Source organism: Epinephelus lanceolatus, chromosome 3 (assembly GCF_041903045.1).
Source record: "Epinephelus lanceolatus isolate andai-2023 chromosome 3, ASM4190304v1, whole genome shotgun sequence".
Lineage (NCBI taxonomy): Eukaryota > Metazoa > Chordata > Actinopteri > Perciformes > Serranidae > Epinephelus > Epinephelus lanceolatus.
Window position 1 is genome coordinate 2,822,503 of NC_135736.1, and position 288,358 is coordinate 3,110,860.

At 41.7% G+C, this 288,358-nt stretch overlaps 3 protein-coding genes and 2 pseudogenes across 7 annotated transcripts; 4 read left to right on the plus strand and 1 right to left on the minus strand.

The window, feature by feature from the left end:
• The first annotated feature begins 89,282 nt into the window (after positions 1–89,282).
• LOC144459378 (uncharacterized) lies at positions 89,283–97,659 on the plus strand (annotated as a pseudogene).
• Positions 97,660–109,297: 11,638 nt separating this feature from the next.
• On the plus strand, positions 109,298–230,856 carry LOC144459417 (uncharacterized). Of its 3 annotated transcripts, XM_078163385.1 has the most exons (9): positions 109,299–110,503; positions 110,673–110,776; positions 110,865–111,143; positions 111,229–111,321; positions 111,505–111,572; positions 111,698–111,916; positions 112,007–112,069; positions 113,647–113,732; positions 114,028–114,652. In XM_078163385.1, exons 6-9 carry the CDS (start codon positions 111,716–111,718, stop codon positions 114,209–114,211), a joined length of 534 nt encoding a protein of 177 aa, XP_078019511.1. In that variant the 5' UTR covers positions 109,299–110,503; positions 110,673–110,776; positions 110,865–111,143; positions 111,229–111,321; positions 111,505–111,572; positions 111,698–111,715; the 3' UTR covers positions 114,212–114,652. The 3 variants fall into 3 exon arrangements, 1 of the variants encoding a protein (XP_078019511.1); XR_013488398.1 differs by lacking the exons at positions 113,647–113,732; positions 114,028–114,652 and adding an exon at positions 230,729–230,856 and having other exon boundaries at positions 109,298–110,503; XR_013488399.1 differs by lacking the exons at positions 113,647–113,732; positions 114,028–114,652 and adding an exon at positions 144,163–144,294 and having other exon boundaries at positions 109,298–110,503.
• LOC144459379 (uncharacterized) lies at positions 135,725–137,004 on the minus strand. Its single transcript, XM_078163211.1, has one exon. It carries the CDS (start codon positions 136,595–136,597, stop codon positions 135,725–135,727), a length of 873 nt encoding a protein of 290 aa, XP_078019337.1. The 5' UTR covers positions 136,598–137,004.
• LOC144459380 (general transcription factor II-I repeat domain-containing protein 2-like) lies at positions 153,527–154,920 on the plus strand (annotated as a pseudogene).
• Positions 193,831–197,559, plus strand: LOC117247925 (uncharacterized). 3 transcript variants are annotated; one of them, XM_078166730.1, is made up of 5 exons: positions 193,831–195,243; positions 195,476–195,584; positions 195,759–195,917; positions 196,422–196,517; positions 196,914–197,559. In XM_078166730.1, the coding sequence occupies exons 2-5, from the start codon at positions 195,483–195,485 to the stop codon at positions 197,223–197,225; spliced, it is 669 nt and encodes a 222-aa protein (XP_078022856.1). In that variant the 5' UTR covers positions 193,831–195,243; positions 195,476–195,482; the 3' UTR covers positions 197,226–197,559. The 3 variants fall into 3 exon arrangements, with proteins under 3 accessions (XP_078022856.1, XP_033468481.1, XP_078022857.1); XM_033612590.2 differs by having other exon boundaries at positions 195,759–195,857; XM_078166731.1 differs by having other exon boundaries at positions 193,831–195,584.
• Positions 230,857–288,358: the final 57,502 nt, after the last annotated feature.

Consider the following 288,358-nt stretch of genomic DNA (forward strand, 5'->3'; position numbering starts at 1 on the left):
GTAAATCACATGTGTAGCATTAGAGAGTTTGTAACAAAGAAACAAAACATAACATATACATTATATAGAAAGCTACATCATTTTTCCCCTCCCGCAGGAGTCATCACACACTTTCTGTGTTCTCACTTTTCTTTTTTGACAGGTACCGTGTGTAGTCTCTGAAACAGGAGAAGTGGTATCGTGCCTCACTAGCCACTAGGTCCCTGTCATGAATGTGTAGAAACAGACTCTCATTCTGTCTTTCTTCAGCAGCAAGAAGTAACTTCCCTGCAGTGAGTGTTTCACACCGAGAAAGTTTTTCTTTTATTCTCTTTCGGCTGTGTGCTTCATATCTGTATTTTTCATGTTTGCAAATCAAACACTGTATTGGGAGCAGGTGTGGTGCTCTCTCAGACGTGTGGAAGTCACTTGTGTATGATCTTAGAGCCTGTGTCTTTGCCGGAGTTTCCTCACCATCCTCCGTCTCTGTTGCTACTTCTAGCACTAAAAGACAAACAGAAGACATCCACAGATTCAGGCTTCACCTTGGTTTGAGGCTGTGCACCATTCTTATTCCCCTACATCACTGCGTCGTGACATCACAATTATTGTATGTGAAGACACATCTTTATTCATATATGTAGTGCTTGTTAAAGCAACACTCTGTAACTTTGACCATGACCCGTGGCTTCAAAAAACTAAACTATGCACGTTAGTATGTCGCACAAAACAGCAGTTTTAGTAAAACCGGGTCATATTTTATGGATAAAATGTCCTCTGGTTTTCCCTCTGATGTCCTACCACTGCTCTGTCTGTCTGCAGCCTTTTATTTAGCAGAGCTGTCCCCAACTACCCACTGCTGCAGCTGCAGCATAAATGCATGTTTACGCAAAAACGTGCATGGTTAAGTTTCAGTTTTCGAAGCCGCGTGTCGCAGCCAAAGTTACATACTGTTGCTTTAATAGTTGGCTTAGTACTTGTGTGTCCGAAATAGGGAGTACTAATGCTTGCATATTTTTCTTAAATAGGTTCCATACTATTCTGTCCTATCTCACTTGGGGGGAAAATAGCAGTTGTATAAAAATGTTGGGATTTTACTTTTGTGTTATTTCAGTAGATCATCTGAGATTAGGGTGACCAGACATCCCCAGTTTGGCTGACCTGTCCCGAGCTAGAGCTGTCCCCAGAAATGTCCCCAATTTCAACTGTGGATTAAAAAAACACAAGTGAAATAGACGCCACAGCTCTGATTCTGGTTGCGCACAGACTGATGCAGTACTACCTGTGACCGCTATGTGGGTTGCATTGGCAGAGTGGCGCTGTCCATATTTTTATTCATTTACTCCACAGACAGAAGACAGAAGCTATTTTATGAGGGCAAAAGAAGAAATAAGTCAGAGTTGGAGCGGACTGAAGACTTATTTCACTGACAGTAACATATACTGTTGTTGATGTGGCTGTATTATAGTGATTTGTGAACATTACCATGTGATAGCTATTACAATATATTATGATGTGGCTCTGTTTTAGGAGAGGGAGATTACTGATAGAAGAGTTAACGGAAGCAGGAGGAAAAGAAATGTCCTTTTAATGACAAGAAAATAAAAAACAAAACATTTACGCCTGTAGACCACAATGACACGGGGGTCCATTGCATTCTTTGAAAGTTGTCAAAATACATGAAAATACATATATATTTATTTCATAATAATATTTAATGACTTCTGTACTCTGAACTTGAAATGTCCCTGCTTTTCATTTCAGAAATCTGGTCACCTTATCTGAGATTAAATGGAAATAACAACTGCGTGTTTTCCCCTTGCTGTTTTTAATTAATGTAGTTTGTGAATGTTACTGAGCACTTTATTGGACTTCAGAAGTAATGTGAATGAGTGAGGGGCTTAATTTAAGTTAGCACTTTTCTTCATCTCAACAGTGTTAATTGCAGCTAGATGGACAAATGACTCCCTCCTGTGATGGAATCAAGTGGGTGAGAATGCAGTGATCTGATTTATCGAATAGATTTTGACTAGGGTTTTGCTTATTTGAGTAGAGTGAAATACAAAGCTTATGTCTGAACAGTGAATTACGCACAATAAACTTGAGTTGTCAGAACCTGATCGTGTGAGAATATGTCATTGTAGCTCCTAATTTCTTTTCTTTGTTCACAGATTCAGCATTCAAGATTCAGATTTGAAGTTCAAGATCGACATTTACACTTTCACACTGCATGTTTGATACCAACCTTCTGTTCCATTTTCCTTTTGAATTAAAGCTTCCTTTTCTCTTCTCTTCTGGGCTCATTTTATTTTTGTTATATTAGTAAAATGGATGTAGCAGTGATAGCCAGCATTAGCTGGTATAGCATATTCAGCAGGTTACTGGCTGTTAAAGTTAAATCTCTGCACTGCCTCTTCAGCTATAAGACTCTCTTCAGTCCCTAAATCTTTCCACTCAAACACTGATTTAATACATTTTTGCCATCCTGTGTCTGTAAAAGGAGTGATTGGTCCATCTTTCTGAATTATATGCATACAGCACTCCATTTCTTATGCTAATGTAATGCTAGCAAACAAATAAAAAAATAGCAACAAAGATTAATATAGTGGCGGGAGGAGGGTCGTTTTTATGACGTTTCATCATTTTGACAGATAAATGACAGGTGAAGTTCCCAAGCAAGATAACAGACCTCAAATTTGTGAAATCAGATATGTTTATTTTGTATAAAGCTAGCAGAGAAAATATACATGGTACCTACACAGACTGTTTAAAAAAGTCTGTAACGTGTAAAGACCACGTTATGTATTGAAGACATAAAAGAGACTTAATAGGCTATGTATGTGTGACTCTACATGCAGCGCCATTTTTCCAAGGGTTTTTTTCTTTTTTCCAAGCATCCCATTGGATAATAACTACAATCACGTGACGCATGTCGGACCCCGGACGTAGCTGTCTGCTCTGTTTGCCGGAAAAAAGGTAACGTGAAACGTGAAAGTTACCGATCTACAAAAATGTGCAAGAAGTACCGGTGGCAACAATTTTCCTTTGATTTATTGAAAACTTAAGAAGTTGTCAACAAAAATCTGGGTCCTCCCCCGATAGGGATCGTTTAAATACAAGGAATGGCGGCTTTGGCCCACCGCCTATAATCGGAAGATCAGCGGTTCGATCCCTGGCTCCTCCTGCCTGCATGTCGAAGTATTCATGAGCAAGATACTGAACCCCAAATTGATTTGATTTGATTTTGATTTTTTTTATTTATTTTGAATGTGTAAACAGAAATGTCATAAGAAAAAAAGCAAACAAAAGATTCTCAACACAATTTCGCAATTTGGTTTACATTTCCGAAAAGGAGTGGGAGGAAGTACATACTTATTTAATCCCACCCCCTATCCATAAATCCATTTTTTGTTAATTAACTAGCTTCCCATTACAATAATTAACAACATAAACTTTTCCTTTCAATTAACAAAGTCTTACAAAATATCTCAAAACATAAATTCCCAGTCAACATATACCAAAATAGAATTTTACAAAAGAAATGTGAGGTAATCTAGGAAAATAACTAGCACCATAAATAAATAAGGCAAACAATATACAAATATATATAAGGATTGTTGTGACTGTACCCTTTGAAAATCATTTCTTTATATCTTTTTTTAAATTGCTTCATGTTTGGACATTTCTTGAGCTCCCCATCAAGACTGTTCCATAACTTTACTCCCCAAACAGAAATACAAAAACTTTTCCTGGTAGAACGAAAACATGGGGTTTTAAAATTGAATAGCCCTCTTAAATTATAAATTCCCTCTTTTTGTGTAAATTATAAATGTTTTGAATATTTGCTGCTAGTAAATGATTTTTTGCCCTAAACATTATTTGTGCTATTTGATAATTGATCAGGTCTTCCAGTTTTAATATATGTGCCTGTAAGAATAATGGGTTTGTATGATCCTGATATCCAGCTTTGTGAATGCAGCGTATTGCTCTTTTTTGAAGAATGATTAATGACTGTAGTGTAGTTTTGTAAGTGCTGCCCCAGACCTATGCACAGTAACTAAGATATGGTAAAACCAGTGAACAGTACAGAATGTGGAGTGATTTGTGATCCCGATGATGCTTCCATCAGTGTCTGAGTGAGTAAAGAACTGAGTAGCAGGTGGCACCTTGTATGGTAGTCTCAGCCACCAGTCTGGAAATGTGTGTGTGAATGGCTGAATGTGATGCGTAGTGTAAAAAGCGCTTTGAGTGGTTGGACGATTAGAAAGGCACTATACAAATGCAGGTCCATTTACATGCACGCACACATGAACAGCCAAGTGGCTGGAGTGGAAACAAAGTGAAGATAACTCAAAAATTACTCGAGTTGACAACTATGCTTGTTACTGTAAGTGCAATTCATTCTGCTAATAGCAAATTGTTACTAATAAGCTAAAATGACAGCTGTCTGTATGTAGACTTACTTAGTTAAACACTCCCCTCCTCTTTCTACCAGCACTAATGTTACCTGCACACAGTGAATCACATCAGCGGAGAGGGAGCAGGACAGGAGTTCAGGAGGACAGAGGACAGGAGGAATGACTTATAGTGACTAATAAAAACTTAACTCAATATTGTGATGTCAGGAATAATATTTATATAGTGACGTTGCTGTTGTAAAACTGAATTGCTGCTCTGGAAACAACATTTAGTTATATTCACTATATTCAGTAATCCTGTTCTCAATTTATTCTTTTAAACTAATATATTCTCTAAAAAACAATTATTTAGAAATGAAAAAGAACCGATAAGGAGTATCAATAAAAGTAGTGGTATCGATAAAATCTTAACGATACCCATCCCTAATGTTGACTGTTGTAGTGATCAGCACACACGTATACAGGGCTACTCTGAGGGAGCAGAAGGTACGTAACAGGGAAATTATATGTGTTTTTGGGTTTGAGATAAAGTACCTGGAAATATTTTACAGTACTGAAATGATGTTTCCGAAAATCTTCAGAATATTTCTGTAACACATTATCACATGCCTTTGACTTTGTTAACCCTACAATCAGTGGACAACCAGCTTTACCTCCTGGACCACAGCCACCTGCTCCAGCTCTCCATCCACTCAAAGGAGTAAAGCAGTTAAAGAAACCAACTTCTAAGGACTACAACAGTTAAAGAACCCAACTTCTAAGGTGCATATCACTCTAAAACCAGGCCCAGAGGGGTTGACAGAAGCTGTCAGATGGCATAACCAGTGTTAGCACTGGGCTAACCCCCACGGAAGACCACCAACACAGCTTACTGGAGGCCAATCCAGCGCACCAAGCCCAGTATTTGGGCCTGTGTCGGTAAGTCTCACTGACCAACTCTGACCTATGTGTACGGCCTTATAATCAAATCTACTCTCCGCCATGGGCTCCCTCTGTGGAGCCCTCGCGAGTAAGTCTCACCCTGTGCTACTGTCTCTGTTTACCTCACCGGCCTACAGCTACCACAACAACTATAACCCTTCACCTGTTTCGACTCCATTACTAGCCACAGTTGTGTTTATTCCTCCCCAGAAAACCTCCATCGACCCCACCGTGACATGCCTCCACTCACCTCACCTGGTTGTGACAGCTGCCACTGGCTGAGCCAGAGGATCGATGAGCTGGAAGGGAGGATGTCCATGCTGTACCAGCTGAGGGAAGAGGAGCAGATCACGCACTCGATGGTCGTCGCTTTGGGTCCTGCTGCTAACTCCACATCCACGGGAGAACTAGACTCGACTGTCCCCCTCCCGTCTCCGAACAGCACAGCCATCACGGCCGCAGCTCACTGGTCTCGGCTAGGAGCGAAGCCCAAGGCTCTGGTTAACTTCACTCCAGTTTCCAGATCTTGTTTGGAGAAATCGTGGACCGATGTCCGGAAAAGTACATGAGATGGAAAGCCTCAACACAGCTCACCTTCGTCTCAGCCCCTGCAGTTGTCCAATATGTTTTCCATCCTGGATGAGGATCATTTTCCCCCACTTAAAAAATGACAACTCTCCTCCGCCATCAAAGCCGGCTTCCTCCATTCAATCACCCCATCAAAAGCTCCTGAAAGAGGCCCTCTCCACTTCCCCTTCTCACAGCGCTGACTCAGACTCCACTCTCCCAGGAAATGGGAACCAGCAGTCATTACCTCCTCGTCCACTCTTCTCCCCAACCACATTAATAGTTGGAGACTCAATAATCAGAAAGGTCTGCTTTTTCAACGCTGCCACACACTGTTTCCCTGGGTCCACAGTTTCCGTCATACTGAGAAAACTCCAGGTGCTGCTGTGCTCTCTTCCGTTCTCCATAAGACGAGTGGTTGTTCATGTTGGCTCCAATGACACCGCTCGTAGACTGTCTGAACTGATAAAAAATGACTTTAAGGACCTTTTAAAATTTTTAAACAGCTGCGGGAAATCTGTTTTTATTTCCGGGCCGATTCCCACCGTGGCAGAAGGTGTTTCAAGGATTCTCAGCCTCAACACCTGGTTACAGTCCACCTGCTTCACTCACAATATCAACTTCATAGACAATTTTAATCTGTTCTGGAACCGCTCCCTCCTTCTCAGAGCTGACAGCGTCCATCCAAACTGGCACGGAAGCCACATGCTAATGGCTAACCTGCAACACGCCGCCCAGATTGCTACACGTGAACATGAATGACTGTTTACCTGCCACACCCCTGTCACTCACTCTTCTTCTCCTCCCAAACTCCACTGGCACCACGGTACTCATTTTGCCCTCTAGCTCCCCTCCTCAGCCACACCAGTGATTGCAACTACAACCTGTTATTTCTTACATCCACACCATCATCAGATGCAGGCGCCCCCGTCCACCCAGCACAAGACATATTGATTTGGTCAATCTCCATCCATTTCCCCGGTCCTCACAGCCAACCACAAAGCAACATCACCTGAAATTGGCTATATTCAACACCCACTCCCTCAACAACAAAAGTCTCATTCTCAATGAATTCATAACGGACAATAACCTGGACTTTCTCTGTCTCACTGAAACCTGGCAAAAACCTCTGGACTACTTCTCATTAAACCATATCACCCCTACAGGATACACTTACATGGACAAACCCCGTACAGAAGGCCGGGGAGGTGGAAACAACCACCATCTCCATCCCCTCTGCCCCCTCATTTGAACACCTCACCTTCAAACTCTCTGGTCCCTGTCATTTATCACCCCCCAAACCACATCCCTCCTTCCTCTCTGATCTTGCTGACTTTTTGACCCAGTTATCTGCCATCTCACCATCAGTTCTCCTCCTGGATGACTTCAATCTACACATTGACAGTACAGACAATAAACCTGCCACAGAATTTCTGGAACTGCTACAATGTCTCAACTTTACCCAATACATTAATTTCCCAACACACAACCATGGTCACATTCTGGACTTGGTCTACTCCACTAATCTCAACATTCAACAGTTATCCAGCCACAATCTACATATCTCTGACCACCTGGCTATCACTATGGACATAGACATCCCTATCCCCACCACAAAACACAACCGGACCATAACTTTCAGGAACTGTAAATCCCTCTCTCCCTCAGCTCTCTCAGCCTCACTCACCCATTGTCTGTCTGCATCACCTCCCCCGCCGTCTGGTGACCCCGCTGACCTGATAAACTACTACAACGACACACTGTCCTCCTGCTTGGATCAGCTCACCCCCACCAAAACAAAAACCGTCTCATTCACTCACTCTGCCACCTGGTACACGCCCGCACTTCACCAAATGAAGACCCTGAAACGACAACTTGAAAGACTCTGCAAGAAAACCGGTTGATCAATTCACTTCCTAGCCTACACCGACCACCTACAACAATACAAAGATGCACTCAACGCTGCCCGGTCCACCCACTACTCTCACCTCATCCACTCTGGCTCCAAGAACGCTAAGGCTCTGTTCTCCACCATAAACTCCCTCCTCAAACCATATGACAACACCGCCTCATCATTCACCACTGAAAAGTGCCAATTCTTCTTAACATTCTTCCAAGCAAAAATAAACACCATCTACAGTAACCCCAACACCTCCAGGATCCCTCCTATGTCCCCACCTGCCTCACCACCCATCACCATTCAGCCCCTGTCCCACTTCTCTCCAGTATCCCCAGCACAGTTAACAACCATCATGACCGGAATAAGAACCTCCACCTGCACTCTGGATCCCATACCATCCAAACTTATTAAGGACTGCCTCCCTGTCATCTCCCCACTCATTACTGGTATTATTAACGCCTCCCTCAGCTCTGGTTCCGTCCCCCAAACCTTCGAACTGGCTGCCATCACACCAATCATCAAAAAACCTGGTTTAAACCCTGACAATCCAAGTAACTTCTGCCCCATCTCCAATCTCCCCTTCCTCTCAAAAATCCTGAAACGTGCTGTTGCCTCACAACTCAGAACCCACCTCACCTCTAATAAACTGTTTGAATCTTTCCAATCCGGTTTCCGTTCAAAACATAGCACTTAAACACCCCTCCTGAAAGTCCCCAACGACAACCTCCTCCTCTCCTTAGACTCCGGACACCTCAACATTCTCATCCTCCTTGACCTCACAGCAGCCTTCAACACCATCAATCACTCCATCCTGCTCTCCCAACTGGAATCATCTCTCCACATCACCGGCACAGCACTCTCCTGGATTCACTCCTACCTCACCAACCGACACCAGTTCATCAGTATAAACAACTGCACCTCCCCCACCGCTCCCCTGTCCCAAGGCATCCCCCAGGGGTCGGTGCTTGGTCCCCTCCTCTTCATCCTCTACATACTCCCCCTTGGCAAGATCATCCGTTGTCACGGCCTTCAGTTCCACTGCTGTAAACACACATACATACACATATTTTCTTTCATTTGGACTTTCGGCTGTCATCAACACCTATAAAGGGCATAGGTTTCAAAGTTGGAAAGAGAGGGTGAAACTTGATCAGAACTAGTAGTATCTCATGACACAAAAATGCAAATGCAAAAATGTATTCTTTTAGTTTAGTTTTATCCTCAGCAAAGGCTGTAAAAACAGACCCTATATGCAGTAATTTGTAAATAATTTTATTTTTATTACCAACATAATAACATTAGATAAAAGATATGAAATAGTTGTGGCAACACTTCAAATATATACAAGAAAGGTGGATTCAGGGAAGCACTCAATTTAAAAACACAAGGAACTCAATATTTCAACTGAATATTTTACAGACTGTAGATGACCTGATGAGGTCAGCCTGCTGCACAAAAGCCCTCCCCACGAGTGAATGTCCAATCACTGTTGTGGCTCCACCCACTCACCCCCTCACACTGTTGTAACTGGAGCCAGGGAAAGTGACGCTTGCCTCACACAGAAAAGAAGCAGAAAAAACAAACATAGAGAGCCATGACAAAGGCAAGCGGAGGAGCTGAGAGACAGAAGTTTGAAGAAGCACCGGCTTCATGCAAATCTCCAGTGTGGGATCATTTCAGTTTCTCTGTTGAATAAAACGACAAGGGAGTGAAAACAGTTAACAGAAATTTCACTGTCTGCAACAACGTTGCTTGAAACATGTCTAGTGTTTCCCCTACCATTATATTAGGGGGGCGCCCCACCCTGTACCTTGTCCTTTTATTAAACAAACTAAAAAGCCTTATGTTATTTATCTTATTTACACAATGGCATGTCATTTCTGTCTCTACATGGTCACACGTTTACAATCCTCCTCCGCTCTCTGTATTGCGTCTGGCGGAGTTACACACAGACATGTGCACACACACACACACACACACACACAGGTGAGCACATGAGCGCTGCACAGACTGCATTTTCCTGACCAACAATTATAACCGAGCCAGTCTATGGAGCAGAGCCTGTGTTGCGTTCAGGCGTTGTCACGTAAATAACACATTTCAGCACTTGAATAGGCTGTAGCACAACACAGCAAGTGCAAAGTCAAGCAAAATAAAGAGATAATTATGGGGGAAAAAAATGTTCTCTTTACACACAAAACACGTACCGAAACTGAACCAAAACCATGGCCCACTATGAAACTTTAATTTCATATAAATGATGTGGAGAAACTGTGATACATTGGTACACTGTACATATTGCAAACACAAGGTGAAGATGATTATAAAAGAGTAGAAAGGTTTCAGTAAACATGACAGCTAAGGCATCTGAATGTACCAGTTATTTCTGTTCATTTGTTTTTGTATAATACAGAAATCTATCATCTCAATCTGCTGTGGTAAAATTGATGAATTCATGGGTTAAAACTTTTATGGTTTTAACAGGGAGTGTGTTAGTAGTAGAATTTATATTAACTTTGGTATTATTACCCAATACAAGCAACATTAGTTTGATCATTGATAAGCCCGCTTAGATGAAAATAAGGAGTTATGCTTTATATCACTGCATATAAGGTAACAGGTGAGTGCTGCTGTTGGTGTTTCTACATTATGTAGTAACTGACTATATTGTTAGAAACCTTTTGTACTCTGCAGCAGATGTTTTGAACTTCATTCAGTCAGAGGACAGTCATACAGCTGTTACCATAACATCAGATAAGTTACAGTTATCATGTTATAGCTGAAATATAAGACGGCTATAAATAAAAACTTACCAGAGTTTAACGGCTCATGTTTCTTCACTCCAACTGATAGTGGCGGATGACTGCCATCGTTAGCTTAGCCTCTGTTGTTGTTTTGCGGCAGCCTCCAGAGGTGAAGTCAGTTAACGTAAGGGGCGTGAGTTTCCGATACACACTCTAGGCATTTCACCAATCACAACAGACTGAGGAGACTGCTGGGGAGGCGGGACATAAGCCCAAACACAGAGTTTCAGACAGAGGTGCTGCAGCAATGAGCAGTACAAGACAAATAATATGTGTCATGAACAATAAAGCACATAAATCTATTCCACTAGACCCCAATATTACATATTTTTATCAATATGACCCTGAAAAAAACATAATAGGTATCCTTTACAGTTTTTCTAAATTGTTTACACACAAATACTGGTACTTGAGACACAATGACCACAACATGTAACTCATGCACCAGCCCCCTGAACCAATTCTGCTAAACTACAAGCACAATTCCTGCTTTACACTGAAATTGCAGTTCTAAAACACATTTTTTTCAAAACACTACACACAATTCTCTGCATTTGGCACAATTTTCATGAAGAAAATCTCTTGTTTTCACAAGGAACACACTGTCATTCAAAATTCTAAAGTTAATTGCCCTACTATGCACACTGACTCATCACATGGGCAAACACCTGTCACACAGTTTTACAATTAGCAATCAGAGCTTTAGCATAAAAGGGCAACAGGTGAGCTTTTCTGTTTTGGAGCAATGGATGCCAACATTGGAAACAGAGGCAGAGCCAGAGCCAGAGGAGTGAGTGTAAGAGGAGGAGGACGGGGAGGACGAGGATGAGGAAGGCCAAGGAGCGTAATCTCAGATGAGATCCGAGTCACTTTTTCTGCCCGGAGATGGAAAGTGTATGACCGAAATCCACAAACACGTGTACCCCTTCTCCAAGCTATGGAAGACGCGTGTGGAGATATACCAATTGATGCTTTTCATGGCTGGATTCGCCATGCTAGGCGATATTTCCCCCACTGCTTGGCCAGGGAAAACATTGCTTGTGATGTGGATGAGGTGCTGTGGCCAGACCGAAACAGAAGAGAGGATGCAGCATAGTTTTTTTTTTCTGTAACTGTATACAGTAAATTCTTCTGTTGTTTTGTATGTAGACCACTGTATGTGCAACTTTGTGTTGGTTGGAATGTACACTGTGTACATTGTTCTTGTGGGAAAAATAACATATATTTGTTACCATGTATTTGTGTGTTCTGAGTATTAAAACAATATTCTAAAATATTTTACAACACATTTATGTATGTACTGTCTGTAGTAAGTGTAACAATGAACAAAAAAAGGCCTAAGTCATTATGATGAATGGAGAAGAAGTGTTTTCCATTCATCATAGTGTTTTACATTGAGCACATCAGTGTTCAACTGGTTCTTATAAATGTCTATTCACATGATGGTTTGTGTGTGTCATTTGAAAACAAAATACCATTTTGAGAAGAAATAACATTGTTTTGAATGTAAAGTTTCATTTTGCAGGAGAATTGAGGGGTTTTGCCCATTGTGTGTGTGTTTTTTGATTTGTGTGTAGAGTTCTGAGTATGAGGCATGCTTTCAGAAAATGTGTGTAAACAATCGAGAAAAACTGTAAATAACAATTTGAGTGATTTGGGTAAAAAATGACAAATTATGAAAATGGTTATGGATTAATTTTAAGTCCATCGATTAATCGTTTCAGCACTACTGTTTTAATTCATTGCAATCTCCCTTGTAATAAATCACAAGTTCTGTAATTCAACTGCAGCATTAATCGTGCTGCTTTAAGCTTAGATGAGACTTTACTGACATGTTACAGCAGAGCAAATACAGTTAAAAGTGGAAAGAAACTAAAAGAACTATTAAATAATAAATACGGGAAAAAAAGGAAATTACATGTTTACAGTTTTTCTTGATTGCTTTGATGCAGCAGTCAACTCAAACTCCACATTTTCAAAACAGTTAACACACAGGCCGAAACAGTGGCACTCATGGTCAAAATAACACATTTTGTTTGCAAAAGGCTCTAACCATGCCAAAACATTTAAGCTTAACAAAAAGACTTGAAGCCTAACAAGGAAGTATCACAGTGTCCCTGTTACAGAACACACCATCACCAGTTTTTTAAAGAAACTATATCTTTTGAGTGAGTAGTTCCAAAGAAGAGTAGATAAGGATGCTCCTGCAGATATTACAGTGGTATTGATCTTCTCATCTAACTTTCGCCAAGGAAGCAAATAAGCATATTTCCTAAATGTTCAACTATTCCATTAAAGTTACAATGTGTAATTTATGTGGTTGTTTATTAGCAAATATCAACTATTGCTTTCATGAATATATATTTACTAAAGTGTAATGCAATTCACATACAAATGGAAGCTTTCTCATAGGCTTAGAATGATTTCTCTATATATACACAGGCAGGGCACGGTCTGCTGGAGGCTGCTCTTGCGTCGCCATATTTGAATACAGTGGCCGAAAGGGATATACGCGCTTCGCCTTTCACGTTTACCTAGAACTTGCTGTCACTGGAGATGGTTAAGGTTAAGATCAATCCGGGGCGCTTCTGCATGAATCTGCTTTGTACTTTTATGATTCTGTCGCACTTTAAATGGAGGACCACACATATGTTTTGCCCCGTGAGAGGGAAACCACGCCACCAAATAAAAGAAGAAGATCAGATAAGCGAGGACGGTACAAAATGCAAGTGAATATCGGTGTTGCTTATTCCAGGTGGAAAGAACTCCTGAAGGAGAAGGATTTCACAAGGGATGCAGAGGTTGCCTGCTTTCTGCTAGACATGTAATTCAATCTGATATTTTAAAATCATTTTGGCTTCATGTTTGCAACTACTTTTCCCTCTCGTCTAAGTTCGAGTGATGGCTATGTTTACGTGCTAACGTTATCCTAGCCTTGGCTAACGTTATCCCAGAGCTACAGCTAAATGGTTAGCCTAACCTACAGCCTAATCTGTTGATTCCTCTTGCCCTGCTACGAAGGCTGCCACCCTCTCCTCCTCCTCTTCCCTCTGGGTTCCTGCACCGCCTCTACCCCCTCGCCCCCTTCCTCTCCTTGGTCTTCCTCCTCTCCCTCTCCCTCTTCATCTTCCTCCTCTCCCTGTGTCCTAGGGAAGAACACTCTGGGAACGCATATATTATAATCGTACCAACCTATATTTGCTGCACTGTGCCGTGACTATCACGTAAAACGTGTTATTTTAGCATTTCTGTGCTAATGTTTGCTCGTGTTACCAAAACAATTAGAAATTAAAGCTGCAAGCAGCTGTGACCGGGCCCTCACTCTCCCATGTCTACGCGGGGGGGCACCAGCGCGCATCACGGAAGCGGCTACGTGAAAACTCAGAGTAAGTTAACCCTGACGTGGTGTGACGTTTCATCTTCCTACTCCAAAAAACCCCCTATGGGAAGGGTATGTTGAAGGGGGGGCGCTATAGAGGCATTTTGTCACCCCCCATGGGCGACGCCCCTATCAGATGTATGAGCTCGCCATTTTTGACCTGTGTATCAATTTCATGTGAATATGATGTCGCTGAAGCCATCAAAAAGCCAAACATATTTGGTGGCGAGGATAACGTCATAGTAGCCACACCTCTTGACATGGAGAAAAGCTTTTAATAACTTTTGATCAGCATGGTCTCAGGGGCTGAGGCTGCCGAGCAACCAGGGGCTGCGGGGAGACCCAGAGCAGGCATGGATTGGTGGTGTAAATGTGGGGCTTACTGGCCACTTTATTAGGTACACTTGTGCAATCTAATACAATCCAATACAACAGCTCTGCCACACATTCTACGTTTACAAAGCTTTTACTTTTTCAGCTTTTGTCAGAAAGGTGATTATTTTACTTTATTATTGAGGTCGTAGTGGGTGGTGTTGGTGTACTGGAGTGCAATATATTTAAAAGTGTTCCTAATATTTTGTCCTCCTCTTTCTAGACGATGTCAGCAATTACCGAAAATTTATAAGCTTCAGGGAAAAAATCATGGTATAGTTGTTTTACTGGATTGCATTAGATTACATAGGTGTACACAAAGTGGCCAATGACTGTATGTTACATACATACAGATTTCCTCAAATAGTAGCCGGGGTTACTATTAACAAAATAATGGTTTTGGACCAGGCTACAAATAGGGGCAGGCTACTGTTTGAAGGAGGCTTTTAATTAAAAAAAAATTCAAAAAAGATCACAGCCAAATTTGAAAATACAAATATTGTATTTTTTTAATTTAAACAGCAGAAATATTTATGTAAACCTGTCTTTACAGTAAAAATGAATATTTTCTATATATAGTATTACAAAGAAAGTACTGTATTATTTATAGTAACAACATTTACATTAACAGTAAAAACAGTTTTTGGTGTTTTTGTAAATCACCAATATTTACTATTGACTACACCACAGTGTACTAGTTGTCCTGCCTTGAAACAGCGAATCCTCTCATCCTCTGTCCCATCTGCAGCCACCGTGATGCCACACACCTTACAAGACAACATGCCACAAATTAATTTTAAAACTAGGCTACATTCGTAATAATGACTTTTTATCTCACAATTTTGATTAGGAATAGCAATTTCTTTTTTTCCATTACTGGCGAAAATGGGCTTCCATAGTTAAAGATGGTTACACACCCTAAGCAGGCGTCATATGCCAGCTGTTTCCACTTGCCACACAATAAATAGAACACTAGAACTGCAAGCAGTTATGAACGGGGGCCAAGCCCCCCTGTGTGACTTGGTCCCCGCGTCCCTCGGAGCCCATGGAAGTTGTCCAGGACGACGGGCTCTGGGCGAGCGCGTGTTTATGAATGTGTCATTTAAAATGTGGAAGTTACAGGCAAAACTGCCTTTGCATCCGTTATAGCGCCACCTATAGACCGATTTGCAATGAATTTGGCACAAAGCCTCTGGATGACCTCGGGAACGAGTGACTTAAGTTTGATGTTGAAAGCATCTACTTTGAGCGGAATATGAAACAATGCGTGTTTTTTAGCTAGCAAAAAAGATTGTTTGGTTGAAACAAGCACATTTTTTGGAGTGCCAAAATTCTTTTGATAACTGTTCATCAGACACATCTGGAGATTCTATGTGCAAAGTTTCAGGCAGGTGGCACTTAAAATGTAGGAGGAGTTCGAAAAAGTAGGTTTTGGACATGTGGCGAATTAGCAAAGAGAATGTGCGGCAGAAGTGGGCGGGGCTATGTCAGAAAACCCAGCTCTATCCAGGGAACACATGGATATAATGTTTGTGAAAGTGTCATTTAAAATGTGTAAGTTGTAGGCAAAAACGCTTTTGCATCCGTTATAGCGCCACCTAGTGGAGTACATGTGCAATTTTTGGTACGGAAGGTCTGTGTCCTATTCTATATGTACCCTTAAAATTTCAAAGCCCTCAGCATAATAGTTTGGCTGAAATTAATGTTTGTTGTTTATCTTGTAATAAGCCACGCCCACATTGACCAGTCATGACCACCTTCAAGATATGACCTCAGAATTGGCCCTACATCATACCAACCGAATTTCGGAGAAATCGGTGCAGCCGTTCAAGAGATATAAACTTACCATATTTGTAGCGCCCCCTAGTTGCCAAAATTCGCCAAATTCGGCTCATACCCTCACAGTCTTATGCCAACCAATGATCTCAAATTTGGTGTTAATAGCATTTAGTTTGACCGAGATATCCAACAGTTTGCATTTTTATAGCTAGCTATAGAAGTTTGTTTGTTAATGATTTGCACATTTTTTGACCGAATAAAATTCTTTTGATAACTTTAGATCAGGTCCAGTAGAAGAGTGTATATGTCAAGTTTCACGCAGATTGGACAAAATCCCAAGGATAAGTTCAAAAAAGTAGGTTTTCCAGTTTTCACGATTTTGCGAAAAAACTTAAGTGCAAGTGGGCGTGGCCTACGGCACAGTGATTCAGCTCTATTCAGGGAAGCTGGGGATACAAGATTTTTGAATGTGCGACATACGGTGTGGGAGCTATAGGCAAAAACGCATTGGCCTAGGTTATAGCACCCCCTGCAGGCAGATGTACATAATTTTTTGCATCTGAGGTATGTGCAGGGGTCTGGACCACCCCTCCAAATTGCACTGCCCTCCCTTGCATGGTTTGGCCTGCAGCACCACTTTTACCTACGGAAGAATAAAAATAAAAATCTTTACAAAAACAATAGGGTTCCGAGCACCACTGGTCCTAGGAAACGCATCTGCTTGCATACGCGTTCCATCGGCCCCTCGGGCTTGGCCCCCTAATAAACAGTGCGATTACAATAGGGTCCTCACGGACGACTCCATCGTCGCTCGGGCCCTAATAAACAGCACGATTACAATAGGGTCCTCATGGACAACTTTGTCGTCACTCGGGCCCTAATAATAATAATGAACAGCGCGATTACAATAGCATCCTCACAGATGACTTTGTCGTCGCTCGGGCCCTAATAATAATAAACAGCGCAATTACAATAGGGTCCTCACGGACGACTTAGTCGTCGCTCAGGCCCTAATAAACAGCGCGATTACAATAGGGTCCTCATGGACGACTTCGTTGTCGCTTGGGCCCTAATAAAACACTCCTAACATATATCTCACAGATAACCTATATCTCACTGGTAAGCTATAACATATCGTAACATGGTTTAGATTCCTAAATAAATATTCACCTCGTCGCTAGATACTCCTGAAAAACTCAAAAAACTCTCTGCTGTCTATGCAAGGCTTTTTGTCCTACAAGGCCACCGTCACTTACCCGACGGGAGGGGTGAGCGAATGAGTGCTGCAATCTAGAATTTGATGTCACTGTTACTCACCATTTTTACACACTGAGGCTTTAAGAAAAAAAACGAAGAGCTGCATGCCCCCAGGGATCTTCAATAAAAATGTTTTGCATTGCAACCAAATAACCAGATTTATTAGTTATCTGCATATATTGTTTTAGATTTTGTTAGCAATTCCAGATTCTGCACCATAAAATGAGCCATTGCCTCCAGTGCATAGGAAGCTGGAGGGTGGCCGGTTCAAGTCCCTGTCTGAACCCGTCCATGCCAGTTCACCTCCTGGGCACTGCCAAGATGCCCTTAAGCAAGGCACTGAACCCCCAGCTACTCGGGGCCCTTGTCCAAGGCCTCTTTCCATTTAATGCATGTATAGGTCCTGTTTGTGCACGTGTGTGTATTTCGGACTTGTATGTTTGTGACAGCTAAAAGAGTATATGTTCTTCTTACCGTGATGATGATCACCAAGTTGACATAATGTGTAGTTTCTGGTCTGTTTTACAACCATGGCATTAATAACCTATTCTCATCCCAAGTAGTCGCATATTTGTCAGTGGCCTTTGATATCTATTTAAACTAAGCACAAAAAGTAAGGAAATTTGTGTTTGGTAGATTATTTCTTTGTTGTAACAATGCTTCTTGGCAATGAATCTTATACCACTGGAAAGCGTGTTTATTTCCCTTTTAAATGGTGCCACATTTGTAAGGAACATGCATTTGTGGGATGAGCAGCAGAGCTGACTATGTGGGTTGCGCCCATGAAAACTGCTCTGCTTTTTTTTCTGTTGCTATTGACTCTTGCTTTGAGCCTCTGGTACCCCCAGGTGCTGACAATCAGGTACCTGATTGGCACCTGATTGTCAGCACCTGTGAGCATGGGCCCAGCAACAGTGGTCAGTTGGTGTCTGCTCCAAGAATCGGCATGTCACGTTTGACTGACCTGGATAGGGCCCGTGCAATAGGGCAACTTCAAGCTGGTGTTCCGCAAAGCCAAGTTATGGCATTATTTGGAGTGAGCCCTAGTACCATCTGCAAACTGAAGGCCAAGTTCCATAACAAGGGACGTCAGAGACAGGCCGCGAAGTGGGCTTTCAGTGCACTGAAACCTGAGCATGTGGAGGAACATTATGTTCAGCAATGAGTCCAGATTCTGCGTACAGCAGTTGGATTGTAGGGTCAAAGTGTGGAGAAGACTTGGAGAACGCTTTGCTGATTGCTGCAGCGATAGAGTAACATCTTTTGGTGGAGGCAGTGTGATGGTACAGCATCTCCCTCACTGGAAAAATGAGGCTTGATTAAATTCTGCAACCAGTGCCAGTCCCATATCTCCACAGTTTAGGACCTAACTCTGTCCTTCAAGATGACAGTTTGCCCCCACAGAGTGGGGTTTATCAGAGACTACCTCCAGAATTTGGGAGAGGAGAGGATGGAATGGCCTGCCAGCAGTCCTGACCTCAACCCCATTAAACACTTGTGGGATCAGCTTTCGTGTCAGAGTGACCAACACGACCATGTTGGCTGACTTTCTACTGAGATCCTGTTTGTTAAATGAATAAATTGTTAAATTCCCAATATGTCTTATTTCTTCAGACTTCAATCATCCCATCCACCAAACGGCATTACAAACTGACGCCGCCCGGTGTCAAATCATAGCGCCACGAAAGGTGGCTTTTGGGTGTGGTATACAACAAATTTTGAATGAGAACGGAAACGAAGACATGTGAAGCACAGTCTTATTAAGACAGAATATTTCACTTGCCCTAATTACAGAAAAATAAAGAACCTGGTAGTAAAACATTAAAAGAAATTTTACAATATTGGATAGAAGTTTCAAATTCAAAGGGGGACTGGACTTGGTGGAGGTGAAAAGTTAATCATTTCAGTAATTATAGATAGTTAAGGGTGATCACTGGCCATGCTGGTCACACAGAGTGAATTGATTGAGCTCAATTATAGAGCTGTTTAGCAAATGGCTCTGGGAGGAAGCCTCGTTGTTTGCCAGTTTGTCACCCATTTTCAAAAGCAGGATGAGGGTGTTGTGGCAGAAACTCTAATTGGGGACCAATAACTTCTGAGTGCTTTTTGTTAGATTTTCTGCAGTGCTATGTTGATGTCTAAGTTCAGTATCACAAATTACTGTCAGCAGGTGAAGGAAGTGGTTACAAATATTCAAACTTTCTTGACTTCCTTTCCTTTTTTCCTCCCCAAATATTCCATCTTTTTCTCTCAGCAAGGGGTATATTGTTAAATATTGATGGCTGGATAGATTGTAGGGCTTAAAAACAGACAGAGAGAGAGAGAGAGAGAGAGAGAGAGAGAGAGAGAGAGAGAGAGAGAGAGAGTGGGGGGGGAGCCAACATGGAAAGGAGCAGACTTCTGTCTGGCCTAGCCACAGATGTTTGCAACAGAGCACTATTGCAAATAGAGAAAGCTCTCTACAATACACATAAACACACACACACACACACACACACACACACACACACACACATGGCTGCACCCTCTAAACACTGTGAGAGAGACAGTGAATCAGTCTCTTTCACATTAGGCTATAATTGGCAGGAGGCTGGACGAGGCCATCAATTACCTTGTCACTGAGCAGTTGTTATGGGTAATGGAAGCGGTGTGCCTATGTGTGCGTATAGGTGTGTGTGTGTGTGTGTGCTGTGTGTGTGCATGTGTGCAAGCACATCTGCATGTTCATGTGAGAGAGAGTATTTGTTTTTGTGTTGATGTGTGTGTGTGTGTGTGTGTGTGTGTGTGTGTGTGTGTGTGTCACTCCAGGCAGGAGATGGAACTCCATGCTAATTGGATGAAGATCAGTAGGGGAGTTTGGAGCAGACTGACCCAGGCTGGGCTGCCGCTCCTGGGCTTGGCTCACTCCCACCCCTGGCTCCACGGCTTTTTCTCTGGCTGCTGGTATCACCTTCCCATTCTCTCTGTATGTCATTATATTTCTATTTTACTACACCTTATTTTACTACACCTTTATCATTAGAAATCCTTCCCTTTACAGTTTTTTATGGTACTATATGCTGTCCAGTTGATGTATCCTAGAATACAGCACTTTTTTTTGTACAGAAAACTGGGCTTCCATTTATACAAAGAGTAAAACTTTCGAGACTGGAATTGTGTACATATTGCCTAAGATGATATGTATATACTATACATTGCAAAAATGTTGGTTGATCTTTCAAAACCGATGGTGACTTTGTATTACTTCCAGGATGAATGAAGAGATAAATGACATTCATTCATTCATTATCTGTAACCACTTATCCTATTCAGGGTTCACACATGCTAATCTAATGTTAGTTAAATATCCGTTAAAACACAAAGCAGTATTTGCTTAAGAGTGAATTACTTTCAAAAACCACCACCACTGGCAGTTAAAACTACTACTACTACCACTAAGATTAGCAACTGGGGCTAACCATAAACTGCCAATGTGACTAGCTTACTGCTACTTCCATTAGGCTTACTAGAAGTTGCACCAATAATCATTTCTACAGCAGCTCCCTCGGGAATAAGGTGGATAGATATCCCAACTTTAGTACGATTCATAACAAGTCACAATTAGAAAAAACCTGCAGAGTTCTCATTACTTGTGCACAGTATTACAGTTTTTCTTGATTGCTTTGACCTGCTTAAAGAAACTGGGATCCACTCAGTTTTCATCATCACTGTCTCAGCAGAGCACAAGAAACCTCTTGCAAATGTGTTAACCCTTTCTCATTGGATTGACACATTTTCCCCACCCTTTTGCAGAACAGTTAACAGGGATGTCATTCAAGCAGTCCAAACTCCATTGTTTTAGCTATGGTAACCAAACAGAAACCATCTGTTCCTAACTATTAGAAATTACCTACATCAGTATGAAATCACTGAAGCACCTGTTTGACACTCCTTCACACAAATCTTCAATTAGCAATCAGTCTGCAGGCCTTAAAAGGTGCAGCGTCTGTGTTGTTCTTTGCCAACATGGATGGAAGAGGTCTAAGACAGAAGAGACTGAGTATCAATAGTGGCTATTTCTTATACTCTACAGTAATAGATTTTTATACTTTACTGTAATAGATTTTATTTTTATTTTCTTAATTTCTTATACTCTAACAGATTTTATTTTCGTTTACATGTATTTTGTGTAATATTTACAGTATTTCAGTTTTCAGCCATTTTTGACAACAAATGGCACTGGCATGAAAGCTACATACAGTAATAGGCTACAATGACAAGCAATGGTGCACTGATTTGCACTGAGTGCTGTATTTTGTATTTTGTTGTCCACTGTGTAATGGTTGATTGGAAGAGCTCATACACTTGTTTGCAAGTTGTGTTGTTTGACGGCAAAATTTGTTTTTGTTGCATATTTTAAAGCTGCAGGCAGCGTTGGACAGGACATCAGACTCCCACCGTTTCGGCCTCCAGCTCATGTAGACAGTTAAAGACAAAAGTATTTGTTAATTTTAGACCCCTCTCCACTCGAGCTCACAGCTGAAAATTTCTCCACATTTGCTCATGTTATTTTCAGAGGCACTAGTGCACGTCCTGTTGGATTTAGGTCAGGGCTGTCAGCACAAGATTTGTAGGTCTTGATGAGATGAACAAGCCAGTTTTGGTTTAATCTTTTTACGACATTCCTACGGGCCGCAGTGGCCATTGTTGTGTGTCTAGGTGGCGCTAGAGAGCCCATTTTGGCACTTTTGGGGTTCATTTTTTCATTTTACCAAATTTTTCACCAGTCCTGACACTGGCCATCTGCCTTCAGCCGAGGTCCCTAATAATTAAAGTTGCAAGCAGCATTGGGCGGGACCTCGGACTCACACCGTTTCGGCCTCCAGCTTACGCAGACAGTGCGAATAATTCGTAAGAGTGGAAATGTCAAGAAAACAAGCAATGTCAAGGGTACGCAAGGTCATTTTTGGCAAGCGGATGTGTCCTGTTGGCTGCCCTCTTGAACTTATTGCACACCAATAGGGCCCCATGTCATGCAGTAGGTACCCTTTTTTGCTTTTCGCCCATGCCCTTCAAATATCCTGAGTCCATCACTGAGAGGGAGAGACAAGCTGTGAGATCAGGCAGATTGAGATGAAAAAATGTGTCGAACAGTATGTTACAATATCTATCAATCAATCAATCAATCAATCAATCAATCAATCAATTTTATTTATAAAGCCCAATATCACAAATCACAATTTGCCTCACAGGGCTTTACAGCATACGACATCCCTCTGTCCTTAGGACCCTCGCAGCGTTTAAGGAAAAACTCCCTTTTTTTTCAAAAAAAAACCTTTAACGGGGGAAAAAAAAAGATAGAAACCTCAGGAAGAGCAACTGAGGAGGGATCCCTCTTCCAGGACAGACAGACGTGCAATACATGTCGTACAGAACAGATCAACATGATAAATTAACAGTAATCCGTATGACACAATGAGACAGAAAGAGAGACAGACACAGAGAGAGATGCAGGACAGACGGTCACGGTAATAGCTTACAACAACATTAATGAAAGTACTAATATTATAATTATAATTCTGGCTACTGTGGTACAATATGTTTAAAGTATATATTAATATCTGATAGTATACATATGTGACAATAATCATATGTGTATAATAACAGTAGAAGTATGACTAATGATAATAGCAGCAGCAGGAGGCATCTGGCAGGACCACGGCAGCAGCACAACCACACACACCACACTATCCAGGCACCGCTGCAATACGAGTTAACCTGCGAGACAGTGGAGCACAAAGGCTCCGGAGAAGAAGTTGAGTTAGTGACATGCAGTATGGCTGAGTTAGCAAGATGCAGTAACAGGACATGAGAGAGTGAGATTTTTCTGCATCGTTTTGGGTCAGGATAGGCCTAATTTTCGCAATATTACGCAGATGAAAAATGCAGTCTGTGAGGTTTGTTTTAAACGAGAATTAAAAGACAAATCTTGATCAAATATTACTCCGAGGTTTCTTACAGTAGTGCTAGAGGCCAGAGCAATACCATCCAGAGAAACTATGTCATCAGATAAAGAGTCTCTGAGTTGTTTGGGGCCAAGAACAATAACTTCAGTTTTGTCTGAATTTAACATAAGGAAATTGGTACTCATCCAGGTTTTTATGTCTTTAAGGCAGTTATGAAGTTTTGTTAATTGATTAGTTTCTTCTGGCTTCATTGATAAATACAACTGTGTATCATCCATAACAATGGAAATTTACAGAGTGATTTCTAATGATGTTAGCTAAAGGAAGCATATATAGAGTAAATAGGATTGGTCCGAGCACAGAACCTTGTGGAACTCCAAAACAAACTTTAGTATGTATGGATGATTCATCATGAACGTGAACAAACTGAAAACGATCAGATAAATAAGATTTAAACCAGCTTAGTGCAGAACCTTTTAGGCCAATTAAGTGTTCCAGTCTCTGTAGCAGAACTTTATGGTCAATTGTGTCAAAGGCCGCACTAAGATCTAATAAAACAAGTACAGAGATCCTTTGTCTGAAGCAATCAGAAGATCATTTGTAATTTTAACTAGTGCTGTCTCTGCTATGATGCACTCTAAATCCTGACTGAAATTCCTCAAATAAATTATTATCATCAGGGCTCGACAGTGCGAGCATTTCACTCGCATTTGCGACTAAAAATAGGTGTGTGCAAACTGTAAAAAATATTTAGGGGCACGTGCACATAAAAAAAATCAGCTGAAGCAGCCTATATTTTTGTCAATAAAAAAATATGTTAATCTAACCGCAAATATTAGAGGAACTCCAGCCACCTTCCCTCTTCCCTCTTCCCCATGTGACACGGTTATGGACGGTTTTCCAAGCCACTGTCAGCACAATGAATATAAGTCCCACTGTCGGCAGGGTGGAAATAAGTCAAAGTGTGGCGGAGGCAGGGACGGTTTTTGCTATGGGCAATGTGGGCGACCGCCCAGGGCGCAATCTATGTGAGGGCGCACGATCGGCCTCCAAAAAAAAAAAAAAAAAAAAAAAAAAAAAAAAAAGGTTTTTTTTTTGCCCGTTTTCTAGACTACTGCTCATTTCCACGTCAAGTTAGTGGAGTGGGCGCTGGGGTGGTTGTGGGTTTAACGGGGGTCACAGACAGGAATACGGCGGAAGATCATAGTGCGCAAGATAACGGCTTGCCAGCAACAGAGAAGTACGACTCCAGGTCCAGCAATTTCCTCTTTCGTTGGTGTCATGACTGCCCAGTAGTACCTGAACAACCGAGCCGTGGCGGCACACAGGTATGTGGCGTGTCAGAGGGGAAACGAGCCATTGGCTTCTCTCTTTGTGGCAGCCAGGTAACGGTCCACAAACCTCACCGCACTTTAGGGACTGTTCTTTACTTATGAAGGGACTGTCAGGGGAGGAGGGTGGCTGGTTGATTTTTATTTTATTTATTTATTTTATTTTAATCCCCCCCTATGTTAATCACTTATTGATGCAGTTAGGGATCGTTTTCCACGGCCAGGCTGTCGGCTGGGTGGGAATAAGTCAAAGTGTGACGGAGAAGAGGGACTGGAAAAAGCGGCGGACCTCCAGGGAAACCTGCTCCATTCTCCCCGCAGTTAGGGACCGTTCGCCACGGTACCGCTGCTGGGCAGGGTGGAAATAAGTCCTGCAGACTTTCAGAGCACCTGGAGAATGTTTTACGATAGTAATAACATTATATAAGACAATCATATTGCAAAGATAATATATATAAGACAATAACATTAAAGACAAAATTAAATTGCAATACTTTTTCAAACCTTGAAGATTTTATCTTTCTGTACATTTTGTATACAAATTCATTAAATATTTTTGCTTGTAAATGTCTATTTGCATCACGTTTATTACGGAAAACGCATTATTTGATCAAATTACATTGTGCCCCTAAAGTTCTTTGTGCGCTCCTTACTTTTTCAACTTAGGAGCACATGTGCTCCTTGGGAAAAAAGTTAGCGTCAAGCCCTGATCATGGAGAAAATCACACAGCTGGTCTGTGACTACTTTCTCAAGGATCTTTGAAAGAAAGGGAGGATTAGATATTGGTCTATAGTTGGCTAACACCTCTGGATCCAGGGTGGGCTTTTTTAGGAGAGGTTTAATTACAGCTACCTTAAAAGACTGTGGTACATAGCCTGTTAATAAAGATGTATTGATCATGTCTAAGAAGTGAGTGTTAGCTAAAGGTAAGACTTCCTTAAGTAGCCTAGTTGGGATGGGGTCTAAGAGACACGTTGATGATTTAGATGAAGAAATCACTGCGGTCAATTGTTGAGGAGAAATCGAGGAGAAGCTATCTAAATATATATATTAGGTCTTACAGCTGTGTTTGAGGGCAGATAGGTACTATCTGAGGACAGGAGGCCATGAATTTTGCCTGTAATAGTTTGAATTTTGTCATTAAAAAAGCTCATAAAATCATTACTGCTAAGGGCTAAAGGAATACAAGGCTCAATAGAGCTTTGACTCTCAGTCGGCCTGGCTACAGTGCTGAAAAGAAACCTGGGGTTGTTCTTATTTTCTTCTATTAAAGCTGAGTAATACTTTGCTCTGGCATTGCGGAGGCCCCTCTTATATGTTTTGAGACTGTCTGCTCAGACTAAACGAGATTCTTCCAGTTTGGTTAATCGCCAATTCCTGTCAAATTTCCACAATATTTGTTTTAATTTGTCATATTTGGCATAACCCTGGCTCGAGAGGTTATGGCAAAGAAGGGAAAGGATTCAGAATACGAGTAAATTAAGTAATTTATTAAAGTAAGCAAATGTTAACTAATGAGATAAAGAATAAGAGGTGTTAAGTCAGTAGGATCAGTAGTGCACATGTGGGTATGTGAGAATGTGCTGCATAGTGTTGTGTGCAAAAGGATCAAAACCAACAAGGGTGCTGCCAGGATGGAGAGAGAGGGAGAAGCACTGGATCTTCTGCCTTTTATCTTCTGCAGGAGCACCTAGCCCAGGTGCTCCAGATCAGGTAATCAGGCCACACCTCAGAGAGGAAACAGAGAGAGAGGGACTGAGAGGCAACATCAAGAACATACAGGCCAGGGCTGTCACCCCCCCCATAAAGTCAATGTTCCCAGGGGAACCAATGGCACCCACCCACAACCAAAGAATGAACTACAACTACTTAACAACTAACAATAATGGAAAAAACATAAATTCATCACCATAATCCTGCCTACGGGGCCCATCACTATGCCACCCATCTCAGCAACCCTGGTACCTGAGAAGCAAATTAAGAGAATGGGTTAATAGGCAGAATGAATAACAGTCATTTGGCTTAGGAAACACAAGGCAAAAGCCTAAAGGGGGCACGTGATAACGCGTCTGCAATAACATTGTCTGTTCCTTTTATAAGTCTAATGTCAAGCTCATAGGCCTGCAAGAACAGAGACCATCTTAAAAGCCTCTGGTTGGGATATCTGCGGGACCGAAGAAAAGTCAGAGGGTTGTAGTCAGCGAAAACCACCAGGGGCACTTGAGCTCCTCCAACATAAATCTCAAAATGGTGTAAGGCCCACACGAGTGCCAATGCTTCCTTCTCTATTACAGAGTAGTTAGACTGATAACGATTAAACTTCTTAGAAAAGAAGCGGATGGGTCTCACCACACCCTGATCATCCCCCTGCAACAGGACCGCACCTGCTCCCACCTGGCTGGCGTCCACTTGGAACATAAATACCTGGTCAAAACATGGAGCTGCTAGAACAGGAGAAGAACACAGTAAAGAACAACTAAACAAACAGGGATAATTACGCACCAAACGTGTCAGTTCACTGCACTGCGACAGTGACAGATGACACAACAACTGGTCCAAATTACCAACCGCCCGCACAGCAAACTTTCATCTGGCTCTGGCTCCCCGTCACACTCATCCACCACAGAAGCCACAGCCAGAGCCAGGCGCACCCCGTCATTCAGCTCCTGACTCAAGCTCGACTCAATACGGGTGTAGTATGGCTTTAGAAGGTTTACATCTTTCCGCCTACCAGGTGTTGCTATGATACAGTTCAAATCAGAGACTTTTTTGACAACAGTGTATGGACCTGCATATTTAGCCTGGAAAGGCGAACCAACAATGGGCAAAAGTGCCAGAACCTGGTCGCCTGGACTGAAGTCATGGCACACAGAATGACGGCCATACAACTTTCATTTTGTCCTGGGACACAGACAATTTTTCCCGTGCCATACAACCAGCAACAAACAATCGATGACGGAACCCGTTCACATAATCCAACAAACTGCTCGGTGGCTTAGTGTCAACGCAGTCCCCCTTCAGCACTGCTAAAGATCCCCGCACAACATGCCAAGGAGCGAACTTTCTTTGCTTTGTTAACTTCTTTTTAAGAGGTGTTTCGGAGTCCAGTGTTGTTCGCAGCGAGCCTACGGCGCTATCGACAAGATGATCATTTCGGGAGAGTTTAAAGTTGGTACAGGAGACCTCTGTTACTGAAGGACATGGTATTAAATTCAACGACGGAGGAATCATTTCTTTAAATTTTGCGACAGCAGCATCTGAAGTATCTGAAACATGTGTTGTTAATGTGAATGTTAAAATCGCCTACAATAATAACTTTATCTGATTTAAGAACTAAACTGGATAAAAACTCAGAGAATTCAAATACAAATTCAGAATACGGGCCAGGAGCACAGTACACTATAACAAATAAAACTGGCTGTGAGGTTTTCCAGGTCGGATGTAAAAGACTAAGAACAAGGCTTTCAAATGAATTATAATCTAGTTTAGGTTTAGGGCTGATTAACCCTATGGACCCGAACAACGTATAGTACGTCCAAATTCACACCTGTTCTTCACTATGGATTTTCTCCGCGACCGTGCGTCATAGCGAGAAGCCACACATATCACGTGAAACAGTGGAACCATAGCTTTCGGACAAAACCAAGCACTTGTCGGTAACCCAATGTTTTCACAGTGAAAAAAAATGTTTAATTTACACTGAAATGATGTATAACAAAGCTTTCATACAGCTTTACACACACATTACTCTTGGATGGCTTACTCGCGAATGCAGCATCGCACAGAAATTCCATGCATATCACATGAAAGTGCAGGACCAGAGGTTTCCAGTGATACCACACTGTGCTGTCATCCCATCACGCTATAGATCAGGGCCCGTATTCACAAAGATTCTCAGAGTCCTCTCAGAGAGCTCCTAACTTAGCCTAAAAATTCCCAGCAAGGAATCTTAGCTTAAGAGTGATTCAGGAAGTTTCTGAGAGCAACTCTGAGCAAGGAGGGGACAGAAACTTTTATCTTAGTGAGGAGGTGTGGTTGACCCCGTTGCTAGGTATGACACAGTCTTCTAAAAGCTGTGATTGGTTGTTACAAAAAGAAAAAAAAATGCACTCCTAGTAATGAATGAACAGTGAAATCAACCGATCACAGAACTTAGACTGTATTAAGAAATGTGTAATCATGAAAATAATTTTATGTCATGATGATGAAACTCAGCAAAATTAAATTAATTGTTACACAGCTTCAAAATGTTTGAACGTACCTCATTCACATGCTGATTATTATATTGATTTGCTTATTGTTATGTTTACTCGCCATGCTGGTAATTTTACTACTTAATCTATTTGATATTAATGGTGGACGCAGACTCAGCTGTCAGCAATTACTGTGACTGCTGGCCTCCTTGTAAAAAGCGATTTGATTTGGCAGAATGACCAAAACAACGAACGAAATGGAGAAAAAAAGAACAAAAAAGCCAAACTGGACAGAAGAGCAGTGCCTGCTGTTGGCGCAGCTTGTGGAGGAGAACAAAGGAGTTTTAAGAGGGAAATTCGGTCCTGTGATCACGGCACAAGGGAAGAGGCAGACTTGGGAGCGTATTGCCCGACAAATCAATGCGTCATTCCCTCTCCTTTTACGCACAAGCGATGAGTGTGAGAAGCGCTGGTATGTGCTGCAATCCAAAGCGGGTGTTATTGCGCTGGGTGGGAAAAGTAAGCTCATCCCTGAGGTCAACCACAAACATTATCTCTGCACTATAAAGCCGGTAGTGTCTTATTAAATCACTGTCATTCAATATACGGAGAATATCTCTCCTTCCTCTCTGTCTTTCCGCCATCTTCTCTGTTTAAGACACTCTTAGGCTTCTTAAAAGTCCTCCTCCCTCCTCTTAACAGTTTTTCACCTTAGGAGCTCTCTTAAGGCCTAAGATGCTTTGTGAATAACTTTTATCTTACCAAGGGAAAATTCTAAGAAAAATCTTAGAATTCGAGGAATTCTACGATTTTTCTTAAAATGACGTCACTAAGAGCTACTTTTAGTCTTAGGATTCTTTGTGAATACGGGCCCAGATCAATTGTCTGCAAAATAAAAACCTGACGGATTTCTTTATAATCCATTACACAGATCTTGTTATCAGTCATTTCATATAGTGAGGAATATCGTATGTTACCACGTCTTAGGCTTGCGTGTGTTTCTTCCTGTCTATCCACATTTGTAGTCCGGCTTTCAAGATGCAAATATCTCCATATTGTCCAGTTGACATTCCATCAAACTTGGTATGACAAGACCAGCGCACTTCACCTTTCCACACCCAGACAACTGAGGCCTAATTATGCATGTGTGACAGGGCAGTAGTCACCATATACATTAAGGGGGACACGCCCAAAATGTCCCCCCAGTATATAACTGATGGTCAGGTCAAAGATCAGCACGGAGCACAGAGCAGTAAGTCAATATCATGTCAACAAGAAAACGTCCAGAATTTTTTTTTTTTTTTTACTGTAAACAAAGTGGAAAGTATTATCTTGGAGGACATCATTGCACTTGGTTGACTATTATCTTAGATGTAAATATTGCATGTTTCTTTCAGATAAAACACATTTTTGACTTGTGAATGAGTCAATGGAATTTCTTGCAATAATGAAAAAATACTGGCAATTATGTAAAATACCAAGAGCCGGTATTTTTTGGTACTGGTTCCTAATTTTTCGGTGCCAGAGAACCGCTAAGATTCTGGACAAATGGTACTGTTATCTGTATTTTTTAAAAGCGTCTACCTAACTGTCGCGTTAGCAGCTCGGCTAACGCTAACTCTTGCAACGCCATGGCTTCCTCAGTGCAGGCTGACTCTGACACTGCTTCGTTATCATCATCGAGTCACGGTAAGAGTATGAATCGTTAAGTATGTAGTCATTAACTCAGGAGGTTATATTATCAATTTTAGCACCGCTGATATATATGTTACGTTAATCCCGTAGGTGGTATCAACGAAGCAGCAGCCATCACCTGGTTTGCTGATGCAGACAACCCCATTCACAATCGGCAAGCAACATCAAATGAAGATGTCTGCAGAAAAAAACGAGGAATGCCACAGGGCCGTTACCAAGTTTATTGTGAAGGATCTACAGTCCTTCGCTACAGTCCAATCCAAGTGGTTTAGGTAGGTACTAGGCAGTAGCATAAGTTAGCTTAGCCTATATTGCCAGCTGCTAGCTGTAACGTTGGTCCAAGTTTGAAGGCAGAGCGCTGTTAGCTGTCATACAACTAATTTTGTATTGCTTTTTCTGTGATGATTGTCAGGGAGATGACCAGAGCCCTCAACCCAGGTTACACCTCCCCTTCCAGGCAGGTGTTATCAGGCACCCTCCTACCAGCTTGGTATGGAGTTGAGAAGAAAAATCTAATAGCTGAGCTTGTTAATGTGACAAAAGTGGCCATAACCAGTGATGGGTGGACAAGTGTCACACAGGATCATTATGTCACTGTCACACTCCACTATGTGAATGAGGACCAGCTAATGCACAAAGTACTATCAACCCAGGCAGTGTATGAGTCACAGAGTGGTCCAGTTGTAGCTGAAGAGATAGGAGACGTGCTTGCAGAGTTTGGTGTTAGAGCAAAAGTCGTAGCCATGACAGTAGATAATGCAGCCAACATGGACGTTGCTGCACGAGAGCTCCAAATCAGAAAACTTGGCTGCTGTGCACACACTCTCAGTACAAAGGTCTACACCGTCCAAACTGTCGCCAAGTGGTCTGCGAGAATCCGGGACTGTGTTGTGTGGATCAAGAGATCTTCCATTGTGAAGAACGTGGTTGAGGAGAAGCAGAGACTTCTGGGTAAGAAACTAAGCCTCTCATTGTTTCAGTATTATCACTCAGACAGGAGCCACAGCAGGACTACGTATCTAAACTGATTACCATGTGTGTTTCCATATGTTTCAGGCATGCCTGTCTATAATGCTGTCCTGGATGTGAGGACCCGCTGGAACTCGCTGTATCTCATGGTGGAAAGATCTATTGAGATATACCCAGCCATACAAGCTGCCCTCTTGGACCCACGAGCCAAAAAGCTGATGAAGTGAGACAGGTAATCTAGTAGGTTGGAATTCATAATGACACTGAACTGGTATTTTCAAATTAATAGATAACTCTAGTATTAACCATAATTATTGATTGAATGATTTGAAAAGTGACTATGCCAGAATGATGAACATTCATGTTATGGTAAAACAAATGCAACTGCATGAGTGTACAATAAATACATTTTAATAAATTAATCTCAGACTTGAAAAGTTCACAGAGGATGACTACAAAAAAGTCCAGGAGTTTGTCAGCGTGATGCGAATAATGTACACGTCCACCCTGGCTGTATCAAGTGACAAACAAGCCACCTGCAGCCAGATTCTCCCTATACTCACAAAGCTTGAGAGCCACTTCAAAATTGCAGAGGATGACTCTCCGTTTGTGGCCACCATTAAGGAGAACTTAATGGTTATCTTAATGGTTAACTTAACTTTGAGAATATGCGCAATGTACGTAACATGACACATTTATTAAGGCAATCTAATCTCCCTCCCCCATCTGTCAGAGGATGAGGATGTGACGATGTCGATGACTGAAGCTGACTCCAGGGAGATGGAGAAGAGGATGATGAAGAGGAGGAGAATGTAAGTTTGACATGTTTGTGAACCTATGCTGTGTTGCAGCAAAAAGCAATAAAAAACTTAACTAAAAAAATATGGTATTCTATATTTCAGCATCCAAAACCAGTATCTGCACTGGGAGAACTCTTCGCAGAGGAAGACAGACAGCTGCAAAGACAGCTCAGTCGACAGCAGCAGAGTGCACCAACAACAGTCCGAGAGAGACTGAAAAAAGAGGTGGCAGTTTATAGAGATCTTCCCCCTATCCCCACTGAACAAGACCCTGTCCACTGGTGGTGGGGTAAGAAAGACACACTTCCCTTACTCTCACAACTGTCTTCACCTACCTCTGCGTCCAGGCCTCTTCAACGCCGTCTGAACGAGTGTTCTCAACCACAGGAGACACACTCTGTCCAGAGCGATCTCAGCTGCTGCCAGAGAAAGTAAATATGTTGCTTTTCCTTAACAAAAACTGTTAGGGCTAAATGCGTCAGGAGAAGTGCCTACTCTACACTGTTCTGTTTACATGTATGTGTCTGTTGGGTTGAACATGTAGGTAAGGGCTTTGGTCATCTCCCTAGTTTTTTTATTTCATCTATTACCTTCTTCTGAGAAGCATTTGTAATTGTAAGTTAAGCTTCTGTTTTGTTGAAGTTGAAGTCTGTATGGATGGTGTGCTGCCTGCTCGTTTTTTATACCTTGCACTGCACATGTTGACTTGCTAAGGGCTTTAAAGGCAGGTGCTTTAAGTTGTTTAATGATGTTGCTGGTGTTACCCCCCTTGTAATAATAAAAATCGACTGAATCATTTACCATCTTGTAATGTCTTTATTTTTTACACTAAATTTCATGTTGTGGTATCGATAAGAGAATCGATAAATATCAGTACCGATAAGGAGTATCGGTATTTGTATCGGTATCGATAAAATCCTAACGATACACATCCCTACCCAGCATCATGGTTCTTATATTACCAGATTCCAGAGTCTCCCCTCTTCATATATGGCAGAATATGTCAACTTCCAACTTGCTATGGTGAGATACATGTAAAATTTAAGAATTTAGTAACACAGATTTGTTTTTTTCATTGATATAATATAAAATACAGGCACATAGAAGGACATGTAATGATGGCAAATATGGATAAGCCCAGATTGTCCTGAAAAAAACAAGATATAGCATGTGCATGTAGCCTTTATAATAACTGTGATATGAGCTTAAAAGTAAAGGCAGTAAAAATACCCCAAAAAGGCCTAGGGCCCATAGGGTTAACAGACTAGAGTTAAAAATGGCTGCAACTCCCCCTCCTCGGCCGCTGCCTCGAGGAATGTGGGTATTATTATGACTGGGAGGAGTGGATTCATTTAGACTAACATATTTATCTTGACACAGCCAGGTTCAGTGAGACTGAGTAAATCAGTGTGATTATCTGATATTAATTTGTTTACTAACACTGCTTTTGATGATAGAGACCTGATATTTAACAGTCCGCGTTTAATTCACCTGTTTTGTCTTTCGGTCACAGAAGAGGTTTTAATTTTTATGAGGTTGTTATGCACAACTCCTCTTTGTTTAATTTTAGATTTAGATAATTTAGGTGGTCGGGGGACAGACACCGTTTGTAATAAACTATGGATGAGTAACTGCACTAGAAGCTAAGAGAAGTGTGAAGGACTTCGACTCTGAGTCCTGGTCTCAACTCTGGGTTGTCAGAGTTTTGAATTACTAATAAACTTTGCCAGGTTCCCAGATATGAGAGCAGCTCCATCCAAAGTGGGATGAATGCCATCTCTCCTAATCAGACCAGGTTTTGCCCAGAAAGTTTGCCAATGATTTACGAAACCCACATTATTTGCTGGACACCACCTGGACAGCCAGCAATTAAATGTTGACATGTGGCTAAACATGTCATCAGTGGTCAGATTTAGGAGGGATCCAGAGAAAACTATGGAGTCCGACATGGTTTTTGCATATTCACACACCTAGGCAACATTAATTTTAGTGACCTCCGATTGGCGTAACCGGGTGTCATTGCCGCCGACGTGATTAACAATCTTACTAAATCTACGTTTAGCTTTAGCCAGCAGTTTTAAATTTGATTCAGTGTCACCCACTCTGGCCCCAGGGATACATTTGACTATGGCCGCTGGTGTTGCTAACTTCACGTTCCTCAGAATAGAGCTGCCAATGACTGAGTTTTCTCCTCAGCGGGTGTGTCGCTGTGTGGGGAAAAGCGGTTAGAAACATGAACAGGCTGGTGGTGACCCATGGGCTTCGGCTTGGAGCTACGCTTCTACCGGACAGTTACCCAGCCTCCCAGCTGTATGGGGGTTACCGGGGGACCGCTAGCAGAGGCTATGCTATGTGGCTCCCCACCCCACGATTTTCCATGGTGTGGAGCCGCGCTTCTAATTCACTGAGCCTCGCCTCCGACGCCGCAAATAAGCTACACTTGTTACAATTACCACTATCGCTGAAGGAGGCAGAGGCATAACTAAACATCTGGCACACCGAGCAAGAAAGAGCAAGAGAAGCCATCGCTAACTATTAAGCTAATGTAACTAAGAAGGCTATTATTGTGCAAACAACAGCTAAGAGATTAGCAAGAAAGTCGTAAAAAGGAGGAGAGCTTACCGCTTACCGCAATATGTCAGCACATCAGTCTGATGTGTGATGGTTTTTCTGTGGTCATAAAGGGATGGACATGGTCAGCAATACGGTCAATATATATCTAACAGTCATAATCACAAAAGTAGCAACAGTATTATCAGTAATAAAGGCTGTAGTAGTATGTGGGAGATGGAAAACACTGATATATAAAGATGCTGTTTCAAATTAAGATTCTACTGCTTTAACCTGTTCTTTTTTGTGAGTCACGCGCACACACAGAGGGCTGTGTGTGTCAGAGTGAAGCGTTGTCATGGCGATTAATGACTTGCATGCAGCAGTGGGAGAGACAAGCTGTGAAAGCAGGCAGATTGAGATGGCTTTAAAATGTCTCGAACTCCTCCCTTTTATTCCCAAACCATGGGTCCAATCATCAATCTGAGCATACCAGCAGAGAGATATACTCGTCCCAAACGTAGCCATGTAGGTTTATGTTTGTGGAGTCAAAAATGCAATCTTGGTCACAAGTTTAAGATGTGTTGGCCCTCACCTTTTCTTTTGAAAATCGTCAGGAGGTTTTGTGACATGTCACCTTTAAGAGGCCATAAAATCTAAACCGTTCGAGTAATGACAAAGTTATTCAGAAGTGTTGTTCAGCAGGAGTTGGCCTGGCAGGTGTGCAAGTTTGAAGCCGATACAATAAACGGTGTGGGGGAGACATTTTTTGAAAAAGAGCATTTTTGAAAACGGCATCTTACTTTGAAAGGGCAAATAGCTCACTTCTTGTTGGATTTAGGTCAGGGGTATCAGTGTGTGATTTGTAGGTCTCTATGAGATGAACACGCCAGTTTTGGTTTGATCTTTCTACGACATTCCTACGGGCCGCAGTGGCCATTTAAAATGTGTTGGCCGTCAGCTTTTCTTTAGAAAAATCCTCAGAAGGTTTTGTGGAACCTCACCTGTAAAAGGGCATAAAATCCAAACCATTGGAGTAATGACAAAGTTATATAGAACATCTGTTCAGCAGGAGTTGCCCTGGGATGTGTGCAAGTTTTTGAAGCCGATACAATAAACGATGTAGGAGAAGATATTTTTTGAAAAAAGAACATTTTTAAGGTGAAATCTTACTTTGAAAGGGCATATAGCTCACTTCCTGTTGGATTTAGGTCAGGGGTGTCAGTGCGTGATTTGTAGGTCTCGATGAGACGAACAAGCCAGTTTTGGTTTGATCTTTCTACAACATTCCTAGCAGCCATTTTAGTGTTTCTAGGTTGCGCTAGAGAGCCCATTTAAGCATTTTTGGGGTTAATTTTTTTCATTTTATCAAATTTTTTGCCAGTCCTGACATGCATGCCAATTTTGGTGAGTTTTTGAGCATGTTTAGGGGGTCTAATTGGGGTTCAAAGAGACGGCGGGAGAAAGGCTAAAGAATAAAGAATAAACGTACCAGAAACAATAGGGTCCTCTGCCTTCAGCCAAAGTCCCTAATTAAAACCTCTTCTATGACAGAAAGACAAAACAGGAGAATTCAATGTGGTCCCTATCATCTAAAGCAGTGTTAGTAAACAAATTCATATCAGATAATCATATTGATTTACTCACTGAAACCTGGCTGTGTCATGATGAATATAGCCATGTTTCCATCAGCCTGTTTAGATGCGCATCTAGAAGTAGCGCATCAGAAAATTATGATGGAAACTTCAAAATTCAAATTAAAATCCCCTGATTTGCACAAACTAAAATGCGCTCGCTTTAGCCGGGTTTTGGTTGATTCGAAAAAATGTTGATTCGCAAAATGGGGGATGGAAACAGTTATGTTATGTTTGTACGAATTAAGCCTGACGTAGCGCACCTCTCTCCATGGTGATATCCACACTCCGGGTCGGGAAGGCGGTAATGCATTTACAAGCTGGTTGCCAACCGCCAGAAAACGTAGAAGAAGAAGAAGAATATGAGACTTGTTTTGTTTCCGGTTCTGCAGAAAACTCGCGCGAGTTCGTAGTTTTCACCAAAGTCCATACATGTAATGGAAACACACAGGATTCGTATTTCTTTTAATGCACATTTCCCAATGATTTGAATCACTTTTGGATGGAAACATAGCTTATGTCAGTCTAAATGAATCCACTCCTTCCAGTCATAATAATACCCACATTCCTCGAGGCAGCAGCCGAGGAGGGGGAGTTGCAGACATTTTTAACTCTAGTCTAGTAATCAGCCCTAAACCTAAACTACATTATCCATCCATTTTTGAACCGCTTATCTTCTTGAGGGTCATGGGGGGGCTGGAGCCTATCCCAGCTGACATTGGGCAAGAGGCAGGGTACACCCTGAACAGGTCGCCAGACTATCGCAGGGCTGACATCTAGAGACAGACAACCATTCACACTCACATTCACACCTATGGTCAATTTAGAGACACCAATTAACCCATCCCCAATCTGCAAGCCGGAGTACCCGGTGAAAACCCATGCTGACATGGGGAGAACATGCAAAGGGCTCCCCCACCCAGGATCGAACCAGGAACCCTCTTCCTATGAGGCAACAGTGCTAACCACTACACCACCGTGCCACTGATTGCCAGCCACTTCTTTTTGTTATAGTGTACCGTGCTCCTGGCCTGTATTCTGAATGTTTATCTGAATTCTCAGAGTTTTTATCCAGTTCAGTTCTTAAATCAGATAAAGTTATCATTGTCAGTGATTTCAATATTCATGTTGACGTTGATGGTGACTCCTCGCCACTGCGTTTATCAGATTATTAGACTCTATTGGCTTCAGTCAGGGTGTACATAAACCCACTCATTGTTGTAACCACACCTTCGATCTAGTCCTGACGTATGGAATTGAAATTGAAAACCTACTAGTCTTTCCACAGAATCCCTCTCTATTAGATAACTACTTAATAATTTTTGATTTCTTTCTTTTTGATTACACGCCACTCAGCAACATTTATAGGTGTTTATCAGATAGTGCTGTAGCAAAATTTAAGGAAATGATGCTATCGGCTTTAAATTTAGTACCATGGCCTCTAGTTTTGCAGACCGGGCGAGGTGGAGGCGCAGCGCACCTGCACTTCTCCAACTGGGTGTGGCCAGGCGGATTTTGCAAGTTTGGCACACCGTGGGCTGACAGTAGACCTGGTTTCAGCTGGCGATCTTTTAGCGCACATTCGGCGAAGCCTTTTGGCACGAAACTGTCACTGCGCCAAGCTGGATCTGTCGACACCTCCCCCTGCTGCGCCGCCACACCCATCTCAGTGCACCTCGGCCTGCCAAACTGCTAAACTGAGCGCACCTCAGGTTGCGCTCAGTTTTTGTCCCTCTGTAACAGAGGTTTCTGTAATGACTTCTACTCTCCCAAATTGATTATCTTGTCAATAGTGCTGCGAGCTCACTGCGAACAACACTTGACTCTGTAGCACCTCTTAGAAAGAAGTTAACGAAGCAAAGAAAGTTCGCTCCTTGGTACAGCTCCCAAACTCGAAAATTAAAACAAATATCTTGAAAATTTGAAAGCAACTGGCAATTAACCAACCTGAAAGAATTTCATTTAGTCTGGGAAGACAGTCTCAAAACATATAGGAGGGCCCTCCATAATGCCAGAGCAAACTATTACTCATTTATTTATTTATTCGTTTATTTTTTTTTATCAGGGACCATGTACAGAAAATATTGGACTCAACAGTAAAGATGCACTGCACCAGATTATAGCTTTTTAGCTAGTTTCCATCTGCAGTCCCTGAGGCAGGCAAAAGAAGAAATAACAAGAGAAAAATTAAAATATTACAAAGAGACATATAAAAAGACAGACTGAAACGGTACAAGAGTGCATTGAAATCCATGGGACAATGCACACACAGTGTCATTAATAGAAGAAAATAAGAACAACCCCAGGTTTCTTTTCAGCACTGTAGCCAGGCTGACTGAGAGTCACAGCTCTATTGAGCCTTGTATTCCTTTAGCCCTTAGCAGTAATGATTTTATGAGCTTTTTTAATGACAAAATTCTATTATAATACTATAATACTAAACTGTCTCTTAGACCCCATCCTAACTAGGCTACTTAAGGAAGTCTTACCTTTAGTTAACACATACATATTACACATGATCAATATGTCTTTATTAACACGCTATGTGCCACAGTCTTTTAAGGTAGCTGTAATAAAACCTCTTCTAAAAAAGCCCACCCTGTCCCTCCTCCAGATGGTACAGGCAAAAGTTCCTAAAAAAGTAAATACATAAACCATAATATAGATGAAGCAATTACAATAAATAAAAACATAAAAATCACAATTTCATGGTATAAATTGCGCAGTGAGTTATAAAAGTCATATTGCATATTATGCACGTGTAAGCTTATGTCCTGTTTTTAAGTGCAACCAAGTAATAGTCAGATGGGGGAGAAGAGACTGTTTGGGGTGTAAAGATGGAGTGTGAGTCTCTCAGCAATGCAAAGTCCAGTACATTGTTCTTGTTGTGATTATGATGGACGGTAGTGGACGATATTTGGTCAATAAGGGTTAAAGTGCTGTAGTGCTTATAGCCAAGTTCTGTCAATTGCATAATAAAGTACATCAGCAGGAAAGCACAAGAAAAAAGATTGGCACATTGCATACTCATACATACATGCCTGAACAAGCACTGCATGTTTGCATGTTTGATTAAGATATAATAGAAACATAGTAAAAAGGCACAGAAAGAAAAGATCGGCATATTGCATGCTCATACATATATGTCTGAACATGCACTGCATCTCTTTAGATGTGTTTTGAATGTGGCATATGTGTTACAGTCCCGTATCATACTGTTCCAGATGTGGCTGCCTTTAAGTGAGAATACTGACTGACCACAAGTGGTGCGTCTGAGCGAAATTATACAATCTGCTCTTGCGGTGGCCCTGGTCATATGATTGTTGTTTTCATTTTGTTTGACATAAAAAGTCAGTGGGGGCGGTGCTAGTCCTTTCAGTATTAGCAAGCATACTTAAACTTTCTGAGGTTGTCAAAACTGAAAAAGTAATGTTTTTGAAGTATATAACAGTGATGATATGAGACTGTTTTTTTTTATCAGATATTTTAAGTGATTCAATCTGACTTGAGTGCGACCATGCTAGTAAATGACCAGTTTGTAAACCCATATTCTATGTGAGAAAGAATCATTGCATGCAGAAACACCCTAGCTGCAGCTGTTGTTAAGGATGACCTGACTGATCTGAAATTACAGAGATTATATTGAATTGTTTTCGAGATTTTTTTAATGTGGCTCTTGAAGGTGAGGATGGAGTCTAGGGTGACCCCTAGGTACTTGAATTCATTTACTAGTTCAAGCTCCTCTCCTCCCAAAAAGAAAAAAATACAGAATGTGTGAGATCCATAGTTTTTTTTTGGAGATGCACATGCAGTTTTTTTTCTGTTTACTAGTAAACATGATATCTTTAGCCATTTATGAATGTGAGTCAATTCCATTGTAAGTGTATGAGCAGCCTCTTGAGCAGTTTTTACTGATGTAAATATAACTGCGTCATCTGTGTACATTTGTATATGGGTATTTTTGCATGCATTCGGCAGATCATTCATGTAAAGTGAAAAGAGTATTGGTCCGAGAATCAAACCTTGCGGGACCCCTACAGGGAAATTGAGAAATGATGACTTAACCCCCTCAACAACAACACACTGTTTTCTGTCAGTTAGGTATGATCTTAACCACTTGAAAGCCTGTTCTGAGAAATTCAAAAGAGAGTTTGTTTAATAGAACTGTATGATCAACTGTGTCGAATGTTTTTTTCCCTTTTTACATCCAAGAATATTGCACCAACACACGCTGTCTTATTGAAATAACTGTTTAGTTTTTTTCTAAAAATAAATTAATGGCTCTCTCTGTCGAATGATGTGCCCAGAAGTCAAATTGCACAGGATGTAACAGAGTATGGCCGAGGTTTAGGTGGTCACTCAGATGTGTCAGTATCCATTTCTTAATTATTTTAGAGGTAACTGGAAGGATGTTAATGTTAATTGGCCTATAGTAATGCATGTCTGCCCTGCATCCAGACTTTAAGATTGGATTAACTATGGCCATCTTCCAAGATGATGGAACAACTGAGTGTCTGATCAATAAGTTAACTAGGTGTGTGATCGGACATAAAAGAGAATCTTTGTGTGCTTTTAAAAACATGGTGTCAAGTCCGTGGATGTCCTTGGCCTTGGAATTACTTACAGTATTGATGATGTTTGCAACTTCAATTTCTGTGATGTGCTCTATGTTAAATACAGGCAGTGCATGATTGATAGAATGGTAGCCACACTCCGGAGAGGAAAAAAGCTTGGAGACCTCTTCTACCGATTTTATGAAGAAGGTGTTTAATTCTGTGGCAAGGACATCTGGACTTCTAACCAGTTTATTGTCAATATTAAGTTCCAGTTCTGTATTATTTTGTTTATTCTGTTTACCTGTAAGCTTATTGATGTTTTGCCAGATTTTTTTCCCATTACCTCTTGCACTTTTGATAACAGTTATAAAGAAGTTTGCTTTGGCCTTTCGTATTGTCTGTTACTTTATTTCTTGCAGAAGTGAATTTAAATCTGTCTATAGTTAAACCAGATTTCAGAAAATTTTTAAGTAGATGATCAAGCTCTTTCATCAGCTTTAGACAGTCAGGGGTTAGCCATGGCAATGTCCACTTTCTTTTTAACACATTTTAAAAATGAGTCTGTGCTGTTGTTAATTTCCCCACACAGTTCAGGCTATTCAAGGCCAATTTAAGATTTTCTTGATGGCTCTGTGGTATGATATTAAAATGAGTTTAATTACTGAAAGAATATCTTGATGAGTTTTTAAAACGTGATTTGTTGAGCTTTCTAAAAAAGAAAATGGCATTATGGTCTGATAGTTCAGTCAGGAGGTTATGGGTTTTGACAACAATTCGTTCCGGTTTGTTAGAGTAGTGCAAATCAATTCTGGTTCTGGATCGAGTGGTAATTCTGGCAGGTTTCTCTGTGAATTGAGACAGATTAAAGTGCTCAGTCAACTATTTCAGATTTTTCCTGTCTGCCGTACTATCCCAGTTTATGTTGAAATCACCAAAGATTAGTATTTCTTTTTTGTGATCACATGCCTTAAGAACAGCTTTAAGTTGTTCATATAAATCTATCTTGGCTGTGAGTTTTCTGTATAAACATATAACAGTAAAATACATCTCAGAACAGAGTGTAATATTTACCCCAACACATTCAATAGAGTTATCGATGGGCCATGTAATCTATTCACATTTCAGGGTGTTTCTAACATACAATAAAACTCCCCCTCCCTTTCCCTGGTTCCTGTCTTTCCTAAAAACATTGTAGCCCGGCAGGATTACAGCAGCTTTCAGTGAGTTAGCCACGTTTCAGAGAAACCCATAAAATCAATATTAGAGTCAGACAGTAAATACTCTAGTTGCTCTCTTTTTGGAATTTTACTCCGGATATTAAGGTGCCCACCGGACCCCTTTTTTACAGTGTGGGTCCCAAATTATTTTAGCTTGATTCAGTGTTTGTTAACCCTATGGGCCAGAATGACGCAAAGTGCATCCAAATTCACACCTGTTATTCTCTATTAATTTTCTCCGCAACCCTTCGTCACAGCGAGAAGCCACACATTTCACGTGAAACAGCGGAACCACAGCTTTCCGAGAAGACCAAGTACTTGTCGGTAGTCCGTAAAGGAAAAACAATGATAAACTTACACTAAAATTATGTACACTGAACAAAAATATAAATGCAACACTTTTGTTTTTGCTCCCATTTTTCATGAGCTGGACTCAAAGATCTAAAACTTTTTCTACATACACAAAAGACCATTTCTCTCAAATATTGTTCACAAATCTGTCTAAATCTGTGTTAGTGAGCACTTCTCCTTTGCCGAGATAATCCATCCCACCTCACAGGTGTGGCATATCAAGATGCTGATTAGACAGCATGATTATTGCACAGGTGTGCCTTAGGCTGGCCACAATAAAAGGCCACTCTGAAATGTGCAGTTTTGCTTTACTGGGGGGGTCTGGGGGGGGTCAGAAAACCAGTCAGTATCTTGTGTGACCACCATTTGCCTCACACAGTGCAACACATCTCCTTCGCATAGAGTTGATCAGGTTGTTGATTGTGGCCTGTGGAATGTTGGTCCACTCCTCTTCAATGGCTGTGTGAAGTTGCTGGATATTGGCAGGAACTGGAACACGCTGTCGCATACGCCGATCCAGAGCATCCCAAACATGCTCAATGGGTGACATGTCCGGTGAGTATGGTGGCCATGCAAGAACTGGGATGTTTTCAGCTTCCAGGAATTGTGTACAGATCCTTGCAACATGGGGCTGTGCATTGTCATGCTGCAACATGATGTGATGGTCGTGGATGAATGGCACAACAATGGGCCTCAGGATCTCGTCACGGTATCTCTGTGCATTCAAAATGCCATCAATAAAATGCACCTGTGTTCATTGTCCATAAAATACGCCTGCCCATACCATAACCCCACTGCCACCATGGGCCACTCGATCCACAACGTTGACATCAGCAAACCGCTCACCCACATGACGCCACACACGCTGTCTGCCATCTGCCCTGAACAGTGAAAACCGGGATTCATCCATGAGGAGAACACCTCTCCAACGTGCCAGACACCATCGAATGTGAGCATTTGCCCACTCAAGTCGGTTACGACGACAAACTGCAGTCAGGTCAAGACCCCGATGAGGATGACGATCGTGCAGATGAGCTTCCCTGAGACCGTTTCTGACAGTTTGTGCAGAAATTCTTTGGTTATGCAAACCGATTGGTGCAGCAGCTGTCCGGGTGGCTGGTCTCAGACGATCTTGGAGGTGAACATGCTGGATGTGGAGGTCCTGGGCTGGTGTGGTTACACGTGGTCTGCGGTTGTGAGACCGGTTGGATGTACTGCCAAATTGTCTGAAACACCTTTGGAGACGGCTTATGGTAGAGAAATGAACATTCAATTCATGGGCAACAGCTCTGGTGGACATTCCTGCAGTCAGCATGCCAATTGCACGCTCCCTCAAAACTTCTACGACATCTGTAGCATTGTGCTGTGTGATAAAACTGAACATTTTAGAGTGGCCTTTTTATTGTGGCCAGCCTAAGGCACACCTGTGCAATAATTATGCTGTCTAATCAGCATCTTGATATGCCACACCTGTGAGGTGGGATGGATTATCTCGGCAAAGGAGAAGTGCTCACTAACACAGATTTAGACAGATTTGTGAACAATATTTTAGGGAAATGGTCTTTTGTGTATGTAGAAAAAGTTTTAGATCTTTGAGTCCAGCTCACGAAAAGTGGGAGCAAAAACAAAAGTGTTTATATTTTTGTTCAGTGTATAACAAAGCTTTCATACAGCTTTGCACACACATTACTCTTGGATGCATTGCTCGCGAATGCAGGGTTGCACAGAAATGCCACACATATCACATGAAACGCAGGATCAGAGCTTTCCGATGATACCAAACACATCATTGTGCTGTCATCCCATCACGCTATAAATACAGATCAGTTGTCTACAAAATAAAAACCTGATGAATTTCTTTACAGTCCGTTCAGATCTTGTTATCACTTCACTTCATATAGTGAGGAATAATATTATTACTATTTTTCTGTTATCTGTTATCTCTCTTTTTGACTTGTGAATGAGTCAATGGAATGTCTTGCATAATGAAAAAATACTGGCAATTATGTTCGCCTGGCACAAACCACATGTTTTGGACAATTGTGAAGTGACAGAATGTCTCACCATCATGGTTCTTATATTGCCAGATTCCAGAGAGTCTCCCCTTTTCATATATGGCAGAATATGTCTATTTCCAACTTGCTATGGTGAGATACATGTAAAAATGTAAGAATTAAGTTACACAGATTTTTTTTTCATTGATATAACAGACAATTGACAGGCACATAGAAGGACATGTAGTGATGAAATAAAACAAGATATAGCATGTGTATGTAGCCTTTATAATGACTATGATATGAGCATAAAAGTAAAGGCAGTAAATATACCACCAAAAAGTCCTAGGGCCCAAAGGGTTAACCTGTGTTTTTTAGTCACTGAATTCCTATCAGGGGTTTTGATGTTATACATGTCATTGAGTGTACATCTTGAGACAGTGCCATAGTTAACTGCTGGGCTTGGCGTTGATTCCCCGGGTAGCATTGGTGGTGGTGGAGGCCTCTCAGCTGCTGGGCTAATAGCCATTAGCACGACCCCGCTGAGGGCCACAGGTGGTGTTAGCTCCCCAGCTAGCTCAGTTGGTGGAGGGGGCCTTTCAGCTACTGGGCTAATAGCCGTTGGCGCGACCTCGCTGAGGCCCGCTGGTTGTGTTAGCTCCCCGAATAGCACCGATGGTGGAGGAGGCTTCCTGGTCACCTGCGCACCCCGCCGAGCTCCCTGGGTAGCACTGATGGTGGAGGGGGCCTCTCAGCTGCTGGGCTAATAGCTGTTAGCTTGACCTCGCTGAGGACCACTGGTGATGTTAGCTCCCCAGATACTGGAGGAGGCCCCTTAGCCGCTGGGCCTGCAGACACATTGGGTGTCTGAGAGATCCCAGGACCGGGACATGGATGAATATCTTATAAATAAATCAGATTTATCTGATCGATTTCAGTTCGTTCATGTTCAAGATTAATTATCTTTACATACTAATGTTTGTTTTGGAGTTCCACAAGGTTCTGTGCTCGGACCAGTTCTGTTCACTTTATATATGCTTCCCTTAGGTAACATCATTAGAAATCACTCTGTAAATTTCCATTGATATGAAGATGATACACAAATGTATTTATCAGTTAAGCCAGAGAAAACGGATCAGTTAACCAAACTTCAAAAATGCCTTACAGACATAAAATCCTGGGGCCGTGTTCACAAAGCTTCCTACTGCTAAGAGTTGCTCCTAGTGATGAAATTCTAAAAAAATTCTTAGAATTGTGACATTTTCTTAGAATTTCCCCTTAGAGTTAAGACTAGGTCCTTGTAAAGATAAAAGTTATTCGCAAAGCATCTTTGACCTTAAGAGAGCTCCTCAGGTGGAAATCTGTTAGGAGCAGGGAGGAGGACTTATAAGAGGCTTAAGAGTCTCCTAAGCAGAGGATAAAATGGTGAAAACACAAAGAGGTCAGAGAAACACAAAACACAGTGAGTAAATGAAATCCTACAGATGAGATTGTGCAGGGAGAATTTGTGGTTGATATCATTTTGGATATGCACACATTTCCCACTTAACAAAATAACACTATAACACCAGAAATAAAATTATCACAATGCTAAGATTTGAAAAACTGGAAAAATGCAACAGTGCAGCAGTGATGACTTTTGTCTGGCTAAACCTTCCATCAGCAGAGTGCTCACACTAACAATGCCAACATTTTCACAGTCTCATATTTTGATGCAGTTAATGTCATTTCCACTGGGTGTCCACACCTTGCAGGCCCACAAAAGGGCATGTCTGTGACAATCAATCACATCTGTTAAAAGAAAGCATCACACCTAGCGGGGTCAACTGCACCCCCTCAGTAAGATAAAAGTTTATGTACCTTCCTTGCCCAGAGTTGCTCTGAGACTTTCCTAAATCATTCCTAAGCTAGGAGTCCTTACTAAAAGTTTTTAGTCTAAGTTAGAAGGTCTCTTAGAGTACTCTCAGAATGTTTGTGAATATGACCCCTGGATGAGCTCCAATTTCCTGGTGTTAAATTCAGACAAAACTGAAGTTATTGTTCTCGGCCCCAAACAACTGATAAACTCTTTATTTGATGATATGTTTTCTCTGGATGGCCATGCTCTGGTCCCTAGCACCACCGTAAGAAACCTCAGAGTAATATTTGATCAAGATTTGCCTTTTAACTCCCATTTAAAACAAACCTCATGGACCGCGTTTTTTCATCTGCATAACATTGCGAAAATTAGACCTTACCTTTCCCAAAAAGATGCAGAAAAATGTGTCCACGCTTTTGTTACCTCTAGGCTGGATTACTGTAATTCCCTATTATCAGGTAGCTCTAATAAGTCTTTGAAAACTCTCCAGCTAATCCAGAATGCAGCAGCACGTGTACTGACAGGAACTAAGAAACAAGATCACATTTCTCCTGTTTTAGCTTCTCTGCACTGGCTCCCTGTAAAATCTAGAATTGAATTTAAAATCCTTTTCCTAACTTACAAAGCTCTAAATGGTCAGGCTCCATCATATCTTGGAGAGCTCATAGTGCCATATTATCCCACCAGAACACTGCACTCTGAGAATGCAGGGTTACACGTGGTTCCTAAAGTCTCCAAAAGTAGAACAGGAGCCAGAGCCTTCAGCTATCAAGCACCTCCTGTGGAATCATCTTCCTGTTTCGGTCTGGGAGTCTTAAAACTAGACTTAACACTTTCCTTTTTGATAAAGCCTATAGTTAGGGCTGGCTCAGGCTTGTTTTGGACCAGCCACTAGTTAGGCTGACATAGGCTTATTCTGCCAGGGGACCTCCTATAATACACTGAGCACCTTCTCTCCTTCTTTCTCTCTCCTTTGCTAACATTCATGACCTGTTACTGCATCTTGCTAACTCAGCTCTACTGCATGTCACTCACTCTGCTTCTTCTCTGGAGCCTATGTGCTCCACTGTCTGGCAGGTTACCTCGTACCGCAGCTGTGCCTGGACCATGTGACGAGGTCGTGCTGCCTCTGTGGTCCTGCCTGATGCCTCCTATTGCTGCTGTTATCATTAGTCATACTTCTACTGTTATTATACACATATGATTATTATGGTCACATACATATACTATCATATATTAATAGAACATATTGTACTACAATAGCTGTTAATATTACTACTTAAATTAGTGTTGTTGTAAGCTACTGTCATTACCGTCTGTCCTTCATCTCTCTCTGTCTCTCTGTCTCTGTCTCTCTTTATGTATCATTTTGTCATATGGAACACTGTAAATTTATTATGTTGATCTGTTCCGTACGACATCTATTGCACGTCTGTCCGTCCTGGAAGAGGGATCCCTCCTCAGTTGCTCTTCCTGAGGTTCCAAAGGACAGACGGATGTCGTATGCTGTAAAGCCCTCTGAGTTAAATTGTGATTTTGTGATATTGGGCTTTATAAATAAAATTGATTGATTGATTGATTGATTGATTGATTGACCATGGATGTCTGTACAAATTTCATGGCTATCCATCCAAAAGTTATCAAGACACTACAAAACAAAAAGTTTGGCTCACAAAAGTCTGTAGGGTTCATTGTTATGGAGAAATGAACACCTGTGCAAAAGCAGGGCGGGGGCAATAACAGTGCGTGTGTGTGTGTGTGTGTGTGTGTGTGTGTGTGTGTGTGCTGGTGTATCTTTGTCAGAGCAGTGTACCAGAACTGTAGTGAAAATCAGTCTTGGCAGCTGAGTGTATAAAAGTAACAGATTGTGGAAGGCCCCTGGTCCCAGAGAAGAAACCAAAGTCTTTAATACTTAATACAATTTAAAAACATGGTTACCAGCCTTCACATTAATTTCATCAGATGGTGTAGCTGAGCATGTGTGTACAGCACATGCACCACTTTTTGTTTCTTTATTTGCTTATGAGTGTTGGCGTGTTTTTGTATGCATGTGCTGGTTTGTTTTCTCCCTATTTTGCCTCTAAACCTGCATAACCTACATTGTGCTGGATAAGGCGGATAAGACTTGTGTAAAAACTGATGACGCTGCCTATAATGCAGTGCTAGCATATGAACCTCCCCACCCCAGCCCCCAGCCAGTGTTTGACAAGCTAACGTGCACGCTTCGATCTCCAGGGTGATAGAGTGCATCAGTGTGTGTATAACCCGCTGCTGTGTAGCAGATCTATGCACCTCTAAGTCTGCCTTGAATATGGAATGGCTGCTGAATATTTCACATCCTGCTTCTGACATCCCCCTCATCTCATAAATCATTGTTTATGGATCATTTAGTTTGTGTCTGCTCTATGCACCTGTGTGTGTGTGTGTGTGTGTGTGTGTGTGTGTGTGTGCGTGCGCGCATGTGTTAGAGAGACAAAAAAGCATTTTGTCATGGAGGAGCTTGTGTTGTTCACACAATAGCACAAAATACACAGAAGTCTTGCAAGAATGCAACACTGATCAAGGACAAACAATCACACACAAACACACGCACACAGTCATATCATTCATAATACTTCTGTCTGTCAAAAACAATATGTGTCGTCTTAAAACAAATAGGCTGCCAATGGTTGCAACTTTAAGGCTAGGACATACCAAACCAACATGGAAGAAGTAGTGGTGACAAAGGTCTGCGTCTCGGCCAGTGTCCCTGCAGTTGAACACATCACAAAGACTACAGCAAACGGCCAACCAGCACATACATTCTGCGCCTGCATGCGAAGAAAAAACTCTCCACAGCAGCAGATGGCAATAGTCTTTATTTTTTCATTCAAAAAGGGAAACTGGAGGGACAGATTCAAAATGCTTGCTAGCCAGTTAGCGTATGAACACAACACAGCCTGATGCTGAAAGTACAAATGATATTTAAAGAGCTTAATGGCTAAAAGAAATAATCTTAGGATGCTTTCTCACCTAACCTGTTTGATTTGGTTATAACAAACTCAGGTCCATTTGTGTGGTTAGTATTGTTCGTATGGGCTTGTGTGTACGCTGCCAATCAATCCCTGGTGTGGACTAGAGCCCTGCGCGGGACTGTTTTCTTCAACCCGCTCCTACCCGCTCCCGCTGAATTTCTGACCATTACCGCCCGCAACCGCAACGTGTGTATTACACTCCCGCCCGCTCCCGCAAAACTCTGAGAATTTATGCCCGCACAATAATAGAGATCGATGTTTTTGTGTCTTCTCCTGTCCCGCAGGAGAAAACACGTGATTTTATAGGCTATTAATAAAGAGATTCATGGGGTTGTTTGTTTTGTTTCCCTGGCCTGCATGTCTTTTGATGCACTGGTCAGGAATAGCACTCCTATTTCGTTGTTTTCAGTTAGTTTTTAATGAAATAAAGGCTGTTTCATATTCTGTTCTCCTCCTCTGTATTTTATTTATTTTTCTACCTTGATATAATCACGCAGTGATTGAGGTTAAGGCAGGCCTGGCGCCAGGATGAAGTTACTGAGGGGGAGGTTAAAAATTACGAGGGGGCAAATCTTTATTATGCAACATAGGTTCACAGTGAGTTATAAAGAGCGCGCAGCCGTGTGTAATTGTTGCGCGTAATGACAGCTTGTCGCCGGTGAAACACAATAAACTGCACGTCTTCTTTCATGTTTGTCTCATGACAGATGGTGCTTACAGACAGACAGACAGACAGGTGGAGCAAGCGGCAAATTGGTATGAAAGCTGGTTCAGGCCAGGGCATATTTGTCCATTTATGAATAAATATAGAGTGGAAGCGCTTATGCATGTGCACCAAGATCCTGCAGTTTTTTTTTTAGCCGCCCGTTCCCGCCTGCAGCAAAGTCCAAACCGCCCGCTCTCCCGCAATATTTGCGTTGGGTCCCACGGGACCCAGTCCCAATGCAGCCCTCTAGTGTGGACCAAACAACCTACTTGAGACCACTCTTAAAGGTGGATGTCAGTCTGCTTCCAAACGGACTCTGGTGTGGTTCGTTTGTGGCGAGAAAGTAAACGAACCAACCACAGGATTTTATGATAGCAAATATGTGATTTTAGTAACAGCTACACAAATAATTAATCCAAATGCTGATTCTGAAATCTGTCCATGATCTCCCTATTGATCCTGATAAAGGCCATGTATAACCTATTTATACTAATACATACATGTAACCGTGGTAACATATATGTATGTCAGTGTGGTAATTTTCCCTCATTAAAAAGCTGTTAAAACTGCCATCATTGTATTTGATTTCGTCTTTGTCTGCTCATTAAGTCCTTTAAAAAGTGTATGTCGTTGATTTGATTTCCCCACGTGGGCCCTGATGATGCAGGATGACAAATACCAAAACCTTCCAATCAACGAGTTAGCTGTCAGTCGGTAGAACTTCATGTTTACTCCTCTTGGTTTGTTTACAAAAAGTCAGTGTGAACAGGAACCAAACCAAAACTAAAATGCAATAATATATCAGGTCCAGGAAAAAAAACATGGTGAGGATGTACCTTAAAATGACTCAAATTTCATACAGTCCTCTCGGGGGGAAGTCTCAGGGGCAAGTACTGTGGTTTTTGACCCATCCTCCACCCTAAATTGCCCCCTTTCAAAACCGCTTGGGACTGCTTAATTCCATCAGTGCATTGGTCACATAATGGCAACCTTTCAAAAACATGGGTTATACACAAATTACTGGCTCATGATTATGTGGGATATGTATGAATTTGGGTGTATTACTTATCATAGGAAAACATACAAACAGTGTGAGAACAGCCTGAATTTCATTGGAAAACAGCCAACAAGGGCTGACTGCTGCCAGTTTTGCCAGACACAACGAAAAAAAACTAGAGTAACAGACTCACCGACGGCTGACACTGACTGACAGCTGACAGACAGCTTAGTGTTTCAGGGCCTTAAGAGGAATTTTCTGAACCCAAAAGCACCTAATCACAGAAAATACACTGCAGCAAACTGAAGAGTTCACACCTTAAGATTGCTAAGCAATATACATACTGTTTGGTAGCCTTATTCAGCGTCTACGTGTATGTATGTGAGTGTATGTGTGTGTGTGTGTGTGTGTGTGTGTGTGTGTGTGTTTATCTCCATGCGGCTCACGAGGCCGTTCTGTTTAGTGAGCTGTCAGACATTTGGCCAGAGTCAGAGCCCAAGGGACTGAGATGGAGGAGGGGTGTGGGGCGTTGTGGAGGGAGGAGAGAGGGAGAGAGGGCCAAGAGCTCTGGAGGGACACTGGTGAACTGTACAGACAGACACTGTGAGAGGACTTACAATGGCCTTCAGCAGCGTGAGGAAGACAGACAGAAAGAGGAGGAGAGAGACCAAAGCAGAAGCTTTAAAGAAACCCAAACCCTGGAAGAGGAGGGCTGTTGAATACCAAGGAGGAGTTCCTTCCCCACAGTATAGTGCTGTCTATATACAGGGCCTGAAACTAGTCTCCGAGCTCCAATCATGTTGTTGTCAAGGCCTTGCTCCTCCATGTGAACTGACCACCAGTGCTCAACTTCCAATACAGCTGTCAATTTTGCACAAACTTTAATTTCGTGAAGTCTGTGTACCTCCCTGTCCCTTATTTGCCCTCCAGGAAAGGGAAAAAAATTATAATACAAGGTGTTAGTGGATGAGACAGAGGGGGAAATGTCGTGAGCACATTAAAAACACATAGGAGAGGAGAGGAGCTTGTCTGTTTGTGCCATGCTTTTTGTGTCCAGGCCAAACTGAGGCCTATGTGAGCATGAGAAATGGATATTAAAAAACAATACATAAACATTGTCCCCTGTCAGCAAGATTAAAAAAGCAATATCCTATCACTGGGATGCATGCACTGGAGACAGAGAGAGAGAGAGATTGTGCTGGTGTGGTGGTGGGGGTGGGGTGGGGGTGATAAATGACTGCAGGTGACAGAGGGTCTAAAGGGGGGCAAGAAATACAAAAACATAGAGAAGTAAAAAAGCAATAACTGAATTATTTCAAGGGGACACATGAGACACATTTACCCCAAGCAAAAGGAATTAGGCATCCCCTCTTTTGGTTTAAACAAAAAACAAAAAAATCTATCCCACTGTTTTATATCTGTCCAGGAGGCACGCCTGTGTGAAAGGAAACCACCGAGTCCAAGTGACTTCACACCTCCCATCAGTAAAACATTAGCCGCTCAAAACTCTTGGGACATGCTGTCAAGTGAACTAAACAAATGGAAATTCAAATTGCATGAGGGCACTATGCATGAGGTTAGGACGCATGTCTGTGTGTCTGTCTGATAGAGAGTGTGTTCGAGTTGTTCGGCAATTGTTTACTATTTGACATTTCCATTTAATTTCTTTTTGGGCAAAATGACAATCAGTGCCAGAGATTCCATTTGTAGTGGTAAATAAAGCAGGCAGTGAGTATCTCAGATGTTACTCCTCTAACATCAGGGCCTGTAGACAATGTCTTTTTTAACAGCAGGCAAAAATAACTTATTTTGTTGTGTTTTTGCAGCTGTTGTTGCGTGTTATAGTGCAGCTTTTTGGTTTACAGAAGTAATTAATATTATTTATGTAAATAAATCACATTTCACTTAGTATGCTCAAAAACTCATGAAACCTTGTGCACATATCTGAACTGGTGAAAATTTTTATGTTTTATGGGTCCCATTGTCATTTGTAAAAATAATAAACGAAAAGGCTAAACCTTAGGGTAAGGTTTAGGGTGGCAAAGGGATTTTTCCAGATGGGACAACCAGCTTCACATGAAGACGGGGGTTGGCTACAATTTTAATGAAAGCCCAAAGGCCCTTATTAAATCCAACAAGTCAGGGCCCCAGCAAGCTTTTTAGGTATGGAGCAAGGACAGTGACTTTAAGGCCTCTAGTTTCGCAGACTGGGCAAGGCGGAGGCGCAGCGCACCTGCACACCTGCACACCTGCAACTGGGTGTGGCCAGGCGGATTTTCCAAGTTTGGCACCCCGTGCGCACTGGCGCAGCTACTCGTCTTTCCCACCTCCGTCCCTCCTACTTGCGCAAGTCAGAAAAAGTGAGGAGAGAAGGAGTGGAGTGGGTTTTACACAGTCGATTCACATCACATCAATCAAATGAGCCCCTCTCCTCACCCTTAAATGAGCCGCGCGAAGGTGTAATGAGAGTTTACTCAATTCGCCATGGCAGAAGAAAGCAGCAGCGTCAGACGGCCAAACTTCTCCCAGGAGAAAATTGATGTTTTGGTCCAGGAGGTCCAAGCTCGCAGTGAATATACGGAACTGCGAGCAGACCTCCACGGGCTGATGATGCAAAGGTAGCCTGGGAGGAGGTCACCACAATCGTAAATCAATGTTGTGTTTCTCTCGTGCGCACGCGCTCTCTCTTTCTCTCTCGCAGTCTCACTCTGTTTCTTTCCTTTTGACTTTTCTAAGATGACAGATGCTGAATATATACTCCCTATCTGATGCTGTGGCTGTTTGTGGTTGGCTGAGAGGGATGAGAACTCATTAGTTTGCAGCTGTGTTAATAAAATCAAGTTGGGTTTCCATTACGCGTGCCAAATGTGCCAAACGGTGCCAATCCCCTTTGATCTGACATCAGATGTGACGAGACAGTCGATATAGAGATACATTTATGTGCTGACTGCAGATAGTTGCATTGAATAGTGGTTTTTGTGGGTATTTATGGCATCGTTAATGTGCCTGCCTGGAGACCTGCCTGTGAGGTTTTGGTGACATGTGCCCACTGCCACCGGTCAGCCAAACTTCGACTTACACCGGCTGCGCTCTGCCTGCGCTGACAGTAGACCAGGCTTCAGATGGCAAGCTTTTAGCGCACCTTCGGCGAAGCCTTTTGGCATAAAACTGTCACTGCGCCAAGCTGGATCTGTCGACACCTCCCCCTGCTGCGCCGCCACACCTATCTCAGCGCACCTCAGTCTGCCAAACTACCAAACTGAGCGCACCTCGGGTTGCGCTGCTCGAAGCTAGCTCTGCGCGGGGTTTGCCTCCCTGCGCCGCGCCGGGAAACTAGAGGCCTAAATGTTGAAGTGAAAAGGGAAAGATTAGCATTGAAGGAGAGGCAGCAGGGGATCGGTGACAGCTGCCGTCCATTTTACAGTCCGGCTTGATAAGCCAAGGTTGCCACATGTCATGCAGTGACCTCGCTCCCACAAAGTTGACTTTTGTAATCCTGTTTTAAAAGTTTTTAGCCACTTTTAGTGTGTTACATTTTAACCACCTGTGGTTTTAACTTTTTAACTACCTGTGGTTTTAAACGCAACTTTTAACGGGGCACAATTCATTTTAATGTATCTCAGTCGTGTATCGTTCACTTGAGTGACTAAGTGACTAGCCTAGCAGCAACGACAACAAATTGCTGGCATGATGGCTGTGTGTGAGTCTTCCTACCTTGTCAAAACTGAAGGATAGCATCACAGGTCTGCGGGCTGATCTCTGGGAAAAGGACAAGCTGCTCCTGGATTTCTCTTCCATCGCCTCGACTCAGGCTAAACACCTTTCACTCCTGAGATCCACTGGCTACTATCACCGGGACGTGTCCACCAAAAACAACACAACTCTACCATGGTCTGGCTCCATAAACACCGAAACTCCTGCGCCCGTGACAGCTCCAACTCAACCCGAGGCTCGGTGGCTATTCCAGGGTCCTAAGACCAAAACAACGACGACTTCCACTGTCTGGCTGGGCCCAGCGAAGCCCCTGTGTCTCACCAGCAGAGATAGAGTAAAGACTCCGGAGAGCTCTACTCCACACAAACCTGCCCAGGAGCCCTGGACAGTGGTTCCGAAAGGAGCTCACCCGCCTCCTCCTCTGCTGCTGTCTTCGGACCTGCCGCTGGAGAACAGATTTGACATCTTGAGTCTGCATGAGTTTCCTCCTGTGAGCGGTGTCTCCCAGTCCCCACTGAACCACCTGACGTCCTGTCCGGACTGGGTCCTCAACCAGGCGCCAGCATTCAGCCGAGCCCGGTCCCACCCGACCATCTCGGACATCTGCCTCTGGACCAGCCGGTTAGGTGTGCGTAACCAGGTGCGGCGCCCTCCTGCAGTGCTTGTCATTGGGTCCTCAATGGTCAGGCATGTGACGGTACATGGTGGTCAAACCTTCAGCCACTCCAGTGCCCGAGTGAAGGACATCACGTCCGCAGCCCTCCAGCTGGTTGCCCAGCACAGCTCTGCTTCCACCCTGGTCATAGAAGCTGGCATGATCACGACTTTTAGCAGTTAACATGAACCTAACTCTGCAATCCTGCAAGAGTTCCTGACTGCAGGGCATGCACACATCCATGAACATTCCGGTAAAAAACAGATCTTACAATATAAACACCAACAGAGGGAATCAATAACCTCAGACCTCTTCTCAAACACCATACACCACCCAAATCACTAACTCCACCCACTCTCAACATGGCACTTAAACACCAGGTCTCTTTTAAATAAGACATTTTTAATTAATGACCTGATTTAAGACAACATAGACTGCATGTTTTTAAGAGAAACATGGCTCAACATGACTGCACCTGCTGCTCTTATTGAATCGTCTCCACCCAACTACAGTTTTTCATACTCTATCAGAAAAGGAAAAAGCAGAGGGGGTACAGCAACCATCCTCAAAGAGTCATTTGGTTTTAAAAACATTGATTTTGGTGATTTTACTTCTTTTGAAAACAACTCTATTGTTTTTAGCAGTCCTCCTTTATTGTGTGTGTGTGTGTGTGTGTGTGTTTACAGGCCACCAAAACATTGTTCATCTTTTATTCCAGAATTTTCAGAAATACTGTCCACAGCCACACATATGACAGTATTATTATTTTAGGTGATTTTAATTTACATGTAGATAATCAGTCAGACCGTTTTGCCTCAGAATTTTTAAATGTCTTAAGTTGTATAAATTTTAATCAACATGTTCAACAACCCACCCATAACAAAGGACACACATTAGATCTTATAATAACACATGGACTTCCGGCCAGTATCACCTCAGTTATTGATGTAGGTATTTCACTGGTTTTATTCAACATTTGTCTTCAGAGACAACCGTTAGGAAATGCTATCTCAATAGTGAAGTGGCTGCAAATTTTACCTATCTTTTAACGGAAACTCCTATGGACTTTTTATCATCATCCTGTGATTTTATTGTAAATAATTTTAACAGTAAACTGAGAACAACCCTGGACAAAGTCACCCCTCCAAAAATAAAAAGACCAATCCAAACCCAATACCTCCATGGAGAAATGAAGAAGTAAAGCAACTTAAAAGAAACTGTCGGAAAGCAGAACGCAGATGGAGAAAAAGTAAATTGACTGTTCATTATCAGATATATCACAAACAACTCATAACTTACAATAAGGTAATTAAACGCACCAGACAAGCACATTTCTCCAAACTTATACAAGACAATCACAATAACCCCAAATTCCTTTTTACAACCATTGACCTTTTAATTAACCCAGTTTTTAGTAAGTCCGACAGTTTGCCCTCTAACTCCAGATGTGAGGAGTTTGCAGTCCACTTCAGAGACAATATAGACACCATTAGAGCAAATTTACAACAACCTAAGAATTTTAGTATAGAAGAACCTCTGTGTGAGGAAACACTGGAGAAGTTTGTCCTGGTTGATGCTCAGATGCTCTATAACATCATTTCCAAATTAAAACCAGCAACTTGCATTTCAGATCCAATTCCCACATCATTTTTTAAAGTTTATAGCTGTATGGATGAGCATGTTCTTCATATAGTAAACTGTTCTCTTCAGACAGGGGTTTTCCCGCAGGTACTTAAAACCACTGTGGTGAAGCCCTATCTGAAGAGAAACAATCTAGACCCATGGATTGTTAATAACTACAGACCTGTGTCAAATCTCCCCTTTTTAAGCAAAATTTTAGAGAAACTAGTTTTTAATCAGTTAAATGAGTTTTTAGATTCAAACCAATTCAAGTTCTTGAACAGTACCAATCTTGTTTTCAGGCCAATCATAGCACTGAAACGGCACTGGTAGAGGCTGTAAATGACATTAGGTCAAATATGGACACTAAAAAGGTCACAGTACTTGTCCTACCTGACTTAACTGCAGCCTTTGACACAGTAGACCACTCAGTTCTTTTAGACTTCGCACTATGATTGGACTCTCTGGCACTGTTATTAACTGGTTTGAATCACATCTTTTAAACAGGGAATTTTATGTTGGCATTGATAACTGCTCCTCCAAACGCTATAAAATGGACTGTGGAGTCCCCCAAGGTTCAATTTTAGGTCCAGTACTTTTTAATCTTCACATGCTGCCACTTGGAGGGGTCATCAGGAGGCACGGCATACAATTTCATAGTTATGCTGATGATACACAGCTATATATTGCCGTGTCTCATGATGACCCAAAGCCACTTGATGCACTTTTTAGCTGTATTTTAGATAATAAGTGCTGGATGGCAGAGAATTTTCTACAGTTCAACCAGGACAAAACAGAATTTTTAGTTATTGGGTCTGAAGCACAGAGAGAGAAACTGCATATAAAAAACACTGGCTCTGGAACCATGTCAAAAAGTAAAAAATCTTGGAGTGATAATTGATGCTGATCTCAGTTTTGAGCCCCACATTAAGAATATAACAAAAACAGCATTTTATCATTTGAAAAACATTTCCAGAGTCAGGCCGTTTCTCTCTAATGCCAATGCAGAGACTCTAGTGCATGCTTTTATCACCTGTAGAATTGATTATTGTAATGCTGTTCTTTCTGGTCTTCCTAAGAAGACCATTATACCATTACAATGAGTTCAAAAAGCAGCTGCTCAAGTTCTGATGAGGACCAGAATGAGAGCACACATTACTCCCATCCTAGAGTCTCTGCATTGGCTTCCTGTTAGCTTCAGAATTGATTTTAAGATTCTTTTATTAGTTTTTAAAGTTCTTAATGGTCTTGGTCCTTCTTATTTATCAGATTTGCTTTTAACCTATCAGCCCTCTAGGACCCTCAGGTCCTCTGGTAGTAGACTGTTAATTATTCCAGAAGTTAGAACTAAAACCCATGGTGAGGCGTCCTTTTCTTATTACGGCCCACGTCTGTGGAACAGGTGGGAGGGGGGTTCCGGGGCATTTGTCTTTTTATTCTGTGAGACACTTTATGTTACAATTTATTGTATGAAAATGTGCTATATAAATAAAGTTTGACTGATTGATTGATTGAAAGAAGCCCTTAAAGCTAGTTTCACCTAGATGTATGAAAATTGGGAGACACATGTAACATCCCAAGACCTACAAAAAAAAATTATCTTGGAGTCATCCCCTAAACCATGGCTTTTCAATTACAAATTCAGTTGAGCTGGATTTTAAAACTAGAAAATGTCAATGGGCCACATTTTCAGCAGAAAGCAACCATTTACTTATTTTTAGTTCATATAAATACATACATACATACACACACACACACACACACACACATATATATGGGTGATTCTCCAACTACAGCCATATTTGGTCAGGACAATTTTTGGAAAATCAAACACATATTTTTTAGAAATAATTTGATAGGTTTTGCTTCTCCATCATCTGTAGAAACACTTTCTGAATTGATTGAATGATTAAATAATATAACATTCTTGTCAGTTTAGTCCAACATTCAGAGGAAAGCATCATGTCCATTACACCACAAGTTTTTTCAAACAAAATTACTAACATAACGCATGTTTTCAAAACATTTAATGAGATTTCACACATAGATGTACCCAAAATGTATAACTGTATTTATTTTAAGCACTTTAAATATAATATTTTTCCATTGTTTAGATGACAAACACCTTTTAACTGTTTTACTGAAGTCTTTCAATCAAGTTCTTACATGGCACAATCATGAGTTTTCCAATCCCAGAAATGAGTTGTAACCATAACTGCAAAATTTTCAAAACATTGCATGGTTGAAAAGACAGCACATGCTGGAAATGATATGTAACACAGATAATTGCTGAACAATGTTCACTTTTATCATCCTTGTCACCAAGTAACATCAATTTTGAAATATATCATTGTTATTTAAACTTAAAACATTAATGCACATTTCATCAGATGGTAGAAAATTGCTCCTTCTCTGCTTTCTATGTGCTGAAATCTACAAGCAAGTTGCAAAAGTTGGACTTGCTATTTGAAGCTAAACAAAGACAGTTTATGGCAATCAAACTCAAATCATAGATTTTTTCATTTTAAAATTACATATGTTGACATTCATTAACATTTCTGAAATCAGTGCTTTGAACTTACAAACTGTCAAACTTACATATGGATGCTTTCCTTTATCCTTTATGATCAAGCGCAGAGCATATTTCTACCCAAACTGTGGGATCAAACATCATGTACCTCTTTGTAACTGGTTGAGACTCTGGGACCAGTCTTAGAATATCTTTAGGTCGGTACCAGATCATGTCCTCTCTCATTGGCTGGAAAAACCTGTTTTTGCAAACACGACTCATGGTTTTTACCAAAGCACAGCTGTCAGAGCCAACATCCTGTATGATGCCTGGATAAGGATCCCTTACAAGTATAAGGATTCCCGATATGTGACAACTGGGATGAAAATGTGTTGCTGTTTACATCAGTGTCAAAGGTGTGATCTGGCTGTAGTTATAGCATCATCCATCAGCCTCCCCTTTCTCCTTCCTCATCCTCTTTGATTGAGCCTCTGCAACCTATACTTAATAGGAGTAATCAAGTTGCACTGAATGGGCTCAAAGTGTAGCACAAAACTCAACTCATGTTTTTCAATGCCTGATCACTAAACCTTTGCTTGCACCTTCCAGCAGCTGAAAAGTAAATAACATTTAGCTTACAAATTATTTCTTTCCCGTAGAGAAGCTGCGGTGTCACAGCCTCTTGCTGTGGTGGCACCAGCTTTCTACAACAACTTTGATAACTTGGTTCAACCAAGTTCATTTATCAGCTCTCAGCAGACATTAAATTATACCACTCAATAAGAGGCTGGAGGTTGTCTTGTTATGTGAATGCCATGTTTACAGGTATGTGTGGAGGCGTGCTCTGTATTCCCAGAGGTCAGCATCATGGAAAATGTCACAGCACCAGGCAAAAGAGGGATAATAAAAATCCTTAGAGATGTGGGAAATCATGATGAACATACTTCTGTTTTCTTGCATTTTATAGAAAATATGATTAATATGTCAAAAATAAATAAAATAAAATAAAAAGGTAATGAAACTTATAATTAATTGCTCTTCTAGTTCAAAGATTTTTCCTTCAGAATTGCCCTACCAAAAAGTATAAAAGCATCACCACCTGAAGCGGACTGCCCCCTTAATTTGGACATTTCGGCCACACGACCGAGGGTAAATTTTAACTCACCTCCGTGTGTTGATACTGTGTCCCGGGGGACGGATCTCCAGCACAGGCCGCAGGTATGTTGGCGGTGTGTGAGTCCTGCCTCCCAACCCTGTCAAAACTGAGGGAGAGCATCTCCGGACGTCGCCACGACCCAGGCAAAACATATTGCTCACCTGACGGCAACCGGCGCTGGTGACCGGAGCATGACGGCCACGAACAACACCACCCTGCCGTGGACCAGCTCCATAACCACCGGAACTCCAACACCAGCACTAGCCGAGTCCCGCTGGCACCGCCAGGGAGCCAAGCCCAAAACATCGGCACCTTCCACCTCCTGCCTTCGCCCCGCGGAGCCGCAGCGCTTCATCGCGGAGGATGGAGCGGGAGCACCAGTGAGCTCAACTCCGCTCAAGCCGAGGGAGCCCTGGTCGGTGGTGGCCAGGGGCTCTGGGGCTCGTCCATCTCCTCCTCCTCTGCCTCCGGAGCTGCCGCTGGATAACAGGTATGACATCCTAAGCCTGCAGGACTTCCCTCCCGTGGATGCTTCATCCAGCTCGCCTGTGGAACCTGTAGGCCTACATCCAGCTGGCCATGGCTCTCACCAGTCCAGGAATCGGCATCTGGTCATCCAGCCTGACCCCTCCCCTCCCTCCCGGTCAGGAGGAACCGCGGCCCGGTGCCACAAACCTCGGGCTCCATCTCGTCACCGTTGTACCTCCAGGCAGTCGGAGGTGCGCACTCGGGAGCAGCACACCCCCTCTGTGCTAGTGATCGGCACCTCCATGGTCAGGCACGTGAAAGTGCACAACGGCCGCACCTTCTGCCACCCTGGTGCCCGTGTCAGTGAGGTTGCATCCTCCGTCCTCCAGCTGACTGCACGGCACAGCTCGGCCTCCACGCTGGTCCTGGAGGCAGGTATCAAGGACCTCAGGAACCAGCAGTCAGAGGTCCTCAAGCAGGACTTCATCTCCCTGGTGGACCGCCTGCTGGACACGGGGAAGCGGCTAATTATTTCCGGCCTGCTTCCCCCACCTCGTTATGGTGACGTCACCACCAGCCGCCTTCGTCAGTTGCACCTGTGGCTGAAGGGATACTGCTTGGCCAAAAGTATCCCTTTTGTGGACAATTTTATAGCTTTTTTAAACAGACCCCACCTTTTTAAACGGGACGGCCTCCACCCAAACCAGGAGGGATCACGGCTTTTATCAGTCAACACTGACCTGACCATCCGATCCTGCACCACAGCCACCTCCTGACTCACTGTTCACACACGCAGACCCTCCACCCCTCACCCACCTCCACCCTCCTCCATTACACATTGCACCACACACACTTCTCCCTTAGTAGCACCTTCTCTGCAACCGGAAACACAGGACATTCACGCCATAAAAACCATCATCACATTTAGAAAGTTGAAACCCAGGAATGTTTTTAGACCTAACTGTGTTTTTAACATCCATTTGAAAAGTCATGATGAGCGCACATTCAGCACAAACATTAAAATGGCAGTGCTGAACGTGCGCTCCCTTTTAAACAAATCTTTTATCATAAAGGATTTAATTTTAGACAATAACCTAGACAGTATTCTCCTTACAGAGACATGGCTTGGCACCGATGCACCTGTTGTTCTCACCAAGGCTTCCCCACCAAATTTTAACTTTTTATATTCTATTAGGGGAGGTAAAAGAGGAGGCGGAACTGCATCAGTAACAAAAACCACAATGTCCTCAAATGAAGTTTCTTTTAGCAGTTACACGTCATTTGAGCATCATGCCTTTGTTTTTAGCAGCCCTCCTATCCTTTGCATAACGGTTTACAGACCACCCCAGTACTCCACTTCTTTTATCAGTGATTTCTCTTATTATCAATCATTCACTCCACCTACAACAGGATTTTAATAACTGGTGATTTTAATCTACACATTGACAACACCTCGGACCCAGTATCCAGAGAATTTTTAAACCTCTTAAACTGTTTGGATTTTAAACAACATATCACGCAGCCGACCCACAGCAGAGGGCACACCCTGGACCTGGTCATAACCTATGGCCTGTCCGTGGGTGTGTCCTCTGTTGTGGATCTGGCTGTGTCCGACCACTTTTGTGTGTTTTTTAACATCACCAATTTTAACCAATAGGAGGCCCTGGTGAGAACAATGAGGAAACGCTACCTTCTGAAGTGGCTGCAAATTTTATCCAGATTTTACAGAGCACTCCTGCAGAGATTTTACCAGCACCCTGTGATTTTATTGTTGACAATTTTAACAACAAACTCAAGTCAACGCTGGACTCAGTGGCTCCACTTTTAACCAAAACAATTAGAACAAAACCTACACCCCTGTGGAGAAATCAGGAAATCAAACAACTGAAAAGATACTGCAGGAGTGCTGAGAGAAGATGGAGAAAATCAAACCGTCCACTATGAAATATTAAGTCAACATCTCAAATCCTACAATAACGCAGTCAAACAGGCAAGAATTTCCCACTTCAAAAAACTAATCTCTGACAATAAAAACAATCCCAAATTCCTCTTCTCCACAATTGATATTTTAACAAACAGTAATTTTAACAGATCACCTAAGACAACAACCAATGCCCTTTGTGAGGACTTTGCAGACCACTTCAAAAGTAAAAACAATGACATCAGATCCAGTCTTTTATCTCAACAGATTTTAACTGTCGATACACCTGGATCATTGCTTTTACCTGAGGAAACACTGGAGAGTTTTGCCCTGGTTGATGCGAGGACACTTGGTCGAGTTTTCTCCCAAGTAAAGCCCACAACCTGCCTTTTAGACCCAATTCCCACACCGTTTTTAAAAACATTTTATGGATTCTTTGAGGAACAGCTACTGTACATGGTGAATAGCTCTCTTCAGACGGGTGTCTTCCCAGCCTCCTTGAAAATGGCGGTGGTAAAGCCCCTTCTGAAGAAGAGCAATTTAGACCCCAACATTTTTAATAATTATCGGCCCGTATCCAACTTACCATTTTTAAGCAAAATTTTAGAAAAACTGGTTTTTACCCAAGTAAATGATTTTTTAAATACAAATAACACTTTAGAGAAGTATGGTATGGTCTGGTTTTAGGATGATTTTAAACAACATCAGGTGCAATTTAGATAACCATAAACTCACAGTCTTGGTACTAATGGATCTAACCGCCGCCTTTGATACAGTAGACCATCACATTTTATTAAATAGACTGAGGCACCTGGTCGGCCTCTCTGGTACTGTTTTTAACTGGTTCGTCTCTTACCTTACTGATCGACACTTCTTTGTAAGTATGGATACATGTTCCTCAGGAACCCATGAGATAAAGTGTGGGGTCCCCCAGGGGTCAATTTTAGGTCCAACTCTTTTTAATCTCTACATGCTTCCTCTGGGGGACGTCATCAGGAGGCACGGCATCAGCTTTCATAGTTATGCTGATGATACGCAAATATACATTGCCGTGTCTCCTGATGACACAGGGCCAATTCATGCCCTTTTTAACTGCATTTTAGACATAAAGTCATGGATGGCAGCGAATTTCCTGCCGCTCAACCAGGACCAAACAGAGGTTTTAGTCATTGGTCCTGAAGGCCAGAGAGAGAAACTTTTACCAAAACTACAGGATTTTAAACCAACACAATCTGTAAAAAATCTGGGTGTGATTTTTGACTCTGAGCTCTGTTTTATTCCACATATTAAAAACATAACAAAGGTAGGTTTCTACCACCTTAAGAATATAGCCAGAGTCCACCCATTTCTCTCTCAGGCCAGCACGGAGGTGCTGATGCATGCTTTTATCTCCTGTAGATTATTGTAATGCCCTGTTCTCTGGTGTTCCCAAAAAGAGTATCTCAAATCTACAATTATTACAGAATTCAGCTGCACAAGTGCTGACGAGGACCAGAGGGCGGGAAGACATTACACCAGTTTTAAAATCATTGGCTCCCCGTGCGCTTCAGGATCGATTTTAAGGTTCTTTTATTAGTTTTTAAATGTCTTAACGGTCTTGGGCTTTCTTATTTATCTGACCTGCTTTTACCATATCAAACCTCGTGGACCCTGAGGTCCTCCGGCACCGGCCTTTTAACCATACCACAAGTTAGGACTAAAACACACAGGGAGGCGGCATTTAGTTATTATGGCCCCCAATTGTGGAACAGCCTGCCGGAGAACCTCAGAGCTGCAGAGACTGTTGATGTTTTTAAAAAGAGGCTCAAGACTTATCTCTTTAATCAGGCTTTTAGCTGATCTCTTTATTTATCTATTTTAAATTCCTTTTATAACCGATTTATTTATCTATTATCTGTTTTGTTTTTTTTTTTTTTATGTTCTTACCCTTCCTCTTTTTACGTTCTTATCTCATTTAACCTTTATCTTTCGTTATTTTAGTTATAGGTTTAAGTTTTGATGCATTTTATGTCTGTTTTAGATAATTCTTACCCAGCTATTAACTCAATTTTATGAGCTACATAGCTTTTTCTTTATTTGGTTCTTTTTATACCTTTTACCCTTACCTTTGTAAATAAATGGCACACGTTTGTGTAACCGCCTGAGAGAAGTTGTTTCGACTCATCCATTTAGTGACTCCTTTACAATATAATAATAGTTAATAAAATAAGGGAGACATAATCAAAAGAGCTTGGTAATCTTCTAATGCATAAAATCAACTGAGGAGACTGAATGCAGAGTAGAGCAGTGGAGAGTTAATTTGAACAAAGAGTATCCTACATTATTGTGCAATGCAAGAAAGCATCATTTGTTTATATCTTTAATGATTATCTTAATTTTCCGAACGTGGGTATGCGTGTGGGGTCCGCGTCTACTGTCCGGAGCCCATCCACCCATATCCAAGGGTTCCACTAGTAAAATTTGGCCATTTCCACCACTGGTTATAAGCGATGGTCATTTAGCTTACCAGAAACATTCAGATCTGTGGTGATCTCCCTCCAGCCATCTTATTTAGGTTTTTGTAGTGAAATAAGAAGGTATCATACAGATAATTCTTAATTTCAACCTCAAGAATCAGCTGTTCCCCGTTCATTGCAGTGCTCTCAAAGCGAGCAACAAAGAAACACAGCGTCTGACAAAAGTTCAGCTCAATAGACACTTGCAGCCAATTGGAACACATCTTTCATCAGCTTCAAATCCAAAATGTTGTCATGTTGGTGCAGTGTTAGTTTTCTTGAGGGACTAACTCACTGCCATAAACAAATACAGGGTGCCACTCTCTCCCCTCCTATCTGTACTGAAATGCGATTTCCTTCATGATGCCGATACCGGCCTGGGCTCAGCAGAGAATTGAACACAGCTGGTAAAACACAAGTGACTCTGTGACTCCATTTATAAGTAAAATATTATAATAACCACATTGTCACGTTGCTTATTACTAGTGCGATACCAGTTGGATTTAGCACTATGATGCTGTCAGCACAGGTTGTTGATGTAGGCTTCTTTTAATTTGCCAGAATATGTCATAATGATAAATGCTGGTTCAGCTGCTTTGCATAAAATCAAACTGGTTGAAGCTCATACACCGGACTGGCAAAACCTATCCAAGTCATCCCAACTCTGCTTGTTATCCCTCTCCATCCCCGGTTCTGGAGCCAGACACCATCCTGTCCAGACCCAGACCTATAACCGATGAGTTATTGGGAATTATTAAATCCTGACAGAGCATTTCTGTTTTAATCGGTGCAGCATTTGAACCACTGGTTTATCCAACTAGGACACTCACAGACCAGTTGCATGCGTTAACTCAACAGGAAATGATCCATCCATCCATTTTCACCCCCTTATCCAGGGCCAGGTCACGGGGGCAGCAGGCTAAGCAAAGCATGCCAGATGTCCCTCTCCCCAGCAGTTCTTTCAAGCTCCTCTTGGGGAACCCCAAGGTGTTCTTAGGCCAGATGAGCTATGTAATCCCTCTGCCGTGTTCTGGGTCTGCCCTGGGGAATCCTACCAGTAGGATGTGCCCAAAACACCTCCAGCAGGAGGCGCCCAGGAAGCATCCTGATCAGATGCCTAAACCACCTCAACTTACCCCTTTCAATGCGAAGGAGCAATGACTCTACTCCGAACTCCCTCCGGATGTCTGAGCTCCTTACCCTATCTCTAAGGCTGAGCCCAGACACCCTTTCGAGGAAACTTATTTCGGCTGCTTGTATCCACAATCTCATTCTTTCAGTCATTACCCAGAGCTCATGACCATAGGTGAGGGTTGAGATGTAGATGGACCAGTAAATCAAAAGCTTCACCTTCTGGCTCAGCTCCCTCTTCACCTTGACGGTCCGACACAATGCCTGCATCACTGCAAAAGCTGTACCAAACCGCAGAACCATCTCACATTCCATTCTACCCTCACTTATGAATAAGACCTTAAGATACTTGAACTCCCTTACTTGAGGCAGTAACTCTCTCCAAACTCAGAGGGGCAATCCACCAGTTTCCAGCAGAGAACAATGGTCTTAGATTTGGAGGTGCTGACTCTCATCCTGACAGCTTCACACTCGGCAGCAAACCACCCTAGTGCATGCTGTAGGTCACGTTGTGATGGAGCCAACTTAACCATATCATTTGCAAAAAGCAGAGATGCAATTTTGAGGTCCCCAAATCGGACCCCTTCCTCCGCTGCACCTCGAGATCCTGTCCATGAATATCACAAATAGGATCGGTGAAAAGGGATAACCCTGGTGAAGGCCAACACCCACTGAGAACGTGTTTGACTTTATGCCGAGTATGTGGACACAGCTCACACTTGGTCATACAGGGACCACCACCCACTGTGCTCACTATAAATGAATAACGAAATAAATTCATATCTAGATAACTTCTTTCAAATAATTTCTCTTTACTTCATTTGGGGGCATTTTTCTACGCTCTACGCACAGCAGCTCGTGACGTATTTTCCGCTGTAGCGTCAGGCTGCAGATGACTGAAAAATGGAGCCATCCCAGTTATTTTTGAATGGAATAACTTTACTCTGCCTGTCCCTCGGCCCGGAGTTTGGCAAAGGACAGAGCGACAAAACACGGACTTAAACCAAATTGAGGACACCCAATGAACGTAACGTCACATTACCCAGACCACGACTACTGCTCCGCTTCTGAACCTGCTGCTCTTGATCTCGCCCTGGACAACACAGAGGATGTCCGCGCTGAAACACAGAGCCTCCGTAAACAACTGGAGAAAATGGTCATCAGTAACAAGTTCGGGCTGGAGCGGTTTGCTGCTTCAGATGATGATATAAGGTTTTACACAAGGTAAGCTAAAATGTCAGCAGTGTTTGTCAGGTTTATATTAACGTATTTATTCTGTAAACACTAGCGTTGACTAAGCAATTTTGTGTTTCCCTTTTTTATTTACTGCCCTAATATCTCGTTTTAATATTACAAAATTACAACTATGATGCTGTCCATGTGCTGAACTGGTGGTCATGTGGTTTTATTAATATACATAATCAGAAAGGTTATTGCACCATGAGGGGTTTGTGCATCAGAGTAGTTCAGAAAAACATCTGGCAGGTGAGCCTTCACTTTCTCCTCAGACAGCCAAATGCCCACAGCTCCAAGTACAGTGTAAAGAAAGTTAGTCCATGTGTTGATGATGCGGCTCACAGGAAAAACTCATCAATGGGCTGAAGAGACTGTAAAAGGAAGAAAATACAGTGTATTTTATATATTTTTATTACTTATTACACAGACGGACCATAACTGACATAACTAATTATGTAAAGATGTCAACCATATTATCACCATTTTATTGCTGCTGTTTACATTCAACCTGACGAAAATTCATAAAATGATCTACAGAATCATTTCAGCAGTGTATACATTCATATATCTAAGTAACTGTGTTGCTTTACATTGTTTTGCCTTATATTTTATCCTATTATACTCTAATTATTTGTATGGTGTATAACCTAGTGTGTAGCATGACATATAATGATAATAATATTAATAATAATAATAATAACAACCTTTATATCTTGATCATATCTGCATTTACATATGCCCCACAGGTTTGCGAGTCACGCCCACCTGATGGCCTTTTGCAAGCAGATAGAGCCAGCAACACACAAGATTGTGCGTGTGACAAGAGCTCGGACTTAGGGTTGGGATCCGGATCCGGTTCTTTTTTGGAACCGGGTCTAAAGTTCCGGTTCTGGAACCAGTTCCATCACATTTGGCGTAACAGTTCCTGCAAACGATTCCTAGATTGTAAAAAAAACAAACAAACAAAAAAAAAACAACCGTCACGTGCATTTCCATTAGAGTGCGACACGGGCCGCATATTTCTGTCCCGACTGAGCCCGACATTATCTAATCACTAAAGCACTGAGTTTGTGTCACACAGTTGTCATGGTTACAGGCTATTAAATAGGCCGGGCGTGTGCCGGGTGCTCAGCGGAGAGGGAGACCTCCGTGTTTGAGAAGGGAGCAGGCGGCGGGAGTGGGCGGCCGGAGGTCCGACACTTCCAGCGAGGGGAGTAGTAGAAATATAACAAAATAAGATAAAATAGGAGACACCTGTCTCCCTCTTTTATTTAATTTTCAGCGTTTAATCAAGGCGGAGGCGGGCAGCGGGAGGTCCGCTTCCAGCGAGGGGAGAGATAGAAACAAACAGCCAATTTGTGTGTGTGTTGTGTTCAGGTGTTGTCACGTAAATAACAGTGCCCAAGCATGAATGCATAATAAGTATTTTTTATTACATTGCTGTGGTTAATTTTAATAGTGTTACTGTAGAAATCAGAGAATCACTTTTTGTTGTTATATATTCTCAGGGAGATGATACAAGCTCTAAATCTGAAATACACACCACACACAAATGTGTATTTTCATCTAATTGTACTGTGCAACAGTTAGAATAAAGTTTTTGTATTTGTATGATTTGTGTTTATTATATACTTGTTTAAGTATAGCAAGTATAATGAATATAATGTAGGAATCAGTAAGAGGAATCAGTAAGGAATCGGATTGTTAAGAAGGAATTGGTAAGGAATCGGAATCGTTAAAATCCTAACGAGTCCCAACCCTACTTGGACTGCAGCTTGGACTAAAGAGGTCCCTCACACTGCTGGTGCAACAGTAAATTTATATTTCTGGCCTTACTGAGTGAGAAATGTAATTGCTCATATTTTCAACTTAATTCATTTAAACTATAATTAGTTATGTAAGTTATGGTCTGTCTGTGTAATGAGTAATAAAAATATATAAAATGCACTGTATTTTCTTCCTTTTACAGTCTCTTCAGCCCATTGATGAGTTTTTTGAAGGCCAAAAGTATCTACTTTTTTCTTTTGGAGGTCTGCAGCATCATTAATGTTTTGGGGCATAGAAAAAATCTCACCCTCTCTTAGAGGTGGTGAAATCATCAACTCACAGGATTCACAGCAAGTTCACACCTTAACACATTGGAGACCTTTGGCCTAAATAAAGAACTGAATTTGTTGTGTTTCCTCTGACTTGTTCTACCTGACAGACTTTTGTACTTTTGGTACTCTTTGCAGTTTTAAGAGAGGTCTGTGTTCTTTTGTTTCTGACATAGTTAGACCTTTGATATTAATGACTTAGTGAATTTGTCATGTTGCCTCTAATTTATCACACTTGACGGATGTCTGTACTTGTACTCGTGTTTGTCATTTTCTGAAAGCTCAGAGTTCACCAGTCATGTACACAACTCGTGAACTTAGATATTTCAGAAAATTACCACTACAGACTCTACTGTGAATCCCACAAGAGGGTCAATGTCAGTTATTTTCTCAATTAATTGATTAGGTGTTTGGTCAATAAAATGTTGAAAAATGTTGAAAAATGCAGTGTTCTCAAAGCAAAGATTACGTCCTCAATGTCTTGTTTGGTCCACAACACCAAGATATTCAGTTTACCGTCACAGAGGAGCAAAGAAACCAGAAAATATTCACAGTTAACAAGCTGAAACCAGAAAATCCTCAGAGTAAACATCTGAAACCAGAAAATATTTACATTTACACAGAAGCTGAATTCAGAGAATTTACTTTTCTTTTTCTTAAAAACTACTAAAAATGACTAGTCATTTATTAAAATAGTTGGCAATTAATTTAGTAATCGATTAACCCTATGGGCCCGAACGAAGCATAGTGCATCCAAATTCACACCTGTTCTTCTCTATTGATTTTCTCCGCGACCATGCGTCATAGCGAGAAGCCACGCATATTATGCGAAACAGCGTAATTGTAGCTTTCCAATGTTTTCACAACGAAAAAAAATAAAATGATAAAGTTACACTAAAATCATGAATAACAGCTTTCATACATCTTTGCACACACATTACTCTTGGATGGATTACTCCCGAATGCAGGCTCGCACAGAAATGCCACACATATCACACGAAAGCGCAGGAGCAGAGCTTTCCAATGATACCGCACACATCATTGTGCTGTTATCCCATCACGCTATAAATCCAGATCAATTGTCTACGAAATAAAAACCTGACGAATTTCTTTACAATCCATCTTGTTATCAGTGACTTCATATAGTATGGAATATCGTATCTTACCACGTCTTAAGCAGCGTTCACACCGGGCGCGAGACATCGCGCGTAACGCATGAGTTTAGACGCCGGACCATTTTGTTAATTCGCGTTATTGCGTCAGTCACACGAGTAGCGAGCCTGCCCATTTTCACTAGATAACAACATCTTGCCCGCCATTCTCTCCTCAACCATGGCTGAGATAACCACCATCGCTGCGTTGTACCTGCTCTGGAAGTCCAGAGTCGGAGGGCCAAACGCCGTCGTTTTTGGGTTAACCCTATTCTGCAGAAGCGCATCCAGCTCGGCGAGTTTCACCACCTCCTCCAGGAGCTCCATCTGGATGATTGCCACTTTCAGCGGTACTTCAGGCTGACTGGGGCCCAGTTTGAGGACCTGTTGGCGAGGGTTGGCGCCAGGATCTCCCGGCAGGACACCAACTACAGGGGCTCCATTTCAGCTGCGGAGCGCCTGTCCATCTGTCTCCGGTGAGTAGCAGTATATTGTTGTGTCAAAATCAGTAAATATTCACTGTATCTAGCAAGTCATATGTTGGCTTATCTGACACTATAGTGGTATGAACCCACATTTTGCTGTGATTCAATTTCAATAAATGGATCAAAAGTATAATAATGTAATAATGGCATAATATCATGATAATCTTTATTTGTATAGCACCTGTCATACACGAAATGCAGCTCAAAGTGCTTTACAACAAAAAAATTACATGCACTGTGTGCTTCACTTTAAAAATAGACATAAAATGAACAAAAAACATGTTAAAAACGTAATGTTACATAAAACAACACACACACACACATATACAGTATATAAGATAACAGCATGTAAAAGGCTGATGAAATTACTAGTCTACTTCATGATGTCGATTTATGAAGAGTCTGAATTCATGTGCAATTTGTAAAATTTATGGGTAAATTCTAGATCTTGACCTGCTTGTCATGCATTTCAATAGAAGATTAGCTCATTTTATCCACTGCAATAATGTAATAGCATATACAGTATAGTAGTCGCTGGGACGGTTCGCAGCCGAGTGTGAAGCGGCTGGGATGAGAATCAGCACCTCCAAGTCTGAGGCCATGGTCCTCAGCTGGAAAAGGGTGGATTGCCCACTCCAGGTCGGGGGGGGAGGTCCTGCCTCAGGTGGAGGAGTTTAAGTACCTTGGGATCTTGTTCACGAGTGAGGGTAGGATGGAGTGGGAGATTGACAGGCGGATTGGGGCGGCGTCAGCAGTGATGCGGACGCTTAACCGGTTCGTTGTGGTGAAAAGGGAGCTTAGCCAGAAGGTGAAGCTCTCGATTTACCGGTCGATCTACGTTCCAACCCTCACCTATGGTCATGAGCTCTGGGTAGTGACCGAAAGAACGAGATCGCGAGTACAAGCGGCCGAAATGAGTTTCCTCCGCAGGGTGGTTGGGCTTAGCCTTAGAGATAGGGTGAGGAGCTCGGACATCCGGGAGGGACTTGGAGTAGAGCCGCTGCTCCTCCACATCGAGAGGAGCCAGTTGAGGTGGTTCGGGCATCTGGTAAGGATGCCTCCCGAACGCCTCCCTTGGGAGGTATTCCGGGCATGTCCAACCAGGAGGAGACCTCGGGGCCGACCCAGGACACGCTGGAGGGATTACATTGCCCGGCTGGCCTGGGAGCGCCTCGGGGTTCCCTCGGAAGAGCTGACGGAGGTGGCTGGGGAGAGTAGTGTCTGGGCTTCTTTGCTGAGGCTGCTGCCCCCGCGACCCGGACCCGGATAAGCGGAGGACGACGAGATGAGACGAGACGAGATATATAGTAGTACTTTCACCTGTTCAGCCATATCAATAAAATAGTACAAGTAACAACAGATTTGATATAGACTGCCACCTACATTCACTTCAACTCAGCTAAATTTAATGTTTTCTTCTATGCTGCAGATACCTGGCCACTGGTGACTCCTTCATGACCATTGAGAACAGCTTCCGCATTGGCGTCTCCACTGTTTCTCTGATTGTCCCAGCTGTAGTCACAGCTATTTGGGATTGCCTCGTGGAGGAGTTCATGGCTGTGCCCACCACAGAGGAGTGGAGGTCTATCGCAGAGGGGTTTGAGGAGCGGTGGAATTTTCCTCTCTGCTGTGGCGCTGTGGATGGGAAGCATGTGGTCCTGAAAGCCCCTGCACATTCGGGATCCCAGTACTACAACAACAAGGGGACATTCTCGATAGTCCTCCTTGCTGTTGTGGATTCCCGGTACTGCTTCAGGGTGATTGATGTCGGGGGCTACGGCAGGACCAGTGATGGCGGTATCCTGGCCAACTCAACCTTTGGTCGAGCGCTTCTCTCCGGTACCCTCCAGCTGCCTGCTCACCGGCTGTTACCAGGAGCTGACCACAGGGGACCCCAGCCACGTGTTTGTCGCGGATGAGGCCTTTCCACTCCGGAGAAACCTCATGAGGCCATTCCCTGGGCGCACACTTACCAGAGACTGGCGGATCCACAACTACCATCTGTCCCAGGCACGGCTGGTGGTGGAGAACGCCTTTGGGATCCTTGCATCCCAGTGGCAGATGTACCGGCGTGCCATGGAGCTCTAGCCCGACATTGCAGAGAAGTGTGTGAAGGCGACCTGTGTCCTGCACAACTTCCTGCGGAAGACGATCCCAGCGCCTGCAATGAGGGGGAGCATCTCCGATGGTGTGGTGGAGCCTCTGCCAGGTCTGGGAAGACTGGCTGCGAACAACTCGGCAAGAGAGGCCATCAGGGTTCGGGAGACCTTCGCAGCTTACTTCTCGGCAGAGGGAACAGTCCCGTGGCAGGCCAACGTCTAGTGTGCAAGCACTCACAAAACGGCTCTTTTAAGAGCCACCTACACATTACTACTGAGCAAACATCCTGCAATATTTATTTACTTTTGTGTACTTTATATTAAAAGCTTCTGCACAGCTGGAACCTACAGAATACAGTAAACAATGTTCTGTGTGTGCAATAAATATATGAAATCAGATGAGAATTGTTTCTGTAGGAAAGAAGACGAAAGACAGCTGAGGTAGATTTTTTTTAATATATAGAATTATATAGAAATTTTAAAATATAAAACATATAAAGTTAACATATATACAAATAACGTGTCTACTCTACAGAGAACAAAAAGGAGCAGGCTCGGGTGATGAACAATTTGAAATTGAGGCCTCAGGGACACCTATCTTTAAAAAACTGAAAAGCGTGTTTCGTTCCCTGCAGAGATTGTTGCGCCATTAGCTAAAAAAGCTACTCACTTAGATCAAAATTTAGCACAACAGGGCTGGCTTCAAAAATTAATTTGTGTATGTGAAATTTCACATACTCCTTCCGCTGGGGCGACAATCTCTGCAGGGGAGGAACCAGGCTGAGGAGGAACATTTCATCCTCCGAGGGAGGTTGACGAGGAGGAGCAGGTGGACCTGGCTGCGCCTGCCTCGTGAGGGCCTCCAGGAGCAGCTCCTCGATTTGGCTCTGCCTGGTCTCTCTGTCCTCCCTCCCTCTCTTCCTGGCCCTCCTTGTCACTGTGTGAAATGGAAACATATTTTTTGTAAACATAAACTGCTGCGTCCAATCAATTCAAAAGGTCTAAGTTACACAATATCTAAGTGAATATTTGTTAAAATATTGAAATCAGGCAACAGACAAAAAGATATGAGTCAAACTGAAAGTAACTTTGAAAGGTACTTTTCATAGTGAAAAACACCATACTCATACCGTTGGGTGCTCTCCCTCGTGCAGCAGCAGGGGCAGTGGCAGGGACAGAAGAAGAGCCAGAAGCAGGGCCGTCAACGGGAGAGGCAGCAGGAGCAGCTTCAGTGTCACTGCTGTCTTGTGCTTGGTGGTCTGTAGTAGTGACAAAGGTGTCTTTAGTTTTTTGTTTACATTTTAATTGTCTCAATCATTCTAGCTTTCACTGTCAATTACAGCACATAAACCATTTTACAAATGCACCCATATTAATACATACAGTTCCAGCCATGGTAATATCTAGCCTCCATAAACCTTTAATGCAGTGAACCCTTCATGTAAAGAAAGAAATGATCCCTGACTTACTTTAATTTCCCTTTTGTATTGTTCATTCTAGCTACTGAGTAGCTGAGGAAGCAGTTTCTCCCATTCAGTGACTTCTGGTGTTTTTGTGTTCTTCCATGGGCTTGTTCCATTCAATATCCAAGTGTTTTAATTTCAGGTTTTGTAGGTGAGAATACATATTAGTTATCCATCGATACAGAAATCTCTTCTATAAGTTTGCAATGCTTTATCTGTGTGCATCTTCATCTGTCAACAAACCCCAGGACTCAATCTCTGAGGGGTCTGCTGCCTCTCCCTGGTCCTTGACCGGCCCTGCTTCCGACTCTCTGTACCCTGCGGCCCTATCCTCGACCCCCCGACCCATGTTCCCAGTGGTCTTCCTTGGGGTTATGAAGGGGTTGAGGAAAGAAAGGACCGCAGAGTACTTCCACCTGTTCACTGGCCCTGCCACTGCCCCGCTCTTTTTCTCTGTCTCCTTCCTCCGTTCCTTTAAATAAGTGTCCCTGAGGCTCTTCCATTTCTTTCGACATTGATCCACTGACAAAAAACACAATTGGTAACAGACAAGTACGTTATGGTGGGGAAGCCGGCAGTGCTAACTGGAGCTAAGCTAGTGCTAACGTTAACGTTCATAGTACAACCATTCTGCAAACAAAGACATATTTACAGAACTTACCAGGTACACTAGTCTCCTCGGCGACTTTCACCCAAGCCTGCTCCTTTTTGTTTTGGTCTCTGTAGAGTAGACACGTTGTGTCATAGAGCTCCGGGTAGCCGCACACCGCAATCACTATCTTCTCCTCCATCTTGGCATCAACAACTGGACGTCAGGGCGTCAAGACATCACTGACGTCATGACGCCAGTGACGTCAGGAGAATCTCAACGCTGATTGGCTTTCGCGGCAAGCGTCACGTGAATTCGCCTCAAAAGTTCAATATTTTCAACTCGAGCGATGAGGCGTTGGACGCAAATTTCGCATCTATCGCATCCATTGTGTCCATCGCGCCACGCTAGATGCGTCCATCGTGCCGCCTGCATTGACTTTGTATGTAATCTCGACGCGCGAATTTGTGAATTTGCAAATTCGCGCTCGGTGTGAACGCCCCTTTAGGCTTGCGTGTGTTTCTCCCTGTCTCTCCACATTTGTAGTCCGGCTTTCAAGATGCAAATATTTCCATATTGTCCAGTTGACACTCGTCAAACTTTGTATGACAAGACCAGCCACTTCACCTTTGCACACCCAGACAACTGTAGCCTAATTATGCATGCATGACAGGGCCGTAGTCACCATATACATTGAGGGGGACATGTTCCCCCCCCCCCCCCCCCCCCCCCCCCCAATGCCCAAAATGCCCCCCCAGTATATAATTGAAACTGAAAAACAACAACAAATTTTGTTTACTGCAAACAAAGTGGCAAATATTATCTTGGAGAACATCATTGCACTTCGTTAACTATTTTTCTATGATCTTAGATGTAAATATTGCATGTTTCTTTCAGATTAAACACATTTTTGACTTGTGAATGAGTCAATTGAATTTCTTGCAATAATGAAAAAATACTGGCAATCATGTCTGCCTAGCAAAACCACATGTTTTGGACAACTGTGAAGTGACAGAATGTCCCAGCATCATGGTTCTTATATTGCCAGATTCCAGAGATTCTCCCCTCTTCATATGGTAGAATATGTCTTTTTCCAACTTGCTATGATGAGATTCATGTACAAATGTAAGAATTTAGTAACCCGGATTTGTTTTTTTCATTGATATAAAAATTAATATAAAATACAGGCACATAGAAGGACATGAAATGATGGCAAATCTGGCTAGCCCAGATTGTCCTGAAAAAAAAACAAGATATAGCATGTGTATGTAGCCTTTATAATGACTGTGATATGAGCTTAAAAGTAAAGGCAGTAAAAATACCCCAAAAACACCTAGGGCCCATAGGGTTAATAATTTTTTCCGCTCTGTTTACAATATTAAACATGTATTATTTGTTTATTCATTCAATGTTGTGAAACAAATACTCCAATGTAATCAAATTAACTGACAATTAAATGACTGAAACGTTATAATGGTGTGCGTGAATTCATTTCCTCAGTTAGATCTCCTCAGTTACTGGTGCATAGAGAGGTATTTTGGCAGATATGCATAAAAGAAAAAGAAATCACACCTCTCTCTCAGGGTGTTTAAGACAGTTGTGTCTCTGTAAATGCGCTGCACTAACATGTCATCATGGGCATAGCTAACAAAATCAAACCATTCCATACCAGTGATCAGCAACTGCCCCTGCACTTGCCAATAATAAGAATGGCTTTCCTTCAGTTTGTGTATACCATGCTCAGCTCTGAGGTACTTGCAGTCAATGTAGCTTAGTGCATTTGGGCATTTCATTTCAACTAACTCAAATGATGGTCTCTCAAGTGGGTCATACACCAGCCCATCAGGGGATGCACCCAGCCAAGGTGCATCAGGATGAATCACTAGTCCACATTTTCTCAAGTTCAGATTTTTCAGAGTTGCATAGTCCCTTAAGGCTTCTGTCTCCAGGTCCAGTCCTCTCTTCATGAGTGCTGTTTGACGTGTCCCTCAGATGATCCTCTCTGCTAGGTTTTCTGCTGCACTTGGCCCTCGAACGAGGCGTACCTCCCTAAAAGTTGAAGCCGTCACCCTCTCCTTCCTCAATGAATGCCACACATGTGCTGCACTTTGGCACCCTGTTGCTTCTTCAATCTTGTGTGACTGTAGCAAAGTCACAGACAGCGATTTCAGATGCAGCTGCTCTTGATTTGTTGGCACGTATGTACAGTCTGTTGGCTTTAAATGGTAGTCTTCTTGTGGCACTTTTGGAAATGGCGGGACATCCTCATGGGCAATAACACCATCAGATGCAGGAGGTGGATGCTGATATGAGAGGATGCTGCCAGCCTGTACTTTACTGAAGATGGAGTCCACAAGTGGTTTGTCAGGTGAGATATCCATCGTGCAGATTAGTGGAAGAGAGTCTGGGTTAAAGTCAGCACAGGCAGTGTTTGGGTAAAGGGTTGCTGGATCTGGCAGGTCACCACTGTAGCCTTTGTATAGTGCAGATCTGGAATAACATTATCAGAGAATCAATAACCATTTTTGGAACACAGTGTAGCATAGTGTTCCTGTTTACACAGACTTTGGATACCTAATTCCACTTGATGAAGTAGCACCCAGTTTGGGCTTCACAACCACCATGGCATCCACAGGTCCCGGCTTCACTCCCTATTTACAGTGATTGATGGTATTAATAAACAGATTGTAGTAATCAAACATTATGCCAGATATTTAAATGATACAAACCATTGTTCGAGGTTTATGCCACTTCTGTTCTGTCTTGGTGCATGAAAGGACAGGTGGGACAACAGACATGCCACATTCAGAGTAATGGGCTGTCTGATACAGCAAAGCTACCAAATGGTTGCACACCACGCTCCCAGCCACACAAAAGCAGAAGCTGTTAACTAGTACAACTGGATCTGAATCACGTAAAGTAATCTGAAATAAACAAAAACAAAAACTGTGAATGAACCTAAAAAACTCATCAAGTAAATCTGCTACTGAGCAATAAAGCTGGAAAAGGGAAAGGCAACAGGACAGTTTTGTGGTGGAACATAAATTTAAAAGATAGCTAAGTGAGCAAAATGTCACCATCGTTTATGCATTTGCAAATCATCACATTTAGGGTAAAACAGAATTACATAAAAGCCTTATCCAGAGTCCACAATTATATTACCTAAATTAACCTTTTGTTTACAGTTTTACAGACTGAGTATAAACCATCTGAACTTCTTCACTCAGCTATCCTGTAACTGCATGACCACTGTTTCAGCTGGATTTTGTTTTTGTCCATCATGAATATCATTGCATTACAGTTTTTTATTCTTTTCTGTGTATCATCATCTCCTCTACTAGCTAAGATCACCTCTTTGACTGTATAATTGGCCCAGCTGAAACATGGTAGAACAATAAAAATCCAGAACATGAACACAACAGAACTTTGAACGTGACATTTTTCACTAATCCTACTCTCAGCTGGTGTGGTGTCTCTGCTTTCTTCATAGAGCAGTAGCAGTTAGCTCTAACAGAGATCTCATTTGTAGCCCTGTTTTTACCTGACACTTCAAGACAAAAATATAAACACGTACATTAAATGGGGGACAGTACTATTAAAATGATTAAGGTGATGCAATTCACGCAATTCGTATGGGCGGCCTCAACTTAGAAAGCTGCTGGATAGATCATGAAGAGAACAGCCTGGCATTAGCCCAAGTAGCAACGGTTAGCTAGTATTCGCTACTTACCAGGGGCGAAAATCCCATTTCATAGTTGGGGGGACAATAAACAGTAAAATTTTAGAGAATAATTCTAGGGGGGGACAAGAAGTTTAGCCTGTCTTTTATACAGCATCTTTTACCGCAATTTGACACTTTAATCCTCTCTCTATCTCTCCAACAGGCAGAGTGATAATCTATACTTATGAGAAATGGCTTAACAACTAAACATTTCCTGCAATTAAACTGGTAAACTGGTTGATAAACAGTGTGCTGTGAGATCTGCCGCTGCGCACCTCACAACCGTGCGTAATAGTTGCGCGTAATGACCACTCCTTGTCGGTTAAACTGCACGTCTTTCATGTTTGAGCCTACAGACAGGTACCCATTAGCTACGAGCTGCTCCGCCACTGACTGCTCTTGTCCTGTCCTGACTGCTCTTGTCCTGTCCTCTCCCTCTCCCTGTAACACTTTACAATAAAGTACACAAAATTACAGCAGTTACTGAGGAACTAATGAGGAACAAATGAGGAACAAATGAGTAGTTACTGAGGAACTAAGCTACACAAAATTAGAGTAGTTACTGTGGAACTAATGACAAACGAATGAAGAACTAATGAGAAACTAATGAAGAACTAATGAGGAACGAATGAGTAGTTACTGAGGAACGAATGAGGAAAGAATGATGAACTAATGAGTAGTTACTGAGGAACTAAGGTACATAAAATTAGAGTAGTTACTGAGGAACGAATGAGGAACTAACGAATGAGGAACTAATGATGAACTGTTAGTTAATGGTCAGTTCCTCAGTAACCCCTGATCAAATTTCAGAGGAGTAGTTACTGAGGAACTAATGAGGAACTATTTATTAGTTAATGGTAAATGGTAATGGTAAATGGACCTGCATTTGTATAGCGCCTTTCTAGTCATCTAGTGACCACTCAAAGCGCTTTTTACACTACGAGTCACGTTCACCCATTCACACACACACATTCATACACTGGTGGCTACCATGGAACAGCCATCGGGAGCAATTTGGGGTTCAGTATCTTGCTCAAGGATACTTCAATATGCAGCCTGGAGGAGCCCGGGATCAAACCACTGATCTTTCGATTGGTGGCCGACCCGCTCTACCTCTAAGCCACAGCCGCCCCTAGTGGGGTCAGTTCTTCAGTACCCTCTGATCAAATTTCAGAGGAGTAGTTACTGAGGAACTAATGAGGAACTAACTATTAGTTAATGGTCAGTTCTTCATTAATTTATGATCAAATTTCATTGAGGAGTTAATCATGACTTAAAAAATAGTGAACTAGTTACTTCATCAGTACAGAATCATTACTCAATAACCTGTCCATTAGTTAACCTTTTTATGTCCTAAAGTAAAGTGATATACAGTACAGGCCAAAAGTTTGGACACACCTTCTCATTCAATGCGTTTTCTTTATTTTCATGACTATTTACATTGTAGATTCTCACTGAAGGCATCAAAACTATGAATGAACACATGTGGAGTTATGTACTTAACAAAAAAAGGTGAAATAACTGAAAACATGTTTTATATTCTAGTTTCTTCAAAATAGCCACCCTTTGCTCTGATTACTGCTTTGCACACTCTTGGCATTCTCTCCATGAGCTTCAAGAGGTAGTCACCTGAAATGGTTTTCCAACAGTCTTGAAGGAGTTCCCAGAGGTGTTTAGCACTTGTTGGCCCCTTTGCCTTCACTCTGCGGTCCAGCTCACCCCAAACCATCTCGATTGGGTTCAGGTCCGGTGACTGTGGAGGCCAGGTCATCTGCCGCAGCACTCCATCACTCTCCTTCTTGGTCAAATGGCCCTTACACAGCCTGGAGGTGTGTTTGGGGTCATTGTCCTGTTGAAAAATAAATGATCGTCCAACTAAACGCAAACCGGATGGGATGGCATGTCGCTGCAGGATGCTGTGGTAGCCATGCTGGTTCAGTATGCCTTTAATTTTGAATAAATCCCCAACAGTGTCACCAGCAAAACACCCCCACACCATCACACCTCCTCCTCCATGCTTCACAGTGGGAACCAGGCATGTGGAATCCATCCGTTCACCTTTTCTGCGTCTCACAAAGACACGGCGGTTGGAACCAAAGATCTCAAATTTGGACTCATCAGACCAAAGCACAGATTTCCACTGGTCTAATGTCCATTCCTTGTGTTTCTTGGCCCAAACAAATCTCTTCTGCTTGTTGCCTCTCCTTAGCAGTGGTTTCCTAGCAGCTATTTGACCATGAAGGCCTGATTGGCGCAGTCTCCTCTTAACAGTTGTTCTACAGATGGGTCTGCTGCTAGAACTCTGTGTGGCATTCATCTGGTCTCTGATCTGAGCTGCTGATAACTTGCGATTTCTGAGGCTGGTGACTCGGATGAACTTATCCTCAGAAGCAGAGGTGACTCTTGGTCTTCCTTTCCTGGGTCGGTCCTCATGTGTGCCAGTTTCGTTGTAGCGCTTGATGGTTTTTGCGACTCCACTTGGGGACACATTTAAAGTTTTTGCAATTTTCTGGACTGACTGACCTTCATTTCTTAAAGTAATGATGGCCACTCGTTTTTCTTTAGTTAGCTGATTGGTTCTTGCCATAATATGAATTTTAACAGTTGTCCAATAGGGCTGTCGGCTGTGTATTAACCTGACTTCTGCACAACACAACTGATGGTCCCAACCCCATGTTTTCAGTTATTTCACCTTTTTTTGTTAAGTACATAACTCCACATGTGTTCATTCATAGTTTTGATGCCTTCAGTGAGAATCTACAATGTAAATAGTCATGAAAATAAAGAAAACACATTGAATGAGAAGGTGTGTCCAAACTTTTGGCCTGTACTGTATAATGAGTAGTCTTTCATTACTTCATCGTCATCTTTACAATTAGTTCCTTAACAAAAAAAATCAGACAGCAGGAATCTTCTCTGGTTTTATTCATTATTTTCAGACCACATACACATTAATATGACCATCCATGTTGCATTTGTGAATGTGAAATCTTGCCAAAAGTAAGATGAGATTAATAATAAATCTTTCAATGGGTTTTGCCATATTTCTGTTAAAGTCAAAAAGTCCAAACAGCACATCCCTCCAAAAAAGCTTAAATTATTTTTTAATATTGTCCGCAATAAAATTACAAATATCACTCCAGAGTCTTTTGACAATGGGGCAGTGCCAAAATAAATGAGTAACAGTTTCAAGCGTTGGGTGTAGTCTTTGTGGTGTGTTCAAATGCAACTGACACAGGGTGACGTGAGGCGACGTAGACGATGCAACAGTTGGCTTTTGTTGCCGCTAGTTCTTTGATGTCGGTTTGGTGTGTCAGCACCTTGTACAGAATAACATGGATGGTCATATTAATGTGTATGTGGTCTGAAAATAATTAATTAAACTCTTCTCAAGAATCCTGCTGTCTGTGATTTTATTTGTTAATGAACTAATTGTAAAGATGATGATAATGTAATGAAAGACTACTCATTATGTGTCACTTTACTTTAGGACATAAAAAGGTTAACTAATGGACGGGTTATTGAGTAATGATTCTGTACTGATGAAGTAACTAGTTCACTAATTATTAAGTCGTGATTAACCCCTCTGTGAAATTTGATCATGAGTTAATGAAGAACTGACCATTAACCAATAGTTAGTTCCTCATTAGTTCCTCAGTAGCTACTCCTCTGAAATTTGATCAGGAGTTAATGAAGAACTGACCATTAACTAATAGTTAGTTCATCATTAGTTCCTCATTCGTTCCTCAGTGACTACTCATTAGTTCATCATTCGTTCCTCATTCGTTCCTCAGTAACTACTCTTATTTTGTGTAGCTTAGTTCCTCAGTAACTACTCTTTCGTTCCTCATTAGTTCCTCATTCGTTCCTCATTAGTTCCCCAGTAACTACTCTAATTTTGTGTAGCTTAGTTCCTCAGTAACTACTCATTTGTTCCTCATTAGTTCCTCATTAGTTACTCATTCGTTCCTCATTAGTTACTCATTAGTTCCTCATTAGTTCACCAGTAACTACTCTAATTTTGTGTACCGTAGTTCCTCAGTAACTACTCATTAGTTCCTCATTAGTTCCTCATTAGCTCCCTAGTAACTACTCTAATTTTGTGTAGCTTAGTTCCTCAGTAACTACTCACTTGTTCCACATTAGTTCCTCATTAGTTACTCATTCGTTCCTCATTAGTTACTCATTAGTTCCTCATTAGTTCACCAGTAACTACTCTAATTTTGTGTACCGTAGTTCCTCAGTAACTACTCATTAGTTCCTCATTAGTTCCTCATTAGCTCCCTAGTAACTACTCTAATTTTGTGTAGCTTAGTTCCTCAGTAACTACTCACTTGTTCCACATTAGTTCCTCATTAGTTACTCATTCGTTCCTCATTAGTTACTCATTAGTTACTCATTAGTTCATCAGTAACTACTCTAATTTTGTGTACCGTAGTTCCTCAGTAACTACTCATTAGTTCCTCATTAGTTACTCATTAGTTACTCATTAGTTCCTCAGTAACTACTTTAATTTTGTGTACCTTATTGTAAAGTGTTACCCCGCTGGGTGGTGCTATTGCATTATACCAGTAAAGCCCCAGTTATCTGAATACCAACCGAACGGGCCATTTAACCAACAGTTACAGGCCTCCACACCGAAATATCGCCATCCCGACGGTCCGCCATCCCGAATTCTGGTCCCTGAGTCCTGACAGTAAGCTATGGCGAGCCTGTAGAAGCTGTATTCCCATGCATGTCAGCGATTTTCACCGGGGATGCACGTGAGTAATTCAGGCTGACATTACCTGTTTTTCAGCGAACTCTTCTGGTAATTTTATTAAAAGGCATGGCATATAGGTCCACAGTAACTTATTATTATAATTATTATTATTATTATTATTATTATTATTGGGTCTTATAAGAGTGGGCTACAATGAGTACTGGGCCATCAAATCACAGCATCCGCGGTGAGAGGACACGGAATTGTGTGCGCTTTTACACACGCGGGTCAAGGCGATCACGGATATTTGATGTGAGAAAGATGTAGCCAGATGTATTACCTGTTTTAGATATGTGTGTATGTGTATGTCTGTCTGTCGGTCCGTCCGTCTGTCTGTAGCACGAGTCATGTGCACCACTTCACCACTGAGCCGTGCGTAAAAGCGCAAACAGTTCCTCAAGGAGGGACAGCCATGAGGCAGTGAATGAGGAAATAATCGCCTGGGCGTTTAATCGGACCGGCGTTTAATACGCAAAATGGGGTCAAACCCCCAGCGGCTATTAGATGCCCGGCGGCTATTGCCACTGGGCAACTATTTGGAAATATACGGTAACTCACATAACTCATAACTTGCGGAGGAGCGAAGTGGCAAACAATTTGATTCAGTAACACTCGTATTCACTGATGAGCATATTATTGACCTATTTAAGTGCAATACAATGAAAACAACTAGCCAGTGCGCCTCGAGTCAGATGACTACAGAACCTCTCTCTTTTTTTCCTCCTGATTCCAAGGTATGGCAGCTGCCATACCTCGCCATACCTAAATGACGCCTATGAACAAAAGCAACAAAAGAAGGTTTTCTATGTGTAAACTTACATTTGTGAATGTGAAATCTTGCCAAAAGTAAGATGAGATTAATAATAAATCTTTCATTGGGTTTTGCCGTATTTCTGTTAAAGTCAAAAAGTCCAAACAGCACATCCCTCCAAAACAGCTTAAATTCTTTTTCAATATTGTTCGCAATAAAGTTACAAATATCACTCCAGAGTCTTTTGACAATGGGGCAGTGCCAAAATAAATGAGTAACAGTTTCAAGCGTCGGATATAGTCTTTGTGTGTTCAAATGCAACTGACACAGGGCGTCGTGAGGTGACGTAGACGACACAACAGTTGGCTTTCGTTGCCCCTAGTTCTTTGATGTCGGTTTGGTGTGTCAGCACCTTGTACAGAATAACATGGATGATCATATTAATCTGTATGTGGTCTGAATATAATGAATAAAACTCTTCTCAAGAATCCTGCTGTCTGTGATTTTATTTGTTAAGGAACTAATTGTAAAGATGATGATGAAGTAATGAAAGACTACTCATTATGTGTCACTTTACTTTAGGACATAAAAAGGTTAACTAATGGACAGGTTATTGAGTAATGATTCTGTACTGATGAAGTAACTAGTTCACTAATCATTAAGTTGTGATTAACTCCTCTATGAAATTTGATCATGAGTTAATGAAGAACTGACCATTAACTAATAGTTAGTTCCTCATTAGTTCCTCGGTAACTACTCCTCTGAAATTTGATCAGGGGTTACTGAAGAACTGACCATTAACTAATAGTTAGTTCCTCATTAGTTCCTCAGTACCTACTCTAATTTTGTGTAGCTTAGTTCCTCAGTAACTACTCATTCGTTCCTCTGCCATTCTGCCATCCTGCCGTGTTCTTCCACTTTCAATCTCGCGGACTGGATGTGGATGGGCGGCCTTATGTCAAACGCAGAAGTGATGCGTGCATAGAGCCTATTGCAGTCCATGCCTTCAGGAGAGACCGCATCAGAGAACATCATGTTTGAAGAAAAAAAAATGTTTCTGCACTTATTTTATGCGCAAAGAACATTTGTATGCACACATTAGTGAATGAGGCCTAATGTGTTTGTCATCAGTGTGTGTTAGTGTGAATTGAAAGATACCATCATGCACTTGCAAGTCACGTCATGAAGTGCCCCATTTAGGTGTTAATCCCAGCTATGTCTGTGTTATTCAGTGTTTAACTGAGAACAGAGTCTGAAAATTGAATGTGTTGTATACACACTTGTATGCATTAAAATTGCACTCATGTTGACTTCTAATGCTTCATTATCCAGTCGTAGCATCTCCTTTGATCTGACAAGCTCTCTTCCTTCCTTTCATCCCGTCCTTCTTCATTCTGTAATCACTCCCTCTTCCAAATTTCTCGGCTATTTGGACGACGAACAGTCATTCACATGCTGTGCGCGTCCTCTGTTTTCTCTTCAAATTTCTCTCTGATTTGGTATGTGGTAAGTAGTTTACCTGTAATCTGATTTACTCAATACATGTAGGCAAACTCTCCCCTTTCCTTTCACCAGATTTCACTCACGCGCACTCACACACACACACACACACACACACACACACACATGCGTGCGTGCGAATATATTCCCCAAAATACATAAATAGCTTTCATTGCAGCTGCCCTTTTTCCAACAGGTGCTGATGAAGTCTTTCATATGTGAAAGAAATCAAAATCCAGGGTGGTCGCCAGGGTGATAAGACAGAAGAGTGGGCTACTGCAGCGGTTGTCATGGTGAGGACTTTTAACTTTGATTGGCCGGAGGCATGGCCTGAGGCGTTAGAAAGGCCATTGCTAGACCGTGGCACAGTGAGTAACTGGGAGCTGACCAACAACAACAACACACACACACACACACACACACACACCCACACACACACACACACACTCTGCTTCACATGTAAATAGAACACCAACTGCACATAACTTTCCGATTTCTGCATCAATTAAGTTCATGTTAACGTTGTGCAAAACAGTTTGATTATGTTGCATATTATGTGTGCATTTAGGTCCATTATGTGTTAGTACAAATGGTTTATACTGTCTTTATTACCTTTTAATATGTTTGTGAATGTGACTTGGCAGAGCATCTGTCTACACAACTGAATCTAGATAAATGTGGCTGTGCAGGTGCTGTGAGTGCAGTGTTTGCAGTGGGCACTCATGCATGTGTGTGTGTGCATGGCTGCGACTGGATGAGTGACTGAGCACGGAGCAATGACGGCCAAGCATACAGCAGCACAGTTATGGATTTTTGCTTGAGGGCTGCCGTAGGCTTTCACGAATCAGTCTGTTCCTCTCATCCTTGTCTTCTCCTCCTCCTATCATCCCCAACTCCTCTTCTCTCAGGGACTTCAGTCACTTTTTCGAATCAGAACTCCCCTTTAACCATGCCGATGAATGCTTTCGGTAAGTTCTGATGCCCCTCAGTCAGTGTTCTGTAAAAAAAATCATCAAGGTTGCATGTGATTGGGCAAGAAAAGTTGACACCATGGAGTTTCTCTCTGAGGACAAACTTACAGTTAATGACACCACTTGTAATTTCATCTCTTTTTTACTAAGAAAGCCACATGTGATATTAAATGGGAAAAAGATACGTGTGTTTAGTTCAAAATGTATTTCCGTAAGTTTTCTCAAAAGTAGATTGACAAAAAGGTACCTTAAAACTTTGTAAACAGAGGAGAACGATTCATAACCAGCAACAAGTGCCTCACAAGAAACCATTTTCAGTGCTACCGTTTTGTATTTAACATCTGCCTTTTGCCTATCAAATGCAGCAAGATGGGCAAGTCTTGACACAACCTTCTATATAAAACACCACTCCTAAAAAAGCCCTCTTAAATGGGTGGGTTCCTGTCTGTCAGGAGGGATGGTTATGGAAAATAAAAATGCACATAGTCAGCCTCTGGCTTTGCGGAGCGCTTGCTGTTTCCATCCATGGAGCAATTTGAGTATCAAGGAAGAACAAAAAAGGTAAACACGTCACTCAGTTTCAGCAAGCTTCAGTGGTGACTGGTGCATACAAGTGAGTAGACATGTTTGTTTCCTCTTGTTGCCTCTCTTTTTCTATCTCTCTTAGCTGTCTTCCTTTGTGAGCATCCATTCGAGTGATTTTGTAATTTTATTGCTTTTATGTATGTGTTAATGTGCTTGTGTGGATATAACCATCACATCTGAATTGCAGTCATTTCCTGATGTACTGTTAAAGACTGTGCTTGAATTTGTTGTAGAAAATCACGAAAATAGTTTAAGGGTAGGTAAAAAGTGCAAGGGTACAATGTCCTTCCAATGTACAATAAATACGCTTCTCCTGACAACAATAAATGATAAATATTTCCATGCTCCACCTTTTTATATGCTTTAGTGTACATATAGATCTAACAGCCTGTTATTTACACAGCCATTTGTCTCTGCACCAAGTACAACATGGCATATATCCAAAGCTGCCAATGTATTTCATGGCAAACAGTAATGGTGTGAAGGATGAAACAACTACTTTCGAGTCTGAAAGACTAATAGGTTGGAATGACGATGCCTATGATACATGCTGTCACTCAGATGACCAGAAATCTAGTCACAGTTCCAGAAAGAAAGCATTAGGCTTGCATGTTCTTGCACATTTGCAGCCAAATAAATTATTGTGTGTGCACTGGATGAGACTGGGTGTGATGAAGAAAAGTGGGATGGCTAAAATTTCCATATGTAAAGGCATGGGAACTGCAAGGGCCAGAGTAAAAAACCTCAGGCGGATGACCAGAATGCCGGAGTAGCTCTCGAAGATGGGTAGAACAACAACCAAATGGGCAGATCCTATCTAGAGAATTACCAGGAGGACAGATAGGCAAAGCACTTCTGGAGGACGGGCAGGGAGCCAGCAACGTAGGCAGGATAGCTGTGGAGGTTGCAGTCGTAGGCAAGAATGCTTTGGAGGACAACATGGAAGACAGAGGCAGGCAACGGGACAGTGGGACTAGAGTCTGGCACTAGGACAGCAACAGGACTGCTGCAGCACCGATGCTGGTGACTGCTGCTTTGGAGGACCTGATGACTCTGAAGCTTTGGACTGCTGAAGCTCAGGAGCTTGGAACTGCTGCATCTCTGGAACTTGGGGCTGCTGCATTTCAGAAACCAGTGATGGCTGCAGTTCAGTATGAACTTGGTTTTGCTGCAGCTCGGGCTCAGTGGATCACAGCAGCACAACCGAAAATGGTGTTTGCCAGAATGCCGACTGGAAACATAGCGCAGGTTTCGGCTTCACCGCCGACTGTAAATGTGGAGCAAGTGTTGGCCAGACTGCCAACTGGGGACCAGTAACAGCAGAGACCCCGGCCAGGACCCCCAACTCAAGAACAGACGAGATGTTGGCTGGGACCCCAGACTCAAGAACTTACAAGAAGTCAACGAGGACCCACAGCACAGGAACAAACACTGGCTAGGACCTTGATGTCCTTCCCATGCTGGACCTGACTTAACGTTGGCTGGGACCCCTAACTCTGGGTGTGGTTCAGGGTCTGGCTTGGCATCAATTGTGATGCAGTGCTGCTTGGGGGACTAAAACCTTAAAAACCCTCATTTCCTTCTAGGGGCTCCGATCCCAAGGTACCTTGGGGAGATGGTCAAGCAAGCCCCCAATAAGGTGAATTGTTCAAGGTCTTCAGGTAAAGGATCTGTCAAGGAGCTAGCTGGCTTGGGTTCAGGTGCAGATAGGAGGCTAGCCAACTGAAGGGTCGCAAGGTGATAGCTGTTCTGGGGCCGAGGCTTGGGCTGATAGCTGGGTACCTAGAACTTGGAATCAGGGATGTCGAGGAAAAATCTGTTGCCCACACAGGTAACAAGTTGCTCAGCCAAGGCTTAGAGAACCCTCCCCTGCTTGCCACAGACAAAGCCACCTCTCTGTCATTCAAGCATAGGAGAAACATCCTTTGCGTATTTCAAGAAGTTCTATTTTAACTTCATCAGTCCACTGGACTTATTTCCCTATAGTATCAGGCTTATTTGGATGTTCCTTTGAACATTTGTGACACTGAATTTTGTGGTGAGGACACAGGAAAGGTTCTCTTCTGATGACTCTTCCATGAAGGTCATATTTGTGCAGGTGTTGCTGCACAGTAGAATAGTGCACCACTACTTCAGAGTCTGCTAAATCTTCCGGTAGGTCTTTTGCAGTCACACAGGGGTTATGATTTGCCTTTCTAGCAATCCTAAGAGCAGCTCTCTCAGAAAGTTTTCTTGGTTTTCCAGACCTCAACTTGACCTCCACAGTTCCTGTTAACTGCCATTTCTTAATTACATTACGAACTGAGGAAACAGCTACCCGAAAACACTTTGCCATCTTTTTATAGCCTTCTCCTGCTTTGTGGGCATCAGTTATTTTAGTTTACAGAGTGCTAGGCAGCTGTTAAGAGGAGCCCCCGGCTGCTGATTGTTGGGACAGGGTTTCAGGAGTATTCATAAAGATGAAAATACAATAAATACAAAGCTGAAATGTTCATATTCAAATAAACACAAGAAGTTTGTGCTCTAGAGAAAGGATCAGCACTCTGAATAACCTCCTAAGCCCTATGATAAGCTATTATGGCAAGGATTAACTATACAGACCAGTGAGCAGTGATAACTAACATGTCGTTGGAGTCATCGGGTGGGAACCTCCTTTCACCAGTGCTCTCGCTGACTCTTGGGGTATTTTCCCTATGTTGGCTGTAGCTAATTTTGGTTGTAGTAAGGCTGCTAGGCCTCACCACTGCTACCATGGGTTGCTAGCCCATGCCAGCACCTTTTGGGTCTTTTCCCTCCTGTCAGCTGTCTTTCCAAGCGGTCACATGGTCTTTCCCTTGTTGTCAGCTGCCCTATTCACAGCAGCCACTAGCTGGGCTAGTTCTGAATTCAAATAAACACAAGAAGTTTGTGCCCTAGAAAAGGATCAGCACTCAGTGAATAACCTCCTAAGCCCTATGATAAGCTATTATGGCAAGGCTTAACTATACAGACCAGTGAGCAGTGATAACTCACATGTCGTTGGGGTCATCGGGTGGGAACCTCCTTTCACCAGTGTTTTGTCTAGTTGGTCCCACGACACCTCCCGGAGGCTAGACAGTGATCTCTGGCGTCCCAGAGACACTCCCTTAATGCCAGGTCTCACTGGTCCCTGCACCAACCCCATAACCTCCTTTACCTTACTTACACATGGCTTTCTCAGCCCAAACAGCACCGCCACCTTGAACCAAACCCAGGCTCCGTACATGGAAGCTCCAGGTAGAAGCAGTGCTGATACTACCTTTCCTAGCACATTCACCATACTCTATTTCACACGCTACATAGCATAACTACAATATAAGCTAAAGTTAAAGGAGATAAATAAACTTACAGGATCAGCAAACACACTCACCTTGCAGCATGGTCTCAAACAAAAGGGATTCAAATAGGCTACTCCCACACTTAAATAACCTTCCTCTTCCTGGATTTCCTCCTGAGAGGAAGTGGATCTCTCCACCTGATCTCAAGGAGTTATGTACCCTGCTTAGCAGTTCCCCCTGCTGGCCCCCAACTGACATTATTTCTTCGCTTCCAGATCCATTGGCTACATCTAACTGCTTCATCTGACATTTCCTTCACTGTCTTCCTCAAACTCTGTCCCCGCACTCCAAGTTCCCCAAGGAGTGAGACAGCTGATCTTGCTATGAATCCCCTACACCCCACTTCCACTGGACAAATCCTAGTTTTCCATCCTCGCTGCTCAGCTTCTGCTTCTTAGTCTGCATATCTAAGCTTTTTTCTTTCATAGGCTTCTTCCACTGAGTCTTCCCAAGGAACTGTCAGCTCAATGAAATAAACTATCCGTTGACTCACTGACCACAACACTATGTCAGGCCTCTGCTTGGTACAAACTATTTCCTGGGGGGCGGCAGTAGCTCAGTCCATAGGGACTTGGGTTGGGAACCGGAGGGTCACCTGTTCGAGTCCCCGTCCGGACCAAGATATGGAGCGTGGACTGGTGGCTGGAGAGGGGCCAGTTCTGGTGGCTGCCGAGGTGCCCTTGAGCAAGGCACTGAACCCCCCAACCGCTTGGGGCACCTCATCAAGGGCAGCCCCCTCACTCTGACATCTCTCCACTTGTGCATGTATAGGTGCTGTTTGTGCATGTGTGCGTCTTTTGGACCTGTGTGTAATTGACAAGCAAGAGTGAAAACATTGAATTTCTCCTCAGGGGGATTAATAAAGTAAATAAACTTAAACTTAAACTTAAAACAACAAGCTTCCCCCCTAAACCTACTTGCATTTCCCAATCACAAGCACCTTCTAGGCAGCCACACCCTTGCCTCGTTACTAACTTATCCCTTCTGTATTTCTCTCCCTCACGGACAAACTGAATTGCTAAACTCCTATTCTTAACACCTTCTGAATTCACCTGTCTTCGTTTCCCTTTGATGCCTGCAGCTAAACATTTCAACACCTGGTTATGTCTCCATGTATATCGGCCTTGTGACAAGCTAACTTTACAGCCTGACAAAATATGCCTTAAGGTTGCGGTACCTGAACACAGTGGGCATGAAGGGTCTTCATTTGCCCACAGTTTTAGGTTCTGGGGGTTGGTAGCACATCGTATGTAGCCCCTACTAGGATTCTAATACGATTCTCCTCCATACTCCACAGGTCCCTCCAACTAAGCTTCCTCTTCTCTACACTTTCCCAATTCAACCACTGTCCCTGTTTAGCCTGGGCCACTACCTTTGCACTCCTTAATATCGCCTCCTATCTACGTATCTGTTCCACGACCAGCTTTCTTTTATCTTTGAGACCTGCTTTATTCCATACCGGTTTGCCTGAGCCAAGCCCCAGGCCTCCCCAGCCAAACTGAACATTACCTACAATCTCTGCATGCCTAAGAGCTGCCTCTGCCTCCTGAACTGCCGATCTTGGGTTCCACTTCCTCCCCTTAGTTGGATTTGGAGCTACACTCCTAACTACCACGTCCTTACTCCCAAATAACAAGAGCTCTGTCCTGACCTTGGTACTTTTAAATTCCTCTGTTAAACTAGATACTGGCAGCTGAAGTATCCCTTTTCCATACAATGCAACACTACTTAGGCACTTAGGAGCGCCCAACCACTTCCTAATATAGGAGCTAACCGACCTTTCAATTCACTCCACAATGGATACTGGAATTTCATAAATTGACAACGGCCACATTAACCTAGGATATAGCCCAAATTGCAAACACCACAACTTCAACTTTCCTGGAAGTTCTGATTTATCTATTCTATCCAATCCTTCTGCCACATCTTTTCTAAATTTCACCACCTGTTCCTTATCATTCAACTCTACATTGTACCACCTACCTAAGCTCTTCACTGACTTTTCCCTAATTGTTGGGATTTCCTCATCATCTATGACAAACTTCCTATCACTTAACTTCCCTCTACATATCGAGATGCTTCTAGATTTACTAGGGTTGATCTTCATGCTTGCCCACTTGAGGTTCTTATTTACCTTCTCTAGTAGCCTCTTTGTGCATGGCATTGTTGTGGTCACCAGTGTCATGTCATCCATGTAATCCCTAACTGGTGGAAGATGCAACCCGTTCTGCCATCTCTCCCCACCTACCACCCACTTAGAAGCCCTGATGATTACTTCCATCGCAATAGTAAATGCTAATGCAGAAATTGTACACCCTGCCATGATGCATATTTCCAGCCTCTGCCAACCTGCTGTGAAACCTGCCGTACTTAGACACAACCTAATATCCTCAATGTATGCTTGCACTAAGTTGACAACTACCTGTGGCACTCTGAAATAGTCAAACGCACTCCAAACCAAACGCATTTGCTTGATCTAAAAATATTACATGCAGGTCCCTTTTGTTAATCTTCGCTGCCTGAATCTGGTGCCAGATCATGCTAGCATGCTCTAAACACCCTGAAAAACCTGGTATTCCTGCCTTCTGTACCATGGTATCTATTAAGCTATTCCTTTCTAAGTAGCTAGCTAATCTCTGCGTAACTACACTAAAAAAAAATCTTCTTCTCCACATTCAAGAGAGAAATCATCCTGAACTGGCTAAGGTCCACAGTCTCCTTCTCCTTAGGAATGAGGACACTACCTGCCCTACGCCATGCTCTTGGTATAATTTGTTTCTCCCAAACTATTCTTAGCTGTTTCCACAAAAATTTAAGGATATCAGGTGCACTTTTATAAACCCGGTAGGGGACTCCATTAGGCCCTGGGGCCGAAGAAGCCTTTGCACGCCTGACCATCTCCTGAACTTCCTTCCACCTAGGTGGCCTGACATCCATCTCATGCTCTAACCCTCCTAATGGAGGGATATCAGGTGGGAAACCTACTATCCTATTCTTCTCTAAATCTGAATATGTATTTCTCAAATATACTTCAACCTCTAGCCTTTCTGCTTTGAGCTGCCCTCCCTTTTCCTGGCTGAACAATCCTTTAACAAACTTAAAAGGGTCCCTGAAAAAAACCTGTCCTTCCATGTTCCTTCTTCCTCCCCTTCTTCCTGAGATGCTCCGCCCTTCTAAGAACTGCTAGCCTGCTTCTCAACTCCTCTTACAGCACATTAATTCCCTCCCTTTCTTCTTCTGTAGCCTTTTTCCACTGCATTCTTAACTGTCTCCTTTCCTTGACTAACTTCTCTATTTCTCTTTGCTGCCTAGACTTACCTGACTGTACCCTCTCAGTCCTCCTTCTCTCATGCACCCCAAACCTCTCTACACCATATGAGTAAATTATATCTCCCATCTTTTCTAACCTTTTTATTGCATTTCCTCTAAGCCTACTTAAGATTACTGCCAAATCTCTATTAACTATCTCCCATTCTTTACTGTCATTTTATAAAGATTATAGAGCTTTGGAATTTGCATCACCTGGCCTTTCCCAACAATGGTTGTGAACAAGTCAAAGCCCTAAAAAGCTAATTATGGTCTGAGACCCTAAAATTGCACAAAACAAAAATAATACACTAATTTTGCATAAAATGTTGAAAAGCATGTTTCATTTTTAACTTTAAGCCTTTTGGAAATCAATCCATCTTCTACTTCACCGTTCACAGTAAAAGAAATTTTGGCCAGGGGTGCCCAAACTTTTGCATGCCATTGTAGGTTATCACTCTAATTTCACTCAAAGATCTGTTTTCTGCATTCATACAGAAGGTTTCAAGTTTTTCACTTCACGCTTGTATTATTTGTATGTATTTGCACGTTGGACAGGCGCAGACAGGAGGCTAGCCAACTGAAGGGTTGCAAGCTGATAGCTGTTGGACAATGATTGTTATTATTGACTGTTCTGGATTTCATAAATAGTACATGTACATCAACAAAATGTGTCAACAACAAAATAATGAGAAAAATTTGATTCACTACTGATGCTAAAAAGTATTTTAACACAATTATAGAAAGAATGTCACTGAAATAGTCCGTACTCTGCTGTGGATTAATGAGCAAGTCTGACCTTTATCTGTCATCCATAACTAATTGTACACTTAGTAAACACCTTCTTCTCCATTAAATCCCCACAGCATTCTGAAGGCAGCAGCACAGATACTGTATGTGTGTATCTGCAGTCCCTAATTCCAAAGCAACAACCCATTGTGGGTACCGTGATTAACTCCCGCACAAATAACACCAGACTGCTGTAAAATATCCACACAGACAGTGTTTCTGCAGACAAGAGTCTATTAGTCCAACTGTGCTGCTATGCTGCTCATCGAACGGTTTATTAATTACATTTAAATTAATGTACTTTTAATTGCAATGTGATGTGATACAGCACCAATATGACAATAATGAAATGAAAGCACTATATCATAATTTAAGTAAGTAGGGGTAAATTTAATGTTATCCTTGGAGAAAAGACAGTAACTCTCCAAAGTCGTATACTGGATTGTAGGAAACGTTTAATATACCCATTTATGGCAGTATCATATATCTACATTGCACTGTAGTTCTACAGATAGTGTATCTGTACCCTGTTGCTGCTGTAACAATGCAAATTTCCCTGCTGTGGGACTAATAAATATGGTGGCGTCAACAGATGTTGACAATCAAACAGACCAACTATTATGGCAGGTTGTGGGCAATAATAGCAGACTATTATTGCTCACACATTTGGACCAGAAAAGGTTTCACCATTTTGAATGAGTCAAACATGTTTTGTTTGAGAGCCTCTTAACACTAGAGCACCAGCAATGAGCTTGAGCTACTTATCAGTAGCTTAGCATACAAATCTAAATGTTTAAACTTTTGTCAGTATGAACATGCTACTCATCATTAGCTTGGTAAGATTCTCCACAACTTGATTGTGCAGTATATTTTATGGAAAACAGCACCTAAGTCTAATGCATTAAGATTTATTGGCATGGTTAACAAAAGAGATTAAAGAAAAGGAGACTCCCTACCGTTGAAGCAGTCAGCAAGTCTGCATATGTGTCTATCCCTCCATTATATACACGTAACGTTCTGACGTATTGTGGTAAGCGTGTTGTGTCATTTCCTGTGTTTTCTGTGACATCGTCTCTGTGCTGCTCTAGTGAATTCTACTAGCCTGCTTTCTGCTTTTCCTCACTTCGGTTGTGTAACATCCAATTCAAGTCTTAACCCACACTAGTTATGTTCAAGCACTCAAGGCTTCTCCTTCTCCTGCTCTTTCTTGCTCGGTGTGCCACATGTTTAGTTATGCCTCTGCCTCCTTTAGCGACAGTGGTAATTGTAACAAGTGTAGCTTATTTGCTGCGTTGGAGGCGAGGCTCAGTGAATTGGAAGCCCGGCTCTGAACCATGGAAAATCACTCGGTAGCTGCGGTAGTTAGCCAGTCCCCTGTAACCAGTGCGGAGCCAAATAGCATAGCCTCTACTAGCGGTCCCCCAGTAACCCCCGTGCAGCCGGGAGGCTGGGTAACTGTCCGTGAGAAGCGTAGCTCCAAGCTGAAGCCCACGGTTCACCACCAGCTTGTTCATGTTTCTAACTGAGAAAGTGAAGTTAGCAACACCAGCGGCCATGGTCAAATGTATCCCTGGGGCCAGAACGGGCAACATTGAATCAAATTTAAAACTGCTGGCTAAAGCTAAACATAGATTTAGTAAGATCGTTATTCACGTTGGCGACAATGACACCCAATTACGCCAATCGGAGGTCACTAAAATTAATACTGCCTTGGTGTGTGAATACGCTAAAACTATGTCAGACTCCGTAGTTTTCTCTGGACCCCTCCCAAATCTGACCACTGATGACATGTTTAGCCGCATGTCATCATTTAATCGCTGGCTGTCCAGGTGGTGTCCAGCAAATAATGTGGGTTTTGTTAACCATTGGCAAACTTTCTGGGGAAAACCTGATCTATTAGGAGAGACGGCATTCATCTCACTTTGTCTGGCAAAGTTTATTAGTAATTCAAATCCCTGACAACCCAGAGTTTAGATCAGGACTCAGAGTCGCAATCCTATACGCTTCTCTGAGCTTCTAGCGCAGTTATCCACCCATAATTTTATACAAACGGTGTCTTTCCCCTGACCACCTAAATTATCTAAATCTAAAATTAAACAAAGAAGAGTTGTGCATTACAACCTCATAAAAATTAAAACCTCCTCTGTGACAGAAAGACAACACAGGAGAATTAAATGCGGACTGTTAAATATCAGGTCTCTATCATCTAAAGCAGTGTTAGTAAACAAATTAATATCAGATAATCATATTGATTTACTCAGTCTCACTGAAACCTGGCCGTGTCAAGATGAATATGTTACTCTAAATGAATCCAATCCTCCCAGTCATAATAATACCCACATTACTTGAGGCAGCGGCCGAGGAGGGGGAGTTGCAGCCATTTTTAACTCTAGTCTATTAATCAACCCTAAACCTAAACTAGACTATAATTCATTTGAAAGTCTTGTTCTTAGTCTTTTACGTCCGATCTGGAAAACCTCACAGCGACTTTTATTTGTTATAGTATACCGTGCTCCTGGCCCGTATTCTGAATTTGTATCTGAATTCTCAGAGTTTTTATCCAGTTTAGTTCTGTTGGGATTCACAGGACCACAGATGATTTCTCATTTGGTAAAATCATCACTGGACATTTAAAGGCTTTTTCCTCTGCATGCTGTTTGTCTTCAAACAAAGAGAGATAGGTGACACCCATCTCCACAGGAGGTCTCAGCTCACACCTCAGTGAGACACAAGTCTCCCAACTTGATTGGGCAGGACTTTTACAATGACATGTGACTGTGATGTCACAGGCCTGTAGAAGGTCTGCTCCCCTCCAAGCCTTCTCTCTTGCTCTGGAGCTACAACAGCTCACAGCTCTTGCTCCAACTGCGGAGCAGCTCACACCTTTCTCCGGCTGGGCCTGGACCAGCCCAAAGGCCCAGATCCTTGCTCCATAGCCCAAACCACTAAAGGGAGGGCAATCATTGATCATAGACTCTCTTGCAAACACAAGGTTTGCAGCTAGCTTTCCAGCAATGAAGAGAACCAAGTGAGTTAGCACCCAGCGTCTAACTTTGCTAAACCCTGAGTGACCAGCTTCCTCGGAGTTTCACCTTTGGAACAAAGGACACAACAAAGACTGCACCTGGAACCACAACCACCTTCCCAGCCTTCTTCTGCCGGCTAACAAAGCAGTACACCACCAAGTGACTCTTTCTCCCATCCACACAAGGATCGGTAATGTAACAACTGTGCATAGCTTATCACAGCTTTACAGGCTAAGCAAGACTGTTTAATTTGTTGTATGTGATTTAATGCTGTCATTGAGTTATTGTTGTGAGTGTTTGCAGTTAGGTCATTGATTCGTTGGCTTCGCCAAAGCTAAGTGTTTAGTTTGCAAATACTGTTCACAAACAGATTCTTGTACACAACTAAACAATCTCTGCACTAATCCAGACCGTTTGCAACACAAGTCACATTGACATAGACTCATTAACAAATAGGCTTTCAACAGAGCTACACCCAAACAGGCATCTCAAAGTTCATGCTTCTTTTCCTTTGTCTTTGTCCTGAGTCCAAACGGCTCCTTGATCACCACACCCGCCTTTGTCTTTCTCTTTTCTCTCTCGCGCACACACACACACACACACACACACACACACACCAAGCTTATATATAGTTAGTTAGAATTTGTGTGTTTTGGTTTGCTTTGCTAGTTTGTGAATAAATATAATTCTTTGGAATCATACCTGCTGTCTGTTTAATGTTGCACAAGAGTGAATGAATAGTCAGCCTCTGCTGCGTCAAGAACTCCGAAATTCTTCTGGCATTACTGTTAATTTTGGTTGTTGTCATTAATTTAATTATTAATCAAAACTCCAAATTAATAGTTTGGCATATTTTATGAGACTGATATCTTTAACTGGCTATCATTTTTCCCTTTACGAGAATGGTGCCCCACGAGGTGATTTACTGTTAAAAAGTCACATTATTTAACATTATTATTCATTATTAATAATAATTATTAATTATTTCCGATAGCCAATTAAATCCCTACATATTTGGTGCCTCCATGTGAAGCCCGAATTTAAATCCCAACAGTTCTTAAATCAGATAAAGTTATTATTGTAGGTGATTTTAACATTCATGTCGACGTTGATAATGACTCCCTGGCTACCGCGTTTATCTCATTATTAGACTCCATTGGCTTCAGTCAGGGTGTACATAAACCCACTCACTGTTTTAACCATACCCTCGATCTAGTTCAGACGTATGGAATTGAAATTGATAACCTAACAGTCTTTCCACAGAAGCCCTCGCTATCGGATCATTATTTGATTACTTTTGATTTCTTTTTACTCAATTACACGCCACTCAGCAACAGTTACTATACTAGATGTTTATCAGATAGTGCTGTCGCAAAATTTAAGGAAATGATTCATCCGTCGTTAAATTTAATAACATGTTCTTCAGTAACCGAGGTTTCTCGTACGGACTTTAACCTCTCCTGAATTGATCATCTTGTCGATAGCACCGTAGGCTCGCTGCGAACAACACTCAACTCTGTAGCACCTCTTAAAAAGAAGTTAACAAAGCAAAGACAGTTCGCTCCTTGGTATAACTCTCAAAGTTAAAACAAATATCGCGAAAATTTTAAAGGAATTGGCGATTAGCCAAACTGGAAGAATCTCATTTAATCTGGGTAGACAGTCTCAAAATGTATGAGAGGGGCCTCCACAATGCCAGAGCAAACTATTACTCAGTTTTAATGTAAGAAAATAAGAACAACCCCAGGTTTCTTTTCAGCAATGTAGCCAGGCTGACTGAGAGTCACAGCACTATTGAGCCTTGTATTCCTTTAGCCATTAGCAGTAATGATTTTATGAGCTTTTTTAATGACAAAATTCAAACTATTACAGGCAAAATTCATGACCTCCTGTCCTCAGATAGTACGTATCTGCCCTCAAACACAGCTGTAAGACCTTATATATATCTAGATTGCTTCTCCCCGATTTCTCTTCAAGAATTGACCGCAGTGATTTCTTCATCTAAGTCATCAACGTGTCTCTTAGACCCAATCCCAACTAGGCTACTTAAGGAAGTCTTACCTTTAGTTAACACTCACTTTTTAGACATGATCAATATATCCTTATTAACAGGCTATGTACCACAGTCTTTTAAGGTAGCTGTAATTAAACCTCTCCTAAAAAAGCCCACCCTGGATCCAGAGGTGTTAGCCAACTATAGATCAATATCTAATCTTCCCTTTCTTTCAAAGATCCTTGAGAAAGTAGTCGCACACCAGCTGTGTGATTTTCTCCATGATAATAATTTATTTGAGGAATTTCAGTCAGGATTTAGGCCCAATCCCAATTCCTATCTTAACCCTCAATCTTAACCCTCAGTCTCAAAAATCCGCACTCCCGTGAAGTGCTAGTGCTGTCCCGATTCTCAGAGTGTTGAGTTCAGGGTCAAGAATAAGGGCTGTATGGCCCTCACTTTTAAGATTTTCCAGGACCACCCTTGGCAATGAGTGCTCTCCCAGAATCCTTTGCCTATCATCCGCCGAGCTCAGCCGAGCCCAGACGATTCAGTCAATGCAAGATGGCGGCAACAAGCGTAGGAAGCGGAGTTATCAATGGGAGTATTTTCCTCATTAATAGTTGTTTTAAAATTATGATAACCATTGCATTATCTTAGTTTAACGTCATTTTATGGACTATAGATCTCTTTGTAGCGTAACACACATATTTTTGGTCGCGGGCGACGGCTTGCCTGCCCCGCCGCACGTAACCCCGATTCTCTGATAACCGAGTATGCTGTCATTCAGTTACAAGAAGTCATTTTTCTCAGTGATAATGTAGTTGTTAAGTTGTTCTAATATACGTGAAATGTTGGTAAGATGACCGGACGGTGTCATCTCCTGTAGCCGTAGAGTATGCAGCTGGTAACGTTACAGCTGCAGTTAGTGTTAACGTTAGTGATTGTATTATCTGGTGACTTTCCGCTGAATACGTTATGTCGGTTGTTGTGATACAGGTTATTTGGTTGAATATCAACTTATAACCCAAAGAGTGAAACGTTAACATGGATGAAAGTCACCAGATAACACTTGTGTGACTGTGTAAATAGCCTCACCATGTTCTGCTGGATGTTGACTACAGTATTCATTGTGATAATACCTGCATGAAACTTAACTAGTAACTTAACGATTTCAGGGCCACCAGACAAAACACAAGCCCTGATTCATTTCAGGGCCACCAATGAAGACAAGTTTACAAAAAGCAAACAGGCTCCAAAAAAACTATGGGAGTGAGTAATTTGTAATTTGTGAACTGTTCATATTCATAACATAATTCTCAGTCACAACGGCAACTGTTCCCCTAATGATCAAGCATTCTGTTTCAAAATGAAATCAGCACAGCTGCAGACGGCATTGTCTAAGATTGTTTGGTAACTGTACATTTGTTTTGGAGCTGCCCCTATACTGTCACTTTTTGGGAAGATTTTGTCGAGTATATTCGTTGCAACATTTATGTTCTATTTTCACAACTGTACAAAGATGTGCTGTTTGGATTTTACGATGTCAGCATTTCAAAACAAAAACAATTCTATATCATTAATCTATCTATTATCTTAGCGAAATTTCATATTCATAAGAGTAAATTTTGTAACAGAAAACCCTTGTTCAAAATTTTTATGAATGAAATGCAGCAATACTTAGAAACCATTCAGCACTCCACAAACTTCGCTGAACTTTTTTATTTATTTGTTTATTTTATTTCTTTTTCTTTTCTCTTAACCCTGGCATATTTGTTCTGTTCATGTCTGTCGCTGCTTGTTTTGTATAAGAATTGAAATAAAGTGTTGGGGGAAAAAAAAAAAGTGTTGGGGGAAAAAAAAAAAAAACTCGTCACGCCTTTTTATCGACAACTACTGATGCCATATATTTCTTCTTCTTTGACTTGACAGACTGGACGGAGTTTTGGCATATTGCTGCCCCTGACAGTCTTAAGACGTATTTGGCTTTGAGGGGTGTCCCATTTTAAAGTCACAAGATAGCCCTTAACACTTGGTTTTGAGGGCTAGTGAGATTGAGGGTTCATTCATTCATTCATCTTCTAACTGCTTCATCCTCCTGAGGGTTGCGGGGGGGCTGGAGCCTATCCCAGCTGACATCGGGCGAGAGGCAGGGTACACCCTGGACAGGTCGCCAGACTATCGCAGGGCTGACACATAGAGACAAACAACCATTCACGCTCACATTCACACCTACGGGCAATTTAGAGTTATCAATTAACCTAGTCCCCAGTCTGCATGTCTTTGGACTGTGGGAGGAAGCCGGAGTGCCCGGAGAGAACCCACGCTGACACGGGGAGAACATGCAAACTCCACACAGAAGGGCTCCCACGCCTGGGATTGAACCGGCAACCCTCTTGCTGTGAGGCGAGAGTGCTAACCACCACACCACCGTGCCACCCGAGATTGAGGGTTGAGCTTGAAAATTAAGATTGAGGGTTAAGATAGGAATTGGGATTGGGCCTTAGAGTGCATCATAGCACTGAGAAAGCACTAGTTAAAATTACAAATGATCTTCTGATTGCTTCAGACAGAGGACTCGTCTCTGTACTTGTTTTATTAGATCTTAGTGCAGCATTTGACACAACTGACCATCAAATTCTGCTACAGAGGGGTCATCGGTGGCTTAGTGGTAGAGCAGGCGCGCCATGTACAAGGCTCGGGTTCGACTCCAGCCTGTGGCCCTTTGCTGCATGTCTCTCCCTCTCTCTCTCCCCCTTTCACACTTCACTATCCTATCAATTAATGGCAAAAAATGCCCATAAAAATATCTTTAAAAAAAAAATTCTGCTACAGAGACTGGAACACTTAATTGACCTAAAAGGTTCTGCACTAAGCTAGTTTAAATCTTATTTATCGGATCATTTTCAGATAGTTCTGCAAGGTTATGTGCTTGGACCAATCCTATTTACTCTATATATGCTTCCTTTAGGTAACATCATCAGAAATCACTCTGTAAATTTCCATTGTTATGCAGATGATACACAGTTGTATTTATTGATGAAGCCAGAAGAAACTAATCAATTAACTAAACTTCATAATTGCCTTAAAGACATAAAAAACTGGATGAGCACTAATTTCCTGATGTTAAATTTATTAGTTATTGTTCTTGGCCCCAAACAACTCAGAGACTCTTTATCTGATGACATAGTTTCTCAAGATTTGTCTCAAGATTTGGCACGTGTACTGACAGGAACAAAGAAACAAGAACATATTTCTCCTGTTTTAGCTTCTCTGCACTGGCTCCCTGTAAAATTCAGAATTGAATTTAAAATCCTACTGTTAACTTATAAAGCTCTAAATGGTCAGACTCCGTCATCTCTCTCTGTTAGAGAGCTCATAGTGCCATATTACCCCACCAGAACACTGCGCTCTGAGAATGCAGGGTTACTCATGGTCCCTAAAGTCTCCAAAAGTAGATCAGGAGCCAGAGCCTTCAGCTATCAGGCTCCGCTCCTGTGGAATCATCTTCCTGTTGCGGTCCAGGAGGCAGACACCGTCTCTACATTTAAGACTAGACTTAAGACTTTCCTCTTTGATAAAGCTAATAGTTAGGGCTGGCTCAGGCTTGCCCTGTACCAGCCCCTAGTTAGGCTGACTTAGGCCTAGTCTGCCGGGGGACCTCCTATAATACACTGGGCACCTTCTCTCTTTCTCTCTTTCTCTCTGTCATGTCCTGTTACTGCATCTTGCTAAGTCGACTGTACTGCATGTCACTAACTCCGCTTCTTCTCCGCAGCCTTTGTGCTCCACTGTCTCGCAGGTTAACTCATATCACAGTGGTGCCTGGATAGTGTGCCATGTGGTTGTGCTGCTGCCGTGGTCCTGCCAGATGCCTCCTGCTGCTGCTGTTATCATTAGTCATACTTCTACTGTTATTATACACATGATTATTGTCACATATGTATACTATCAGTTATTAATGTATACTTTCAACATATTGTACCACAATAGCCAGAATCATAATTATAATATTATTACTTTCATTAATGTTGTTGTAAGCTATTACCGTTACCATCTGTCCTGCATCTCTCTCTGTCCCTGTCTCTCTCTCTCTCTTTTTGTCTCATTATGTCATACGTATTTTTGTTAATTTATTATGCTGATCTGTTCTATACGACATCTATTGCACGTCTGTCCGTCCTGGAAGAGGGATCCCTCCTCAGTTGCTCTTCCTGAGGGTTCTTCCGTTTTTTTCCCCACGTTAAAGGGATTTTTTGGGGGAGTTTTTCCTTATCCGCTGCAAGGGTCCTAAGGACAGAGGGATGTCGTATGCTGTAAAGCCCTGTGAGGCAAATTGTGATTTGTGATATTGGGCTTTATAAATAAAATTGATTGATTGATTGATTGATTGACGTATGTTCCTTTAGTCAGAAAGGGTCCACCAATCAAAAGAATCAAGATGGTTTATCATAAAAAGGAATCCAGGTAGGAATTTTGCTCACTGTATGCTAAGTTAGTTCATCAAACTAAGATCGCAGTTACACCATAGATGTATAAGAACTCGATACAAGGTTTGAGGCAGGGCCCTGTTCATTTCTTTGAAAGTTATGACACTTCCTGGGTGTAAAATTACCTGGATCTTCCACATCATTGGGCCCATATAACAGGCACACTAGAAACTAACAGGCTGAGCCAGCTACTCCTGATTTAGTGCTTCTATAATTTTATCAGGGAGAAAATTATTCATTCTTGTGTCTCTTCTAGTCTTTTGAAAAGTTACTTTATCAACTTAAACAAATCTCAATAGCGAAACAAGTAATTTTGCAGGGGTTCAGACGCTCAGAAAAATGATAGACTGTAAAAAAAAATAATGAACGTAGCCACCAAGACATCGCCCACTGGTTTGCGGACTAGCATTTGAAGTTTTGATTTTGGCATTTTGGCCATTGAAGCCTTGGATTTTTGCAACCAGACATGGAAATTTGGATAAGAGAGTGGCGCTGTGGAGGACCGTGGGGTGGATCTGACTGAGGGAGCCAGAGGACATTATGCATGCCCACCTACACCTGCAACCTGACTGAACACTGCACTCAGCTTGCTATGCTAAATCGCTGCTAACAAAGTTAGCTTTCATAATTTGAGGTAAACTTTAGAGATGAGTATTAGAGTAATTTTAGTGACATTAGCTAATCGCATACATGTCCACATTTGCCAAATATTACATATAAGAGTAGCAGTGTTTATCTTGTAATGTTATTGTAGCATTACCTGAAGGTAACGTCACTGTGTGTAAGTTAATGTTAAAGTGTGTGGTTAGCATAACTGCAATATTAACACGTAACACATTAGCAGGGCTGACCACAATTTTGTTGTTTAGGCCTACACATTAATACCTATTAATTATTACTTATTAATATCACAGACAATTGTGTTTTAATACTTCATCTTTCTTTTCTTTGCCAAAATCAACAGGTAACCACAAAACCTTCATTTAACATAATGTGGCCTATTACATGGACATAAATTTATATTTTAAAAAAAAAATGCTGTATCGATATTGCATTGCCATGAATTTGCATTGCATGTGTCATGAATCATGTTTCTAATTTGCCTTGTTTCACATTATTTTTGTGTGGTGACTACCAAATGAACTCATAAGTGCCTATCTACTGCTTGCTCTGCCCAGCTGCTTGAAAGGATGGCTGCTGCAGCAATAGGTTATTATTTTAATTTAGCTGCTAACATAAAGTACTCTGCTTAATTAGCATTTTTGGTTGCAAGCCGGAGTCAAACCTGTGACCGCTGAAGCAAGACATTGCTCTGTACATGGGGCACAGGCACTATCCACTATGCTACCGACGCCCTTAACTCTAAAATTGAAAAGCTAAGGGCTAACTACTTCACAACACATGCCAACATACCTGGGGGTGAGAATTGCAAGACTTGGAATATTTCTTTTTCCTCTTCTTACTAGCAGGAGGGCATCATTCGTCATTGTAGGTAGTAGTAGCCTAGTTATATATGGTGGTGCCGCCTACCATACAGGAGTGGAATGACTACCAGCACTTTGTTTTTTTTGTTGTTTTTTTTTACTTATTTTTTTATTGATTTTGTTGGGTTTTTGTGAGGGAGAAACTGTGGTGTGGCGTGAGTTCGTGTGAAATCAACCAATTGCGTGACTCTCACAGCGAATGCGTTAGGCATCTTGGTGTGCTGATAGCTCAAAAGCATGAAGCATGAAATTTAATTTATTTAACTCAGTTAACATTATACCATAAAAACTGTTATTGATTAATGTGTAGTATTCTACCAGGTAAATTAAGTAAAGTTACAGTTAAATGTTTAATGAGTGTGGGTTAATATTAATGTTCTTTAGTTAAGGTTAGTGTTTGTAGGCAATTTTTTGCATGCAGGTCCTGTTCATTTCAGTGCTGATGACATTTGTCAAAAACATCTGTTGCAATGATTCTTTCTTTCCCTTTCAGAAAAGGTTAAGACACTGAGTGCTGCATTATTTCATGTATACCCACACAAAGCCACAGAATGAATATTTACTTTTCTGTTGCTGTTTGATGTAAAACAATAAAGTGGACCTTTTTTTTTTTTTTTTTACATCTGAACTGAGGGAAAAGTGTATTTTCAGATAACTGTGTGGAGCCCATTTAATGCATGTTGTTTCTTTGTTATTTTTCTCAATATGATCCATTCCCCATTACAGTGTTTTTCTTTCTTTGTTTTATATTTCATCCAGTCACTGTCTGGATTGCCGGGGAGAGGGATGTCTCGGGTGCTTTGCTTAGCCTGCTGCCCCCGCGACCCGACCCCGGATAAGCGGATGAAAATGGATGGAAATGGATGGATGGACTGTCTGGATTATTGGAGATAGCTACGTCTAGCATGGGGCTGAGAGAGCTACAGAGACCATGGGGAACTATGAGGAGCCACCAGGGACATTATTCAGAATTACCTCTCACACACACATGTGAAATGCTCTTATGTACACTGCTGAAACACTCTCACACACACTACTGAAAAATTATTCGCTCACACACACTACTGAAATGCTCTCATATACACTTGTTGGGGTCAACACATTAGGCTTCACATGGAGGCACCAAAAATGTTGGGAACATAAATTCGGGCTTCACACGGTGGCACCAAATATGTTGGGATCAATATATTGACTATTCATTCACTCTTGTGCAAGATTAAACAGACAGCAGGTATGATTCCAAAGAATTATATTTTTTCACAAACTAGCAAAGCAAACCAAAACACACAAATTCTAACTAACTATATACAAGCTTGGTGTGTATATGTGTGTTGTGTGTGTGTGTGTGTGTGTGTGTGTGTGTGAGAGAGAGAGAGAGAGAGAGAGAGACAGACAGAGAGAAGAGAAAGAAAGACAAAGGTGGGTGTGGTGATCAAAGAGTCATTTGGCCTACAAAACAAAATGGCTGACAACAGAGAACTACCAAAATGGCTGAATCAAAGCTGGTTTCAGATCAGGGGAGGTGTTTGTCTGACCGTGTGGTCAGGACAAAGACAAAGGAAAAGAAGCGTGAACTTTGAGATGCCTGTTTGGGTGTAGCTCTGTTGAAAGCCTATTTGTTAATGAGTCTATGTCAATGTGATTTGTATTGTAAACAGTCTGGATTAGTGCAGAGATTGTTTAGTTGTGTGCAAGAATCTGTTTGTGAACAGTATTAGCAAACTAAACACTTAGCTTTGGCAAAGCCAACTAATCAATGACCTAACTGAAAACTATCACAACAATAACTCAATGACAGCATTAAATCACATACAACAAGTTAAACAGTCTTGCTTAGCCTGTAAAGCTGTGATAAGCTATGCCCAGTTGTTACGTTACCGATCCTTGAATGGATGGGAGAAAGAGTCACTTGGTGGTGTGCTGCTTTGTTAGCCGGCAGAAGAAGACTGGGAAGGTGGTTCCAGGTGCAGTCTTTGTTGTGTCCTTTGTTCCAAAGGTGAAACTCCGAGGAAGCTGGTCGCTCAGGGTTTAGCAGAGTTAGACGCTGGGTGCTAACTCACTTAGTTCCTTGTTGCTGGAAAGCTAGTTGCAAACCTTGTGTTTGCAAGAGAGTCCATGATCAATTGCCCTCCCTTTAGTGGTTTGGGCTATGGAGCAAGGGTCTGGGCCTCTGTGCTGGTCCAGGCCCAGCCAGAAAGAGGTGTGCAGCTGTTGAACAGCTGGAGAGCAAGAGAAAGAGATCTGTTGGAAGGGAGCAGATCTTTGCAGGCCTGTGACATCACAGAGTCACATGTCACTGTAAAAGTCCTGTCCAATCAAGTTGTGAGACTTGTGTCTCACTGAGGTGTGAGGTGAGACCTCCTGTGGAGATGGGTGTCACCTAGCTCTCTTTGTTTGAAGACAAAGAGCATGCAGCAGAAAAAGCCTTTAAATGTCCAGTTATGATTTTACCAAATGATATATCATCTGTGGTCCTGTGAATCCCAACATTACTTTGAAACCGATGCTATATTGTTGCATACTCTGTAGTTCTTATGCATAGAGCATGGCTGGCAGTGAATGCTTGAAAGACATAGCAACAGTAACCAAGGGGGGCGGGGCTTAGCTAAGGATCATGTTATCCAATGACATTCCGTTTGGAGCTTCCACCTTGTTTCCCGCTGCGTTGTGATTGGAGAGAGTGATGTGTTGTAACTTGGGGGAGAGGGGTGTCGAACGGAGGATTTTTTCATATTTCCCTCTCTGCACAGAGATGCATTTATTTATAGTAACCACATTTTATAGTGAACAACATACATATGTCCTCTACAAATCCCGACCATGCAAAGTTTGGATGAATGAGTCGCACTCCATCTAGCAGGAAATGAAACATGCTCATCTGCCTGTTTGCCCCCGCATGCAGGGATGAACAGATCAACGGTATAATTAACCACAAAACACGTAAATAACTTCATATTACTGGCGTGTAACACTCATTAATGCTTAAGCTGAGTCCTCTAGGAAATGAGAATGTCCAATTGAAATAATCTTCTCATGTTTAATGTCTGAAAATGAATTAGTCCAATGCTCTGTGATATAGCCTACTGTGTTTAACAAAGCATGTTCCAATGCAATTAAAGCTTTATGTGTTTGTGGAGATAATTGATTTAATAATACAAGTAGACAGTACTTGGGCGGCACGGTGGTGTGGTGGTTAGCACTGTCGCCTCACAGCAAGAGGGTGCCCAGTTCGATCCCGGGTGTGGGAGCCCTTCTGTGTGGAGTTTGCATGTTCTCCCTGTGTCAGCGTGGGTTCTCTCCGGGCACTCCGGCTTCCTCCCACAGTCCAAAAACATGCAGATTGGGGACTAGGTTAATTGATAACTCTAAATTGTCCGTAGGTGTGAATGTGAGCGTGAGTGGTTGTTTGTCTCTATGTGTCAGCCCTGCAATAGTCTGGCGACCTGTCCAGGGTGTATCCTGCATCTCGCCCTAGCCCCCCTGCGACCCTCAAGAGGATGAAGTGGTTAGAAGATGAATGAATGAAGTAGACAGTATTTGAAGAAGAAGTTAGAATGCAGTGTGGTCGTGAAACTGTTTGGCCTTGTCAATCAAAAAAGTGTATCAGTTGTGTGTGTGTTTGTGTCAGCTGCTGCCAATGTCAAATCATTAGTAAATTATCAGTTTGATTTTAATATGCTTAATAAATGGGTCTTTATACTTTTAGATGCCCTGTGGTAAGTCCTACCATCACTCTGAGGCGGCTAAGCGGAGGATGGTGGAGCGACAGTTGGCCTCCAGTGACGCTGGTACATGTATGTGGCGTGCCTTCTTGAAATCAACTTTTCGTGTATATCCTTGCTGTATGACTGAGTTAAACACCTAACTTTGTGTATTCTTGAAAAGTTCACATATTGTGTTGAAGTGCTTGAAGTTTGAATTTGGTCGCCTTTTTTTTAAAAACCATTTTATGTTCATCAACAGCTTGTGGCACAGGGTGGCACCACAAAGTGCACAAATGGTCAATTTCTGAGCACACTGGGCGCCAGCATAAATTGGTCATTCCAGTTGAGGTCCCAGGCAAGACGGTATGTACAATTCATAAAGATTTCACTGATGATTAGAAGTTTTAGTTGTGCGTTTTCAGCCTAAAAGAAATCCTGTCTTTTGTTCCAGCTTGTTCTTCTTGTAGGGGCATCCCATCTGCGTTCCCTTGCAGATGGGATTGTGCTGATGCCAGAGGATTGTTATACCTTTGGCGTCATGTCCACTCCAGGGGCGTGCGCTGACCAGCTCAGGACTGAGGTTGTACATGCTGTTCTTCCTCGGATCTCTGATGCTGTCTGTGTCATGGCCCCTAGCAACAACCTGATGGCCAGCAAGACGCCTAAGCAAGGAGGCATAGCTTTTGGCCAATACCTGGCCACTGTCTGCAGCGTCTGGCCGACTGCACAGGTAGGTTATTCATGTATTCTTTTTAATGAGGCTGATGTGTACAGGTCAATATGATTTTGTCTTTAACCATTATTATTTTGTTTAGGTCTTCGCTGGGACCTTGTCCCATGCTTGACAGTCCCGGGGGATATCCAAGAGTTTTTCCGGCATGAATTTCACCGCGTGTCAACACGTCTCGGTACGTTTGAAAATAATGATACATGGTTCTAAACAGTTTTATGAAGACTTATGAGAATTATATATTTTACATATAATTTCTAATATTATACCCATTTTGGTTTTCTAATAAGAAAGTTGACATTGCCTTTTTAAAATGTGTTTTTCAAAAACTGTTTCTTTTCTTGTTCCTTTTTTTTTTAAGGTGTGAAATATTTTCACCACGCTGACCGCTTCCCCCTGAACAACCGCAAGCTGTGGTGCTGTGGTGGTGTAAGTAGAATATATTATTTTCATATCATGAATAGAAAATTATTCAACACAGTATGTTTGACAGTAAAAGTCACATTTTTCAAAATAATATTTAAATTTTTTTTGTCATTGTTTTGTGTTTGTAGGTGCACCCCTGTGACGACATGGGGATGCCTATCCTCGTGGAGTCGCTGTTGGCTGCCACCAAACAGCACCTGGAGATACCAGCACCTAAGCCACAGGTGTCGCGCCCGGTGTCTCCCAAGCCTCTGCCAAAGGTGGTTCCACGTGTGATTGTGGTGGGGGAGGTTGTAGTTCCACGGGCCCCCACTCCTGAGTGGACATCTGTACAGTCGGGCAGGAAGGTAAGAGACTGAACTTTGTAAATATGTTTCATGAAATTAAAATAAAGTTGTGAATTGATCCACATTTTTTTTTGCTTTTTGTCATTACAGAGGAACCACTCTGAACATGAGCATGGCTCTGGTTCATCACAGAGACGAGTGGTTCATCATGTGGTATGTGATCTTTCATTTAACCATGATATTTACATAACAGTGATAGTTTGTGTGCTTTATCTAAGAAAATGACAAGTGTTATGTATAATAATCTACATGTCTGTCAGGTGGATGGAGCTCCAGTGGCCTTGCTAGAGTGTTTCATTCCACTGAATGCGTGCTGCTTGCCCCCTACGGTGGCGCGGGAGAGCGAGGGCCCGATCACAGCTGCTTGCAGCTTTAATTATTAGGGGGCCAAGCCCGAGGGGCCTCGGGGAACGCGTATGCAAGCAGACGCGTTTCCTAGGACCAGCGGTGCTAGGAACCCTATTGTTTTTGTAAAGATTTTTATAGTTTTTCTCTATTTTTATTCTTCCGTTGATAAAAGTGGTGCTGCAGGCTAAACTGTGCAAGGGAGGGTGGTGCAATTTGGAGGGTTGGTCTAGACCCCTGCACGTACCTCAGACGCAAAAAACTACATATGTCCGCCTGCAGAGGGCGCCATAACCAAGGCCAACACATTTTGGCCTATAACTCCCACACTGTATGTCGTACATTCAAAAATGTTATATCGCCAGATTCCCTGAATAGAGCTGAATCACTTTGCAATTGGCCAGGCCCACTTCCGCCTATAATAAATCGCAAAAACTGAAAAACCTACTTTTTTGAATCTCTGCGTGAAACTTGTCACGTGTACTCGTCACTTGGACCTGATCTGAAGTTATCAAAAGAACTTTGTTCCGTCAAAAATTCCACAAATTATTAATGAACAAATTTGTGTAGCTAGCTATAAAAATATAAACTGTTGCATATCTCAGTCAAACTTAAAGGACAACTTCGGTATTTTTCAACCTGGGCTTTATTTCCCCATATGTATGGGTGCGTATGAGTCATGGGTACAAGTCGTTCTAAAATTGGTTCACTATTGAGGGAGGCGGATGCAACCGGAGCCGCGAAACGAGCTAAAACGGTAGATATGGGGGCAAATGCGTCCCATATAAGTTTGCGCATTAAAAGTGCTTTTTTTTCGCCACTGACCGGTTCAGATCGCCAGTGCTAGCTCTGTAAATAGCATACCAAGCATTTCCCTGACCCTTCACCTCCTCCCGGCTGTGACGTCATCTCGCGAGAGCTTTGCTTGTTGCCGGAAGAAAACACAGGAGCCATGCCGAGCGCCGCTCAGAGTGGCGCTGGTTGTCCCAGAGTACAGTTGAGAGTTTTACTGCATCTGTATCATGGCTGCATATTTACCCAATTTCGAGAATGAAGATGAGCCCTTTGATTACGATGGCCGCTCGTACTTATTTGAGCCCGAGTATACGGACGAGGAGTTCCTACAAATTGAAGAGCAGACGAGAGAGAGGGCCAACGAGCAGACGAGGGTGAAGCAGCGGCTGCACGAATGCGAATCTCTGAGGACTGGTGGTGCTCCTGTGGTTGCTGTGACTCCATGCCCACAGAGGAAGAATGTCTGTGTTGCAACGAGTGGGACCTGTTGCCCATTATTCATGGTCTCGATGTGTCCTGGGATGATACAGAAACTACCAAACGCTGTGTAACTACATTAGAGGATTTCCTTCCTTCCCTCTGATCAACAGAGCAGTACTGGATACCTTTTTTCACATGCCCAAAATAAATTGGAGGAAGTGGCCAAAATGGGACCAAATGGTCAACTATCCATCAAGTAAGTATAACTAATATGTCTTTATGCATGTAATACTGATACCTAGAATTGTCTCCGAGATGCACATTTACTGTTGCATATATGCAACAGTAAATGTGCATCTCAGAGAAACAGCATAGACCAGCACCAAAAACAGCACCAAAACACAACATATGCTGGTCTTGCTGGTGTGACTGGTCAGCATACGTTGTGTTTTGGTGCTGTTTTTGGTGCCGGTCTATGCTGTTTTTTTTTTCAGCAGGGTACTTTGCCCTCGTATATTTCGAAATCATCTTGTCTCTTTCCTCTCGTCCAGCCAGTACAGACTTGTGGCCTATCGTGTGGTGCTGGAGTGGGCACTCAGAGGAGAGCGTCTTGGTCCTGGTAACAGAAGAGTACTGCCAAGCTGCATCGTCACTGCTATCAGAAACAAGTACCCCTCCCCCACTGGCACTTACAAGGGATTCATGGAGGCGGATGACATGTTCAGAATTATGTGATAAAAGTCTGAACACACCTATCCCATGAGTGACTTTACAATAACCGTTCTCTTGACTGCAGTGCTGAGCAGTCTACAAACTGTTTCCAGTATTTGGAGAACACTAGCAGAGCCTGCATAAATCCTGAACACTGTGGATACTTACTGTACATAATCATTCATTCCATATGTGTCTACAGTTTTATTTTCCTTTGCAATATGTGTAAAGTTTACCACTTACAAGACTGCTTTATGTTTTTTATGTATATTGTCGGGTACTATTGCCTCATATTTATTCTATACACGTACTCATTCACATTCTTGTGCACATAAATCATGTCTATTCTTTACCTATACCTGTCATATCTATCCTACTCCTATGTGGGTACATTGAGAGCAATATGGAAAAAGTCATTATTTGCACTTGTATGTCGTTGGCCAATAAAGCTGACTGATATTCTAATTTCATCCTTATTAGGACCACTGTGTGTTACATTTCAAATAGTTTCACTCTGCCAGTCTAAAAGCAAATCCAGTCCCCACACTGAGCTACATTAGATTTGGAAGGCAGAAGATATCCTCTAAATTTTTATTAGAATGGAATATTCCTACAAATATTCAATTATAAAATAGAATTCAGAGGATGTCCTTGCCCTACTTGTTTTTTGCTAGTGTGCATTTTTATATATTGATGCTGTCATAACATTTAATCAGATACAATAATAGAAATAGTAATATCATAATAATTGTGTTAAAAAATGTTTATTACAATATATAACAAAATATAAAACTATATACAATAACTGTAAAAGAAAAAGAAAGAAAGAATTAGAAAAGGTGTGCCATTCAGCATCAGTGTTGTTGGAATCTTGAGGAATGTTGAGCTAGTAACTCCTCTTTCTCAGGCCTGGGAACAGGAGCAATGGTGTGCAGTAGTCTTCTGCGATGTGGTTTACGTTGGGACAATGGCTCTGAGAAAGTAACACTCTGGTCCTCTTGCCTCCTCAACACACGTTCCACCAGGTCATGTCGGAAGGTCTGCTGGGTTCGCTCATAAATTGGTTTTGCAATCCACTGTTGACTTTGTTTTGAATAAACAAATTTGTGCCGTGGCTCTCCTGAGGAAAAAAAAAAAAGACAACAAAAATATTATTTTCTAATTCTAGTTGACCGTCTCATTGACAGGCGTGAAGTCACAGGGTGGTATTAGATAAATGTGGCTTTTAGGAGAAAACTGGTGGTTTATAAAAACATTTTTATACATTATTATGGACACTATTTTTTATACACCACAACATCACTGTAGCTTGTACTACTGTATTGTGATGAACAATATTTAATTAGATTTCTTTTTTTTTATTTCCCCCCTCAGTCAACTATATTATAGACTAAAAGATCAAAGTTTGAAATATCTCTTCTGTATATAACAGATAGTAAACAGTGCTTTTATAACTTTTGACAGATTTTGCTGAGCTCTGTCCAGAGTAATTTACCTGCTAGTAAAAAATAACTACATAACACTTGAGACCATGCAGACATATCAGTATACAGCCCCAGCTATTTATTACATCTTTACCTTCTCTAGTGGTTGCCTGAGGTCTCCCAGCGTTGGTGTTATGGTCCATGATAGCCAACTGGGTATGGGCCCTCACAGAATCGTATCTGAAGTGCAGCCTCTTCTCAGCATACTTCAGCATTGAAGAATGGAACACCTCCAGAGATCCTGTGTTGAGTTTAAAAAGTTTAAAAACCACAGTTGTTGCTACACCCAAATAAAAAATAAGAATAATAACTGACTAATATTCAACTTGTTCAAAACAACTATAAATACAGTGAGTGTGATTTTGCTCGGTGGGTGTACAACTACACCCAACAGTGTTAGTAATATGTACTGTACCAATACTGTACTGTAGAGTTTGGCAGTATTAGTACTCCTCATAGCATTGGATATTTTTTTATTAGTCTTGTAAAAAACAAGTGTTAGTGAATTAAAAACAAGAGTCGAAAAAAGGCATACCAGTGTGCTTGAAACGAGACATCTGCTTCAAGTCCTGAAGGAGGCTCCTGTCCATCACAATTGCTTTGAGAGCCTGAAAAGGAGGTGAATCTGCTTTGATCCACTTCCTTCTACTCTGCTGCTTCTCTGCAAGAGGTGGGTGATGACACGTGTGCTCCACACCATTCTCCTCCCATCGATGCACACCACAAATGTGATGGAGCAGAGACTTCCACCAACGCACACATTCCTGCAGGAATGAGAACATAAAAATATTTATAAGTAAAACATTCATGCTTGAAAAACAGACATTTTCAGAAAGACATCACAAACTTAGAGTATACATCTGGGACAGCTGAATAGAAATTTGGTTTAGCCTTTTGGATTATATCACAGTGACAAACCAGTAATTACCATTCTTATCATGTAACCTAAAAAAATATTATTCCTTCAAAGATTGTGATATTGTCAAGTCAATATCGTGTGTTACAATTACAAAATAATCTCATTATTACCTCCTGATCACCTTTACAAGACTCACAGGACCAGTACAGGTGGTTGATGATTGATTTTACCCAAGGCTGGAGGTCTTTGTTGTCCTTCTTAGTTGAGGCTGTGACAAGCTTTTTCTTCACACCTGAGAAAAACAAGTAACAAATCCAAATTATCAAAAAGAAAATATGATTATGTATCTACCCTTATAGATAAAACAAATAAACTAAACACATTTTACTTACTCTTGTTGACATGCCAGGGGTCAAATTCATGGTGGATGTTGGTGTAGGTGTCCCTCATTATCTTTCGGATAGATGGTGACCTGTCTGTCGTCATGACACCTACATCCACGCCCATGGAGAGAAGGTGGTTCAGCCCCCTCTGAAACCTGGCCTCCATAGTAACAGAACTGGATGCTTCTGTAACCTACAACTGAACAATGTCTTATCAAATACGGTACATTCACAGAATTTGACAACAAGTAAAATATTTTTTTCCCACACAGATGTAGCATTTCATTCAAACACAAGTCACACTGAATTACCTCAACCAGTTCAAGATGAACAATTTCCTTTGTGGCATCATCCTGGAAGGAGTAAGTGGAGTATTTACTGCTGAATCCTGGGGAGAAACAAAATGTAAATTTTTACTGGTAAAATCACCATAAGTACTCACATTTGGAAGAACGAATAAAATGCTTACCAGGGCTGTCACATCTTGCATCACCACACAGTTCAATTTTCCTCCCAGATGCTGTTTCCTGAGTGAAGTGCTCTATGAGTTTGTCATGTTGCTCCCTGTATGCATAATGGATGACTGGTATGAGGTAGGTTGACTGAATGGCATAGAACTGTGTTTGCCTTGGGATGTGCAGATTGAGTAGTTGAGCCCAATCTGCTATATCTGAGTACGTTCCTCCTGTGAAAACTGTTGCTGCACTAATCAGCAGATTGTTTTCAGCCATCCCTCTTCTGTCAGGACATGATGCCCACTTGTCAGAGTGTCCATTTATGCATGTCCAGTGTATTTTAATTTGGCTTGAGTTTGCACATTCTCTTTGCTAATTCGCCACATGTCCAAAACCTACTTTTTCAAACTCCCCCCACAGTTTAAGCACCACCTGCATGAAACTTTGCATATAGAATTTCCAGATGTGTCTGATCAAACGTTATCAAAAGAATGTTGGCACTCCAAAAAATGCGCTAGTTATAATCAAACTATTTTTTTTTGCTAGTGTTGTTTATTAAATAGCGATGATGTGAAGGTAATAAAGGAGACTCCGATGACACCGTCTTGCTTGCATAAAGAAAAGGTTTATTACAAGAAGTACAGCATCTATCAAGCATCCATGATGCTTGGAGAGGTTCTCAGCCAATGTGAACTGCTCTGAATAACGGCTCAATTTACCCTGCATATATAGGTCGGTTGTTTTGATGAACTTTGAGACAAAATGTGACAAGTGACAGAGATACAATCTAGATGGAATCCAACCTTTTATCTTTCTTATCTATCCTTGACCTGAGCCATAATAAATATTGACCTGGGCCCCTAACTGATCATATAAGACCCCGGTCATCACATAACATGTGGCACGTCAGATACTACACTAGCTGAAAAACACATATTGTTTCATATTTTGGTCAAAATAAATGCTTTCAACATCAAACTTAATTCACTTGTTCCCGAGGTCATCAAGAGGCTCTATGCCAAATTTGGTGCAAATCGGTTAATGGGGGGCGCTAAAAACCCACAAACATCAAGTCTCAAGTACAAGATTTGAACAAAATTTGGTGAGTGTGATGTGGGGTCACTCCTGAGGCCGGACATAAAGTTAAGTAATAATTGGTCAAAGTGGGCATGATTTATTACAACAAATCCAAATCACCACACTTTCAGCCTTTCACACTTCCAGTGCACTTCCCATTACAGCAAATACCGCGGCTCAGACGTCGGACCGCGTCCCTGCGCTTGCCCTGAGCCCATCGTGCTTTGGGGCCGACTTCCGTAGGCTCCGTGGGGCACGGGGGCCGGGTTGCGCGGGGAGGCTTGGCCCCCATTCATAACTGCTTGCAGTTCTAGTTAGGGCCCGAGTGACGACGAAGTCGTCCATGAGGCCCTATTGTAATCGTGCTGTTTATTATTATTATTATTATTATTATTATTATTAGGGCCCGAGCGACGACGAAGTCGTCAGTGAGGACCCTATTGTAATCGCGCTGTTTATTAGGGCCCGAGCGACGACCAAGTTGACATAGCGCCCCCTAGAAAATTTCTTGCCTCGAGCCCCGCCTTTGAGTTTCACCTACACGCATGAAAATTGATGGGCTCATAGAACATGCCAAGACGCACAAAAAATCCTCTTGGAGCGATGCCGTAAACCCAACAGGAAGTCGACCATTTTGATTTGAATTTTTTACATGTTTGAACTCCTCCTCCTAGGGATTTCGTCCGATTGACTTCAAATTTGGTACAGATCATCCTGAGAAAATGCTGCTCAAAAGTTATTAAAAGCTTTTCTCTATGTCAAGGGGCGTGGCCGCTAGGGCATGACAAGTTTTGGCAATTTTCTGTTTTCTCGCCATCGAATTTCGAACGGCTCTCAAGCCCACATACTTGATCTCAGCAGCCTCAAACTTGCTGGACATGATGATGGCTCCGCCCCAAACGCCCCGATATGTTAATATCCCACCTTCCTCATAGCGCCCCCCGGTGGTAAAAGGAAGTAACCAGTTTTTACTTTAACATGTACTGATGCCACAAACTTGACCGCATCAACTTCATTCCACTTCTAATGCATACAGAACAAGTTGGTGAAGCTACCTTATGAACGCTGTGAAGCTACGTCTAATGGTGTCCATGTGGCGGCGTGGCGACTATCGATCCCTCGCCACTAAATACGTTTGGCAATTTGATGGCTTCAACGACCTCATCTCCTCATGAAAATTGATACACAGGTCAAGAATAGTGAGCTCTTACATCTGATAGGGGCATCGCCCATGGGGGGGACAAAATGCCTCTATAGCGCCCCCTTGAATTTTTCAAAAACCCCTCCCCATAGGGGTTTTTTTGGAATTGGAACATGAACATTGGTAAACATGTGTATATCGTCCAGACGCACAGTCTCTGGCACCAATGGTCTACTCCAAACAGGATGTCGGCCATTTTGATTTTGACTTGTCATTTTGACGTGATTTCCAAATGTTGTATTTTAACAAACTAGTCCTAGGGATTTCATCCAGTCGACTTCAAATTTTTTACAGATCATCCTGAGACCATGCTGATGAAAAGTTATTAAAACCTTTTCTCTATGTCAAGGGGTGTGGCTGCAATGGCGCCTCCCTCGCCAGCAAATACATTTGGCTTTTTGATGGCTTCACCGACTTCATATTCTCATGAAAATTGATACACAGGTCAAAAATGGTGAGCTCTTGCATCTGATAGGGGCTTTCACCGATGAGGGGGACAAAATGCCTCTATAGCGCCCCCTTGAAATTTTCAAAAAACCCTCCCCATAGGGTTTTTTTTTTTTTGGAGTAGGAACATGAAAATTGGTACATGTGTATGTTGTCCAGACGCACATCAAAGTCTCTGGCACCAATGGTCTACGCCAAACAGGAAGTCGGCCATTTTGATTTTGACTTGTCATTTTGGCATGATTTCCACATGTTGTATTTTAACAAACTCGTCCTAGGGATTTCATCCAATCCACTTCAGATTTTTTACAGATCATCCAGACACCATGCTGATCAAAAGTTGTGCTCTGCATGTCTGTAAGTCAAAGGACATGGCTGCTATTGTGCTGCCATTTTTGATCCATCACCATGCATATTGAAGCAGCTCTCTCTCCCACATAATTCATCCAAACTGTTTCAAAATTTCTGTACATGATAAGAGCCCCGCCCTCAACGCCTCCATATTCTCGAAGGCAATCTTGCTCATGGCGCCCCCTTGTAGAAACAGGAAATGCCATCTTTCACATTGACAAACACCAACCTCAAGCTCCTGACCTGATCAACTCCATTTTGTGGCCACATCATGATCAAGTTGATGAATCTCCACAGTGACACACATGTCCTGTCATGTTGCAGGCTGCCGTGGAGGCAGTGGCAACTTTTCATCCTTCGCCACGGAACATCAACTTGGTATAAATCCTTCATACATTGTCCAATTTGCTCGATAATTCACGTGTGATGAGGGTCCACCCCTGAACACACCTCGCCACATCTGGTTACGCTCGCAGCGCCACCTGGTGGATGAACGAAACATTGCGTTTTTTCGCTCCTGCCAGGTTTTTTCTCACTTCACGCCACAGCCCCCGTGTGCCCCAGGCCCCTGCAGTTGCATGGGGGAGCGAGGGCCCGATCACAGCTGCTTGCAGCTTTAATTATTATTTTTCCGTAAATGAAACAATTGCTGCAGGCTACACCGTGCGAGGGAGGCCGGTGCAATTTGGAGGGTTGGTCCAGACCCCTGCAGGGACCTCGGAAGCAAAAATGTACATATGTGCACCTGCAGGGGGGTGCTACAATCAAGGCCAATGCCTTTTGGCATGTAACTCCCACACCGTCAAAAGCCTTATGTACTTGGATTCCCTGAATGGAGCTGCATCAAGTAGGCATGGCCCTGCCCACTTCTGCCTACTTTTTTTCCTGCCAGAAATGGCAAAGACTGCAAAATCTACTTTTTTGAACTCCTCCTAGAGATTTTGACCAAACTGCATGAAACTTGGCACCTACACTCACAAGATGGACCTGATCTAAAGTTATCAAAAGAATTTTGCCTGGTCAAAAAATGTACGATTTATTGACGAACAAATTTTTGTAGCTAGCTATAAAAACGCAAACTGTTCCATATCTTTGTCAAATTTAAAGCTATCAAACCCAAACCTGAGATCCTGAGTAAGTATGTCACTGTGAGGGTGTGAACCAAAGTTGGTGAACATTGGCCACTAGGGGGCGCTATAAACATGGGAAGTTTATATCTCCTCAATGGATACACTGATTTTCATGAAATTTGGTTGGTATGATGTAGGGCCATTCCTGAGGCCATATATGGAAGGTGGTCATGACAGGTCAAAGTGGGCGTGGTTTATTACAAGATAAACAACAAACATTTATTTCAGCTGAACTATTGCACTGAGGACTGTGAAACTTATAGAGTACATGTAGAATAGGACTCAGACCGACCATACCAAAAATTTTGCAGATACTCCACTCGGTGGCGCTATAACAGATGCAAACGTGTTTTTTTTCCTGTAACCTTCACATTTTAAATCACATAATCATAAACTTTGCATCCACGTATTCCCTAAATACAGCCAGACTTTCTGACATAGGCCCCGCCCACTTCCGCCACACATTTCCTCCACTAAGTTGCCACACGTCCAAAACCTACTTTTTCAAACTCCTCCTACAGATTTTGTCCAAACTGCATGAAACTTGGCACATCGACTCTCGAGATGGACCTGATCTAAAGTTATCAAAAGAATTTTGCCCGGTCAAAAAACTGCGAATTATTAACAAGAAAACATTTTTGCTAGCTAAAATACACATATTGTTTCATATTTTTGTCAGACTAAATCATATCAACATGACACTTAACACACTTGTTCCAGAGATCGTTCAGAGGCTTGGTGCCAAGTTTGGCCCAAATTGGCCACTAGTGGAGGCTGTAAACCCAACAATATCACATTTCATAAAAGTTGATTTCTAAAATATTTGGTGAGCATGATGTGGGGACAGTCCTGAGGCCAGCAGCAAATGTTTGGTAATGATTAGTCAAAGTGGGTGTGACTTATTGCAACAAATGCATTCAGCCTTTAGTACTTCCAATGCGCTTCCCATTACGGTGAATACTGCAGCTCAGACGTTGGCCTGTGTCCTGACGCTCGCCCGGAGCCCGTCGTTCTTTGGGGCCGACTTTCATGGGCTCCATGGGGCGTGGAGGCCGAGTTGCACGGGGAGGCTTGGACCCTGTTTATAACTGCTTGCAGTTCTAGTTATTATTTTTCTTAACCCCAATGAATTGCCTTTTTGGGAGCCTTAACATACCCGAAAACTCATGAAACTTTGCACACATCTCGGAACTGGTGAAAAATTTGATATTTTATGGGTCTCATGCACAGGTTCCAAAAAATGGCTCAGTAGTGCCCCCTACAAATGTTTGAGGAAACAGCCCCTGAAGGTAGTTTAACCTACATCTATGAAACTTGGCAGGCTTATGTAACGCTCCAAGATGTACATGGAGGCAGGCTCTAAACCCAACAGGAAGTCGGCCATTTTGAATTTACTGTGCAATTTTGGTGCATTTTTTGGCCATTTACAGGGGTCCTAAATGATCGAACTAGTCCTAGAGATTTCAAACTTCAAACCTTGGTCTCTCCCACCCCAAGACCTTGAAGATAAAAAGTTATTAAAAGCTTGACTTTTCTTCAATCTGTGTGACCATGGGATGGCGTCAAAGTTAGGGGTCTTGCCATGAAACAGGAAGTAGTTCTTGCCACAAAACAGGATTTAGTTTAAAACTCCAGCATACATGGTCCAATCTTGCCCAAACTTCACAGGATTGATGACAGTCACGCCCTGAACACATCCCCATTTCAATAATTAGTGATAAATATAGCGCCCCCTACTGGCAACAGGAAATGTCATGTTTTAGACTTTAATGTACATCTACAGAATTGACCAGATCCACCTCAAATTTGGTCAAAAAAGCCATAAGACACTGATGACACTTTATTGTGGAAACTGTGAGTTTTCGTCAAAAGGCGTGGCCATGGCATGGCGGCGAACTTTGATGTTCACCATGATGATAAACGTTGCTGTAACTTGACTCCTCGTGGGTATATCTTGCCAAAACTTCACACATATGATGATAGTCCAGCCCTGAACACATCTACAGAGGAATTTTGAATCACCATCATAGCGCCACCTATTGGCAACAGAAAGTTAATTTATTCATTCTTAGATCAAGTTTGAGGTGGGTCTGATTAACTTGCTAGAAGAGGGACATCAAAGTCCTCAGACCTTGATGATACTTAAAAATGAAGCTCTTGAGTTGTCATCAAACGCTGTCACTGTGGCACCGCCTTGTTCGCCATTAAACACGATGAAACTTGGTAGGCACCTGTAACACTCTATCACATACAAAAAAAGCCTCCTGGAGCCATGCTCCACACCCAACAGGAAGTCGACCATTTTAAATTTACTTGTGCCACTTTCGTGCATTTTTGCCCATTTCCAGGGCTTGTAAATTAATGAACTTGTCCTACAGATTTAATCAGATTTGCTCCAAACTTGGTTTACGTGAGCCTGACTACTTTGTGACCAAAAGTTATTACAGGATCTGCCCAATGTTGAATGGCGTGCCCGCTGCGGAGTGTTGAATTTTGAGGTCTCGCCATGAAAAACGAAAGTGCTCTACCTTCGGCATAAATGGTCCGATACCCACCAAACTTCACATGATTCATATTAGTCCCGCCCTGAACACATTTACATAACCATATTTCCTGGTAGTCATAGCGCCGAGTGTCAAAAGTAAGTACTTCTTATCAGACACTTAACTTTGGATTAACCTGAAATTTCAATGCTGTGGTCTATATTTGATATACACAAACGTGATGTATCATTAGTGTCTATGCATGCTTCAGAGGGTTTCATTTTGATTTCTCGCCATGGAAAACGAAAGTGCTATAACTTTGGCATAAATGGTCCGATATCCACCAAATTTCACATGATTCATATCAGTCCTGCCCTGAACACATTTACATAAAAATATTTCCTGATACTCATAGTGCCACCTAGTGGTGGCAGGAAATAGGTCTCATCAAACACTTATCTTTCGATTTATCCAAAAGTTACATGCTGTGGTGTTTGATGTATAAAAGTATAAAAACATGATGTATAATAAGTGCGCTTTCTAATTCCCTCTAGTGGAAAGAGGAAGTGATACAAAATGTGAAATATGTCATTCCAGCACTGTATCAAGGATATGCCAAGTCACTCCTGCATGTGATGTCCAACTTTGACAGAAATGAACTGACGCGCTAGAAGGCATCCTGCCAGCCCCCCTGAGTTGCGTGAAGGTGTGAGGGCCCATTCATCCCTGCTTGCAGCTTTAATTATTGTTTTTATTATTTGTTTGCTGATCCTGTAAGTTTATTTATCTCCTTTAACTTTAGCTTATATTGGAGTTATGCTATGTAGCGTGTGAAATAGAATATGGTGAATGTGCTAGGAAAGGTAGTATCAGCAATGTCACTACCTGGAGCTTGCATGTACGGAGCCTGGGTTTGGTTCAAGGTGGCGGTGCTGTTTGGGCTGAGAAAGCCATGTGTAAGTAAGGCAAAGGAGGTTATGGGGTTGGTGTGGGGAGCAGTGAGATCTGGCATTAGGGGAGTGTCTCTGGGACGCCAGAGATCACTGTCAAGCCTCCTGGAGGTGTCGTGGGACCATCTAGACGAAACACCGGTGAAAGGAGGTTCCCACCCGATGACCCCAAAGACATGTTAGTTATCACTGCTCACTGGTCTGTATAGTTAAGCCTTGCCATAATAGCTTATCATAGGGCTTAGGAGGTTATTCACTGAGTGCTGATCCTTTTCTAGGGCACAAACTTCTTGTGTTTATTTGAACTCAGAACTAGCCCAGCTAGTGACTGCTGTGAATAGGGCAGCTGACAACAAGGGAAAGACCATATGACTGCTTGGAAAGACAGCTGACAGGACGGAAAAGACCCCAAAGGTGCTGGCATGGGCTAGCAACCCATGGTAGCAGTGGTGAGGCCTAGCAGCCTTACTACAACCAAAATTAGCTACAGCCAACATAGGGAAAATACCCCAAGAGTCAGCAAGAGCAGGGGTGGAAGATGACTCACAGGTGGATGACACGGTAACAGACATTGGAACGGACATGACTATGACTTGGATCTGTGACTCAGTGAAGGATAGGGGCATGGACCTATCCACCAGGGCTAGAATTAGCAGCACTCAGGGCAAGGCGAGCGCATCTGTAGAGAACAAAAGTAACACAGTTGAGAACAAGATGCTTCAGGTTTGTCCTTGCGGCTGGCAGAAAGTAACATCAGTGAAAGGCCTCAGAACTCATCAGGGAAAGAAGAAGTGTGTGGCAAAGAAAGGGCAGAGTAGCCGCATTGATCAGTACTTCCTAAGAAGTCAGTCGAGTCAGTCGGATGAAGTCCAGTGGCAGGTAGAAAACCACAGTTCACAGGACATCAGTAACGCTGCCACTGAGGAGGAGGAGGGGGTAGTAAGAAAGGATGCAGGTGACACTGAGGCCAGAATGCCAGTCAGAGAGAGAACCATGGAGCAAAAGGTTAGAGTTAGATGGCCTAGGGCAAATGACAGTAAAGAATGGGAGATAGTTAATAGATCTTTGGCAGTAATCTTGAGTAGGCTTAGAGGAAATGCAATAGAAGGGTTAGAAAAGATGGGAGATATAATGTATTCATATGGTGTAGAGAGGTTTGGGGTGCATGAGAGAAAGAGGAGTGAGAGGGTACAGTCAGGTAAGTCTAGGCAGCAAAGAGAAATAGAGAAGTTAGTCAAGGAAAGGAGACAGTTAAGAAAGCAGTGGAAACAGGCTACAGAAGAATAAATGGAGGGAATTAAGGTGTTGCAAGAGGAGTTGAGAAGCAGGCTAGCAGTTCTTAGAAGGGCAGAGCATCTCAGGAAAAAGAGGAGGAAGAAGGAATATGCTAGGACAGGTTTTTTCAGGGACCCTTTTAAGTTTGTTAAAGGATTGTTCAACCAGGAAAAGGGAGGGCAGCTTATAGCAGAAAGGCTAGAGGTTGAAGAATATTTGAGAGACACATACAGTGCCCTCCAAAAGTATTGGAACAGTGAGGCCAATTCCTTTATTTTTGTTGTAGACTGAAAATATTTGGGTTTGACATCAAAAGATGAATATGGGACAAGAGATCAACATTTCAGCTTTCATTTCCAGGTATTTACATCTGGATCTGATACACAACTTAGAAGATAGCACCTTTTGTTTGAACCCACCCATTTTTCATGAGAGCAAAAGGATTGGAACATGTGACTGACAGGTGTGTTTTGTTGCCCAGGTGTCTCCCAATTACACTGATTATTCAAACAATAAATAGCACTGGATGTCTGACCTCAGTTTCAGATTGGGTACGATAGGTTTTGCCTGTACAGACTGCATTTAGAGGTGGAACCAACATGAAAACCAGAGAGCTGTCTATGGGTGAAAAAGAAGCAATTGTGAATCTGAGAGAAGATGGACAATCAATCAGAGCCATTGCACAAACATTGCCCATAGCCAGTACAACCATTTGGAATGTCCTGAAGAAGAAAGAAACCACTGGTGTACTAAGCAACAGACGTCGAACAGGTAGACCAAGGAAAACATCAGCAGTTGATGACAGAAACATTGTGAGAGCTGTAAAGAAAGACCCTAAAACAACTGTTAGTGACATCAGCAACAACCTCCAGAGGGCAGGAGTGAAGGTATCACAATCTACTGTTCGCAGAAGACTTCATGAACAAAAGTACAGAGGCTACACCAGAAGATGCAGGGCTTCTAAGTGGGTGGTAGGTGGAGAGAGACGGCAGAATGGGTTGCATCTTCCACCAGTTAGGCTTACATGGATGACATGACACTGGTGACCCCAACAATGCCATGTACAAAGAGGCTACTAGAGAAGGTAAATAAGAACCTCAAGTGGGCCAGCATGAAGATCAAGCCTAGTAAATCTAGAAGCATCTCGATATGTAGAGGGAAGTTAAGCGATAGGAAGTTTGTCATAGATGATGAGGACATCCCAACAATTAGGGAAAAGTCAGTAAAGAGCTTTGGTAGGTGGTACAATGTAGAGTTGAATGATAAGGAACAGGTGGTGAAATTTAGAAAACGTGGCTGAAAGATTGGATAGAATAGATAAATCAGAACTTCCAGGAAAGTTGAAGTTGTGGTGTTTGCAATTTGGGCTATATCCTAGGTTAATGTGGCCATTGTCAATTTATGAAATTCCAATATCCGTTGTGGGGAGAATTCAAAGGTAGGTTAGCTCCTATATTAGGAAGTGGTTGGGCGCTCCTAGGTGCTTAAGTAGTGTTGCATTGTATGGAAAAGGGATACTTCAGCTGCCAGTATCTAGTTTAACAGAGGAATTTAAAAGTACCAAGGTCAGGACAGAGCTCTTGTTATCTGAGAGTAAGGACGTGGTAGTTAGGAGTGTGGTTCCAAATCCAACCAAGGGGAGGAAGTGGAACCCAAGATCGGCAGTTCAGGAGGCAGAGGCAGCTCTTAGACATGCAGAGATTGTAGATAATGTTCAGTTTGGCCGGGGAGGCCTGGGGCTTGGCTCAGGCAAACCGGTATGGAATACAGCAGGTCTCAAAGATAAAAGAAAGCTGGTTGTGGAACAGATACGCAGACATGAGGAGATAGTAAGGGGTGCAAAGGTAGTGGCCCAGGCTAAACAGGGACAGTGGTTGAATTGGGAAAGTGTAGAGAAGAGGAAGCTTAGCTGGAGGGACCTGTGGAGTATGGAGGAAAATCGTATTAGATTCCTGGTACATATGATGTGTTACCAACCCCCCAGAACCTAAAACTGTGGGTAAATGAGAACCCATTAAGCCCATTGTGTTCAGGTACTGCAACCTTAAAGCATATTTTGTCAGGCTGTGAAATTAGCTTGTCACAAGGCCGATATACATGGCGACATAACCAGGTAGGTGTTAAGGACAGGAGTTTAGCAATGCAGTTTGTCCGTGAGGGGGAGAAATACAGAAGGGATAAGTTAGTAAGGAGGAAAGGGCGTGGCTGCCTAGAAGGTGCTTGTGATTGGGAAATGCAAGTAGATTTAGGGGGAAAGCTTGTTGTTCCCCAGGAAATAGTTTGTACCAAGCAGAGGCCTGACATAGTGTTGTGGTCATTGAGTCAACGGATAGTTTATTTCATTGAGCTGACAGTTCCTTGGGAAGACTCAGTGGAAGAAGCCTATGAAAGAAAAAAACTTAGATATGCAGACTTAGGAGCAGAAGCTGAGCAGTGAGGATGGAAAACTAGGATTTGTCCAGTGGAAGTGGGGTGTAGGGGATTCATAGCAAGATCAGCTGTCTCGCTCCTGGGGGAACTCGGAGTGCGGGGACAGAGTTTGAGGAAGACAGTGAGGGAAATGTCAGATGAAGCAATTAAATGTAGCCAGTTTATCTATAACAGAAGAAATAATGTCAGTTGGGGGCCAGCAGGGGGAACTACTAAGCAGGGTACATAACTCCTTGAGATCAGGTGGAGAGATCCACTTCCTCTCAGGAGGAAATCCAGGAAGAGGAAGGTTATTTAAGTGTGGGAGTGGCCTATTTGAATCCCTTTTGTTTGAGACCATGCTGCAAGGTGAGTGTGTTTGCTGATCCTGTGAGTTTATTTATCTCCTTTAACTTTAGCTTATATTGTAGTAATGTGATGTAGTATGGTGAATGTGCTAGGAAAGGTAGTATCAGCACTACTTCTACCTGGAGCTTGAATGTACGGAGCCTGGGTTTGGTTGAAGGTGGCAGTGCTGTTTGGGCTGAGAAAGCCATGTGTAAGTAAGGTAAAGGAGGTTATTGGGTTGGTGTGGGGAGCAGTGAGACCTGGCATTAGGGGAGTGTTTCCGTGGTACCGGAACGTAATTTCAACCCATTACGTGCTGCCACCACGGAATGCGGTGTAAAGAGGTCATGGTCATTTCTGTGAGATCAGGTTGGTGGGGCGGCTACTACTGAAGGACATCTTCATAATACAGCCATTCATTGATCTTGAAGGTCGAAAGTCAACCTTACGCCATTATCAGTTAATCACAAAGTATACTGATTGATCGGCTGGCTGTGAACATGTGTGCAGGAAATAAAGATGGCGCCCCCAGTGCAGATGCCTGTTTCAGCAGCTCCTGCTCACCACCAAGCTTTTTCTCTATTTTTTCTTTTTAACTTTCTTACTTTGAGTTTTTTTCTGTCTAGCTAGCTAGCACTTATGTTCTGCTTTTCTATGGAGGCGAAGACTGCTCTCTTTATAGCGGTCTTTCTCCCATTTTTCCTTGGATATGATCGTGTGCGGGGATCCGGTGCCCAGCCTCCATTGTTTACACCCGGGACCAGCTGTTAGCGCTACAACACACCGCGGTGCGGCCCGAGGAGAGGTACAATATTCCCCGCGAGCTGTGGAGAAGGAAACGGGGATGTCGCGCCGGAGTGCAGCGTCAACACCGGAGGAGACGGTACAAACCCGTCCTCCCGTCCGTCGTCATGGGGAACGTAAGATCGCTCCCCAACAAGATGGACGAGCTGTCGGCGCTGACTCGCCATCAGAGGGAGTACCGGCAGAGCAGCGTGCTGGTGTTTATCGAGACATGGCTGAACGCGGAAGTACACTATCGCCGCGCTGGACGGATTCCAGCTCATCAAACACGACAGGACAGCGGACAGCGGTAAGAGGAAAGGAGGGGTGCTGGCTGTGTTTGTGAATGATAGATGGTGTAACTCTGGGCACATCACTATTAAGGAACAGCATTGCTGCAGGGACATTGAGCTTCTGGCTGTTGGCATGAGACCATATTATCTACCCAGGGAGTTTTCTCATGTCATTATGGTAGCAGTGTATGTCCCCCCATCTGCAAAGGCTGAGTCTGCTTGTGACATTTTCCACTCTGTTACAAGTAGGCTGCAAACACAGCACCCTCAGGCCCTCCTTCTGATCTCTGGGGACTTCAATCACACCTGTCCATCCACCACCCTGCCATCTTCACCCAGTGTGTTTCCTGCCACACCAGAGACAATAAAACACTGGATTTATTTTATGCCAACACCAAGGAGGCATACCACTCACCCCCCCTGCCCCCCCTGGGAAGAGCTGATCACAACCTGGTTCATCTTCTGCCTGTCTACAGACCTCTGGTGCAGAGAGAACCAGCAACCACCCGCACTGTGAAAAGATGGTCTGAGGAGGCCGAGGAGGCCCTGACAGACTGCTTCGAGGCCACTGTGGGGAGGACATTGGCAGTATGACATCATGCATTACGGACGACATAAACTTCTGTGTGGAAAACACCGTACCCACCAGGACTGTACGCTACTTCTCCAACACCAAACCCTGGGTTACTCCAGAGTTAAAAGCTCTCCTGAAGGAGAAGCAGAGAGCTTTTAACTCTGGAAATAAGGAGGAGCTGAAGGCCGTGCAGAAGGAGATGAGGAGAAACATCAGGCGGGGAAAGGAAGGATATAAAAAGAAGATGGAGGAACAGCTGCAGCAGAGCGACGTCAGCGGAGTCTGGAGAGGTCTGAAAACCATCTCATGACACAAACAACCAGACTCCCAGACCAGAGATGACCAGCAGTGGGTGAATGATCTGAATCTGTTCTTCAATAGATTTGATCAGTCTGCCCCTCCCCTGGCCCAGACATCACGGCTGCAACCCCCTCATCCTCACCTTCACCTTCCCCCCCACCTACACTCCTGGCACAGTGCTTCGACACCTCCCCCACCCACACTCCCTCGGACATCTCACCAACCCCCACTCCTCCCCCCACCTCATCACCTCCACCCCCCAGCACACAGCCCCCCTGCTCCAGCTTGTCCTTCACTACCTGTCAGGTGAGAGATCAGCTGAGGAGGATAAAGACGAGGAAGGCCGCGGGTCCAGACAGCATCAGCTCCAGGCTCCTGAAGTCCTGCACAGATCAACTGTGCAGGATAGTTGAAACCATCTTCAACTTGAGCCTGAGGCTGGGGAGAGTACCACAGCTGTGGAAGACATCCTGCATGGTACCTGTGCCCAAGACTCCGCACCCCAAGGACTTCAGCAGCTTCAGACCGGTGGCATTAACATTGCACCTCATGAAGACTCTGGAGCGCCTGGTCTTGTCTCGTCTCCGCCCCGCAGTACGCCCTTCAATGGACCCCCTGCAGTTTGCCTACCAGCCTGGCATTGGGGTGGACGACGCCGTCATCTTCCTCCTGCATAGAGCTCTTTCTCACCTGGAGAAGCCTGGAAGCTCTGTGAGAATCATGTTCTTTGATTTCTCCAGTGTTTCAACACCATACAGCCTGCACTTCTGATGGACAAACTGGAGCACATAGGGGTGGCTAATCAGCTCACATCCTGGATCCTGGACGACCTCACGGACCGGCCACAGTATGTCAGGACCCAGGATTGTGTATCGGACTTGGTTGTCTGCAGTATGGAGGCCCCGCAGGGCACGGTGCTGGCACAGTTCCTCTTCACCCTCTACACTGCAGACTTTTTATACGACACCCCCACCTGTCATCTGCAGAAGTTCTCTGACGACTCTGCCATAGTCGGCCTCATCACAGATGGGAACGACAGGGAGTACAGAGAACTGAACCAGGACTTTGTTGACTGGTGCCTGAGGAACCACCTTCAGATCAATGCAGGGAAAACCAAAGAGCTGGTGGTGGATTTCCGCAGGCGCAGACTCCTCCCAGGACATCCAGGGAAAGGACATTGAGATGGTGACATCTTATAAGTACCTGGGTGTTCATCTTAACAATAAACTGGACTGATCACATAACAGCACTGTACAGGAAAGGCCAAAGCAGACTCTACCTGCTGAGGCGGCTCAGGTCTTTTGGAGTGCAGGGGGCGCTCCTGAAGACTTTCTTTGACACTGTGGTGGCATCATCCATCTTTTACGGAGTGGTCTGCTGGGGCAGCAGCGTCTCGGCTGCAGATAGGAAGAGACTGGACAAGCTGATCAAGAAGGCCAGCTCTGTCCTGGGATGCTCTCTGGACTCTGTGCAGGTGGTGGGAGAAAGGAGGATGACAGCCAAGCTGTCATCTCTGAGGACTAATGACTCCCATCCTCTACAGGAGGAGATAAAAGCTCTGGAGAGCTCCTTCAGTGATAGACTGATTGACCCAAAGTGTGTGAAGGAACGCTATTGCAGGTCCTTCCTGCCTGCTGCTGTCAGGCTACATAACCAGCACTGCTCACAGTAAATCAATCAATCAATTCAATCAATTTTATTTATAAAGCCCAATATCACAAATCACAATTTGCCTCACAGGGCTTTACAGCATACGACATCCCTCTGTCCTTATGACCCTCGCAGCGGATAAGGAAAAACTCCCCAAAAAAAACCCTTTAACGGGGAAAAAAAACGGTAGAAACCTCAGGAAGAGCAACTGAGGAGGGATCCCTCTTCCAGGACGGACAGACGTGCAATAGATGTCGTACAGAACAGATCAGCATAATAAATTAACAGTAATCCCCATGACACAATGAGACAGAGAGAGAGACAGAAAGAGACAGAGGGAGAGATGCAGGTAATAACAGTAGCTTACAACAACATTATTGAAAGTAATAATATTATAGTTATAGTTCTGGCTACTGTGGTACAATATGTTGAAAGTATGTATTAATATCTGGCAGTATACATGTGTGACAATAGTCATATGTGTATAATAACAGTAGAAGTATGACTAATGACTAATGATGGCAGCAGCAGCAGGAGGCATCTGGCAGGACCACGGCAGCAGCACAACCACACACGTCACGCTGTCCAGGCACCGCTGCGATATGAGTTAATCTGAGAGACAGTGGAGCACAAAGGCTCCGGAGAAGAAGCCGAGTTAGTGACATCCAGAATGACCGAGTTAGCAAGATGCAATAATAGAATACGAGAGAGAAGGAGAGAAGGTGCCCGGTGTATTATAGGGGGGTCCTCCGGCAGACTAGGCCTAAGTCAGCCTAACTAGGGGCTGGTACAGGGCAAGCCTGAGCCAGCCCTAACTATAAGCTTTATCAAAGAGGAAAGTCTTAAGTCTAGTCTTAAATGTGGAGACAGTGTCTGCCTCCTGGACCGTAACAGGAAGATGATTCCACAGGAGAGGAGCCTGATAACTGAAGGCTCTAGCTCCTGATCTACTTTTGGAGACTTTAGGGATCACGAGTAACCCTGCGTTCTCAGAGCGCAGTGTTCTGGTGGGATAATATGGCACTATGAGCTCACTAAGATATGATGGAGCTTGACCATTTAGAGCTTTATAAGTTAACAGTAGGATTTTAAATTCAATTCTGGATTTTACAGGGAGCCAGTGCAGAGAAGCTAAAACAGGAGAAATATGATCTCGTTTCTTAGTTCCTGTTAGTACACGTGCTGCTGCATTCTGAATTAGCTGGAGAGTTTTTAAGGACTTACTAGAGCTACCTGATAATAGAGAGTTACAGTAATCCAGCCTAGAGGTAACAAAAGTGTGGACCAATTTTTCTGCATCTTTTCGGGTCAGGATAGGCCTAATTTTCGCAATATTACGCAGATGAAAAAATGCAGTCCGTGAGGTTTGTTTTAAATGAGAATTAAAAGACAAATCTTGATCAAATATTACTCCGAGGTTTCTTACGGTAGTGCTAGAGGCCAGAGCAATGCCATCTAGAGAAACTATGTCATCAGATAAAGAGTCTCTGAGTTGTTTGGGGCCAAGAACAATAACTTCAGGTTTGTCTGAATTTAACATCAGGAAATTGGTGCTCATCCAAGTTTTTATGTCTTTAAGGCAGTTATGGAGTTTAGTTAATTGATTACTTTCTTCTGGCTTCATCGATAAATACAACCGAGTATCATCCGCATAACAATGGAAATTTATAGAGTGATTTCTAATGATGTTACCTGAAGGAAGCATATATAGAGTAAATAGGATTGGTCCGAGCACAGAACCTTGCGGAACTCCAAAACAAACTTTGGTACGTAAGGATGATTCATTATGAATGTCAACAAACTGAAAACGATCAGATAAATAAGATTTAAACCAGCTTAGTGCAGAACCTTTTAGGCCAATTAAGTGATCCAGTCTCTGCAGTAGAATTTGATGGTCAATTGTGTCAAACGCCGCACTAAGATCTAATAAAACAAGTACAGAGACAAGTCCTTTGTCTGAAGCAGAAGGTCATTTGTAATTTTAACTAGTGCTGTCTCAGTGCTATGATGCACTCTAAATCCTGACTGAAATTCCTCAAATAAATTATTATCATGGAGAAAATCACACAGCTGGTCTGCGACTACTTTCTCAAGGATCTTTGACATAAAGGGAAGATTAGATATTGGTCTATAGTTGGCTAACACCTCTGGATCCAGGGTGGGCTTTTTAGTAGAGGTTTAATTACAGCTACCTTAAAAGACTGTGGTACATAGCCTGTTAATAAGGATATATTGATCATATCTAATATATGAGTGTTAACTAAAGGAAAGACCTCCTTAAGTAGCCTAGTTGGGATGGGGTCTAAGAGACACGTTGATGATTCAGATGAAGAAATCACTGCTGTCAATTCTTGAAGAGAAATTGGGGAGAAGCAATCTAAATATATATTAGGTCTTACAGCTGTGTTTGAGGTTAGATAGGTACTATCTGAGGACAGGAGGTCATGAATTTTGCCTTTAATAGTTAGAATTTTGTCATTAAAAAAGCTCATAGTGAGAATTCAGATACAAATTCAGAATACAGACCAGGAGCACGGTACACTATAAAAAATAAAAGTGGCTGCGAGGTTTTCCAGGTCGGATATAAAAGACTAAGAACGAGGCTTTCAAGTGAATTATAATCTAGTTTAGGTTTAGGGCTGATTAACAGACTAGAGTTAAAAATGGCTGCAACTCCCCCTCCTCGGCCGCTGCCTCAAGGAATGTGGGTATTATTATGACTGGGAGGAGTGGATTCATTTAGACTAACATATTTATCTTGACACAGCCAGGTTTCTGTGAGACTGAGTAAATCAGTATGATTATCTGATATTAATTTGTTTACTAACACTGCTTTTGATGATAGAGACCTGATATTTAACAGTCCGCGTTTAATTCTCCTGTTTTGTCTTTCGGTCATAGAAGAGGTTTTAATTTTTATGAGGTTGTTATGCACAACTCCTCTTTGTTTAATTTTAGATTTAGATAATTTAGGTGGTCGGGGGACAGACACCGTTTGTATAAAATTATGGGTGAGTAACTGCACTAGAAGCTAAGAGAAGCGTGAAGGACTTCGACTATGAGTCCTGGTCTCAACTCTGGGTTGTCAGAGTTTTGAATTACTAATAAACTTTGCCAGGTTCCCAGATATGAGAGCAGCTCCATCCAAAGTGGGATGAATGCTGTCTCTCCTAATAAGACCAGGTTTTCCCCAGAAAGTTTGCCAATTATTAACGAAATCCACATCGTTTCCTGGACACCACTTGGACAGCCAGCGAATAAAAGATGACATGCGGCTAAACATGTCATCACTGGTCAGATTTGGGAGGGGTCCAGAGAAAACTACGGAGTCCGACATCGTTTTTGCAGATTCACACACCGAGGCAATATTAATTTTAGTGACCTCCGATTGGCGTAACCAGGTGTCATTACCGCCGACGTGAATAACAATCTTACTGAATCTACGTTTAGCTTTAGCCAGCAGTTTTAAATTTGACTCAATGTCACCCGCTCTGGCCCCAGGGATACATTTGACTATGGCCGCTGGTGTTGCTAACTTCACGTTCCTCAGAATAGAGCTGCCAATAACCAGAGATTTATCCTCAGCAGGTGTGTCGCTGAGTGGGGAAAAGCGGTTGGAAACGTGAACAGGCTGGTGGTGAGCCGTGGGCTTCGGCTTGGAGCTGCGCCTCTCACGAACAGTTACCCAGCCTCCCGGCTGCACGGGAGTTGCCAGAGGACAGTTAGCAGAGGCTAAGGCTATGCTATGTGGCTCCGCACCGGCTACAGGGGGCTGGCTAACTACCGCAGCTACTGAATGGTTTTCCATGGTGTGGAGCCACGCTTCTAATTCACTAAGCCTCGCCTCCAACGCAGCAAATAAGCTACACTTATTACAATTACCACTGTCGCTAAAGGAGGCAGAGGCATAACTGAACATTTGGCACACCGAGCAAGAAAGAGCAGAAGGAGAAGCCATCGCTAACTGTAAAGCTAATGTAGCTACCAAGACTAGTAACGTGCAAACAACAGCTAAGAGATTAGCGAGAAAGTCGTAGAAAGGAGGAGAGCTATAAGTGCTTAAACAGAACCACTGTGGGTTAAAACTTGAAGTAGACGTTAAAGCAACTGAAGTGAGAAAGCAGGCTAGCAGAATTCACCAGAGCAGTACAGAGACGCTGTCACAGAAACACCGGAAATGACACAACTCGCTTACCGCAATACGTCAGCACGTCAGGTCAGAACAATGTAAACTGCACCATGGACACTTTAGGGGCACTATGGACACTTTATGGACACCATAATAAGCATAACTGTCCCCCATGTTGTTGTTGTTGTTGTTTATTTGCACATACTCACTTTGCACTAAATATGTTCACTTTAATCCATTGCTCACTTTTTATTCACTGCTCATTATTATTATAATTATTATTATTATTATTATTATTATTATTATTATTCTTTATTGCTGTTTCTTGTATTTTTGTACTCTTTCTGCATGCCTAGTTTGTTTTACGTTTTTTAAATTTTGAAATCTTTAATCTGACTCTTTTCCCTTGACTCCAGTAACACTGGAATTTCTCAATTGTGGGATCAATAAAGGTGTATCTTATCTTATCTTATCTTAGACATGCTCGTCAGTTTTAAGTACATGTCTTTTTTTGACTCAACAGCAAATGAGGACACACACATATACTCAGACTTAATGCACATTGTCATCACAAACGTGCACCCACAGGTGAAAGTTGTACTGTGCTTCCCTGTACGTGCCTACCTGCTTGTTTGAGTCTTAAGAGGGATTCTTTAATGAGGGAGCAGTGCAGGCACTCATGAAATCATTTAAATTTCAAATGCATGAGGTGATTATGCCAGTGAATTAGCCCAGTGACTTATTGTGGAATAATTTAGCTCAGTCAGGCAGAATGGAGACAGCTAATGTCTGTAGAGAGAGACCTCACAGCAGACTCGGGGTAGGGTGGGGCTCAGTGGGTTTACGGGTGGGAGGGCTAGTGGGAGGTGAAAAATGGAAGCTGGAAAAGAGCACGAGATGTAGAAGGAAGGAACAACAGAGGAGGTTATTGTGTACATAGACCTCACTCAAGACATGGACAGATGAAGGAAGGGAAAGCGAGGTACAAAAGGGGAAGTGAGAATGGATGTGAGAGCGAGAGGGGATGGAAGAGGGAAGAGGGAAGAGATGAACAGAGGGAGAGGAGAAAATCAATTGAGAGGACGTATGGGGGTGGTAATTGCCTGACAGACATGAATGGATAGGCGACAGGGAGAGGGCAAGTATGCAGGTGAAAAAGGGAAGCAGGCAGAGGAGACGGGGAGACACAACAGAAAAAAACAGCAAAGTAGAGGGATAAACAGTAGTGAAAATAGAGGCGAGAGGAAGGAATAATGTTAGTAATGCTCTCAGCTGGTAGTACAATTGGAAAAATCTTTAAGTTGTATTTATCAGTTTTAGGCCTTTAGGGGGCAGAATAGCATCAAAACACGGTGAGGAATATGTAGCCCACACATAATCTCCAGCTAATTCAATTCAATTCAATTTTATTTATAAAGCCCAATATCACAAATCACAATTTGCCTCACAGGGCTTTACAGCATACGACATCCCTCTGTCCTTATGACCCTCGCAGCGGATAAGGAAAAACTCCCCAAAAAAACCCCTTTAACGGGGAAAAAAACGGTAGAAACCTCAGGAAGAGCAACTGAGGAGGGATCCCTCTTCCAGGACGGACAGACGTGCAATAGATGTCGTACAGAACAGATCAGCATAATAAATTAACAGTAATCCGCATGACACAATGAGACAGAGAGAGAGACAGAGAGAGAGATGCAGGTAATGACAGTAGGTTACAACAACATTATTGAAAGTAATAATATTATAGTTATAGTTCTGGCTACTGTGGTACAATATGTTGAAAGTATGTATTAATATCTGGCAGTATACATGTGTGACAATAGTCATATGTGTATAATAACAGTAGAAGTATGACTAATGACTAATGATGGCAGCAGCAGCAGGAGGCATCTGGCAGGACCACGGCAGCAGCACAACCACACACGTCACGCTGTCCAGGCACCGCTGCGATATGAGTTAATCTGAGAGACAGTGGAGCACAAAGGCTCCGGAGAAGAAGCCGAGTTAGTGACATCCAGAATGGCCGAGTTAGCAAGATGCAGTAATAGAATACGAGAGAGAAGGAGAGAAGGTACCCGGTGTATTATAGGGGGGTCCTCCGGCAGACTAGGCCTAAGTCAGCCTAACTAGGGGCTGGTACAGGGCAAGCCTGAGCCAGCCCTAACTATAAGCTTTATCAAAGAGGAAAGTCTTAAGTCTAGTCTTAAATGTGGAGACAGTGTCTGCCTCCTGGACCGTAACAGGAAGATGATTCCACAGGAGAGGAGCCTGATAGCTGAAGGCTCTAGCTCCTGATCTACTTTTGGAGACTTTAGGGACCACGAGTAACCCTGCGTTCTCAGAGCGCAGTGTTCTGGTGGGATAATATGGCACTATGAGCTCACTAAGATATGATGGAGCTTGACCATTTAGAGCTTTATAAGTTAACAGTAGGATTTTAAATTCAATTCTGGATTTTACAGGGAGCCAGTGCAGAGAAGCTAAAACAGGAGAAATATGATCTCGTTTCTTAGTTCCTGTTAGTACACGTGCTGCTGCATTCTGAATTAGCTGGAGAGTTTTTAAGGACTTACTAGAGCTACCTGATAATAGAGAGTTACAGTAATCCAGCCTAGAAGTAACAAAAGTGTGGACCAATTTTTCTGCATCTTTTCGGGTCAGGATAGGCCTAATTTTCGCAATATTACGCAGATGAAAAAATGCAGTCCGTGAGGTTTGTTTTAAATGAGAATTAAAAGACAAATCTTGATCAAATATTACTCCGAGGTTTCTTACGGTAGTGCTAGAGGCCAGAGCAATGCCATCTAGAGAAACTATGTCATCAGATAAAGAGTCTCTGAGTTGTTTGGGGCCAAGAACAATAACTTCAGGTTTGTCTGAATTTAACATCAGGAAATTGGTGCTCATCCAAGTTTTTATGTCTTTAAGGCAGTTATGGAGTTTAGTTAATTGATTACTTTCTTCTGGCTTCATCGATAAATACAACCGAGTATCATCCGCATAACAATGGAAATTTATAGAGTGATTTCTAATGATGTTACCTGAAGGAAGCATATATAGAGTAAATAGGATTGGTCCGAGCACAGAACCTTGCGGAACTCCAAAACAAACTTTGGTACGTAAGGATGATTCATTATGAATGTCAACAAACTGAAAACGATCAGATAAATAAGATTTAAACCAGCTTAGTGCAGAACCTTTTAGGCCAATTAAGTGATCCAGTCTCTGCAGTAGAATTTGATGGTCAATTGTGTCAAACGCCACACTAAGATCTAATAAAACAAGTACAGAGACAAGTCCTTTGTCTGAAGCAATCAGAATTTCATTTGTAATTTTAACTAGTGCCGTCTCAGTGCTATGATGCACTCTAAATCCTGACTGAAATTCCTCAAATAAATTATTATCATGGAGAAAATCACACAGCTGGTCTGCGACTACTTTCTCAAGGATCTTTGACATAAAGGGAAGATTAGATATTGGTCTATAGTTGGCTAACACCTCTGGATCCAGGGTGGGCTTTTTTAGTAGAGGTTTAATTACAGCTACCTTAAAAGACTGTGGTACATAGCCTGTTAATAAGGATATATTGATCATATCTAATATATGACTGTTAACTAAAGGAAAGACCTCCTTAAGTAGCCTAGTTGGGATGGGGTCTAAGAGACATGTTGATGATTTAGATGAAGAAATCACTGCTGTCAATTCTTGAAGAGAAATTGGGGAGAAGCAATCTAAATATATATTAGGTCTTACAGCTGTGTTTGAGGTTAGATAGCTACTATCTGAGGACAAGAGGAATTTTGTCATTAAAAAAGCTCATAAAATCATTACTGCTAAGGGCTAAAGGAAAACAAGGCTCAATAGAGCTTTGACTCTCAGTCAGCCTGGCTACAGTGCTGAAAAGAAACCTGGGCTTGTTCTTGTTTTCTTCTATTAATGCTGAGTAATAGTTTGCTCTGGCATTGCGGAGGCCCCTCTTATAAGTTTTGAGACTGTCTGTCCAGATTAAACGAGATTCTTCCAGTTTGGTCAATCGCCAATTCCTTTCAAATTTTCACGATATTTGTTTTAACTTACGGGTTTGAGAGTTATACCAAGGAGCGAACTTTCTTTGCTTTTTTAACTTCTTTTTAAGAGGAGCTACAGAGTCAAGTGTTGTTCGCAGCGAGCCTACGGCGCTATCGACAAAATGATCAAAGTCGGTACAGGAAACCTCTGTTACTGAGGGACTTGGTATTGAATTTAACGACGGAGTAATCTTTTCCTTAAATTTTGCGACAGCACTATCTGATAAACATCTAGTATAGTAACTGTTGCTGAGTGGCGTGTAATCGGGTAAAAAGAAATCAAAAGTAATCAGATAATGATCCGATAGCTAGGGATTCTGTGGAAAGACTTTTAGGTTATCAATTTCAATTCCATACGTCAGAACTAGATCGAGGGTATGGTTAAAACAATGAGTGGGTTCATGTACAGTACAGGCCAAAAGTTTGGACACACCTTCTCATTCAATGCGTTTTCTTTATTTTCATGACTATTTACATTGTAGATTCTCACTGAAGGCATCAAAACTATGAATGAACACATGTGGAGTTATATACTCAACAAAAAAAGGTGAAATAACTGAAAACATGTTTTATATTCTAGTTTCTTCAAAATAGCCACCCTTTGCTCTGATTACTGCTTTGCACACTCTTGGCATTCTCTCAATGAGCTTCAAGAGGTAGTCACCTGAAATGGTTTTCCAACAGTCTTGAAGGAGTTCCCAGAGGTGTTTAGCACTTGTTGGCCCCTTTGCCTTCATTCTGCGGTCCAGCTCACCCCAAACCATCTCGATTGGGTTCAGGTCCGGTGACTGTGGAGGCCAGGTCATCTGCCGCAGCACTCCATCACTCTCCTTCTTGGTCAAATAGCCCTTACACAGCCTGGAGGTGTGTTTGGGGTCATTGTCCTGTTGAAAAATAAATGATCGTCCAACTAAACGCAAACCAGATGGGATGGCATGTCGCTGCAAGATGCTGTGGTAGCCATGCTGGTTCAGTGTGCCTTCAATTTTGAATAAATCCCCAACAGCGTCACCAGCAAAACACCCCCACACCATCACACCTCCTCCTCCATGCTTCACAGTGGGAACCAGGCATGTGGAATCCATCCGTTCACCTTTTCTGCGTCTCACAAAGACACGGCGGTTGGAACCAAAGATCACAAATTTGGACTCATCAGACCAAAGCACAGATTTCCACTGGTCTAATGTCCATTCCTTGTGTTTCTTGGCCCAAACAAATCTCTTCTGCTTGTTGCCTCTCCTTAGCAGTGGTTTCCTAGCAGCTATTTGACCATGAAGGCCTGATTCGCGCAGTCTCCTCTTAACAGTTGTTCTACAGATGGGTCTGCTGCTAGAACTCTGTGTGGCATTCATCTGGTCTCTGATCTGAGCTGCTGTTAACTTGCGATTTCTGAGGCTGGTGACTCAGATGAACTTATCCTCAGAAGCAGAGGTGACTCTTGGTCTTCCTTTCCTGGGTCAGTCCTCATGTGTGCCAGTTTCGTTGTAGCGCTTGATGGTTTTTGCGACTCCACTTGGGGACACATTTAAAGTTTTTGCAATTTTCCGCACTGACTGACCTTCATTTCTTAAAGTAATGATGGCCACTCGTTTTTCTTTAGGTAGCTGATTGGTTCTTGCCATAATATGAATTTTAACAGTTGTCCAATAGGGCTGTCGGCTGTGTATTAACCTGACTTCTGCACAACACAACTGATGGTCCCAACCCCATTGATAAAGCAAGAAATTCCACTAATTAACCCTGATAAGGCACACCTGTGAAGTGGAAACCATTTCAGGTGACTACCTCTTGAAGCTCATCGAGAGAATGCCAAGAGTGTGCAAAGCAGCAATCAGAGCAAAGGGTGGCTATTTTGAAGAAACTAGAATATAAAACATGTTTTCAGTTATTTCACCTTTTTTTGTTAAGTACATAACTCCACATGTGTTCATTCATAGTTTTGATGCCTTCAGTGAGAATCTACAATGTAAATAGTCATGAAAATAAAGAAAACGCATTGAATGAGAAGTAGTGTCCAAACTTTTGGCCTGTACTGTACACCCTGACTGAAGCCAATGGAGTCTAATAATGAGATAAACGCGGTAGCCAGGGAGTCATTATCAACGTCGACATGAATGTTAAAATCGCCTACAATAATAACTTTATCTGATTTAATGAAGCTGTTTAAGCTAACCTGTTAGCAAACATTTACTTTTTTAAACATTAAAGCTAGTTCGTAACTTCTGTCACCCCTTAGCGGAATTCTGCGTATTACAACAAATAAGCCGGCACTTCCACATGACATATGCCCAAGTGTGCCCCGCCCCCCCACTATGCCCCCCACTCCCCACCGCTATCCCTCCGCCACCGTGATTCGCAATTCCACAACATTTTTATTCTGTTTGAAGAAGGACAGCCGGTGAAAAAAAGATGGATTCTTCGGAAGAGGTAATTATTGTATGTTTTTTTTTCTGCCACAGAAACGCAAATAGCCTATTACAAACGGGAGACAAGGTGCCTGCTAATTTGTAGCTGACAGGTTAGTGGATGAAAAGACCCAGTGGTAGTCAGCAGAAGTCATTTGTTGTCCGTCGGTCTCCAGTAGCTGCTCATTGATGAAAAACAAAGTGTTAGACACAAAGTAGGAAAGTAACCATGCCAGTCCCACTAATTACAGAAAGTGAGTCAGTGCTTGTGTTACACCATTTACTGTACCGTTATATGGTGTAGAAAAAAAAGTGTAAATTTATCGTCACCGGCAGGACTGGTAAATACACACACAAGCTGTTGAAGAAATCACCAAGTCATACACGCACGTGAACTCTCTCTCTCTCTCTCTCTTTTTTTAGAATGCAAAACATAGCCACAACTTCCTCTTACCTTTGGATACAGTGTAACGGGCACTACATTTCCTGAATAAAAATATGTGACTGAAAGTGACTTCAGACTTTATTTGGGGAAAACGGTGTCTGAAAACAGTCTAACGACTAATATTTCTAAGCAGTATTGATTTTATTGTTATTATTGCATTGATACTGTAGCCATAGTTTGTGTTGCTGTTATATTAGGCATTGAATTATACTGTATGAAATATAAAATTGTACCACTACAGCAAGTGTCCAGCTAGGGACATAGGAATAAAACATAAAAATCATGAAATCACGTGAATTTATCCACTGATTATAGTACTTATACATGGAGTGTAAGAACAAATAGGCTTACAACAGGTTTGAATTCATATCAAAAATGTTTGTTAACTGTTGAAGGGGTATTTTTGTACTTTTTAGATATGTTTTTTACCTGTTTATAACAAACCAGACATGCTCTGACACACATTTAATAAATTAGGAGCTTTCCAGCTTCGATGTCCCCTCCAGTCCAGCCAGCTCTGACTATCAGCCATGCAGTAGAGGATGTGGAAGAGGCAGAGGTCAAGGAAGAAGCCAGCCTTCCAGAGGCCGAGGCCGAGGAAGAGGAAGGGGCAGAGGTGCAGACCAGCTGCAACAGGAGGACAGGGACAGAGTTGACCAGCTCCATCAACGTAACCTGGATGAAATAAGTGTTTGTTCCTTTTTGTTCAACACATTCATTTCTTTACATAAAAACTTATACTGTGTCATCTTTATTTCCTATTTTACATTTCCCCATTGTGAGCCAACCTTATTGAATCTTATCCTCTACAGGCTGCATTAGCTGACATGTCTGAGGTCAGAGGTGACCTCATTGAGAGGCTAGCCACAAGCTTCCCAGGTGTCTTGTTTGATGTCCTCTCCTCCAGAAATCTACCTGAGCCTTCTGCTGCTAGAACAAGTGCACAGCCATGGTGGTGCACATGTCAGAAATGTCAGGAAATGCCAACAGAAGTGGAGAAGAAGTGCTGTCAGCTAAGCCCAGAGCACTGCATTAGCAGGACAGCACATCTGGAACTCTTCTGCTTGGAGCCTGGCATTCTGTGACTGGCAAGGGGGCTCAGACATGAATATCTCAGACTGGATGACCCGCAAGACCCTGGGCAAGACAACAGAGAATTCAGACATGCAGCTTACAGACAATTTGTTTTGTAGCAGCATGGAAGACTACGGGCTGGTCAACGTGTTGTCATCCTAAGCTGCTGCATGTGGCGTATACGGGACACTTTTCCAGACCCAACTGGCAGCTACACAGGCTTCATCCCTGGGCTGTTGTGAAACAGCCAAATTTTGTTTTATTATTGTCTGCACCTTCTGCTTTTTGTATATAGTTGTCTACTTAGCTGTTTATAGCTGTATTTATAATTTTAGCCTTACTTTGTTTATTACTTGTCAGCTGTTAATATTTGTTTTTATCATTTTAGCCTTACTTTGTTTACTTCTTGTTAGCTGTTTATAGCTGTATTCATAATTACTTTGTTTACATCTGTCACACATTTTACAATTTGACAAGTGCAATATCTGAAAATATAATAAATGTCAACACTCATTTCAGTAAAGTATGTCATCTAGTGTTTATTAGCTTTTTATTACAATCTGTCAAATATTTACAAGAAGCTTGTTTTTTACTGAATGTTAAGTGATGGAGTGGTCTGCAGAAATCAATCCGTAATCCTTTCTTCAGAGGAGAATCTAGAAAAGACATGGCAGCAATTAGCAGCAGTTATGGATATAATTGACACATTCTGAAACCTAGTAATGCTGTTTTTTTTTTTTTAAATGTACCTCTCCTCTGGAGACCTGGCTCTGAAGCAACTCCTCTGTTGTTGGTGGCTCCACAGGTGGGAGGAGGCCAAATCTTCTAGGATCTTCCTCCCTGCTGGTCCTCTTTCGTGGCACTCCCTTCCCCGACATCAAACGTCTGCGTGTGATTGCCCTTTGTAGATCAGGGATGTAGCTGTATGATTTGTGGCTCTTGATGGTGTAAAGGCTGTATCTCCTCGACTTTTTATTGTAAATTTTCTGGTATCTGGGTGGAAAACGGGCAAAACAAACATCACACATCAGCAAGTCAGGCAAAGCTACACTATAAAGCTGAAATACTGACAGTTTACTATATTACAATACAATATAAGTAGTACTTGCAAAGAAAAAACAGAATAATATAGTATGACATACACTCTGTTGCCTTCTTTGGTCAACATTGGTGGTCTGGTGTTGTGGTGGTTGTAGTCTAATGCAGCAAGCAAAGTTCTGGCTTCATACACAGCTGGAGAGAAGGCAAAGCGTTTGCCTGCATACATTAAAATATGATTGCGGAAGGTCTCAAGGTCAGATATCGTCCTATGAAACACAGACAAAAAACAAACAAAAAAACAGGTATTGTATCATAACATGTTGCAGCCTTACTTTTCTGAAATTCCCCTGTTCCAAGTATCCACATACACAGTGCTTTCTGGACAAGTACATCTCCTTTACCGGAAGTTCAAAAATTTGGGGACATCTTTTAGCCACTTTTTGTTCAGGACAACTCCAATGAGTGCCAAGTAGGCAGGTGAATCTTTTTGGATCCACTCCTTTTCACGGTCTTCATCATTCAGTTGCTCATGAAGGCACCTCCCAAAAGCCCACTCATGACGGCCGGTCACATGGTAAAGAACACCTCGCCATAGGCCCTGCAACCAGGAAAACAGCTTATCTTAGCTTTTTTCCACTTGGTGACACTGAAAATGTTAGTGATGTTGTGGCCAATGGCTGCATCAGATAGATGCTACTGGATCACATTTCAGTTTTGGTCTTTTTTTGGGGTTTAAAAAAATAGAGTAATAGTTACAGTCAATCAGTTAAAGTTATGCTTGGGACCAATCACTAGCTTCATGTAAGTTGATACCAACAATTTCCATGTACACACCATGAACCGTTCATGTTCTGTGCCTCCTTACCACAGACCCAGAAGTGATTGACTATGTCTTTCAACCACTGTAGGATTTCTGTTTGGCCTTTCACCTGTCCTGCCTAGAAAGGTTAAAAATTAAAACGCTGTTACTCTATGTATTAGCATGCGTCAGTCCAGCCAGTCAGTGCACAGTGTACTGGAGATAACAATCTTACTGCATGTAGTTTCTTGGCCAAGCTTTTTACTCCATGCCACATGTCCAAGGTGTGGATTACTCCCCGGTCACCATACCTCCCACGCTTGGGATCTGTAACATACAAAAACCAAACACTGGTGTAAGTGTGATTCATCCTAAATGCAGCTGGGTTACAGGTATTAGTAACTAGATCTCAGTACAAGCTCACCAACTAGGGCCTTGATTTGAACATGTGCATCAGTGCACATCTCTTTCAGTGGTATTTCAGAAAGAAGTTGGTCCATTGCTCTTATGAATCCTTCTTTCTCCATTGCAACAGAGTTCCTGTTTGTCTCTCTCTTGTCGACTGTCGTGATGTTGATGATGTCCCGGGACTCACAGTCCATAGTGGTGTACGAGCAATACTGTGCACAGTGCCCTGTATGGTAACAATATAGGATTACAGTTTTATAATATGTGAGAGTACATGAAATACAGAAGGTGGGAACCATGTAGTGCTAAATAATCTGCTGAAAAGTTTCATATGTTTGTGCTCAATCCCAAATAATGCTCGAAAGGAATATGATACCAGAAACAGGCTAGCTGGCGCAGCAAGTAGCACCAACCTCCCAAATACTGCTTCAACAAGCCTGTTTTTGTCATGTTTTGCTTTCAGGTTTTATTTGTGATTGCAGACTGATAATAATTGCAATACTTACCTGGAGAGTCCATCCTTCCATCTGCTGGAAGAAATAAAGAGAAAGTTAGTCAAAAGCAAACACTTTACAACAGATTCAAAAGTGCTAAACTCAATTAATTTCCCTCTTATGTATCTCTGTGCACTCACCAATAGCTACAGCGTGATCCTTGGCACGCAGGCGGTTGATGATTGCTGATCTGTTCTCCTGCCAAAACTCCTCGATGGGGTCAACACAATAGGAGTCTTGCACCGCAAAGAAAGTGGACTTGGTAACAATGCCCATGTTCATGAACCTGAACAGAAGTGCAATTTTGTGGTAGTTGTTTCCAGACAGCAGGATGTTGGTGGCCAGCATGAAGTCCCCTGCCTGAAGGCCAAACTTGAAAATGGGCTGAGAGTTCCACCTCCAAAGGCTGTGACCTCACGAACACACCTGTGCATAAAAATAACAAAGAAAAAAAAAACATAAATAATTGAAACATCAAACAACTTTACAGTACATTCTATATAAAATGAAGCAGGCAGAGTGTGCCTGGACATGGCTTTAGAACCAATGGAAAACACAAAACCTTAGTGCTATAATAGCTTCCTCACCCATTCAATAGTTGTTGCTGTTCCCCATGACTTGATGATCACCTCAAAGGGTTGTACAGCATCACATTCAACTCCTAGGAGAGGGTCACTGTATTTGCATTTCTCCAGTGGGAATCTGAGAAAGCCTGTAAGTTGTCTCAGGTTTTTCTCATATGCTATTGCAGCTTTCTCACCAACAATGTCACCTTCGCATAAAACCTTCTGGTAGTCAGGAAAAGATGTGATCTCAGGTGGAGTTTCTTCCTTCTCTCTCAAGTCATGCACCATTTCGTCAATGCCTACAGTTGGGAGTGTTTCAACAGGGAAGGGCATCTTTAGGGAACCACCGGTTCTATGTTGAGAAACAACTTCTGAGATGGTTAGGAATTAGATGAGTTATACACACAGTTTATGCAGAAATATAAAAACCATGCACTCTTCATTAACTACTGTTCAATTAATTATCCTCACTATTTTAGAGCCATTTAGGCCACACTGCAGACCAAACATACCGCAAACAGAGAGGGGGAACATAGTCTTCATCAGAGCTTCCATCTTCTTCTTCTGGGATTGACAGCTCTGTATCAGAGGTGCTTCCTTCTCCCTCATTCTCCCACTCAATACTAAAAAGAAAACATACATTTTTGTAAGTATTCTATATTGACCGATAATCGGGAAAAGAAAAAGTAGTGAAAAATATTCTGGTTCACATGTACAGTCAACTCAACAACAGTGCTGCCATAAATTCTTCCTTCACGACGATGTCCAAATTTTGTGTGTATGTGCGTAAGTCACACTATAAATACAACAAATACAGCATTCAAAGGTAACTGTACATTATCAGCAGCACTTACACACTGTTCCTGAGGTTGTTGGCTTCGTCCTCATCAACAATCTGAGTGTCCTCCATATTTAGGGAGTGCATGCTATAGAAGGTGATATGAATGTATGAGTAACTCAGGCATTATTTCCAAAGAATAGACCATAATAAATAATGCCTCTTTTACATTTAGCTGATATTATAGATTGATTTACCTTTCCTGCAAGACATCTATCACATCCTCCTGATCAGGAAGAGTACCAACCCAGGGCATGTTGAAGATATCATCCCTAGAAGTGCAAATACATTTGTGGGTCTAATGTGATTTGCAAGCAAACCCACTTGGTCTGCAGAAGACCATTTAGAAATGTCACGTGTGGATATTTACAAAACAAGAGCTATGCAGCTACTAATTCAAGCTGTATGTTGGTCTTAGGACACCCACTCACACAGACACAAACTACTGTACCTTTGAAATTCAGTGCCATTGCTGGAAAGTGATGGGGGAGGAGGTGGTCGGATGTTTCTGTCAGTCTTCATGGGGGTTGATGACAATGGCCCGTTAGAGTACTTTTTGTAACTGTAATGAAAATGATGGAAGTTGTAATTTTGTATCCACAAGCGGCAGACTGATGCGTGACACACTGCCCATACTCAGCACTGGCATGACATTATTCTTATCATTTGTGAATGTGTGACCGTAGCCTAAACTCCATTGTTAGCTCGGCCATGGATGTTATGTTGTTGGTGATCTGTCTATTTTTTGTAAGCAGTATTACGGTTAAACGCAACACCAAACTGAACGTGTGTAGCTCTCCATGCTCGTGCTAATTAAACTTGCTAAACACTGTGTATTGCTCGCCACGGTACACAGAGTAACTCTCGCTACACAACGTGGCGAACACCAGGCTACTAACATTACGTTCATAGCACCATTTCCAAGAAAATAATAAAGTACTAGGTCCAGTACATGTAACAGTAACACATGCTACTCATAATTATAAACCAAGTGACTTTCTTATCCAACAGCAGCAAGGCAACATCCGTGTCTGCCCTCAGCCCAATTTCTTCCTTCAGGGCTCTCCACCGAGGAAAAGTGACGCCAATACAAATCCTTGTTTGCCTTCTCTGTCGGTCACTTTCCTTCTTTGCAAACAGACCTTCAGCTGAACGTCCAGGCTTTTTCTTTGTGGTAGGATCCACTTCTGAACCGTGTCTCGGCCATTTCTTTGGGTTCTCCGCCATGTTGCTTTCTCTTTCTACCTGCACTCTGCCTCTTGCTATGAGACTCTCCACTCTTCCTCCCCCTCCCTTCTTGTTGTGAGGTAAAACGCGTCATTTCCTCTGCGCCAGCGTGGGAATGTTGTCGGTCGACAAGCAAACTACAAATGATATACAGTACAGGCCAAAAGTTTGGACACACCTTCTCATTCAATGCGTTTTCTTTATTTTCATGACTATTTACATTGTAGATTCTCACTGAAGGCATCAAAACTATGAATGAACACATGTGGAGTTATGTACTTAACAAAAAAAGGTGAAATAACTGAAAACATGTTTTATATTCTAGTTTCTTCAAAATAGCCACCCTTTGCTCTGATTACTGCTTTGCACACTCTTGGCATTCTCTCCATGAGCTTCAAGAGGTAGTCACCTGAAATGGTTTCCACTTCACAGGTGTGCCTTATCAGGGTTAATTAGTGGAATTTCTTGCTTTATCAATGGGGTTGGGACCATCAGTTGTGTTGTGCAGAAGTCAGGTTAATACACAGCCGACAGCCCTATTGGACAACTGTTAAAATTCATATTATGGCAAGAACCAATCAGCTACCTAAAGAAAAACGAGTGGCCATCATTACTTTAAGAAATGAAGGTCAGTCAGTGCGGAAAATTGCAAAAACTTTAAATGTGTCCCCAAGTGGAGTCGCAAAAACCATCAAGCGCTACAACCAAACTGGCACACGAGGACCGACCCAGGAAAGGAAGACCAAGAGTCACCTCTGCTTCTGAGGATAAGTTCATCCGAGTCACCAGCCTCAGAAATCGCAAGTTAACAGCAGCTCAGATCAGAGACCAGATGAATGCCACACAGAGTTCTAGCAGCAGACCCATCTCTAGAACAACTGTTAAGAGGAGACTGCGCCAATCAGGCCTCCTTAGCACCACTGCTAAGGAGAGGCAACAAGCAGAAGAGATTTGTTTGGGCCAAGAAACACAAGGAATGGACATTAGACCAGTGGAAATCTGTGCTTTGGTCTGATGAGTCCAAATTTGAGATCTTTGGTTCCAACCGCCGTGTCTTTGTGAGACGCAGAAAAGGTGAACGGATGGATTCCACATGCCTGGTTCCCACTGTGAAGCATGGAGGAGGAGGTGTGATGGTGTGGGGGTGTTTTGCTGGTGACACTGTTGGGGATTTATTCAAAATTGAAGGCACACTGAACCAGCATGGCTACCACAGCATCCTGCAGCGACATGCCATCCCATCCGGTTTGCGTTTAGTTGGACGATCATTTATTTTTCAACAGGACAATGACCCCAAACACACCTCCAGGCTGTGTAAGGGCTATTTGACCAAGAAGGAGAGTGATGGAGTGCTGCGGCAGATGACCTGGCCTCCACAGTCACCGGACCTGAACCCAATCGAGATGGTTTGGGGTGAGCTGGACCGCAGAGTGAAGGCAAAGGGGCCAACAAGTGCTAAACACCTCTGGGAACTCCTTCAAGACTGTTGGAAAACCATTTCAGGTGACTACCTCTTGAAGCTCATGGAGAGAATGCCAAGAGTGTGCAAAGCAGTAATCAGAGCAAAGGGTGGCTATTTTGAAGAAACTAGAATATAAAACATGTTTTCAGTTATTTCACCTTTTTTTGTTAAGTACATAACTCCACATGTGTTCATTCAAAGTTTTGATGCCTTCAGTGAGAATCTACAATGTAAATAGTCATGAAAATAAAGAAAACGCATTGAATGAGAAGGTGTGTCCAAACTTTTGGCCTGTACTGTATATACTTTATTAATCCCCCTGAGGGGAAATTCAATTTTTTCACTCTTGCTGTCAATTACACACAGGTCCGAAAGACACACATGCACAAAGTGGAGAGACGTCAGAGTGAGGGGGCTGCCTTGGTCAGGCGCCCCGAGCGGTTTGGGGGTTCAGTGCCTTGCTCAAGGCAAGGTGCTCGGCAGTGCCCAGGAGGTGAACTGGCACCTCTCCAGCTACCAGTCCACGCTCCAGTCCGGACGGGGACTCGAACAGGCGACCCTCCGGTTCCCAACCCAGGTCCCTATGGACTGAGCTACTGATAATGATAGCTATAAGCTAATCTAGGTTAGCCACTCACCTTCATAGTTGTAGATGAAGTTCTCAAAAAATAAACTGTATCCTTTGTCCAGTTTGGAACGGGCTGTGGGAGAGTGTTTCTCTGTTAAACGATACACATCATGGAATGTCATTCTAGGCAGGTTTAACAGCAATTCAGTAAAAAGAGTAAACTTGCGGCGGCCAGAATGACTCACCATTTTTTTATGAAAAAACTGCAAAGACGGCAGATGCTGCCATAAAAGTGCACCTTCACCATACTGTGATGCTGTGTAATACAAACATGCTATTGAGCTTACTGTATTTGTGCTATTTATCAGCTGTTAAATGGTCTGTTGATTAGAGATGTAATCTTTTGAACAACCAGTTTATGCAGTTTTCGAGGCAAAATATTTTTCTGCAAAAGTATCCTATATGACAGGGGTCAGCAAGTAAGTTTGGCCTTGGGCCAAATTTTTTCCAATTTTTTTCCAAGCAACTGCCAAAACATCACATCTTGGGTGAAACCTTTTTTTTCTACCAAACAAAACTTTTTTTCCCTAATCTATACTATTATATATTGTACAAAAAAGTAATTTAAGAAAGTTATGTTTAAAATAAAGTAACTTGAATTTGCTACAGACTGTTATTAGTGTGTTCTTACTGCTTTGTCTCCTGCTCCACTCTGTGGCTGCATTATAAAGCAGCTTATAATAGTAACCTGCTGATGACAGTTAATAATAAATGTGTATCATTTCCATTTTGAAAATGACTACTTCTTTGAGCCTAACTAACGTATTGTAATAATTTTTTATGGACATTTACTCTCAGGATTGGATATCCGACATATTCTCGCGTTACATCCTAACTTTGTTATTGTTTGTGTGCGGGAGGTTGCGTTGTGTGCACAGAGACATTAGCAAAACATTGCTAGCAAGCAAGACAAAATGTCACTGTCAAAAGCAATGAAAAGAAAAGCTGACAGCGAAGGTAAGACGTACAAAGAAGAAAGGAAAGAAAAGTATGCGTTCATCCTACCTGATTTTATTAATGCCAAATCAGTCTGTCTAATCTGCAACGAAGCTGTTGCAGTTTGCAAGGAATACAATATAAGACGGCACCACGACACAAAGCATGGCAACTTCAAAGTTGGGTATCCGCTCCAGACAGATGCACAAAAGCAGAAACTTAAAGCACTGGCAGCAGGTTATGCGCACAGCAGCAGGATCCTGGTACGAGGCCTCACAGCTTAACAGAAAGTGACAAGTGCGTCCCTGAAAGCAGCATGGGTGCTTGCCCGGCACAGCAAACCATTCACTGAGATGTTTAAAGAGGTAATGGTGGCAGTTTTGGAGGAGCTGGCTACTGATAAGTCAATGGATGGAGTGATCGCTGCCTCTCTCTGCGAGGTCCGCTACCCGGCGCATAGACGCACTGTCGGATGCTGTGCACGGATTTATTATCAGTGGTCTGAGTCAATTACTTTTCTCTGGCCATTGATGAGAGCACCGACAACACAGATGTAAGCCAGATGTGTGTTTATGTGAGATATTTTGATGGGAAGGAGTTCAAGGAGGAGTTGTTGTCTCTAATTCCATTAGAGTGGAACACCACTGGAGATATTATATTTACCAAACTGGAGGAATTGTTCAGGCTGCATTCATTGACAGACGGGGCACCTGCCATGGTCAGAAAGCACAGAGGTCTGGTGAGCAAATTGAAGGTGATCGCGCACTAAATGCACGGATTGCATTGCCTCAGTGTCCTGTGTGCCAGGCTCAGTGGTGAGCTAAAGGGGGTTATGGATAAAGTGATGCGTGTCATTAATTTTACCAGGGGTACATCAGCACCGTCTTTTCCGACAACTTGTGGCTGAGTCAGAGGAGGCCACATATGCTGACCTGCTGCTCCACAACGATGTGCGCTGGTTAAGTAAGGTCAAAGCGCTGGAGAGCTTCTGTGCACTACTGGATGAGGTCAAGGCGTTCCTGAGATTAAGCAAGATGCGAGCTGCAGACGACCACCTTGCCTTTCTACACGATGAAATGTCCATTTCCAATGTAGCATTTTTAACTGATATTTTTGGCCATCTGAACCAGCTTAACCTGCAGCTACAGGGGAGAGGCAAAACCATAGTGGACATGGTTGAAAAGCTGAAATCGTTCACCAGGAAACTGGAGTTGTTCCAGTCAGACATATCAACTGGCAGGCTCCTGCACTTAAGTACACTAAAATCACAGGCATGGGGACGACTGACAGGGCTGATGGTGGATTTCATCAAACAGCTACAGGACAACTTCAAGTCCAGGTTTGAGGACTACTCCATCCCAAAGGACATCATTGGTTTTGTCTGTGACCCACTCACTGTGCGGATTTCTCCTCCCTGGTTAAAAAAACCATCCCCTCGTTGGATGAGGCCGCATTTCAGCTGGAGTGTATTGATTTCCAAACATCCTCCCTGCTCAGCTATGCGCTCAAAAGTGCGCAATCCGTGGATGACTTTTGGATGACATGCTCAGAGGAGTACAGGTGGATCTGGCCTTTTATGTGCTGACGATGTTTCCCTCCACCTATACATGCGAGTCGACCTTCTCTTCTATGAATGCCATTAAGACGCACGAGAGGAATCGCCTGACGCACAAAAATCTAGAGAACTGCTTGCGAGTTAAAATGACTATCTCCAGACAACCAAAAGATTGTGACTGAAGGGAGATGCCAGTTTTCTCATTAAGTGAGTAGGCTTTTAAGTCTGTTATTACTGTTTTTATTAGCCATATTCTATTTTCATTTATATAATAATTAATAATTATTAATAATAATTAATAATTATGTTAAATAATGGGACTTAATTAACATTAAATCACCTCGTGGGGCACCTTTCTCGTAAAGGGAAAAATGATAGCCAGTTAAAGATATCAGTCTCATAAAATATGCTAAACTATTAATTTGGAGTTTTGATCAATAATGAAATTAATGACAACAACCAAAATTAACAGTAACGCCTGAAGGATTTCGGAGTTCTTGACGCAGCAGAGATTGACTATTCATTCACTCTTGTGCAACATTAAACAGACAGCAGGTATGATCTCAAAGAATTATATTTATTCACAAACTAGCAAAGCAAACCAAAACACACAAATTCTAACTAACTATATACAAGCTTGGTGCGTATATGTGTGTGTGTGTGTGTGCGAGAGAGAAAAGAGAAAAACAAAGGCGGGTGTGGTGATCAAAAAGCCGTTTGGCCTACAAAACAAAATGGCTGACAACAGAGAACTACAAAATGGCCAAATCAAAGCTGGCTTCAGGTCGGGGGAGGTGTTTGTCTGACCGTGTGGTCAGGAAAAAAACAAAGGAAAAGAAGCGTGAACTTTGAAATGCCTGGTTGGGTGTAGCTCTGTTGAAAGCCTATTTGTTAATGAGTCCATGTGAATGTGATTTATGTTGCAAACAGTCTGGATTAGTGCAGAGATTGTTTAGTTGTGTGCAAGAATCTGTTTGTGAACAGTATTAGGAAACTAAACACTTTGACGAAGCCAATTAATCAATGACCTAACTGCAAACAATCACAACAATAACTCAATGACAGCATTAAATCATATACAACAAGTTAAACAGTCTTGCCTAGCCTGTAAAGCAGTGATGAAGCTATGCCTAGTTGTTACTTTACCGATCTTTGAGTGGATGGAAGAAAGAGTCACTTGGTACTGCGCTTTGTTAGTCGGTGGAAGAAGGCTAGAAAGAGCTGTGGTTCCAGGTGCAGTCTTTGTTGTTTCCTTTGTTCCAAAGGTGAAACTCTGAAGAAGCTGATCACTCGCTGACAGACGCTGGGTGCTAACTCACAAGCAAGCCTTGTGCTTGCACCTCTAATTTTCTAATTCAGGTTAGAGAGTCTGTGATCAATTGCCTCACCTTTGATGGTTCAGGGCGAGGAGCAAGGGTCTGAGCATCTGGGCTGGTCCAGGCCCAGCCGGAAAGAGGTGTGGGCTGCTCCGCAGTTCCCGAGTAAGAGCGAGATTTGTCTGAAGGGAGCAGACCTTCTGCAGATGCCTGTGACATCACAGAGTCACATGTCACTGTAAAAGTCCTGTCCAATCAAGTTGGGAGACTTGTGTCTCACTGAGGTGTGAGGTGAGACATCCTGGAGATGGGTGTGAAATAGCTGTCTTTCTTTGGAGAACAAAGAGCATGCAGAGAAGGAAGCCTTTAAATGTCCAGTTTAGATTTTACCAAATGACAAATAATCTGTGGTACTGTGAATCGCAACAGAGTTCACTGATTGGGACTTATTTTTTAATGTAAAGGCCCCCTGTAATAATCCTGATCCTGAATTGTTAAATTTCACCTTCACCAGTTATATTGATTTCTGTGTTGGTGATATTATTAAAACAAAAACGGTTAGAATCTACCCTAACAACAATCCATGGGTCGATAAAGGAATGAAACCCCTGCTAAACCAAAAGAAAAAAGCATTTCTGGAAGGAGATGTGCAACAAGTGAGGGAACTAGAGGAAGAAATAAATTGCATGATTAAGAAAACAAAAACAGAATACAAAGACAAGGTTAAGAGGGAACTGAGTAATGGGAATGCAAGAGATGCCTGGAAAGGACTTAACACAATGATGGGAAGGATCAAAAAGCTTCTCCTCAATGTGTTGACCCCATAGGCCTTGCAAATGATTTGAATACACATTACTCTAGATTTGACATACATGATTTTAGTAATGAAATTGATAGCATGTGTGCATCATTGACACCTGCTCCTGTAATAGTTAAGGAAAGGGATTTAATTTCTATTTTTGAGCAAATTAACCCTCGCAAAGCTGCTGGGCCTGATGGGGTTATAGGATGGGTATAAAAGGAATGTGCCACACAATTGGGACCCGTATTTAGGCAGGTTTTCCAGATGTTTTTGAATATTAGTTTTGTCCCTCAAGCCTGGAAAATATCAACCATTGTCCCTGTGCCTAAAACAGCACATGTAAAGGCCCTAAATGATTTTAGACCAATCGCCCTCACATCCTTATTAAGCAAATGCATGGTGCGTCTCGTGAATAACGAACTCAAATCTCAAACAGTTGAGTGCGTGGACCCTATGCAGTTTGCTTATAAGGCTAACTGAGGGATTAAGGATGCCACCCTCACCCTTTTGGATAAAATACAAAGTCACTTAGATAAGCCCAAGATATATGTCCATCTACTATTCACGGACTTCTCCACTGCCTTCAATACGGTACAGCCACATATTCTCTTGAAGCGCCTGTGTGATTTAAATGTCAGTAGCCATCTTGTGTTGTGTATCAGGGAGTTCCTGAGAGAGAGACCCCAATGAGTCTGTGTTAACAACACCCTCTCGGACTGTCTGGTCCTGAACATGGGTGTTTCACAAGGTTGTGTTTTATCTCTACTTCTGTTCTCTCTGTATACAAATGAGTTGAGATATAGCAGTAAAAACTTCTCACTTATTAAGTATGCTGACGACATGGTGCTTGTCTGCAGGATGTTGACAGCCCCTCCTACTCTCAGCACATCGGCCACCTTTCCACCTGATTCAATGGCAGCTTAATGTCAGTAAGACCAGGGAGCTGTGTCTGGGAGGAAGGATGGGAGCGGCTGGCACACGGTCTGTCTTCAGGCCCATTACCATGAAAGGGCAGGAAGTGGAGCAGGTCACTGAGTTTAAATATTTGGGAAGTATCATTGATGACAAACTGACCTTTCAGCCCAATGCAGACTGCATTTACTAAAAGGCTAGGCAGCGTGGAGCTTCAATGCTAGTAAACACACCCTGGCAATGGTGTACAGGTCACTTAGTGAGAGTGTTCTCACCTTTAACATGGTCTCCTGGTATTTAGGACCTCCTGGTTAGAGATAGGAACAAGCTGTCCCAGGTGGTAAACCAGGCCAGTAAGATAATTGGACACAAACAAATGCAACTTCAGGACCTATTTAATCAGGCTATTACAAAAAAGGCTACTCAAGTTTACAATGACACAACACACCCCCTGCAACCATCTTTCAGGCTGCTGCCATCTGGCAGGAGACTTTTGGTCCCTCTAGCGAAGAAGAAAGACTACAAAAATTCATTTGTGCCCTCCGCTGTGACCATCTTAAACAGGGACATCTTAAAATAATCAACAACAATAGCCTGTGATCACTGTTGCTTTTAATGCTGATTTTATGCTGTTTATGATGTATCTGATGTACTTACTTATGTTCATTATTTATTGTGTTTTATGTTTCATGCTGTATTTTATATGCTGAATGCCAAAGACAAATCTCCATTTCATGTAAATGTAATATGTAATAAAGTTTTCTTAATTAATCTTAATTAACAGAGTTTATAGAAAATACATGCAGAAATATGATTAATAGGAAGTGTTAAAAACTTAATGTTCATTTCAACTGAATGTTCATTTCACTTTCACACTGTGACACTGTCTGGAGAGGGCAGTTTTCCAATCCTGGTCTTTCACTTGAATAGTTGGGTATGGAGTTACAGGATTATTCTACATAAGAGGAAAAAAATGTTAGTATACATAATGAGATGGATCTGGTAAGGCATGCACAGTGATCCAAAAGAACATTAACTTGTGGCCAGTGGCTATGCACGGCACCAGGTATTTACCTCTCCAAGGATGATGAGATCTTCAATTTTCTCCTTGAAGATTGTTGGCAAGAGGAGGAGTCCCCCCTTGAAGTCAATTCCTAGGTCATACAGATAGTACAACTGTAAGTGCAAATGCACATCATCAAATTTCGATTGGTACTAATAACGTGCAAATTCCCACAGACAGGCAACTGCATTAGAGATGCTATGTTACTTCAAGTCATGTAAGAAAGAAAGTGAAAAACATTAAGATAATGTTGCATTATACATCCTGTTATCGTTCCATGCAACTGTTACCATTCTCTTTAAAAGGACTGCACACAAATGACACAATTATGTCACAAAATTGACTATTTGTATTTGCTCAAATCAGCACCTGTAATGTCCTCAGCCAGTGCATCCTCTCTTGCCTCCATGTACACCTTCTTTAGTGGCAAATCCTTGACGAAGTTTAAGAATGTTTGGAAGAACAAATGTGAAGTTCTCACTGAAGTGGCGGCAGATGTTGACTGCAGAGGGGTGCATAGCATCAACCTCGTCGCACAACTGATAATTTTAAAAAAGCAAAATAGGGGAAAGAAAGACATTTTATGTAAAGAATTTAAACAACCTTTCACAAGTTTAATATACAGACTGGGGATAAATTTAAAGTGCTTTAATTTGTCCCATCCATAGCTCAAGTTGGCATCAGCTTTAGAGCTGCAACAATTACTTGAATAATTGATTATTAAATTAATTGCCAACTATTTTGATAATCATTTAATCAGTTTGACCAATATTTTGAAAGAAAAAAGTAAAACTCTCTGATACTAACTTCTAAATTGCAAAACAAGTGATGGATTAATCAAGTAAATGGTCAGCAGATTAGGTGATTATGAAAATTATTGTTACGAGATAGACTTGAAAAATAAGTGACAATATTATGACCAGATTACGTAATCGATGAATCCAGAAAATAATAAACAGATTAATTGACAATGAAAATAATCGTTAGTTGCTGTCCTAATCAGCATAACAGTTCTTACCCCCGCAGATGTTCGTAGGAATGGATATCTCTTTAAGAGATCCTCAGTAGACATTCCTTCTGCTATTTCTCAGCGTCTCCATGCAAAGGTTTTCATCATGCGGTCTTTCACCAGCTTCGTGTCGGGATGCAGCTTTCTGTATTGCTCAAGCAGCACCTTGATGAGCCACAATGCACGATTCCTTTATCAAAGCAGATATCACTGATTATCAATCATGTGCACACAATATGACTAGATATCATGCCTTAGCTCTTGAGAGGCTGAGGGTGTGGGGACTTACTAGAGATGGCTTCAGTCGTTTCGGACATGAGCCTGCAGATTCTTCTGTGGTCTTCAATTTTCTTGCTTGCCCAAACTTCTCTTTGACCTGTTTTACTTCCTCATTGTGGATTAGTGGAGCCCGTGCTTTGAATTTTCTCTTGAGTTGGCTGTGCCAGGTATGCTAGTTGTTCTAAATGGATATCATTAGTCAATTATGCATACTTTATGTTAATCTGGAATCTTTTAAAGAAGAAACAAAAGGTGAGGTACTTACATAACCATTCCCGTGAACGTCCCTTTAGAAAGGATACTTCACAATCAGTGCTTTGATGACCTGCATGTAGTCTGAGTGGGTTGGATACCTGTCTCAAACAGTGACAAAACAAACCGCATTACTTTGATAACTCTTGTCCTCCCTTGGGGACATTTTTGTCCTTAAATTCCTCTAAGAAACTATTGTGATTATGTAGTATATTACAGCCTAGTGACAGTAGCTGAGGTTGAATTTTCAAAATAAATTGTAAAAAAAAAAAAATAAAAAAAAAATAATTGAGAGTTTCAGATGTATTTTGTTCTGGGTTGACGGCTTGTAAAGTAACGATGACTTCCTTGTAGCGGTTTGTGAAGTCTCTGAACTTCAGCTGCTTCTTGAAAGACTTGTCAAAGAGATAGGCAATCATGCTCTCTGTGAGTCCGCAGTCTACTGTCTCTCCATCCACATCATTGTCTGAAATATAAATATGTAATGTAAATAAAAAGGCTATTAAAGAGACAGAAGCACAGAAACTGTGGACATACAAGGCATGATAACTAGACTGAAAATACATAAATAAAATGCTCCGTTTTTTGCAACCAAATAAAATAAAGCATTTTATCTTCGAAAGTATGCTGCTACTGATGAAGGAAACCTAAGCCTATTTCTCTGCTTACTGTAGTGGTAGCAAAATGTACTTTAACTATCCAACTCTAGTTTAAAATAAAAATAACACAAACATCTATACTTATTATCTATAAAAACTTTAAAGGCAACAAGAATCTACATCAGTCAGTTCTTCAAACAGAAGATCTGATTTTACTTGACGAAAAACTGTGCATTTTGGTCCTTGCAATATTTATTTAAAACTACAACAACAACACATGACATTGAATTTTTCATGGTACTTCCAGACATTAGCAAGAAAAGTGACAAAACACTATGTCCTGAAGTCATCCTAATACAGAACAGGATAAGAACTGTTCCAGAGTGAGCAACATGTGGAAAAACAAGATAACTGATTGTTTCTGTAGGTGGTAACATACAAATAGGCCGGTATATAAAACCAATGTAATTTTTAACCCCAAGTCCAACAGCTTTCATGGAGGATGGAGCAGCCAATAACCTTTATTATATGTTAATTCACATCAATTGGGTTATTGGTTAAATCTTTACAGTTTACCTTGTATTCATCACTACTGAGAGCACTGATCCACCCTTGGTCTGCCTGTCTATCACGATCTGTATCTTAATCTCTTTTTTGTTTAAACGTGCAATATGTAATTTTCTGCTGCTAGGGGTCTCAAACCAAAACAATAACAGAAGACAGAGTTTGATGACGTCACGAAGTAGCGTGGGATCATGGGTGTTGTAGTTATATAACAGATGCAGATCGCTTCACACCACTCTGCAGCATAGGCCGCTGGCCGGAGCGCTGGAGCCCCGGCAGGCAGCAGTGCTTGCAATACACTGGTGAAAATGAGCATCACAAGCATCTCTTTGCATCTACACCACGTCAATTGTGCTGGATTCATCATTTGAGCTGACACTAGTTCTGCTGAAAAAGCCATAGCTCTCTTTTTTAGCAACTGTCTTGCTAACCTCAGTTATTAACACTCTATTCAGAAATGCTACTTACTTTAGCTGAGCGGTTAGCAATCTGCTAGTTATTTGAGCAAACTGCTAGTTACTTAGCTTTACAGTTAGCGATGGCTTCTCCCTCTCTGCTGCTTTCTCTTGCTCAGTGCGTCTTATGTTTAGCTATTCCTCCTTCCTATGCCTCTTTTATAAATGCAGTTCATTTACATCAGCTCAACATGATAGAAACCTATCGTTAGATGTTGTGGTTAGCCAGCCTCCGCTCCACACCGCTCAGCAGTGGAGGCCGCTGGCTGGAGCGTTGGAGCCCCGGCGGCAGCAGTGCTTGCAATACACTGGTGGAAATGATTAATATTTCCATAACATCAGCCAGATCTTTGTTTACCTGTCTAGTAGAACACACACGAGGTCGGCGTCGAATTGTAGTCCTAGATTTTCACGAAGCTCTCTCCATCTCGGAAAGGCCACACCAATATTTATCCTGGATTTAGCTCTCTTCTTATCCCAAATTCTTCTGGGATCGCTTGGTTGACCCATACGTTTCCGTTTTACCGGGTTGTTTACCGGGACAGCTTCAGTGTCAGAAGGTGCAGCAACCATTAATGTATAACTATGATCCATGACTAGTTAGCTTAGCCTAGCAACAATAGCGTTCATTCTCTGACATCACATCCGGTCTGCTTCTTCTTCTTCTCCTTCATTTAATGTCTATGGTAACTGGAGTTACGTCGCCATTGACATGCGCCATAATGACACGGTCCGTTACTGTTATTAATATTTCATATTCATCTGGGTTTGAAAAATTGTTGGAAACTCTTAAACATCATAGGCTAGTTAGCTTATCTCTCCATGACAGTTTACGGTGCTGCAGGGCCATGTACCCCATGAAGCTGAAATGGTACAAATTTGTACTTTTCTTTGTTTCATATCACTTTGAGCGGGAAAACGGGAGTCCTTGTTAACAGAAACTTCACAGTGATGTGGCTAATGGCTGATGCAATAACTTAAGCATACTAATGATATTTTTGATAACTATATTTACATATTAGCAGTGCAGAGAGACGTTTTTGTATAGCTACCACCGGTTAGTCACCGTAATACTGGATAAAACTTAGCTAACAGCTAGCTATTACCCATGATAAAGATAGCTGTTCAGATATTTGCTAAATTTAGCTCATTGGTTAAAATTAATGCTGTAAAAATCAAAATCACACTTAACTTACCTCTAAATTTTACCTCTAAAACGTCAATACCTCCTTCCACCACCAACTTTTCTAACAGTTCCTCCGTTGACAGACCCCTGAGCGCCATGTTTAACTTCTCATCCTTTGACCTCAGCACTGGAGTCTGAGCCAGCAGCGTCTTTGGCCTTTAGCCTGTGGTATTAATGCGCCGCTGTTGCTTGGCAACCATTCTGCTGTATTGGGGAACTATATTGCTTGGCGCATTTTATGTTGCTGTGTGTTTATTGACTTAAGAAGAACTCTGTTTAACTCAACTTTATTCATATAGCACCTTTCATACAAATATACAGCCCAAAGTGCTTCACAAAGCAGGAAACCTCTTAAATAGTTGATAGTGCCAGGATGGTGTAAAAGTGTGCTTGAACCCGTAATTAAAGATAATAAAACCAAAATACACAACAATAAGTAAAATCTTGAAGGATAAATATGATAATAAAACAAGATCATGTTAAAAATGATGAATAAAAGTTAATAAAATAAAAGATGCTAATAATTAATTAATAAATGAATAAATAAATTTATTTCATCATCATCATCATTATTATTATTATTATTATTATAATTATTATTATTAATAATAATAATGACTCTAAATGCCTAAACTATAATTATACTACTATTAGTATTAGAAGTACTACTGATAATAGTTATTGTCTATGAGCTACACACATTTTTCAATGCTGCAGGTACCCTTAGGGTTGAAATGGTACAAATTTGTACTTTACATCACTTTGAACCCTTTCTGATCGTATAAAGGTACACTTCTGGCCTCTTAAAGACCAAGATTGTACTTTTGAGAGAACATTCTTAAAAAATGTACCTATAGGTACAGAAATGTTCTTGTCTCGTACCTCTATTTTTGAGTGTGTACCATAATGTCTCAAGTGTCTTTTCTGTGAATTTCGAAGTACATTAAAGCGACCCTGTTATTACATAATAACACTGGGTACATAGAGATTCTCCTCACAGGAAAATCAAAGTCGGGAATTTCAGTATTCAGACAGCAAAACCACTGGTTCCACAGCAAACACTGTAAGACCCAACCTCTCCCCTCTACTACACGGAGCGCTTAAGCATCTTTCTGCCATTATTTTTGTTTTAACTGTTTAAGTAGGTACGTTCAGGTTCACCATTTTTATCTGCCTACTTTTCAGCAGATGCAGGCAGCTGTTTTCAGCTAAAAAGCTCTGATAAACCCTCTGTACACAACCTGTCCAGCACCAAATGGCAGACAGACAAAGTTAAAGACAAGCTGGTGAACATAGCTAATAGGCCAGATATTTCCACGGACATGTTGATGAAGACAAAGATGATGGCTAAGGGGGCGCTAGAGCGCACGCTATGGTGTAGATGTACTTTTTCAGTGCTCCTCTCCGGTACACCGAGATTCAATAAATTTAACATTTCTTGACAGTTTTCACCAACTAAAAAGTTGAACACAACGCTCGGTAACCGTCTGTGCACTAATTGCTAGGAGGAGAGAACAGAAACAGCAGTCTAACGTCAAGAAAACAGCCTTGGCGAACCCGACGTGAGATGCTAATGCCAGGGCTAATGGCGACGACGATGCTCCGGAGCTAACAACGCTAGTAGCAATGGCGACTCAGACCTCCATTTTCCTCAAAGCCACTGGCGACCTTGGCAGGAAGATGACCGATTCAACAACCTGTAGGCATCCCTACAAGCTACCCAGACCACCTTGACTGAGCACGGGGGACGGATTTCAGCTGTTGAAGACGCTAGCAGTGACCACGACTCCCGGCTAGATCAGCTACAACAGCGGTGGCTACAGCTAGAGGCTACTAACAAAGCACTCCAGGAGAAAATCACCGACCTCGAGGCGCGCTCCAGATGCCAAAACATAAAAGTGGTGGGTCTGCCAGAGAGGGCCGAAGGTAAAAACCCTGTGGATTTCTTCGCCAGCTTTCTACATGATTTGCTGGGCCCTGCTCACTTTCTCACTTCAATAGAGGTTGACCGGGTGCACAGACTGGGACCGCTGCCTGACGCTCCTGCTCGTCCCCACATCATGATAGCCAGGCTTCACAGCTTCCGAGTGTAAGAGAAAATACTGCAGCTGGCACGGGAGAACTCCCCACTTAACTACAACGGGAAGCGGGTTCATATATACCCCAACTTTCCGGCCGAGACCATGAAGCGATGCCTGTCGTTTGAGGAAGCGAGGAAGAAACTCAAAAATGCTGGCATGCGCACTGGATTTTTCTACCCTGCACGGCTCAGGGTCACCAAAGGCACCGATATTGATAGGATCTTCAACACCCCAGAGGACGCTGACAGCTTCTTACTCAACTACCAGGCTAACGAGGAGGGATGATGGCCCTGCACTGGACTGCTTTTCTTTCTTTAGCACCAGCTAGCACTGGCTGCCTGCTAGACCGATCACATAGCCCAGCGTTGCGGCTTTGAATGGGGGGCTTTACTGTGACCTGCTGCAGACATGGACACGTATTCACAGGGTAATGTTAAGCTCTGATCCAACGTTACATACTGCTCCACTTTTTGTTTCTAATCAACATATGTTTTATCCTCTGCAGAATATGATATATATTTGCTGTGATTTCTACCATTGGGTAACACTAAAATCTAAACCAAGGTTAAAACTTGTTCGTGTGCTTTAGTTAATTAATATGCTTTACCCTCTTCAAAGCATGTTACCTTAGTGCTTTGATTTTTACCACTGGGTAACTTTAAGTACTGAACTAAGGTTAACATTTGTAATATGCCTTAGCCTCTTCACAATATGTTGCCTCAGTGCTTGGACTTTAATTTTCTTTAATTTTTAGAAACTGAAATGTCTTCATACTGCTTATTAGTTGTTATCGGAGGGGATGCCACTTTTAAGTTAGCCTACTGGTAGTATTACTGTTATTATTAGCAAGGTTTACAACTACTGTAGTGTAGGAAATCCCCTGTAGACAGTATGTTAGGTTATTTCCTCCCGCTTTGTTTGGGAAAGTGGAAGCTTGGGGTGGGTAAATGTAAGTTCACTTTATGTGTTTTTTCAAGTGTTGTTGCTGTTTTTTTGTTTGGGGCAATTTATGGCATCACTGCCTGCATAACACAATCCACACCTCTTTATGACACCTAGAAATAGAGACGAGGGTATCAATTTGGTTAGCTGGATTGTTCGTGGCCTAGGTCATTCAATTAAGCATGCTAAAGTGTTTTCACATCTCAATTCTCTAGCAGCTGATGTTCTGTTTCTTCAAGAGACTCATATCAAACCATCTGAACAAAATTGCTTGCATTGCAGCTGGGCTGACCAAATATTTCAGTCCACTTTTTCGAATAAAGCTCGGGGTGTCGCATTTATTATTCGGAAAAACATACCTTTTAATCATATCTCAACTTTCTGTGACCCGAATGGCCGATTCATTGTTGTAACAGGCTATCTTTACTCTGTTCATGTAACGTCGTTGAATATTTATGGGCCAAATATTGACAACGCTGCTTTCTTTCGTAAAACCTTTGAGAAGTTGCCTGATCTCTCAAACACAAATCTAACAGTTTCTGGGGATCACAATGTATATACTATATATAATATTTGACATCTACCTTGATAGGTCATCGAGCAAAACATGTAACTCCTCTAATGCTTCGGCTGTCCTGAATAATCTTATCACCTCTACTAACTTAGTCGATATATATATGGCGCCTCCAGCATCCAACAGATAGAGAGTATTGTTTTTTCTCTCATAAGCATAAAACAAACTTCCATATAGATTTTTTTTATTAGATGCAAAACTCATACCTAATGTAACAAACACCAAATACCACAATATTTTGATTTCAGACCACGCTCCAACTTTCATTACCCTTGACTTCAAAGCACCCAGACAGAGCTACTCGTGACGTTTCCACCCATCTTTGCTAACAGATGGAAAATTTTGTAAACACGTCAGATAAAATCACTGAATTCCAAACGATTAATGATACTGATGATGTCTCAGATTCCACTTTGTGGGAAACTCTAAAAGCAGTCATGAGGGGCCATATTATCGTGTATGAGGCTGCCTTGAAAAAGTCAAATAAGACATGGTTACAATAAATTGACTCAGAGATTTCACAACTGGAAGCATTATTTAGAGGCACAGGCAACTCCCAAACATTACAGAACATTCTTAACCTTAAATATGAATACAATACAATCTTATCGCGACAGTTCTGTGATCAGCTTTTGCGACGACTAGGACACAATATTTTGAGCTTGGGGACAAACCTCACACACTTTTAGCTCGTCAACTTAGAGGGCAACAAGCCAGTAGAGCTATCCGCAAAATAAAATCTCGCTTTGGAGCAACTCTAACGGACCCTAAATCGATAAGCTCCCACTTTAAAGAATATTAGAGAGCTTTACAGATCTAAGGCAAAGGGTGATGCGGATGCTTGGTTAAAAGACCTCAACATACCGACACTAGACAGCGTCTCACGTGAGACCCTTAATGCAGAACTGTCCTCAGCAGAAATCTTAGACTCCATCAGGTCGATGCAATGTGGAAAAATCCTAGGGCCAGATGGTTTTGGCGTGGAATTTTATAAGAAATTTGCAAATCAGATAACCCCACTTTTACATAGGATGTTCTCTCATTCAATGAAATCCGAAAGACTCCCTCCTACCCTTTACGACGCTAATATTTCGTTTTTGCTGAAACAGGATAGGGATGAAACAGAGCCCTCATCATACCGGCCAATCTCAATGCTCAATTTAGATTTAAAGATATTCACTAAAATACTCGCAAATAGGTTAAATAAATGTATAGAATCCATCATTCACACTGATCAGCCGGGTTTCATCCCAAATCGATTCTCCTTTTTCAATGTTACACATGTTTTGGACATTATGTATTATTCATTTGATAAATCCGATAAGCGAGCCATCCTGTGTCTTGATGCTGAAAAAGCTTTTGACCAGGTTGAATGGCGGAATCTCTTAAGGGTCCTGGAGGAGTTTGCTCTCGGTTCATCCTTTATCTCCTGGGTACAAATGTTATATGTCCAACCTATGGCGTCTGTCCTCACTAACCAAGATAGGTCACCTTCCTTTCCCTTGCAGAGAGGCACGCGGCAGGGGTGCCCCCTCTCGCCGCTCCTCTTTGCATTAGCTATTGAGCCCCTGGCAATTAGTGTGAGGGAGCACGTCCTTATTAAACCTATAACGATAGGTGGAGTTGAGCATAAGATTTCATTATACGCTGACGACATTGCCCTCTTTGTATCTGACCCGGAACAATCAATACCACATCTACTCCAGCTTATTAACTCCTTTGGTGAGGTCTCCGGTTACACCATTAACTGGCAGAAGAGCAAGCTTATGTCAATAGCCAAGGACCTGGACCCACTATTCCTGTCTACTACACAATTTAGGACAACCTCAGATTATGTTAAATACTTGGGGATAAAAATACCTAAAAAACCGGGGGGCCTCTTTAAACTAAATTTCACAGAAAAATTGAACAAACTCAAAGAAAATATAGAAAGATGGAGAACATTGCCTTTGTCCTTGATGGGACGTGTGAATGCTGTTAGGATGGTCTCTCTACCGAGGTTTCTCTATCTATTTCAGAATGTCAGAAAGGAGCATTCTGTCTAATACACAGAGGATATGGAATCAAATTAGAAAATGCCTTGTGCTGCCAAACACCTCGGTACATGCCCCACTTTGGCAGAATCACACATTTTTACCGTCTCTCACAGACACTGCCTTCAGACAGTGGAGCCATTCAGGTATTGTCAGCATAAATGACTTATATGTTAATGGGAACTTTAGGTCATTTGTACAACTTCAATCCAGGTACTCTCTCTCAAAACTGCACTTTTTTAGGTATCTGCAGCTAAGGCACTATGTTCAGCAGGTCATTAAGTTTTATGATCCACCCTCTGAGGACAATGCACTGTTTAAATCTCTGCTGGGCTCTCCAGAGATGAAACACTTAATCTTGAATCTGGTTCGCTACTTCTCTAGCAATCTAGATACATCCACCGTCAAAATAAAACCAGCCTGGGAATGTGAACTTGGGGTTGAGATTCGGGAGGATTTGTGGGATGAGGTGTTAACTGGGATTAAATTGTGTTCTGTCAATGCTAGACTCCAACTGATTCAGTATAAAGTAATTCATAGACTGCACTACTCAAAGACTAAATTGCACAGAATTTTCCCTAATCTTTCTCCTTTATGTAATAGAATAATGCGATGGAGGGCACCCTCACCCATCTTTTCTGGACCTGCCCCAAACTGTGTAACTGTTGGTCTCTTCATTTTCCAATGGTTTTCCACTGTCTTTCATGTCACTGTAACACCTGACCCTGAAATTGCCTTATTGGGACATTCCACTGCCGTGGAAAACATGGACCACAGCATACGTACTGTTTTGATACACGGCATGATAATGATTGCTAAGAGATGTATTTTGAAGCTGTGGAAATCGGACTTGAATAGTTTGTGCAAGTGGTTCATGCAATAAAGCGAATAAGGCATTACTAAGGGGGCAGCCTTGACGACAGGAGCAGATTATATGAAATCTAGGGGACATAATACCATCAGTAACAATCATAGCTGTCGGATTTTTATAAAGTAACTGAATCATTTTAATGAATTCTGTCCCCAAACCAAATTGTACCAGTACTTCCCACAGATAATCCCACTCAAGCCTATCAAATGCTTTATGTGCATCTAAGCTAAAAGCAGCACTTGGAGAAGTGATATTTTTAGCAGCATGTATGACATGTAAAAGTTGGCGCATATTGTTAGAGGCCAATCATGACTTAATAAAAACCTGTCTGATTGCAATGCACTAATTTGGTCATATAGGGCTCAAGATGGGATGACAATACGCATGCAAAAGTTTTAATCTCAGGTCCTTGCCAGGTTTAGATAAAACAGATAATAGAGCTAAATTTATATCCTTTAAAAAAACAGATGTTTTCAATCGAATAATTAATCATATCTAGTAGAAACTGACCTAACAGATCCCAAAAGGTGGTATAAAATTCCAGCAGGATCCCGTCCCATCCTGGTGATTTACCCCTTTTCATCCCCATAATGGCTTCCTTAAGTTCAGTTAATGTAATAGGAGCTCCCAAATCATTAGATTCCTCCAAAGAGAGGGTAGGAAGTCTTACATTCTGCAAATAATTTCGACACTTTGTTTTATCAAAGGGAATTTCCGAAGTGTACAATTTAGAATAAAAATAATTAAATTCTGAGTTTATTTCTTTAGGGTCAGATAAAACTTTCTGGTCAGCACAGATAGATGTAATACTGGCATATTTCTGTTTACCTACATACCTACATTTTTGTAGGCTTAAAGCTAAGAGGCGGCTTGGTTTGGATCCATTAAAATAATATTTTTTTATTGATTTATGAATTAGAGATTCTGCTCTAGTTCTTAAGAGATAATTTAATTTTATTTTAATGGATTCAGTTTGTTTTTTCCCATCTTCTGAAAAGCCCTTCTTTTGTTGGTCTTGTTCTAAAGAGTATAAAGTAGACTCATAATCATTAATTTGTTTTAGTCTAGATTTATTAAGGTGAGAGGAATAGGAGATTGCTGAGTTTCCTGTACACCCTTTAATGGCACCTCAAAGAATCCGGGGGTCATTAGTTGACCCAGTATTTTCAGAGATAAAGAGTGTGAGGGCTTCTCTGAAGTAAATGCAATACTCAGTGCTTCTGAGTAATAAGCAGTAATAAGCAAGGGTTAATTTAGCGATAACAGTACTGTGATCTGATAGTGGACAGGGAAGAATGTTAACATAATGAATCTGAGAAAATGTCTTTGAGTTAGCCAGCAGGTAACCTATTCTGGAATATGATTTGTGTCTGTTAGAGTAGAAACTATATTGTTTAGATGTAGGATTAATGGTGCCAAATAAATCTATGAGGCTAAAATCAGACATGAAACCTTGAAAAGCCGAGTACGGTTATAGTATTGGGCTGAGTGACCACTGCGGTCGAGTGCTGGGTCCAGTATAGCGTTCATATCAGCACCAATTACAACCGAGAACACTCCAGTTTGGTTAACAGCTTGTTAATTTTATTAAAAAAAGATAGGTCAAAATGTTTAGGAGCATAAAGAGCAACAAAGGCGATATTGTGACCAGAATAATTTGTTTTAATATAAGCAATATAGCCATCTGAGCTTCCAAAAGTTTCTATGATATTTACAGAAAGGTTGCGCTTAAGGACCACTAAAGCACCGCAGCTGTGAGAGTTAAGTGAGGCTGCAGCAGCGGTATAATAATGCTTGTTAGCAAAGCAATGACAATCCTGACAGGTGAAATGGGATTCCTGAATAAGCAAGACCTGATTTTCATGTCTCTTCAAAAAGTCTAAACATGCAGCACGTTTTATCGGACGATTCAGGCTGTTAATTTTCCAACTGGCCACATTAATCGTAGTCATGTGGGTATAACAAGAAATATATTGCACATTACAATTACAAAAAAGAAATAAATCAGAGATCGAACACCCCCCATAACCCAGTCGCCATATCCCAGATAACCCCACAAAACAAAAATAACTAACAAAAATAGCATATCTTTATTATAAATCCCCAAATCCCTGACAGTCCTCAAAAGTGAACCGTCGCCCACCCTTATACTATGACACTTGACACTGAGATAGCGGGCTCGTCCAGGGCAGTCCACCGCTCCCAATTATAATTACAAGTAACGTGAAGGAAGTGTTTACCATTTGTTTATCTATTTGTTTGTTTATTTATTTGCACATATAAATTTAAAAAATTAAACAAATACATGTACATATCTCTCTTGGTAGAGAGAAAGATGCAGAGAAATGTGCAGGTGAGGTCGGAAACCCGAAAGGCTTATAGAATGACCTCACCTAAACCTAACAATCATTTAACTCAGTAACAATGTTATTGTCATATCCTGTGTTAGGTAGACAAAAATAAAAAAAATAATTATATACATATATATACATATATATATATACATATATATACATATATATATATATATATATATATATATATATATATATATATATATATATATACACACACATATATATATATATATATATATATATATATATATACACATACATACATACATACATACATACAGTACAGGCCAAAAGTTTGGACACACCTTCTCATTCAATGCGTTCTCTTTATTTTCATGACTATTTACATTGTAGATTCTCACTGAAGGCATCAAAACTATGAATGAACACATGTGGAGTTATGTACTTAACAAAAAAAGGTGAAATAACTGAAAACATGTTTTATATTCTAGTTTCTTCAAAATAGCCACCCTTTGCTCTGATTACTGCTTTGCACACTCTTGGCATTCTCTCCATGAGCTTCAAGAGGTAGTCACCTGAAATGGTTTCCACTTCACAGGTGTGCCTTATCAGGGTTAATTAGTGGAATTTCTTGCTTTATCAATGGGGTTGGGACCATCAGTTGTGTTGTGCAGAAGTCAGGTTAATACACAGCCGACAGCCCTATTGGACAACTGTTAAAATTCATATTATGGCAAGAACCAATCAGCTAACTAAAGAAAAACGAGTGGCCATCATTACTTTAAGAAATGAAGGTCAGTCAGTGCGGAAAATTGCAAAAACTTTAAATGTGTCCCCAAGTGGAGTCGCAAAAACCATCAAGCGCTACAACCAAACTGGCACACATGAGGACCGACCCAGGAAAGGAAGACCAAGAGTCACCTCTGCTTCTGAGGATAAGTTCATCTGAGTCACCAGCTTCAGAAATCGCAAGTTAACAGCAGCTCAGATCAGAGACCAGATGAATGCCACACAGAGTTCTAGCAGCAGACCCATCTGTAGAACAACTGTTAAGAGGAGACTGCGCCAATCAGGCCTTCATGGTCAAATAGCTGCTAGGAAACCACTGCTAAGGAGAGGCAACAAGCAGAAGAGATTTGTTTGGGCCAAGAAACACAAGGAATGGACATTAGACCAGTGGAAATCTGTGCTTTGGTCTGATGAGTCCAAATTTGAGATCTTTGGTTCCCACCGCCGTGTCTTTGTGAGACGCAGAAAAGGTGAACGGATGGATTCTACATGCCTGGTTCCCACTGTGAAGCATGGAGGAGGAGGTGTGATGGTGTGGGGGTGTTTTGCTGGTGACACTGTTGGGGATTTATTCAAAATTGAAGGCACACTGAACCAGCATGGCTACCACAGCATCCTGCAGCGACATGCCATCCCATCCAGTTTGCGTTTAGTTGGACGATCATTTATTTTTCAACAGGACAATGACCCCAAACACACCTCCAGGCTGTGTAAGGGCTATTTGACCAAGAAGGAGAGCGATGGAGTGCTGCAGCAGATGACCTGGCCTCCACAGTCACCGGACCTGAACCCAATCGAGATGGTTTGGGGTGAGCTGGACCGCAGAGTGAAGGCAAAGGGGCCAACAAGTGCTAAACACCTCTGGGAACTCCTTCAAGACTGTTGGAAAACCATTTCAGGTGACTACCTCTTGAAGCTCATGGAGAGAATGCCAAGAGTGTGCAAAGCAGTAATCAGAGCAAAGGGTGGCTATTTTGAAGAAACTAGAATATAAAACATGTTTTCAGTTATTTCACCTTTTTTTGTTAAGTACATAACTCCACATGTGTTCATTCATAGTTTTGATGTCTTCAGTGAGAATCTACAATGTAAATAGTCATGAAAATAAAGAGAACGCATTGAATGAGAAGGTGTGTCCAAACTTTTGGCCTGTACTGTATATATATATATATATATATATATATATATATATTTACACACACACACACACACACACACATATATATATATATATATATATATATATATATATATATATATATATATACACATATATACATATATATATATATATATATATATATATATATATATACACAAAATAAAATGAGAGAAAAAATAATAAAATAAGATAGGGAAATAACAAATTGAATGTGATTATAATGATAATAGTAATCGTAGTAGTAATAATAATGATGTAGTAATAACACTAATAAATAAATAAATAGAAAGAGAAGAGAAAAAGAAGGGTACGGTTAGCAAAAACAGTGTTGCTCAAGGGAAGGCATATTAAGATAGTCAAATCAATATTTGCTGTTCTGATAATTTCAACAGTAATCTCTTTTTGAATATTGCCAGAGAAGAAGAGCTGTCAGCCAGTTGGTGATGTTCATTCCACAACAGACTCCCTTTGTATTTGATGGTGTACTGCCCTCTGGTGGTATTGCAACAGTGTCAGTGGAGGTGACCTGCTTGTCTTGTTGCGTATGAGTGGAAGCTTGAGTTTGTGCGAAAATGTTGTTGAAAATGATTTGGTAATACATGACTTAGGTGGATTGTTTTGTAGATGAATACGCAGATTTGCATGATGTTAATATCAAATATAGTCATAATGTTCAATTTGGAAAACAGTGGAGAGGATGGAGCCCTGAAATTTGAATTTGTAGCAGTTCTAACAAAGCGTTTCTGGAGCAGATAGAGCCTGTGGAGATTGGTGGGATAGGTGTTAGCCCAGACCAGATTGCAGTAGGTTAGGTATGGATATATTAGACTGTAATATAATGTAAGCAAGGTGGATCTGTTGAGGAATGAACTGATTATTCTGATAATTCCTACAGACTTTGATATTGTTTTTTGCAACACAATTAATTTGGTCTTTCCAGTTGCATTGGTCATCCACCATGATCCCTAGAAAGCGGGCAGAGGATACCCTATTAATTTCAATGCCAGGCTTGCCTCAAGAAAGAGCTTTGCTTTGTTCGGTTCATGCTTTTTCCTGCCTGTAAATAAGATGAAGTTAGTTTTTTTGATATTTAAGGATAATTTGTTCATTTGGAACCATTTGGAAAAGACTAGGAGGCCGGTATTGGCTTCATTTATGAGGGTTTTGAAATGCTTGCTGGAAAGAACAAAGTTTGGGTCGTCTGCGAATAAGATGGGGAAGACGGTATTTGACACTGTGGCTAGATCATTGATATAGATTAAAAATACCATCCGCATTTAACTAAAATTAAAACAATGATATCAACATAAATTACCAACAGACAATTCACACGGCTGTAAAAGGCTTATCTGTTCTGTGTAGAAGACATCAAAATCTAGTGAGTCTTTCTTTAACGACCAGATAGGCAGAGTTAAGTCATCAGAGCCCAAGAAAGACCACACATTGTAATGTCACAATGCTAGAGTAATATTAAAGATCTTGCCTAGAGTTCCTCGTTTTTGATGCCGCTGATAAATTCCTCAGTCTCCATGTGCATCTGGAACAGGTGCACCTCAGCGCCGCGGGATAGCTTGAGTTTTGCCCGGTAAAGCAAAAAGGTGGTGAAGCCTAGCTTCCTGGCTCTTTCCATGGCCTGGGCATATTCCCATCCTCTTTTAGCAGTGAAGTTGCTATACTCCGCGGCGAAGCGGATTTCTTTGCCTTCGACCGTGACAGGAGTATTCCTGGATGCCTTCAGGAGTCTGTCTCCATCCATGACACGGAGCATCTTAACCATAAAGAGAGGGGGTCCGGAGTTGCGTTCAGGGCCGATTCGATGTGCTCTCATTACTTCAAATTTCTCATCAGCAAGAGCAGAAAACCACTTCGGTAGGGATGATGAGATGAATCCGAGGGGGTCACTTTTCTCTATTTTCTCCGGCAAGTTCATGATCTGTAGATTATCACGGCGTTAGCGGTCCTCATACCGAGCCAGTGTAGCTTCCATGCTGCTGCACTTTACCTGAATTGATTCCTCAGCTCGGGTCACGCATGATGTGAGGACCTTGTGGTCTGTTTGTAACTTTGTGATGGCTTTGGAGTTTGCTGAAACTTCTTTGTGAATCTTGTCTAAGCGGGTTTCAAACTTTGCGAACTGCTCCTCAATGAAAACACGCTGCTTCTGTAACATGGAGTCTATCGTGGTGGCCAGCTCTTTGTTGAAGTTAGCAGCGTCATTGACAGAGTCTTGTGTTAACTTGCTTCGCAAACCTTCAGCCATTTCCATGATGAATAAGTAATTAAGCCATTCAGTAAAGTTAGCGCAGAAAAAGTGTAGGTTGGTAGACTGTAGCGGTAAAAAGTGTAGGAAGCGAGAGAGAGCTCAGGACTCAGACAGCCATCTTCTCTGCAGATCACGTGCTGTGTCCAGCTTCTGTCCTCCTTGTCATCACATTGTATGCTTGCAATGATGTCATTGTACTATATTACTTGTGGTGCAAGATCACATGAAAATGCATGCGACGCCAGAGGAATGAATGATGCATGTATCACAATGCCTTTGCGATCTGCTCATAAAAATGTGCATATTTCAAAAACTAAAAAAATGCACATACACTCTAAACCCCAATCCATCCATAAAACAAAATAGTAATGTAAAGGCTACACAAATACTCCCAGTTGTTAAAATGGCATTAAAACTTTATGTTCACTTGACACAAAAACTAATTTCTTGTGAACTTGACAGTTTTTTAATGTTATATGTTTATGTTACAATATCTGAATTTTGAGTTAATTTGACAAAAATTCATAAAGCTGATTTTGCCTAGTTAGTTTAAGGCCAATAAACAACACTATCATTGTGCACTTAACATATTGTGGTAAGCAGAAGAAAACTGTCTTTAAATGTGTTCTAAATCACTCATGTTACCCATTACACAGTGAATAATACTTGTATTTTACAGTGATTCTAATGGGTTACAGTTAATGTTGTGGTAAAAAGACATTTGGACCCTGAGTTAAGTTGTATGCACAGTTAGTGACTGGTGACTGCCTGTGTAGATATTAGAGTGTCTAAAAAAATAAAATAAAGTTCTGCTGAGGTGAAATGAAGAGCACTTCCTAGGTCAGAAGTCATCTCTTTGCCTTATTCTAGCGATTGAGAAACTTGTTTGCCACAATATATTTTTATAACTTATAATTAAAAAAGTTGTAAAACATGTATGTAACCCGCCAGTTACTTCAGAGTTTGGACCAGAGACTAGGTTCGTGGAGGAGGGTTTAAAGAGGAATTGACAGACACAATAACTAAATGGAGCCACACGGTATGTTGGAAGCAGTCAACTATATTAACAGTATGGAAAATAAAATAAAATAGAATAAACAAAATTCAGTGCAATGGCATCTGATCACTCAGTGGTTCACAGTTTTTCTTTTTCAATACAAAACCAAATAAAAGTGTCCCATTGGAACAGTAACACTCCTTTAATGGTTCCTTGAATGTCCCTTTAAGGTTTTGTCGTTGTTAGTCAGCGCGCTTTGTGTGTATGTCAAGTCAAGGGAAAGTTCAAAGAGTCAGGGGTCACACATCAAGAGTGTGTGTGGTGGTCCTACCACAGACACTATCAGTTAAGGTGAAGAAGGGATTGGATGTCCTCTTCCGGCTCAGGTGCTGGTTCCCTACTCCGTTGGCAAGGAAAATCTTCACTGGCTCGCCATCTCCCTCAAACAGGAGAATCCAGATCCACCTCTAAAGGTTTCTATAGGGTCTCAAAACCTAGCCTGTATAAAGACAGGGCTATCACTACACAGAATCATCAAACTTCTCTTATAGCCATATTCAATACATAAATCTCAACGTACTACTGGAACACAATAGTGATTAAATGATTATTATTTTTTTTTATGTTGTACAGTTCTTTCTTTTTTTCTTAAGGTGAGTATTTTCACACATTTTTAATCATTTTTGATCAACATGAATTATTTTAGCTATTTAACCATGAATTATGATCATTTTAGCTCATTTTCCCACATGAAATATGGTTCATTTTAATCCCTTTTTAACCATTTCACACATTAAATTCACAACATTGGATTATGAACTGAAATTTAGCAAAATGCACCTTTAACACACATCAGAATATCAATTCAGGGCTTCAGAGTTTCTGCCTCTGTGATATATGAACATGTTTAGCAGCATTTAACAAGACACACACCCTAACAGTGCATCTCAAAGCGAATACACATGAAAATAAATAGCACACCTCATTTGTTTCATCAGATTATCAGAGCAAAATATGCAGTTTTAACTCTTAAAACACACAGTAAACAGTAGCGGCAGGTCACGTTCATGTATCAACAAGTCTTCTGCCATCTCACGAGCTGAATCACGATGTGGCTACTACAGTTAGCATGTGCTAGTGCTAGTTAGCTCGAGCGACTCACCAAGTCTCTGCCGAAAATAATAACCCACAGATCCTCGACCACCTCTCTGCTGCAGGTAGGTACACTTTCACGGGTTATCCTGTGTTGATAAGTGAGTTAACAACCGCTGTTTTCGTGACTTCTTATTGACTTTCTCTTCCGTGATTTCCCTCTGCTCGTATCGCTGCTCTGACTCTGTAGCTCTGACTCCGCGCCGCACTACTCTGCATTCTCCCTCCGCACTGTAACTCTCGCGAGAAGAGGGTGGGGCTACTTTCTCTCACGAACCATCTATATAATACAACAAATAAGAATTGAGAGTGTGCGAAATTAATATTACTGACAGAATAATAACTAAAGAGGGTTAATTAAATAAAAAATAATATTTTAAGGGGAACAACAATAGTAACTGTTTTCTACTGGGTTACATGTACTTAACATTTTTATGTTCAGTTGACATAAAATAAAATGCTCAAACAACAAAAAGTATTATGTGAAACTGAAAAAGTTCCTGTTGGACAAGGGTTTTGTGACACATTTTCTTTGTGTCTGGGGTGCTCAGGTCTTTTATGTTACTGTTTTGTACTAAACTAAAAGTGTTGTGTGCAAGCTGTTCCTAAAAAACAAAAACAAAAAAGAAAAACAAATTTAAGTTGAGTGAGTTAATTGGGGTTTACAGTTTGAATAATTAATGTAGTGTTTAGAAATATTCTGTTTTTGTCTCTACATTTAAACTCTTTTGGATCAATATGCTTTGTGTTTTTATTTTGTAAAATTGGAAGAAAAAAACATCAGATTTTTTTCGATGAATTTATTTCCAATACTTAATGAATTATTTTGGTTTATTAACTTACATAACTGTTTAGCTCAGCTTGCACAGTCTTAGGGATATGCGGCATTTGAACATACTCACAGAGTTCAAAGGGTTAAAGGACTGGAAAACCAACCCTCCAACAACCAACGCTACTGCCTACTTGAGCAAGTGAAGTTATAGCTGCTTGTCTCATCTTCTCTGTGGCTATTTAAGAAAACTAGAGCTGTAAGTGCTGGTGGATGTGAACGGGTTTGAGTATGAGCTGCTCACTCATACAACTCATGTGAGTTACGGAACAAGACAGTGTATCTTAGCTCAACTTCCCACAGATAAATACAGACTAAAAAAGTCAGAAGTTTAATTTGAACTCTTTTTTTAATGAAATCTCGTTCACTGGTCACAAACATTATAAGTATTAATGGAGGATCATTATCGCTATTTTCAATCTCTTTGGAATTGAGACACAGAAGGAATGATAGTTAATTGCAGGGTACTGCATCTGAATATCTGCAATATCTGCCATAAAAAGGAGCTTTAGTAAATACTCTTATTAGAGACTTGGCATTTTGAAAGCAGCGGGTAGTCATGGTTATGTGCTGCTGTTATGTTATATTACCTCCGGTTTTAGCATTCCTTGTACTGTAAAATAGGCAGTGAGGCTTAGGCATGGAAATGAGGGTTGAGCTATGCAAAACATCCAAAGTCTTCCAATTCTTTCTCTCTTTGTGTGTCTCTGGATATGTCAGTGCCCCCCATTCCTTTATTTTTCCATCCCATCTCACCCCACCTCAATTTTCCTGTCTTCTTCACCCCCTTGTTTTTTTGTAGCTCTCACACCTTCCACTAATTCTATGCTCCTTCATTAAACTGCTACCCAAAAGGGGGAAAAGAACACAGAAAAAAATCTTATTGTCTGACTCTAATACCACAGTGCCACCAAGTGGCCCATAATGTCATGAAACCCTATGAAACACTATATTATATATACTTCTATATGCTCACACATAACCTGAGTGATGATGGATCTGTGGAGTTAGAGAATGAAGGTTAACAGTTAAAGGGTGCTTTGAGTGAAACCTGTGCATGTGAAACAGATTCCTCTGATGAAAGAGGGTGAAAGGCAGAGAGGTGGGGCAGGGTTGGATCAATAGACGGAGGAATAGAAAAAATGAAGGCAACAAGAGAAAGCTAAAAAAGAATTTCATTAATTACTCCCTCAACTTTCCATCACTTTGTGTATATCTGCCTTTTTCTTTGGTAATGGTTTGTGTGAAAGCCACAGTGGCAGCAGTCAGCCTAGAACCAGCAAAGCAGGCTAAAAAAAACAACAAACCTACACACACATAGACAAACACAGCAGTTCTTTTCTGATAATTTGGTCAACTTCAGTCATTCTTTATCATGCAGCTCAACATTACAGTTTTGACATTTCCCTAATCTTCTTCATCCTCATTCATCATTCTCAACCTCAAAGTGATATCACCACAAAAGCAACAGTAACTTGCAAAGTTGCGATCCTGTAAAACACAAATTTTATATTTAAGGTCAGAATCAGCAAATGAAGTGTACTGCCAGCCCATTCTCTTTTCGATGTCGTCATATACCGCTGCTTTGTCAGTTATTTCATCATCAAACACCAACGCCAAAAAACACCTTTTGCAGTGTTATGATTCCCTGCTGGTCGGTGGGATGGCACCTGTCGTTGCAGACGGGCTGCATCAGTTAATAACACATCTGGACAGCCCCTGTCACGGTGGTATGATATGCCGCAGAACCTTGTCAGTTTGAAACACTGCTGGTAAAAAAATAATATAAGGTGCTGAAAAGCCCCAATAGGGTGGGTGGAAGTAGCGGATGGGTCCAACAAACCTTGTACTTTCATCTGGGAGGCAGATGTTCACTTCCACTATGAATGTAGTGCCAAACCATGATGTTTTTTTTCTAAACCTAACCATGTGCTTTTGTTGCACAGCCTACATTGACCGGTGTACTGGGTCATCACCAACAAATGCAGGATGATACCTGGCACATAATATGTAGACATGAATGGCACTGACCAAGCAGCGATATGTGAAGTTGGGATGAGAGCAGGTTGGTGCAGCTAATTCTCTTCTAAATGGCACCATCATTACGTCTTTGAAATGATTTATTGAAACCTAAGAAGTGATCTTTATTGGACTGTCTACATGTTGTGTTGAAGGCAAACAAGTCAAACAGAGGAGGAAAGGAAAACACTACATTTAACGGATGTTTGGAAGCAATGACAATCGATCCATCCATTTTCATCCGCTTATCCAGGGCCGGGTCACAGGGGTAGCAGGCCAAGCAAAGCACCCCAGACATCCCTCTCCCCAGCAACGCTTTCCGGCTCCTCTTGGGGGACCCCAAGGTGTTCCCAGGCCAGACGAGATATGTTATCCCTCCAGCATGTTCTGGGTCTGCCCCGGGGCCTCCTACCAGTAGGACGTGCCCGGGACACATCCAGCGGGAGGCATCCAGGAGGCATCCTGGTCAGATGCCTGAACCACCTCAACTGACCCCTTTCAATGTGAAGGAGCAGCAGCTCCACTCCGAGCTCCCTCCAGATGTCCGAGCTCTTCACCCATTTCTCTAAGGCTGAGCCCAGCCACCCCACGGAGGAAACTCATTTCCACCATTTGTATCTGCGAACTCATTATTTGGGTCACCACCCAGAGCTCATGACCATAGGTGAGGGTTGGGACGTAGATGGACCAGTAAGTCAAAAGCTTTGCCTTTCGACTCAGCTCCCCCTTCACCATGACGGACCAGCGCAGCGCCTGCATCACTGCAGAAGCTGCACCAAACTGCCGATCCATCTCACGCTCCATTCTACCCTCACTCGTGAACAAGACCCCAAGATACTTGAACTCCCTCGCTTGAGGCAGCAACTCTCCCCCAACCTGGAGAGGGCAATCCACTGATTTCCGGCAGAGAACCATGGTCTCAGACTTGGAGGTAATTAATCTCATCCCAACTGCTTCACACTCGGCTGCAAACCACCCCAGTGCATGCTGGAGGTCATGGTGTGATGAAGCCAACAGAACCACATCAGCTGCGAAAAGCAGAGATGCAATTCTGAGGCCCCCAAACCAGACCCCTTCCTCCCCCCGGCTGCGCCCCGAGATCCTGTCCATGAAAATCACAAACAGGATTGGTGTCAAGGGACAACCTTGGCGGAGGCCAACACCCACTGAGAACATGTTTGACTTTACACCAAGTATGCGGACACAGCTCTCACTTTGGTCATACAGGGACCGTAGCAGTGAGCCTGGCACCCCGTACTCCTGCGGTACCCCCCACAAGACCCCCCGAGGGATGCGGTTGTAAGCCTTTTCCAAGTCCACAAAGCACATGTAGACTGGATGGGCAAACTCCCTTGACCCCTACAGCAGCCTCGCAAGGGTAAAGAGCTGGTCCACTGTTCAACGGCCAGGACAGAATCCGCATTGCTCCTTATGAATCTGAGGTTCGACAATCGGTCAGAGCGTCTTTTCCAGTACCCTGGAGTAAACTTTACCCAGGAGGCTGAGCAGTGTGATACCCTGATAGTTGGAGCACACCCTCTGGTCCCCTTTTCTGAAGATGGGGACCACCCCCCCAATCTGCCACTCTGCAGGCACTGTACCCAAACTCCATGCGACACTGAAAAGGCATGTCAGCCAAGACAGCCCAAGAGTGTCCAGAGTCTTCAGCATCTCAGGGTGTGTACTTGCCGCTGGGGAGCTTTTTAACTACCTCAGCAACCTCTGCCAGGGATATGGCCAGAGTTCCCCTGAGTCTTCAGGCTCTGCCTCGTTCACGGTGGACATGATGGCCAGGTACAGGAGGTCCTCAAAGTGCACCTTCCACTGCCTGACGATGTCCCCAATGACAATCACCTTACGTAATATCCGTGTCTCATCCTAAATTTAACTCAAAAGGGTAGGTAGAGAAAAAACAGTAAAGATAATATTCAATACAGAATATGTGTGTACAAATTAACAGATGCTTTGTGCTGATGGAGATTTAACATAAATCTTTGGCACTTGGACACCAGAGGGAGATATTTTGCTATCAAGGGACATCTGAGCGGCAGCAGGATAAATCCCCCAAAATGAAGGGGCGCAAGCCCCCCCCCGAAGGAACACAGCCTGAAATTACCCCCGAAAGAATGATTTCTTACCAAGCTGAAGTGAACATCTTAGGCATGATTAATCCAACACACCAGTTATGATCTACTATGAGATAAGACACAGTATTGAGGAAGACAAGGAAAAGGTTGAGGTAAAGTGATACATCATTGGTGAACCATGAAAGAACACAGAGAAACAAAATGGAGCTTGGCAGTGATTTTCTTTATCTTTTTTAAATTACACTTAGCCAGCAATGACCTGGACGGTTTAGCCTAGAAAGGCTAGGAGGTAGCAGTGCCTTGCTTGCAAAAACAATGCAATCGCATAGTTATTCCTCAAAATGATTATTTACCGAGCTGAAGGGAACAAGCCATGATAAATCTATAACGTTGGTATGATCTGCTAAGAGATAAAACACAGAAATGATCAAGACACCAAACTTTAGGTCGAATGATTAAATCAATAGCGTACGATGAATAAAAAGAAACAAAATGTACCTTGCCATGAATGCAAGGCTTAGCCTGCAAACGCTGAGGGCTGAATGCCGTGAATATGATGCTGCTTATCCTGCAAAAGCTGAGGGCTGAGGGCTGAATGCCATGAATGTGATGCTGCTTTGCCTGCAAAGGCTGCTTAGTCTGCAAAGGCTGTGTGGCTCAAATGCCATGGATGCAATGCTTAGCCTGCAAAGGCCAGGATAGCTACTTACCCTTACTTACCAAGCTGAAGTGAACAAGCCATGATGAATCAATAACGTTGGTATGATCTGCTAAGAGATATAATACAGAAATGATTGAGATACCAAAAGTTAAGGTCAAATGATTAAATCAATTATGTACCATGAATGAGCAGAAACAAAATTTACCTTGCTGTGAATGCGATGCTTAGCCTGCAAAGGCTGGAAGGCTGAATACCGTGAATGCAATGCTGCTTAGCCTGCAAAGGCTGAGGGCTGAATGCCGTGGATGTGATGCTGCTTAACCTGCAGAGGCTGTGTGGCTCAATGCCATGGATATGATGCTTAGCCTGCAAAGACCAGGATAGCTACTTACCCTTACTTACCAAGCTGAAGTGAACAAGCCATGATAAATCAATAACATTGGTATGATCTTCAAAGAGATAAAATACCCAAATGATGGAGACACCAAAACTTAAGGTCAAATTATTCAGTCAATAGTGTACCATGAATGCAAAGGCTAAAAGGCTCAGTACCATGAATGCAATGCTTAGCCTGCAGAAGCTATCATACTCAGCTTCATGTGTGCTATGGATTTGCTTGAATCCAAATGATATGCTTTAACCTGCGATGGCAAATAGTCAGTTATGACCTGAATAGATAATGAGATAGTACAGGATGGCATGAATATAAAATTTTGATTAGGCAGTGGGTCTCTATTATCTAAAGCCCTTTCAACATTTCATTAATTTATAAATAGGTGTGGAAGACCTAGTCTCGCGTGACCAGCCTCCCTTACTTCGAAATGGGAGTCTGGGGACATTTGTCTTTCGTTTTGTAATGGAAATGGGCGGGGATATCCAGACCACATGACGGTGTTGCCATAGGTATGGCACACTGTAATCCTTAATTTCTCCAATCTTGTGGGTGTTGCAGCTCTGCAATATAGCTGAATCAGATGAAATCATATCCATTTTAATCTCTTCATGTGATGCACTGAACTCTTCCTTTTCTGTTGTTCTACGGACAACAATTCGGGGAACAGCAATTCCAGTGTAGGCGGGTGTAAGGCAAAGCTAATCAGCTGTTGGTCGAGGAAGTACGGAAGTACACGGACTTGGATCCAATCACATCACTGCTGCTGGGAGCCAGCGCTAGTTCCATTACAACTTTCCTATGGGAATGTCCACAGATGACAGAGTCAGCCAGCGTGCTGACGTCATCGGCGTCTGTGTAAGAGACTATGGAAGACCTGAATTCATGAATTTGCCAGAAGAGGTCAACACTGACTTGAAAATTACTAAGTGGGCACAGCTATATGATAAATTGAATGAATCACGACCACTTGCCAACAGCTATTTGCAATTGCTTACCATAAGCTGATATGGCTTAGAGGTTGTTGAGCTTCGAAGATTGCAGTGGCATCAGGAAACACTTAGGAGGCAGATGTAGATGATGACCAGCAAGATTGCCGCCCCCAATTCTGAATGAAAGACCTGAGTGATGCTTAGGGGTTATGTTAAATCTCGGAAGAGTCTGCCTTGATTGAGAACTGAGAATGATTACTATGCAGACAACAGCTTTTAGAATGAAAAGGCTCTAGTCAGCCAGTGCCATGCTTGCAAAGATAGGCTTTAGCCAGCGAGTGATAATGAATATATATATAAATAGCTGTATATTTCTCTCTTGCTCAACAGGCTTTATATAATTAATACCCTTTAGGCAGCAATGGATAATGACAGCAATGACATAAATGGTTTAGTCTGCACCGGCTATGACCAAACAATGCTCTGCTTGAGATGAATATGCTTTAGCAAGCAAAAGCCACATCCAGTGAATGTTGTTGTCACACTACAAAATGCCCTGATCCCGAATGAGAAATACTAATCCTTTGATAGGAACATTTCGAATTCACCTCCATGTCTACAAGCAGATATGCATACAAAGACCATATCAGTTATCATACACAAACAACAAAAAATGTTCATATCATCTATTCATAACAATCAGCACAATCAGAAAAAATATCAATTACTAAAGTTCTTTGTTAAATAATATTCTTTAAATTTAAATTTAAAGCTATGGATATTTTCCTGTTTTGTTATGGAAATCGGGAGTGAGTTCCACTCTTTCATTGCTCTATACATTACTGTACATTGTACAGATGTCTTTGATTTGGGTAAGGTAAAACAACCACGACCAGTATACCTCGTTGAATAATTGTGTGTTTCTGAACTAAAGGATAACTTTTTTTAGAAAATAAGTGGAATCTTAGTTGTGATTACATTTCTTATAAAAACCATCAACAAATAATCTTTTTTTTACATCAAGCCAAGACAGACACTCATGCATTTTCATGACATTTGTCCTAAACCCACAGGAAAGAGCAACACATGCTGCTTTATTTTGAACTGGTAGCTGTTTTCTGATATTTCCTAGTGATGCATTGGACCAAACCACAGAACAATAATTTAAATGGGACAAAAACAAAGCTTTAATTATTTGTTTAATAGTTTGTTGTGTTAAATATTTCGCACATCTTCTGATCACTGACAAAATATTATCCATTTTTGCTACTACTATCTGTATTTGTTTTACCCATGATAGTTTATTATCAATAATAACTCCCAATAATTTACTTTCATCCACCTAAGGTCAAGACTTGCATTTGAGTGCAGATAATGGTTTGTTCCAATTACCATACTAGTTGTCTTAGACACATTTAGGATACGTTTATTACCATTAATCCAATCTAAGACCAATTCAATTCATTTCTTGACTTAGGTTAGTATTTAAATCACCAATTGTTGTTTCAGCTAAATAAATTGTTGAATCGTCCGCATACATTGTAATATGAGCCCTTTTCAATACTAGAGGAAAATCATTTGTGAAAACAGAATACAGAAGAGGTCCAAGGCTACTTTCTTGAGGCACTCCCTGCTTCACATGTTTAACATCTGACTGACTTCCATTAAAGTAAACCATTTGTTTTCTTTCACTAAGGTAACTATTAACCCATAATAAAGCAGCAGAAGAAAACCCATAACATTTAAATATTTCTAATAACAAATCCTGATCCACAATATCAAAAGCTGCTCTGTTCAATTTCCTTGTACCTATCATCTACCATTTGAGTTAAAGCAGTAGCTGTCGAGAATTTTTCTCTGTATGCATGTTGGAAATCAGTGAATAAATTATCATTGGAAAAATAGAACTGAATTTGTTCATACACAATATGCTCCATAATCTTACTCAAAATTGGTAATAAACTTACCGGTCTACTGTTAGATTCAGAAAACTGCAACTTTTTGTTTTTAGAAATAGGCACTATCTTCGCTGTTGTAATCCAAGCTCCTCTGTTTTTACTTGTGGCTGCATGTTGTGTGCTGTGTTCATAAAGCAGTTACCACTGATATCAGGAGGGCATCATCATGGAAGTGGAATGCACCCTGTGGCTCCTCCCCTCAGGTTAACAAAGTTAGCTCTCTCAGCACTGTTGGAATTTTAAGAACTGTTTGCACCAATAGCACTGTTAACTGTTGGCTGCAAAGTCTTTAGTTCTTTTATTACAGTTATGGGATGAGTTGCATGTTTTAGCCTATATTGCCTTTATGTTTTGGTAGATGTTTGAGTTGCATGTTATATTTTGTTTGCTTATTTATTTCTCCGTTGGGGGGAAATGATGGAACTGGGAGTAGCCCTGCGCCAGCCCGCAGTCCAGGTGAGGACACGTGTACCAAGAGATCACTGACTGTGTGCAAGTCTCCTCCAGTGTACCTATGGCCACAATGTGGTGGATTCACACAGGATGGGGGAGAGGGAGGCCCAGCAGTGTGGACGATGGTGACCGCAGGCCAGGTGGCGCTCCCCAGGTCCCTCGGACGACTACATCATTTATCTCCCAAACTGGCTGATAGTGAAGCTACAGCTGCAAGGCAGAGAGACACAGACCTGTTTGTATTTCAAATTTTAACAATCTTTTTTTTTTAGGGTGTGGCCCTGGCCCCTTTGGCTTCAGCCTATTTGGAGATATCTTGGCACAGTTTCAAACCTCATATCAAGTCAGCTTTTTTTTTTTATGCAGCACTTTACACACAATGTGCTTCACAGCAAACAGTGGAAAACAAAAACAAAAGCAGGACATAAACACAATAGAAGAGAAGGAAATCAGTGCTGATACATAATAATGCTAAGAATAAATTATAGTAAAGGGAAATGGCCACACAGAGCCTGTAGTGACAACACATACCTACAGAGACTTAGAGAAAGAGAAGCAGAAAGAGAAATAACTGAGCTGGTTAAGTTAGGCACAGTTAAAGGCTAATGCGAAGAAGTGCAATTTAACCCTTTAATGTCCTCACTAAGAAAAAAGCAATGGAAACATTTTTTTCTTTGCATATTTTATTTTCTTTTGAAAAAAAAAAAAATACAGGGATCTACTTAACCAGTGAGATGGCCCCCCATGGTAATGGTAAAACAGACAGAAAAAAACCTAAATTACAAATGATGTATGGTTATAAACATGTCAGTGTACCAGCAAATTTGTGACCATGGAATTGGTAGTATTACCAATAATAGTATTATTTTCATGTATTTATACTGGATATTTAACATTACAGTAAAATAGAATAGAACAGAATAGAATAGAACAGAAAAGAATAGACTAGACTAGACTAGACTAGATTAGACTAGAATAGAAAGCCTTTATTATCATTGTACAACAATATACAACGAGATTAGGAGTGCTACATCTGATCAGGTGCCCACTAGTCAATAAAACAAGCAAGTGGAGAAAAAAACAACAGCATAATAATTCATAAATAAATAAATAAATAATGAAAAAAAAATCTTCTCAACAACACTTTGACAAAATCTCAGAGATGGTGAAAAATCATGCTGATACATTTTTTTTCACCAAATATATAATGGAATACCATTAAATATATGGTATTAACAACAGTAAATATAAAAAATGTGACTTTATCATCTTACCATCACTACCTTTACACATAAACACATTGGCGTATAAACAATATATACATTGGTATGATGGCATGATGGCAAGATGGCAGCGCTTGCAGTAGCAGCGACAGCTCAGCTCTCTATGTTTAGTGTTGTTTATGTATTTCTTAGCTCTGTTAACCCTATGGGCCCTAGGCGTTTTTGGGGTATTTTTACTGCCTTTACTTTTAAGCTCATATCACAGTCATTATAAAGGCTACATACACATGGTATATCTTGTTTTTTTCAGGACAATCTGGGCTAACCAGATTTGCCATCATTTCATGTCCTACTATGTGCCTGTATTTTATATTAATTTTTATGTCAATGAAAAAAACGAATCTGTGTGACTAAATTCTTACATTTTTACATGTATCTCACCGTAGCAAGTTGGAAGTTGACATATTCTGCCATATATGAAGAGGGGAGACTCTCTGGAATCTGGCAATATAAGAACCATGATGGTGGGACATTCTGTCACTTCACAGCTGTCCAAAACATGTGTTTTGTGCCAGGCGGACATGATTGCCAGTATTTTTTCATTATTGCAAAAAATTCCATTGACTCATTCACAAGTCAAAAATAGTCAACCCAGTGCAATGATGTCCTCCAAGATAATATTTGCCACTTTGTTTGCAGTAAACAAAGTTTGTTGTTGTTTTTCAGCTTCAGTTATATATTGGGGGGGCATTTTGGGCATTGGGGGGCACACATGTCCCCCTCAATGTATATGGTGACTACGGCCCTGTCAGGCATGCATAATTAGGCTACAGTTGTCTGGGTGCGCAAAGGTGAAGTGGCTGGTCTTGTCATACAAAGTTTGATGGAGTGTCAACTGGACAATATGGAGATATTTGCATCTTGAAAGCTGGACTACAAATGTGGATAGACAGGGAGAAACACACGCAAGCCTAAGACGTGGTAAGATACGATATTCCTCACTATATGAAGTGACTAATAACAAGATCTGTATAATGGATTGTAAAGAAATTCGTCAGGTTTTTATTTTGTAGACAATTAATCTGTATGTATAGCGTGATGGGATGACAGCACAATGAAAGCTCTGCTCCTGCGCTTTCATGTGATATGCGTGGCATTTCTGTGCGAGCCTGCATTCGCGAGTAATCCATCCAAGAGTAATGTGTGTGCAGTGCTGTATGAAAGCTCTGTTACACATAATTTTAGTGTAACTTTATAATTTTTTTTTCGCTGTGACAAGTGCTTGGTCTTGTCGGAAAGCTATGATTCCGCTGTTTCATGTGATATGCGTGGCTTCTCGCTATGATGCACGGTCGTGGAGAAAATCCACAGAGAAGAACAGGTGTGAATTTGGACGCACTATGCATCGTTTGGGCCCATAGGGTTAAGCAAGACAGTAGCTCATATCAGTTATGATATCATCCGTGAACATCATACAGTCCGCAAAGTTGATACGAAATTGCTACCGCTGGAGATTCTCGTACTAGCCACCATACCAGAGAAGCAGAAGCGGGGGAAGTGGGCAGGCCTGCAGGCTAGCCTCAAGGCTAGCCTGTACGAAACCAGCACTAGCAAGCCTCTTCCTTGTGAACGCAAGGTCACTCGTCAATAAGCTGGATGAGATCAGAGCGAGAATCATGCCCTGCTCTATGACTATCGTCATGGAGACCTGACTCAAGGAAAACATACCAGACACAGCTATCCAGCTAGTGGGCATGGTGGAGAGACACTGCTGTCCTGACCTGGAGCTCCTAGTGGTAAAGTTCAGACCTTTCTTTTTGCCAAGGGAATTCACAAACATAATAACCATGGCAATTTACATCCCCCCGCAAGCTAAAGCTAACTTAGCTCTGGAGAGGCACCAGTAAACATCTCACTATGCACCTGGACAGTGTGGTCATTGTAGCAGTGGATTTTAATCATGTAGACTTAAAACTGGTCATACCTAAAGTCCACAAGAATGTGACATTTGGCACACGAGAGGACAATATACTCAACCAAGTATACACCAATATTCCAGGGCAATATATTCAAGGCAATCCCGTCTGCAAGCGTAGGTCTGTCAGACTACATTTCTCTCCTTCTGACCTCAGTTTACAGACCACGGATGTGCAGAGTTAAACCCACCATCAAATCAGTGCAGGTATGGACTCAGGAAGCCACTTCAATGCTGCAGGACTGTTTTGATAACACAGACTGGGGTGTGTTTGCAGTGGGAGCAGAACTGGATGAATATGCTGGTTCTGTCCTGGGACGTATTAACTTCAGCACAGAAAAGGTCACCAACAAAGAACAATTGAAGTGTTTTCCAATCAGAAGCCATGGTTCAATGCAAATGTGAGAGTACTGCCACAGGAACAGGATGCAGCCTTTAGGTCAGGGGATAAGGAGTCCTACAATAGAGCATGGGGAATCTCCGCAGAAGCAACAGGGATGGAAAGTGGAAGTACAAACAGTGCACTGAAGAACACTTCAATAACTACAACTCCCACAGCATGTGGAATGGCATGGAGGTACTGACAGACTACAAGACCACCATCCTGCTGCCTGATGTTGATGTTACACTGTCTGACTCCCTAAACAAGTCCTTCCCCCACTTTGACACCCAGAGGGAGGAGATGGCTCCACTCTTCACCTCAGCCAATGGTGAGCTAATGCTGGTCCTCGAGCAGCATCAGGTGAGGACCGTACTGAGGGGAGTCAACGTGAGCAAGGCAGCTGGCCCAGATGAAGTGCCCGGGCAGGTATTAAAAGTTTGTGCTGACCAGCTTACAGGAGTGTTAATCAACATATTTAGCCTGTCATTACAACAAACTGCTGTCCCAACATGCCCGAAAACCTCTATGATTATCCCTGTGCCCAAAATACCTGCTGTGACATGTCTAAATGACTACCGTCCTATGGCACTTACACCTATTGTCATGAAGTGCTTTGAGAGGCTGGTGCTCTCACACATTAAGACTGTAATTCCACCTGATCTGGATAAGCACCAGTTTGCATACAGGACTAACAGCTCCATAGAGGACAACATTACAACAGCCCTCCATCTCGCCCTGACACACCTGGAGACACCAAACATCTATGTGCAGATGTTATTTGTGGACTTCAGTTTTGCATTTAACACGATCATCCCTGCTCAACCTGGGCCTCAGTTTCTCCCTGTGTTCTTGGGCCATTGATTTCTTCACACCGACCACAGCAAGTTAGAGTGGGTAAGTACATCTCCTCCACCCTTACTCTCAGAGCTGGTACCCCCCAGGGCTGTGTGCTAAGTCCAGTGTGCTTTACACTGTTCCCCCATGACTGCACCCCCATCCACTCCTCAAACACCATATTCAAATTTGCTGTTGACATGGCAATAGTGGGCCTGATCTCTGAGGATGATGAGACGGCCTACAGACGTGAGGTGGACCATCTCACTCAGTGGTGTGGAGACAATGACCTGGTCCTCAAACCAAGGAGATGGTCATTGACTGGAGGACTAAGGTCAGTGCACACACCCCCCTCCACAAACATGGGAAGACAGTGGAGGTGGTGGAAAAACTGAAGTTCCTGGGAGTCATACTGTGGAACCAGCTGACTGGACCCACAACACTTCACAGCTGGTCAAAAAAGCTTAGCAGAGTCTCTCTCTTCTGACAAAACTGAAGCGGACCAAAATACCTCAAAAACTTCTCCTAAAATTCTACAGAAGCACTATTGAGTCCCCCAGCAGCGCCACAGTGTGGTATGCCAGCTGCACAGGCGCAGAACGTTACAGCCTCCATTGTGTGGTGAAGGCGGCCCAGCACATCATCAGGTTGAAGCTCCCTGGACTGGACATTATTTACACCAACAATCTCAAAAAGAAAGCCCACAGCATCCTCGAAGACATTACACACCCTGGCCACTCCATGTTTGAATTGTTACCATCTGGCAGAAGGTTCAGAACAATCACATCAAAAACCAATAGACTGAATAACAGCTTCTATCTAAGAGCTGCGGCCTCCATTGCTCTACCATAATACACAGGGTTAAACATGCACTATCACTTCTGCTGCTATTATTTTATTTTATTTTAAAGTTGCACTGACACTTTTACTGCACTCACACTTTAACTGCACTGACACTTTTTATTGCTGCTGCTCTTAACTTTTTATGTGTGTGTTTGTGTGTGTGCATTTCTAATTGTTCTTATTGGAAGTCAGATGGAATTCCATTGTACATTTTGTGTAATGATAATAATTAATTGATCAATCAATTCATTCATTCATTCCTTCATCCATTTGGTTGAGCATGACTCAGACTTACAAAATTATTTAGCATACAAAGAATGGATAACATTAAATGTACTATTTACAACAACCAATGATCAGAAGTTTATTTTATTATCTCTCCACTACATTTATCATAAAGGGACACATGAACCATTTAGTAGAGCATGTTTAAAAAAAATAAAAATATATGAAACGACATAAATCAGTTAAGTAGGATGTCTCAAACTATAACACATCAAAAAAATATGCCTTCTTTTGAAAATCCCACTACATAGAGCCCTCATGTCTGGAGTGATGTTTTTGTTACTAACTTCCTGTAGGAGGCAAACTGAAAAGGTTGACTATTATCATCTAGTGGATTTTTTTTTCAACATGATATACTTAAACAGAAAGGTAGAGATTGCTCAATCAGGTTGAGTTTAGTTCAACACATTTCTCATTAGTGGCTCAAAATGTGCTTTACTCACAGTTGAGCTGATTCTCTGTGTGATGCTTCATTACGATGAGTACAAAAAGACAGGAGAAAGCCATTAGAGCTAACAGAGATGGAATGGAGATAGAGGGAAGACAAGAAAGTGATACACAGAGGAGGAGGTGACAGGGAGGAGGAACTGTGACCTGCAATCACTTCTGTTAGTTTAGACCTCATCAACCTGAGTGAAAAACTACAGTAACTTCCCTCTCACTTTGTCCTCCTTCCTGTCTTTTTTCTCCTTTGTCACCTTATCGGGATCCCACTGCTGGCTGATTGGTCATACAGTATGAGTGAACATGATTGTTCTAAACTGGAAAAGAGAGACCACTTCCACTGATGAGGGGAAGGGTACCTCCCTCTGAGAATCAAACCACTTGGTGCGGCAGCATCCGGATGGCAGCACTGGGGTTTCTCCCACATGAACATTCACATTCACACACGCACACACACACACACACACGCACACACACACACACACACACACACACACACACACACACACACACACTCATCATCTCTGACTCTCTCATTCCTCTCTCTCCAATCTTTCCTCTCACTCTTTTTTTCTCCCTCCTCCGTCTGTTTGTTGTGCTCCACCTCCCTGGGCTGCACCTCCCTGAGTGCATTAATCAGTCAAGCCACAGTACCACAGCTATTACTCATCTGGTCAGAATGAGAGAGAGAGAGAGAATGACAGAATGAGAGAGAGAAAAGTGGGAGAGCTGGAGAAAAGGAAAGAAAATGGAGAAGTGCAGAGAGGTAGCTGTTCTGTATTCATTCATCTTCCGATATCTCCTCTCACCTCAAGGCTTTTCATCTCTCTAACCATCCATCCATTCATCCATCCATCCACTCATTCAGCCAGCAACCAGCCATGCATCCATTCATTCACCTATTTATAGATGCCACCAACTCCCCAGCCTCCCACCTACAGTAATCATGCATCTATCTTTCTGTCCATCTTTCCATTTCCCCTTTCACCTCGCTCCCCATCTTCTATCCATCTCTCCTTCTCCCTGTCTACACCTCTCTCTATCTTTTTTTCTTTCCTCATTTATCCATTTCATATTTTTCGCTCCCTTTTGGAGAACATGGCATTCCCAAAAAGAAAATATTGGGGGGGGGGGGATGTGGAGCTTGTTTTGCTGCTCTGCAATGTGGTAAGGCAGACGTAGGGGGAATTATTTATTCAAACTCAAGGACAAAGAAGAGCTTTCAGTCTTTCCCTCTTTTTGCTTTTTTATAACAACAGTAAGAATCTACAGCCATGCTAGCAGCTCTGCACTGCAAAAAAGCCAACTTGTATTATTTAGCCTAAAACAGTCATTTAAGTTGGTTAAACTTGAAAATATAAATTATTGACATTTGAGGCAATAATATTAGTAAGCACAACAAAGCAAGCCAGTTGTTTGCTCCAAAAAAAATGGTGAGTTGATAATACTTATATCTTTAAGTTGGAGTTCAATACAAGGGACAACACTTGTGCAAACTCTTATTTCTTTGTTGTGAAATGCGGGAAAGCCTGAGCTGGCACTTGGCACTTGAAGTCTCATTGTGGCTGTGTTGCCTCTAGCTGGAGTCCACACAGGTAAGCAACCTTTAATTAAATAAAGTTAAAATGATACGGGAATTTTATTCTGAGCTGTGTTGTGCAGTATTGTACGTTGTTTGATGGAGAAGGTGACCTACACATTTTCAACATACAAACACAAACAGCTTTTCAGTCATTAGCGAAAGCTAGCGGCTAACTGATGCTAGTGGTGCTGCATCAGTTAGCCGCTGGAGTTTAAGAAGAGGAATAAGAATGTTGCACTCATCAGACAGAAGATGGAGCTGACTTTCTCCTTAAGGCGTAAGGAGATCGTGGAGCTGCAGCCTATGGTGTCAGAGGCTCTGGAACGGTGGCCTGCTCTGTTTTGTGAGGCAGAGGTAAGCAGGTGAACCAAGAATATATTATGTTGTGTTTATGGTTTAGTCTTCTTTAAAAGTGAGTAGAAGAGTTATGTGTGTTGATTACAATGCATATTTTAACATGAAGATGGTGCTGAAATTGTATTGACTTTGTATTGAGGATTTAAATTTCCTGTTCACATTTTTCAACAGATAAGGGAAGAGTTTTATCGCATCACAAACAAGAACCTAATGGACAACTTCAGAGCAGCCCTTCATCAGCACACTTGGATGCTCCTGAGACTCTATCGGGTAAGGAGGACAGCTTTTTCATCTGAGATGGATCAGCTCCTTAACAGCCTGGATCAAGAGGTGAATTCTAGATGTAGTAATTTAATAACTCTGAACATTATGGATATAAAATGAATTTTGTCTTGACTATGATGCTGTAGTCATTTTGGTTGCAATTGTTGCAATTGTAAGTGATCCTTGTAGTGACAAACCCTCATAATAAATGCATGGGTATCTAAGGGACTGACACAATAGCACAAACAAGCGAACCAATTCAGGGAGTGGTTGATCAAAGACATAAAATTACTGAGATACAGTGGTTCTTTCTTGTTAAACAAAGGATATCTTAATCTTTAAATAAAAAAAAGATCTTGTTCTGTAGGGATCCTTTTCATAATGTTGTCAGACACTGATAATATTAGCCTGTCAGTGACACAAAAAGCACTTACCCTTTAAAAGGAGTAAACCTTTGACGTGAAATCATCAGGAATTTTCTGGATATGGAAGGACAGCTGCTTGCATGTTTACTCTACTTTATATATGTCAGTTACATCTTGTAATGTTTCATGCAACTCTTTGTTTCAGACATCTGACATCACTGCACATCGACAAACTGCAGCAATGAAGGGCCTTCCCTTGTATCTCCGTGACAGTCAGGAGAAGCTCTTCAGGAACTGTCTTGTGAGTGGTTATAAATAGAAATTGTAAATATGTTATCATACTGTATTTATAGTGCTGTATTTAATGTTGACTTCAACCATTACCTCTCTGTCCTCCTTGTTCCCTTCATCTTTCCCAATGTCCAGAGTGTCTTCAGTAGTTGTACTGTCCTGGCTATGACTTGATGTAGCCTAATTGATGTCAGTTGATGTGTGTATGGGGGTTCAATTTTTAACTGTGCGGTATGGGATGGAAATAGTTAATGTCAAACTCATAATTAATTCTGTTTGTAAAAAAATGTTTATTCAATAACTTGGAATTATTTTAGCGTAATACTGTAGCTTATTCTGATTCTAATGACTAATGACTAATGTCTTGCACCTCATGTGTTGGTCTTTTCCTGTCTGTCAACATAAGGACACTGACCCAGAAGAGGAGCAGACGAAGGGCCTCACTGTGGGTATCCTCACTGTGTTGGGGGTTGATAACAGCGCAGCTCCTCAAAGTGTCGTGAGTGTTGCTGTTGTTGTGGAAGAAGAGATTGTCCTTCAAGATCTCCCTGACCTGCCAACTGCTTTTGCTTACCTCTTTGGACTGATCTATGCTTTAAACCTTAAGTACCCAAAAGATCTCAGGTACACATTTGAAACTGTTCAGAAGGTTTTCATGGAACTTGGTACAGACCTCTCTGCAAGGGTCAGATCCCTCAAAAACAAACTCCTTCAGTGAATCCAGTTAACTGATATTGTTGGATCTGAAATTGTTGACCTGTGAAAGTTCCCTTCTGTCCAGCCAACACCATGTTAATTTACTCTTCCTGTTACTCACACTCAACTCTGATGTACCTCGAACTCCCGGTCTCAAAATAATCAGCAAATTCTTTTTTGTAACTCTGCTCAATACTATGTGACAATTTACAAATACTGTATCTTAACATGTAACATGTTTAGGGAAACCCAATAAAGTGCAAAATAAATGTAAGAGTGGAAGTTTACAAGTATACAATGTAGCACAAGTTGACTGCTAGGACTGGGACAATTGGGTCTCACTAGTTTGCATTTACTTGGCCCTGCTGGAAGGGATTTGATGCTGGTACAGTTTAAATAAAACAAATGTTTTGAATGTATATGTTGCATCTGTAATTATTTATACATTTGATTAGAAGTTATTGGTTGTAAATTATAAAGTTGAGTAACATTATAAACTATTGCAGTGTGCGATTTTAAATTCCTCTTAAATTATTCTGTTATACTAACTTTAAGTTGATTCTGTAAGAATTCAGAGTTATTACAATGTAAAATTATAAGTTAGTACAATTTACAGGAGAGTTAGCAGAAGTAAGGATTAAAAGTTATTACAATGTAAAATTATAAGTTAGTACAACTAACAGTTGAGTTGACAAAAATCAGAATTCAGAGTTGAGCAAACTCAAAAGCAAAACTTAAAATATTTAGTTTAACTGCCCAACTTAAAATTTTAGCGAAGTTTGTTGCCTTAAAATTTTGAGTTCACCCAACTTTTCTTTTTTTGCATTGTGTGAGGCTGTGTTTGGACAAAGCACCCATTTAAGCTAAATGCTAACATCAGCATGCCAATGCTAACATGCCAGTGCTAAGCAGATATGATGTGTATATGTTCACCATGCCAGCATGCTAACATTAGCTAATTAGCTCTAATCACAGCTGAGGCTGATGGCAGTGACCATTATCTTTTTAATATTTAGTATTTTGTTATAAACATCTAACATTCTTAGAGCTGTAAGTCAGCAATGCAACAGTAAATCAGTGCTTCATTTATACAAGTTCAAAGTGCTGGGTTAAAGAGCCAATGGAATGAATTAAGACAAGAGTCTACAGTCATGCTGTGAGGCGTTGCTTAAGGCCAGAGGTGATAGAGGCATATTCAGCAGATCACCAATCTCATTAACACAGTTGTCCACCAATGTTGTTAGATTCTGATATTTGGTTGAATTTAGGTTGCGATGTCAGGCCATGACAATGTCTAATGTCAGTGTTAATGTAGAATACTGATGACTCATGATATTGACATTTTGTTGATTTTAAGTTGTGTTGTTAAACAACCCAAATCCAATGTCTTTCATTGGTCTCAATGTCATTTTGACTTAAAAAAAATGACAGTCATATGGTGTGGAGAATAAAACCAAATGTCTGCAAAACATCATAATGTTAACATACACACAACTTGAAATTCTAACATTGTTAGACATGTAAAATATTGTCAATCCAATTTTCATTCCAACCAAAATGTAACGTCTGTCTGACGTAGGAGTCCAATCTCTATCTGATATCATGTTGATGTCCAGTGCCAACTAGGAAGATACATTATCTGGGGACAATGGATATCAGTACAGAACTTTACAGCAATTCATCTTCTAGTTGTTGAGATATTTCAGTGTGGACCAAAGTCATAGACTGACTGACTGACCAACCGACTAACCTGCAGACAGACTAACACATTATCCATAGAGCTATGCTGTGTGGCCACTCTCACAGCATAGAGCTATGCTGTGAGAGTGGCCAAAAATGTACATACTGGAGCCTGCAGGCCATACTTTCAAACTCTATTAAGGGTTATCACATAACTGATATAAAAAGATAACACCAATTAGAAGTGGTCAGTTATAGGCTTACAGTCAAAATCTGTGAACACAAATAATGTCATGTCTCATGGAAGTAATAGCAAATGGAACAGATGGATTTACAAAGCAAATGATTTCTTGCCAACTCTCTCTAAAGGTTACTGTGCAGGCAGTAAGCAATCAAGCTATAGCCTTCCCAACTGTTACATTGTAGTGCTTCGTTCCATGCCATAATGTGTGTGTCCAATTCATGCACATGCACATTTCACATGCCTAACAAGCCTTAAAGTAGGCTCCACCCGACTCAAGTTAACAGGGCTAATGCAAGTGACCTAAAACTGTACATGCATGGACACACATGTACACCACATTCTGGGTAGGAAGCTTACAGTTACTAACATAAAGGCTTAGTGAGGTCAGACTAGTGATATTCAGATGTACTTTCAGTGCTGCCACAACAAGCTCATACGTTCATGAACAAGAGGAGAGAGAATGAAAAACAGCAGCAGGCAGAACAACTGACATTTTCATTTCATTATTTTGACTGACGCCCTCATTCTAAGCAACTTAATTGGAATGCAACAGTAGAATTTGCAAATTCCTACCAAGAGGAATTACAACAAATATGAAATATAGACAGGATACTTGAGGAGAAATTGCAGAAATAGGAGAGGGGGGATGAAGGAGGTAGACAGCCACTGGGAACCTCTGGAACCACAGCCAGACTGGGAATGAATCGAAGTGGGGGGTTGAATGGCCAGCGGTGGTGGAAAAGCAGAGCATGCTGGTGTGTGTGGACCTGGACAGCAGCCTGTAGTGTGCATGTGTGGATCTCTTTGCAGCCTTGTTTGCCAGCAGCAGGATTTTGCATTCAACCCAAGCAGCCAGTGGAGGGACTGTATGAGGGGGATAACATTGGAGGGTCCGGGGAGGTGACAAGAAGACGAGGTGTGTTGTGGTGTTCTGGATGAGTTGTAGGGACTGGGAGGAGTGGGGCTGCAGAGGGAGTTGCAGTAGCCCAGACAGTAGATGACTAAGTTTGAATGAAGAGCTGGACACATACTCTGGCGGGGAGAGGTCTGATATTGTATTTGTAGTAAAACATCAATATTGTTGAGGCTGAATTTAAGGTGCTGGACTGACATTCAACTGCCGATGTCAGGGAAGCAAACAGATATGCATGGCTCCACGAGAAGCATACAAATAGAGCTACAGATATCAAATTTAGTGAAGTGATCCTGAATGTGAGGCGACACACTAAGCACAGATGATTAATATACTTAAAAAGCAGTGATATTAGGGCCCAATCCCAATTCCTATCTTAACCTTCAATCTTAATTCTCAAGCTCAACCCTCAATCTCACTAGCCCTCATAACCAAGTGTTAAGGGCTATCTTGTGACTTTAAAATGGGACACCCCTCAAAGGCAAATACGTCTTAAGACTGTCAGGGGCAGCAATATGCCAAAACTCCATCCAGTCTGTCAGTTCAAAGAAGAAGAAATATATGTCATCAGTAGTCGTCGATAAAAAGACGTGATGAGTTTTTTTTTTCCAACACTTTATTTCAATTCTTGTACAAAACAAGCAGTGACAGACATGAACAGAACAAATATGCCAGGGTTAAGAGAAAAGAAAAAGAAATAAAATAAACAAATAAATAAATAAAAAAGTTCAGCAGCTCAAACAATTAAATTGTTTACATATTTTCAGAGTCTTTATAGCTCTGGAGTTTGTGGAGTGCTGAATGGTTTCTAAGTATTGCTGCATTTCATTCATAAAAATTTTGAACAAGGGTTTTCTGTTACAAAATTTTCTCTTATGAATATAGAATTTCGCTAAGATAATAGATAGATTAATGATATAGAATTGTTTCTGTTTTTGAAATGCTGACATCATAAAATCCAGACAGCACATCTTTGTACAGTAGTGAAAATAGAACATACATGTTCCAACGAATATACTCGACAAAATCTTCCCAAAAAGTGACAGTATAGGGGCAGCTCCAAAACAAATGTACAGTTACCAAACAACAATCTTCGACAATGCCGTCTGCAGCTGTGCTGATTTCATATTGAAACAGAATGCTTGATCATTAGGGGAACAGTTGCCATTGTGACTGAGAATTATGTTATGAATATAAACAGTTCACAAGTTACAAATTACTCACTCCCATAGTTTTTTTGGAGCCTGCTTGCTTTTTGTAAACTCGTCTTCATTGGTGGCCCTGAAATGAATCAGGGTTTGTGTTTTGTGTGGTGGCCCTGAAATGGAACAGAGATAACAACATTACTTTTTTTTATTTTTTACTTTTTTGGGCTACTTGTCAGATGTTCGTTAAGTTATTAGTTTAGTTTCATGCAGTATTGCAAGTATTATCACAATGAATACTGTAGTCAACATCCAGCAGAACTGGTGAGGCTGTTTACACAGTCACACGTCTTATCTGGTGACTTTCATCCACATTAACGTTTCACTCTTTGTGTTATAAGTTGATATTCAACCAAATAACCTGTACCACAACAACCGACGTAACTTATTCAGCGGAAAGTCACCAGATAATATGATCACTAATGTTCGGCTGAGCTCGGCGGATGATACACAAAGGACTCTGGGATAGCACTTACTGCCAAGGGTGGTCCTGGAAAATCTTAAAAGTGAGGGCCATACAGCCCTTATTCTTGACTCTCAACTCAACACTCTGAGAATCGGGACAGCACTAGCACTTCGCAGGAGCGCAGATTTTTGAGACTGAGGGTTAAGATTGAGGGTTAAGATAGGAATTGGGATTGGGCCTAAATGTCTTTCCTTCCTGCAAGCATTTCTGTTTGTATTTCCCTTGCCGGGACTGTAAATAGACCATGTACTTGTGTACAAATTAGAGCCCCCCCCTTTAAACCCACAGCTCAAATAATATGCATGAGAGGAAATTAATAAATAACGAATTGCCTTCAGGATATCAACACATTCAATACTTCCTTCCTTGAACACACAGAAAGAGTTGCCTGCCCCAGGGATAAACTTGACATATTTAGTTTTTCTAAAATTAATGATTTCCCACACACAGACAGCTAATAATGGTTCGCCAGACGGTGATTGAGAGGAAACTGCCAGAATGCCCTGTTCTGCAGTTTACATTTTGTTTCTTTATTTTTACTCGGCTTTGAACTCCACCCACTCCCCTGCTGCTGACAAATCCCAAGAGAGATGGTGAGCCACACAGCAAGATAGTCATGATTATCTCCTTCCTTTTTGTGATGTCATAAGTGCTGTTTATTTCTAAAGTGAGCGTGTGTGTGTGTGTGTGTGTGTGCACGTGCGTGCGCGTGAGTGTGTTTGCATATATATATATATATATATATATTTTATATGTATATATATATACCAATCACAGAAACTGTTTGCAGCCATGGTTTAACATTATTTAGTATTTAAATATGAATCCATCTGTTTGTATTTTTATGGCCTTAACAGTCTTTAAACTCTACTTATTGTAATAAAAACTTGCTGCAGCAATACATAAATTGCAACAAATGCACTGCTGCAGCTGGGGTTTCGGAGTTAGAGTGGGTTGTCCACTAATTGCAAGATTGGCGGGTCAACCGCCAAACCCCAAATTACTGTACCATAGTGGGTGAGTGTATGAATGTATACGGTGAGCAGCAGGTATCATCTTGTCTGGATGCCTTGACCTCAGTGTGAATGGGTTAAAGCACTTTGAGTGGTCAGAAGAATGGAAAGATGCTGTGCAAGTCCATTTACTATTTGCTACAGTGCAGTGCACAGTATAGGTATTTGGACAATGCCACCTTTCTGTTGTATTTGAACTGTACTTAAGCACATTATATATGAAATCAAAACATTCATTCTAAGGTTGCTGTCTCTAAACTTTAATTTGAAGGTGTTCACATCAATATCAGAGGAACTGTGTAGGAGCTGCAGCCTGTAACAATATATCAAAAGAAAATGTGAAAGCAGGGAAAGGGCAGTGATGAGCCAACAGAGAACTGTCACTCTCATCTGCAGCTCCCCTCAACATTAAAGAGTTTTACACCATGTTTCAGCTCATTCTTTAGCTGTCCAAACATAGAAAAGAAGAGAGCATAGATACGTTTTGTTTTTCATTCAGTTCCCCATGAGAAAGGGCTTTCTGGAAGCACTGAGCATATGATTGAATAAATGAGACATGGATTATACTACACAAGTTGTGTCAGTTCAGGGGCGGACTGGCCATCTGTGTGTTCTGGAGAATCACAGAACGGCCGGTATTCCAGGACGGCCGGTGGCCACCAAGCAGTCATCACCGTTTTTTCTCCCCTGCTAATCTACTGTTTCACACTCCAGTCCAGTATGTGGTTAAGAGTGGGACTGAAAAGGGTGGGGCTGAGAAGACGAGGGAAAAAAACAAGCAACAGCAGCACTGCAGCACAAGTTCACGTTAATATTAGCAGCATCCAAGAAGTGAGTGAAGAAGTGAGTGTTGAGGCCGGGACTCGCAGGAGCCAGACAGCTGTGCAACTTCAGCATGGTAGGGCCACCTGCGATGATGAGGGACAGAGAGATGAGCTGGTGGAAGTTCCACAGACAGGTACAGGGCAAGTAAGTATGGAACATAAGAGAGAGAGAAAGAGAGATACTTGCTAGGGCCAGAGGTGGAAAAAGTACTGAAAAATTCTACTCAAGTAAAAGTTCCTATACTTTGATGAAATTCTACTTAAGTACAAGTAAAGCTACACATCTAAAAAACTACTCAAGTAAAAGTAAAAAGTAGTTAGTTTAAAATGTACTTAAAGTAGAAGTTATCTAGTTACTTCCAACAAGTTGATGGGGGTCACTCCTATGCAGTGTAAAAATGGTCCAGGGGTCCAATCCAAAAACTGGTTATTTTTCTATGATGAACCATAGAATTCAATTAAATTCAATACAATACTTCAGTCAAGATTTACTTAAGTAAAAGTAAAATCACAGATTTCAAAAACTACTGAAAAAAATTACAAATTACACAAAAAAAACTACTCAATTACAGTAACGTGAATAAATGTAATTAGTTACTTTCCACCTCTGGCTAGGGCTGATGTTAGCAAATGTTATTCAGGTTGCTATATTTTTATCTATACCCAGTTTGTGTTGCTCAATACAATGCAAAAAATGAAATGACATAAACTGAAATTAAATAAGGATTACAGTAGTTAAAACAGCTCCACTTCAAACATTTTAGCTGTAAAATGCCACATGCAGCATTAATATTAAGAAATATATACAAAAAAAAATAGTACAAAACTGACAAGGACTGTTGTGCTTTTACTTTATAACGTTTTGGTACAGTTTTGTGATAATACTTAGAAACTTTGAAGGCTTTGAAGTTACATTTGTTACATTTGAAGTTACATTTGTAGTGGTGTATTTTCATTAAAATGTGGTATTATTATTTGTGCAGTAAGATTAATTACTGCATAAATTAATTAAAATTATTAAGTAATAAAATAATTTTTGCATGGAATAGATGATATACTGTATGTAATGTAATGCATAATGTTTTTTTTTTAAATCCATGCCATCATTTGTTTATTCAGGTTGAGCTTAGACCGAGGGCAGAGGATGACACCCACTCCAGCTCAACCTTACATTAATTTAAACACCCCAAGTCAAACAGTCACAGCCTAGAAGTTTTTTTTTCTTATCACCCTCAGAAGAAGACAAAATGCCTGACAGTACAGGGAGTGTTTAAACACAAAGATGGCACAGACAGAAAATGGCTTACATACTGTGAAGCGAACTGGATGGTATAGTATCATGAGTCATGATTAAAGTATTGTGACACCTGTGCCAGGGGTTGATGAGTTTCCACGCACTGATTGTTGTGGGCCGGGCCGAGTCAAAGTCCAGGGCTGTTTCTTAGTCCCAGTCGGTCCCTGTGTGAGTTTGTAAACAGATGTTTGGATATAGTTTTGCTACCTAGGACTTCAGTTATTCAAGAATTTTCACCATTTTTAGATTATGTGTTAACCAGATGCATGCAAGAAAAACAAAGATGATTTCAACATGACACAGGGTGAGTAACTGATATCCAAATGGCCATTTAGGGGTGAAGTATTCCTGTAAAAGAATTATTGGTATTATTATTCCTCCTGTCCAAACTAACCATGTTACCATTGTATGGTGAGGAACAGAGTCTACAGTGTTGGTTCTTTTCTTCATTTATTGATTTTCTAGTACTGCTTATCCTTATCCAGCTGACACTGGCCGAGGGGGGCTGGCAGGACGCCTTCTGACGCGTCAGTTCATTTCTGTCCAGGTGACTTGGCATATCCTTGATACAGTGCTGGAATGACATATTTCACATTTTGTATCACTTCCTCTTTCCACTAGAGGGAGTTGGAGAGTGTAGTGTAAAAGTCAAAACCCTTATCAGATATTAGACCATATTTTACATCCCTGTAAAATCCAGAATTGAATTTAAAATCCTACTGTTAACTTATAAAGCTCTAAATGGTCAAGCTCCGTCATATCTTAGAGAGCTCATAGTGCCATATTATCCCACCAGAACACTGCGCTCTGAGAACGCAGGGTTACTCGTGGTCCCTAAAGTCTCCAAAAGCAGATCAGGAGCCAGAGCCTTCAGCTATCAGGCTCCTCTCCTGTGGAATCATCTTCCTGTTACGGTCCGGGAGGCAGACACCGTCTCCACATTTAAGACTAGACTTAAGACTTTCCTCTTTGATAAAGCTTATAGTTAGGGCTGGCTCAGGCTTGCCCTGTACCAGCCCCTAGTTAGGCTGACTTAGGCCTAGTCTGCCGGAGGACCCCCTATAATACACCGGGCTCCCTCTCTCTCCCTCTCTCTCTCTCTCTCTCTCTCTCTCTCTCTCTCTCTCTCTCTCTCACTCTCATCCTATTACTGCATCTTGCTAACTCGGCCATTCTGGATGTCACTAACTCGGCTTCTTCTCCGGAGCCTTTGTGCTCCACTGTCTCTCAGAATAACTCATACCGCAGCGGTGCCTGGACAGTGTGACGTGTGTGGTTGTGCTGCTGCCGTGGTCCTGCCAGATGCCTCCTGCTGCTGCTGCCATCATTAGTCATTAGTCATACTTCTACTGTTATTATACACATATGACTATTGTCACACAAGTATACTGTCAGATATTAATACATACTTTCAACATATTGTACCACAGTAGCCAGAACTATAACTATAATATTATTACTTTCATTAATGTTGTTGTAAGCTACTGTCATTACCTGCATCTCTCTCTCTCTCTCTCTCTCTCTCTCTCTCTCTCTCTGTCTCATTGTGTCATATGGATTACTGTTAATTTATTATGCTGATCTGTTCTGTACGACATCTATTGCACGTCTGTCCGTCCTGGAAGAGGGATCCCTCCTCAGTTGCTCTTCCTGAGGTTTCTACCGTTTTTTTTTTCCCCGTTAAAGGGGTTTTTTTTTGGGGAGTTTTTCCTTATCCGCTGTGAGGGTCTTAAGGACAGAGGGATGTCGTATGCTGTAAAGCCCTGTGAGGCAAATTGTGATTTGTGATATTGGGCTTTATAAATAAAATTGAATTGAATTGAATTGAATAAGTTGGATGAGATACAAATAGCTATATAACCATGTTAGTGTGTAGACGTTTGCAAAAACTAATCCTGCATTCATGTGTAATATGCAATATAACAGTGTGAACTCTTAGTGACATCTCAGCTGTGAACTCTTATTGACACACATAACCTATCACGCGCTGTGTAATGATATAATGCATTAACCTACACTCACATGATGTTGTGAACTTATAGTGACACTCATACAAGTTACCATGTGCTGTGTGAAGAAGATAGCACACTCACTTGATTGTACTGCTTAATGCACTTAGGAGTTTATATAAAGGTCACACATACATTCAAATGATTGTGTCACGAGGAACTGTAGCATGTGAGTCACCAGGGATCACATGTTTTTCTAAAAATAAGAGCACGAGGGACTGTAGCATGTGAGTCCCCACAGATCACATGGGTTTTTAAAAAATAGAGTGCGAGCGGCCCCGGAAATACTGGTGGCAGATTCCAGCTTGAGCAGGAATAGAGGCAAAAGTCTGCTACCAGTAAAAACGGGTCGAAATGGGAAGGACTACAGAAATGGGTGGAGATCTCCTCGACCTCCACCAGCATATAAGCCAGAGCACTGAGAGCAGTTTTTCAGTCGTCCTCCGGAGGCTGACTCGTGAGTTTGTCTGTGATGTTGCCTGTGAACACAATAAACTCGATTGCACCAGACTCTGCCTATCTCCAGTGTTTTTCTAAGTGCCTGCCAGCCGAACCTAAGATACTGAATTGACAACAAAAGACATTTTAGAGGAAACAAGGAGGACGGGGTCGGGAGCCGTCAGGCCCAATTCCAGGCACCGATTTCAGTCACCTCAAGTGGCGCAGCCAGCCAGGAGGCAAGGAAGGTCGAAGCCAGAGATCGGGAGCACTGGGCTGTACGTCAGACACACAGGTGGCGCCACCAAATAAGGTAAGCAGAGCCTTTTTCTGTTTAAAACCGGGTGTGTCTGGCGTGCAGTGCTGGGAGCCGCCTAGGTCAAAGGTATTTGACAAATTCCTCTCCTAAAGAACCTAGTTATATAATGTACTGATTAAAAGAGAGATCACGGAAAAGCAACTAACATCACTGGAGATGGGTAACTCTGCTGCAATAAGGTGTGATCGTGGAGCGGAAAGAGTGAATGTGTGTGTTGGATGAACAATAACTAATGAGGTACAGGCAATAAGGTAGTAAGAGTATTTAAAGTATTTAAAGAGACAAAAGTGCACAGTAAGAGAAGAAAAGAGTCAGAGGTACTCAAAAGCATATACGTGGTTACCACTGCCGAAACTTGCCAACACTCCCTTTAGCCTGTAGGGGCGGGGGTGTTGAAGCCAGCCGGCAGGTTTGTGCGGGCGGAATGCTAAGCAAATCCGCGGATACCGCTGTTGGCTTGCCTAGCACACCTTTAAGCCTATAAAAGGAGGGTGTGTCTAGGGGAGACATCAGGACTGCATGGGCGGTTTGCTATAAAGAATAAGTGAATAAAGGCCTAAAAAGCTTCTGTGGATACCGCTGTTTTGAGGAAAGTGACCTCCCAGCCAAGAAGGAGGGGAGGTCACCGTAGACAAAACGGGACTGAACGGGCAGAAAGCTAAAAAAGTGAAGTTAAAAAGCTCCTGTGGATACCGCTGTTTAGGGGAGACCTCTTAGCCAAGAGGGCAGGGGAACTACCTCAGAAAACAGGTCTGAATGGGCAGGTAGCTAAGGAAAAGGAAAAAGAAAAAGAAAAAAAATTAACTAATCGATCTAAGTGTAAAAACTGTAAATATATCTAAAAGTAATCTGTAAAATAGTATAAACATAATCCTTGACGTCGTTGTGCATGTCATCTACATAGTGTTGTAAATATAGTAAGCTATAGAGGAAATTGTAAAATTGTGGATGTAGAAAAGTGTTGGCAACAGAGATCTAATTAAGTTGTCGAATAAACCAACTAAACAGGCTGCACGGTTGCAATATTGTGTTAAAGGGAAATCAATAGGGCAAACACATAGAGTTACTACTAGTAGTCAAAAGGTGAGGGCAAACATAATTCACAGCTGCACCTAAAAATAGATGGAAGAAGGGGAAATCATTGAGGACGAAATTTGGGGAGAAGAACATTGTCTAACAGAGGGCCCTGTAGAATATAGCGGAGTGCGTACCCACTTTTGGTTAGAACGGAGCTACATAGATAGCGAAGGGGCTGAGCATTGGCAAGACGAACAAGAGATCCAACAAAAACTCTGGCAAATCACTAAATTTGTTAATTTAAAGAGAGTAAAGGAAGAGTATCCAGGGGCCCCGTGGGAAGCAATTTTGCGAAGGCTGTGGGTTCCTTATTCACTAAATCCGCTACTACAGAGTCTGTGAGACAATTATCAGAACGCACCAGTCGCCACACTTCCTCTGCACCAAATACACATACAAAGCCCAGTGGGAGGGGAAATATACAACCCGCGGCTGCAAATTGTCATCGTGCCCAGAAAAGTTGAGTGGGAAACAGGTAAATTTGGGTGTCTAAGTAAACGGAAACCCCAAGAGGACGGGTCCTGTGACTTAGAGTACAACCCCTATAGAGAAAAGAAATACAAAACTGCCATAACAGTAGGGAAGATAGTGGTGTTAATACGCACAACAGAAACAGACGAACAGCCAGAAATCCCAAGAGCTAGTGCAGTAAAACAAGGCTTCATGGGAGCCAACCAGGGAAAAATGAAAGAAGGGGTTCTGACCCCGATAGAAATGGTAATAAAACAACACCTCAGTCGAGCCAAGCGCATTCAGCGCTGTGTGGCCAAATGGCACAAAAGAACCTCCGGGAAGAATCGCTGGCCTATGGATGGTACCTTCAATTTGGCATGCTGTGATGAAGTAGAGTCAGAATTAAGACACACTGAAGCTTGAGACACCAAAGCAAGCTACAAACTAAAAAACAAGAGAGCCAAAGAAAGAGAAGTGCTAGGATGGTTTAGACAAACTGGAACAAGAATAATGGTGCAGCTGGAGGAAAGAGACAAAGAACACCAGATATAGGAAGAAGTAACGCCCACAGCACCACCCCCACCCATACCGCCACCACCCCCATACCCACAGGAGCCAACTCAGCCAGCAATGGGACAGTACGCACTAAGAGGCTCAAAAGTTACGGAAATGGAGGGCCAATTAGAAGGGAGATTCACAGTGACCCTGACAAAAAATAATGACAAGAAACCCAATAGGAGGGGACTACAGGGGCCAAGGAAGAAGTTAAAACTGGAAACAGAACTGTCCTCAGAAACGGAGAGCACTGATGGGTCAACAAGTGACGAGGAGGATGGAGAGTTCACTGAGAGTGAAACTGGACAGCCTCCAATGATATACAAACATCGTAGTAGAAGGAGCAGTGACTGCACCGGAACTACTGCTAGAGATACGACAGACAGCGCCAGTGTTGAAGGCTCTCGCTTCACTGAAGGGCAAGCACCAACTGTGGGGCGCAAAGACAGAGGGAGACAGAAGCAGGTGAAAAACGGAAGCAAAGCTCACCATAAAAGTTGTTCGAGCCTCCCCACAGAGAGATCTGGCTCCCCTACAATAGAATTGCGTAAGAAAAAAGGAAAGATTGAGGAATTGAAACCCAGGCCCATGAGTACCTTTGGGTACGAGCACTGGCAACAGATGTTGGAGTGGGAGGTAAAGAACCGCCAGATGCGCGAGGAAGAAGATTGCCAGAGGCCAGCTACCATTAGCCCGCCACCATACCCAGACCCACCGACGGAGAGAGAGCCACACAATGAAAGTGATCACAGTCTCCAAGAACACACTCCCAGAGGTGCGTCACTGATCGACACCCGAGGACAGGAGCTGCTCAAAGACCTGGAAGGGATCAGCCGGAGAACAGAAGGCAGATTGCAGCAAATGAGTCAACTATTGGAGACAATACAAGAACAGCAGTTAAAAGAAGAGGGTCTCCAGCAGGAGCCAGAGGAGCCTCAAGCCAGCCCCACCACAGACACACACACACACATCACCTTGACTCTCCAAGGTACAATGAAATCGAACAAAACACAGCCCAAAGAGGTACGGGACACCAACAGATGACCAACAACAGACAACAGAGCTCAGAGTCAAGGAGGCATGAGATTGAGAGGAGGAAAAGTCCTCGGAGAGACTGAGGATCTCATATATCTGTATGATGAGGAAGGTAACAGAACCACCATGTGTCCCCTTATAACACAACCTAATGGACAAAGGCAGTACGAGCCCTGGCCTTTCATGGACATGATAGGCCTGGCTGAGCGCCTACCGGCACTTACCGATGGCGCAGATAAATGGATAATGGCTCTAGAAGAAACAACAGCTGGAATACAGCTAGCCTTGGGAGATGTCAAAGCTTTGCTCACCTATGTGGCTGGGAAGCAAACCACCCAGGAAATATTCACAGAAGCCAATGTGGGAGCGGCAATTGGAAACAATTACAGCGACGATGTGGACTTTGGGCATTACCGCTCCAAGGTATGGCGCCAATTGAGAAAACACTACCCGGCAAACGGAGACCCATCCAAGTTGGAAGGGGAAACGCTGGGAGAAGACGAATGTCCCTCTAAGTTCCTACACACCTTCCAAAAGAAATGGAAAGAAGAAACAGGAGAAGCATGGAATGCCAATAAAACCACTCAAAGCCTATTCAAAATGATGGTTAAGAAGGCCATGCCAGAGAGTGTACAGCGACGTTTGGAAGATGTGGTGGGACTAATGAAAATGGACTGGCCACTGTTCTCAGAACACATCGTCCACCATGTTGAGCTCTACAGAAAAGACAGAAAGAAAAAGGATGAAGAAGACTACACTACACTACTACTACTACAACTAGTCAACAAATTGACCCAGCTGCAGCTGGGAGAACTGAGCAAGCTGGTCAAAAAGGAAAAAGACAAATCTAAAATCCAAGCTCCCGTGGTGGCAGCGACCCAAGCAGCTCCTCCAACCATCCAGCCCCAAGCACCTCTGCAGCCACCCCCCACTGACCCCAACGCAACAGGGAAAGACACCCCTACCAACGCCACACATCACCATTATTATTACCAGCAAATACCAAGAGGTGGTGGCAATCAGCGAACCCCCAGAGGGCGGGGCCGTGGGGGACCTGGAGGAAATGCTCAGTCTACAAACTTCAGGGGAGGATGGAAAGGAGGCAGAAACTACATACCAGGGAACCACCATGTCCTCCAGGATGCACCCAACCAGCCACCAGGCCCACCACACGCAGGAGCAGGCTATCCAGGAGCTAACCCAGCTCCACCTGACAATCAATGCTGGGGGTGTGGTCAACCAGGCCATATATGGGCCCAATGTCCTAGCAACCCATGGGAAGGTCCAGCACAGAACTGGCCCAGCATGGAACAGCCACAACCCTGTTAGGGGTGCCCAGAGGAGCCTGAGGGGGAACTAATGTTACCAGCTATATCGCTACAGTCACATGAGGAACCCATCGTACCTGTTGTCATCCATGACCGTGAATATCCTTTTATGGTTGACACAGGAGCCACATACTCATGCATTGGAAAAGAAGATCCCCCTCTCTAAGTCATCCATAAAGACCATAGGTTTCTCTGGGAAATCACAGATCGAACCGCTAACGGAGCCCGTTCCAATGCTCATTGCAGGCAAAGTCATATGTGCACCTTTGCTATACTCAGCCCATACCCCAGTAAACTTGCTAGGAAGAGACATTCTATGCCCATTAAAAGCAAAAATCATGTGTACCCAAGATGGACTGTACCTGGACTTCCCAGATGAACCCCCACAAAGCATGATGTCACAACTACCCCAAGGTACCACAGACAAACAACAAGCCCTGGCCTACTGGCTTCAGCTGACACCAGAAGACTCACACCTTAAACAGTAATGGACTGAGTGGGAGAGGTGGATTCGCATGCACTACGACACCGCACATACCCCCACTCTGCCGCTGCATTGCACGCTCATGTATGACAGAGATCAGACTCATGTAGATTACCAGGAGTGTTGGGATGTAGGGATCAATAAAAAACCATATCTCATCACCAGTGAAGACATGTTTTTGGGGCCGGAGGGCGTGGCAGCGGCTGTCCGCCTACTGGAAGAATTATCTGGATGGTTTCAAGTACCAAAGTCTACACCGCACGTCACGCTTTTAGTGGCCAAAGATTATGAGTCTCATCATCTCGGTCCTATGGTCAGGCGTGCCATGCAGGTGCAAGAGTGGGTGCCCACAAACAACAGGTACATTCACATTTCTAAAGATAAGCAGTTCATCAGGATCTCAGTCAAAGTAGGTGATGAGGTTTTAGCAGATAAAGTGGTAGTAGATGGAGGCACACCCACACAAATGGCAGTCACCGCAGAACATGAGGAGATGCTAAGCAAAGTTCCATCTCAGTTATGGACAGCACACAAGACTGATGTAGGTTTGATAAAATCAGCGCAACCAGTTCACATTAAGCTAAAACCACACGTTAACTTACCATATCAGCAACAGTACCCTCTCAAACAGCATGCAATTGACGGTATCAGACCAACAATCCAAGGCTTGATTGAAGCAGGAGTTTTGGTAAAAACTAGAAGCCCCAGTAACACACCCATTTTTCCCATCAAGAAACCAAATTCACCAGACTACCGTTTAGTCCATGATCTGCGAGCTGTTAACGCGGTAGTAGACGGAGAAGTACCACTTGTGCCAGACCCACACACGTTGCTTTCCAACATCCCACCAGATACCCAGTGGTACACAGTCATTGATTTGTGTTCAGCTTTCTTCAGCGTACCACTACATCCAGATTCTCAGTATTTGTCTGCCTTTACGTATGAGAATCAACAATATACCTATACCAGGTTGGCTCAAGGGTATTTGGATTCCCCATCCATCTTTAATCGTGTGTTGACACAAGACCTCGCCAGTTTGAACGTGCAAAGCACAGTATTGCAATATGTAGATGATCTGCTCATTTGCAGTCCTTCAAAAGAACAATGTGAAAAAGACTCTATTGCAGTGCTCACGGCATTAGCAAAAGGCGGACACAAAGTCAGTAAAACTAAACTACAGTTCTGCCAACAGTCAGTAGAGTACTTAGGGAGAAGACTCTGTGGGGACAAAAGGTGTATTGCACCATCCCAGTTAGAGGCAGTGATTAAGGCCCTCAACCGCAAACGGTGGGCCAAATGTTATCTTTTCTGGGCATGACAGGCTACAGCAGACCTTGGATCTGTGACTATGCTATAAAAACTGCTCCCCTCAGGGCTCTGATAAGAGCAGCTGGACAAACAAATAACACAGCACAGTTAACATGGACAGAGGAAGCAGAAGGTGCGTTTCAAGCCCTGAAAATAGACATGCAGTCCGCTCCTGCTTTAGGCACGCCAAACTATGCTAAACCTTTTCATCTCTGTGTTGCAGAAAAATCAGGCTTTGCCTGTGCCGTCCTGATGCAAGACACACCCACAGGTAAACAGCCATTGGCATATTATAGTACTAAACTGGACAACATCGAGGCTGGCCTGCCACCCTGCTATCAGGGGCTGGCAGCCGCTGTCTTTGCCTTCCAGAAAGCTTCATCGCTGACCATGGGACATCCTGTGACGCTGTATACTTCCCACCAAATTCATGCACTACTGACTAGTCCACGATTCGTCTTAACACAAGCCAGACGCACGGGCTATGAGGTAATCCTGTCAGCCCCTGAACTCAATATTCAGCGCTGCACCGTCATTAACCCCGCCACTAAACTGATTTTGCCAACAGAAGGTACTCCACATGACTGCATTCACGACACAGACAAGTTTATGTGGGCTAGAGAGGACCTGCATAATCAGCCAATTCCTGCCGACCTCACATTGTTCGTGGATGGCTCATGTTTTCGTGACGCCACTGGTAGCCATGCAGGCTACGGGATTATTCAGCTCAAAAATGACGACCAAACCTTCGCCACACTACAGGCACGTAAGCTTGCTCAGCCCTGCTCAGCCCAACTCACAGAGATAAAAGCGTTGACAGAAGCATGTAAATTAGCTGCAGGAAAATCGCTAAACGTCTACACAGACTCTGCGTATGCCTATGGCATGTGCCATGTTCACGCTAACATTTGGAAACAAAGGGGATTTCGCAGAGCTGATGGCACCCCTGTAACTCACGGAGCTGCCATCCTCGATCTGTTAGAAGCCATGTCGCTTCCCACAGCCCTAGCTGTCATTAAATGTCCAGCCCACCAAAAGACCAACACACTGATAGCTACAGGCAATAATCTTGCAGATGAGGCAGCCAAACAAGCAGCAATAGGGGCAGTAATGGCGCCCATATTAACCATACAAGATTGCGAACCTCTCACATCCTTGTCCTCCCTTATAGCCGCTCAAGATAGAGTAGAAGAGGCTGAGAAACGCTTATGGGTAAAAAGGGGAGCTATTAAGAATACACAAACGGGCCCAACACGGGGTCCATTGCATGGGGTTTGGCTGGATGCCCATGGCTGCTTTGTACTACCAACTTTACTACTAAGACATGCAATAATTTGGGCGCATGGTAGTGACCATTGCGCAAGGGGGGAGATCCTAAGGAAACTGCAAGCAGTATGGTGGTCGCCATTCATGGCAGCCACGGTGGACAGAGTACTAAATGAATGTGACGTTTGCGCAGAATACAACATCAGGAAAGTTTTTTCGGCCCCATTAGCACATATACCACCCCCAGACGGACCATTCAGACACCTCATGATGGACTATATAGACATGGGACCACAGTCAAGAGTAAGGGGACTGAGATACGTTTTAGTGGTCATATGTAGATATAGTAGGTGGGTGGAGGCAAAAGCCACTGCAAAATCAGATCACAAAACAGTCGCAAAATTTTTGTGTTAGGACGTTTTCCCGAGATTTGGAATGCCAGACACCATATCATCAGACAACGGCAGCCACTTTGTGTCCAATGTCATACAAGAGACACTAAAGCAATTAGGAATCAAACAAAAATTTGGCTGCGTTTACCATCCCCAATCGCAGGGAGCGGTAGAAAGGGCAAATGGCATCTTGAAAACAAAAATAGCCAAGATAATGGCAAACAGCAGAAATAAGCTTAACTGGGTGGATGCTTTACCACTTGCACTAATGTCTATGCGCTCACAAGCCAGCCGAGTCACGCATCTAACACCGCATGAAATGCTTACGGGCCGGCCCATGCCGCTACCATACTTAAGAGGTCCCTATGAGGGACCCTCCCTGGAACAGTTGCAACAGCTGTAATAATACTAACCCTATTGCTCATCGCAACAAGAGTACACCAGAGTGAGGGAGCAGCACAGGGTATAGGAGACCAGAAAGAGAAAGGCGAGTGCTTGCTGGTGCTAGGAGCTTTGGCTGCAAAACAGGGGAAGCTACCTTACAGGGAAACAATACGACTAACCTACTATAAATCACATGCTTACGATGATGTATTGGTGGAGGGCCCAGGAGACATTAGACTGCATGGACGATCCACAGGATTGCGCTGTAGCGTGGAAGGAATGGTGACAGCAAGAGTTTGGTGTAGTATGAGAGGTTGTACTAATATGGAAGTAGGGTTTACTATATCCCTAAAAGTGGCACGACAATGGCTTCAATTAGGCCCCAGATCCCCAAGGAAGCCAAGAGATGTGCCAGTGCAACGGGTGGAATTAGTAAGAACCTCCACTTGGAAGTCCAATGCCTTCTATCAATGGCTGGAATACTCTGCTAAACAGGTAACCAATATTACATGTGTAGCATGCCACAGAAGGAGGGGCCTACCTAGAGTGAGGCCTCTCCCTGACATAGATAATTGCTGGAAGCAGGATAAATGTTTTGCTGCATGTGTCATGTGGATGGCAGCGGGTAGAGAGAGATGGACCAACACAACGGCAATCTGTCCAGAAAATCTTAAAAATGCCTCTGATCAGTTCCAACAAGAATTCCAGGTACCTCCAGTAGTACATTTGACACCAGACCTCATATTCCCATTTTGCGTAGCACGAGGAAACAAGATAGAACATTGGCTGAGCAATGCCACCCACACTAACACTTCCCAGGAGACGGAGAGGCTGATTCAATGCAGGTATGAAAAGATCATAGGAAATGTGTCCTCGTCAGCAGGTACACTGCAGCTCTCAGAGGCACAGAAGGTATGTAATACAACCCGAGAAGCCAAAATCCAATGCCACCAGGTGGTCAATGGGGGTGATGATTCTATAGTTCTAGGCCAAAATTATAATGATACCACCTGGATTTGGGTACTAAACTTGACCAATGGTACCACTCCGTTGGTGGACATATTTTGGATATGTGAAAATGACCTTCAGGTAAAAGCAGTACTGCCATCCAATTGGACGGGACTCTGTGCCCCAGCAATGTTAACAGGACCAATTACGATACTCAGTTTAACTAACAGCACCCCAGCGAGACGCTGTAGGTCATCTGAACCTCAGGGACGTTGCTGGGAGGAGGATGCTAGTGTATATATTACATGGGAAGAGATACCACAAGGAGTCCCTAGGGACCAACAGGCTATAGCAGATGAATGGATAGAGACAGGCAGGGTATTGGGCTCATGGCCAATTTGGGGAACTGTAGTGAATGCTCAATATATAGCCCATAACAGCCGCTGGGTAAATTATTTGTGGTATAACCAACAAAGATTTGTGAATTGGACCATAAGGGCCCTTGAAGGAGTGAATGAGCAATTACATGCCACATCCCTAATGACGGTACAGAACAGACTTGTCATTGAGACCCTGCTAGCCCATGATCAAGGCGTCTGTGACATAATAGGGGAACACTGTTGTACTGTCATTCCAATGCACACGGGAGAGGGTGGCAATTTGACCAAAGCTTTGGAAGGCATGCGCACCTTACGAGATCAGCATGTACAACACTCAAACTGGAACACCAGGATCCCCTCAATGTGGGACTGGTTATCAACATTATCCCCTGAAAAAATATTAAAAATGATGGGAATGTTATTGGGAATTGTTGTGTTGGCCCTTCTCACGATAGCCTGCTGTGTTCTTCCCCTGGTGCGGATTGTAATCAAGTGAACAATGACAAGTGTTACAGGACAATTTGTCGTAATAGACCAAGGGCCGCGGCCCACCGGCGCTGAATCTTATGAAGACATGACTGGTTCCCAAGGACAGCTTATTAAAAAACAAGAGCAGGGCTCAGGCGGAAAATGTAGAAACCAGTATGAGATGATGCTACAAGACAGAGCATTGGGAACTGTTCAATATGGTCAGAGAACTAAGTCAGCAGAAGAAGTGTATGATGAAATTGCATAAGAAGACCCTGGTACCTTTGCTGTCACCAGACCAATACTATTGCTCACCAATACTTAAGCTTCATTATCACTAACATACTAATCTTTCTTGCATGGCTTATGTGTAGCGTAAACCTAAGAGTAAATAGGGAGGAGTAAAAACTATTATAGGGAGAATGCACTAAAATGTCCTCTACACCTTTAAGATAAAGCAGAACATGGCTGGGTCTTGGAGAACACCACATCCAGACCAGCAGAACCAGGGAGACCAGTCTGTGTTCTGGTACCAGCAGCAGGGACCACGTGTGATGAGACCCCTCACCCTCAAACCTACCCCGGGACCGGCTTTCCACCGCCAGCCCATCCCCCTGAGTTGCCACTGGATGAGCTCTACAATCAACTCCACACCCCACAGCCAGCGATCCAGACACTGAACCACCCTCCATCGACCAACCTGATCCGCTATCTACTGTCCCGCCCTAACCCAGAACCAGTTCCAGGCCCCAGCTACACGGGAACCTGCCCAGAATCACTCAACCCAACTGCCAATACCTCCAGTCAGGGAGGTCAAACCCAGATGGGTCCAGGGCAAGGAGTAGATTGGCCTGTTTTTACTCCAGATTGGACTATTGCCACTCCAGGCCCGTGTTACCCCCCCCCCCCCATACCAGTCGCCGGACCCAGTACAGCCCTAGGCACCCTCCACCTCACAAGCACCATCCAAGATGGACCCCCTCAACCCGATGATCGTAAAGACATATTGCCAGCATGCTCCCCTGCCTCATCCGCCACAACAGAGGACAGTGCTGATTATTCATATAGCTATTCACCAACCACCCCACCACCTGTTAAGCCACGTCGGGCAAGCCCACCACCTCGAAATACGGGTCACCTGAGCGTGCACAAGCTAACACCAACAACCCGCACCCTCCTAGAGAGGGAGTACAATGTGGATCCAGACGCAGTAGAAATCAGCCTCCGATGTCTGCCAGATGGAGCACCAGTAACAGCCCAACATCTGAGACTGACAGCCGAGCTGCGTAACCAGCTTCATCTTGTTCCCGCGTTGGCTTTTCGCCGGCTGGTGCGCAGTCTTCCCCTCAACCTGCGAAAGAGGCTTCGCAGAGTCCGTCACGGTACCTACGCAATCAGGAAGGGAGAGAATAAGAAGATGCACAGGGCGCAATTGCGTCGACTCGAGCAGCAGGTGCTGGAGCTGCGTGGCCAAGTCTGCGAACTGACTCAGGCCAGGGATGCCTTACAGCAGCAACTTAATGCTTATGAGGCCACACAAGAAGAGGTCGACGCACTGAAGAGTCAGCTGGCAAACTACCGACGCTTGCGAATGCCAGCCTACGGGTTCGAGGGACTGTAAAGGGACAATGTTAACAACCACGGTAGCTATAAATCTTGCCAAACTGTAACCACCATATGTGAAAACTATCAGGTATCCTTTGTAGCACATGTTAGTACTGACTGTAGTCACAATCACTGTATATGAATGTCATTCTACACCCTTATGCCACAAGATGACATTATCAGGCTAGCGCTCATTCTCTGTGACTTATGTGTGATATATGTGTGATATCTACTACTGATTTACGGATATAATCACTGGAAAATGATATTATGTATGGTGCTAACAAATCTTAAGCTAATGTTATGGGACTATATAGTCCCAAAGGGGGGATATATATATTTTCACCCCTTCTTCTTCTGTGATTTAAAAAGTGTCGTGTGGGACTATAGAGCCCCAAAGGGGGGAATGTAGTGTAAAAGTCAAAACCCTCATCAGATATTAGACCATATAAGTTGGATGAGATACAAATAGCTATATAACCATGTTAGTGTGTAGACATTTGCAAAAACTAATCCTGCATTCATGTGTAATATGCAATATAACAGTGCGAACTCTTAGTGACATCTCAGCTGTGAACTCTTATTGACACACATAACCTATCACGCGCTGTGTAATGATATAATGCATTAACCTACACTCACATGATGTTGTGAACTTATAGTGACACTCATACAAGTTACCACGTGCTGTGTGAAGAAGATAGCACACTCACTTGATTGTACTGCTTAATGCACTTAGGAGTTTATATAAAAGTCACACATACATTCAAATGATTGTGTCACGAGGAACTGTAGCATGTGAGTCACCAGGGATTACATGTTTTTCTAAAAATAAGAGCACGAGGGACTGTAGCATGTGAGTCCCCACAGATCACATGGGTTTTTAAAAAATAGAGTGCGAGCGGCCCCGGAAATACTGGTGGCAGATTCCAGCTTGAGCAGGAATAGAGGCAAAAGTCTGTTACCAGTAAAAACGGGTCGAAATGGGAAGGACTACAGAAATGGGTGGAGATCTCCTCGACCTCCACCAGCATATAAGCCAGAGCACTGAGAGCAGTTTTTCAGTCGTCCTCCGGAGGCTGACTCGTGAGTTGGTCTGTGTTGTTGCCTGTGAACACAATAAACTCGATTGCACCAGACTCTGCCTATCTCCAGTGTTTTTCTAAGTGCCTGCCAGCCGAACCTAAGATACTGAATTGACAACAAAAGACATTTTAGAGGAAACAAGGAGGACGGGGTCGGGAGCCGTCAGGCCCAATTCCAGGCACCGATTTCAGTCACCTCAAGAGCACACTAATTATACATCGTATTTTTATACGTCCAGTATACACCACAGCATTTAACTGTCAGATAAATCAAAAGATAAGTGTTTGATGAGACCTACTTCCTGTCGCCACTAGGTGGGTCTATGAGTATCAGGAAATATGGTCATATAAATGTTTTCAGGGCAGAACTAATTTGAATCATCTGTAGATTGATGGAGATCGAACCATTTCCGCCTATGTTATAGCAATTTCCTGTTTCATGGTGAGACATCAAAATTACTAACTAATGATAAGTGTCTGATAAGAAGTACTTCCTGTCGCCACTAGGTGGCACTCTGACTATCACAGTATATTGTCATATAAATGTGTTCAGGGTGGGACGAATATGAATCATGTGAAGTTTGGTGGACATCGGACCATTTACTCCAAATTTATAGCAATTTCCTGTTTCATGGCAAGACATCAAAATTATACCCTCTGCAGCAGGCGTAGACACAAATGATATGTCATGTTTGTGTACATCAAATATAGACCGCAGCACTGAAATTTCAGGTTAATCCAAAGATTAGTGTCTGATAATTTATTTATTTATTATTTATTTTTTGTTTAAGTTAGAAGGGACAGCCGGCAGCACTCATGCATGGGGCTGCATGAGTGCTGCCGGCTCTGGGGAACTTGGTTCATTTAGTGAAACATGAATTCCAAGCAGAGCATGATCGCTCCTCTTCAGAAACTGAGCTGCAATGCAGTTTTCCAACATGATAATGACCCAAAACACACCTAGTAGATGACAACTGCCTTGCTGAGGAAGCTGAAGGTGAAGGTGATGGACTGGTCAAATATGTATCCAGCCCTAAACTCACCTGTGCACCTGTGGGGCATCCTCAAGCTGAAGGTGGGGTAGCACAAGGTGTCTTCACATCCATCTGCTCCATGATGTCATCATGGAGGAGTGGGAGAGGATTCCTGAAGCAACCTGTGAGCTCTGGTGAATTCCATGCCCAAAAGGGTTAAGGCAGTGCTAGATAATAATGGTTGGCACACAAAATATTGACACTTTAGGCACAATTTGGACATGTTCACTGTGGGGTGTACTCACTTATGTTGCCAGCTGTTTAGATGTTGATGGCTGTGTTTTGAGTAATTTTCAGAGGAAGGCAAATCTATGCCACTATACAAGCTGTACACTGACTACTTTAAGTTATATCAAAGTGTTATTTCTATAGTGTTGTCCCATGAAAAGATATAATGAAATATTTGCAGAAATGGGAGGGGTGTACTCACTTATGTGAGATACTGTATATGTACGGCTTTGCACTTTAGCAAACTTATTTATTGACCATGATTAAGTTTCAGGGTTCCCATGGTTATTAAATTCCTGGAAAAGTCATGAAATCAAACAGTTTTCCAGGTCTGGAAATGGTTTGGAATTATGTGAATATTTTGGAAAAGTTTTGAATTAGTAATGATCCGATCTGATATCAAAGATAACGGATATAAGACAAGCTGCATTAACTTGGACCCAACACTTGTCAAAAATCAGTAGATGAATTTAACATGAATATACTAATCATAAGTTTATATATTTTTATCTTTTTAATATCTTCTAATATGTGATCTGGGACCAAACACTTCCTCTGGATGTAATTATAAAATGTAAACATAATTTTTCTCACAGTATAGTCAGATCAAAGAGTCTAAACAGCTGTTAGAAGACTCCAGAATACAGGAAATGACATCATCTTTGTTAAAACATGTTGATCTATAGTAACTGTGTGGGCTTTGTTAAACTATTTAAATTAGATCATGGAAATGGGTCAATATGGAAAAGTCTTGAAAATGTATTGTTAAAAATGTGTGGGAACCCTGTTTAAGGCTGTTAGTCAATAGACGTTTAACAAATGGTGATGGTTTAGTGTTGAAATATGCTTGTTTCTACCAGTCTCCACCCTGCTTTTATTAAAACATCTGTTTTATTACATTCCAGATCGCTGTCCTATGTTATATATAAAAGCACCACATGAAAGCAATCTGTGCATTATTATCATAGAGCTGGTTTATTTTAAGTGTAATATCACATAATAGACATGGTCTGTATATAACAAGAAAATTATTTTAGTCTACATTGATCCTCATTCCACATTTTTATTATAGTCCCATACTTACATTTTATATACATAAAATATACATACTTATATTTTCCAGTGGAGTACATTAATCAACATCACTAATGAAAGCATAACTTGTGCAACTTAGCTCGAGTCCTAAAACTTTGCATTTGAAAGGTCTGCCATTTGATCAATTCAAATGTGATTTCTACACATTTAAAGTCAATAAAATATATTTTATTGTCTAACTTACACAGCTCTTTCCTTTATGTCCAGAGGCCCATGGTCTGCCTGGTACACATTCAGTGCATTCTGAAGGGAGTAGGGGTTCAGGCACACAGGTTCAAGGCCTGGATGAAGGGTCATGCACCTCGGCTCCTCGGGCAGCTCTCCACATCTATTCTGAACCTGTTAGCATATGTGATATGTGCTGTTTTAGTGCTAGATATCTAGTACTCTACTGGTTGTGTATTCATATATGTGTTATTTACTTACTGCATTGAATTCTTTGCAGCAAACATTCTGCTCCTCCGTGGGCATCGTAATGCATTCTTCACAGGTGCACCTGTGTAAGGACAGTATCATTCACAATGTGACTAAACTGAATTTTAATAGATGTGAATTCTGTGTTATGAACAATCATACAGTTATCTGAGCAGATTACAGGATAGTCTGATACTAAGGTTGTGTGTTACCATGACAGTAAGCAATCCTCATAAAAAGTTAAAAGACCTGCAAATATGTGTAGGCCTGGTTAAATTAAACTAATAATACATGAGCTAAATTTTTACTTTAGTCTAATACTGATGATGGTGGGGCCTCATATTCATTAACATGCCAAAAATATTACATGATGCCTGCTAGATTGATGCTTGGCTGTAGAGGCTAGGCTAAGCTAAGCTAAGCACAGTGTGCTAAAGTGACAGAAGCCGTTTTATTCCATAGCCTGGCTTAATTAAGCTATCGTTGGGTTATAATAGACAGTTACACACATTGCTATTTATAATTGGGAGAAATAAAATTACCACTCTGTTGCAGACTGAGAGGACCGAGGTCCACTCTCATGGGGGTTAGTGTCCTCTGGCTCAGAGCTGCATTCTGGCTCTGGTGGCTCAAACATGTAGGGCTGTGGTTGCAGAAGACAGTTCGGAGATGCATCCATTTTCCTGGTAGCGGTGGTGACTTTGATTGACAGGTGATACTTGGTAGGGGGCGGGGTTTTCGAGCATTCTGCGGACACGCCCACAGTGTTTGGGAGCAGAGACAGAGGCTGATTTTTACACAACTTTGAAGCCTAATTTCATATATTTGCCGATTTTTTTAATCGTTCAAATTTGACAGGGTAGCTTACAACACCTTTTTCTGTGGTATGTCAAACTCAGATGATATATTTATGTATCACTTTACACAGACTTTAATGAACATTTATATGTAAATATGCCGGATTATAGCCCCAGGCTAATTTTCATCCGTAGTCCCTTGGCAGGTTGATTTTACAGAGTAGTAAAAAATGTTAGAAGAAAGGAAAAAAAGAAAAACATGTGATAGTGAATACATTAGTTCACAGAGGACAGAAGGAGAAAAAATACATACCGTACAAGATAAAACATAACAACATGGTGTACAAACATCAAAAACCGGGGCCATTGAGGTGAATATCTGTCCAGTCCAGTGTATGAAATTGAGTCCAAATAAAGTGCTATGTGCTGTCGTTATTGCATGATGCCCATAATGATGTATGTGGATATAAAAAATTAAAAAAAAAAAAAATACAATAAACAACAACAACAGTAATTGAGTCCACATAGAATTCAATGTCATAGTTACTGCACAATGCCCATAGACCACATATTTCAAGTATTTCTACTATAAGTGCTAGTGCTGATAGATAAATATAAATATAGACCAATGGTCACATTTCACAAAGTGCTAAGTGCAGGTGATATTGCACTATGCCCATGAAGTGCTACATGCTGATATTTGAGTGAAGAATATACTACCCATGATTACATATTTGGTTGTTTCTGAGCCACACTTTTAAGTGACCCTTGAAAATAGCAAGGCTGGAGCTTTCTCTGATTGAGGGTGGTAATGAGTTCCATAGGGTGCTTCCTCTGAAAGACAGAGCATTTTGACCAACAGAGGTACGTCTCAGTGGAACCTTGCAGTCACCTCTGACAGTGGCTCTAGTATTTAGAGTTGAGGAGTTATCGATTGTCATTTGTATAATGTGTTCGGACAGTGGCGGTGGAGCCAACCCATGTAAGACTTTATATATGAAACAAGCCACTCTGAAATTTTTGAAATTTTCAAAGTTTAGTAGCTTGTACTTTCGAGGATGGCACAATGATGATATGTTAATTGCTTTTTGTCAAGGATTTTTATCGCTTTTTTATAGAGAGATACTTCCTTTCACCACTAGGTGGCACTATGACTATCACAGTATATTGTCAAATAAATGTGTTCAGGGCAGGACTAATATAAATCATGTGAAGTTTGGTGGACATCGGACCATTTACTCAAAAGTTATAGCAATTTCCTGTTTCATGGCGAGACATCAAAATTAAACCCTCTGCAGCGGGTGTTAGAACGTTATGTTTCATTCATCCAGTAGATGGCGTCATGAGTAAGACCAATATATTGCCATGTAGATGTGTTCAGGGGCAGACCATGATCACACATATCAAATTGTGGCCAATAAGAGCAATGCATGATGGAGTTATGGAGTTATAAGGACTTGATATTCCATGACAAAGGATCGAAAGTCGCCATGGGAAGCCTGTTACATGACAGCACACGTGTGTCACTGTGGCGATTTATCAACTTGATAAATACGTGGCCACAAAATGTAGTTGAGTGTGGGGTTGGTGTTTATCAATATAGAAATATGGCATTTCCTGTTTCCACAAGGGGGCGCTATGAGTTAGAGTGACTTTGAGAATAGGAGGCGTGCAGGGCAGGGCTCTTATCATGCACAGAAATTCTGAAGCAGTTAGGATGAAGTATGTGGGAGAGAGAGTTGCTCGAATATGCATGGCGATACATCAGATATGGCAGCGCCATTTGACCAGTCATTACCAAACTTTGCCACTGGCCTCAGGACTGTCTCCACATCATGCTCACCAATTTGACAGCGTCCACTAGTCTGCTTGCACACGCATTCCCCAGGCCCCGCGGGCTTGGACCCCTAGTAATAAGTTACTGTGAACCTATATGCCATGCTTTGTAATAAAATTACCAGAGGAGTTTGCTGAAAAACAGGTAATGTCAGCCTGAATTACTTGCGTGCATCCCTGGTGAAAATCGCTGACATGCATGGGAACAAATACAATAGGGTTCCCAGCACTGCTGGTCCTGGGACACACGTCTGGTTGTATACGTGTTCCCCAGGCCCCGCGGGCTTTGACCCCTAACTGGAACTGCAAGCAGTTATGAACGGGGTCCAAGCCTCCCTGCGCAACTCGGCCTCCACGCCCGATGGAGCCCACGATAGTCGGCCCCAAAGGACAAAGGACTCGGGGCGAGCGTCAGGACATAGGCCAATGTATGCAGTATTCACCATAATGGGAAATGCACTGGAAGTACCAAAGGCTGAATCCGTTTGTTGCAATAAGTCACGCCCACTTTGACCAATCATTACCAAACTTGACAGCTGGCCTCAGATCTGTCCCCACATCATGCTCACCAATTACCATACAAATCCGATCAACTTTCATGAAATGTGATATTTCTGGGTTAACAGCATCCACTAGTGGCCAATTTGGGCCAAATTTGGCACCGAGCCTATGAACGACCTCTGGAACAAGTGTATTAAGTGTCATGTTGATATAATTTAGTCTGACAAAAATATGCAACAATATGTGTATTTTAGCTAGCAAAATTTTTTTGTCGTTAATAATTCGCACATTTTTTGACTGGGCAAAATTCTTTTGATAACTTTAGATCAGGTCCATCTTGAGAGTTGACGTGCCAAGTTTCATGCAGTTTGGACAAAATCTGTAGGAGGAGTTCAAAAAGTAGGTTTTGGATGTGTAGCAACGTAGTGGAGGAAATGTACGGTGGAAGTGGGCGGGGCCTATGTCAGCAAATCCAGCTCTATTTAGGGAATATAGTATATAAAGTTTATGGATATGTGATTTAAAATTTGGAAGTAACAGGAAAAAACGCATTTGCATTTGTTATAGCGCCACCTAGTGGAGTATCTGCACAAATTTTGGTATGGTAGGTCTGTGTCCTATTCTACATGTACTCTATATAAATTTCACAGCCCTCACTACAATATTTCAGCTGAAATAAATGTTTGTTGTTTATCTTGTAATAAACCACGCCCACTTCGACCAGTCATGACCACCTTCAATATATGGCCTCAGGAATGGCCCTACATCAAACCAACCAAATTTCATAAAAATTAGTGTAGCCGTTTAGGAGATATAAACTTCCCATGTTTATAGCGCTCCCTAGTGGCCAATGTTCACCAAATTATGTTCACACCCTCACAGTCACATACTTACTAAGGATCTCAGCTTTGGGTTTGATAGCTTTTAATTTGACAAAGATATGGAACACTTCGCGTTTTCATAGCCAGCTGTGTATAATTCGTACATTTTTTGACCAGGCAAAATTCTTTTGATAACTTTAGATCAGATCCATCTTGTGAGTCTAGGTGCCAAGTTTCATGCAGTTCGGTCAAAATCTCTAGGAGGAGATCGAAAAAAGTGGATTTTGCAGTTTTTGCATTCTTGGCGGGAAAAAAGTTAGGCGGAAGTGGGCGGGACCTTGCACACGTGATGCAGCTCCATTCAGGAAATCCATGGATATAAGGCTTTTGAAGGTGCGACATACGGTGTGGGAGTTACATGCCAAAACACGTTGGCCTTGATTGTAGCGTCCCCTGCAGGTACATACAGTACAGGCCAAAAGTTTGGACACACCTTCTCATTCAATGCGTTTTCTTTATTTTCATGACTATTTACATTGTAGATTCTCACTGAAGGCATCAAAACTATGAATGAACACATGTGGAGTTATGTACTTAACAAAAAAAGGTGAAATAACTGAAAACATGTTTTATATTCTAGTTTCTTCAAAATAGCCACCCTTTGCTCTGATTACTGCTTTGCACACTCTTGGCATTCTCTCCATGAGCTTCAAGAGGTAGTCACCTGAAATGGTTTTCCAACAGTCTTGAAGGAGTTCCCAGAGGTGTTTAGCACTTGTTGGCCCCTTTGCCTTCACTCTGCGGTCCAGCTCACCCCAAACCATCTCGATTGGGTTCAGGTCTGGTGACTGTGGAGGCCAGGTCATCTGCCGCAGCACTCCATCACTCTCCTTCTTGGTCAAATAGCCCTTACACAGCCTGGAGATGTGTTTGGGGTCATTGTCCTGTTGAAAAATAAATGATCGTCCAACTAAACGCAAACCGGATGGGATGGCATGTCGCTGCAGGATGCTGTGGTAGCCATGCTGGTTCAGTGTGCCTTCAATTTTGAATAAATCCCCAACAGTGTCACCAGCAAAACACCCCCACACCATCACACCTCCTCCTCCATGCTTCACAGTGGGAACCAGGCATGTGGAATCCATCCGTTCACCTTTTCTGCGTCTCACAAAGACACGGCGGTTGGAACCAAAGATCTCAAATTTGGACTCATCAGACCAAAGCACAGATTTCCACTGGTCTAATGTCCATTCCTTGTGTTTCTTGGCCCAAACAAATCTCTTCTGCTTGTTGCCTCTCCTTAGCAGTGGTTTCCTAGCAGCTATTTGACCATGAAGGCCTGATTCGCGTAGTCTCCTCTTAACAGTTGTTCTGGAGATGGGTCTGCTGCTAGAACTCTGTGTGGCATTCATCTGGTCTCTGATCTGAGCTGCTGTTAACTTGCGATTTCTGAGGCTGGTGACTCGGATGAACTTATCCTCAGAAGCAGAGGTGACTCTTGGTCTTCCTTTCCTGGGTCGGTCCTCATGTGTGCCAGTTTGGTTGTAGCGCTTGATGGTTTTTGCGACTCCACTTGGGGACACATTTAAAGTTTTTGCAATTTTCCGGACTGACTGACCTTCATTTCTTAAAGTAATGATGGCCACTCGTTTTTCTTTAGTTAGCTGATTGGTTCTTGCCATAATATGAATTTTAACAGTTGTCCAATAGGGCTGTCGGCTGTGTATTAACCTGACTTCTGCACAACACAACTGATGGTCCCAACCCCATTGATAAAGCAAGAAATTCCACTAATTAACCCTGATAAGGCACACCTGTGAAGTGGAAACCATTTCAGGTGACTACCTCTTGAAGCTCATGGAGAGAATGCCAAGAGTGTGCAAAGCAGTAATCAGAGCAAAGGGTGGCTATTTTGAAGAAACTAGAATATAAAACATGTTTTCAGTTATTTCACCTTTTTTTGTTAAGTACATAACTCCACATGTGTTCATTCATAGTTTTGATGCCTTCAGTGAGAATCTACAATGTAAATAGTCATGAAAATAAAGAAAACGCATTGAATGAGAAGGTGTGTCCAAACTTTTGGCCTGTACTGTATGTGTAATTTCTTGCGTCTGAAGTCTCAATTGCACCGCCCTCCCTTACACGGTGTAGCCTGCAGCACCACTTTTACTTACAGAAAAATAATAAGAAGAAGATGTATAATAATAATAAAAATCTGAACAAAAACAACAGGTTTCCCAGCACCACTGGTCCTGGGAAACGCGTCTGCATGTATACGCATTCCCCAGGCCCCGCGGGCTTGGACCCCTAATAATAAGTTACTGTGGACCTATATGCCATGCTTTTTAATAAAATTACCAGAGGAGTTCGCTGAAAAACAGGTAATGTCAGCCTGAATTACTCGCGTGCATCCCCGGTGAAAATCGCTGACATGCATGGGAACAAATACAATAGGGTTCCCAGCACTGCTGGTCCTGGGACACACGTCTGGTTGCATACGTGTTACCCAGGCCCCGCGGGAATTACTCACGTATGTCCCCGGTGAAAATCACTGACATGAATGGGAAATACAGCTTCTACAGGCTCGCCATAGCTTACTATGAGGACTCAGCGACCAGAATTCGGGATGGTGGACCGTTGGAATGGCGACATTTTGGAGTAGCGGTCTGTAACTGTTGGTTAAATGGCCCATTCGGTTGGTATTCGGATAACTGAGGCTTTACTGGTATAATGCAACAGCGCCACCCAGCGGTGAAACCCGTGTACACGCTTACACGAAAAAAAAATTACCCACTCTAAACGAGATTTTTGTACACGAAATCACCCCTACTGGGGACACTCAACACACACACACTATTTGAGCCAAAGTGGGCACACTGGGGTATTTTGATCCCTTTATCACCTATACATAAGCCTATCCATACAACTAGGGACACTCAACACACACACACACACACACACACACACACACACACACACACACACACACACACACACACACGAGTGACCTTTCCTCCCTGGGGAAGAACCATGTTTAATTGGTCATCAGCACTTTTCTCTGTGTTCCACAGGCAGTGAATTAAAGGAGAGGAGGAGAGGGAGAGAAATGAGCAGGGAGGTAGAGAAGTTAGCTCCTGGGAGGATACCAAACGCGAGAGGAGAGGAGAGGAGAGGAGAAGGGAGGAGAGGAGAGGAGAGGAGTAAAAAACTGAGGCATGTGCTTAATTGTTTTGGAAGCAGATGGACAAGCAGTCAGGCAAACACATTCTCTAACTTAATCAACTCCAGCATGATGAGCATCCAGAGTATAAGCCCTGCAGCGCCATGAGTAATTGTTCTATATGTCTAGTTAGATTCCAATAAGAGTGCAATAGCGTTGATATATTGTTAACAATATGGTGAGTAACTGAATGATATGCTATTTAAACCTTCGTAAATCACAGTGAAACATGAAACCGCTGCTTTGATGGTAAATATATTGGTCCCTCAGTTCTTCTGTACCATGTATGCTGACAAATCATCTGTTGATCAAATAGACTGTGATGTGTGAAGTGATATTCAACAATTTATTTCTGTCTCTCTTTCTTTTCTCTTGCTCCCTCCCTTTTCCTTTCCTTCCTCAGAACTTCTGTTGGTGCTGTTTTCTTCCCTCACTTTCATTCTCTATGCACCTCGTCCACTCTCTCTCTCTCTCTCTCTCTCTCTCTCTCTCTCTCTCTCTCTCTCTCTCTCTCTCTAGACGTGTGACTTCTGACTAGATGGGGCGGCAGATAGTGATGAGCCAGCAGTGGCCATGCTCGGCTGCTTTGGCTAATGGAACTCTCCTGTCTCTACAAGGTCTCACAATGTAGTCCAAGACCAGGGCCTCATCTCATCATATGTGTGTGTGTGTGTGCGTGTGTTGAGTGTCCCCAGTTGTATGGATAGGCTTATGTATTGGTGATGAAGGGGTCCAAATACCTGAGTGTCCCCAGTTTGGCTCAAATAGTGTATGTGTGTGTGTGTGTGTGTGTGTGTGTGTGTGTGTTGAGTGTCCCCAGTTGTATGGACAGGCTTATGTATTGGATGCATTATGTATTATAATGCATCATTCTTCTTCTGATGTTTGGACCTTAAAGTGTGCATTCATCTTACGCTACCTTTATTCACTAGACATCCAACACTCTATCTTACAAAACTGATCAATGGGGCTTTAATCATTTGTATATCCATGCTGGTTTGTGGTAGGAGTGTGTGTTAATTGTATCTCTTTGCTGAACTGCAGATTTCTACTCTTCCTGTGGCCACACCATCAGTGGATGATGACTTAAATGGCAGCCATCAGTCGCTGGTTCCTGTCCAACATGTGGAACCGTTGTCTTCCAATGTAAATAAGGTACGTCATGTTGCAACAACAAAGATGACCAAAGTTCAACTGATTTTGCACTGCGGTAGTGTAATATTAAAGTAGGTTACCATAATTAGGTATCAACTGCTTCTTTTTTTTTTTTTTTTTTTTAATTGACAGGACAGACAAGTGTGAAAGGGGGAGAGAAAGAGGGAGTGACATGCAGCAAAGGGCCACAGGCTGGAGTCGAACCTGGGCCGCTGCGGCAACAGCCTTGTATATGGGGCGCCTGCTCTATCCACTAAGCCACCGACGCCCCTGGTATCAACTGCTTCTTGAAATGAGATGACAATTTCTGTATTAAAGTGACTCTTGTCTTTCAATCTTGTTCATTCCAGTCATTTCAGCCCAGGACTGCTAAACTGAAACAGCACCATGACAAATGCTCTGAACGCTACATGGCCTCAGAGGAAGAATGCAATGCAGCTGAAAGACAGTGTACCTTCCTTTTGCATCAGCGTGTGCTTCTTGATCAACAGCTAGCACAGTTGGAGAATGTGAGTATCATACAGGTCTTTCCAGGTTTTCTTATATCACAGCACTTGTAAGTTTTTATAGCTTTATATAACTTTATGTAACTTTTATATAACTGTTAATTTCCTATATCTCAGTATGACTTCTGTAAAAGCTAGAATAACGACATTATAAATAAACGGCGTTACTAACAGCGCTACAGTAACGAGTAATCAAAAAAATTACTTTCTCCTCCGTTATAACGCAGTTACCATTACTCACAATAAAATGCACCATTACTTGGCTTTACCTGAGTTCACTGACGCAGTTTTCACCCAAGCAAGCTCCTTCTCAGCGGAGCTGTAAAGATTTTCTTCTCTGATGAGGGCAGGTGAGGGGGAAGCATAAGTGATGATGATTGGCTTAGGGAGAGTAAAATTTCATCATAAACCAATCAGAGGCAGAGTAGTGCGGGTATTCACAAGCAGGGTTGTCAGGCCCGTGACTGTGGGCTTGTTTTTTCACTTACAAATATTGGTAGTCACGGGTTGCGGCCTTTTGGGCTTGTTTTTAAAGTGGAGTTGCTTATTTGGGCTTGCTCCCTAAACATCGCCTTTCTCTATCTATCTGTCTAATAAGTTATTTAAATGATAGTATATCGGACTGCAGGACGTTTCCACGGCTCCGCTCCCTCCGCCTCTTTCCCCTGCACACACCTGACCGTCAGTCAATGAGACTTTTCACATTTAAATTGCACGATTAATGGAGGTTTTTTAACTAAAGTGGATAAGTGTACAATGTTTTATTATAATGACTTATTGTATTAAGTGTCAATTTCATTCATTTAACATATTCAATGTTGACTTTCAGTACATACAGTTCCATTAAGGGGGTGTGTCTAAGCAATTTGACATATTTGAGCATTTTATAAAAAAGTAATGCTATAGTTACTTTTCCAGGTAATTAATTACGTTTACAGTGCAGTAACTCAGTTACTAACTCAGTTACTTTTTGGGGAAAGTAACTAGTAACTATAACTATTTATTAATTGTTTATTAATTGTTTATTGTGTATTTTATATAACTTTATTTTTTATTTTTAGCATCCACTCCCCCTCTCCCTTCAGAGAGCCTTTGCTCTTTGGTTCAGGCTGCATTTGTAAATAAGAATTTGTTCTTAATTGCTTGCCTGGGTAAATAAAGGTTAAATAAAAAAAAACAAAAAAACAAACTAATTACTTTTTTAACTTATGGGTTTGAGAGTTGTACCAAGGAGTGAACTGTCTTTGCTTTATTAACTTCTTTTTAAGAGGTGCTACAGAGTCGAGTGTTGTTTGCAGCGAGCCTACGGCACTATCGATAAGCTGATCAATTCAGGAGAGTTTACAGTCAGTACGGGAAACCTCTGTTGGTGCTTCACTGTCTTGCAGGTTCCCTCGAATCGCAGCTATGCCTGGATTGTGGGTCATGGTTGTGTGGCCGCCATGCCTGATGTAAGTGCAAGTACGCTGTGAGGGTCCAAGGACAGTGGGATGTCGTATGCTGTAAAGCCCTCTGGGGCAAATTGTGATTTTGGGCTTGATAAATAAAATTGAATTAAACTGAACATATGAACACAGCAGAGCATTTAGCAGCTGTAGTAGTTTTTGTAAGGAGTTGGTAGGAATTAAAACAGAATTAAAATAGAGTGAATACTGGCCTTATATAACAGGTGACCAGAAACATGACTCCAATCTGTTGCTCCATGTCTTAATGTGTATACAGGCTAGCTGTTTTAGGCTGCAACAACATTATATGGTAACACAATGTCAGTGTTGTGTCTATAGTTTGTGCTGCTGCCCTGAAGTGGCTGAAAATATTTATTTCACCTTTAAAACTCCTAATTTCTAAGTTTTAATCAGCGAAAAATGTTTTACTTTATCTTGTAAATAAAATGGCATATAGAGTGAGTTCTGCTTGGTTCACTTTTCTCTACATCTGTGATTCTCACTGTCTCTCCTCCGACCAATGAGCATGTGATGTTGAATAGAAAAGAGAAACCACAGATGTTTGACCTCTTGCTTCCTCTCTGGCATTCTTCTCCCTGTTTTCCTTGCTATCCTCCTCCCAGCTCTCTCGCTCCCTGGTGGGCCTGCTGAGCTGTCACATAGTACTGGACCGTGTCCTTAACTCTGTTTTGTCATCCTGTCTTCCTGTCTTCTCTTCTACAATTCATCCGTCCCCCATCCCCCAGCTCCTGAGTCTCTGTGTCCTCATGGGATTTCTGGATGGCCGAAGCATCGACTCTTATCTCTCTCCATGTGTGTCTGTAAGTGTGTGTTTGTATGTATTTGTGTGTGTGTGTGTGTGTGTGTGTGTGTGTGTGTGTGTGTTTTGAGACAGTAACAAATGCCAGGTTGGGATTTACAGGTGAGCAGTCATGGAGCAGTCGCAGATGTTGTCAGGACTGTGCAGCTCTCACAGTCTGTCTCTCTGTCTCTCTCTGCTCTTTCTTCTTAGCTGGCTGTGTACTCGAGTAACTCTCACAGATGTTAACATGAATGGTCCGAGATGATCCTGAGCTCAAACACTTTGGCCAGCCTTGTCACAGACTTTGTGAATGTATGTGTGGGTAAACATACATACACAAAGGCTGTGTGTGTGTGTGTGTGTGTGTGTGATGAATGGGCCAGTGCCAGGCTGCTTTCCCTCGGTGGCCTTGGATCAATCTGCTTATCTGTTAGCTGCCAGCACTGCCAGTGATTAACGGCCAGCTCCACACATAGCACATCCTTATTCATTACCACACACGTCACACACATGCATGTGTGCGCACAGTCAAGCAAACACAGGCACAGATGCATCTCCAGCCACTCTTTTCATCTTACAGTATCTCTATACTTACTATCACTGAACATCTTTTCATGTTTCTCTTCCATGTTCTTTATTGGTCTTTCCCCTGTCTACTTTGACCTCCTTACATCGCTTATACCTGAGATACCGACCTAGTCTCTCATCAGGCCAATCGGAACAGACAAGAAAACCCCAGAGGCAGAGTGAAGCGGGACAGGGTTTTTACAGGCAGCAAACGGGGTGGCGCAGTAACTCGACAAGACAGATGTGTCTTCTCAAAAATGTGTCACAAGACATGAACAAAATCCCAGAGATGGACCCAGTACTGAAATATTAATTAAAAGAAATGAGTGCCGCTTAATTTTAGTTGAAAAAAAATTAGTGGATGGAGTTATCAGCGCCGTGCATAGACATTTTTTGGGGGCTGGTGCTCAAGCAAAGAAAAAGGGCACCGCTCTCGTAATTATTAACAAAAATAAGGTACATACAATAGCACATCTTTTACTTATTTATTTAGACTATTTATTTCAATACCCTTACAGTCATGCAGACAAGGGTGTTAATTTGTCTGAACATTGGTGGGAACACATATGAAGTGCGAGATCTAAGGGTCCTCCCCTGGTAAATTTGAAGCATCAAACACTTGATTTTACTGCATTCTGGTCAAATTTTTCTGCATCAGTTTGTGGTGGAAATGCCTTGATGCTGCTCTGACACACAGACACACTCTGATGATAGGTCAAAGTTCTTTGATTGGATACGAAATCCACAGAGTGCTGATTTGACAAAAAGAGTCTTTTGGGGGGGAAGTTTGGTTTATTTACATTAAATTCAGCCTTTCTTCAACCATGTCTCTTTTCTACGTGCCTTATTGCAGGGCTTGTTTTTATATTTTCTCTTGTTGTTACTTTTCCATCAGAACCCTTTAATTTAATTTCTTTATATTAATTATTGTATATAAATCATTGCTTTATACAAATAAAATTAAATTCACTTATTTAAATTCAATTGACCCCCTAAGAACCTGTAAACAATGAAGTTTTGTATGGGAGAAAACTGCATTAATTCTTATAATTATCTTCTCAATATGTTTTAAATATTCTTAAAGAATCCCAGAGAACTGATGTGCCGCAGCTCTGCGCTCTTCCTCTCCTCCTGTGCTCTTTGTGCACACAGTGTTCTTGCAGCACCAAACCACGTCAGATTCCTTTATACGAATTATCAGAACCATGGTGTGGAAAAAGCAAATTTATTTTAAATCAAGATTTGGTATACAAAAACCCATTGAAGTGGGAAAAAGTGGGAACGTTTGGCATCTGTCTCCAATTGCACTGGGCAGTTGGTGAACCTAAATCTGCCAGAGAGTTGGAGGGAGACTGTGATTTTACACCAGACTAGCTTGCTTGTTGTTAAGCTAAATAGTGGGTTGTTTCCTAATGCCTGGTTCACAATACACAACATTTCTGTCCATTCTGACAGTCACCATGTCACATTACGTGATTGTGGAGTAATAAAATCTAATAAAATCCCCAGTCGTATTTCATGACGTGTGTGATGTCATCGGGTTATTCTTGTTCTATTTGTATTACTTTTACTATTATTTCTGTTACTGTGTCTGTTTATGTGCCAGCTGGAATGTTGTTGTGGCAACAGCAGATGGCAGGAGCTACATTTTAAGTACCGTATGCAAACATACAAGTCATTGAATCCTCCACAACAAGTTCCTGCAAAAGTTTCACAATGAAAACCTAGAAAGCCTTCATTAGAAAATGAAGGGATTCTCTCAACTGAAGTTATAAGGGGCTTTTAATTTGACATAGATACAGGAAGTGTTGAGTTTCAAATGACGGCGCGATGCATTAACTTTATCAAGGCAAACGGGAGCTGATAAAAAGTAAAAATATAAAAACACAGAGGGATTAATAAATAACGGACCGTCTATAATGTAGTCTGTTTCAAATGAAGCTAGGAGCCTCTGCAGTTGTGGTGAGTAAAAGTCCTGCCTCTATTTTTTAATTTTCTTACTTTATGTCTGTCTCCATTATGAGGACGTAACATTGTTTGCTGGCTTGATGCTAATGGCAGTACTCACTTGGTTGATAAAGTGCCTCTGCTGTTTCACGCTGTCATTTTTCCTTTTTTACTCTGTTGTGGTAACATTGCCAGAGGAAACATCAAACAGGATGGGGTGTTGCTGTTATACCATTTTCTACGGAAGCAGATCGCTCTGTGTTCCTACTGGTCAAAGTGACGGCTGGGACGGGAGCAGTCATGAATGACAAATAGAAAATCAAACATGCTGGACTTTCTGTCGAGACGTCGTGAGACATCCCAGACGTGGCGTCAGTTGTCATTAACTATGACACACTACACGAGATGAAACAATGGATTATTGTGTGTACGACACTCATTGTCATTCACGATCCATGCAGACACCGTACGTTGTTGTGTAGGGCTAGAATCATGTAGTGTGTACCAGACATAAGCTAGGATGACTTTAGTGACACACTTTAAATTAAGCCACTATGCTTAATTTCACAACAGTGATAAACAATGCTGAGGCCTTGGGCAAACACTGTCATTACCTGGCTGTCCATGAAGGCAGGTCACAGGGAGACATTATGCTACTCTGCAGGGTGCTTGATAGGGCTGTCAGAACGAACTTCGCTATTCGAAAACAATTCGAATTATTGTAAAAATAAGCATATTTGAAGTTGGAAACTAAGGTTTGAATATTTTGAGGGAAAAAAAAAACAAAAAACGGCACTCTACCGTGCATTAAGAGATGTTTTTTGGGGAAATACATGACTGTCAGAGAACCCCCGTTTACAAGCAGACCTACAATCCATCTCCTCTCCTCTCTCTCTTCTCAGCGGAGGGTGCCCTGTCAGCCCTGTGCTGACAGTGACAGGGCGCATCTCTTTGATCCGAAGTGACACAGCCGGGGTCGTTCAATAAAGTAATTGCAAATAAATACTGTTTTAATGTGTAACTACTGAAATGTTCACAAGGGCTTTCATAAATTCCTACAATGTTGCGGCACTGCCGCCTTTGCAGGTTAAAAGTTAATGACAGCAACTTGAAGTGAGGAGGAGCAGTATGTCTCCGGCTTGTCAGCGCTGCTGGAGACGCTCACTTTTGCATGTGATGCAAAATATTAAAATAACGTCATTATAACACACAAATATGAAAATGCAGTGGTAGGCTTAGGCTATAGCCTATACCAAGGAAAAATTCAAATATTATGCAAATTTTTAACATAAAAAACATAAAAAATTCGAATCTGATTTTGGGGGAAGATTAACAGCCCTAGTGCTTGATACGTGAATGTTAACTGTGGTGACTGTGACAACAAGGGAAGTTGAAAAGGGAGGGCAGGGGCTCCTGCAGTCTGGCAGAATAAAAAAATAAAAAACTCAAATGCAACACGCTTTCAAAAAAGACACCACAGGCCAGACTTGAAAACTAAAATATAAGATTAGGGAAAAAAGAAAAAGTCAGTCAGAGGCCAAAAGTGCAGTCTATCTGTGCACATGCCTGGGAGTTACTATGTACTGTAGGTGTGTTTCTGAAGCAAATCAAATTTTTGCCTCACGTCATTCATGGAGACTTGACTGCTGGACATGTTTATTTGCTCCAAACAGCCAATGACATTTGTTGCAAGCTAACTAGCTACGTATGCACCAAGTGTTTGTGTGAGGAGTGTGCCTGTGTCTTTGTGTTTAGCTCAGCCTCTGACTAAACTCAGAACTTACCAGAAACTCCACTTCTTTGTTATTTTTTTCTCCAATCTCTCTCTTTTTCTTCTCTCTGCAAGTATGTGAAAGAAATTCATATACAGCCAGCACACAGCTTCCCATCCCTTTTAGGCAAATTTGTGTCTGCTTGCATCTTTCCACTGACTTTGTGTGTAACCTTGTGAGATAATGTAAAGACTTTGAAACAGTTGTTCGTCTTCTTATGCTACTCTTTCTATGCATAGAAAGTTTTTTCTATGCAGTTTTTAGTTTAGTAAATTCAATTAGGTAGTAAGGCCTAAGTGTCGTACTCAGACCTAGACTGTGTTTGTCTATCACCACACACGGTCACACAGACAGCCACAGATATGCGTCATGGCTGGCATGGAGCTCTGAACACCCAAAGCTTAAGTGTTGGCAGCCTGATCCCATTTCATTTACAAGATCTACATCTCGTGAGTCAGAAGCAGTTGGAAAGTGGCCCTTTTTATATAAAAAAAAGTATTTTATGACAACGTGGCTCACCCATTTACTGTATTAATAATACCTCACTGCCAAAGGCAAACAGGTGAAGTCTTAAATGAAAGCTCTGTAAATTCCAAATGTCAGTGCACCGCCCTTACATCTAAAAATGAAACTTGAGTTCAAGTACAATCAGAAAGAAAGGGACCAAGTGCAGACTTTAAAGCAGTACTACTCCACCCTTTGAGCAGCAGAGTCAACCAGGCATCACGTTCTTTAAACACCATGTTATTTTCAATAAATACCTATTGTACTATTATAAGTGAATGAGAATGTGTTAATGTGTAGTAATAAAGCTACATTAAATGATTCTTAATTAAATGACACTTGATTAAATGATGCTTTTTAATTGACACATATTGAAAACACACCATTACTAATCATTCTGTTTGGGTTTCTCAACACAAGCAACACCTTTCACATTGTATACAGTCATTGGATTTATTGTTAATAGGAAAAAAAACATTGATGAGGGCAGCTTTAAAAAGTAATGTAGTCTTCATATTTGTTATTAGATAATGGGGAGCACACTCCCTCTCTTTAAGTTAGATACCACATACTGTAAACCAGGGAGGTAGCATCAAATTCTGGGCCCTATTTGTCTCTATTTGTCCCTGCCCTTTCTCTCTTGATCCATGTTTCTCTCATGCACCCTTTGATTTTTTTTTTCCACAAAGCTGGTTTGCTTTCTTTCTCCCTTTTCTTTTTTGTAACCCAGATTTTTCTTTTTTGGGGGAAAGACATGACAGTGTACGTTGGTGCTCCAGCAACATATGCGGTCACTCACTTGGCTCTAGCTGCTTTGAGATAAATCCTGGTACAGGGGGGACTAAACCATTTTGTGCCTTTAAGGGGTGAGAGGTTTCTCAGGGAGCTTCCACTATTTTTGAAATACAAAGTTCAGTCTTTTAACTCACTTTTATGTATCTGTGCTGGCAATAGGCCTGGCCAGAGACATTATGTTTTTGGGTATCTGTCTGTCTGTCTCACTCTCGTAAATGCGATATCTCAAGAATACCTTATAGAATTTTTTTTTTCTTCAGAATTAGTATAAACCTCCACTTTGAGCCAAGAATAATCTGATTAGAATTTGGTGGTCAAAGGTCAAGGTCACTGTGACCTTGCATTTATCTCATTCTCATGACAGCAAAATCACAAGAACGCCTTGAGGGAATCTCCTCAACTTTGGCAGCGTCATCCACTTGGAATTGAGGATAATTTGATTAGTCAATGTCATATCTTAGGAACAGAAGGGAAAATATTTGGTCAGATACCGAATTGGTGACACTAGTCTTGGTTGCCTACCTTGAAACGGCGTTTATAGTTGTATAGTACTCAGAACCTGAAACTTACATGGAAATAAAAAATTGCAAAAAAAAAACAAAAAACAAAAACCTTTAACTTTTGATTCTGGGATTTTTGTGGGCCCCCCTCCCACTTTTCCCCTCACTGTAACACCCCTGCTGTAAACACAATGAAGTATACAAGTGTACAAGCACAAATCAAAACACACACACCAATATTAGAAATCCATGTGTCTACGTCTACATGGCAACATGCTGTTACTTATTTACGGGTAGAGAGGAAAGAGGGTAAGGGAAGGGAAATGGGTAGATGGAGGAAAAGAGGGGATAAAGATCCCATCACCCACTCCCTTTCACTATTTGTGGCAGGCTAAAAAAGATGTTTATTCAAGTCAGAATAAATAAATATGCAAACAGCCGAGCAGATGAAGGAAGACAATGTCAACAGAATTACTAGAGGCATCAGCTCCTCACTCTTTGTTGCTCTGTCTTTATGTCTCTCGCTCAATCACCATGCTTTCCTTTTCTTTAATTGTTTCGTATGTGCATCTGTGGTCTGTGTGTGTTGGAGGAAGACAGAGAAAGAGAGACAGACAGAGTGATAGAGCTGTCCTAGCAGCTTACCTTTGATCTCATCCGTGGCAATAATGCTCCAACTTCAAATGGCCTCAGTGGTGGCAGGTAGATGTCTCTGGCACTGTTACAAAGTGTCTATTTGCAACTGAGACTGACAGTCACAGTGCATGTCTCTGTATCTCTCAGAACTTAAGTATTGTGTTACTGTGACCCTGGCAAAGGTTTTATGAACTGAAGCAGCGTGTGTGTTCCGCAAGGTTCTGTGCTCGGACCAATCCTATTTACTCTATATATGCTTCCTTTAAGTAACATCATTAGAAATCACTCTATAAATTTCCATTGTTATGCGGATGATACTCCGTTGTATTTATCGATGAAGCCAGAAGAAAGTAATCAATTAACTAAACTCCATAACTGCCTTAAAGACATAAAAACTTGGATGAGCACCAATTTCCTGATGTTAAATTCAGACAAAACTGAAGTTATTGTTCTTGGCCCCAAACAACTCAGAGACTCTTTATCTGATGACATAGTTTCTCTAGATGGCAGTGCTCTGGCCTCTAGCACTACTGCGAAAATTAGGCCTATCCTGACCCGAAAAGATGCAGAAAAATTGGTCCACGCTTTTGTTACCTCTAGGCTGGATTACTGTAACTCTCTATTATCAGGTAGCTCTAGTAAGTCCTTAAAAACTCTCCAGCTAATTCAGAATGCAGCAGCACGTGTACTAACAGGAACTAAGAAATGAGATCATATTTCTCCTGTTTTAGCTTCTCTGCACTGGCTCCCTGTAAAATCCAGAACTGAATTTAAAATCCTACTGTTAACTTATAAAGCTCTAAATGGTCAAGCTCCATCATATCTTAGTGAGCTCATAATGCCATATTATCCCACCAGAACACTGCGCTCTGAGAACGCAGGGTTACTCGTGGTCCCTAAAGTCTCCTAAAGTAGATCAGGAGCTAGAGCCTTCAGCTATCAGGCTCCTCTCCTGTGGAATCATCTTCCTGTTACGGTCCGGGAGGCAGACACCGTCTCCACATTTAAGACTAGACTTAAGACTTTCCTCTTTGATAAAGCTTATTAGTTAGGCTTATAAGCTTATAAGCTAGTTAGGGCCGGCTCAGGCTTGCTTTGTACCAGCCCCTAGTTAGGCTGACTTAGGCCTAGTCTGCCGGAGGACCCCCCTATAATACACCGGGCACCTTCTCTCCTTCTCTCTCTCTCTCTCGTATTCTATTACTGCATCTTGCTAACTCGGCCATTCTGGATGTCACTAACTCGGCTTCTTCTCCGGAGCCTTTGTGCTCCACTGTCTCTCAGATTAACTCATATCGCAGCGGTGCCTGGACAGCGTGACGTGTGTGGTTGTGCTGCTGCCGTGGTCCTGCCAGATGCCTCCTGCTGCTGCTGCCATCATTAGTCATTAGTCATACTTCTACTGTTATTATACACATATGACTATTGTCACACATGTATACTGCCAGATATTAATACATACTTTCAACATATTGTACCACAGTAGCCAGAACTATAACTATAATATTATTACTTTCAGTAATGTTGTTGTAAGCTACTGTTATTACCTGCATCTCTCTCTCTGTCTCTCTCTCTGTCTCATTGTGTCATACGGATTACTGTTAATTTATTATGCTGATCTGTTCTGTACGACATCTATTGCACGTCTGTCCGTCCTGGAAGAGGGATCCCTCCTCAGTTGCTCTTCCTGAGGTTTCTACCGTTTTTTTTCCCTGTTAAAGGGGTTTTTTTGGGGAGTTTTTCCTTATCCGCTGCGAGGGTCATAAGGACAGAGGGATGTCGTATGCTGTAAAGCCCTGTGAGGCAAATTGTGATTTGTGATATTGGGCTTTATAAATAAAATTGATTGATTGATTGATTGATTTGTTTGTGTTCACTATATGGGGCTACTTGTCTGCTGTTTTGTCACAGCATCAGAGTGTGTTGATGGAGGTGCGTTGTGAGTTTGTTTCATGTTTCTGTTTCTTGAACCTTTAAACTCTTTTAATTTACATACCACTGCAGCTAAAATATCGAGAGGATGAAACACACCGACTGTTAATTGACTTTCTAAATGTGTGTTCACAGACTACAACTACAGCCAAGGTCTTTATAATTGATCTCTATATAAACGCTGAATGTGAATGTTGAATCATGCTCAATAATCCCAGTGCAGCATGCTGAAGATTTTTTGTTTTGTTATTCATGTACCTGTTCAAAGAAAGATATTTGCCTTGAACTTGGACTTCGTTTTCTTCCCTAAGCAAATTAACTTTTACTGAATATTAAACATTTTTCAGAACACACACACACAAACACACACACGTATATATATATATATATATATATATATATATATACATACATGTGTATAAACTGAACAAAAATATAAACGCAGCAATTTTGTTTTTGCTCCCATTTTTGAACTCTAAGATCTAAAACAGTTCCTGCCAATATCCAGCAACTTCGCACAGCACACACCACACCTCACACCTGTGAGGTGGGATGGATTATCTCGGCAAAGGAGAAGTGCTCACTAACACAGATTTAGACAGATTTGTGAACAACATTTGAGGGAAATGGTCTTTTGTGTGTATAGAAAATGTTTTAGATCTTTGAGTTCAGCTCATGAAAAATGGGAGCAAAAACAGAAGTGTTGCGTTTATATTTTTGTTCAGTATATATATATATATATATATATATATATATATTCTGTGTGTCAACATTGTCTGAAAAAGCTAAGCTATCTGATGATTTTTAATACAGATGTTCATGGTCTCCAGAGGATAAATCCAAAAGACTTTGTTAACTCCTGAAGTTTTTATTTATCCAGTTAATGTTTCTACATAGTACAAGATGGATTTGAGCAGGAGTTAGTTGTTAAACAAATAATGTGGAGTTGTTGCAGTTGTAATCAATGACCAAAGTGATCTTCACACCAGTGATAGACCCCTGTAATTTCTAATCATTATTTAATGTATTGAACTTTGGTAAATCGGACAGCACACATCACCCAGCTCACACCCTCCTCAGGCACAAACATTCACCATACAGTCTGAGACACAACAGTGTAGACAGCATATTCACACATGATTCTATTACAGCTTCTCCCCTGCCACAGTGAGACTGATGGCAAAAGCAAATAAGGGAAAAACTAACTACACTGACTCATCTACTTCAGTTCATGTGCAATAAAAACTGGAAATGTCCAATACCCATCATGTGGAAAAACTTCTAAATGCCTTGCAGGTGGAGACTATATTCTTGTATTTATTATACTTTTTTATACCTTGTTTTGTGCACTTTATCTTTTACTATTTATAACCTGTCTATTTCTGACATGACTCTAAGTGTTTTATGCACAATAATTCCTATGTACCCAGACTGCATGCAGGTGCACAAATAGCAAATAAAGTTATCTTATGTCATCTTATCTGATCTGATCTGATCTGATCTTATCCCTTATAGAGTTTTGCTGGCTATCTCATGAAGTCTAATGCCCAGGCCACACTGTCCATGTGAGTGGCGCTCCTCAGGCATGGCCCAGCTGCTGCTCAGTTTCGGAACATTCAGAGCAGTGATTCCCAACTGGTCAAGCCACAGGGTCCAGATTTCTCTCTAGTCATTACTTCACTAGTCATGGTCTATGGGGAAAATGCTTTTTGGGCCACAGGCAATTTATTCACTGCAATACTGCAAGTGGCCACTGGGAAAAAAATGCCGCAAGGTGGCGCAGCTTTCCTGGGGGCAAATTTGCAAATCCTACGATAGCTAGGATAGCAAAGGAATGGCCCACCTTTCTCTGCCTCTCAAAGGCTTACCCTGACATGTTTACCCTAATCCTAATCAATCCTAGTCCTCTTGCCTAAATCTAACCAATCCAACCAAGGAAGGCAACAAGTACTAGCCAATCATGCTCTGGCCTCTATGGGCGTATGTTTTGTCTTGTTTGGTGGATGTGTCAGAGGTGTTACCCAGTCAGCAGTGACATGTATACAGTAGACTACATGTAGATACTGTGATAGATCTTTACTTCACGCTTAAGCAATGTAAACATATGTTTCTCATGCCAGTAAAGCCCTTTAAATTGAGTTGAATTAACCCCCACCATACTAAACGCCAGTGCACTTGCAAAACACAACAGGGTGTTTAATGCACCCCTGTTTTCACTTAAATAAATGTATTGTTTTGTTTGATCTGGGCTATGTGAAACATAAGATTTTGAAAAATATCAAAATGGAAGGCTTTTCTTTTTATTCATTAAAGATGAAAAGAAAGCAAAACACAGAGGTACTAATAATGACACCATCAATCAAAGCTAACGCTAGCTATTTAAGCTTAGCTAGCAGCTAGCTAATACCCTGTTCCATCTGTGTGGAAATCTGCCTTGTGTCTGCCTCGGTCCATGTGACAGCACCTGTGGTAGCTCGCTGCTTCAGTCACGTCCATAGTGTGATTAAGCTAGCATTGACTATAGATTATGATACTTTTTTTCAATTGTCAGTCATGAGTCTGACAGTGTTAAGAGTGTAATGCTGAATCGAGTACTCTTTTAATCTGCATTACAGAATAGCCAGTGACTGCTGAGAGGCTCATCAAGGCAACAATGTAGTTCTCAGGACTTGAGGACAGGGCAAGAGCTGTCTCTCACTGTGCAGTAGGCTCAGCATATGGCTAACAACTTTGTGCTGCTTGAGCATCTTAAACACTGGATTGGAATCTAAGGTATTGTAGGTAGGTAGGTAAAACTCAGGTACTGCCTTTAACTGGTAAAAACAGTTGGCAGTACCTGAGTTTTACATTTTATGATGAGTGCCTCAAATTCCGTTTTGGTCAGAAATAAGAATGCATTGTGGCGTACCTCATGACAGCACTCTGAGGCCAATTACACTTTCTTACCCAAATTACGTTTGTTTGGGTTTGGGTTTTTTTTTTTCAAATAACTTGAAGACTGGATGTCTACTCAACTTTTTTAACCAAACCCACACTAACCGGAAGTCATTGCTATTGACACAGGTACTACTTCAGTAAATCAGTATCTTGAGTCTTCATTGATAACCTAGATTTCAGAGGTCTTTCATGTATGATTACCTTAGTTTATCTTCTGGTTGCTTTTGACAAAGGATTCTTGTCTGTGCTTGTGTTATTAGACCTTAGTCATGCATTTGACACAACTGACCATCAAATTCTGCTACAGAGACTGGAACATTTAATTGGCCTAAAAGGTTCTGCACTAAGCTGGTTTAAATCTTATTTATCCAATCGATTTCAGTTCATTCATGTTCATGATGATTTATCTTTACATACTAAAGTTTGTTTTGGGGTTACACAAGATTCTGTGCTCGGACCAATCCTATTCATTCTATATATGCTTCCTTTAGGTAACATCCTTAGAAATCATTCTGTAAATTTCCATTGTTATGCGGATGATACACAATTGTATTTATCGATGAAGCCAGAAGAAACTAATCAATTAACTAAACTTCATAACTGCCTTGAAGAACATGAAGACATAAAAACTTGGATGAGCACCAATTTCCTTATGTTAAATGCAAACAAAACTAGAGTTATTGTTCTTGGCCCCAAACAAATCAGAGACTCTTTATCTGATGACATAGTTTCTCTGGATGGCATTGCTCTGGCCTCGAGCGCTACCATATGAAACCTCGGAGTATTCTTTGATCAAGATTTGTCTTTTAATTCTCATTTAAAACAAATCTCATGGACTGCATTTTTTCATCTGCGTAATATTGCAAAAATTAGGCCCATGCTGACCCGAAAAGATGCAGAAATATTGGTCCACGTTTTTGTTACCTGTAGACTGGATTACTATAACTCCCTATTATCAGGATAGCTCTACTAAGTCTTTAAAAACTCTCCAACGAATTCAGAATGCAGCGGCACATGTACTGACAGGAACTAAGAAACAAGATCATATTTCTCCTGTTTTAGCTTCTCTGAACTGGCCCCCTGTAAAATCCAGAATTGAATTTAAAATTCTACTGTTAACTTATAAAGCTCTAAATGGTCAGGCTCCATCATATCTTAGAGAGCTTATAGTGCCATATTATTTCACCAGAACACTGTGCTCTGAGAATGCAGGGTTACTCGTGGTCCCTAAAGTCTCCAAAAGTAGATCAGGAGCCAGAGCATTCAGCTATCAGGCTCCTCTCCTGTGGAATCATCTTCCTGTTGTGGTCCAGGAGGCAGACACCGTCTCCACATTTAAGACTAGACTTAAGACTTTACTCTTTGATAAAGCTTATAGGGCTGGCTCAGGCTTGCTTTGTACCAGCCCCTAGTTAGGCTGACTTAGGCCTAGTCTGCTGGGGGACCTCCTATAATACACCACACATGCACCCGCTCTCCTCTCTCTCTCTCTCTCTCTCTCTCTCTCTCCTGTTACTGCATCTTGCTAACTCGGCCATACTGCATGTCGCTAACTCGGCTTCTTCTCTGGAGCCTTTGTGCTCCACTGTCTCGCAGGTTAACTTATATCGCAGCAGTGCCTGGATAGTGTGACGTGTGTGGTTGTGCTGCTGCCATGGTCCTGCCAGATGCCTCCTGCTGCTGCTGTTATCATTAGTCATACTTCTACTGTTATTATACACGTATGATTATTGTCACATATGTATACTATAAGATATTAATATATACTTTGAACATATTGTACCAAAATAGCCTCTGATATTAATTATAATATTATTACTTTGATTATTGTTGTTGTAAGCTACTGTCATTACCGTCTGTCCTGCATTCCTCTCTGTCTCTGTCTCTCTCTCTGTCTCGTTGTGTCATATGGATTACTGTTAATTTATCATGTTGATCTGTTCTGTACGACATCTATTGCACGTCTGTCCGTCCTGGAAGAGGCATCCCTCCTCAGTTGCTCATCCTGAGGTTTCTACCGTTTTTTTCCCCCGTTAAAGGGTTTTTTGGTGGGGAGTTTTTCCTTATCCGCTGCGAGGGTCCTAAGGACAGAGGGATGTCGTGTGCTGTAAAGCCCTGTGAGGCAAATTGTGATTTGTGACATTGGGCTTTATAAATCAAATTGATTGATGGATTTATTGATTGAATTGATGAGGTTTCTTTCTTTTTGTCTGTGCCTTCAGTAACATTATACCTGAAGCGACGAAACCAGCCAATTGCAACATTTTTTCTACGCCTTTGATAATAATATCGAATGGCCAACAAGATTGTTTTCAACCTTATTATAAGCAAGTAGCCATAGCCCAATAGAGGAGTTTCTATTCGACCTGCAACTCCATCAAAGACACATCTGCCTAAAATCACCGACATGTGAGGACCACCTAAAGGACACCGCCTTCAGGCTCCACCACCCCTCACCGCTGCGTTCCAGTTTGTGTCAATCTGCTGGAAGGTCGTGAAGTGAAACCGGGAGTTGCCAGCAGCAGTAGTTCGGGGTCCTTGGAGAAATGTCAGCTGGAGCCAACTCTGCTCAAAGTAGGCCAAATCCCCCGCACCTGATGCTGCCGCTGTGTTGTGGTAAGAGCTGATGTCGAATAGGAGACTTAGTTATTCTGATCTTAATTTAGGTTTCATTAGGTAAATGGTTTTGCGCATCCCTGCATCCCCAATTTATCTATAGTCACATACTGTCTCTCACTATTGCCAGACTAAATAACTTACAAAAGTGTTACCTCTTGTCTTAATCCATTTATACATACTGTTGATTTTGTGTTTTTCATATCATCCTCATTTACTCAGTTGTTAAACATTTAGCCTAAATAAATCTTCATTTTTTGCCAAGTTGTTGTCTGTGAATATTTCTTTTGAGCAGGAACTAAGATCATTGTATAAAGAATTCATAACCCAGGTATTGAGAATGATTCATTATTGACAGATGCACTGACGAATTAATAATTGGTTTTCGTTATTAATTTGATTAGTCGCTTCCCTCCATAGGAGGGTGGTGCCCCTAAATTTATTACAAGTGCAAACATTTTCTAAAGACACTGCTCCTACACCTACTGTGATTTGTCTCAGTGGGATAAGAACAGTTTCACCCTGAGTCTGCAGTGTGGATACTTTGGCCTCAGCACTCAGCTTGGCGTGGCAGCCCTGACTGTCTTTGTAGCTTGGCTCACCGCCACCATCATTAACACAGCTAACCTTTCTATCATAACAGACACACTGCAGTTATTAACCTCTGCAGAATTGCCTCCTTCCAGGTCTAATTGCTGCCAATACCATGTTACGGCTCAATCTAATAAAGATTATACGTGCTGCGTCAAAAGGACAAATTTTTCGATAGATTAATTTCATTCATGCATTTGGTCCTTGTTGGATATAAAGTTATGTAAGCTGAAGCATATTGAACATGGTAGTAATATTGTTGGATATGAGCCCCCTGATTAACTATTTCAGAGGAGGGAGGGGTAGAGATGGAAAGACAGAAGGAAAATAAAGGAAGGAAGAATATATAAAAGGGAACAGAAAGAAAGGAAAGGATCTATTTATATGCACAAACATTATAAAACTTGTCAATATACAATAAAGTCAAATTAAAGAAAGACAAAGAGGATGCTTTCACACTTTTGCATACCTAAATCCATGAAATGTCCTTATAGTATCGATATGGTCATTTTTTTGTGGCTTGTTAGCATACTGGCCTGTCCTACAAAACACCTCTGCCTTTAGTTCAGCAAAAATAAATATATTATCAGAGGATAAAGTTATGGCAGAAGGGTGCCCTTAAGTTGTCCTATCTACTTTATTCCTAGCCCCCATGATGTCTTGTTTGAATTAAGGGCATGACTTCCGGTGCTGAACTGGAACTTTTCCAATGGTAACGGTATGCTAACCCTAATCCTCTTTCTTGGAGCAACTGGGAAATATCACCTGTACACATCACCTGTTACATCTCTGATGGAATAACATATTTCCTCTATCGTCTCTGACGGCCATCTCAAAGCATTGGTCTTCCTTTAAACCATTACCTTGCCATGCTTTGTTAATATGTTGTTACATGTGAGGTAAACATCGGTAAACATCTACTCCTTAAAGATTTTGTTTGACTTCAAAGGACTCATAAACAGACACTAACTCATTCAGTGAACATTTAATATAATACTCTATTTTAGCTGCATGTAAAGTGAAAAAACATGATTTTTCCCAGCCAATGCTCCACTCGTCTGCCTTAACAACGTAGTTCAGACCTTTTTATAACTGCTGATGTAATAAATCAGTTCTACTTAATGAAACATGATGCTGAATTTAGCAGCAGACTTCAGTAATATCAGTGTTAGAAAGAAGTTAAATAACTTTAGGCATTCATTTTATATGATATGAAAGAAGTGTGGCAAATCAGTAACACGTTCTGCACCCAGATTGTGCCACCCTTGATATGTACTGAATATCTTGGCTTTATATTAAACACCTCTTGTTCATCAAAACTCTGAGAACAGTCTTTCCACAGGTTTATTGATTAGAAAAGGGTAAAACTGAAAACAGACAAAGCAAAAAATGATGCTCACTGTAATTGTTGTAAATATACACAGTAGTTATGTAAATATGTACAACACAGTAGATATGTTGTATGTAAACATTGTGAACACACTTTGCCCTAAATTGAATGGCTCCTTTTTAGCTCTTAATCCTGCAATACATTGTGTATTTATTGCCTATTTATTCCTTTCAGTCCTTAATAATGCAACCAAATTATCCTTTGCTCTATTACCTTTGATGTAATATAAACTCAAATGGACTGTAACAGTATGAATTACGATTGAAATCAACTTAGATCAACTAGACAGCCATTTCACATCATGAAAAAGCAAAAAATCAGCTTGACTGTAGTTTAGCATCAAACTTCACAAAACGACTTTTTGATCAACAAATAATGAACTGCAATGAAAGATTAGCATGTAAAATGACCTTACATACCAACGATGCATCGTATGGCATGAGATAAAAGCAGATGATTGAAGATTACAAACAGGCAGTCTGCTATTACTGAACTCTCTGCACTCCGCATGTGCTCCTACTTACTGTCAACAAAGCAACTTCCTGTTTCTCTTAAAGGAGACCTGCACCTTTTATAGCAACTCATAATTTAACTCAAAATAATGTGTTTATAACATAATGTGTTTATAACTTAACAACTAAACTAGCACAACAGAACACTCCCTGCCTGGCGGAAATGAACAGCCACTACCCAGCAGTCCATAAATCTCACCATGGCTTCTCAGGAGCCATAAGTAGGATTGTCTCAGTGACTGGCAGCAAGAACACTTTGTTCCCATCTTTCCTAGAAACTTTAATCTCCACCTTGCGAACTCTACCAACTTTGCAAGGAAAGACTTGCGTAATTAGTCCCAAAGGCCATTCATTTCTTTTTGTTTGGTTGTCCTTGAGAAGCACTACACTTCCAGTTAGAAGGTTAGGGTGGGGTGGCTGCCACTTCTTGCGTGGCTGAAGTGTGGACAGGTATTGCTTCTCCCACCTATCCCAAAAGGTTTGAGCCAAATGCTTTACTTGGTGCCATTGCTGCTTGTGGAGGTTTTTAACCCAGTCACCAACAGGAGCAGTAGGCAGACTCACTTTCTGAGTGAGGAGCATTGATGGCAAGAGTATTTGGGGGTCGTCTGGATCAATGGACACTGGTATGAGAGGCCTGGCATTAATGATAGCAGCCACCTCTGCCATCAGGAGAGTCCCTCATGGGTCAGCTTTGAGGTTCCAAGCTGCAAGAACATGGCATCCAAGATCCTTCTCGCAACACCAATCATCCACTCCCAGGGCTCACCCATGTGAGAAGCATGAGGAGCGTTGAACATCCACTTGCAACCTTGGTTAGACAGAAACTTTTCCACCGACATGTTGTCGATGTTGGATGGAATCTTGAGTTCTTTGCACCGTTTGCTCTGAGCAAGGCCACCCCTAGTGCGACGTGAGGACACTGTCCATGGGCCAAAGACGTCAAGCCCAACACTGGTGAATGGGGGTTCAGTGGACAGGCGATCTGTGGGAAGGTCTCTTAGGAGGCCATCAGTATCAATGAAAGGATCTAAGGCTTTGAGATCACTGTCTTTGGGGAGTCTTTCACCATTCCTGATACATACGTATTCTTAAGCGTATGTGTCCTGTTGAACTACATGGATGATGGTTTTCTTGGCCTGTACAAGTTCATCAACAGAAATTGCTGTATGGCAGTGATGCCAGCCTTTGCAGCCATTGACTTTTGCGGGATTCTTCTGAAAGAGGCTAGTGATATGAGTGAGGTGAGCAATGGCATGGATCAATGATTTCCAGCTGGAGAACTTGGAGAAGCGCTGAGACCCTAGTTGGTTGGTTAATGTGGTAGTTTTCAGTGTAGAGACCTGTGGCCGGATCTTCACATCAAAATAAGTTTCCAGCTGCTCGAAAGGACCTTTTTCATGATGGTCTTTCTGGGAATCCTTCAGGAATGCTGGTCCGCAAAGCCAGGTGGTACTTGAAAGATGTGCAGCAGTGACAGACCTTGTGGCAACATCTGCAGGGTTTACTTCTGTGGATACATGCCTCCATTGCTCAGGATGAGACAAGCTTCTTATCTGTTGGACTCTGTTGCTCACTGTCATGAACTGGCTCAGTGTTCAGACAAACAAGGGAGACCACACAAGTAATTTGGGTTAAAGTAAAATAAATTTATTTAATATCAAACATTACTGAAATTAAGTTGAAAAGTGTACATCAGTATTATCAGTAAAGTGGGGAGTGCTTGGGTGGAATGCATGTGTGGTGTAGGTGAGTGTGAGGGACAGCAAATCCAATTAACATAACAAAACAACCCACAAACCCTGCTTGCCAGGAGCAGAGAGAGACTGGAACTGAGACGTCCAGTCCTCTATATAGACTCAGTGGCTAATTCAGAGAACTGGATTCAGGTGTGGCTCATCTTCCAGCCACACCTCTGCACGCTGGCCCGCCTCCTGCAGAGGAGCAGAAAAAAAGAACACAGGAAAGGGTTTGTCACACTCACGTAAACGTAAAAAGTGCCTGGTGTCGTTGCTGATGTAGCCTAAAACAACCTTGCTGTCACTGTAAAAGGTAATATCGTCAAACTCCATGTCTGTCTCTGAAGAGATGAGCTCAGCAAGTTCCACTACCAACACTACAGAACAAAGCTCAAGTCTTGGGACAGTGTGTTCCGGCAGGGGTGTGAGCTTAGTCTTTCCCATGATGAAGCCCATATTGACGTTTCCATTAATCTCTGTCAGTCTGAGGTATGCGACTGTCGCAATTGCCTTTGTGGAAGCATCACAAAAAATGATTAGCTCTCTTCGTGTCACCTCTGTGGGAGAGACTTTTGTGTAAACTCTTGGGATCTGGAGACCGCTCAGATCTTTCAATGCGCCTCGCTATGTGGACCACATCTCTTCCATTTCCTGAGGGAGAGGTGTGTCCCAATCGCCATTGTCATGTGTAAGCTCATGTAGGATTGACTTGCCTTGTATGGTGACTGGGGCGAGAAATCCCAGAGGATCGTAGACACTGTTCACAGTCGATAGGACACCTCGACGGGTGAAAGGCTTTCCTCATCAGCTACTTCGAATGTAAAGGTGTCAGACATAAGATCTCCGTTGAGGCCCAGACTGCACTGCATAGGAACGGTGTCGGAACTGAGGTCCGAGTCCTTAAAGTCATTGTCATGGTCCTGAGATGGAAATGCGTTCATGATTTCTCTTTTCTTTGAGGCGATTTTATGAAGCCACAAGTTTGAGTCTGACAGAATGTCTTGTGTCCTCTTGAGCAGGTCCACTGCAGTTTCAACTGTAGGGAGAGACTTTAACCCATCGTCCACATAAAAGTCACGGTTTACGAACTGCTTGACGTCAGGCTCGGGGCCCTTCACAGACTGCCTTAGACAGTAGATAGCCACTTCTGGGGAGGGGCAGTTCCCAAAGACATGGACCCTCATGCGGTATTCTATGATGTCTTTAGATGGGTCGTTGTCCTGGAACCACAAAAACCTAAGTTAATTGCGGTCATCTTTTCTCACTAGGAAACTGTGGTACATCTGCTGAATGTCTGCTGTTATGGCTACAGCTTCCTTGCGAAATCTGAGGAGTACCCCAACAAGGGTGTTGTTGAGGTCGGGTCCAGTTAATAGAACATCGTTGAGTGACACTCCATTATGCTGGGCACTGGAGTCAAACACCACACGGATGTTCCCAGGTTTCTTTGGATGGTAGACATCAAAGGATGGCAAGTACCATTTTTCTTCATTTGGTGCAAGTGGAGGTGCTATCTCCGCATGTTTGTTTTGAAAGATCTTCTCCATAAAGGTGAAAAAGTGCTCTTTCATCACTGGCTTTCTTTATAGATTGTGTCTTAGAGAGGAAAGATGATTCATCCCTGAACTTTGTTGTCTGGGAGTTTGGGCCTTGGATTCTTAAATGGCAATGGAGCTATCCAGCTATTGCTCTCATCCTTTTTCAAACCTCTTTCCATGATGTGCAGGAATGAGAGGTCGTTCGATGGATGAAGCTACTCTGTTATCATCCCTGGTCTGCTGAAACACTGTAGCTGTAACTATAACTGTAGTTTTTACTGCTTTTCTTTGCAAAGGTTCCCTTTAGACCCTGGAACTGGCTGTATTTCTCCTTCACATGGAAGACATTTGGCCAGGGCTCAAAGACAGTGGGGCGTTTTTGTTCAGTTGTGTTTGTGTAAAGAGCATTCACGGTGGCAGGCTTGTGAATACCTCCTAAACACACATTTCCAACAATCACCCATCCCAAGTCAAGTTTCTGGGCAAAGGGAGCATCACGTGAGCTGTTCACTTGCCTGCGTACTTTGTGGACTGAAATGATGTCTCGCCCAAGGAGAAGCATGATGGCCGCATTTGGATCGAGCTCTGGGGTGAGGTGAGCAACTGACTGAAGGTGAGAATAGTTGACTGCATCATTGGGTGTTGGGATCTCTGATCTATTGTTAGGGATATCATTGCATTCCAGGAGACATGGTAGGGAGAGACTTACTTTTCCATCAATAGATTCAATTTTGTAGCCTAAAGCTTTTCTCCCTGTTGTTTCAGTCACTCCACAGCAGGTTCGGAGGGAGTGTGGAGAGGTGGGGCCTTGGATGTTTCAATGTGTCAATGCTCTGTCAGGACGGCCGATGGAGTAGATTTTGGCAAGGCAGATCTTTGGGCATGATCTGTAACAAAATGACCTTACATACCGATGATGCTTCGTATGGCATGAGCTGTGAGCAGATGATTGAAGATTACAAAACAAGTGCTCTGCTATCACTGAACTCTCTGCACTCTGCATGTGCTCCTATGTACTGTCAACAAAGCAACTTCCTGTTTTTCTTAAAGGAGACCTGCACCTTTTATAGTAACTCATAAGTTAACTCAAAATAATGTATTTATAACTTAACAACTAAACTAGCATAACAGAACACAGATGACCAACGTTAAACACAATTCAAGATATGCTCCGCTCTCTAAACTCTTTTGATTGTATTATTTATAATGTCATTGCAATCATATGAAAATGTTGTGGATGCATTAGAGTAAGGTGTGCACAAAAATACGAGGCAAACCATATCCCATATTGATTCGGTAAGGGGAAGCACAATTTATTTTTCAATACAGAATGATCCAGTATCAAGGTTATAAAGATGGGTGGCAGACTATTCCTCTCTGTAGGTAGGTGATGAAAACTGTGCTGCTGGTTACAGGAACAATCACTGTTTGTTTTCGGTACATGTTCAACACCCATGTTGTTGCTGAGGCCAAATACTTAGCTTAGTCTGGTTGGTGGTGATGTCACAGACATGGACAGCACAACAGGTGCCAGAGCTCCTCAGGGATATTTTAGAATGTGAATTTAATGTTATTAAATACCTGTTAAAACAAAGCAGTATTTGCTATATTAAAGATTAATTACTTTAGAAAAGAACTGTTGGTGGTTAGCCACCAAGATTACTCACTGGAACAAATCATAAACAGTTAAAGTGATTAAATAGTTTGCTGCCTTCCTCTCTCTCTCCATAAGTTGCACCCATAGTCATTCTTACAGTAGCACTCTCAGGAATAAGCTGGATAATCTTAAGGTAACAAGTTTAATCACTTCCATATCTAAATGTACTATAGTCCTTCTACCATAATCCCAGATAAACTTAGTCTAACTCTTCTAGAAGTCTTGTATTATTGAGCCGATTATGTTTGGGGAAAAAGATAATTGCTGCCTGTATGATGTGCCCTGGCGACATAGGAAGTGTAATGCCAGGTACAGACTACACAATATCAGCCTGATTATAGCTCAGCAACCATCCCATGGTTTTGGCTCAGATCGTCAATGACAATGAGTGTCGTTCCATTTATCCCGTTTTATCCCATGTAGTGTGTCTTAGTAAACGACAACTGACGCTGCATCTGAGACAACTCACAACATCCTGACAGATTACTTAATAGGGCTGGGTGTTAAGATCCCTAACGATTCCGCACAACAATTTGTAGATTTCCTCTTGGGCTGGGTGGAATTTGGTGGTGACCACATGGTGCCATCAGTACAACACATCGTCAGTTGTGTACCCCAGCTTCACTGGGTGTTTCGGCCATTTATCACAAGACACCCTCTGCCGAGGATGGCCCGCCACAGGCTGATCAGACCTGGGTGTGTGTCGCATGATGGCTTCATGTGGTCTTTTGGCAGCCCATAATGGGTCCCTCCGTTTCAGCCACAGCCAGTGACTGCTCCTTTCAGCGGCAGTGGCAAGTTCTTTAATTGCCTTCCGTTGGGCCTGACCTCTGACCCCTACCTCTTTCAGGAGTCTTGTGGTGGAACTGGCTACAAAGCCCCTGCAGCCCATCTCCACTGGACGCACCTTCACGTTCCAGCCCCGCTCCTCTGCTTCAGCTGCTAAATTGGCATAGTTGGCCTCTTCCTTTCATATGCCTCATCGATGGCATCCTCCCAAGGGACCATCAGCTCAACGATGAAGACACGCCGGCAGGAATTGCACCAGAGGACCAGGTCTGGGCGCAGGTTGGTCGTTGCAATTTCGGATGGGAAGTTCGGCAGCCAAGCTCTTCAGCACTTGGTTGTGGCGCCAGGTGTATCTTCCTTGAGTTAGGGTGGTCTTACACCCCACCAGGATGTGTTTGAGGTTTGCTGGGGCAGCACACTGGAGACAGGCTGGATCCTCTCCATACCAGAGATGTAGGTTGGTTGAAGAGGGCAGGACATCATATGTGACTTTAATTTTGAAGCTTAGTCTGTTAGACTGCATGCTCCATACCTCGCTCCATGTAATCTTCCTCCTCTCCACGCCATCCCACCTCATCCAGCGGCCTTGCTGGGCTTGAGAGACTGCCTTGGCACACCCGGCTGCTTCCTCCTGGTGGCGCACCTCCTCCATCACCATGTGCCGACGTTTGATTGGAGTAGCCTTTTGCCATGTGGGTGTTGTTGCTTCCAAGCCAAGGTCCCCTCTGTCTTGTTGGACTTGTCCCACTATATCCCGGTGTCTGAGGGTGGTCTTTGCCACCGCAACTGCTGCAGATGGTTTCCATTTCCTCCCTGTTGCCAGGGTTGGAGCAGCACCTCTAATGAAAGGATTCTGGGATTCTGTGAGGGTCATTTCCAGCCTTGTTTTGGTACATTTGTACTCCTCCACCAGACTTGAGATTGGTAGGGAGAGGGCTCCGTTCCCATACAGGCCTACCGTGCTAAGGCATGTCAGAAGTCCAAGCCACTTCCTCACTTGTGCGTTCACCAATCTCTCTAGCCAAGTGGCATGGGATAGAGTGACCTCATAGATTGAAATTGGCCACATAATACGGGGCAGCAGTCCGAACTGGAGGCACCAAAGCTTTAGTTTCCCTTGGAGAGCAGTGTTGTTAATTTGCTTGAGGCCACTGACTGTATCCTGCCTGAGTTGTTCCACCTTCTTGGAGTCTTTGAGGTATGCGCTGTACCAGCGACCAAGGCTTTTGATTGGCTTCTCCAAGACTGCTGGTGTTGGCTCGCTGTTGACATGGAACCTCTCATTGGCGAGCTGGCCTTTGGGATTTGCTGGGTTTAAACTCCATTCGTGCCCATTTGATGTTTCCCTGGAGCTAATCCAGCAGGCGTTTGGTGCATGCGTTTGTTGTTGTTATTGTCGTCATGTCATCAATGTAGGCCCTGATTGGAGGGAGACGCAGCCTGTTCTTCAAACATTCCCCTCCAACCACCCATCGAGATGCTTGAATAATAAGCTCCATTGCCATGGTGAACGCCAGTGGAGCGATGGTGCAGCCCGCCATTACGCCTATCTCGAGGTGTTGCCAGGCAGTTGTACTGGTCAGTGCTGTAATGCAGAACTGTAGGTCCTGGAAGTAGGCTTTAACCAGCCTTGTGATGCCCTCTGGGACTTGGACGAAATTGAACGCTGTCCACAGTATCTCATGACGCACCAACCCAAAGGCATTGGCAAGATCTAAGAAAACCACATGCAGATCTTTCTTTTCCTTCTTGGCCGTCTGTATCTGGTGCCAGATGACATTTGTGTGTTCCAGACATCCGAGAAATCACTTATTCCTGTCTTCTGTGCTGAGGTGTCGACAAAGTTGTTTTTCTGCAGGAACACTGAGAGCCTCTGGGCCACAACACTGAAGCAGACTTTTACTTCCATATTTAGAAGACTGATTTGGCGGAAATCTTTGATAGTTGAGGAGTTCTTCTCTTTGGGAATCAGCATCCCTCCTGCCCTTCGCCATACCTTTGATATAATGCCTTTTTCCCATGCCACTCTTATAAGCTTCCAGAGGTACTTTAAGATGGCAGGTGTGTTCTTATAGAATCTATATGGAACGCCACTGGGCCCAGGGGCTGAGGCTGTTCTTGCCCGCTTTACTGTGGTCTCAACTTCACTCCATGTAGGGGGCCTTGCGTCCAACTGGTGCTCAGGTGGTTGGATTGGTGGCATGTCCTCCAGGATGGTGGCTGGTTTGTGCCTCTGATTGTCAGAGTAGGTCTTCCTCAGATGCTCCTCCAGTTCCCTTATGGGTACTTTAACGGTCCCGGTTTTCTCCTTGACGAAGAGGTCTTTAATGAACTAGGGATCTCTGTAGAAGGCGGTCCTCATTCGTTCTTTCTTCTTGTGTTGCTTTCTTAAGCACTCTGCTTTTCGCAGTGTTGCAAGACGCTGCTTGATGTTGCCCAGTAATGCCTCAAGTCCTTTCCTTTCCACTTCTGTGGCCTTCTTCCACTGTTTTCTCAGGTTCCTTCTTTCTTTCACAAGTCTTTCAATCTCTTGTTGTCTCCTGGACTTGTTGTCTCCTGGACATAGGCTGATGGTTCCTTCTGTGACCTTGAGTTCTTACTTTTCACCCTGAATCTCTCCGCTCCATAGCTGTAGATGATCTCCAATCTTATCTACTTTTCTTTCCATGCACCCTTTCAGACCTTCTAGAAGATGGACGAGGTCTGCATCAGTGGTTTCCCACTCCCTCTTCTGGCAGGATTTAGGCCACAAGATTAGAGGCTTCCGTCTGATCATCTTCCTCTCTACTGCTGACTGTGGCTGGCTGGGCTCCGGACTCATGTCTGTTGATGTTTCTGTGCTTGGTTGAGCTTCGTCTGGGGTTCTGATACCCTGCAGACTGTGGCGACTTTCCTGCCGCTGGGCTTCACTCGACTGATTTGCCCTACCTCTGAGGAAGTAGTGGTCAATGCGAGGTCCCTTGCTTTGCTCTCAGGCACTTTTTCCTGCCCTGGTGAAGCTAAAGACCCTTCTGTGATGTTTCCCTACTCCAGCTGTAAGTGCAGCTTTGTAGCTTGTGTCTTGCCAGTGTTGCTGTTCCCTTAACTGCCGTGCTGATTATTTGTTTTATTGTCGTTTCCATTCCAGGGTCTGTTACCATGTGGTCCATTGCGGCCCCGCTCTCGCAGACTCAGGGGGTATTTGAAGTTTTCGTAACCATAGTTGGGTGGATCCAAGTCACTATGTAATGAAAGGCCCCTACCAACATGGGTAGCTAGCCCATGCCAGCCCCATCGGGGTCTGTTCCCTCCTGTCTTTTCAGGCTGTCACCAGGTCTTTCCCCGGTTTTCAGCTGCCCTTTCGCAGCGGTCACTGATTTGAAGCCAGAATTCAGATTACTTAATAGGGCTGGGTGTTAAGATCCCTAATGATTCAGCACAACAATTTGGAGATTTTCTCTTGGGCTGGGTGGAATTTGGTGATGGCCATGTGGCGTCATGAGTACGACATCATCAGTTGTGTACCCCAGCTTCATTGGGTGTTTCAGCCATTTATCACAAGACACCCTCTGCTGAGGATGGCCTTCTGCAGGCTGATCAGACCTGGGTGTGTGTCGCATGGTGGCTCCATGTGGTCATTTGGCAGCCCATAATGGGTCCCTCCATTTCAGCCATAGCTAGTGACCGCTCATTTCAGCGGCAGTGGCAAGTTCTTTAATTGCCCTCCATTGGGCCTGCCTTCTGATCCATACCTCTTTCAAAAGTCTAGCATGTTTGATTTTCTTTTGTCATCCAGGACTCTTTCTGCCACAGCTGTCACTTTGACCAGTAGGAACAAAGAGCGATCTGCTTCCGTGGGCAACTCTATAGCAACAACACCCTAGCCTTTTTGATATTTCCTCTAGGGACTACCACACAAAAACAGGAAAATTGCAATTGTGAAATAGAGACACTTTAGCATCTAAACTTTCATTAGCACCAAGCCAGCAAAAAAATGTTAATGTTCTCCATAATGTAGATAGATTGGGTAGACAAATATACCATACAATTCACCAATAGTGTCTAAAACTTTACTTTCCACAACTGCAGAGGGAACCAGTTTTATTTGAAACAGAATACATTAGAAACAGGCCTTTATTTCTCATTCCCCCTGTGTTGTAATGTAACACATCATTCCTTTATTTTCAACTCAACACTTCCTGTATCTATTTGAAATTAAAAGCCCCCTATTGTTCAAATGGAGAGAATATATTTATAGTATAAAGAGACCTTTATTGTGAAACATTTGCACAAACCTTTTTGTGGAAGATTCAGTGACTTGCATAGTTTTCATGCGGCACTTCAAATGTAGCTCCTGCCATCTGGTGACACTTTTTACATTACTCCAAAAACATGGTTGTGACACGAACAGCCATAGTGACTGTAATAATAATAATAATAATAACAGTAGTAATCATAACTAAAATCGGACACAAAAAATCTGATGACATTACACATGTTGTGAATGATAACCAGTGATGATTGATTGTGGACCAGTGTGTAGTCCGTCATGTCTGTTGGCCAAGTCACAGCATGATTTTATAACTCCTTAATTATCTTATCAGACGTACACAGTGTTGATAGGGAGGTCGGGGTGTATGGTAGAAATACAAAGGGCAGACTGGGGTTCACATTCTGATGCTCATGCTTGTGGTTAACTTTAGGCAACAAAAGCATGTTGATAAGGTTGGGAGAACATTATGGTTTCATTCAAGTGAAATTAACTTGTCAAGTCTTGTGCTTCAAGTCATCGTTGGCTTTTTGCAATGCTGTGGTGTCCCACAGCAGCTGGTGTGGAAGAAAGCCTCCCAGCATTCACGAGGGCAACAGTTTTATGAACATCATGCATGATTCTATATTAATGTGTTCGACATTGTGTGTGTTCCCACTGCTGCCAGTTGTTATTTTAGCTGGTCCATTCATCCATTATCCATTCATCATCCATCCATCCATCCATCCATCCATCCAGCCATCTATTCATCTTCCATCCACAACCCATTCATCTATTTTGTTTGTTTGTTTTTTTGTTTGAATCTATCTATCTATCTATCTATCTATCTATCTATCTATCTATCTATCTATCTATCTATCTATCTATCTATCTATCCATCTATCCATCCATCATATGTGCATAACAGTCTGTGGGGTGAAATTGTAGAATGGTCTGGAAGAAAAGGAGCTCAAAAACAGCACAAACATAAAACTGTTTAAAAAATTAGACAAAAACATGTTTCTAAAAAACTATGAGGATGAGGAAAAGTAGGGTGGAGAGTGGAATATTATTTTGATTACATAGGGATAGGTGATTATAAAACTAAGAGAGAGTCTGTTGACTTTGTTGTTTTGTGTTTGTTTGTTTGTTTGTTTTGTTTTGTCTTGTCTTTAGAATGATAAAACTAAGAGTGAGTCTGTTGACTTTGTTGTTTTGTATTTGTTTTTTTGTTTTGAATATGGAATTATAAAATTAAAAGGGAGTCTGTTGACTTTGTATTTGGGTTTTTTTGTTTTGTTTTGAATATGGAATGACTTTGTTGATTTGTATTTGTTTTTTTGTTGTCGTTTTTGGAATTATGAAACTAAGAGTGAGGCTGTTGACTTTGTTCTTTTGTATTTGGGGTTGTTTTGCTTTGTTTTTCTTTTGTTTTGAATATGGAATTATAAAACTAAAAGGGAGTCTGTTGACTTTGTTTGTATTTGGGCTTTTTTGTTTTGTTTTGAATATGTAATGATGGAGCGGTGAATAAGGGGTGGGAACGGAAAAGCTTGGCTTCCTCCTGCTCCTTTTTGAGCGTACGTTGTTTATTGACATTGGTTTTGTTTTTTGAGAAACTATAACACGTATGATTTATTTTATGTCTTTTCTTTTACTTTCTTTTTTAAATATGTTCGAAATAAAGAATCAAAGAACAAAGATCATCCATCCATCCATCCATCCATCCATCCATCATCATTCATCATCCATCCATTCATCCTTCCACCCATCCTTCCATCCATCATCCATCCATCCATTCATGATCAATCCATCCATCATCATCATTCATCATCCATCTATCCATCCATCCATGTAAGCTTATTTTGATTAAGTCTGTATACATTGAACAAGCAGAAACTGTCCATTTCCTGTGAAAGTTTATTTTAAAACAGACACAATGCATGTTACAAGTGTAAATTGACATGGTGAAATAAGGTGAAACACAAACAATACTGCATATTGTGTATCATAAAGCTGTGATGCTGTACAAATATTATCTCCTTTCATTTACACTTTGTTCAGAATAAGAGATAAAACAATTGTGTTGATGTTAAAACCTGTGTCAACCTACTTTTTTTCCACACAGAAAATTGATCAGGAATCCATAAGTGAATCGATAAAGAATCTGACCTATAAGCAGAACTGATATTGGCATTGGTATCACTAAAATCAAATTAATTCCCATCCGGACTTATGAGAACACCCATGCATGCCTCTGGCATAAGGATGTTGTGGTACATATTTGTCCTCCCTGTAAAAGGGGCTAATGTACTGTGATGCACCAATAAAAGAAGAGAAAATATTTGAGGCTGATATAAATTATGAATGTTTGTTGAAATTAAAAACTACTGATACTGTTAACCCTTTGAACTCTGCCATAGAAACAGTCCACCAGCTTAATTGATATCTTTGCTCATTGTGATGTCATTTCTTGGAGTATCTTCAAAAGCTTCATTCAGTAAACGATAATAATGGCTAAAAGTATTGAAATGTGTCATTAAAAAATAATGCAAAAATGTGACATGTTTTTTCATCAGATTTTACAAAATAAAAGCACAGAACATTTTGATCCATATGATATCTAAACATAGAAACATAAACAGTGTTTGGCAGTGACACATAACTCTTCAGGCATTACAGTAACATATATATATATATATATATATATATATATATATATATATATATATATATGTATATGTATATGTATATATATGTATATATATATACACATATATATTTAGTGTAATTACTATTAGTAATTAGTTACACTATTCGTTACTAAAATATATATATATATGTATATGTGTATATGTATATATATATATATATATATATATATTTTAGTAACGAATAGTGTAACTAATTACTAATAGTAATTACACTAAAAATAATTTCAGTAATAATATTACAGTTATCCCAAACCCAAATAACTCATTACTTTTCTTATCACATTACTACTGACTGGAAACCCTTACCTTAAGCAGCTGCAAATATTCCCAATACTTTTTAAATTTTGTCAGCAGGAAAGAAGAGGTCTGAAACACCTATGACAGCACAACAAGCTCTAGGAAATACACCCCATCAAAGGTGAGCCCTCCTCGGCCACAGAGGATGACTGTAGTCCTACACTGGCTTAACAACTAAAACTGGATTTTAATAGTGGACAGAGGTGCTGATGCTGCAGGCTAAAAACAATTAATGCAGCTTGTGGCTGATATATGATGGATGAAATATTGCTCTACGACTGTCCTTGGAAAAATTCCAGTCACAGGCAACAAAAAAATCAGAGGTTAAAAAATAAAAAAATAGAATAAAAAATTGCGAGCTTTCTAGCCTTAGCCACACTTATCAGCGACATTCACAGAGGTCTGAATTTTGAGGAGATACAGTATTACACGTTTTGTTGGGTGTAATGTAAAGTAATATAACAAGTAATGTAACAAATGACCATTGGCAGGGAGTCATAATCAATCCGTTTTATTTATAAAGCCCAATATCACAAATCACAATTTGCCTCACAGGGCTTTACAGCATACGACATCCCTCTGTCCTTAGGACCCTCACAGCGGATAAGGAAAAACTCCCCCCAAAAAAACCTTTAACGGGGGAAAAAAACATAATAAAATTAGTTTTGAAATATAATATATTATATAATATATTACATTTTTAGAGAACAGAACCTGGCACAGTGACATCATTACATGATTATTAGATTTTTGTAGCAAAAAGAATGAATATTCTTGTTATTGTGGTTTTATATATATATATATATATATATATATATATATATATATATATATATATATATATATACAGCATCATGCAAACAGTGACACCCCGTGTATCTATTACAGGGAAATACTAGCATAATTATGGCAAAATACAATGTGTGCACAGCATGTAAGGTAATATATGGTCATTAGGTGATGATGGAGAAGACAGAAGCCTTGGCTTTCTGCTGCAAAAAGAATGATGCTCTATCTAGCAGCGTCAGCCACATGGCTAATATGTCAATGAACAAATTTTATAGTATCTTTATCAAAATCACTCACAACCTAGATCACACACACACACACACACACACACACAGTATAATTGGCACAGATTGCATAAAAAAAGCAGGCTACAAAATAAGGGGGAAAGTTGATGGGAGTAAATGTAGAGAAGGAGAGAGAAAATCCTACTGCTTAATAAGAAAGAGGCACGAGATGCCAAATTAGCTTTAGGTGGAGTTCAGTTGTTGAGTGAAAGTGATTGAGTGCTGTTTTAATGGCAGAGTGGATGGAAGTGGAGAGGCAGAGAGGCTGCATGACATGGCTAGCTCAATCAACACACTCTGCTCCCTCCTTCTAGCAATTAACCAAAACACATTTATTTCACTGCTCCAGCCAACTATTTCCCTCGAAAACTATCACTGAAACCTATGCAACATCATTAAATCAGCCAGAGCATCAGTGCAAAGCACTGTTAACATGAATACAAATTACACCAACTGTCATTAAAATACATCATTAAATTACACTGATGCTCATTAAAAGTTACATCTTTAAAAATGGATCTGCACCTTCCCCTAAAATAAGCAGAAATGAATGAACACACACAAACAAACAGACAACTCATTCCTGGATCCATCACTCCTTAGATAATATAAATGGTTGGAGCTATGACATTGGAGATGTTACAGCAGTCTTGTTATGGGCCTAGGAGGGAATCTGATGTGTCCTGGTTAGTGTTGCAGGGTTTTGTTGTTGGTAGATCTGTTACAGTGACAGAGAGCTGACAATATAATTATTTCCCCTGTGGGAGCTGACTCCTAGTGATTAGGTGGCAGCACTGTGATATGTGATGCAGATGGTGATGAGGAGTAGAAAAAGTTTGTGTGTGTGTGTGTGTGTGTGTGTGAATGTGTGTGTACCTGTGAATGTTCAGTCAAGTTCATGAATAAACATTTTATCACAAGATTGCAAGATCTGCTGCAGTGGTGTGTCATAATCTGTTGATGCCAAACAAAACCCTCTGTGATTTCATGTCAGGATAGTGTGTGTGTGTGTGTGTGTGTGTGTGTGTGCGCGCTCATGGACACGCATATTAATGTGTACACGGTTGATTCTTTGTATGTGTATGTGTGTGCACTTGTGATTAATTGCACAGCATTCGCATCCAGTGTTATTCACATCTTTATCTCAAGGTTGCAGTGATGAACCAAAGAAGATAAGCAGGTAGTGAAAACAAACACTTTACAAATTACCGGGCACTTTTCTAATATTTACCCCCTAAAAAATCTGATCTGTGGGTAGTAACAGATTTTGAAAGAGGAGGCTGTGCATGCAGTCAAATGCAGTCAAGTGAGGAGATAGAGTGTGGGGGAGACAGAGAGGGAGAAAAGGATATCAAAACATACAAGGGAGAAGGAGGAAGGGAGTGAAAAGCCTTGATGCTAACTCTGTGTTTTTTATTCCCTTGTCTGTCTGCATGAGCGACAGAGATCAAAGATGCAGAAATGTCACTTAGCAAGCATTAGGCTACCGCTTTCATCTCCCCTTAGATAAGAGAAAGGGGGGTAGGGACTTTTAAAAACGAGTTTTAAAGGGCTGCAAGCTTCCCTTTACCTTTGAAATCATCCCATCAATCATTTTTATCAGCACAGAACACGTAAAACACGTTCCAACTCTACATCTGGAAAAATAAAAAAAAATAAAACGTCAGAGATTTCCCTCAATCTGAACTTTAAAAATTCTTCTTTTTTTCCCTTTTTAGGATGGAGATGTGATGCTTTAACCTCGCCTGTTAAAAGTTACCAACACAATGTGGTTTGCAAACATAATTAACAAACTAATGCATGTTTTTGCAAGTACACAACATACCTACCAAACAAATATACAACATATTTCTATTACATCATGCTTCAGAAATGAGCACAGCATGTTTTACAAGTACAAAAAAAATATATTCTGCAAAGACATTTAATATATTCTACAAGTACAAAACAATCTCTGCCAAAATCATGCCAAAAGTCACATCCACCTACACCGGCAACCTGACTGAATGCTGCACTTGGATTGCCGTGCTAAATCTCTGCTGACAAAGTTAGCTTCCATAATTCAAGGTAAACTTTAAAGGTAAGTATTAAAGTAATCTTAGTAACGTTAACTAATTCATACATGTCCTCATTTGGCAAATATTACACAAAAAAGGAGTAATGTTAACCTTAACGTTATTGTAGCATTAGCTGAAGTTAACATTACCATGTGTAAGTTAATGTTAAAGTGCATGGTGTTTGGGTAGCATGACTGCAATAATACAGTGGTTAACACGTTAGGGGTCTTGCTGTGCTGATAGCTCAAAAGCCAGCAGATGAAATTTAGCTTTCTTAACTCAGTCAGTGGTACACAACAAAAACTGTTATTGATGAATGTGTAGTATTCTCCCAGATAAACAGAGTAACGTTACAGTTCAACGTTTAAGTGTGCATGTGTGTGTGTGTGTGTGTGTGTGTGTGTGTGTGTGTGTGCTCATGGACACGCATATTAATGTGTACACGGTTGATTCTTTGTATGTGTATGTGTGTGCACTTGTGATTAATTGCACAGCATTCGCATCCAGTGTTATTCACATCTTTATCTCAAGGTTGCAGTGATGAACCAAAGAAGATAAGCAGGTAGTGAAAACAAACACTTTACAAATTACCAAGCACTTTTCTAATATGTACCCTCTAAAAAATCTGATCTGTGGGTAGTAACAGATTTTGAAAGAGGAGGCTGTGCATGCAGTCAAATGCAGTCAAGTGAGGAGGAGATAGAGAGGGAGAAAAGGATATCAAAACATACAAGGGAGAATGCATGGTGTTTGGGTAGCATGACTGCAATAATACAGTGGTTAACATGTTAGGGGTCTTGCTGTGCTGATCGCTCAAAAGCCAGCGGATGAAATTTAGCTTTCTTAACTCAGTCAGTGGTACACAACAAAAACTGTTATTGATGAATGTGTAGTATTCTCCCAGATAAACAGAGTAACGTTACAGTTCAACGTTTGTGTGTGTGTGTGTGTGTTATTATTCATGTTCTTTAGTTAAGTTCAGTGTTTGTATTGGAATGATTCTTTCTTTCTCTTTCAGAAAAGGTAACAATACTGCATCATTTCATGTGCACCAACACAAAGCCACAGAAGTGAGTGAGAGTGAGTCAATAGTTACTTTTCTGTTGCTGTTTAATGTAAGACAATGCAGCAGCCTTTTTTTTGTTTGTTTTTTACATCTAAACTGAGGAAATTTTCAGATAACAGTGTGGAGCTCATCTAATAAGAGTGTTGTTTCTTTTGTTAATTTTTTATAAGTAGCCTACAGCATGATACATTCCTCACTATGGCAGTGGTTTATTTTTTCCATCCAGCCTCTTTCACTGGAGACAGCTATATCCAGTGTGAGGCTGAAAGAGCTACAGAGACCATGGGGAACAGCCTTGGTGTTGATGATACTGTAATGCTGGTGTTGAGTTAGCATTAACTGTATAATACTGCACGGGGACAACTTCTCCGGAGGAAAACATGTGAATACTTTAATGTCCGTTTAGAAAAGTAGGACAACTGACTATTCATTGACACATATCAGTCCGCCCAATGTAAACAAACACTACAAAGCAGCTTATGTATATAGTTCCTCATTCCAACAAATGTAAATAATGTCTTTATCAAATAATGAGCCATTAGCCAAATCATGAAATATTCAACTAATAGCCAAAACAAAACAACATTCAGACCAACACTAAAACAAAATAAATCTCATCTTACATTCCTCCCCCTCTTTGAATGAAATGTCCTCATTTCACAACAATCTCATCTTACAATATCTACATCCACTGGTTCGGCTAAGGTGATCTGAGGTGGAAGAACCTTCCCCTCTTCTTCATCCAGTCTCTACGAGCCAGAGCAGTTCCGGATGTTCTCCTCGTCCACTGTGGTGGGAATGAGTTTTTGTCTCAAGTGTCAACCTCATCACAGCAAAAAAGGAGGAACTGCACCATCTCCACCTGCAGCATCCAGACATGAAAATCATCTTCTCTTGCACCATCCAGAGATGTGGATGGAAGGCTGCTGACAATCTGGGGAAGATTGACAAGGTTTGTGAACAGTGTTATGGTTACATATGTTATGTTTTTTTAGGTTGCAGCCTTGTACATCACCTTCACATAAGGCTTGACACTCCTGTGCTATTTGTCAATGATGCAGTTTATTTCACCATGAGGGGAATTGATATTTTTTAAACAGTTTAACTGTGTCCATTAAAGCCCAACTTTAGCAACAGTGAAAATGTTCATGTCCAACAGTTTTTTCTCTGTTGAAGTTGAGTTTTAAAGAATTTTTAATTTTAGCTCAGAACATAGCCCACAGTGTCAGTCCTTATGTGATGAGTGTTATTTTTGTTTATCTTATCTAACTGTCTTACTATATAATGATGAAAACTCTGTCTGTGGGTGTGTCTGTTCGACGTTTTTCTCCTCACTGACTTGGTCAATCCATGTGAAATTTGTCACAGCGGTAGAGGGTGCTGGGAGGATGCAAATGAAGCAATATTACATCAATTGGCCAAAGGGGGGTGCTATAGCAACCAATTGAAATGGCAAACTTTGAATGGGCCTCAAGAACCCATAACTTCCGGTTATATAGATTTTCCACTATTTTGAATTTTTTGAAAAACACTTAAAATCAATCTCTTCCTAGAAAGTTTGACCGATCTGCATGAAACTCTGTGAACATAATCTAGGAACCAATATCTAAAGTTCCCTCTTGGCAAAAGTTGGAAAACTTACTAAAACTGAGCTTCTATAAGGCAATGAATATTGCGGAGGTCGTGACTCATCACATAAAGGTATATAACATCTCAAGGGTTTCACCCATCACCACGCAACTTTGTAGGCATATGACCACATATAATCTGAGGGGACCCCTCCATTATTGACCCCATCAAACAAAATGGGGGCGCTAGAGAGCTAATTTCTTGGATTGGCATAGGTAGAAGGTGGGTATGGACTGGTATATATATATTCCCATTGCTTTTTGTCTTATTCTCTTACCACCCCATGGTCTTTGACACTCACACATCTTACTCAGAGAGAGGATGTTGTTACTGGGACACATTTACATTCAAACAATGTCAGGTTGACTTATTGTCTCTTTCATAGTGACCAAAGTAAACCAAGAATCTGCTAACATGAAAAGTCTTCAGAACAGCTTCTTTCCCCAAACTATGAGCCTGCTACATATAAACTGTCTCACACACAAGGACTTATAATGAATAATGGCTCCTGTGTATTTTGCACCTTACCTCCATTACGTAGAGATTGCTTGCTCACTGACTCACTTTAATTGTAAGGTCAGCTTTTATTACTTCTCCCATACCGGGATTTGGACTTCACACACTGCTGCACCAAGTGCTGTAAGTTATACATTAAGTATTATTTTGATATTGTGGTTTCTCATGTCAGCCATTTCTACTGTAATTTATACTTGTTACTACATTTACAATATGTTACACTAGAACTTCAATTACCTTTTTTCATTGTTCAAACTTTTCTTTTAACAGTTAAGTTCACCTTTTCCTTGATCCACAGCTGTACTGTCACTATGCTGTCACATTATTTAATTAATTCCTTTTATCACATTGTTTTATATATCTCCCTGGGGTTGTTGATGGATGATAACAATGTTATTATCAAAGCAGTTTTCAATTTTCAATAAAAGTATTAATGATGATCATGCTCAGTTTGTTGATGGTTTTTATGGTGCATTTCTGGTTTAAATTTAAACAATAGCCAGCATGTGTAGTGTTGTAATAATGCAGAAGCACATTGATGGCTTTGCTAGAATTTGTAATTAAGTACAGGGCTCTTTCTATATTAGCTTTAATCAACAACATAAATTATAGAACGAATGTTGCCATGCTTGAACATTTGGCAGTGAAGGATAAAACAACAGCTATTACAGTTTGTGCTTTCTGGTGTATTTTTTTCTGACATTTTTCTGACACTGGAAAACACAAATTCACCAAAATGTCCTATTAGATTCATTACAAGACACACTGCAAATGTATATATATGTATATATATAATAAACCAGACAAGAGTGTTCTGTAGTTAATGACAAATGCACTCAGTACTGTTAAATCACGGTAAGTTTATTTAAAATTCAATGGAATAGAAAAATATCATCGCAAATTACAAAGGCATTAAACAAATTTTTCAGTTATTACTGTAGTTATGAATAAAACCAGTGTACATAAGCTGTACCATGTTGACATCTTGTAGGTCTCGATCAAATAAAAAACACACAAGGATGTGAAGTATGAATAACTAAACCCAAATGCTTTGAAATTGAAATCTAATTGTCAAATCTTCATTAAACACAACCAAGTTTGTATGCCTAATGAATAACCCATACACGTCTATATCAGGAGTCACACTTTTGCTCCTGGGTGCACTTCTGGTTTGGCCATTTCCTGCTGTTTCCTTATGAAGTCCCTTTTGATTTAGAAAATATCTTCACCTGTGAAGGCGGTGACTGTGCTATAGTTAATCCATCACTTGACTCCAGTTAAACGTTTTTAAAATTCTGTTTTTTTTTTTTTTAAATGTAAGTACTGCCATCAGCTATGTAGAAACGGCATAAACTAGAGAATGCAATTTTTGAAGAAATTGTGGGTGTGAATGCTGCATGCTGAATAGCTGATGCTACACTGCAATGCTGGGGGAAGTCACTGAATAATTGAATGAGACCAATACTGTGGAATATGTCAAGGTTTTTGAAAGGCCAACACTACACTGCAGTGTTCACTTTAATGTCTATGAATGAGGTGAAGAAATAGGAAGAACTGAAAGAGTGGATATGGGTGCTATTAGTATGAATATCATTGAAAAGTTGAATAATACACAGTTAACTGCCTCAGCCAGAAGTCACTGAGCAGTTAACATTACCATGGTAACCTGAGCTCATGAGTGCAGTTTGACACGCACGCACGCACGCTATGAGGGGTGAAACGTATCAGCGAACACACACGCACTGCGTTCACTGCGTACTTGATACGTGTACATTACGTGTGCAACCATCACCATGTACTTGCTTCGCGTGCACTGCGCGTGCATTCACCGTGTACTTGTTACTCATGCAATGACGTGCAATGCATGCACACGCCTAGACGTGTGGTTATTAGACGTGCGTGCGTTGACACGTCATGTGATCGCAGGGGTCAAAAGTGTCAGCTCGAAGCAACAACGCATCGTGTGACAGGTAGCATGTCATACGAAAATTATTATAAATTTGAATAGAATAAACTTGCCTGATTAACTGAAAACAATTATACAATAACGAAAAAAATAATAGCCTATCGAAAATATAAGTCAATTCAAGTAAATCGATCATCTGAAAGACTGAGACTCACAGCGTGCAACTGACACTTAAGTGTCCCAAAATGCGTGTGACAGATCATCTGTTATTATACTTGCAGCTTTATATCAAAGAAAAAATGTGTCTCATGAAATTGTTATATTTTTAATGTAAACTGTAAATGTACAGTACAGGCCAAAAGTTTGGACACACCTTCTCATTCAATGTTTTTTTCTTTATTTTCATGATTATTTACATTGTAGATTCTCACTGAAGGCATCAAAACTATGAATGAACACATGTGGAGTTATGTACTTAACAAAAAAAGTGGGCCAAGAAACACAAGAAATGGACATTAGACCAGTGGAAATCTGTGCTTTGGTCTAATGAGTCCAAATTTGAGATCTTTGGTTCCAACCGCCGTGTCTTTGTGAGACGCAGAAAAGGTGAACGGATGGATTCCACATGCCTGGTTCCCACTGTGAAGCATGGAGGAGGAGGTATGATGGTGTGGGGGTGTTTTGCTGGTGACACTGTTGGGGATTTATTCAAAATTGAAGGCACACTGAACCAGCATGGCTACCACAGCATCCTGCAGCGACATGCCATCCCATCCGGTTTGCGTTTAGTTGGACGATCATTTATTTTTCAACAGGACAATGACCCCAAACACACCTCCAGGCTGTGTAAGGGCTATTTGACCAAGAAGGAGAGTGATGGAGTGCTGCGGCAGATGACCTGGCCTCCACAGTCACCGGACCTGAACCCAGTCGAGATGGTTTGGGGTGAGCTGGACCACAGAGTGAAGGCAAAGGGGCCAACAAGTGCTAAACACCTCTGGGAACTCCTTCAAGACTGTTGGAAAACCATTTCAGGTGACTACCTCTTGAAGCTCATCGAGAGAATGCCAAGAGTGTGCAAAGCAGTAATCAGAGCAAAGGGTGGCTATTTTGAAGAAACTAGAATATAAAACATGTTTTCAGTTATTTCACCTTTTTTTGTTAAGTACATAACTCCACATGTGTTCATTCATAGTTTTGATGCCTTCAGTGAGAATCTACAATGTAAATAGTCATGAAAATAAAGAAAACGCATTGAATGAGAAGGTGTGTCCAACCTTTTGGCCTGTACTGTATATATGTGTGTGTGTGTGTGTCACACGTCCGTAACACGACGCGTTGTTGCTTCAAGAGCTGACACTTTTGACCCCTGTGATTACATGATGTGTCTACACACGCACATCTGATTAGCACAGCAAAGTAGTTAGCATAGCAATGCTATGTGTCACACGTCCGTAATACGACGCGTTGTTGCTTCAAGAGCTGACACTTTTGACTCCTGTGTTTACATGACGTGTCTACGCATGCACGTCTGATTAGCATAGCCAGCTAGTTAGCATAGCGATGCTACTGCTCCTGGGTCGATCCGAAAAATAGTTTCCCTGCACCATGTTGGAGGAATTTCTAATCACCGTCCAATATTTATTCATATTGCAGGCTAATGAACTGGGGTTGAGCGGACCGGTTGCCATGGCGACAAGTAATCAAAGACAGTGCATTCACCTGTGGATCTGACAGAGAGTCTGGAGTGATCATACACAGCTGGACTTGATTGCAGGGCACGAACTGAGAAAGGAGATCCGAGTGAGGGACAGTTTGGCTCTGGGAAGTGGAGCTGCTGTAATGTGCCCGACGAAGCCACCTTTATTGCATTCACGGCCGGGAGGGGGGGCGAAGACAGCCAGCGTAGGTGGAGAAGTTCCAGGGGTAGGGTGGAGGTTAGTTAAGGATCAGGGAATTAGGAGTGTCCTCACGCTTTGCAGCTTTGTGTGTGCAGGCATCTGTCACGCTGTCAGCCGCTCAGTGTTCTAGCCAGGGGCGAAAATCCCATTTCATAGTTGGGGGGGACAATAAACAGTAAAATTTTAGAGAATATTTCCAGGGGGGGGACAAGGAAAAAAGTTGTACCCTGTCTTTTATACAGCAGTAGTGTGAATATTTATGCTATTAAGTAAATGGAGAAAACATGTCTCTCATTGTTTAATAGCAACAAAACAATAAGGCTTCATTTATCAAAGACAGAAACTCAATCTCTTGCCTTCTCTCCCTCTTTTTTCTCTGGCTCAGGGGTGTGGAATGGATCCTTCATCTCTGGCTGGCTGCAGGAGCAAACCGTTTTGTTTTTTTTTCTTTGTTTTTTTTTAACCGGCAGTGAGATCATTACTCACTAACTCACTTGTTGGGAGGGGCGGGGGAAGCACGCACCCTTATCAATGATTAAGGATTTGATTTGAAGTTATTTTATAATAACATGCAGTTATAAGAGAACTAGAATGTTTTGTTAAGAAAATGAAATTTTGATAACTAAATCAAGCCATTTAAGGAACAATATAACCCTGTCTGCACGGACAAATGGACTGCACGATGGGGTCAAACGGATCATGTGCAAAATTAACCACAAAACAAGCAAATACTTCATCTTAATGACATATAACACTCATTATGCTTCAGCTGAATCTTCTAAGCAAATGACCATGTTGAGCTGAAATTAGTTTATCACATTAAATGTACGAAATTGTATGAAATTGCTCCAATGCATTAAACCAATCTTTGTGCAGAATCACACAGCCTGATATGCCCTGTAAACACAGTGGGACTATTTTCTGAAAGCACAGAACAAAGAAATGTCTTTTTTTTCTCCCACGGTCTGCTGTCAGCAGGAGCGGAGATTTCAGCACCAGACAGCGTGCGCAAAGAGACTTGACAAGTGTCTCCTTTAAATGTGTATGCTGCTAGAGAAATTATACATAGGAAATGAAGACAGTGACATATTTTCAATAAAAAAACAATGAGTTGAACGTTCATTTCAAGCTTTTGTAGTACAACGAATTTCAGAATTGTGCGAGTGATGGAGAGCGGGCGGCAGTGTTTGATGCAGGAAACTCGATATGGAGTTGAAAATCAGTTTCGGAGTGGGGGGTTTTGGAATGGAGGGCTGTCCCCTGTTGGGACATTGTGCACGCACAGCCCTTCACCACCTGGATCCTAAAATAAACACCTGTTTTATTACATAATCATGCCTCCGTTCCATCCAAATAACAAGAATTGCGGTTTAATACTCTTAATTATAACAGCCAACTTATTGAAAAATGTCGGGTTTAAATCGGGCTTGGGCCCATAATTACAGTTAATTGGATGGGCCGGGCTGGGCCGGTCCCGGACATAACGTGCACACGCTTGGGCCGGGTCGGGCTGGATTTTTTGGGCCCGATCTAAGCTCTAAGCCACAGCTGCTACTGCTGCCAAGTGCTAATGGCTGCTAGCCCCGCCCGTTGGAAAGAGTGTGGGATATAGCTACCACTACTAGGAATGGGAGGGAGGGACTAAATCTTTTAAGATTTAGGGATGTCTGAAAAGCTGTTTCCATAAACAGTCAAATTTGCAAAAGGGCAAAATGCGAAAAAAATGTTTATGAAAACACAACTATTGATTAAAAACATACAGATGGAGGTTTGCAGCATTTAGGATCCAATTCAATAATAGGCTATATATTCCCAATTAGGCTGTTGTAGCCTATATATTATCATAGTTAAATATTTTTAAACCACAGCCAGACATCGAGGGTGGTCAGTAGCTCTGATTTGTGACGATAAAATAAAAATAAAAAAAAATCATGCGTGTGTATATGCAGACGTATGTCTGCAGCGACTTGATTCATTCATTCATTCCACTCTTGCGAAGCACACACACACACGCCTGCCTGCACGTGTAAACTATGGAGACAGACAGTTTGCCAAAGTAATTTGACGCGTTCAGGTGTTAATGATGTGTACATGCACTATGTGTGTGCGAGATTCACACGCACACACAGGTGTAGTGTATGTGTAGCGTTTGTAACGCGCTGTGCACGCGTTCCGATAAGACGTGTGAGCGCATCATGTGAGTGAAGTGAACAACGCCTGCGTGTCATGTAGCAGTCGTGTGTGTAACACTCATGTCTCCATAGTAACCCTGTAAAATGTAGGCGTGCGCTCATGAGGTTTGATTAGATCTGATGTGTCCTAAGTAGGCGCAAGTGACGCGTTGTAGTGTGGTAAACGTTTGACCCCTTATACGCACGCATGCACACGCACATGCACACACACACACACACACACACTCACACAGGACTGCAGACATTTTACAAACAAAATCTGACAATCTGCTGTACTGATCACATTTTTAACACAACACACAAATATCACCCACTGTGTTTATCAGGGTGTCCTCTCTCTCATAGTATTATATAAAAGCAAGACAAGTTATGTTTTTAACTGGAAATCCTCAACATGGAAGGTGGGCCTTGGCTCAATCTCTATGAAGTTAATCTCATAGAGATTTAGTTGAAGCACTTTTCTCAAACTGCAGGCCTTTCATCAAAACAATAAACTAGATCATTTTAATTTGTATACCCTGAGAGTGAGGACAATCTGTGGAATAAGCAGAGTGAAATTTGTGTCTGTAGTGTCAAAAATGTGAGCCTGATCGCAGGTTTGAAAATGGTTTGGTTTGGCATGATGTGCTGTCCTCCAGAGATTTCTGGTCTCACTTAACATGGAGTTCAATGCGTCAGTTGATGGAGTTTCTCTCACTTTCATGCTCAATAATACAAATGTGTAACTCTGATTGCTTCCAAAGTAAATGTTTTGAAGAGGACGAGTTTGACTCCATTTTCACTGAAAATTATGTATGTTGAGTAAAATTGTGGGCGTGGCAGTGAGTTAAAGAGAAATGTTTCAGAAGCAAGCTCTCTGCATAACAGTTGAGTACCCCACTCTAGCTCTGAAACATTCTGCCCACAGAATTATAAAAAACCCGAGAAGGGCATTTTTACCATGCTCAATACAAGAATGAATGAGGAGATAGGCTTTGAAAATGCATGAAAAAGTCTCAAGAGTCCTTCAATCTGCTTGAATGGGGAAAAATGCCCCCAAAACACTCAATATTTAAGAAAGTATGTATGTTATGAATGAGAAAAATACAAGAAGTCAATTCCTAATGAAGCTGAATATTTTGAAGTTTGAATGAAGTTTGTATGTTGAAAACTGGGTGGAATCATAAAATTAGAAGAATTCCAAAGCTGTTTTCTGAATGCTTTCAGCATTCCGCCCAATGAAGTGTATAAGTTCGGTAAGCAGCGGGCAAGCTGTCAAAGTTTCAGCCTACAGCTCATCACAATCACAGTTTCTGGACTGTAATAATCTTAAAATGCCTGTTTTTGTAATAATGTTAATAAAAATGACAAAGTCTGGGTTAACCCTTATGCATTTTTAGTTACTTTCGCCTTGTTAACTACAAGATTTTTAGTGTGATCTTTAAAATGGAATCAATTTATGAAAAATCAATATTTTTCCAAACTTTTTTCCCAGTTTCTTCGTGAAGGGGTTTTTGATTGATTTATATCATGATTTAATGAATCACATTAATAATTAACCCTTCAGATGCCAGTTTTGATCATATACTACTAACTACATTTTTGAAAAATACACTACAAGTCAATGTTCAAAAAAAAAAATCTGACTTTGTTAATTATCAGTATCACCAGCTTACCCATCATGATACGTGATACGTGAGAAGATTGATTTTGGTGTATTATTACTTTTTGTATAACGTCAGTTTGTCCAAAAAGTTACCTTCGCCTTGTTAACTACAAGATTTGTAGTTTGACCTGTAAACTGGAATAAATTCATGAAAGATGAATATTTTTCCAAACAAAGTTTGATGGAGTGTCAACTGGACAATATGGAGATATTTGCATCTTGAAAGCTGGACTACAAATGTGGATAGACAGGGAGAAACACACGCAAGCCTAAGACGTGGTAAGATATGATATTCCTCACTATATGAAGTGACTGATAACAAGATCTGTATAATGGATTTTAAAGAAATTCGTCAGGTTTTTATTTTGTAGACAATCAATCTGGATTTATAGCGTGATGGGATGACAGCACAATGATGTGTGTGGTATCACTGGAAAGCTCTAGTCCTGCACTTTCATGTGATATACATGGCATTTCTGTGCGAGCCTGCATTCACGAGTAATCCATCCATCCAACTTTATCATTTTTTTTTGCTGTGAAAACATTGGACTACCGACAAGTGCTTGGTCTTGGTCACGGTCGTGGAGAAAATCAATAGAGAAGAACAGGTGTGAATTTGGACGCACTATGCATCGTTCGGGCCCATAGGGTTAATGAATCACATTAATAATTAACCCTTCAGATGCCATTTTGATCCTATACCACTATTTACTTAAAAAAAAATAAAAAAATACACTATAAGTCAATATTCAAAAAATTTTTTTACTTCATCACCGGCTTACCCATCATGATAATATCTGAGAAGATTGCTTTTGGTGCATTATTACTTTTTGCATAATGTGAAATTGAACAAAAAAGTTACCTTCGCCTTCTTAACTACAAGATTTGTACCATAGACTTCCATTATAACCACATTTTTTGACCTCCCATGTAAAACAAAGTGAAAAAAAGATTTTCCCTGTAGTTTCCCATTTCTCTGCAGCAAACTTCATGAAATTTTGTAACTACACATCAAAACCATTTTAGTTGTCAAAAAGTTTTTTTCTGAACTGGTCTGCAGCCATGCAAATTTCTTATATGCCCACCAGAGGTCAGTATTTGGTTGGGCAGTGTGGGGTGATGCGAAAATGGGTCAAATTTTGTGATTGACTATTTTTTTTACAAAACTTCAAGTAGTTTGCTGCAGAGCAATGGAAAAATTACAGGGAAAATCTTTTTTTCACTTTGTTTTACATGGGAGGTCAAAAAATGTGGTTATAATGGAAGTCTATGGTACAATCTTGCAGTTAACAAGGTGAAGGGAACAAAAAAAGCCTCCATAGTCAAAATACAGTGGATATGGAAAATATCAAAATTCATTCAAAAACACACTCACAGCCAAAGTGATTTTGAATAATGCACTTCAAAATACAAGCCATTCCCTGAACAAGGCATAAGGGTTGCCGTATAGCCTCAATGACCAACTGCAGCTTCACCAGAAACACAGCATGTAGCTAGAATAATGTCCTATCTGGAACCATCCTGAATTGTTACATTAATATTTTAAAGTTACACATATACACCTTATTGTAACGGCACACAGTTCCCAAACTTTTTACCCTCCCAAGTCTAACATTAATGTTACCTCAACAATACAATGCCTACTTTTTTTAAAAAGTATTATTTCCATAAATACTAAATCTTTTGTATTATGTTTGGACTTTGGGGCATGCAGCTTTGCTGGCTCGTTAGTTAGATAGCAAGCTCAACTAACAAGCATAACAAACAACTAAGCTATCAGCACATCAGACGCCTAACGTGTTAGCCACCGATTTATTGCAGTTATGCTACCCAAACACCACACACTTTAACAATGACTTACACACGGTAACATTAACCTCAGCTAACGCAACAATAACATTACAAGGTTAAGTTTACTTTTCTTACATGTAATATTTGCCATATGTGGACATATATGCAATTAGCTACCATCGCTAACATTACTTTTACGTACCTCTAAAGTTTACCTTGAATTATGGACTAACTTTGTTAGCAGTGATTAGCCGGGTGCAGTATTCAGTCAGGTTGCCAGTGCAGGTGGTTAGAGAGAGTTGGCAAAGATTGTTTTGTACTTGTAGAATTGATTTTTTTGTACTTGTACAAGAGATTGTTTTGTACTTGTAGATTTTTTTTTTTTTTTTTGTCTTTGTAGAATATATATATTTTTTTTGTACACTAAGGGGGTGATCACACAGAAATTAGACGCTAGAGACGCAGACGCTTCAAAGACACTTGAAACGCTGGAAGCGCTTATTCAATACGTGCTAGCTACTGGCGTCTGATGCTCAAAAAAGTTGAAAATATTTTAACTTTTCAGTGTCTAAAAAGAAGCGTCAACAAAAACGCGTGTCTAAAAAGACGACGTAAAAACGCCCGTCTTAAAAGACGCCGTAAAAACGCCCATCTAAAAAGACGCATGAATGCCGGTTAGACGCGCCGTATCATAGGAAAACAATGGTTTTACTGGCGTCGCATTTCTGGCATTTCATCTCAGTGTGATCGCTCCCTAAGATGTGTTTATATCTGAAGCAGGTTGCATTAGAAATATGTTATGTATTTGTTTGATAGGTATGTTTTGTATTTGCAAAACAAAATGCATTAGTTGTCCGTCCATCCACCTGACCATCCATCCATCTGACTATCCATCCTTTAATTTATTATCTGTCCATCTATCTGACATCCATCTTTCTGACTACCGATTGATCCATCCATCCATCTATCCATTGGAGATGTCACGATACCAAAAATTCAGTAGTTGGTGCTGATACCAGTAAAATTACACCTCGTACATCTCAATACCAAAGTCGATACCACTATTAAAAAAAAAAAAAAAAATCCTAAGATTCCATGTACTTAAACAAGAAACACTTCATTAAAATATTTGCATATAAAATAACATTTCTATCAACAGATTAATATTACTTATAACAGGGTGAAAGTAGTTTTAAATTCTTGCTGGTACTATTACCAAAACCTTCAGTGCTTCATATTGTTCACCTCTCCTCACTTCATACATTTTTAAAAAGCAAAGTCAAAAAACAAACAAACAAATAAAAACATTTCAATATTTTACTGTACCTGTATGGAGTAGAAAGAAATTAGAAACACTTCACAACGTGTATAGTAATAAAATATTTGTTTCATACATGCCAGCACTCTAAACATTAAAACAAATATTTTACTATACACGTTGTGAAGTGTATAGTAAAATATTTGTTTCATACATGCCAGCACTCTAAACATGAAAACAAATATTTTACTATACACGTTGTGTATAGTAAAATATTTGTGTATAGTAAAATATTTGTTTTCATGTTTAGAGTGCTGGCATGTATGAAACCTTAATGAACACTTAAAACCATGCATGTCATTTTTTCTTTTTCTCTTTACCTATTTTTCATTGTAAAAAAATATTGATCAACATCTGCAATAAACTCAATGAACTATTTGAATATTTACTATTTAAATCATACTGACAGCATTTGAGCCAACCACAAGAATGTGTGGAATTACATTGGTTTCATTTATTGTTTGTCTTATCCTGGTGCAAAGGGCATTTTTTTTTATGTCCGTGGTCTAGTTGTGGAAAAATCAAACGTCCCAGTACAATAAATCAAACGCACCCCAACCGCTGTGGACGTAGATGTGCATGTGCAGTCACGTACTGCTGAGAGTGAAATCCCTGATCATTAGCTCACATGCAGCTTGTTCAAGCTGTTCTCTGTGTTGTTGAAATCAAACAAAACAACATGGAACATATCTACTTACTATGCTACTGATTTTAATTGGGAAATTTTTTGATGAACTGAATGACATTTAACAGAGTATTGCACGTCTTGAAGGCTGGGCTCATAGGAGCGGACCAGCGGACTCTCTCCCAGGGGCGGGGCTGGGGGAGAGAGGGAGATGTTCGGACAAGGCTCCATCCAGCAAGGACCAAAACACAGCACGGACGGTTCAGAAGCAATTCGGAACGAGTTAAAAGCAATTAATAAACAAACAAAGTGGTGTTTAAAACTGCATATATTGCTATCAGATCTATTTTCTGGCCTAAAGCACAGCCGTGACTGGTTCTGAATGTGGGCTTTAGCAGGCAGCTGCTCTCTCCTTTTCCTGTTACTGCTTACCGCCGCTGAATCTTTTAGTAGTAAGCAGTACTGGACCGTACGGTAACACTTTACAATAAGGTACACAAAATTAAAGTAGTTACTGAGGAACTAATGAGGAACTAATGAGGAACTAATGAGTAGTTACTGAGGAACTACGGTACACAAAATTAGAGTAGTTACTGATGAACTAATGAGTAACTAATGAGTAACTAATGAGGAACGAATGAGTAACTAATGAGGAACTAATGAGGAACAAATGAGTAGTTACTGAGGAACTAAGCTACACAAAATTAGAGTAGTTACTGGGGAACTAATGAGGAACTAATGAGTAGTTACTGAGGAAGTACGGTACACAAAATTAGAGTAGTTACTGATGAACTAATGAGGAACTAATGAGTAACTAATGAGGAACAAATGAGTAACTAATGAGGAACTAATGAGGAACAAATGAGTAGTTACTGAGGAACTAAGCTACACAAAATTAGAGTAGTTACTGGGGAACTAATGAGGAACTAATGAGTAGTTACTGAGGAACTACGGTACACAAAATTAGAGTAGTTACTGATGAACTAATGAGGAACTAATGAGTAACTAATGTGGAACTAATGAGGAACAAATGAGTAGTTACTAAGGAACTAAGCTACACAAAATTAGAGTAGTTACTGGGAAACTAATGAGGAACGAATGAGGAACTAATGAGGAACGAAAGAGTAGTTACTGAGGAACTAAGCTACACAAAATAAGAGTAGTTACTGAGGAACGAATGAGGAACGAATGATGAACTAATGAGTAGTCACTGAGGAACTAAGGTACATAAAATTAGAGTAGTTACTGAGGGACTAATGAGGAACTAATGATGAACTAACTATTAGTTAATGGTCAGTTCTTCATTAACTCATGATCAAATTTCAGAGGAGTAGTTAATGAGGAACTAACTATTAGTTAATGGTCAGTTCTTCAGTAACCCCTGATCAAATTTCAGAGGAGTAGCTACTGAGGAACTAATGAGGAACTAACTATTGGTTAATGGTCATTAGTGGACTAGTTACTTCATCAGTACAGAATCATTACTCAATAACCCGTCCATTAGTTAACCTTTTTATGTCCTAAAGTAAAGTGACACATAATAAGTAGTCTTTCATTACATTATCATCATCTTTACAATTAGTTCATTAACAAATAAAATCACAGACAGCAGGATTCTTGAGAAGAGTTTAATTAATTATTTTCAGACCACATACACATTAATATGATCATCCATGTTATTCTGTACAAGGTGCTGACACACCAAACCGACATCAAAGAACTAGCGGCAACAAAAGCCAACTGTTGCATCGTCTACGTCGCCTCACGTCACCCTGTGTCAGTTGCATTTGAACACACCACAAAGACTACACCCAACGCTTGAAACTGTTACTCATTTATTTTGGCACTGCCCCATTGTCAAAAGACTCTGGAGTGATATTTGTAATTTTATTGCGGACAATATTAAAAAATAATTTAAGCTTTTTTGGAGGGATGTGCTGTTTGGACTTTTTGACTTTAACAGAAATATGGCAAAACCCATTGAAAGATTTATTATTAATCTCATCTTACTTTTGGCAAGATTTCACATTCACAAATGTAAGTTTACACATAGAAAACATTTTATATTTTTAATATTTTCTTGTAAACTCTTATCCCCCCTGGCCCCTGTTATATGACATATATGTGTAATGTTGAAGATCTGCATTCTGTAAACTTCCTGTCTTAAATAAAGTTGTGGGGGAAAAAAAGAAGACTACATCCAACGGCCAAGTAGCACATACGTTCTGCGCCTGCGTGAAAGGAAATAACGCAAAAAGGGAAACCGGAAGTCCGTTGAATGCATGAGATCAACAAAGTAGCGTGGAGTGACAGAGTGATACATCCTGTCAGCCGAGGGGTTTCCTATCTGTGCAGCCAAGCACCGCAGCACTTCCACGGACTATTACATCCAGACGCTCCCCGTGTTTCCTCCACAGGCTCCACTTCACTCAACTTCACTCAGCTGCCTGACAAACCCGCTGCTTCTTCCCACTTTAACCTGAATAACAAACCAGGGCTCGGTGCTCTGGTTGGATCCAAACGGAGAGCCGGGGCTAACGTTAGCTGGGAAGCTAGCGGAGGCTAACTGGCTGCTTCCCTCCGGTCATGCTGCGGCTAACGCTCCGCTAGCCGCTCCCAGCTAGCTCCGGTTTGTTATTGAGGTTAAAGTGGGAAGAAGCAGCGGATCTGTCGGGCAGCTGAGTGAAGTGGAGACTGAGGAGGAAGCACCGGTTAGCCCCGGTTTCACTACAGGCAGATTCGCTTGCTACAGGGAAGAGGATATAACACCTGAACAGCCAGTCAGAGGGATCTTTCTCATCGACAAGCTCCGCCGCCGACTGAACATGCCAAATCAGCCGAAAATTTGGAATGAATGATGAACTAACTATTAGTTAATGGTCAGTTCCTCAGTAAGTCCTGATCAAATTTCAGAGGAGTAGTTACTGAGGAACTAATGAGGAACTAACTGTTACTTAATCATTACCTACCCTTTTTTGTGTACCCTAAAGTAAAGTGAGACATCAAAATGAGTAGGTAATGAGTACTGAATCACTACCTACTCATTCTGATGTCTCACTTTACTTTAGGGTACACAAAAAGAGTAACTAATGATTAGGTAATGATTCAGTACTCATTACCTACTCATTTTGATGCCTCACTTTACTTTAGGGTACACAAAAAGAGTAACTAATGAGTAGGTAATGATTCAGTAATCATTACCTAATCATTGTGATGTCTCACTTTACTTTAGGGTACACAAATAGAGTAACTAATGAGTAGGTAATAATTCAGTACTCATTACCTACTCATTTTGATGTCTCACTTTACTTTAGGGTACACAAAAAGAGTAACTAATGAGTAGGTAATGATTCAGTAATCATTACCTAATCATTGTGATGTCTCACTTTACTTTAGGGTACACAAATAGAGTAACTAATGAGTAGGTAATGATTCAGTACTCATTACCTACTCATTTTGATGTCTCACTTTACTTTAGGGTACACAAATAGAGTAACTAATGATTAGGTAATGATTCAGTACTCATTACCTACTCATTTTGATGTCTCACTTTACTTTAGGGTACACAAAAAGAGTAACTAATGAGTAGCTAATGATTCAGTAATCATTACCTAATCATTGTGATGTCTCACTTTACTTTAGGGTACACAAAAAGAGTAACTAATGATTAGGTAATGATTCAGTAATCATTACCTACTCATTTTGATGTCTCACTTTACTTTAGGGTACACAAAAAGAGTAACTAATGAGTAGCTAATGATTCAGTACTCATTACCTACTCATTTTGATGTCTCACTTTACTTTAGGGTACACAAAAAGAGTAACTAATGAGTAGGTAATGATTCAGTACTCATTACCTACTCATTTTGATGTCTCACTTTACTTTAGGGTACACAAAAAGAGTAACTAATGAGTAGGTAATGATTCAGTAATCATTACCATTATCATTACCATCTCACTTTACTTTAGGGTACACAAAAAGGGTAGGTAATGATTAAGTAATAGTTAGTTCCTCATTAGTTCCTCAGTAACTACTGAAATTTGATCAGGAGTTACTGAAGAACTGACCATTAACTAATAGTTAGTTCCTCATTAGTTCCAAATTTGTTTCATAGTAACTACTTTAAATTTTGTGCACCTCAAACAACAGTACTGTGAACAACGGTGTGATCAGTATACAGTACTTTACACGCAGCCCCCATGATAAATTCTTTAAGCTAAGCCTACCTAAAATGTGACACACTATCATATTTATTTCTAAGGCATCATCGTACAGAATAACATGGATGGTCATATTAATGTGTATGTGGTCTGAAAATAATGAATAAAACTCTTCTCAAGAATCCTGTTGTCTGATTATTTTTGTTAAGGAACTAATTGTAAAGATGATGATAATGTAATGAAAGACTACTCATTATGTGTCACTTTACTTTAGGACATAAAAAGGTTAACTAATGGATGGGTTATTGAGTAATGATTCTGCACTGATGAAGTAACTAGTTCACTAATTATTAAGTCGTGATTAGCCCCTCTATGAAATTTGATCATGAGTTAATGAAGAACTGACCATTAACCAATAGTTCATCATTAGTTCCTCATTCGTTCCTCATTAGTTCCTCATTTGTTCCTCAGTAACTACTCTAATTTTGTGTATCTTAGTTCCTCAGTAACTACTCAATAGTTCCTCATAAGTTCCTCAGTAACTACTCCTCTGAAATTTGATCATGAGTTACTGAGGAACTGACCATTAACTAATAGTTAGTTCCTCATTCGTTCCTCGTTAGTTCCTCATTCATTCCTCATTAGTTCCTCAGTAACTACTCATTAGTTCCTCATTAGTTCCTCAGTAACTACTCTAATTTTGTGTACCTTATTGTAAAGTGTTACCGACCGTACCAGCTTACTTTCAAGCGCTTCCTTCTTGCCATCCTTTCGCGTGTAGGTATGTCATGTGTAGTTCTACTACCTCATCACCCCCTTGCTCTAAATGTAGACATGGACTGTGACGCTATATGGCGTATACTGCCCCCATCAGTTCCGGAAGAGTCATAGCACCAATTCTTAGGCTGGTATCGGTTCTTCCGGTTTTTCAAAAAAATGAGAATTGCCGTTTTTTTTCATCATGGAATCGAAAGGTATTGCGAGTATCGGTTCTCATGACATCACTACTATCCATCCATTCATCCATCCATTTATCATTCTCTCTGTCCATCCATCCACCCATCATCCATCCATCCATCCATCCATCCATCCATCCATCATTTGATTGTCCCTCCGTTCGTCCATCTTTCCATCCATCATCCACCCATTCATTCTTCATCCATCCATCCATCCATCCATCCATCCATCATTCTGTCTGTCTGTCAATCTATCCATCCATCCATCCATCCATCACCTATGTTTGGAATTTCCTCAAAGTATAAGTTACTAGTTGCTATATCTCAGTATTTATCATTATCATATCTGTCTGTAGTTGTAATTCTCGTCAAACATCTCAGGAATAAAATCTGTCATCTTTAGTAAGCTTTTGTGTAGGGACATGATTTATGTCCATAATCATTTTTGGTTTGCTTCATGTTGTTTTTTCTTGCTGTCGTTATGCAGACTGTAAACCCCAAGAAGGCTGAGTGACTACTGTGTTTTCAGCTGCTATAACAAGGAGCCCTAATCAGACCAAAAAAACACAGCAATGTAATGATGTCTTCATTAACTATACAGAGTCTCTTTATGCACTCACATTTCACTGCTGCAGTGATTTTGCCAAACGTGTTTATTAGCTGCCATCAACCAGGATGAGGTGTCCCACTCACAGTGCAGACAGGCTGTGTACGAATGTACACACACTTTGTGTGTGTTACAGTTTAAACTTTGATCATTTGTCTTCAGAATTTCCAACCTTGGCTGAGTCACCAAAATTCTGCCAGGCCTTCTCTTTGACACGCCTGTGTGTTCATGAAATATATTTAACTTTAATATCCTTATAAGTAACATGCAGAGTTGGGTAAGGGTTACTTTAAAAGTAATCAAAGTACTTTACTGCGTTACTTTTTTTTTTAAAGTAACCAGTTACTTTACTGCATTACTCCCTGAGTAAAGTAACTCAAGTACTTTCAAAATACTTCCAATGTTACTCCCTGAGAAAAGTAACTCAAGCACTTTTAAAGTACCTTTGAGTATTCTACATCTCCTATTGGGCAATGGACCACAGGGCGCTAAGCCTACAATTTTTGTCTCCAAAATTAACCACTTGCCCTTCACTAAGATCCAATTCTCCCATCACAGCCGTCACTTTGACCAGTAGAAAGACAGAACAATCTGCTGCCGTAGACAACTGTATGACAACAGCACCCCAGCGTTTTTAATATTTCCTCTGGGGATGTTACCACACAGAGTAAAAGGGGGAAATGATGGTGTGAAACAGCAGAGGCACTTTGTCAACCCGCTGAGTTAACGTTACTGTCATTAGCATCAAGCTAGCAAACAATGTTACATCCTCATGGAGACGGACATAAAGTAATAACATTAACAAATAGCGGCGGGGCTTTTACTCACCACAACTGCAGAGGCTCCCAGCTTCATTTGAAACAAACTACATTATAGACGGTCCGTTATTCATTAATCCCTTTGTGTTTTTATATTCTTACTTTTTATCCGCTCCTGTTGTCTTTATAAAGTTAACACATTGGCCGTCATTTCAAACTCAACACTTTCTGAATTTGTTTCAGATTAAAAGCCCCTTATAACC

Bases quoted from the DNA above. Each gene is read 5' to 3' on its own strand.
- LOC144459379 (XM_078163211.1), bottom strand. From the start codon at position 136,597: ATGGCTTCTCCTTCTGCTCTTTCTTGCTCGGTGTGCCAAATGTTCAGT.
- LOC117247925 (XM_078166731.1), top strand. From the start codon at position 195,483: ATGGAGCTGACTTTCTCCTTAAGGCGTAAGGAGATCGTGGAGCTGCAG. The intron at 195,918-196,421 runs GTGAATTCTAGA...TCTTTGTTTCAG, and splicing joins TTAACAGCCTGGATCAAGAG to ACATCTGACATCACTGCACA. The intron at 196,518-196,913 runs GTGAGTGGTTAT...TGTCAACATAAG, and splicing joins AGCTCTTCAGGAACTGTCTT to GACACTGACCCAGAAGAGGA.
- LOC144459417 (XM_078163385.1), top strand. From the start codon at position 111,716: ATGGGGATGCCTATCCTCGTGGAGTCGCTGTTGGCTGCCACCAAACAG. The intron at 111,917-112,006 runs GTAAGAGACTGA...TTGTCATTACAG, and splicing joins CTGTACAGTCGGGCAGGAAG to AGGAACCACTCTGAACATGA. The intron at 112,070-113,646 runs GTATGTGATCTT...TCTGATCAACAG, and splicing joins GACGAGTGGTTCATCATGTG to AGCAGTACTGGATACCTTTT.